The sequence below is a fragment of the Canis lupus genome, chromosome 2 (assembly GCF_011100685.1).
Source record: "Canis lupus familiaris isolate Mischka breed German Shepherd chromosome 2, alternate assembly UU_Cfam_GSD_1.0, whole genome shotgun sequence".
In the NCBI taxonomy this organism is placed as follows: domain Eukaryota; kingdom Metazoa; phylum Chordata; class Mammalia; order Carnivora; family Canidae; genus Canis; species Canis lupus.
In genome coordinates this window covers 59,594,076-59,882,433 of record NC_049223.1, presented here as the reverse complement: position 1 = coordinate 59,882,433, position 288,358 = coordinate 59,594,076, and the positions used below count along the sequence as shown (strand labels likewise).

Sequence of the window (288,358 nt, the reverse complement as noted above, 5' to 3'; positions counted from 1 at the left end):
CCACTCGGGCTGCCCCTGACAGATTTTTTTAAACCTGTACAGGCGGCCTTGGATTACCGGCATCATTATTAGGAATAAAATGAGAAAATGGGTCAAAAGAACTTTTCAAAGAAGGAGGTGAATTTTTCCAACTTTATTGAGGTATAATTGACAAAACTGTAATATTTAAAGTCTACAATGTGATGATTTGATACACACACAATGTATGAAAGGATTCTCCCTACTGAGTTAATTAACACATCATCAAGGGGGTGTTATTAACTTAAAATTTCATAGGCATTTTTTGGAACAACTTGACAAAAGGATATCAAAATTCATATGGAAAGACAGTCTTATAGCCAGGAAAATTCTGAAAATAAAAATAGTGAAGAGAAGCATGACTAGGTATTAAAATATATTTAAAAATTGCAATAATTAAAATAGGGTGGGCCTGGTGCAAAGCCAGGTGGGCAGGTCAATGAAAGAGAATTAAAAGAGATCAAGCCCGGGGTGCTGGGCTGGCTCATTTGGTGGAGCATGCAAATCTTGATCTCAGGGTCATGAGTTCAAGCCCCATGGTAGGTGTGGAGCCCACTTAAAAAAAAAAGTCATCGCCAAAAGAAGCCAACCTAAATACATATGGGGACCTTACACATAATAAAAGTGCCATGTCAAACTGATGGAGAACTATGGCTTATTCAATAAGCAGTGCTGAGAAAACTGGCTATTTGGGAGAAAAATGAAATTAAACATTAATGAGCTTTTTTACAACTATTACAGATGTCTCGGATACTCAGCTATAAAATATGAAACCATAAAAGAAAAGAACTGAAAGGGAGCCTAAATAATTTTGTCTTACCAAAAGGACAATATAAGGCTATTCTCTATGTAGCATGCCACCAAGAAATTATTCAATAAAAGATAGATAAATTTGGGGACCCCTGGGTGGCTCAGTGGTTTGGCGCCTGCCTTTGGCCCAGGGCGCGATCCTGGAGTCCCGGGATCGAGTTCTGCATCGGGCTCCCGGCATGGAGCCTGCTTCTCCCTCTGCCTGTGTCTCTGCCTCTCTCTCTCTCTCTCCACTCTCTGTGTCTATCATAAATAAATAAATAAATAAATAAATAAATAAATAAATAAATAAATAAATATAAATCCTTAAAGAAAGATAGATAAATTTGACTATATAAAAATATTTTGTGTGGCAAAACAAGAAGACAAACTGAAAATATGAAGAAAAGAGTCAAATACAGTAAGTAAAAGCAGCTTACTGACCAACTCATAGAGAATTGGAGTGGGGAGAGAAAAAAATGTGACATCGGCATAGAAAGGTCTGAAAGACATAGAAAACCACAGCTGGGGAGTGGATGGAGAGAGAGATGATTCTACTTGTCACTTCCCATCAATCTTGGTTTTGAATTTCTTAAGCTGTAAGCACGAATTACTCTATTTGTTTAAACAGTGGTTATAGACTTCCCCAGGGAGAGCTGGCCACAAACCTCTGCCTCTACTCTCTCTTTTGACAACCTTCTCACCTCTCTCTTTCTTGTCTCAGCACCTGTTGACTTCCACCTTCTTTTCAGCAAAGAGGGAACGTCCACTGGCTCATTTACTTCTGCTGCAGAACGACCTGCCATCCAGCGAGGCATCCGACGATGCCAGCTCCAGCTGAGTCAGAAGGCCATTTCTCAGATGGCAAGGTCTCCATGCTGCGCCCTTCCTCACTGATGTTTATCTCCTTCATGCAACTGTGTGTACCTGAGTGCTCCTCGAGGACTGAGCTGTGACTCTTCCACTGGGTTCTCTGATTGCAGTCAACCCAGTGACCCCGCTAAGGGTTCAGGGATCACCTAGAGTGAGTGACTCCGAAGGGCAGTGCCAGGCAGTGGTGCCTTGGTTGCATGACTGGTAGGCTTTCTAGGATAGAGTAAAGGGAAGCCCTGACTTCTAGCGTTGGCTGATTTCTGCGGTGTAAATACTGTCATGACTGATTTCACGTCCCCAGTATGCCTTCACCGAGCAAGAAATCGGAAAGAGACTCACAGTTGGAATAGGTGTATGGCATTTCCACCACATGCACACAATACATGAAAACAATCTCAAGACCATTGACATAGTACAAATAACTGAGAAGCGATGAGTTTTAAGTATATTTAGCTTTGTTTTTAGTAGAACTTACTCAACTGAAAGGTTATATTTAATTTTTAAATTTTAAAATTAAATTTTAAAGTTTAATTTTTTAAGATTTTATTTCTTAATGAGAGAGAGAGAGAAAGAAGCAGGCTCCCCACAGAGCAGGGAGCCCAATGCAGGACTCGATCCCAGGACCCTGAGATCATGACCTGAGCCAAAGGCAGATGCTTAACTAACTGAGCCACCAAGGCACACATATAGTTCAATTTTTAATAATGATTATGTTTTACAACCAACTCAAAATTCCTGAAACTTTAGCAATTAGCTCTTGTGAGCCGTGTGAGGTGGCTCGGGCTGGTATGACTGCTCAGGTCTGCTGGAATTGGAGCAAGTTTAGTGATTGTGAACAAAGATTATTTCACTTTTGAGTTATTTTCTTTTGGATTTTCCACTTACTGAAAGTCAGATTAGACCACAACCATTATGTCCTAAGGCACAAAGAGCCATAAGTTCCAAGATTCCTTTCCCTTCTCAGCTCTGTTGTCAACTCTTCCAGGAAGCTTTCCTGACCTACATGCTCATGGTACCACCCAGTCTTCTTCATGGCACTCACGCCTGTCCCAATATTATGCCTATATTATTAGTATATTATTGGAGTTCCTATATACTGGTTCAATATATATTATAACATATATAATATATTATATATATATAATTCAATATATATATTGAATTGAATATATATTATATATATCCATTATTTATGAGACTCATTTATTACCTTCCCCTCACCCTCGACTAGACTGTAAACACTTAAGGTCAGAATATTTTGTTTGTTTCAGCTTTGTTTTCAGTGGGATTAGGGAAGACTCAGGAAATTTTGTCTCCAGCTCCTACCCTCGTTTCCTGGCACAGAGAGAGACCCAAAGCACATTTGCTGAATGCCTTCTCAGAAAAATATGTCAGTGCTGACCTACTAGGAAGGGTTTCAGAACTGGGCATGATGTAGGTTAGAAGTGCTGCAAGTACTTGTCCTTTTTATTTATTTATTTATTTTGGTTCTTTGTGTTAGTTTGTTGATTTGATTTGTTGAATTCACAGTTGCCAGAGATTGCAGGGGCTTAGAAGGGGGCTGTGTCTGCTTACCACCCATTTCAGAACCTGGAAAACAGAGGACTGAGCCCCATACTTGTCACTTCCCATCCATCTTGGGTTTTTTGAGGATACTTTTTTTGAGGATGTCATTTAGCAGGGGTGCCCATTCTCCTGCGTCTCAGTCTGGCGCTTTTCCATCACAGCATATTGTCTCAAACAAGTTATTTACCCTAGTCCTGGTCATAAGATGAGAATTACAAAAATAAAGGCAACAGGAATAGCATCTCCTCCCATAGGACATTCGGGCTAAGGAATACTCTGAAACTCTCATATATTTGAGTAGAACTTGAATAATTCCCAATGGCAACTGCTCTAGTGTTTGATTTGGGTTTTTTTCTACATGTTTTCCCCAAAATGCCCAATCACAATGCATTTCTGACCTCCCATTTCCTTGGGTACAAAAGAGAGCAATTATGCTTTTTTCCCCCAATATGTGAAGACTGGGCTGGCCCTGGCTAACACCTTTTAAAGGCATGGCTGAGTTCAGGTGTTGGAGAGAGAAAAGAGGAAGGACATAGAGGTCTGTGTTTGCTGGGTAGGCTCTACATTTGGTGTCTTAAAACAAGGCAGTATGTTAAAATGAGACGTGATGCTCTGGTTATAGCATCAGGAGACTCACTTGGTGTGAATTAAAATCTGGATTCCCAGGCCGCACCCAAGAACTACTGAATCCTGATGGACAGGAGAGACTCCTGGGAATCTAGTTTTCTTCAAGACCACATGTGTACATCTGGGAGAGGGAGCCTGGCAGAGTGACCAAGGTATGGATTTGGGAGTTGCCAGCACTGGATCTCACTAGGTGGCTAACCCTGGGAGAGTTGCTTACCTTCTCTGGGTCTCAGCTTCCCTATCTCTACAGTGGAAATAATGATAGCTACATGAGAGGGTTTCAAGACTCTGTGTCTGCTCTAGGTGTTGAGAAAGAATCTTTTTTTTTTTTTTAAGATTTTATTTATTTATTCATGAGAGACACAGAGGACCTGGGATCACTCCCTGGGCCAAAGGCAGACACTCAACCACTGAGCCACCCAGGCGCCCCTGAGACTTCTGTTTTTTAAACTTACTTCTTCTAGTGAGTGTTGGCTCTGAAATCCACACTCATATTTCTGGACTCCCACCCATGCTCTTGCACCGAACCCCTCTGCCTGACCACACTTGCACTTGCTCTTGAGCTGCACCCAGCACGACGGCATCCATTACGGCAACTGGGAAAAACCAGCACCTCATTCCATCTCACTGGCCGGGTGGCAGGACCCTTTCCCGTTTTCCTGTATCTTTATGCCCCCTAATAGCCTCTGTGTCTTAGTAGCAACACATTTAGCTATCCTGGCTATGGAGCTCACCAGAGAGCTCTTTTTAAGATTCTTTTCTCAGGGCGGCCGGGGTGGCTCAGCGGTTTAGGCTGCCTTTGGCCCAGGGCCTGATCCTGGAGACCCCAGATCAAGTCCCACATTGGGCTCCCTGCATGGAACCTGTTTCTCCCTCTGCCTGTGTCTCTGCCTCTCTCTCTCTCTCTCTCTCTCTCTCTCTGTGTGTCTCTTATGAATAAATAAATAAAATCTAAAAACAAAAAAAAACGAGAAGTCTCAGGAGCATCTGGGTGGTTAGGTCAGTTAAGTGTCTGCCTTCAGCTCAAGGTGAGATATCTGGGTTCTGGGACCCACTCAGTGGGGAGTCTGCTTCTCCTTCTGTCCCTCCTCCCCCCAGTGTTCTCTCTTTCTCATGTGCTCTCTCTCTCTCTCTCTTGCTTTCTCAAATAAATAAATAAAAACTTTTTAAAGAAAATCTCTGAGCCTCAGTCCCATTGTATATATACTGGGGGATGATAAAGTGTGCTTTACTGGGCTTCTAGGAGGCTGCCATGATCACACAAGATAATATATGGTGTGTGATTTTTCTTTTGAAATAAGAGGTGGGTTTTATAATAAATGCTCATTAAAGAAATGAATAGGGACGCCTGGGTGGCTCAGTGGTTAGGCGTCTGCCTGCAGCTCAGGGTGTGATCCTGGGGTCCCAGGATCAAGACCTGCATCAGGCTCCCTTCAAGGAGCATACTTCTCCCTCTGCCTGTGTCTCTGCCTCTCTCTCTGTGTGCTTCTCATGAGTAAATAAATAAAATCTTTAAAATAAAATAAACAAATAATAAGCTCCCCAAAGCAGTTTTTAAAAAACCCTTACTATCATCTATCTGATCCAAGACAATCAATGATGTGGGGTTTTTCTAGCTTTTTGACACTCATGACTTGGGGTCAGGTTTTTTTGGGGGGAAATGCATTTTCAGGTTGTGATCACACATCATTGAAATGGCTACACGAAACCATCATTTCCTTCAGCAGCCCCCTGTGGTTGGACCTTAACGCTGTTACGATCCTTTCGCCATTATAAAAATCACTGTTGTGAACATCTTTGTGCTTTAATATCTTAAAATATTTTTTTACTATATTTTTTCTTCTTAAGTCATTTCCAGAGAATGTGGATTACTGAGTCAATGACACACGACTCCACTTTGTAAAATGCTTTTTAAAAGCATAATACGTAATACAAATGTAAGGACTGGTTTCAGCTCATGTTTAACAGGTTCTGCCTAAAGCAGAGCACGGACTGTACTAAAGTGCCCAGAAAATAACTCCCAGAGCAGCCCAGAATCCTTGTGTCAATCCTAAGGACCCTAATAAGTTAATAGGGATAACAGAGGTGAAATCAGCAGAAACCCAGCCCTCAAGGAGCTCCCTCCCTACAGAAAGAACATTATCTCCATAAATTACATCACCAGCTCAAACCTCTGCTAAACCATTTACCGAGCTGTGCTATGTGGGGCAAGATACTTTCTTTCTCTGGGCCTCTACTCCCACCTTAAAATGAGAGCCTCCATCCAGATGATCTTTTAGAACTTCCTAGCTCTGGAAATTCTGATTCTGCCCCACTTGTGGTCCGTGTCTGCTGGCAGGGATTCCAAATAACTCGATGCTGCACAGACTGACCGCTCACAGCTGGAGCCTGGGGGGGATGCTACTCACAGTACAGTGGGCAGAACAGGCAGGATGATCTGGCTGCTGCTGCAGACTTGGGACAAGCTGCCATGCCTGGGGCGGGGACGAAGGGAAGGTTTGTCTGGCAAGGATGTGCTTGATCTTCAGACTCTGTGGCCAAGGCCTTTCTCTGATAAAGCAGGTCTCAATCCTTGGTATTTCTTTTTTTTTTTTTTTTTAAAGATTTTATTTATTTATTCATGATAGTTACACAGAGAGAGACAGAGAGGCAGAGACACAGGCAGAGGGAGAAGCAGGCTCCATGCACCGGGAGCCGGACGTGGGACTCGATCCCAGAGCCTCCAGGATCGCGCCCCGGGCCAAAGGCAGGCGCCAAACCGCTGCGCCACCCAGGGATCCCGGTATTTCTTTTTTTTAATAAACATGCTGCTTTCTTTTCCAGCTTTGGACAGAGTGAACCCTACCAAAGTGAAATCAACTGGATGTCATCAAGGAAAGAAAAAAGAAACCCCATCAAGTCCTAAAATGAAAATGTTGCCATCTTTCGAGTGTAGCATATTTGAAACGACACGATGTAAATGATTTCACTAATGCTTTTGCTTTTAAAACACTTTAAAGCAGTACAAATCAGTCTCCAAAATCACTAGCTTAAATGTAAGCCTGTGTTCATTGGTAACATCTAGTTTCAGTTACAATGAACAGATAGACCCAAAATATCTCTATAGTAACTTCTCTAAACATTTTTATTGTGCTGCTCTTTTAACTCAAATAAGTTATCTTGTTCTCTGTGGAGTTCAATAACTCCCTTGTTTACTTGAAAAAAGCATCAAGAAAAATCTCACTGACTCTGACCCCATTGATTTTGCAGAGCGGGAGGTAGGCGAGGCAGACAGGAGTGGGGGGATCTGGGTCTGGTCCACCCTCTGCCACTCATTCATTCTCTGACCCGGAAAAGGCATTTTCCTCTCCTTGGACTTGTCTCTCCTTGGAGTTTCTTCATGATAGAAACCAGCAGAGCTGCATTAAATACTTAGGAATTCTAACATCCACCATTCTGTAGCTCATATTCTTGCCACTGAACAGAGGTTGGACTGAGATACTCCTTATATTTAAAAGGATAAACAAGTACCCATCAAGTTAAAACTACAAACAGGAGAAGGATATATTCCTGTGCTTAAAAAGAGGGAGGAGATTCTGCATCATTGGCCTGATTCATCACCCCTCCCAGGGTCCAAGTCCTTCATCATGTATTTATTGTGTAAATCCCTGCCCTTTGGCTTTGGATTCAGCCCCACGACTTGCTTTGGCCAATGGGCTGTTCATAGCCACAGTGTGACTAGTGGCTTACACGGGCCAGTGAGCCTGTGCTTGCAAAGAGAGGCTTGCTCTTCTGCTGCTCTGCCATCATTCTGAAGTCATACCCCGGAAAGCCTGCTGGTCCCAGGGGAAGGATGAGAGGCAGGTGGAGCAGAGCCCCTGGGCAGAGGATCTCCAGCAGACTCTGATGTATCAGCAACTATAAATGATTGTTGTTTGCCAGCCACTGAGTCCTGGCCTGGCTTGTTACACAGTATCATTGGGGCAATAACTAACCAATACAAAAGACCAGGTGCTTTTCTAGAAGGGAGCCCATATTTGCCTACAAACCAAATACCAAATATAAATAAGCATTATTTGATATACATCGTAGACGCCAAGACTTTCACCTGTTTGACTTTGGGCCTGCTAACTTCTCAGTTTCCACATCTGTAATGTGGGATGCCCGTGTAGTTAGGTTTAGTGGGAGGGTTCAACACGAGGGCCCATTAAAAACATTTAGCGTGGTGCCCTGAAGGAGCACTCAATAAACAGTAGCTGTTAATCAGCTTTTCTAAATTCCTATGGAACTTAGGTGCATAATACAAAGTTCAGTATGTATCTAGAGAAATAATATAGATGTAGAGATCAGTTCTGACGGAGAGGTATTTTTTCAGCTGGCACACAGAAGCCTCGGAAGGATAAGACTGGTGACTAGTTCCAAGCCCGGAGAAATGGAGCCACCGTGGGCCTTTTGAGTCAAATAGGTTAGTCCTTCTTCACTGCTCTTTACAGCCTTCTGATTATCAAAGAGTATTCTCCACTGGCACCAGCATAACACCTTTCTGACACAGGAGAATCTCCCTTTTAATGAAGAAAGAGAAGGCCTGAGGCTCAGGGAATCCTAGGCCAGCAACAATTATTTTAATGGTTGCTTTGTATAGGTGGTAAGTAATGTCCTTGTTTTTTTGTGGGCCTTTTTTCCCCACTTATAGAAGTGATATAAACTTGCTTTTTAAAACAAATATTATCTAGGGGCACCTGGGTGGCTCAGTCAGTTAAGCGTCTGCCTTAAGCTTAGGTCATGATCTCAGGGTCCTGGGATTGAGCCCTGAATTGGGCTCCCTGCTCAGTGAGGAGCCTGCTTCTCTCTCTCCCTTTGCCCCTCCTCCCTGCTCATGCTTGCTCCAGTGCTCGGCTCTCTCTCAAATAAATAAATAAAATCTTTTTAAAAATTATAAAAGTAAATAAATAAAAAGTAAGTCTGTTTGAACAGAAAAGTAGGCAAATGGCAGCATAAGAGGTACTCGGATGTACCAAAAAATCATACTTATATGATGTTTGGCAATCACCGAGTTAATAAATAATTACTTAACTGATTAAAGCAGAAGTTCTGTTGACAGGTGGAAACCCAAAATTATATCTGCTCTGTTAAGGCATTTCACTAATTCCAACTTGATTCCTTTACTGATTGGCTCTATTTCCCCATCCCTGAACTTCGCCCAAATAGCTAAGTTTTTGATGTGCTGGTCTATAAGCATAAGAAACACTTCTAAAAATGAGCATAACATTTCTCATTTCAACACCCAGGGCACTGACAACCAGCGTCTTTCAATAGTCTGAAGGAAAAAAAAAACACAGATTTTGTGTTTTCCAATTTGATTGAACCTGGCAGGAACCATCTGCACACATGGAGACATGTGGGGTGACACCCATGACTCCACTAGGCTGGCAAATTAGGCCAAGTGTATCTTTGTGTCGACAATTATCAATTTCAAATCCTGGAAAGATGTCTATGGAACAGAATCAGAGGGAAACGGGACTCTGTCTCATGTCTCAGTGCAAACAGCCATTGTTCAAGACCAATTAGCATTACTGGTGGTCCCTTCTTCCTGAAGCTTCCACTTCTGGGCTGGGAGCATCTGCTGCGCATTTTTCATTTCTTTCCCATTTTGAACAATTTGGTTCGTAAGCTCCATTTCCTTGTGGCTTCCTGGAGTTCTGATGACAAACCACTGCACTTTGTTCCTGTCCTTTAGGGTCTGAAAGGCACTGGAGAACACACGAAATTTGTTTCTAATTTTGCGTCTACCGAAGCATTCCTGGGGTAACAATACAAGCCTGTAAAAATAGGAGGCACCATCCCTCTAATTCCACAAAATAAACAAACCCAAAAGGAAATATAACACAGCACTCGAAAATGCAACCTAAATATTTTTACACCCACTCCCCCCGTCTTTCTTTAGCTGGCGGAAACTTGTTTCTGAATTATGATTTGAGATTGCATATTTATCCGTTGATGTTTACAACAAATAATCATGACATAAGCAAATGAACAGAAACACTGGGGCTTTCTTCTTCTTCCTGGTTTCATGTTTTATAAAATGAATGTCCCTAAAGACAATTTAAGAGAACGTGGAATCCAATTTCCTCACTGGTGTTAAGAGTTTTATTTTTAACTCGACTACTCAAAATAATAGACGAGACGTTCCCCATGCGCCCTTATCCGCAGTCGGAGTACACGTAGACACAAAACAGAATCATCTTTCCATTTTCGTTTTCAGATAATTCAGAGTAACTTAGAGTTCTGAATTCCTGAATCTTAGCCAAGGTGATGTCATTAAATCTATAATGAAAACAGTGTCACTGAGAGAATTAATTCATTATGGTGGAATTAAGTTAAATCCTTTATGATATGCCATTAAGCACTCATACGAACATGCTTGCATCAACCTAAATGAAGCACAGTCAAATACAAAAAAAGAAAAACAAGTTCCAATCTCAAACCTCATAGAATATTGGGTAACTTTCAAAGTTAAATTTATTTAACTACTAAAAATATTTATAAATCTCATGGCATTTAAGCATCGTAAGATGTTTGAAATGTTGCAGTGGCCAAATACTTTGTGGTTTATAGAACATCTTTGCCTGAGGGAGTATAACTTACCGCATAAATCATTATTATGAATTTTAGAAATGTTTTTGCCTTGTTGCTCATTTTCTTCAACAGCCAAACAGCACAAGAGCTACCCAACATTTCAATAATCTTCAAAATATTCTTACATTCGGTCCAGATACGATGAAACAGGGATGCCAGACTTTGAAGTAACTCAGTCAAGATTTTAAAAACATCTCTCGTCCCCGAATTTACCATGTAATCGACAAATACTTCTTTTGTTAGGTCCTGCAGAAAGAAATAAACAAATGCAATCTATTCCCTGTCCTCTAGTATTTTACAGTTCAGTCCAGAGCCATAACATCATCTTGTGAAAATCTATCCCCTAAAACCTGGGCAGGGGAGGAGGAACTCCATAACTATTAGCCAGGCACTTACTAGGGGCTATTTCTGCCTCTGACACCAAATTTCTGCTGAGTCCAAGGAAACTTCCACAGCTTCCTCTCTATATCCTGGCTCGCCATATACTTATCTAGAATAATGACTGCTCATGAAGGGGGTTGGGTTTCTTAGAGAGAAAAAAATCCAGATGGTATTCAATATGAAAACTTGGTTGTTAATAGGTTTTTTTTAAAGAAAGGTTAAAAAATTAGGTCATTTCATACTAGTGAAAGGACATGCATTTTTAGAAGATAACTGAAAGAAATCACAATTCGTGTTCAAAGCATCTTGCTTCTGACACATGGCTGTTAAGTGACAAATGGAAATTTCCTGAGCTCAGTAAAATGACTTGACAATAGGCTGCATATAGTTTCTACCGAAGCTGGCTGTCAAAAAAGTTGTAGCAATCATGCTCTATCGTTAATGATGACCAGCCAAGCTCTTTGTCTGCAAAGACCATGGACCAAATATTGTCATAGCCCGTCACTGGCTGTGCAAACCCTTTTTTTTTTTTTTCATTACCACCTGGCAAAAAAGGAATTTTATTTTTACAGATTGGCTCTCATTACAACAAATATCACCCGAAACCCTTGAAATAACAGAAAGAATCTCAAGGCCTAGCCAATGACCTGCTTGCTTTATACAATATTGATAGGACAACCCCTAGGCAACAAAGGAATTCTGATGGTGCCTTGGTTCTCTTTGTAATGGGATTTGGCCAGGATCAGGAAAAGCATGTATTATTTTTTATTTATTTATACTGTGTATACCCTGCCTGCTTCTCAAAAGGTTTAGGATGGCTTGCAAAAACCAAAACCAAAACAAAACACAAAAACTATGTGCATTAAGCTGGTGTAAATATAAAAATAGAATTTTTTAAAAGCAAAAAAGGAAGGAAGGAAGGAAGGAAGGAAGGAAGGAAGGAAGGAAGGAAGGGAGGGAGGGAGGGAAGGAAGGAGGGAAAAGAAAAGAAAGAAAGAAAGAAGAAGAAAGAAAGAAAGAAAGAAAGAAAGAAAGAAAGAAAGAAAGAAAAAAAAAAAAAAAAAAAGAAAGGGCATCATTAGCTCAGGCAAATACAGCTCCCATAATTGAGCATTAAATGGACTTAGATATATAGCATTTCCTGCTCAAGAAGCAAGCAGGACAGAAACTCTGCTGGTACACCAGTAAGACTTACCAGCTGTTTTGTTTTCGGCTGACATCCATTCTAACTGGCCCATACTCATGCTGTATTAGTTGTTAAATATTTTTACCATCACCCCAAGAGCCACGCAGAGAATAGGCACTCATTAAATGGTAGCAGTTTTCAATATTTTGTCCTTCATCCCCAGCAGCCATATCACCCGCAGCATCCAGTTAATATATACTGTGTTTGAACTACGCAGAAAATATATTCCTGTTTTGCCTTTAAGCACCTGCATGCTAAGTGTCCTCTGCCAGCAAAAGAAGGCAAGTAGTTGATCTTTCTTTGGGTTCTATTTTCCTCCAGAAGAGAAATGAGTACAAGAGGCCACAGCTCAATTGATGTTCGCCAAAAATCTGATTCTTGTTCTCAGCAGAGACTTTGCAGCCACATTACAAATAAATGGAATACCACACCGGGGTACCCTAATTCTGGTCTATTGCTGAAGAGTATGCAAAAGCCCTATGGAGTTTCTCTCAACTTTGAAAGAGGGGGGGGGGGACACATTTCTCTCTTTTCTCTATTTTTTTTTTTTCATATTTAAGCCTCCCACCTTTGGAAGGGTTCATGTAGCTAATTGTGCATTTTCCCTGGCATGAGGAAAGGACAAGATGTCTGCTTTCACTTCAAATTGCTTGGCCCTCAATCAACGTCACCATAAATGTGACATATGAATATTAAATCCAAATATTTTATTGGTGCAGATAAATATGATTTGTAAAAAGAGTCAAATTAACAATCCATTACATACTAATGGGTTCTAATCAATAAGTTTAATTTGACTAAAAGGAGAGGGGAGGAGGGGGACAGGGACCCAATTATACCCAAATGGTGCAATTTAAAATTATAAAGGTGACTGCTTTCTAGAACTTTTGAGCCATATTCTGACTTGGGTGCTTACGGACCCAAGGCCCTGAGCTATTCAAAGTGAATTTCCGGCTGCAGTTGACACACTCATGTTTCCAGTTATTTTTCTTTCAAAACAAAACAAAACAAACCTTGTTTCCAATACAAAAAAGCACAAAGAATAATAAAAACAAACCACCTTCCACAACCCAGAAAGAACCAATATTTTTTTAAATGTCATATTGGCTTTGCATCACTGTAATAAAAATAAAACAACACTCGCAAAACTGAGGTCTCTTCTCTCCTTCCTCTCCACCTTCTCCAGAGACTGGACTGAACGTTGTATGTTTCCTTCTTGTCCTCTTTTCGGTACGTTTTCTACATCTATAAAGGGCCCAGACGCCAGGCACAGCCTCCCTGGGTGTGTTTGTAAAATCTACAACTTCCTTTGTCCACTTGACAACCTAATCCGTCCCTTTTAATATCCCACCTTATGATTTTACTTGTATGACTTGGCTAGTTATTCACTGCTCATTTATTCCCCTACCGATGGACAACTAGAATTCGCTGGCTTACTGTGGGTGTTCTGATACCCCTTAGGAAAAAGATGCCTGGGGTCCTTTGATTATGGAAGTCGATTTCAGGTACTTGGACAGGCCCCAGCCTCCCTTATGGGAAGATCTACATCCTCTCCTCCAGGACTCAAACCACGGGAGAACCAAGGTAGGAGAAAAAAAAAAAAAAAAATCCCTTCCTCCGTGGCTCTTGCATCTCCTCCGAGGACCCCATCGCTGGCAGTTGGGCTCAAGCTGGCTGAGCCCTTGGAGGATGGAAGGGTCCCCTCCGTGCGCTCAGGGGAGCGGAGCTCTCTCCTCCCACTCTGGCCCTGGACGAGCCTGGAGGAAGAAGGAAGCAGAGGAGGCTTGGCGGCAGGGGCCTGCGCCTCTTCAGATGGGGTGTCTGCAGCACACCCACAATCCTTGGTGTCAGTCTGCTCCCTAGCGTCGCCGGCGGGTCCAGCATCTGACAGCGGCGAATCCGGGGCTGCTAAGCGCGCGGGCTCCAGCCTCCCTCCCGCAGAAGAGGAACAAAGCCCAGCGGACTATCTTGCTATCTTCTGGGTGGCAAGGAAATCTCAATTATACACCCAAGGGATGTGGTTTATGAAAAACTAGAAAGAATGTTTAAATTGTATACGTAAATTGTTTTGTTTTACAAGCTGGGGTAAATCAGCACATTTGCAGGCCACATTGATCTGATCCACTCCATAAGACTCTTTTTGAATCTATGCCATTGATGTGGGGTGGATGCCTACGCGAAACATAACCGACCCCGAAATTCAATTAGGGCATTAGGGGGGAAAAATGGAAATTTCGCTTTGGGGTTAGTCAAGATTGCTGAGAACTTCTCGGAATAGTTCCTCGGCTGTAACTGAAGACTGAAATGGAAGGATAAAATTTCCAACGGATGCCGCGTAGTCAGAACCTCGGCTGGGGCTCGCCCTTTTAAGAAAATGATGGCAAACCAAATGCCCTTCTTTTACCTGATTTCTAGCTCGATCTTAAAAAATATCGCCTTCGTGTTGTCCCCAACATAGCATATTCCACATTGATCCGGCTGGATAGAGGCTTAATTAACATCCTCTATCCTGGTGGTAATAAACGACAGAAGATTGGAAATACCTCCATCGGCAGGGAATACCTAATTCCACCATCCACTGGGGGAAAAAAAAAAAAAGGACCCCAAGGAAAAAAAAATATTTGAAAACGGCATTTTATTTCTACAAAACTCTGAGCAGTAGAGCACACCCCAGGGATGTGGTTGATGGGAAAAGTCAGAGTGTTTAAATTGTATATGTAAACCGTTTTTGTTTTGCTCGCCGGGGTAAATCACAGATAGAGGTCACAGCGGTGAGGAAAGTTAGAGGCGGGTGGAACCTAAGCAGGAATAATCTCCTGGCTTTGACCGTGGGTTGCTGAACCCTAATCGCTGATAACAGCCGTCAAGCGGCCGGCCGAGGAGCTCCACTTCATATTGATGTGGCATTTACTTCTCCAGAAAGTCCCCTACTCGGGCCAGCACTTATGGCAAGATAATTAATAGTCTCTTGAGTTATAGATTCTGAGCTAAAGGTAACAGTACATAATAGAAGTCAAGGTCACCCATAATACAGTAGCTTCTATAACAAAGGGGATTATTACTGCAATTACCGTCCTGTTGGAAAGATTTTATAAGTTTTCATCATTTTAATTCTTAAATCTCCCTCTTGCTGGTGAAGTTGAAACTCTCCGGTTTATGGTGGAGGAATAAAAGCCTCTCCTGGACCACCGCAAAAGCTTCTCTTCTGAGGGTGCAAGTGGCTTCTAGCGGGGTCAGGAGACCAGAGCATGGGAACTCTGTTTAGCAGCCCGGCCTTGCGAGACCCCTTACAGACCCAACTTTTCTTCCTTGCATTGTCCCTTCCGAGGCCATGTCAAATAAAATACACTCATGTCCCACGTGAGATGTAAGTTTGGGGTTGTTTGTTTGGGGTTGGGTCCTCCCCTCCGCCGACTGCCATACAGAATGGGAAAGAATATTCTGGTTTTGTTTATAACATTTTTATTTATTTTCAGGAGACAGTGGTCCCTTTTCTCCTTTTGGAGTAAGTGACATTATTTTCACCCTAGGTCCCAACCACTATTTGAAGGGCCTTGAAAAGTCTGAGCTTCTGGCCCTCTGCCTCTTGTGTCCACCGAAAGCAACAGCTCTGTTTGCCAAAACCTGAACGGGAGCTGAAGTTCTCAAAAGCACGTTTCCCACACAAGCTATTTATGTCTACATTTGCTGCTGGCTGGAAAAACTTGAGTTCCTATCGTTTAAACCAAAAACAAAAACAAAACACAACCTGTTTTAAAAGCTTCTAAAAAAAAAAAAAAGATGGGGGGGCGCGACTCAGGTCTAAAAATTGTCATTAATTTAGTAAGACATCCTGGCCCCGGAGCAGATCAGAAGCTTACATGTGCCGTGTGGGTGAGCCTGGGGACAGGGTCCTCTGAGGGCTTTCTGAAATGGTTTCTAACTAACACAGCACTCATTTCTATGATCTGGACGGTCTTGCCCGTCTTTCTGCTCTGGACAAAAGAGCGAGCAGACACAATCATCTTTTGAGAATGATGGCATCATCATTGTCTGCATAGCAGGACTGTAATTAAGCACCAGAAATAGGACAGCTGAGAATGGACAAAGGGGAAGGGAGGGACTGTGAAACGATGTTGTAGGGCAAAGATAGTAGCCGAAGTCCAGAAGACACATGGATGAGGTCATCCTGGGAAAGAGCGTGTGTCCAGATGGAAAAAGAAAAAAAAAAAGGCGAAGCAGGCCAGAGAAGGGGAGGCCCAGTGAGTTGCTTAGTGTTCTGGGGCTAACTCCATGCCCCCTCCTCCAGGCAGACCTTGGGGATGTCTCCTGGAAGAATCATTTGTGTCTCCAAAGTTTACCAAGGGCCTGCTATGTGCCAAGTATTGTTTTAGGTGCCGGGGGATCCTCAGTGGAGACCAACCAGGTCCCTTGCTATTTGTGGGTACTTGAACATCGTCTCCAGAATAAGCCAGCTATGAGAAGGTCTGGAAAAAAGAGCATTCTGGGCGGAAGGACAGCTGAGGTGAAGGTCAGAGGGTAAGAATAAGACTGGTAGGTCCCTGCAGTCTAAAAATGCTCTAGCTAGGGCACTGGAGCTGAAAATGCTGGAGGGGAGTAGGCGGGCATCAGATATGTGGGCGAGGCTTATTGTCCTAGGGCCTGTGGGCCTCCAGGGAGGGGTCTGAATTTTACCCTAAATTCCAGGGTTGCTATTGGAGGGTTTTAGACCAGGGGCCTACATGGTCGGTCCTTCATTCGCATGGGGTTATGTGTTCTCACAGGGACTCTGCTTTCTAGGCTTCTCCCCCGCACCCCATACTTACATACCATGTACACCCAGGGCAGCCCCTCATCAGCGTGCACGCAGCAGAATAGCGGGGTTAGAACTCAGCAGAATGCATGCATAGACCGTGGATGCCAACCCACCCCAGGCACTCCCCACAGACCTCGCTTGTCCTCTGCGGGTCGGGGCATGAAGGCAGATTCAACAAGAGCTGAATTTGAAACTCAACCTACCTGGAAGGTCCAAAAAGGACACCAACAAAACCTTCATTGTCTTTGATTTTTCTCATCTCATGGCTAATGAAACTACCTAGAAACACACCTTTTTCCTGCAATTAGAAGGTCAATAATGACTCATTTATTTTTTTTTTTAAGTTTATTCATGAGAGACACAGAGAGAGAGAGGCAGAGACACAGGCAGAGGGAGAAGCAGGCTCCCTGCAGGGACCCCAACGCGGGACTCCATCCCAGGACCCCGGGATCATGCCCTGAGCCAAAGGCAGACGCTCAACCACTGAGCCACCCAAGTGCCCCAATAATCATTTGTTTAATACACACCCAGTGAATATAGCCCTTGGGGAGGATTGAGGACAAACGTGTACATGAAAGGGGTACACAGGAGTAAGTCGTATGAATAAGGGGATGAAAGAATGGATTTCAGAAATTGTATCTCGGAAGGCCCAAGGGTCTGGGGCCTGAAGAAAGAGAACTGACTTTTTTCAGCTCCTACCAATACCCCCTGAGTTTTGGGTGTTTTTTGTTGTTTGTTTGTTTTATTTTTTTAAGATTTTATTTATTTATTCATGAGAGACACACAGAGAGAGAGAGAGAGGCAGAGACACAGGCAGAGGGAGAAGCAGGCTCCATGCAGGGAGCCTGACATGGGACTCGATCCCGGGGCTCCAGGGTCATGCCCTGGACTGAAGGCGGCGCTAAACCCCTGGGCCACCTGGGCTGCCGTTTGTTTGTTCTAGAGGTCCTCTTTAATAAGTAGTATCATTGAGCATCAGAACAGTGAGTTGAACCCCAGCTGGAAACTCTGAGGCTCAGAGAGGGGAAGTGACTTGCCCAAGGTCACACAGCCAAAGTAGGCCTGGAATTCTACTCAGTACTTCCTTCATTTGCTCTGCTTTTTTTCTTTAAGGATAAAGAAGGGCAGGGGAAGAAGGCTCAGAATACATACTAGGTGAGGGGTGCAGGGGTGGCTCAGTCGGGGAAGTGGCTGCCTTCAGCTCGGTCATGATCTCAGGGTCCTAGGATCGAGCCCTGCGTTGGTCCTCGGCTCCCTACTCAGAGCGGAGCCTGCTTCTCCCTCTCCCTCTGCCCCTCCTTCTGCTCGTGTGCCCTCTTTCTTTCTCTCAAATAAATAAAATCTTTTTAAAAATGCACACTAGGTGTACATTCGCTAACAAACAAGACCCAGATGGACAGATAGAAAGCTCTCCCACCATCCTCAGGGCCCTGCTCAGTAGGCTTACCTACAACAGGGCCTTTTAGGCAGGAAATGCTAGGCTTCTGGGTATCCAGAGCACAGACTAGAAGACAGGTAGGGCTTTGAGTGGGCACATCCCCTTAGTCTCTCCATCTGTAAAGTGGGTACAGTTGTAAGACCTTTCTCATAAGGTAGTGGGTATGGTAAATTAATCTGTGAAAAGATCCCAATGTCCGGCACGGGATAAGTCCTCAATAACTAGTAGCCATTGTCAACATTATTGTTTTTTATGATAGAAAATATAGAAAAATACACGCAAAAAACCCCACCCACCATCCCAAACCTAGAGGTAACCATAATTAAGATTCTGGGCATCATCCTTCCAATCTTTCTCCCAGATACACACACACACACACACACACACACACGTGTGCACACATGCACACACACATACATACAATTTGTTTATTAATTTCAGGTATATTATAAACAGTTCCTATGTCACCAGATTCTTCCAAAACATGATTTTCATGGCTCCTTTAGCCAGTCTCTTATTACGGAAATTTAAGTTCATAAATTTTTTGCTATTGCAAATAAGGCTTCAGTAATTATTCATATTCATCAAGCTCTATAAATAGGTATGATAACTGCTTTAGGATAATTCCTAAATGTTGACTTGCCAGGTAACAGGGCATGCATATTTTGGAAGCTTTTTGTAGAAATACCGAAACACCCTCCAAAAAAGCTGGACCACTCCATACCCTCCTGAGCAAAATACAGCAGTACGTGCCCACATTTCCACCAACCCTGGGGCACTATCACTTTCAATACCTTCAACTTTTAGATGGGCCCAAAATATCACATCTTGTTTTAAATCCCTTGATTGCTCTGAAGGTTGATTCTCCATCCATTGTTATTCATTTATGAACTGCCTGGTTAAAGTCTTTGACTTTTTTCTACTGGGGCATTTGTCTCAGGCAAACAAATTCGAAAGAGGGTGATATATACCTGGGATGTTTTGTCATGGTACTAACTGAAACATCTCCCCTGTCTCAAGCTTGTGGTCTTCTTGGATTTTAATAAAAACATTAGAATAACACGAGTTGGGCGTGATGTTCATGTGGCTCTGGCACTCGGTCACTGGTGACTGGGCATTCTCCTTGCGCTTTATCCCTGTCCTCAGAACTGTTGTTCGTGTGGGCAAAGCCAATCTATCCAGTGGGATTTCACTTTTATGACCATAGGAGCTCTTTGTACTTCATCTCAGAGCCCCACCTGGTGCCCCGGCACCTCCCACCTTCTGGCAACAACATTCTTTGAGAAAATGTTGGTACCACCTCTTGGATGCAGTTCCCATCCTCATGGCACCCATTTAGCACCGAAAGTCTCTAGTGGATCCCAGAGAAGGAATATCGTCTTTGAACAAAGTGAGGAGAAGGGTGGGAAAAGGAGAGTAGTTAGTGGTTTTTTTTTTTTTTTTTTTTTTAAGCAACCTAATTTAAGTGTAAAAATCAGCTTCCCTTCTGAACAATGTGGCAACAACCCGAAAGCTGTGAATGCTGGTGCTAAAGCTGAGGGATTTGTGAGGAAAAGCTTTTATCGAAAGCCCCGGGGGAGAATCTGGCTGTTTCTGTGCTTACAAAGGACATTCCCGACCTGCACAGATAACCCTCCATGGCTCTTCCCTAACTCTTCGAGAATCTTTTCTTTGTCCCCATCAGTGACCCCTGAACAGGAGCTGCATGCCTTCAACTGGAGTAATGGACATTCATACCCCCAGCTTCCCTTCTCCCTCCTCCTGGTAACTGGACTCCTCTTCTCTTCTGGAAAATCCAGGTCTCTGTTTATGGGTTTTGGGGGGAAGCTGACTCCAACACCTGCTCCGGAGGTGGGGGTTTGACTCACACCCAGCCAGTCAGAACTCTACAATACTGTGGCCTCCATTATTGGCACGGGGATGGGCACAGGATCCAATTCGGGCCTGGGACAGTCAGACCCAGAACTTTGGGCCAAACCATTAGGAGAGCCCTCTCCTCAGCCAGCTTCAGAGCTGGGAGAGCCTAAGTCTGAAGCTGCAGTTGCCCATCTTGCCCCTCTGGCCGCCCACAGAGAGCCCAGGGGCTGGATGGAGATAATAAGCCCCAGCCCTGAGGACATCTGTGAGCCCATAGATCAAGCCATGCCTGAGACCCACTGTTGGACTTTACTGTAGCGTGAGCTAAACAACTCCCTATTTTGGCTTAAGCCCTTTTGAGCCAGGCTGCTGTCACTTACTATGGAAGGAGTCCTGATTAATGCAATCTATGCCTTGAACATCTGAATTGTAGACACCCATTAGCGGTTCTGGGGTTCTCAGCTAAGGCAAGTTGGGGGGAGTGAGTAGGGGGTGGAGCAGTGAGCCCACAGAAAAGGCACCTAGAAAAACACATGTGAGGAGTAGTGAAGAAACACAGAAGGGGACCCCAGGGAGATGTGACAGCCTGTTGTCATGGAGACCCCGCAGCATAGACCATTGGATGAAGGATTTTAGAGCTGGATTTTAACTCAGTGGGAGGAAAAGTTACTGGAGACTCTCCACTCTGGGCTGCGAGGAGGTAATGAGTTCCCCTCCCATGTGGACATGTAAGAGGAAAGTGTCTAACAGGATGTCATCTGGGAGATTCAAGCATCAGGCGCAGGTTGAACTAGATACCCTTGACATTCCTGCTAACCCTGAGCCATGATGAATCCATTTTCACTATGAAGAGGTTAGTGTTTGAATCAGGTCTTTTTCATTCGTGACCCAGCTTTTCCAGCAGAGAAATTATGTTTATGAGAGTAGAGTTGCTATGGAGACAATTAAAATGACAGATTCGATGCTTAAAGCAAAGAAGCAGAGATACTACTGTCCTTAAGAGTATGGCCCCCATCCTACCCCCTACCCCAAAGCCCCACGTACTTCTCTTGTTACCCAGCACATGCATGTAAACCGGGAGGCTCTGAGAATGGGAACTCAGCTCCCAAAGGCCCAGAGTGGCAGGCTAGGTAGGCAGGGGGCAGAGTGACCATCTAGATGCTACCTCCAAGGTTTGCTTTATGTGGGGGTCAGGAGGTCCGGCTAGGGTCTGGCTGAGGACTTCTCTTGATCACTTCCCACTCAGCATGGAGTCCCTGACTGGGACCAGTCTCTCTCCTCCTCTCAACCCAGAATCACTGTTCGTTCTAAAACGGGGTGAAGTCCGCTGGTCTCCCAAGCTCTCAACTGAAATGACACTGCTGTGTCTTTTTGGCTTTTGTAATTTTTTAAAAAGAGTATCACCAATTAATATTTTTATCTCATTTATTTTTTAAAGATTTTGTTTATTTATTTGAAAGAGAGAGCACGAGTGGGGGTGAGGAGCAGAGGGAGAGGGAGAAACAGGTTCTTCAATGAGCAGGGAGCCTGACGTGGGGCTCAATCCCGGGACCCCAAGATCACAACCTGAGCTGAAGGCAGATGCTTACCCGACTGAGCCACCCAGGCACCCCAGTGATCTTTTTGGAACGTTAAAAATCACCATTTACATGCATTTGTATTTAGGGCATTGTTTTGAGAATCATTTAATATTAAAAGAATTTTCCTCCAATTGATGATGTTTGTTTTTCCATTTTGATGCTTTTAAAGTGTGTATGTGTGTATACGTGCATGCACATGAGTGTGTGCTTTGTTGGTGGTAGTGAAGTCCAGTTAAAATTCATGGAAAACAATTTCCAAACTACAGATTAGTTGTTTATAGGCTCTTTCTTTCTTTCTTTCTTTCTTTCTTTCTTTCTTTCTTTCTTTCTTTCTTTCTTTCTTTCTTCTTTCTTTCTTTCTGGAATCTATATGTATTTTGCCATGTCAGCCATTCTTGAACCACAGGTGTTTTTACAGCATTTTTGTAGGTGTAATGGAGCCATTGGGATGCAGCTGTCTTTTCACTAAACTTCCTCTAAAGCAAACATTAGAAACTTCGTCCTTATCTCAACGGCTTCCATGTCTCCTTTTCCTGTTAGTGACTTCTCCCTTCTCCCTCCTTTGGGTAAATACTTCTCATGCCTGGGACTCTGATGATCCATAATCCACCAAAATAAAATGTACAGATGTTTTTTTAAATGGGCCAAAATGGACACTTTTCACATCTCACTCCTCGGGGTATTTTATGGTTGGTTTTTATTTAGGGGGAAAGGATGTATGTATCATCCCTTTTGGCAACAACACCAGAGCCCCTCCCCTGACTTTAAAAGCCATGTCCTTGTAACCCTGACACCAACACAATCGTGCACTGGTTTAAAACTAATGAATTATTATGCCACCACATGTTCTTAGGAAAAAACTAAACATATAAGTACAAGTATAACAAATGTGTAAGGGTGAGGTTTCTTTTGATCCGACCCCTTCTCATCCTGGTTCCCTTGTAAGAGGTAACCGTGTTATCAAGCTGGTCTGTGTCCTTCCAGATCTTTCCTTTTGTCTCTCTCTCTCTCTCTCTCTCTCTCTCTCTCTCTCACACACACACACACACACACACGTAACATATGCATCCATGTATTTCTTTAAAAATCATGAGAGAAAACAAACAATGGATTCGGTGAAAGGGCAGCCAGGAGTACTCACGAGTGTCAGAGCAAGAAAGAGCCTTAATGACCCCGTGGTCCGACTGCTCATTGAGCAAACGTGGTGCTGGGCTCCCGGGTGCCTCTCTTCCCATGAAACCGCACTGTGATGTGAGCCACATTTTGATATGTGGGGCTTTAGATGCGCAGGCAGATGTGTAAATACTCGTCTCCCAGGCCTGAGTATGATTTTTAATAATCGAATATGGAGCTCGAGCCAACATTTTATTCAGGCACTAAATTTAAAAGTGGAGCCAAGAGACCTTTAAAAATTTATGATCCCACAAATGCAGGGAGTTTCCCCCCACGATCGCTGTCTTAGAACTAAAAGCATAAAACCGGCCCTGTGTGGCTTGGCTCTCTTTCCCAAGCTCCAGCTCAGGGGTACTCCTGAGTCTCAAGCTGGCTACCCAGGCCAGGGTCTCTCCAGCTGGTGGGGGCTGGCACCCTGTGCCCTCTCCCATCCCCATCCCTGCCCCAGGCCCAGGAAGGTCCCAGTTATCACCCCTTCCTCTCCCTGCAACCCTCCGAGCGAGCAAGCAAGCAAGCGAGCGCTTGAGTGCCCTGTGATAAAGATAGTGTTTCGACTTGAAAGAGTAATTGCTGACACACATTACTGTTTCCCCGGAGGAAATCAGTCCAGACAAATTCTCTACAAACCTAGGACAGCAAACTCGGCAGTTTATGATGGCAGCCTGCTTGGTTGGCTTTTGGTCTCCCTTGTGAAGTCGTTCTGTTTCCTTTTCAAGACTTGTGTCCAAATGCCTGCCAAGCCAACAACACCCTGAATCCTTCCCATCCTGCCAGGCCCATCACCAGGATCTGGACCTCTGAGGCTTGGGGACAGCTGTGCATTTGCCTCACACCACTTGGGAGGAACCTAGGGGGGACACAGAAAAGCCATCCTGTGTGAGGCACCGGTGGGTGCCTAGAAGCTGGTAGATGGCCTTCCACCCTAGAGAGAAGAAGCCCATTGGATAGATAGTACTTTCATAAGAATCTGTGTTGCCAGGCTTGCTTCATTCATTCACACATTCGTTCAAAATGTATTTATAAGCACCTATTATGTATCCACACAAACACAGAGATATCATGTAGTGATAAGGTCAAGAAAGAAAAATAAAACAAGGCAGAAAGGATAGCAAAGATAAGAGGTGGATTTGTTTTTTTATCAGTGGTGGTCAGGGCTGGCCGCCTCATTGATTGGGTGCCATTTGAACAGAGACCAGAGATAGATAAGGCTATAAGTCATGCAGCTGCTTGATGGAAGAACAGCTTGGGCAGTGAGAACAGCAAGTGCAAAGGTCTTGAGATAAGAACAACAAAAAGGCAAGGTTGGCTGGAGCAGAATGCGTGAGGCAGTAAGTGGGAGATTATATTAGAGACAGAGAAGGAGCTCATGTACAGCTTCGTATGCCGTTGTAAGAATTTGACTTTTCCTCCAAGTAAGAGGAGATGCCATTGAAGGGCTTCCAGCAGAGGAATGACAGTATCAAATTCACATTTTAACAGAATCATTCCGACTCTCAGTGTTATAAAGACCATGACAAGATTGGAAGGAAGGAGACCAGATAGAAGGTCATTACTGTCATCCACCCAAGAGATACTGGTGGCTTGGATCAGGTTGGTAGCATGGAGAGGGTGAGTAGGAGAAGTCCTGATATATATTGTAGAGTCAACAGGAATTTGGCTTAAATGATTGGGAAAATGGAGGTATTTTCTGAGATGGGGCAATTACAGGATGACCACCAAGGAGTGGTAGATTCAGGAATTTGGTTTTGGACCTGCTGAGTTTGAGATGTCTTTTAGACACCCAAGTGGATATGTGAACCTGAAGTTCAAGAGAGAGGTCTCATCTAAAAGTATGCTCTAATATGGGATTTAAAGCCATAAGGCTGGATAAGTAGCCAGAGGAGAAAACCAACAAAGACATGAGTGTGAACAGAGAAGAAAAGAGGGGGAAAGTCAGGAAAGGGAAAGGAGGAAAGAGCAGGGATGGGAGAAGGAGGGAAAGAATCTGAGAACTGAGCTTACAGGTGCCACAACATTTAACAGTTGGGTGGGGAGATAGTGGAAGATCCAATTAAGAAAGTTTCCTTTGACGGAGAGCGTGATCCAGGGAGGTGTGGTATCCTAGAGGCCAAGAAAATGCTTCCTGAAGTAGAGGATGATCAACTATGCCACACTCTGTAGAGGAGCCGAGTAAGATGAGGTCTGAGACTTGGCCATGGGCTTTATCCTTTAATATGACCTTGAAAGGAGCTTTCTCGGTGGAGACAAATCTGATTGGACCGGGCTCAAAAAAAAAAAAAAAATGGAAAAAGTACAAGTGAAGATAATGAAAAGAGATGATTGTTTTGAGGAGTTCAGTGTGAAACTCCATAATACTAAATCTTGGTGTGGCAGAAAGGCCACTCAATGCCACCATAGATTTCCATGAAAGTGCATGACCCAAGGCACTGCATTTCTTTGGACCTACACTGGAGATTTTATCAACTGCATTTTTTTTTTTTAAATAGAAAGACATTTCTGGAAGGTACAGCATCTCTACTGCCCTCTTTTTAGTAGAAAAAAAAATCCTATCACGCAAATGAAACTTGCCATCTAGCTGTCCAGTGAATGGCTTCTTCCAGGCTCTTTCCTCTTTCTTGGGGTTTGGAGGATTCTGTAACTCCTGTTTAAAGCTTTAGAGACTTTTGAACAATCCGACTCTTTTCCAAATCAATAACAAAAGAAAAATACTTGGTCTTTGACAATTCATCTCCATAAAGAATCATGGTCCACGGACACCTTGGTGGCTCAGTCGGTTAAGTGTCTGCCTTCAGCTCAGATCATAATCCCGGGGTCCAGGATCTGCTTCTCCCTCTCTCTCTGCCCCTCCCCCAACTCATTCTCCCTCCCTCCTTCCCTCTCTCTCTCTCAAAAATAAATAAATGAAAAATCTTAAAAAAAAAAAAAAAAGAATCATGGTCCAGGTGTAGTGCTCATAACCATCATCTGTTTAATCGCTTAAAGGCTACAAAATAATGTGTTTTCACATGTATCATTGTACTTGACCTTCACAGCTGTATACGATGGCAAGAACAATTAACTCCGTGTTACAGAGCAAGAAATGGAGGGTTACAGAGATCAGAGATTTGTCCAAGGTTATTCAGAAAGTAAATGGTCACCCTTCATGCAGCATGACTTCTAGCTCCAAACTCCAAGGGTCTTCCAAAGCTTCCCAATGCATACCTGCTATGGGATGGAGGGGACACAGCCCTGAGTGTGAGACAGACAGCTAGAGAAATTCTCACTGGACTTTTTCCCTGCACTGAATGGGTTTTTCCACCGAAGTCCATCTCCAATGATAGTGAAGTGGCTTCCTCAGCTCAAATCTGTGTCAGAGAATGACACTGGGGGAACATGAAAACCCATCTCGAAATGCCTCTGCAGGCTCTCAGAAATCAGGAGAACGCACCACATTCTTAGCACTCCACCTGACCCTTATCTTTTACAAATGTTTCATGATGGTTGCCAAGACTTCCCACCAACCATTTGGACCATGAGTCAAATGACTAATTGGCAAACAATGTTTCCAGAGCCTTGATAGACCACTGCACTATTCTGATGGAAGGCTGCCCAGGTATGCAAAGTCCTAATGGTAATGGGTCCATGTAGTCTTTGACCTCACATCCAAAGTTCTCAGTTTTGAATATTATTAATGTGCAGACATTGAATCTGGATTTGTTTTGATCCACGAGCAACAGCCATTGTGGTATTGAAACACGAGTAGACAGACATCCACAGATTAAGAGAAAGTTCAGAAACAAACTCAAATTTACATATTCATTTGTTTGATAGAGGAGGCACTTCCAAGAAGTTAGGAAATTAATAATGATTTAATGAAATTGTGCCAAGGAAATTGATTAACTATTTAGAAAATACAAGGTTAGAGCCTCACCTCACTTCCTGCGCTCAACTAAATTCCAGTCCAATTAAAGACATAAACGTAAAACTAAAACAAAGCAAGAAATAGACCAGATGATAAGATTTTTATCTGACCTTGGGCTGCAGAGGATCTTTGTAAATATCCACACAAGGAAGGGAACTGTGTATAAAAATGTTAATGGTTTGACAACTTAAAATATTTTTCTGTTTTTATTAAAATAGAGCCCTGGTCCCTTTGGCCATCTCCCACCCTTCCTGCTAAAGTCCCTTTCCACTCCTCTCCTCTGTCCCTGAGGACTTCCGGGATCCAAAGAGCATGTGGGAAAAACTATTCACTCGTCTTGAAAAAGGGAATCCAAAGACCCAGAGAGGGGAAGCAGCTTACCTCTGAACAAACAACTTGAGGGTAGTAAAGAGCTAGACTGCCTGGGTTTGGATTTCGGCTCTACCACTTACTAGCTGCGTGATTCTGGGCAAAATCACCTTCTCTCTCTGAGCTTCAATGTCCTTATCTGTAAGAGAAGTGAAAATGATATTGTCATAGTGGTTTGTTATGAGGATTAAATGAATCAACCAGCAATGCGCTAGGAATAGGACCAACTCACCGCAAGTGCTCAATAAATGTTAAGTTTATTGTTAGGGCAGGGCTAGCCTTACCTTACACTGGAGGACAGGACTTAGATGATACAGGTCCCCACAGTGGTAGGCACCACTCAGGGCTTCGAACGCTCAACAAATTCGTATTTTAGATAGAGGCTGAGTAATCGTGCACAGTGCCATTCCTTTTAGATCTATCCTTTATGTTAGCCTCACAACAGTGGGATGCAAACAGGGTGAATGGGATTGTACCCATTTCAAAGATGATAAAAGTGAGATATGAAAGGCCTTGCTCACAGCCGGAGTTGGGACGAGACTCAAACACCTCTGGCTTCTCTGCCACAGTTTCACACTGAAAACTTCACCCTGCTCCCTCCCCCTAACCAAACAATAGCCATGGTGTCCTTGTTGATGTCATCAAAAGCCTCCATTATAGAGCCTGTTATGTACCCAACCCAACACTAATACCGCATGTGTATCATCCCATCTAATCTTTAGAACAGCACTATGGAATAGTCATTATTATGCACATTTTACACAGAAAGCAATAAAAGCCTAGAAGGATGAGGGGAGTAGCCCAAGGTCACACAAGGCATACAGAATGAAATCCTTCTTCAAATGAAGGCCTATATGATGGCAAGACCCTAGTTCTTTACCACTCTTCTAAACCAGAAGAGAAACTGGGAAGGCCCAGTTCTTGCCTTAGAGACATCAATAATCCACCTCAGGGAGATAACATGGCTGCAAATAGGCATCCCCTGGATTCAGACCCAAGCTGTCTGATTGGAGTTCCCGTGTTGCCCTGCCAATGAGTCTGAAAACAATAATACTAAAATGCTACATGATATTAAAACACTAAAATAATAATACAGAAAGAAATCATTGTGTACCTACTAAAACAAAAGCCCCAGGCCACACTACATGAGAGCCACAGAGATGGAGCCATTGCTTATTAATACACCAGTGGATTCAGCCAACATATGTTGAGCACCTGCCATGTGCCAAGCACTATTCTGAACACTCTGGTGACGTAAGCTGCATCTTACTAAAGGGTTTGCAAAAAAGGTTGGGGAGAAGAGACACAGGCAACTAGACAAATAGTAATTAAAGATGAAAGTGCTTGCTTAGGGAAAGAGTTGGTTGGCTTCCTGGTTCTAAGACGATGGATCCGTGGTCTCTGCCCTCAAAACGCTCACAACCTTTTTGAGTAGACAAGACACACAAATCACCAAGAGAAGAGTTCAGAGATAAAAGTAAGTAGCGTTGATGATTGTGGGAAGGCCGTAAATGAATTGCCAGTGGAGGAATTTGAACAAAACACAACCTTTTTGGAATGGTTAGCAGAACTTGCCTAGCTGGGAAGGTCTTGAGCAGGCTTCCATGCCCAAGCTGGTAAAGCTGTGGCTGAGATCCATAGTTAGATACTGTTTTCTTGAGTTTAAAATGAAAAAATTAAATAAATAAAATGAAAGATGTTGTCGCCCTTCCCTCCCTGTCCTTCCTCCCCTAGTCTCTCTCTTCTAGATACCCTGTTCCATAGATCCCCGTGTCTGATGGAAATTGAGGCAGGGAGAAATTGTGAGGACACGTCCCTTTTGCCCCGCTTGCCCCTTCCCCAGATCACTCCTGACCCCAGTGTAAGGAGACAATATTGAAAATAGTTCAAAATAATCCCGCTAAAAACATGAATCAAAAAGTCGCGGCTCCTGGACATGTTTTTAAAATTGCTTAGTTGCATGCAAGTCCCTTTAGTGCTCGGAGGACTTTAATAAAATTGATTTTCTGAGTATAGCCTTTTAGCAGCTACTGTATAAGCTTGAAATATGAACCCTTCATTGTTGAAAGTGTTTCATTTTTGCCCTGTTGCTAATGATGAAGGGAAAGTATGGGTTTGGAATTCCGCGTGGCTGACATTCTCATAATTAAATAGTATTAATAATAAAGCTTTGCAGATTTTAAACAAACTGGCACAGAAGTGGCACAGTTTGCCATATTTCATTTAGAGACCACAGCAATTAGCCCTTAATGAATAGTACACAGCGGCATAGAAGGGAGTTATTTCTACACGTCGTTTATTTGCCAAATCACAAAAGGCAACATTTTCATTCTGCTGATTGAAAATGATTCCCGGGATTTCTTCTGAAGGCCTCTTAAGTAATTGCTTTGTGAAACCTGGAAATAAATAAATAAAACTACAGAGAGGAACATTAATTGCTTTTAATATCTGCAGTCTAATTTCAGCAAAGCTTAGCACACCAATAGCTCCTGGATATCAAGCCATACAACAATGGACTAAAAATAGAAGGCTCATCATGGATGATATATTTAGAGCTGATGTTTTTCGTTTATAATTTTAGGAGTGATCTGTTCCCAGGCCCTGTTACTCCTCCCTGCGAACTGACACTGGGGGGTGTTTTTAGAAGAGGACTTGTGGGTGGGGCGACTAGGGAGTTGTTGCCAAAGGAAAATGATAACGCTTGTCCCGGAGGAGAGACACGAGAAAGAGCCATCCAACTGTCAAGGTTGTGAGCGACAGAGAGATGATTATCCTCCTATGGTCTTCCTCAAAGCTTTGGAACAGAAGAATAAATTAGTTCTTAAAAGGTAGGTGGGTCCTAGAACAAGTTTTACACACTTGAAAATATTACTTCTTCCTTACCTTTGGGGCTCAATTTTCTTGGCTGCAAGTTACGCAGAGGAAGGGAAGGGCAAGATAAATTGATTCAGCTAGACGACGTCTAAGATCACCCGGGCGCTGGGGCAAGCAGACAGTCCGGCTTCCACATGGCATCTGCTGAATCGGAGTTTCCAAGGACACCCCTTGGGGAAGTGTGGTGGACGACCCTGAGTACCTGGTAAGTTTGGTCAGCAGGTGCTCAGGCCTCAGGCTGAGGGTTGGCCATGGCCCAGTGCGTCGTGGGGGAGGGCAGGGGCTGCCTTGCTGGGACGCTGGAGGAAATCACGGGTCCCAGCCTGCAAAGCCCTTCCAGCCAGTCTACAATGTCCCCCCCACCTCACCCCAGGGCACGGCTTACCCTTCAGTGTGACCTCAGAATGAGCAAGCGGTTGTGTGGAAAGAAATCTCCAGGCCCAAGATGGAGTCGCTTCTGCCCAGGGGCCGCAGCAGCGACCCGAGGCTTACACAGCCTGCACGTCCCCGTGAGTGTTCCACTTGACCGGAAACACGGCAGATCCAGTCAGCCAGCCCCCCCGACGCCAAACCAGCTCTGCGCTCTGTGCTTAACTTTGTTTGTCCCTCGTTCATTTTCTGTCCTTCTCTTCGTTCTTTACTCTTGATCCTACCCGAGCTTCCTGCTTTCCGCTCTGCTTGGCAGTTCACCCAAACCCTCGGGAGCCGAGACTGCCCAGTTCATGTTAAATAAAGTCTGTTTGTATCACCCAAATTGTGTTCTTTAATCATCTCTAACAGTTGTAAGGAGCAGGATTAAGGGGAAGGAAGTTCTAACAAGGACTGGATGGGAGGTCAGCTGAGAACGGGGGAGGCAGGAGCCCCCATGAGGGGAGAGATGCTCCGTAGGGTGTGGTGGGCGATGGTGTGAAGACAGATGAGCAGACAATTAGACTATCGTGATCGCACTCCCTTGTGTGGCAACATGCTTGGGGATCTTCCCCTCTCAGGGCCACAGATTCCCTGGCTACAGAATGAAATGGGTGAACCAGACACCAAGGACCCCTTCAGATCCTGACACTACATCTCATAATGCTTGGCAGCTTGGCTGAGGGCTGGTCCTGACCTCTGCTTGGATAGTCCAGCCTCATTTTGCCTTGCGCTGAGGGCCTCTGGGTAAAGTGCTTTGGTTTGGTCTTCTAGTGAATTCCAGATGAGTGTAACAGAAACAAGCCAAATCTAGGTGGCCAGTGCTCAATCCACTTCCAGGTGTTTTAAGAATTAGACACAGTCTTAAATAGGGTAGTTTGGGGTGTTTTTTTTTTCTTTAATATCCTAGTCTTTCTTTTTTTTTTTTTTAAGATTTTTATTTATTTGACAGAGAGTGAGAGCACAAGCAAAGGGAGAAGCAGAGAGATAGGGAGAAGCAAGCTCCCTGCTGAGCAGAGAGCCCAGATGCGGGCTCAATCCCAGGACCCCGGGAACAGGATCCAAGCGGAAGGCAGAGGGCAGATACTTAACCGAGTGAGCCACCCAGGCACCCCTCCTGGTCTTTCTTAAATGAAGAAAAATTAAGAACAACCCAAAATAAATACCTGTCATCAGACAGATAGCAATCTGCTCTTAAACATTTTCATCTTTTATTACCATTTCACCTTCCCTCCCAAGCCCTCCTGCAAGCTCACTGGTAGGACGTGGTCCCTATAACCATGAGCACCAGCACGGAGCACCTTATTGGCATACAGCAGGTGCTCAATTTGTGTCCGGTGAACTAACTGACGTCTTCATAATTTATTTAATGTTTCATTGTGCTATTTCCCATGTATTTTGTCCTCCAGTCTTTATCATTGTTCTTTGAGGTAGGTGGGTAGGTGTGAAGTGGTATCTCACTGTGGTTTTAATTTGCATTTCCCCCGCACGACAAGAGGTGTGGAGCATCTTTCCATGTGCTTATTTGGGCCTCTCTATATCTTCTTCAGAGAAATATCTCTTCAAGTCCTTTGTGCATTTTTTAATTGGTTGTTTGGGTTTCTGTTGTTGAGTTGTGGGAGTTCTTTATACTTTCTGGATATTAATCCCTTATTAGACATACGATTGCAGTCGCATTCTGAGGGGTGCCTGTTCACTCTGGTGATTGTGTCTTTTGATGCAAAGAAGCTTTTAAGTTTGATGGTCCAATTTATTTTTTTCCTTTTGCTGCCTGTGCTTTTGGTGTAATATCCAAGAAATTTTTGCACCTGTGATTTCGATGTAGCCAAATTTGGGAACTATCAATCTGGCCCATAGGCTAAACTTTTTTTTTTTTTTTAAATAGTGCAACTAACCCTTTCACCTTTTGCTCTTTTTGTTTTTCCAGATAAAAACTCAAGTCAGAAAACCTATCTGTAAAAGAAAAAACTTCTTGGATGGCTAGTTCTCCCCCAAATGAGTGACTGACCCCTGGCCCACCAATGTCCCTCGGCGATAACTCCTGAACAACCTCCACAGGCTTAACAAACATTGCTCTAGTGATCTATCCCCACACCTCTTTAAAAGGGGACCTGAGTCTTAAAAAAGGAAAATGGGTTTCTAGAAATAGTCTTAGCCCTCTGTTGGGAGGCAGCTGAGAGCATCTGTGGGGACAGCCAGAAGCCATGAGAACCCCTTGATTCCCCACTGATCAAGACGACCAGTTGGTGTCAAGATCAGTGAAGAAGATAATTCTGTGCCTATGGAGAGCTTTGGAATAAAAGCACAATGCTAAGGTAAAATGAGATAAGTTTTCTATCAAAGAAAATACCACTCAAGTTTAGGTAGGTAATTAATTAATTCACAAGTAGATCCAGAGTGGGAGCGATTACTGAACAATGGTTAATGATAAAGAATAAACCCTAAGGTAAGCGATGATCAAGAAGATGAAACAGTTTTAGTTTGGAATCCTATTACAATTCTATTTCAATATAAATAAGCTGACACCAGAAGCAAACGATTAACCCCAAAGCCGCTGGCTGTTCATTAGCTAAGGAATAATTTTACATTTCATTATTATTCATGCTGGCTAAATTTCCATTAAAACCAATTTAGTAAACTGGCCTGCTGATGGGTTTGAAATTAAAAGGAGAGAGAGAAGGCAGGGAAGGGACAAAACACGAAGCCGTCATCTGAGCATCTAGGGATGGGAAAGTCATGGGGGGCAGATTGCCACTTTAATTAAAGATAATGTCTCAATTCACTTTCAAAATGAGTCTCCGGAAAGTGCCTGGGAAATTTTCCCTGGCCAGAGCGTCTGGCTCATTCACGGAGGGGCGATTTCTGTTGCCGGGATGTCTGATTGAAAGGAGGAACGGCCGGTTCCCAGCGCAGCCAGCTCGCCGTCCTGGCCGTCTGCTGAGCAGTCCCGGCGGGGAGAAAGGGCTTTGGGGCGAGCTCCTCAAATAGCTCTGCTAGAGCCCGGGAAGGGGGGTCCAGGCTGCATTCTTTGGGCCATTACGCAGGCTTAAGGGCTTTTATTAAACATAGAAATGTGACCAAACTACCAAAGACTGGCTTAGCTCACACTTCGGGTGCACTCGCTTTGGCAGAGCCCTGAACTAGGTACTTTCACGAAGTAGCTCATTTAATGCTTTTAACCTCTCTACTGGGGTAGATTCTAACACTTGTCCCCATTTTGCAAATGGGAACGGCTGAGACCCGGGGGGTGAGTAATGCTATTGCTCAGCCAAGATGGCACAGAGGCTGGAGTTCAAACCTGGGCCATTCGCCCCTAGACCTGCGTACTTCACCGCTACGCTGCGCTGTCTCTGGACAAAATAATGAAACAACTCTGTGTCTTTTAAGTACATCCATCAACAGGCCACAAGGTACGTGGTGAGTCGTCAGTGGGAGCCAATGGGCAAAGGTGAGTGGAGGACGAGCTGTGGGGGATTTTGATTGCCAGGCCAAGGGGTTTGAACTTGACTCTTTGCGGGGGGTGCTGCCCAGAATGCAGTGGCCAGTCCACTGGGGGTCCGAGAACAGAGTTTAAAACAATATTTAGCAATTACATTTTTTTTAAGATTTTATGTATTTATTCATGAGAGACAAAGAGAGAGAGAGAAAGGCAGAGACACAGGCAGAGGGAGAAGCAGGGAGTCCGACATGGGAGTCTATCCCTGGTCTCCAGGATCAGGCCCTGGGCTGAAGGCGGCGCTAAACCGCTGGGCCACCCGGGCTGCCCTACATTTTTTTTTAAGATGATAAGAAATAAGGGACTCCTGGGGGTCTCATTCTGTTGAGTACCCAGCTCTTGATCTCAGCTCCGGTCTTGATCTCACAGTTGTGAGTTGGGCCTGGCACTGGGCATGGAGCCTACTGAAAAAAAAAAAAAAAAAGGAAATAAATTTAGGTTGCCTATAAAATTGGGTGAAAAAGACCAGCCTGATTTAAGAAAAAAAAAAACGCAAATTTATTTAACACTTCACATGTACTCTTCCTATGTATCAATCAGGCTTTTCATTTCCAAGTGCTTTACGTTTTAACTCTTAATTTTTGTGATGTACATGGCAGGCATTATTGTTCATTTCACTACAAATGAGGAAACCGAGGCAAACAGAAGGTTGTTTATCCTAGATCTCATAGCCAGCAGATGGCAGAGGAGGGATTTGAACCCAGGTGTTTGTCTGCAGACTCTGTGCTTTTTGCAATTATTCTTGGTGATTAAGAGTATAGGAGGATAGGGTGTAAAAATCATGAAGGCAACTATCTGATGTTGAGCATCTGCTCCAGGTGATGTACTCGGAAATGTACTCTTCCTGAGGACTGCCAGGAGAGGTTGCTCAGAAGCTGGCTCACGCCTACGGGAGAGGCACTGGAAGCAAACCTGTGGTTCTTAGCCAACAGGGCAGTATTCCCGGCACATTTCAAGGATCAGGTGTCCACATCAGAAACCAACCCAGCTCTAGGAGCCCAAAATCACTTTGTGGGGGGAAATGGAGCTTTTTCTTTCACGTGCCTGGATCAGGACAGCACCTGCTCTGGAAGCCAGAGGCCTCAGGGACTACAGAGCCCAGCTGCTTTGGAATGCAACAGAAGAAAGAGCAAGAATCTGGCTTTGGGTGACTCCAATGCAGGAAGTATTATGTACCCACAAGAGAAATAGCCATGCATTCTCTCCTGGCCTACAGGAGTTCTCAAAGGCTAGTTCCTTAGGAAGTCTTGAGCAGGACTCATGTTGGCTTTCTGCTTCCCATCGGTGGACAAGGTGGACATGGAAACTCTATGGTTGGTGAGTTCCCTACTTGGATCACCCCCCACCAAGGATCCCCATTACCACCTGGACCTGCCTGCCCTCCTCTAAGCCCGAACGAGTTAGAGACCGTGTCCTATGCACCTTCTCAGTCCTGCGTGGTCACTTAGGCATCAGATGCCTGATCCAGAAGAGCAGGGTAGTCACCCAGCCTGGCTCTGCCACCACCTGCTCTTCCTCCATCTAACTCCATCTTCCTCATCTAACCCTGGGCAAGCCCTGTAACCACAGTGCCCATTCTCTTCATTGGAAAAGGGTACTGATGGCAGATCTACTGCTTCATGTGGCTGTGTTGTGAGGGTTGCCTAGATAATGTATCTGAAATGTTTAACGCGGTGCTGGGCACATATTAAATGCTAGATAAATAATGGCCATGACTCCCAATAATAGTAATGCAAGTGTCAAGTTTGATGGCCAAGATCTGGGGTTTGGAAACATGCAAGGCTCATTTACAAGCTTTGTGTAAATGCCTATGCTGGGTTCTCCACCAAGGATCCACCTTAACCTCCCAGACCTGACGCCTTCTTCCTTTTAATAGATCTGCTTTCCCCCCAGGCCTGGGCAAGCCCTCATTTCTCTACCTAATGGGAGAAGCGATTCTTTGCCAGAAAAGGGGGAGACATCCTTAGAAAGGCCTCTAAAAGGCTGCCATTTATGGTGCAGAGAGAAGACCATAGCTACTCTTTCAATGACACATGGACAAAAGCTCTTGTTGTGGACACAAATAAGAAAAGTTGAACCCTTTGCCCGGTGTAATTCACTTCATTTATTGACCAGGGTTCTCTCCCCCAATCCCCGGTTCCTTTGCATTTGTCAGCGGTTCAGAGACCCCTGGCATTCAGCATGATTTGTAATGTAAATTATATAATTGTACTTTCACATATTTTAACATCAAATGAAATGATTGACTACAGAATAGGAGCTGTCTACAGGTGGGGGTCAATTACCATCTGAATAATCACAGTGCCACACAAGAATAGCATAGCCGCTGAGCGTGACATATTTTTATCTCTATGCATTTCAATGAAGTCAGGCTGGTACATAAAAGGTTATCACCTAGGAAACATATTTTCCTAAGCACAAGTTAAACATGCAAGTGAGATCAGCAAAGATATTCAATTTAGCCAGTCAACCCTAACCTATTAATATTTTAACAAAATCCAGTGAGGATAATTTTTTTCTTTGATCCCATTTCATGTGAGCAGCCGGGAAAGGGAAGAAAAATTAAAAACAAAATAGTCAAGCATACAGAATGAGGTTATGCATTAAGTGGGCTATTTAATGTTTCTGGCATTTCATAGCCCAGGGGAAAGTGTGGATGGATTTAACAATCAAGAGCTGTGTTCCCTTGGCCACAAAGTTCGAGAAACATAAAATAATCTATACTTCCAAGCTGACAAATCGTACCTGACACCCAGCTTCATCTCACCGGGACTCAGGAGATCAGCGTTAATCATATGTTACAGGGAGTAAAAAGAAAAGTAAATCACACCAGGCTGAAAAGTGAGATGGAAGGTCTTCGGGCAAGGATTTTAATCAATAATATGTGCGATGATCACCAGAAGCTATTGTTTTAATCTTCCAATATGAAAAGAAACGAATGCAAAACACAAAGCTACCAAGAACCAGCCCCACTTCCATGATGCCATGTAAGAACCAAAACCAGTCTGGCGGCTCAGCTTCCCATTTTGACTCATGACACACACAATTTCTTTCTAATGGGATAAAGTCAAGCCCATCCTTTAAGTTGCCTATTTCTGGAGCCTCAGCTGCTGCCCAGGCCCTGGCTTCTAGGCTTGCTCGGTTTTTCTCATGCACTCTATGTCCACCGGTTTCGTGTGTCTGGCGTCCATTCGTACTTCTTCTGAGGGCATCTCCATTATCCTTGAGCACCTCCCCTCCCTGGCTTTCAGCCCCTGTGGTTTGGGTTCTGTTGGCTTCACCTCTGGCTCTGGGGAAGGGCATGTCTCCATCCTGGCATCACAGAGATGAATTAGTTCAGGCATGGGTGTGTGATTCATTAGAAATCCATGAATTGCAACCTTGAGAGTCCTTGGTCATACTGTCATGAAAAAAGTTTGCTAAGGATAGAACTGTGTGCCCCCCAGCCCCCAAATTCATATTTTGAAGTCCTAACTGCCAGTACTCCTCAGAATGTGCCCTTATTTGGGCCTAGGGTTGCTGCAGATGGGATTAGTTAAGATGAGGTCATATTGGAGTAAGGTGGACTCTAATCCATTATGGTGGACCCCTAATCCAATATGGCTGGCATCCTCATACAAAGAGGAAATTTGGACACAAACAGATATGGATAGAGAGAACCCTAAATGAAGACATTAGAATGATGGTTCTGTGAGTCAACAAACACCAGAGATTGCCAGCAAATCATCAGAACCTCAGTGAGAACCTGGAACCAATTCTTCCTCATGGCCCTCAGGAGGAACTGAAGGGGTTCAGAAAGAGCATCTCCAAGATGTGCCACTTTGGCATGGGGATTACTGAGAGCTGAAGTCAATCAAGGCCCAAGAGACTAAGTGAGAGCTTTTACCCCGCCCCCTTAACTGCCTAAAAGATTTTACTAAGGGACCTGTTCCAGAAGGAGACTATCACCACAGATAACTACCAAAAATACAGTCTAAGTATGGGAAGCTGTGGGGAAGCCTGGCAAAGCCTGGGTCCCGTGGTCTCTACGTGGCATGGCAGACATTTGCTTACCAAACATTTACTCTTTCCATCTTCCTGTGAATTGTCTCCCTCCTCTTTGAAGTCCCAGACCCCAGTCCCCTTCTCCTTAGCCCAGAATGGCAATCTTAGCCTCAATTAGGCCTGAGGCTCTCATATTCTTCTGGGGCTCCCATAAATAGGTAATTAAATTAGTTTTTTCCCTGTTAATCTGTCTTATGTCAATTTAATTAATAGACCAGCCAAAAGAACCTAGAAGGGCTGGGGAAAAATTTTTCTACAGAACTAATCCAGGCAACATTTTGATCTCAGACTTCTGGATTCCAGAACCATAAGGCCATCAATTTCTGTTGTTTTAGCCACTCAGAGTATGGTACCTTGTATGGCAGCCCTAACAAACTCATCCGGAGGCCTGTTCTCTTTTATTCCCATGTATTGGGAACTTTGAAAATTTAGGTTTGGTATGTCCTGTGCTGAAAGTGATCTCCTAAAATTCATACATTAGAATCCTAACGCTCACAGATGGTGCTATTAGGAGGTGGGGCCTTCAGGAGGGACTTAAGCCATGTGGGTGGAGGCCTCGTGAACACGGTTAGTTTCGCATAAAAGGCAGTCCTGAGAGTTCCCCAGCCCCTTCAACCATGTGAAGACACAATGAGAAGTCTACAACCTGGAAAACAGTGATCGCCCTACCATGCTGGCACTCTGATGTCAGACTTCCCACCTCCAGAATTGTGAAAAAATGAATTTCTGTTGTTTATAAAACTACTTGGTCTGTGGCATATTGTTACAGCAGGTCCAAGGGACTAGGACAGTGTGACTAGCATTTATCTTGCCTGGAAATGGAGCCAATAATTGGAAAAGCCGAGCCAGACTTACAGAGATACGTACCTCAGGTGAATGTTGCCTGAGCCCCTGGATCCATCCATACCTGAAGTTCAACTCCTGATTCTGTGGTTATGTGAACCATTAAATTCCCACTTTTATTTAAGCTGCTTAGAATTGCATTTTCATCACTTACAACCAAAGAGCCCTAAATGATTTATTCTTGAAAGCAGTCACTGTGATCTTAGGATGAATTAATAGGTGTGAAGTCTTTAGAACAAAGGACATAATCATGTTAATTAGACCACAGGAAGGTTGTATTCAGTTTGAGGCATCGTACTTTTAAGAGGGACGTGGATAAATGTGAGCAGAGCGATTGAGTGGTGAGAGAAATGGACAGTGAATCTCAGGAGGCATAAGGGATGCTTGTCCTAGACAAGAAAAGAGATTTATAGAAAACATGATAGATGGCCTCGAATATCCACAGGCCTGGCAATTAAAGGAAAGATTGAGATTTATTCATGTGTCCCCTAGGATAGAACTAGGAAACCACAGGAAGACAAATAAAATAGTGATTTTTCCAATGCTTCCAGCTATCGGAAAAGGAAATGAGATGCCCCTGAAAGCAGTGAGTGCCCTATCACAGGAAACATTCCAGCAGCAGAGGGGAATTCCAGCCCCTGCGGGTACCTATTGAATGGGAAGATTGGCTGGATGACCTTGAAGCCCTTCCAGCTCTGATTTTTAGTTCTATGATCCTACCACTAAAACCCAAGTGAACTTGGACATGTCCTTCCCCATTTTGGGATCTCCGTTTCCCTATCTATAAAATAAGGAAGTTGGACCCAGTGGTCTGCAAACATCCTCCTGACTGGAGCATGCCATGATATCAGGATTCCAAGTCAGTTCTTTCCACCTCAACTTCCATCCAGTCCCTGGGGAAGTCTTTGGGCTCACTCCTAACATGCAATGTCACACCACTAACCTTTGATTAAAGGAACAGCTGACACTGTCAGTGTGGAGCTATTGGTGGCAGGAGAACACAAAGCAGGGATCATTTCACATTCTTTTCCTCTTTGCTGTAATTAAATTACCCACTCCACAGCTGAGAATTGAAGGATAGTAGGAAACTTGTAATCAGTCTGGCTATAGATTTTTTTCCTACATGGCCCATATTAGTCACACAGAACACTTGAAATCAATGGGCCAGTGAAGCCACAAACTGGTTTGAAAGATCCTGGGACTTAGGAGCAGGAAGTGGGACGTTCAACTTATCTCATGGCTCTAGGTTGCACCTTCACATCTGCTGTTACCCTTTGCAGCCCCTGGTCAGACTGCCAGACACCCAACTGCCAACTCAGCACAGCCTTCGGGTCTGATGTTGCAAAAGAGCCTGGAGATGTAAGAGAAAATATTCTAGTGTTGCCCAGCACGGATGTGGGCTGAGCCAACAGGGAAAAGAAATGTCTGTTTATAATCAAGAAAGAAATCAAGAGCTGATTATGGGAGAGCTTCTGTCCATTGTGCTGGAGAAGAAGCTCCGAGACGTGCTTGGTGAGTCAAATCCCAGCCATTTTGAAGAGACCCCATAGTGTGCTCCATGATTTTAACATCTGCTTATTGTCTTGGCTTAATTAAGCTCTTCCTTGATGCTGAATTATTTTTCGACTCAACGATCTTTTCTTGAACATAATGTTTAAAACAAACCCCCTGCCACATGAGCAGGAATGCAGTCTGTTAAGAACATCTATGAGTTGCCATTATTTTGAGAGCTTTGCCTACTTCTGTCAGTGAGCCCATTTCTCAGGCTGGGACGGGTTCTTGGAGACTGAGAAAGTCACAGTGATTTTTTTTCTCCACAAAGTTTCATTTGTCATGAAAATGAACCTTTTGATCTCAAATTCTGAGGGTCTTTCACCTTAAAAGACTTCGGGCAGAGGACCCACACATCAGAAAGACATGAACAGCCTGGAAAACAAGCCCTCCCCCACCCAGGATTTACAATCTCAATAGGATTCCCTCATGCCTGCATGAAGGGTCTTGAGCCCATGCATGCCTGATGTCACTGGCATCTCCCCACACCCTTGTTCGAGAAGGAGGGCTGGAATTATTCTCAGCTCCCCATGGGAATGGAGGGTGGGCAGGAGGGAGCCTGAGATTCGGAGAAGGCAAGTGTTTTGCCCAAGGTCACAGATCTGGTAACGCAAGGTCAGGGTTGGAAACCAGATGTCCTGATTCCATGTCCACCAGACTGGAAGCTTCTCAATATCATTCAAAGCAACCTGTATTTTAAGAGCATGCATTCCTGGGGAGCCTGGGTGGTTCAGTGGGTTAAATGTCTGCCTTCAGCTCAGATCATGATCCCAGGGTCTTGGGATCCAGCCCTGCATCTGGGGGGGGGGGGGGGGGGGCTCCGCACAGTGGGGAGCCTGCTTCTCTTCCTTCTGCCTGCTGCTGCTCTGCTCTGCCTACCTGTGTGCTCTCTCAAATAAATAAATAAAATCTTAAAAAAAAAAAAAAAAAAAAAAAAGAGGGCAGCCCGGGTGGCTCGGCAGTTTAGCGCCGCCTTTGGCCCAGGGCCTGATCCTGGAGACCTGGGATCAAGTCCCACGTTGGGCTCCCTGCATGGAGCCTGCTTCTCCTTTGCCTGTGTCTCTGGCTCTCTCTTTATTTAAAGATTAAATAAAATCTTTAAAAAAAAAAGAGAGAGAGAGAGCATGCATTCTTGACTCTTTAGAAATCTGTTTGCTAATTCCTTACAACAGTGGTTCTTGAAGTTGTGGTCCCCAGACCAGCAGCATTGGCATCACCTCCAGAACTTGCCAGAAATGTGTTTCTTGGGCCCTCTCCTAGACTTCTGATCCCAAATCTCAAGGGGGCAGGGGAGCCAGAAACCTGTGTCCTCAGGCCGTCCAGGTGCTCCTGAAGCACTGTCAACATTCAGAATCTCTACCTTAGAAGGCGGTGGAGATGTGTGTGTTTACTTGAAGGGCTTCTTTGAAATCCAGGCAACTGAAAATGTAAACTCATCCCCTCTGAATTCCATTTGGTGAAGGCCAGAGCCCAAAGCCCTGAAAAGCTTGTTACGATTCAAAGCTGCCTTAGTTGGCTCTGAGAACACAGGAATAAAGACGCACTCACACTCACATGTAGGGTTGGTCGCGAATTCTCTGCCAGTCACTCATCAGTGGTGCAGGATTGAGCCCCACTCAGCCGCACGGCTGATTGTATCCTGGGCCAGGGCGACCAGTTCCTCTAATCCTGTAGTCTTCGGGAAACAAAGAGCCAAAGTCTCCGGGATGTCTGGGGTAAGCGGAGGAGACCAGAGGGGTTCCGGTTTCATCTGTGTTATGCCAGACGGACTATGAATGCGTCTGTATGTTCCTGCTACTCCCCACACTTGCTCCCTTTTTGGACTCAAGCGTTCTGCTGAGGGACACATTAATATGCAAGGAAAGCAAACATCCCCAGAAAGATGGAAAGTACAGAGAGTCAGTGATTACTCAAGTTGGAAGAGCAGGGACTGGTTACTCCCCCCACACTCAGATGGACTCCAAGGCCCGCTGTAAAGCAGGCTTGCTTGGAGCGCTGGAGCGGAGTCGGCGCAGGCTCTCCCGTCACACCAGATCCTCTTCCAAGGACGCTGTCACAGATGATGATGCCAGGAAGAGAGACAGACAATAGGAAGACAACTGCAGTGTCTTCCAAAGGGAGGGCAGTTTCGGGCAAAGCTGAAAGTTACGCACAGTGATATGAACCAAGGATCTTTGCAGATTGGTGGTTCTCAGGCTGAACTTGGCCTGCAGAAGAGTTTCGTTCCATCCACACTGGGTCCAGTTCCACAGTTTCATCTTAAAGGTGAATTTGTGGCCTCTAAACAAAAATCAGGAAATTTTATACAAAAATACTGGGTTGTTCCAGAAAATTCTGGTTGCACTGGGTCCACTTCCCCATGTGATGGGGACCTCCCAGTCTCAGTTTCAGCCAGCTGCCTTTTTTTTTTATGTGACTTACTCGACCTCAGCAAACATTTGAGTTTGCAAGCCCTAATTTAAGCAAACCCTGCCTGAGTTTCTACCATTTAGTGTCTGAACACCAAACTGGTTTTAGTTCCCTGCTATAGTAGAACTGTGGTCTCCTGGGCATTTGCTTTCCAGTGAGTGACTGGGGACGAGACATGGACAATAAAATTGGGATCTTTAGAAACCAAGTCATGTAGAAATTTAAAATCAATGATCCAGTAAGTGTTCATATTCTCTGCCAATAAAATCGAATGAAAAATGTCACAATCTATAAAATGATGATTACTAAGAAAAGCTAACAGAATTACTTATGTATTTATTACCTGCCTCCCTATGTGACTAGAAGCCCCATGAGGGCAGGGATTTTGTTTTGGCCCCCTGCTAGATGCTCAGTGCTTAAGACAAAGCCTGGTACACCGGGGGCACTGAGCAAATATTTGTCGGGCAAATGAACAGTAGGATTTATTAACTCTTGGCTGATGCTAGGCTTTGTTCTATGCACTTTATGAGTATTAAGACTTCAGAGGTGCCCTTAAACAAATAAGGAAACTGAGACAAAGAGCAGGTAACCAACAGCTGGTAACCAGCTGGTTAGGGGTGCAACAGGATGAAGGGGCATGTGGCCCACATGCCCAACCACTGGTCTATCCTGCCTCCTCCTTAAGCTCACACTGTGGCTCCGTTTCTTGGGCTAAAACTAATAAATGAATGTTCCTGGAGCCAGACCAGGCCTTCAAATCTCCTTCTGGAGCAAAGTAACTACTCACTAAAAGAGTGTTGGATTTGAGTTATTAAAATTACTATTTCTCTGGGAATAAGAACAGAGGTCTGTTAACAAGACCCTATAATCTAATGAAAAAACAAGAAGTTAGGATGTTAAAGACCCTCTCGGGGCTCTGTTTCTATTTCTGTTTCTTCCGAAAGTCAATCACTCCACCTTTATAGGTTCCTGTTTTCCCATCTATAAAAATCGAGAGCATACTTTTCTCCTACATCCTTTCCCTGGGAACATTTGAAGGCCCGGATGTGATGGAGGAAAATTCAAAACATGTAAATATTAACAATAACACAACTTCTCCGACAAGATTTAAACACTGTTTGCAATTCATTGTTTAAACACTGTTTGCAATTCATTGTTTCATTGTCCGTCCCACCCCAGCCTTTCCACCAAAAGCTTTGTTAGCAGGACAAGGATCGTTAGTTAGCTCCATCAGAATGAAGAAAGTGAGACCAGGAAGCATTGCCTCACTCACCGAACATCACAAAGTTTGCCAATAGTAGAGCTAGAATCCAGCCATTTCTTCTGGGCCGAGTGTGGTTGCTGAACAAATACTATGGGAAACATGGGCTGTGGCTCCAGATATGCTCTGTGAAGCATGGGGTGGGAGAGGGGGCACGGTAAGCCACAGGACCAGACAGGGGAGATGAGAAGCTCTCTGTTCCCAGAGCCGTGGCAGACCATGAGCAAATTAAGAGAGGAGGGATGAGGACAGAGGATCCCAGGTAAAGGGCATTTGCAAGGTGGTTCAAGGAACATTCCAGAAGTGGTTTAAATGGGAAAGCTGTGCTGAAGTGGAGCTGCTGGCAGATATGAGAAGGGACAGGTGGGTTGAGACCTTGAATGCCAAGGCTGAGGACTTACACCTTTTTTTTTTTCTTTCCCCTAAACAGTTAGAAGCCCAGGAGGTTTTCTCAGTAGGATGAATTTGGGTATTGGCGGTAGCCAGTCCTGGGTTCAAATCCTGCAGTTGTTTCTGTTTCCAAACAAGCATCTCCATTTCCTCTTCAGTTTGGCGGATTTGAGGTCGGAAAGAGAGAATGTCTGCAAGCTCCCAGAGCCTGGCACTCAACAGACAACAGCTCCTTGCTCTGATCCTCCTGAGGCTGGCTGGACAGGAGGCGAGGAGAGACAGGCAGGGGAGATGAGAGGCTCTCAGATGCCGGGCTGCGAATTCATTAGTGATGTGAAGTGTAGCGTCACTTCCCCCTCGAGCTCCTGCTGCAGAGCAGACGCGCTCGATCCGGCTGCGCGGGGGGCTTGCAGGCTCAGGTGTGGGTTTGCGTTCCAGTGTTTTATACAAAGAGCTCTCTCTTCAGACTTGCACCAGTCCCATAATTGGGGAGACACGGCTGATCGTTTCCCCCTTCACATCATCTTTCAAGTGTGTCTTTGAGGCTTCTCTTCCCGGATTGTTCAGGGGAGCCTTGTGTGAATAGATAATCACCTCCCTGCTCCGCGCTGACCCGCATTACCTTTCCGTGTGCTTTGCAACCTCTGTGAACCTGGCAAAGCGTCCTCCGTAATCAGTCTTCTTATGTGGAAGGGCTGGCTTTCTTGTTATTATTATTTTTTGAGAGCCATACTCTAGGAAACAGATTCATTCCAGGGGAAACAGGCCGCTACTAGCCATTAGAGGGAAGGAGATAAATAATTGCTTTTTAATACATTATTTATTGCCCGTTCAATTCTCACATCTTTCTTGCAGAGCTCAGAACCTCAGCCACACTGAAGGAGGCTCTTCTTTACCCACCGCTGTGTAAATGTAGACAATAAAAGGGTATTGATACTGGTGGCAAAAGCGGGGATTCGTTGAGAAGTTTTTGTCCTGCTGTACAAGTTTTCCATATCACTCTGATTAGAACATTGTTTTGTTTTGTTTTGTTTTGTTTCAGTATCAAGTCATTTCACAGGTGGTAGAAAATAACTTCTTTCTGGGCTCCAGCCCAGTTCTTAATTAAACAGGCTTTCCGGTCTAGCGTGTCTGGAGGATGTGTGCTAGAACGTGGCATGCCTGTCTCACCATCCACTGAGGATCTGTGAACTTGCTGCAGCGGTTTGGGTTCTGGTTGTGTGTGACATCGGATTCGCTAGACTTCCTCTGGAGACAGGGGTGTTGGGGGCTTGCAAACTCCCCAAGGACCCATGAGCGCAGGGTAGGAAGGAAATTCACCCGGAGGCCTGGCACTGGCCACCCAGGTTTGTGTCCTTGAAGCAGTGTCATACTCCTGCTCCATCATTTTTCAAAGCCCCTTATGCTCAGCTCTTTATTTGATTTTCACAAACACCAGCAGGGCAGGATGATGGTTGTCCCCATTTCACAGATGAGGAAAGCCAAGGCCGAATGTGTCAGGCCGAACATCCCGTGCTTCCTAGAGCCCGAGGCTTTTCCCATTTACCAGGGTTGCTGGCACGGAGAGATCATGCTGTCTTACTGGCCGGGCCACCTTCTGAAGAATCACCTGCACCAACCTGAAGCAGACCCATTGCAAATATATGTGCAGCGGCTGCAAGTATCCCTGGCACAGGATGGGTGAAGTCGAAAGGACACTTGAAAGTCATCTAATACAGCAGTCACAAACTGGATGCAAGCAGGAACAAAGTTTTTAGACTAGCGGTGCTTTGTCTGGTTTTATGAGTGTAAATCGGTTGTGAACACTTATGCATCAGAAGAGTTCACATTAAAATGTGAATTTCTGTTTCTCTTGAGAAGTCAGGTCTGGCCACACTGACGCCTGGCCCCTGACCTCCCTGTCCCATGGCCGCTGTCGAGTTGGCTGAGTGACAGCTGTCCCTTTGGGTAGATTTGAGCACTCCAGTTCACCAACGTCCCTGCCGCTCCCTGATGTTTTACACTCAGCCTGTTGCGGTCAGTGAGGTTGCCTATCTGGTTCTGCAGGCATCTAAAACATTCTAAAATTTAATTTAATCTATTGATTTAATCATGCCTGTGGGGAAAACTCCACATCGTATGAAGGGAATATACCATGAAAAGGCAACCTCCCTTTCACTCGGTCATGCAGGTTCCCAGGACAACCACTGTTACCAGGTCCCTCGTGTCTCTTTTTGTAGAGATGCTGTGTGCATTTGCAAGTATATTATATCATCACTTTTTTAAAAAATGCAAATGCACACAATATTCACCATTTGATGTAATTATATTTTAGGGATCATGCTTATCTACATAGAGATCTTTTTTTAAAAAATTGTATTTATTTATTTGAGAGACAGAGAGAGAGAGAGCATGAGCAAGGAGGAAGAGCAGAGGGGCAGAGGGTGAGGGAGAAGCAGGTTCCCCGCTGAACAGGGAGCCTGACCTGGGGCTCGATCCCAGGACCCTGGGATCATGACCTGAGCCAAAGGTAGACGCTTAACTGACAGAGCCACCCAGGTGCTCTGAGATCTATCTCACTCTTTCCAAAGGCTGCATTATACTCCTTTGTGTGGATGCACCACAATTCATATAACCAGTTGCCTACTGGTGGACATTTAGGTTGCTTCCTATCTGTGCTATCACAAACGGCGCTAATGTAAATATCTTCGTGCACGATTACTCGTGTAAATGTGAGTGCATCTGGAAGAAAGAGTCTTAGGGCGAGAACTGCTGCATCAGAGAATGTGCTTTTAAATTTGTGATATTGTCAGATGACCCTAGGAGAAGGCATGCCAGTTGACGCCCCCCCTGACAGTAAATGAGAATGCCTCCTAGCTCTAGGGCCTCTCGTTCCATCCAATCCATTTGACAGGTGAGCAAACTGAGGCCCTGAGGAAGCGACAGGGTTGCTAAATAGCACAGCCCAGACTCGAAATGACCCAGGGCCCGTGATGCCGTTCGCTGCCTCCCTCCACTAGGCCCCAGCTGTTCTGCTGTCTCTGTCTGGCCACCCTGTGTAGGAAACTAAAGCAAGGGGCCCTGGGATTAGCTCTGGGGTTTGGCAACTAGACCCAGGCCAGCTCTGGGGGAGCAGATGTTCTGCTAACAAACACTTCCATCGTGACTGGCACATGCTGTCACCTTGGTGGGCTTTCACAGCAGTCAAGGCCAAAGAGTAAATGGACCATGGAAGCTGAATTACCAGCCCAACCCTCAGTGGTTTTTAAATTATAGATTTTTAAACAAAGCTAAATATAGAGCAATTAAGAAATAGCTCCATGTTCTACCCCCAAAAATGAAACAGCTGAACTGGAGCTAACGCAGCACATGCATATGTATGTGAAACTGGAGATGAACAGAGGTTGCTGCTTAGAGGAAAATCCAAGCCCCTTCCCTAGTTTCTCAGGCGGAGCCGCACGTTCCTGCCCCAGGGCCTTTGTACACACTGTTCCTACCGCCTGCTATGACCTCTCTCCTCTCCATTCTTCTCTTAGCTGACTCCTTCCATTTCTTTCCAATACAGACCTCAGGTTTTCTCACTCTCCCAATTCCTAGCCCAGCCTCATTTTGGCCTTTCTCATGGCTTTTAGGACAACTGGCTGGTTTTTTTTATTTATTTGGTTTTGGTTTTTTTGTTTTTTGTTTTTTCTGTTGTTGGTGGTGGATTTTTTTGTGGGGTTTTTTGTTTTGTTTTGTTTTGTTTTGTTTTGTTTTGTTTTTGGTCTGATTTCCCCACTAGAGCCCAAGGTCTCCGTTTCTTCCTCTGTACCATCATAACAATAGCATCACTCTGCCTGTTGCTGTGAGGACAATTGAGAGCCTGAAGGCCAACCACCCATGGGGATATCTTCTCCTTCGAACTCAGTAGGACTTCTAGTCTGCGGTAGGAAATTTAAATGTGCGTTTCATAGTACAGCAATTCCCCAGGCACACACCTGTACCGCGGAGAGCATATAAGACAATGTCAGGTGGGGTGGGGAGAAACTTCAATTATCTTTTTATGGTATCCACCTTCCACTGCCACCCTGCGCTAAAGTGCATAATTCCTGTCTTCTCACTGGCTTTCCTGCCTGCCCACTTGGCTTCTTCTTCTTCTTCTTTCTTTCTTTCTTTTTTTTTTTTTTTTTTAAGATTTTATTGATTTATTCATGAGAGACAGAGAGAGGCAGAGGCACAGGGAGAGGGAGAAGCAGGTTCCCTGTGGGAAACCCAATGCAAGACTCAATCCCAGGACCCCAGGATCACAACCGGAGCCAAAAGCAAACACTCAACCACTGAGCCACCCAGGTGCCCCCCTACCTTGCTTCTTATAGTCTAAACTCTGGAGCCAGAGAGAGGTTGTTGAAGAAGTCTGATCACACCGTCCCTCTGCTCAGGACTTTCCATGGCTCCCATCTTCCTCAGAGGAAACTCCCAAACCTCTACAGTGATGTGAGGGACGGCACTGCACAACCCCCGTGCCCCCCCCCACCCGTCCCTCACCTCCTAGATGTCACTTACTATTTTTCCCTCCCTCCTCCCCCGCTCACATCTCTAGGCACATCGATGTCCTCAAATATATCACACAATCTTGTCTCAGCACCAGTGCGTCTTTTGTTGGCCAGCCTGGAAGCTTCTTCTCCCAGGTGTTTTGCATGGTTTGTATTCTTAGCTCCTACAAGTCTACAGTCAACTGTCAGCTTCTCAGGCAGCCTTCCCCAACCACCTCAGTTAAAATTGCTGCCAAGCCACTCCCTCTTCCTGTTCCTTTCTCTGCTTCCTTCTCCAACACACTTGCCTCCCTGCCCCCCCCCCCAACATGTTCCATCTGTCTTCCTTATCTCTTTCCTGCATTGTGGGTCTCCCCTATCAGAATGTAAGCTCCAAGGAGGCAGGACATTTTCTGTTTTGTTCACAGTTGTCTTGCTCATGCCTTGAACAATGCATCCGTAGGAGCTCAACAATTGTCACCAAATGAAAGAATGATTCTGGATTATTAGAGTTAGCAACAGAAACTGATTCTGAGTAGCAGAAGCAGAAGCTGGTAGTTACCTGGGAGGTTGGAGAAGCCTCTCCTAGAGCCAGAAATAGCGGGCTTGGGACCAGCAGGAATCACAATCTCAGGAGAGTTGGGTTGCAAAATTAAAGCCGAGCTGATGGAAGAGCTAACACTGTTGCTACTTGTGACGAATGACATCCCTGCGTTGCAGCCACCTGCCCATGTTTCTGAGTCCAGGGAGCCACGCCTGGCAGCTTGTGTGTGCCACCATCATGGCCTGGGTGTGGGAAGGAGGACATGGCCCGTGCAGTCTCCACACAATGGCACATTTCCCTAAGAGGGAGATTGTGATGCTTTAAGAAGGGAAAACTTGGATGCTGCGTGGAAAAAAAATATATCAGTAATAAATATTTCTCTTCTTTACATTATTATCTATTTAGGGCAAACACAGTTGTCAAGAGTGCAAGGCTCCGCTCAAAAAGTTGAGGGAGAGGGAGAAGAAAATCCAAAACTGGGTACATCTATTTTGTTATTCACAACAAAAGGTGTACAAATGATCTTTAGACTCATGAAAAGATGCTCAATTGAACTTACCATAATAAAAATGCTAATTAGAACCAGACCTGAGATACTGTCTCTCGTCCATCACATTGGCGAAAATCCAAAAACTTATCAACAGGCTTTGTTGGAGATGCTGCAGGGAAACAGGGACACTCGTGGATTGCTGGAGGGATTGCCGGAAGGCAGGGCTCTGACGAGGGGATTTGGCGGTATCTAACGAAAACGTGTATGCCTCCACCCTCTGCCACAGCCAACCCCCATACAGGAATTTACCCAGAAAATACACTTGTACAAATATAAATCACATATGGAAGAGGTTATTCGCTGTGACATTTTTTTTGGTTACAGTAAAATATTGAAAACAACCTAAAAGCCTGTGCACAGAAGACTGGCTGAATAAATTATTGTGGATCCGTACAGCAGAGTACTATGCAACCACAGAGACGAATATGGAGTGGCTTCCAGCAAAGATGAAGTCCCAAAACAAGGTCCAAATGGATGTAGACACAACCTCGAGGACAGTGTGCTAAGTGAAACAAGCTAGTCACAAAAGGAGAAATGCTGTGTGATTCCACTACCTAAAGTAGTCAAATTCATAGTAATGGCAAGCACGGTGGCTGCCAGGGGCTGGGGGGGGGGGGGGGGGTTGAGTTGTTGTTTCTTGGGTATACGTTTTAGTTTGGTGGATGGAAGGTTCTAGAGCTCTGCCACAGGGCAGAGTGAACATTCTTGATAGGACTGAACTGCACACTTAAAATGGTTAAATGGTAAGTGTATGTAAATGTATTTTTTACCACAATTTTTAAGAATGTTTAAGTATGTACAATATGCTTTTGGGTAAGAAATAGGAGGAAACAGGAACGTATATAGAGTTTGCTTCTTCTTCTAAAAAGAAACCCAGGAAAGATAAACCGGAAATGAATGAACATGTTTTCCCACGGAGGTGTGCTGAGAAAAGTGGATTGAGGGGGCTGGGACGGAGGCTTGTGCTTCTGTAGCCTCTTCACAAAAAGCCTCCGACACTTGAAACTTGTGAATGGTTTAAAAGAGAAAATGAATGTAAAAGGGTCTAGAAAGCAAATCCTAACTTCCAACTCAAACAGAAGTAAATGGATGCACTGAGCTGTACATCACGGTGATGCTATAACCACACATGCACAGAAAGAGTAATTCTGGTAACTTTTTAAAAAAGAATTTGTTTTATTATTTATTCATAAGAGACACACACACACACACAGAGAGAGAGAGAGAGAGGCAGATACACAGGCAGAGAGAGAAGCAGGCTCCATGCAGAGAGCCCGATGCAGGACTCGATCCCAGTACCCCAGGATTACGTCTTGGGCCAAAGGCAGGTGCTAAACCGCTGAGCCACCCAGGGATCCCTTCTGGTAACTTTTGAGCACAATACTCTGACTGTCCACACCTATAGTGGGATATAGTCTAGGGACTGAAAAAGTATGAAAAAATCTTCACCTGCATTTTGAGGGCTGTTGGTAGGGGTACAACGCAGCAATTCTGAAACTATTGTGTGTGTCTTGCAGGCTGGGGTGAGTGAGTAATGTATCAATATCCTTGGGATCCAGTGTCCTCACCGTGAGAGAGGGAGGGGCGTCGGGGAGCGGAAAGCAAAGACCTGTGAGTTTTGAATTGAACGGAAGGCATCATATAAACTCAGGAATGGTCACTTTTTCTTCTTTTTTTTTAAAAGATTTTATTTATTTATTCATGAGAGACACAGAGAGAGAGAGAGGCAGAGACACAGACAGAGGGAGAAGCAGGCTCCATGCAGGAAGCCCAATGTGGGACTTGATTCCAAGACCCTGAGATCACACCCTGAGCTGAAGGCAGATGCCCAGCCACTGAGCCACCCAGCTGCAGCAGGAATTGGCACTGAGGAGAAATGACATGACATCAAAACTGTTTGGAACTATTCTCCCTAGAAATGGCTCCCAGAAGAAGCATCCCATGGGCGCCAACTACTTGGACTTCCAGAACGGTCCTTGATCCTTTCAGTGTGGCTTTTCCTTGATTCTTGAGACTACTCCATGCTCTTCTGTGATGGTCCATTGTATGGGTCAACTTGGCTGGCCTATAGTCTCCAGTTCTTAATCAAATCTAGATGTAACGGTGAAGGTTTTCTGTAGATGTGATTAAGGTCCCTAATCAGTCAACTTTAAGGAAGAGAGTTTATTCTAGATCACCCGAGTGAGCCTGATCCAATCAGGTGAAAGGCCTTAAAAGCAGAATGGAGGCTCTCTCGAAGAAAAGAAATTTTGCCCGTGGACACAGCTACAGTCCATGCCTCAGAGTGCCAGCCTGCCTTCGTGACAGCCTAACCTACAGATGTAGGACTTGCCGAGCCAGTCCCACTGTCATGGAAGCCAATTCCTTGTGATAAAACTCTTAATATATATCTTCTACTGGTTCTGTTTCTTAGATTGAACCCTGACTGATACATCCTCTAATAAACTTCTTTGATCTCTCCCTTGGTTTAGTTAGTTTCTGTTGCTTATCACTACAGAATAGAAAGAACCCCATTAAACCACAGTGTTGGCAATGTCCCCATCAAGCTTCCTATAGAAACTTCTCAGCATGGAGATCGGTTATACCCACTATCCTTGTTCCCCATGGGTCCCATGTGTACCAAGGCCTTCTCCTTCCAGATTCGGGGGGGCCCCACTAGGATTTGATGAATAAATGACTAGTCCTGTTAGCAACAGGCCATAAGGTCAGGCAGTTCTGGGTTCCTTCCTCTTTGCCTTACTAGTCAGACTCAGGATTTGTTGGAGGCCCTGAAATATTCATGAACAACTGCTCCAGTGATTTTAACAGCTGCATAAATAGAGAGGGGCCCACAGGGGAAGGAGGGAGGCAGGGGACCTGGGCTTTTCATGTCATCTTCTCACCTGTTCTCAATCCCATTAGACAAAGAAAGAATTTGGAAAGTCCTGAGGAACTCTGATATGCAGACAGGGCCAGGTTTCAGGCAGGAAGCCACAAGAGCCCAAGGGCCAGGGCATCAGCATCCCCTGGAGGGCCTGTTAAAATACAGGTCGCCAATAATACATCGCAGGTAATCTGATTCAGTAGGTGTGGGGTGGGGCCCTGGATTTGGCATTTCTAACAAGAGAACCTGATGCTGCAGGTCTGGGGAACTCACTGCTCTACGATATTAAAGCAGTGGCTGGAAAAGAGAAAAGTATAGACAGTCAATGCTTTATCTGTCTACAGAAAGCCAGCTTGAGTCTTACACGTATCTGAGTCTCTTCTCTGTGCTGCAGGCTTTGCATTGAACTGCTGGAGCTACTGGCTATTCCGGGATGTGGTCAGAGGCCCTCCAGGTATGAGTCTGAGCAAGACCTGCCTCACCATCCCCAGATTCCCGTTGTGCACATGAGACCTGATCTCTACCTGTGCACCTTAGCAGATGATTTAACTTCTCTCTCTTCAGTTTGCTTACCTATGAAATGGGGAGAACAGTCACTAGCCCGTGGACTGCTGTCAGGACTCCATGAGATGATGGGCACAAAGTGCTGGCTCTTAGCAAGCAGATGTATCTGTCAGGAGCCTGGCAGGACACGGATTTCAAGTAGGAGAGTTCAAATGAGAACCTTCTTTTTTTTTTTTTTTTTTTTCCGAATGAGAACCTTCTAATGAGCAATGCAGGAGCTACTCACAGAGGTATGGGCAGGGTTGTAGAAACTAAAGAGGGATATGGAGGCACCTGAGGACTAACAATTGAGAAAAACCAATTCTAGCCCCTAGCACTGAGGAAGCAAGGAGAGGAACTGGTCAACCAGAGGCCAGAAAGGGCTGGAATTTGGAGGAAGACCAGCCCGGTAGAAGCTGAGCCATGGAAGGCAGAAGCGATGCTACAGCAATGTCGGGAGGCAGAGGGAAGAAATACTCCAACTTCTCTCTCCTCTGGCCCTCTGATGTCCTGCTAGGCTTCCCGTTGGCAGAAGCCAGAGGTCGATGAACCATTGAGACAGGGTGCACAAAAATCCACTTCCTGGAGCACAGGGCAGGGAGAGAAAAGCAGAGAAGGACTGGGGTGAGGCCATGGCAGACATGGACTCAAACACACAGTGCTCTTGGTATCTTGGTAGACTCTTGCTAGACAGGATGAACATTCATCCTAGCTTTTACAGAGACCATTCCAACTTATGCCCATTGTACATTTTCATTCCCAAAGATGTCCCACTCGCGATAAATTATACAATCACCCTACTTATTAGCTATTATCAAAGTAAAAAAAATCTGATCTGCAATGGGAAGAGTTCCAAAGAAATCATCTGATCCTTTAGATACAATGTGTCCAGACTAATGCTCTGCTCATTGACACAAGTGGGGGTGACTTGGGTGTTTTCCATAGGTCAACACAGACATATACAATGCACGGATAGAAAGGCGCACGTTTATGACTTCCAGAAAACACCCTTCTGTATTTGTATTATACATCAATAGTTAAGGTTATTGTTTTTAAGAACCTAAGCCACACTACTTTTGGAAACTCAGCTTAGCTGAGCCGAGAGCTCAGAGAATGCCTATTTCACTAGTGGACTCTAATGCTCTGTGAAAACCTCTGGGTTAGGGGCAGCAGGTGCACCAGTCTCGTGTCCCAGAAATTCCCCAAGGAGGCTGCGAGAAGCCAAGACAGAGTGAAGTCTCTGGGTCCAAAGAACCGACCACTTGTCTCCTACCCACTTGCTTTATCTGTTTAGCAAACTCACTCCACATCTCGCCTCCTCTTTGAGCCTGACATCTAGCAGGATCTTTGAAATTTATTTTCTCCTTTTAGCCTGCTGTATTTTTAATGTCTGAGTGAAAGAACAAAGGAAGGCGAACACAAGACAAGATCGTTTCATTCCTTCAACGGACTGTTGTGTAGCCCAGTTCAAGCTCAGCCAACATAAATGTTTTAAAATTCCGCCTTTGCACGGAACAAGTGCTGGTGTAGTCATCAGCTCCCAAGCCAGGCCCTGTTTCTGCCTTTCATTTGGTGACTTAAAAGGCCCCTGCATCAATCATTAACAACCTATTAACACAAGCGGCCCAGAGAAGTTCTCCTGGTCTGGTCAACCACAATGGAAGAAAACCCCTGTCGCCCAGCTGGCTGGCCATCCGCGTGAGCGGCCCATGCAGGCTGTTTTCAGCTTTGAAAAGGGCCTGCTGATTCCTCTTTCATCTCTCCCCGAGTAACAGATACCTGGTAGGCCTGCTTTCCTTCTCCCCCACTGCAAAATTATCCACCTGCCTCCCCGACTTCTGGTGTTCAGAGCTGCTTGCACAAACACCCCCAGTATTGATCGTGTGCAACCGGCCTGCAGGGCTGCAAGATGTCCACTCGGCATGTGGCCCAGAGCTCAGGTCTGGGTTTTCCGCTCATGTCAGACCAAGGAGGATCTCAGAGTATCTTGAGAAGACATTTTCTGCCTGGTGGTTCTGACTCTTGAATTTAACTGGTTTTGATGTGAAGCAAAAATAATCAACACAAGGAGCTTTTTGTTAGTCAGTTCGAACCTGGTTTTTTGTTGTTGTTGTTGTTGTTTTGTTTTGTTTTGTTTTAAAAAAAAAAGCATGTGATTTGGACGAAGACATCTCTGGAACTTTTCAGACAGAGAGAATGGGATTCTAGTCTTGATTTCGACACTGATTCACCAGATGACATTGATAAAGTCCCTGGTCTGCACCAGACTGGTTTCTTGGCCTCCCAATGAGAGGGTCAGCCTCCTCTGACTTTAGAAACTCTGACCACAGAGTTTTCATGCCGGCTCTGGCACTGAATCTAGCTGAGTGTCTCACTCCCCCAGTGCTTGTTCCCTCATCTCGCAAATGGGGATGATGAGCTGGGCTATCCTCCCTCCAAGAGCTATAGTGCTGGCCAAGGATGGGGAAGCAATGTAAGGGACTTCGGAGGACTAGGAAATGAAAGCACCAAGGACTTGAGCAAAATGTATGTTGATGTTCAATGCATGAATGTTCATGCAGGTGCCTCTGGGTTCCCTCCCAGGACCCTGGACATGGGAGTGACAGCACTCACATTGGGTCTGTCTCCCGAGGCACCTGTGAGTTTCTTAAGAGAACAGATCATGTCGTATCCACCCTGTACCTAACCCAGGAGCTGGTGCCCTGTGACTACTCCCAATATCTACAGATGGGCCAACTAACTGGAAGAATGTACGAATGGATAGGGCAGTGGGCAGCAGATAAATTAGCACTTTGAGCCATGAGAAAGGAGAATTAGGGAAACAAAAATACTATCCACACCTCTGATTCTTCTGCCTCTTTTATCTCAACTGTCAAGTATTCATCCTTTTTTTTTTAAGAGCCCACAAGATAGAAGGCAGGCGCCATTCTGGTTTCAGTAGCCAACCAAGTGAACAAGACTTGGCTACCAGGCAGGAGAGGCTGGATCGCGCTGCAGAAACAGGCAAGCTTACAATGTCAGAAACCTACAGTAATAGTGAGTTGACCTCTCATTCATGCTGCATGTCCGTCACCGGTCAGGAGGGGGCGCTGCGTCTCCAAGTCCCGGAGACACAGGCAGGGCAGGTGCTTCCACATTCCTGTTGCAGTGGGAGCAGAACCTGGTGAATCATGCTCCTCGCTCTTTCGGCTTCCTCCTGGAGGCGACATACGTCCCTTCTACTCACGTATCATTGCCCATGATTGACTTTACAGAGAGCCAGGAAATGCAATCCTACTATATGCTCTGGAAGGAGGAAAGAATTGGAATGTTTGTGGTTGGCACTAGTGACCACCCCAACACAGCTCCTGCCCTCTGGGAGGTTACAAGCTAGTGAGAGATTCAGGTGTGTAAACCCACCAAACACTAGGCTCTGATCAGCACTGGTTCGGCGGAGGGCCACCCAGGGAACTGTGGAAGGATAGAGAAGAGAGGACTGGTCCATGTCTCTGCAGCATCAGGAGGAAACACAGTCTTCATCCTGTTCTGCTTAACAGAGATCTCTAAAACCAAACTGCATAGGGACTATCATAGTCCATGAGAGCAAAAGGAAATATTATTTGGTAATGCTGACAAAATTCTTCTATACTTCCTTTGTCTTTCAATTTCATCTGCTAACATATTTTCTCTTTTTTCCCAAGTAGGTGGAGCTAAGTTTTCTCTTTTAAGTTCAAAGCAATTAGAAATTTTGAAGGCCTAGCTGGGCCACCCACCGTTCATTTAACAGAGATGTCATGAATACTTACTATCGGCTAGGCACCGTGCCAGGACAATGTGGTGAGCTAAACAAACTGCTCCAAGTTCTGTTCCTTGAAGATGAAGTGACAGATGTCAATCAAATAAACGTGCAAATAGCTGTATGATTATACATTGTGTATGTAGGCAAAGAATAGACCTCTGTGAGTTATGTCAAGAAAATGGAAGATAATGTCTACTTGCCAATTACAAGCCCTTGGAAAGCTGATTTTTTTTCCTTATCATTTATTCATTCAATTAAGAAACATTTACCATGAACCTTCTATGCAAGGGCCCTGGACAGGTTGGAGTGGGAAAGAAAGGTTCTGATGGGGGGTGGGGGTGGGGACCAAAAACAAGTAATACACAGGTCCTACCTCTATGAGTTCACTGTCTTGTTGGGGAGGCAGAGAGGTAAATAAAAAAATGGTTATGTAGCATATTTTGGTGTTGCCACAAAGGCATTTCAGCCAAATAGTCTGAGTACTTAAAACAGAAGGAATTTAATACAGGGAACTGGTTACCAATGATAGAGAAAACAAGAAGCCAAATATGGGATTGTGAGGTTCCACCAGTAGTTGGGGAGGAAGGGGAGAAATATCCTGGCTTCCGCCTCCATCCTGCCCTCCATGCTGTGCAGTGCCTCCCGTTGGTGAATCCAGCTGGACACCAATTGATCAGGACCTGAGGAGATGTAGCCTGCAGGTCTCTGGCTCTCTGGCTCTCTCTTCCTCTCCTGCAGTTCAGAGCAGGGGAAGGATGGGGAATAGAGTAGCACAACAGGTCTGAACAAAATCCCAGAAAGCCTTGAAGGATGAGAATATAGCTTAAGAGGGAGTAGAAGAACATTCCAGACAGAGAAACAACATGGGTAAATGTGTAGGTGTAGGAAAGCACTCTTTGCTCAGCTACATGGCAAAGGCATCCGTTTGGCCAAGCAGAGGCTACTCTCAGCACATGCCCCCTCTGGTTACAGGTGCACACACGCTCATGTATGCACATGTACACACCACACCACTGGAGTTCAGTCTTCCCAAAATATGCCCCCCAATCACCGTCTTCCCTTTGTCTATGTCTGAAGTCTCTTTGGTCCTCAATGTGCTCATCCCAGCTCTCCCCCTGTGCTGTCTGTGCTGCTTATGGCACCAGCATGCTGTAGCCAGAGCCCCTAGGACCCTGTAGTCCTGCCCAGAGGCCTGGAGCAGGGTCCCTAGGTGACCTGCCATGCCATGAATTAACACTTCAGTTGCTGGATCCAAGGGAGCTTCGTGGAGTCCAAGGGAGATGACAAGAAAGCCAGGGCAACAGAGGCATACGGGGGTGCCATGGGTTGGATAGTGTCCCTCCCAAATTCATGTCCCCCACAATGTCAGAAAGGTGGCCTTATTTGGAAACAGGGGCTCCAAAGGTGTCATTGGTTAAGGACCTCAAGATTAAGGATGCCCCCTAAATCCCATGACCGGTGTCCTCATAAGAAGAGGAGAGGACACAGAGAGATACACACAGAGCAGAAGGCCATGTAGAGACAGAGATGGAGGTTGGTGTGATGTGGCCATGAGCCAGGGAACAACCAGGACCACCAGAAGATGGAAGAGGAAAAGAAGGACTCTCCTAAAGCCATCAGGGCAAACATGATCTTACTGACACTTTGAGTTTGGACCTCTAGCCTCCAGAACAGTGACAAAATAAACTTCCATGGTGCTGAGCCACCCACCCTGCTATTGGTCACCCTAACTCTCAGAAACTTCTTATGGAACAGAATTACAGCAAATAACAAACCATGCAGTGGCCTATCAGCCCACCTGGTCCAACCTCTTATGCTAGGTACCAATTAGCTGGGAAGCTGAAGCCCACAGTTAACAATGGGCTGCAGATGAAGTTGGACCTGAAAGTCCTATATTCCTTCCCTGACATTCTCTAGCTAAGAGAGTGGAACTGGGAGGGCATCGGGGGATGCCCCTTCCTTGTCCCCTGCTCGGTCCTCTTCTCCATGCCCACTCTTCTGGTCCATTTGTGCCTCCCCAGCCACCCCAGGCCACCCTGCCTTGTTGGGCTGCTGGAACCTTTGCCAAAACCCATATTTAGTTGTTGAAAGAACCTTGCCTGAGTGCCTCTGAAGTTAATGATGGAATCTTTGAAAATGACATTAGAAGCAAAACATAAGCAGCAGAAGACATGAAACCACCTCGAGTCCATCTGTTCAAGCACGATCCACCTCAGAGCTCCCATTTCTCATGTAAAACAGAAGATATGATTTATAATTTATATCTCACCGGTACAACCCTGATTGAAGCAAGCCACTTTGATGAAATGTTGGTTTCATGCTAGTGGAACACCATTCCAAATCAGAGAATATTTAGAACTCTAACTCCTCTCCCGCCACTTTGAAGTAGAAAGATTTGTATTTTATGTGCTTTTCTTTAAAAAAAAAAAAAAAGAAGAAGAAGAAGAAAAAGAAAGAAAGAAAAAAGAAAACTATGTACACTCAACATGCATGTGGTAGAAATATGAAAACATTTACGTGCGAATCAGCACAGAAATGTAATTATTGCTTTAAGCATTGAGAATATTTATAGACTCGTATCTCGTGTTGAAGACCTGGTTCCAATAATTCTCAGAAAATTGCAAAATTCATACTTTGTTTTCTTGGGACTAACTTAATTTATTTGAAATCTACAACACATGAAGAACAAAATCAAAGAACGTCAACTTTCCATCACCTCAACTAATGATCTAATAAAGTTGTTCTGAGTAGATGTATGTGTATATGTGTATGTGACTTTGATTGGTCGAGAAAGTGAGAGACAGAGTCAGAAAGACAGGCAGAAATGGAAAGAAAAACGGACTGAAAGTTGCAAGACGATTCCTCCTATTCTTACAGGAACACCTAGAAAATACCTGTTACCCTACAGCTAAAATATCAATCAAGTTAAATCTCTTAATTATGTCCCCATGTGACAAAACTAGCCAGGGAATCAGTATCATTAAAAATCCTTCCTTCACAGGGGTTCATTGACCCCTTCTGCGCCAGGCATCATTCTAGAGGCTAAAGGGACTGAAGATATTGTGACAAGCAAGGCAGATGACTCCTCCCCTCATGGAACATACACTGAAGTCAAGGACCAGAAAATGAACAAATAAATATAGGGCATGCCTTTATGAAAGCTATACTAAACAATTTAAAAAGCAGAGAACAATTTTAAGTAGAGAGAAAAGAGGTTATGCCATTTTTGATGGGGAAGAGCTTTCTGGAGAGGTGAGAGTTAAGCAATTACCTGAATTAAGTGAGGGACACAATCCTGCGAAGACCCAGGGTTAGAGTGCTCTGGGAGGAGCAACAGGGAGTGCGAAGGGCCTGCATTTGAAATAAGCTTGCATTGCTTGAGGAAGAGCCGAAAGGCTGCTGTGGTTAGACGACATGGATGGGGTGAAGAGGAGGGGATGAGGATGGGGTCAGGGAGATGGGCAGAGCCACACCCCTGGGCAGAGTATAACGGAGATGCCATGTAGACTTCATTCTGCCTCAAAACCAGAAAGGGTGAGTGTAGCTACCTTGGGTCAATTTAACAGCCGCACACTAATTGTCAGTAATAGGCAAAGCTCTGAAGCTCCTAGACCCCATGGGGGAAGGAAAGACAAATTCACAATGATTGTAGAACAAGGAAATGTGATAAATACAACAAGGAAGCTACACTCAAAGGGCTTTGCCTTTGACCTGAACCCTAAGATAAGGTGGATATTTGGGGGAGACCTGGGTGACTTAGTGGTTGAATGTCTGCCTTTGGCTCAGGTCGTGATTGGGATGGAGTCCCACGTCGGTCTCCCCACAGGGAGCCTGGTTCTCCCTCTGCCTGTGTCTCTGCCCCTCTCTCTGTGTGTCTCATGAACAAATAAATAAAATATTGTTTTAAAGGTGGATATTTTGGCAAATAGAAATGGGAGAACTTGAAATTCATTCATTCAATCGTTGAATCCATTAATATTTAAGGAGTGCCAAGCACTATGCAATTAGGCTGGGACAATATACAGCTGAACAGAAACAAAATAAGGCCCGTGCCCTGTGGAGCTTAGAGTCCCTGAGCCATCCACGCAAACACAGTTGTGACTGCAGGGAGTAATACACAGGGGAGGCTCATGGTGGACTCTCCAAAGGTTACCTGAGAGACTTCTCTGGAGAAGGCATGCCTGGCTGGGAGCTACCTGGGGGGAGGGATTTGGGGGCAAGAGCATTCTAAGTGAAGACAATGTCAAATGTCAATGCAAAGAGCCTGCGGTTCAAGGACTCCAAAGGACAGTGATGGGGAGCAATGGCCCGAGATGAGGTTAGGGGGTACATCAGGGCCCAACTGTGATGCAGAGCAACGGAAAGGCTATGAAGTGTTTTAACTTGAGGTGAGGGTAATGACATCAGATTTGCATGCTGAAAACCTTGCTCTGGAGTATGGAGAGCAGATTAGGGGAAAGAAGCCCAGGCGAAATTAGGGAAATCAGGTGGGGCTTCTGGAGAAGTCTAGGGAAGGAGAGAAGCTGCTGGGGGAGGTGACAGCAGACATGGAGGGAAAGAAACGTGATCAGGTTCAACAGAGAGATTTAGGAGGTTGTGATAACTCCCCAGCTTGTGTTAGATGGAGCAATGTGACCCGTTGGCCAATGTCTTATGAGCAGAAGTGACATGTGAGCATTTCAGGTGGAAGCGTTAAGAGCCAGTCAGCGTGTGATTGTCCACACTCTCTCTTTCCCTTCGAATGACATTTGTCATCATCATGGTGGCCACTTATGTACCCTGGGTCCCTTGTGCAGAGGAGATATGGAGCAGAGCCCCAGATGACCCACTGGATATGTAGCATGAGTCGGACATCAACTTCTTCCAGCTTAAGCCTCTGAGGTCAGGGGATTGCTTGTTATTGCAGCATAACCCAGCTTGTGCCGCCCCCACCCCCCAAAAAAAGAAATAAGAAGGCACGACGGGGACACGGTTGTGAGGAATGAGAATGAAAATGACAATTATCCTGAGCTTTCACGCACTTATTTTCAGGCTGTTTTCAAGCACCACTCAGCACTCCAACAGAGTCCCCTGCTCTGTATCCCCTCCAAATTCAATCTGATGCGATCCGGTGTGACACAGAGGAAAGCGAATCTGTCTTCGGCACACGTGGCCTTTAATGGTAACAAAGCACTTTGAAGATGAAAAGTTCTCTGTGAGTGCCAAGCATTATTATTCTGCATCAGATGTCAGTATGCACTTTAAAAAAAAAAAAAGATTCAATTAAACTGCCTTGCCATTGTTTTATGATACAATGATCAGACATTTTCAAAAGGGTCAAGTCATGACAGGAATATTTAACTCCTAGGAGGAGTAGAGGGTAATTGCAACGGGCTGGGGGATGAGCCAGGAACTGAAAAACCGTTCGGTTAGCATGGGATCTGTGGGCGAGAGTGGCCACACAGAATAAGGGTTAAGTGTGCTCGGTTAAGGAGTCCGAGGGTACAGAACCTGTGGTGGGGCGGGGGGTGTTGGCTAATGCATCCGAGGCCCCAGCCTCTGTGTGTGGACAGGTGAGATGGAGACAACCCATCCTGCACATGGAGAGCAGGGAGGGATGCAAGCACACGCATCCGTGGTCACTGCTGATTCCTGTCCATCAGAGTCTCAGATAAAAGAGTCTGGGAGCCAGGGAGCTGAGTCTCAGCCTCATGATCCCCACTTCCTGTTTGCTACTGGACTATGGTAATCTTTCAACGTTGGGCTTCTTTGTTACAAAAGAGATGGAAGAGGATGCAGAGGAGGTCAACCTGGAGGAGAAAGCCCGCTCCAGATGGTAGGGCGGCTGCGATGGCGCCAAAAGGCAGACGATATTAATAATATCAAGTTGCCTAATCCCCGGATGCTACCCTACAGAGTGTGGAGGGGAGTTGGTGTCACGATTTCAGTCCAACTACCACTCAGATGTACAGAGACAATGCCACTGTTTTCTTTAAGGCTCTTGGTCTTATCAGCTCCCCCCAACCTCTTGCCACTGGTTGCATGTGTTAGGCAGGAGGTTCAGGGATGGACAGTGTCAGCTTGCTCATTAAAGATAGAGTTTGAAGCATCTCCTCTCAGTTCAAATCCTCTCATCTGGTCCTCATGTTTATGACTGGAGGGAAGGGACCTCTTACCCTACTGTGCCCTCTGAGTCCTCACTCGCACCTGCTGGAGTCAGTTCTGCCCGTAGGACCAGAGCCTCCTGGCGATCTATCCCACCTGGACACTCAGGGTGCTGCTTATGTGGAGAATGTGACCCCAGCATTTCCTGCTGAGGGCAGCAGTCAGAACTCCAGCAGCACTTGGCCTGCCCCCCTATCTGTCCCTACCTCGCATTTTCCTCTCACAGCTCCCCTGCCAGGAAAGGGCTTTCCACTTCCTCTTCTCAGCCGCAGGGACTTCTCCTACCTTCTAGCACACTCCTTCCCAAGGTGGCATTCACCCTTCACTGGAGCAAGTGTGGTGGAATGGTTGTGGACAATGTGATTTATAGAGGACTTGGATGAAAACCACAGGCATTTAATATTTTTAAAATATTTTCTCCATCACAAGAGGTGCATTCCTTTAGCCTAAGGTTTATTTCGGCTCATAAAATGCAGATATGCCCAGAAGATGGAAAGCAAAAATCCTTCTTTCTAAAACACTATTGGACAATATGAGCTTGCTGTTGGCTCACCCAAACCTGAGACTGCATAAGCCTTGGCATCCATCCATTCATCCATCTATTCATTCAGCACCTGGCCAGCACAGCCCTAGGCACCAGGGGTCACAGACCACCCAGAGGGATATAAAAGGACAAGGACAGTAAGTAATGACAGCTCTGAGCAGGGCCACCTGGGGAAAGTACAGGATGCTCCGGGAATGAAGAGCTTAGGAGATCTGAGAAGATGACCTGAGCAAGTGACAGGTGGCACATCAAGATGAGAAAGACTCACGGAGATGAGATGGGGCGGACAGGAGAGGCATTCCCAATAGAGCAGGCGCTGACTGTGCAGAGGCCCTGAGGTAGGGAGGAGCTTAGAGTGTCCCCTCCAGTGTGGCCTCCAGAAATAGGCTATATTGGGAATGGAGAGGAAGGCAGAGAAGAGAGGTTGAGGAAAAGGAGCCAGAGTGGAAGGAAACTGAGGCAGTCCAAAGTCACCTTGGGAAATTGCCAGGTAAGATCAGGGGCCACTTTCCTAGTTGATTGTCAAAACTCCACAGACTTTTTTTTTTTTTTTTAAGATTTTATTTGTTTATTTGAAAGAGAGAGAGAGAGCATGAGCAGGGGTAGAGGAGAAGCAGGCTCCCTGCTCAGCAGGGAGCCCAATGTGGGGCTCGATCCCAGAACCCTGGGATCATGATCTGAGCTGAAGGCAGACACTCAGCAAACTGAGCCACCCAGCCGCCCCCTGCACAGATTTTTTAGTCCTATTCAGTTCACTTCCAAACAACTTCAATGTCACTCCACTTTGGCCAGTTTGGTGTGTTTCCAGGTTCTATCCTAACTCCCTGGAGGAAGCCTGGCTTGAAGGGACCTTGATGTCACCCTGACCTAGCACCTGTTGTAACCAGGTCGGGAGCCAGGTGCTCGAGAGGGAACTAACTATGGTCCTTACCTTCAAGGAGCCCATACGGGTGGATCACAGAAGTGAGAAGAGTCAAGGCTTCCTCCCTCCAGCCAGCACCCTGCCCACCCTTCATCTGGAGACACGAACCCAAGCCTCAAAGCCATTTTGGTGCCTTCTGTCTACACCTCAAGACTAATCTTCCCCTGAGTCCTCCCAATACTACCTGCAAAACGTTTCCAGGGTCCTTCCCTCTGTCCCCTCTGCCTCCAGTCTTATCAAACTATAAGTATTCAGCTTGATAACTGTCATGACCTCTTAATAGGTGACCCCAAATCCAGTCCGATTTCCCTTCCATGGCGACAGCCAAAGTGACCTTGTCCAGCTGCATATTTGATCATGTCATTCTCTGCTTTGCTCACTTGAGAGTCTTCCTTGCTCTCAGGAGAAATGAGGGTCCCTACCGGGTCCATAAGGCTTGGGAAGACCCAGCAGATGTCCCTGCTCCAACTTCATGCACCGGCCACGGTCCCCATTGCTCGCCACCTCCCAGCCACACCAGCCTTCTCCGAGCTCTGGGAAGGGACCCTACTGCCACCCACCAGATGCCCACTCTCCCCTCCACTGTTCCTGCCTCAGAGCAGTCTTCCCTGGTTTCCAGACTCAATTTTCCTTATAACCTGGGCAATGGTCTTATTTTTGTATCTTTATTGAATTAATAGCTGTCTCCCCCTCCCACGCTTGATTTTGCACCCTTAGACAACTAGATGATGGTGTGTAACTATGATAGAGAGAGTGCTACATGGGTGTGAGTTAAATGAAAAAGAGTATCTGCAAAGGGAAGGAGCAGAGAAGCTGGCTGCACCCCCAGCATCCCTGTACGTGAAAGAGCTCACAACAGCCTGTGAGACCTGACATGCATGGTCTGCATCCTTCCCCGGCCTCCCTCCTTCACTGACATCCATTTGCCATCTCCTTCTGGAACACTTAACTCTGGCTTCACTGTCCTTCCTAGGATTCTGGCTTCCTCAGTGTTCCTGCAACAGACCAAGTATGTTCCAGCCACAGGACCTTTGCACATGCTACTCCTTGTGCCTGGGATTCTCTTTCTCCAACATCCATGTGGTCGATTCCCTGTCTTCATTCCAACCTCTGCTCCTGTAACACCTTCCCACTGAGGCCTTCTCTGACCTCAGCACAAACAAATAATCATCCCTATGAAGCACTTCCTAACACTCTCCTCTGCTTTATTTTTTTCTGATAGCCCTTATCACTTTCTGAAGTGTATTAGATGTGTATCATCCATCTCCCCCCACTAGAGTGTGAACTCCTTGTGGGCAGGGATTTGGTCTGCTTTGTACTCTGCTGTATTCCCAATTCTTATACAGTGCCTGGCATGCTGTAGGCTCTCAGTAAATGTTTGTGAGTAAGTGAATGAAGCAATGAATGAATCAATCAATCAGCCAGTCTTTGGTCCAGAGATACCCTGCACCCTATTTTCAAAGACTCCTTTTCCCTTGATCCTGTGGCAAGAAAAATGAAACTCTATCCCCAGCTGAACTCTTGAATCCAGCTCCAAATTCCCAGCTGCTGCCTAATAACATTAAATATAATCACTAGGTGCTAACTGTATCCCAGATGTTTTCTGCTAAATGTCGTATCTGTGTGCATAATTCCCATAAGTGCCACTGTGAACAGGGTAGTTACAAGCCCCACTTGGTAGCTAAAGAAAATGATAATCAGAGGGATTAAATGATTTGCCCAATGTCACATAGCTAGGATTTGGATACAAACTATGGATTTCAAGAGTAGAGTGGCTGGCAAACAATGGTCCATAGGCCAACTCCAGCCCACTACGTATTCTTGTACAGCCTGGGAACTGAGAATGGTTTTACATTTTTAAATAGCTGGGGGAAAGATATGTGACAGGACCATACCTGGCTCACAAAATATAAAATATTTACTAGAATAAATATGTCAAATTATGAGTCCCAGGGCACCTGGGTTGCTCAGTGTTTGAGCATCTGCCTTCAGCTCAGGTCGTGATCCCGGGGTTCTGGGATCGAGTCCCGCATCAGGCTCCCCATAGGGATCCTGCTTCTCCCTCCGCCCATGTCTCTGCCTCTCTCTGTGTGTCTCTCATGAATAAATAAATAAAATCTTTTTTAAAAATTACGAGTCCCCTAGGTACCCCCATGCATACACGGGAGGTGTAGAGAAGGGGTGTATATGTGAGTAGCATTTATTGGGCTCCTCTCAGGCTTCAGGCACCTGCCAAGCCCTTTTGTGATAATTCCCTTATCGCATCCCCTCACAGCTCCGCTGTAGAGAGGAGGGAACAGAGTTCTGGAGATGAAGTGATACGGACAAGGCCAGATGTTAAGAGACAGAACTGGATGTGGAATCACAAACTAATGTCTGGAGAGGTTTCTAAGGCTCATCAGCTTACCAGCGCCTTGTTTTATGGATTCAAAACAGAAAGCGGCCAAGTCCTGGGGAGGCCCGGGGGGGGTCCAAGGAGGCTGGGAGCATCCAGGTTAGTGCCGCAGTCCTATTGCAATCCTTTGACCAGAGATTTACCCTGGTTATGTTGGCCATTCCCTCCCCCTTGTTTCCAAATCCTGGGGCGTCTTCACCAGCCCGCATCCAGCCGGGTTCCTCTCCCGTCCTGACCTTCCTCCTCACCCACCTCTGCATGTCTGCCAGGACGACTCCAACTACAAATTAAGTGAAGGGGAAAACTGAATTGATATGATCTGAGCGAGGGAAGCATAAAGGCCCCAGTTTCCTCTCCACATTATACAGGAAGATCTGGGCCACGTGGGGAGTGGGCGCGGGGCCTTTTGATGTTTCCCTTCCTGCAAGTAACAAGCAGAGGGACATGGGAAGCCTCCACCTCCTCCATGCAAACTCACAACAGCAGGTTTCCAATCATGCTTGAAACAAATCCAGAGATGAAAAAAAAAAGGAAGCCAAGGAGGAGGAGAGAGACGATTGTTGCTTAGAAAGCTTTCAGGACGATGAGACCCTTTAAAACTGACTACAGGACATGTTAGAGAGCTTACAAACACCCCCAACAAGCGCTGGGCTGAGCTCCTGGGGGCACATCAGCAGGAGCATGGGCCTGAGCTGGGGCGGTTCCAGGTGGGGGACACTAGGCCCTCCTCTACGCACCTGAGCTGGGATTTCTGAGAGCCTGCTCAGGTTGCTGCCACCCTCCGGCTTCCATACTCCCTTTCACCAGTCAGGGCACCTGGTCTATAAATATAAATATCTGGAAACTCTCATGCTAGACTCTGGTATTGGGATCCCTGGGTGGCGCAGTGGTTTGGCGCCTGCCTTTGGCCCAGGGTGTGATCCTGGAGACCCTGGATCGAATCCCACATCGGGCTCCCGGTGCATGGAGCCTGCTTCTCCCTCTGCCTGTGTCTCTGCCTCTGTGTGTGTGTGTCTCTCATGAATAAATAAATAAAATTAAAAAAAAAAGACTCTGGTATTTATGGTTCAGTGCGTGACATGGCCACAAATCATGGCTGCATTTAGGTGCTAAGGGAAAGGACCAGTCGATTGATCTCTCTCTCATTCTCCCCAAATTTTTATTGCAGTGAGGTGGAAGGGTAATGTGTGGCTCCCAAATCACCTCAAGCTTATTCTTTAGCATTAGAAGTACTGGAGCCTTCTAAGGTGCCAACTGGAGATCAAGCTCTTGTACCATTACAACACCTTGCTGCCTTCATTAACCGCATTGGCCAAAAACATTATATAGGAATTATAGAAGAAACATATATGGGCAAGAAATAGCAATAGATTTTTCCTTCTAGGAGGTGAGGGGATTGAGTAAGATGCATTAGTCTCTTCTCTTAGTTGAATCATTTGTGGCTTGATTTTTTTAAATCTCAAAATCCCAACAACTCTATTGTCCTTATTTTATAGGTGGCAGAACTAAGTCTCAGCAAAGGTAATCGAGTTGCCCAGAAAGCATAGATATTTTTTTTAAGATTTTATTTACTTACTCATGAGAGATGCAGAGAGAGGCAGAGACATAGGCAGAGGGAGAAGCAGGCTCCCTGTGGGAAGCCCAATGCAGGACTTGATCCCAGGACCCTGGGATTATGCCTTGAGCCAAAGGCAGATGCTCAACCACTGAGCCACCCAGGTGCCCCCAGAGATAATAGGTTATTAGTGATGGGGCCAGACCTCCAGCCTAGAGCTCTCTGACTTTAAAACCTGAGGTCCTTCAGAAATATCCATTCATATTCATCTTAAAATGGCCATGTGCCTTTTTAATGGGCGTGCCTGGGTGGCTCAGTGGGTTAAGCATCTAACTCTTGATTTTGGTTCAGGTAAAGATCTCAGGGTCATGAGATTGAGCCCTGTGTAGGGCTCTGTGCTCAGCAAAGGCATCTGCTTGGGATTATCTCCCCCTCCTACCCTGCCTCTCTTCTCCTCTCCTCTCTCTCTCTCTCAAATAAATAATGTTTTTTTTAAATACCCATGTGACCCCTCCCTGACAGCCTGTGCATTTGTGAAAGCATTGTCCAGTTGATGTTCCTTGAAAATGATATTAAAGTAACTTGGACCTGGTACCTGACTGGGATTGAATTTGTCAACATTGTCTACTCTGCCAGCAAAGTTGCAAGGTGAAGGTCTTCCGGAGTTGACATACATATAAGTACCAGTATGGTCTGTACTCACATTTATTTCCCCATCCTTGACCTCAACCCTCAACTCCCTAGACTTGTATTTCCACCTCACTACTCAACAGTTTGGCTTAAATGGTCAATAGATCACAAACTCAACACAGCCAGATCTATGATTTTGACATTTCCTCTCCAAGCCTTCTCCCAGACCAACCCCCAGGTCTTTCTTATCCCAACAATGACACTACCACTCATCTGGTCAATCCGGCCAAATGCTTTGAAGGTATCTTTTTGACAAGTCCAGAAATTTAAGACCAGATCTTGCCCGAAGGGACCAACGGATCTGAACTCATGGGTGTAGAGTGAGCAACTGGAAAGAATGAGTGAGTGGAATGGGCCTCCTGAGACTAATCATACAGAGCAGAGATTGCATAGGAGAACAGAATGTTGGTCTCTAAGAGAGAATGCCTCAGTAGGAGCACTGAACTTCTGGATTAGAAGAAAGCTTCCAAGGAACCATTTGGGCCTCTCCATCAAAGCAAGGACTTTGTGGGAGCTCTAGAGTCTAAACTTGCATGGCACTTTCTATGTTCGTGGCTCTGCCTCTGTGTTCTAACCACTGTACATCATTAACTCATTTAGTCGTCACAGTAACACAGGGAGGGGAAAGGGTTTTTTCTCTCCCATCTAAAACTTCCAGGAGTGGGGGCACCTGGGTGGCTCAGTGCTTGAGCATCTGCCTTTGGCTCAGGTTGTGATCCCAGGGTACTGAGATTGAGTCCTGCTCAGGCTCCCTGTGGAGAGCCTGTTTCTCCCTCTGCCTATGTCTCTGTCTCTCTCTCTGTGTCTGTCATGAATAAATGGATGAAATCTTTTTAAAAATAAATAAATAAAACTTCTAGGGCTGGTGGTCAGGATTTGATTTGTCACTCCTCCTTGTTGGGGACCCCTATGAAGTCATCATCAGAGGTGGCTGCTGGAGCTCCAGCCTTTAGGAACAGTTCCAGCCTGCAGGAAGGAGGAAGCTATAAAAAAAGGAAGATGTAAGACAGTGACAGCACTCTTCAAAAGTTGCACTCACCACCTCCACATATGCCCAGTAACCAGAAGGTAGTCATGTAATCACACCTAGCTGCAAGGGAAGCTGAACAATGGACCTTCCAGGCAGCCAAGCAGCCATTTAAATCCAGGGTATCTCTTATGGAGAGAGAATAGAAAATGCATATTAGAGGACAGTAAGGGGGTTCCACCACACCCACTGAGGAAGCCGACCTAGAACACCCCCCAGAGAGCCTTGAGACTAGTTCACTGGTGTATCCGCGATCTGTCACTGCATAACAACTTATTCTCAACCTTAGCAGCTTAAACAATGCATGTGTTGTCTCACGTGGTTTCTGAGGGTCAGGATCCACAGGCAGCTAGGCTGAGTGGCTCTGGGTCTCTCAAAAGGCTCTCACACACAGCCGGGGCTGCTGTCATCTGAAGTCTCAGCTGAGGATGGGGTGCCCACTTCAAGATTCATTCACATGGTTATTGGCGTCTCACTGCCTATCAGTTGGAGGCTTCAGTTCTTTGCAGGGTGGGTCTCTCCAAAGGCCTCTAGCAACCTAGCAGCTTGCTTTCCCCAGAGCAAAAGACAGCACCCAAGATGGAAACCAGTCTTTTATGGCCCATTCTTAGACGACATACACCACTACTTCTGCCTTTTTTTTTTTTTTGTCATACAGCCCTACCTTGGTTCAAAGCAGGAGAGAACTAAGCAAGAGTGTGAATATCAGAAGTTGGGATCTTTGTGGACCATCTTGATGCCTACCAACCATGGGTAGGTAAACAAGAGGCAGGGATTAAACACAGATCACCAGCATAGAGAGTCTCTTGAAGCCTGACAGACTACACAGGTTCAGGAAGACTCACTGGCCCCAGACAGCAGCAGGTCAAAGGGTAAGGAGCTCAACAGAAAGTTCCTTGGGATTGCCCCCTGGTTACCCATCGATCATCCCTATGAAATAAACCTTTTTATTTTACCAGTTCAGGGAGAAAGGCAGATTTACTAGGACATAAGAAGCAGCACTGGTACCCACAAGATCTTCCCCTTAAGTCTCCACCAATGCAAAGGCAAGACCACTGCATGGAAAAACATCCTAGCTAAGTATAGACACAGGGCACAACCAGGGAAGTGAACACACAGAGGGCTCCGCTGGCTCCTGAAAGACTACTGCTCACGATTTGAAGTTGCGAATATGGATGAGCCAGTCATTCCAGAGACTGACAGTCTCCAGCAGCCCGTTACCTGAAACCACCGGGGACCCAATATCATGCAGAAGGTATAAGTCATTATAGAGGCAATTAAATGCTCACCTCCACGGCCAAATGCCAATATGTAGGGCTTTGTACATGGATATCTTAACTCCTTTAGTGGGAGGAAAAAAAATCTTTAGCCTTATTTTCTCTCAAGCCCCAGGGTGACTCAGAAAGCCAGAGTCTGTGACTTGTACACAGAGGCTAATTTGTATACCCATTGCCTAAAACTGGGGGGCTGGATGGGGTGGGCAGGACAATGACACGCAAAGCATATTGCTGGAGACAGTCAGCCATTGAACTCGACCTTAATATTCTAGTCCACAAGCCAGCATTGCACTAGAGCCTGGTTTAAAAAAAAAAAAAAAAAAAAAAAGGCAGGAAAAACCCACACACATTCTTTCAATTTCTAAAGGGAAATTTGACTCGAGCTGCAGAACAAAGGATGAAGAAATAGAAGTAAAAGAAAATCAAAGAAAAAGTGATTTGGATTCAAGGGGATCAGATGTTTCATTTATTGCAGGTTGGAGACCTTCAATCAGTCAAATGAAAGGAACATTTGTATTAAAATACCTACGAGGCAGAGAGAAAAGCCTTGATCGGGCACAGGAGAGTAAAGTTACAGCAATCTTGCTGAGAGATATGAACCCACCTTCGAGGCTATCTGTTCCCAATATTGGAGGTTTTCTATGTTACGAACTTGAGATGAAAGGTAGTCATTTTAACGTCTGGGTCTGGAAGCCAGACGCTGAAATTAGCAGCATTCTTGAAGTGCGTGCCGGAGGGACGGGGAACCCAGGAGGGGGTGAAAATGTAGTTGTTTGATTAAAATGAAAAGATGTTAATATAACACCAAGGGCCCAAGTCACCTATGCAGGCAGGCAGTGGACAGGAACCATGAAAACACCTTCTACTGGATGGGAAGGGGCAGGGAAGGAGCACTAGATGGGGAGTCAGGGGACCTGAAATACAGTCTCTAAGATGGTAGCTCCATGACGATGGGATTTTGCCCGTCTGGTTCACAGCGCCGGGCATATAGGAGGTGTCCCATGGATAGACATCAAACAAATGTATGGATGAAGAAGTGAATGTGACCTTGGGTAAACCCTTCTCCTTTGGGGCATGAGTCTTGCAAACATGAGAGGCTTTGACCCGTTGTGGGTTTTCCCAGTGGGATGGGTACGATGATGGTTGGGTACCATCTGGATGGGACTGGGTGATAAACATGACTATGACAATAAATCATATTGATGCACAGAGAGAGAAAGGGATCAGTCTGAACTATCCTTTGGGCTGTCTGAGTCCCTATAAGAGCAAGTCTCAGTCCAAAGGTACTTTAACACCACCCTTCTGTTTCTAAACCTCTTTTCATAATTATAAGAGGGGAGGCCTCAGGCTCCCATTCCTCCTCAGGCATGGCATTCAGCTAAAGGTAACAACATGATTTCTTTCCCTTGTATTTATTTTTACAGTTACCTATTTATGGCAAGTGATAATAGTTTTTCCTTTACAGGACTCATTTTTTTAAAGGTTTCCTTGTCAGACAAAAGTATACTTGGATAATAGAAATGATAAACAGTTCAAGAGGGATGTAGATAAGGCAAACATCTTGATAGAGAGACTCAAATGCCTTGGGCTTGGGGAAAACCATCCCAGCTGACCTCCAAGGTCCCTTCTGGCACCATTGACCATGTGACATCTAGGACTACACACCTCTGGTTTGTGCAGAGCAGAAGCAGCTGTGTCCAGCAGAGGAAGCTCTAGCCTGAACTTTAGGAGGATAGGTCCCTTCATTCAATCATTCATTTCTCAAGGGCATTCTATATGTTCACTGCTGTTCTAGGTACTGGAGACTCAGAAAGGGGGGAAAAATAAACCAAAAAATCCTTGCTTTTGTGGAATGTCTATTCCAGAAGTTTGAGAGGGGACAGAAACTAGGTCAAGCCAATGAGGCACACCAGGGTGCAAAATTTAAGAAGGTAGTCACTGTCAGGGTCATGCGTACCTAGTCTTAGCTTGAGCACTGTGCCCCATCCTGACCACAACTTGACATAATTCGTCATTATGGGGGCCACAGACTTTGCCTACAGAGGGTCTAGTGTTTGGTCTTGGGTGGACCCCAGAATCAGAATTTTACCATGGTTTTCCAGACCATTCCATGCCCATCATGATTGAGAACCACTGAGTTAGAGTTGATTTTCACAGCCTGGCATTTTTCAAGGGCATCTATCTTCTAAGGGCATCAATCAATGCTGATCAAACGATTTAACTGATAAGTGAATAAGTCAGTGAGTTGCCACTCACCATGATGACAAGGATTTCTCCTTTCTCATATGTGTTTATCAGATAGCATGGGCTGTTCTGAGCTTGTCACACTTGTTGCCTTATAGTCTCGCAAACACCTACAGAATAGGTATGGTTACCATCGTGACCTCATTTTGCAGATGATGAAACAGAGGCAGAGAGAGTTTGAGGAACTTGCCCCAGGTCACTGGAAAAGCCATGCTCCCAACCACTGCACCCTATTGCCTCTGTGGGATGGCCTTGGTGCCTGGATCCTTGGGCACAAGGGTCACAGTGAAAGTGAGTGAAGGAGGAGGTCATTTGTACCTTAAAGCTAGCACATAGTCTTTACTTCCACTAAAGTAATATATCCTGTCTCTTTCTCCAAACCATCAGGTCTGCTCTAGCTTCATTTTGCTTCCACATGTAATTAAAGCCATGACTATATAATAATGTCAAAAGAAGAATGCAGGTCCTCCCACCCTAATGCTGGGGTCATCTTGGGGAATGGTGGAGAGTGTGGTAAACAGAGAAGAGACCGTCCAATGTCTCCAGATCTGATTTATCAAAAGAATCAAGAAATTCAAACTTAGCATGAAGTCTCTCAATTTCTATATGGGTTCTAACTTATAAACACCTGTGTAGGGCAAATATATGCTTTGTAAAATGTGGAAGGCAAAGCTGGAGAAGAAAAGTCCCTCAGGATCTGGCCTAAGACCATTGTGTGACCTAGGACAAACACTTAGGTTTCTCTGTGCCTTGAATCTAAAGCCATAAGAAGAACATAAGAAAGCATCATTTAATCTTTCTTCAACTTTTAGTGACTGTTTTCTATATATTAAACACTGTGCCAGATGGTGAATTTTTTTAAGACTTTATTTATCTATTCATGAGAGACACAGAGAGAGAGGCAGAGACATAGGCAGAGAGAGAAGCAGGCTCCCTAAGGGGAGCCCAATGTGGGACTTGATCCCAGGACCTCAGGATCACGACCTGAGCCAAAGGCAGACCCTCAACCACTGAGCCTCCCAGGTGCCCCCCAGATGGTGAACTCAAAGATGAAATCAATGCACTTATCATCGAGATAGAGGCAAGAACTGTGAGCTCTAGGTCCACGAGATAAGCGCCATAAGATAAGAACCCAGGGGCACAAGGGGAAAGCCCGCAGCTCCGCCTGGAAGAGGTCACATTTTAACCAGGTTGAATGTGATTCTCATGGGAGCAAGCAGAAAGCAAATGACTTTCCCTTGATTCCCAAGATCTTCTATGAGTTCAAAAAAAGCACGCATGCATATCCATAAATAGGCTGTAGACTGGGCAAATTGATATCACAAACCCCAAAAACGCAGCTCTCTTTTGCATATTAATCACTTATCCACAAAACTAGACTCATTGGTCTCTCCCTCACCAGCCCCCAACCTCGAGCTTTGTCTTCCTGGAGTCACTGATGCCCTGGAGCCCAGATTAGGTCTGCCTAATATTTCCCCATCCCAAGAAGCATCCCTCACAGGTCCCCCGTCCTCAATTCCCGCCCCGCCCCGCCCCCTACCCAGGAGACCTGGAGTCAACACCAGCGCCCTTCCCACCCCCTACCTAGGAGACCTGGAGTCACACCAGCGCCCTTCCCATCCCCCCCTCCCAGGAGACCTGAAGTCACACCAGCGCCCTTCCTACACCCCACCCTGGATACCCGGAGTCACACCAGCACCCTCCCGTTCAGCCTTTGTCTGCTGCATGGACCCTTGCTGTTGCTTTCTCTCTGTTCCTCCTGCCTCTCTTCCAGTCAGTACATTGCTATTTCCAAAACCTAGATCTCACAGCATCGTTTGTGGCTTTAAACCTGCAGTGGCTCCCATGGACCTCTGGCCACAGTAGAGCAGGGTGTCCTAGGCCCTTGGCTCTGGCCCTGCCTACCCTTCATTTCTCACCGTCCCTAAAACAGACGCTCCCAGGCACCTTCTGCTCCTGCTGCCTGCCTTCCCAGCCCCGAACATGCCTGGCACTGTCCTGCCTCAGGACAGGCCCCTCTAGCTTCCTGTGTGATCTACCTGCTGCATTCAGCTGTGAATCCAAGGCGAGGCTCAAGCAGTCTCTGGGGAAGGTTTCTCTGGCTGTCGCGCCCCCCTCCCTCCTGGGACACAACAAACTGGGGAGACAAGGCTAGAGAATTAAAACTGTGAGACAGGTGAGGTTTTGAAAGTTAAACAGAGAAAAGCCTTTCCGAAAAGTCACTTTTGCAAAAGCCTCAACCCAGAAAGTCATTTTGCAAAAGCCTCAACCCGGAGAACTCTGCCACCAAGCACAGAACCCACCCTGCAGAGAGAAAGAGAAAGCAATTTCGCATGTTGGAAAAAGGCCCAGGGCAGAAGAAATGAAAAGCCACCAGTTGGCAGTAGGTGCTACAGAGGCTGAGCAGGAAACCCAGATCGAATGGGAGGTTGGGCTGTTTCTGGGCCACATATGGGCCCCAGCCCTCAGCAGGCTGACACTCGCTTCCGAAGGGCTCCGACAGCCACACACAGGGCCTCCTTCTTGGCCAACTAGTGCGGAGGGGGGTGCGCACGCAAGGCTGGCTCCGGGCTGCGGCTGGCAGGCTAATCATTTCAAGGCAGAGCAGGCCCATGGCTGTGTCTCTGTCACCCACAGCAGGAGGTGACAAAGGTCCCCCTTTGTGCATTGAACATCCAGACCTTCTCCCTATAAACCAGAGCCTCAAACTCAAACACCAATATGTCACCTGGCAGGGATAGGATGAGCACGCTGTGGCCACCGCAGCTGGCACTCTCCCGCTCAGCTCCAGCTGATGGTAGCCAGATCCGGATTTTCCTAGAGGCGTCAGATATTGGCATTTTCATGTGAAATCTTTTGTTATTAAAATGTTTGCTCAGTTTTTTTTTTTTTAATCCTACAGTACAAAACAAAGAAGGCCACCAGTGTCTGAGCTCTGATGTGCAGGCTCAGACTAAGCGCATTTAATTCAGACCAAATAAATATGACCCTTAAGTCCGCATTACTCCTTGGCTGAGAATTAAGATTCTGTCATTTAATTGGATTTTTCTTAAGATTGGAGTATTTGGCTCTGCGGGAGATGGGGCTTCAGCAGGCAATAATCTTCACAAGTATTTCTCTGGGCATTCCTTGTGCATCTGTAGTTTCACCTGAGAGCAGCGTTCAGAGCATTGTCTTTTAATTTTAAGAACGAGAAGCGCTCTGAAACCTCAGAGAGGTTGGACTCTACGCCACAGTTTTATAGTTTGGGGAAACTGAGGTCCAGAGAGAGACAGGCTTCCGAGGCCCCCAGAGCCGGTTAGAACCCCCACTCCCGGCCCCCCTCGCTCTACCCTGGCTCTGCACCCCCGCACCGCTGCGTATGAGGTTCCTTGGTCCCAAAAGGAAAGCCCACCAGGTTGCCAGATGTGCTGGGCTCCGGGGAGCCCAGGGAGTGGTGGGCCCGCGATGAGCAGCAGGCCTCGCTGGGGTGTAACCTGGCCTTCTCGTCAGGCCCGGCGTTCCCGCCCACAGCAGACAAGAGGCCAGTGTGGAGGGGACAGACGCCTTTGGCCTGTCCGCCCCCTCTTAGGCACAGTGACGCCCGAGTGCCGCTCAGCCCATGTTGAGGGAGACGCATCTCTACCTTTGCTGGGTCCTGTCCTCTCCCCTTCCTTCCTTTTCTTTGGGGGGGGTCCCCCCATTCCTGAGGGGAACTGTTGGAAAAAACACCTGAAACCCGCATCTCTGCTTTCCGGTGGGTGCCTGCATCTCCCTCGGGAACCCAGAAGAAGGGGCAATGCCACACTCGGCTTCTAATGGGGGGATGGCAGGCTATTCAGCTGGGAGGGATTCCTGGTTCGTGCCAGAGGACACCTCCCGAGGGACCCCTTGCTCCAGTTTCTGACAAAGTTGCCTTGAAGCTCAAAGGGACTCTGGCTGACCGGGCCTTGCTTGTCCTGCATGTCCTGTTGATTCTCATGTCAGCGCAGACCCTGGCTACAAACTCCCTATCTTCACTCTAAATAATACACACGTACGGGTGGGCAGGGGGGTGTATGAGACAGGAGAGAGAGGAGCGGAGCAGGAGGGAAGCCCCTACTATGTGCTCAAATCGACAGTCACCTATCCCTCAAAGTCGCTTTTAGTATACCCATTTTCCAGATGGAGACTTGAGGCCGCTCTCCTTTTCTCCATCCCCTGCCTCCGTGTCCTTCCCCTCCTGTCCACTCCTCCTTTCCCGCATCAATGTCATCTTCATGTGCCACGTCTGAGCAGTCCCGGGGCTGCTGGGTGCACACTGCTATCACAGGAATGTGAGGCTGCAAGCCTGGAGCTGGTGTCACCAAGGGGACTTTGTGGCTGGATGGACACCTAGCCTTGGCAGCTCCTGGGGATTCACAGAACACCACAAAATCCCAGGGGCAGGTGTAACCCCGACACAGAACTCCACTCTGGAGTTCAGCAGCCTGGGGGAGAGAGCCCCGGTTGGCTGTGCCACCTCAGGCTAGTGGAGCAGCCTCTCTGTATCCATCAAGTGGAGTAGTGCTAACTAGTAACCAGTACACCAGCTTAGGGTTGGTGCAAGGATGAACCTGAGTAATGGAGTGTTTGGAAGCTTACAGAGACCACACATAGTAGCTGAAATGATTTTAGGTGATAGGTCATTAAATAGCATTGATTCACATGGTGCATACATTATGCCTTTTTTTTTTAAGTAGGCTCCACACCCAGCTAGGAGCCCAGAGCAGGACCTGAACTCACGACCCTGAGATCATGACCTGAGCTGAAATTAAGAGTCGGATACTTAACCAATTGAGTCACCCAGGTCAGCCCCCATTATGTTTTTTTAAACTCCCTTTGGACCCTCTTAATTACATCACACAAGTGTCTGTTGGATGGCACTGTGTCTTTAATACCTAACAGATACTGAGTATTTTTGTTGTTTCCTTCCTGTTTTAATAAAAAAGGGAGTATACTTTGGCCTTGAATCTATTCCAGGTGGCAATACAAAGGTAGAATTTAAGAACTATTTTCTTTTGATTAAAGCGATTTGTATGGTTCCTAACTACACGTCTATTTATAGGAGTGATATGGAATTTGCTTTGTAAATAAATAGATCTAGGTCTTCAAAGCAGGTCCATTTAGGAATCCCTGGGTGGCGCAGCGGTTTGGCGCCTGCCTTTGGCCCAGGGCGCGATCCTGGAGACCCGGGATCGAATCCCACGTCGGGCTCCCGGTGCATGGAGCCTGCTTCTCCCTCTGGCTGTGTCTCTGCCCCTCTCTCTCTCTGTGAGACTATCATAAATAAATAAAAATTTATTTTAAAAAGCAGGTCCATTTAAAGAGGGGGGATATCACTAAGTAGGTAAGTTTCAGTGACACTCAGATATGGCCAAATTTATAAAGAGAGCCACAAGTGATGGAAGTTCTGAAATCATTGACATAATCCACATCAGGGGTTTAGCAGAGTGATTATGATTGCTGTTTTTGGTGTCCATTCAGGAGGTGCCATGGATCCTGAGAAGGAGGACATGTCCCAAACCCAGACCCCCTCTCTCGTCCCCTCCATCACCAGAATTCAGGCTGAAGAAACTGAAAGTCACTCACACTGGCACCAGAAAACTATGGCCTCAGCAATCCTGCAAAACAGGTGGGACCAGCTGGATGGCCTTTCCAATTCTAGGATCGGACAATCCTTGCTTGTGTTTAGTCCGTCATCTTTCTCTGATGGGTCCATCTTTCTCTGATGTGACCTTTATGTAATGTAGCCCTGGGCTTCTCCTGAGGAACATCACTACAGAAAAATATTTGATGCAGAAAATCTCTGCGGTCAGGAGGTACACCCTTTTTTTTTTTTTAATTTTATTTATTTATTTATTTATTTATTTATTTATTTATTTATTTATTCATAAGAGACACAGAGAGAGAGGCAGAGACATAGGCAGAGGGAGAAGGAGGCTCCCCATGGAGAGCCCAATGTGGGACTCGATCCCAAGACCCGGGATCATGACCTGAGCCAAAGGCAGACGCTCAACCACTGAGCCACCCAGGTGCTCCCAGGTACACCTTTCTGATCCTTGTTTCCTCACCTGCAAAATGCTGTTCTTAATAATATCAACCTCATAGGGATGATAGATTCACTAAGATTATGGAAAGTCTCACCAAATGTGGGAGCATGATTCCTGAGATGCACATCAATGATGTGTGGACAAAGCATTGAGTAATAGTCACTCGAGTTTCTCTGTTGCACCAAGGAGCAATCTCAGTCTGGTACTAACATAGCCTGAACACTTCTCTGACACTTGCCAAATAACCCTTTCCTGAGGCAGAGAGCAAAGCTTTGGGCTCTTGCCACGGAGCGAGGTCCAGCTGGGATCCTAGTAGCGTGCTTAGAGGGATATGAAGAATATGTCCTCAGGTGAGCCCTGGGAACAGAACAGATTCCATGGGGACAGCACCATTTGAGCCATGCCCTGAAGAGAGAAGAATGTTCCTTGGAGTGAAACAGGCATGGGACAGTGTGCAGGCATGAGGAAGGGCAATTCCCTTAGAATTGGGGGTGGGGGGGAGACAGGTCTTAGCTTAGTTTGTGATATGGATGCTTCCAGTGAGGCCTATGAACCCCTTTACAGGGTATATCTTTTATTTTAAATGTGATATGAAAATATCTGTATTGTTCCCATGGATTTTTAAAAATTGTGATAAAATGCACATAATAAAACATTTACCATTGCAGCCATTTTTAAGCATAGGGTTAGTAATAAAAGAAAAAAAAAAAAAGCATAGGGTTAGTGGCATTAAGTACGCACTGTTGTAAACCATGACTATCATCCATCTCCAGAACTTTTTTCGTCTTCCCAAGCTGAAACTCTGTTCCCATTGAACACTAACTTCCTCGTCCCTCCTCCCCCAGCCCAGCCCCATTCTGCTTTCTTCCTCCGTGAATCTGATCTCTCTCGGTACCTCATCTGAGTGAAATCACACAGCATTTGTCCTTCTGTGCATGGCTCATCCCACTTAGCTTCATGTCCTCACGTTTCATCACAGAATAACATTTTCACAAGGATACAATAAAAAATAGGATTGCAAAGAAAACAAATTCTATTGAATGACAGTTATCCAAATAATTTAAAAAGATACAGTAATCCACGTGCTCCTGTTAACCTTTAAGTAACCGGATATAGAGGTGGGTCTAGTAGTTATAATTTCAGTATTATAATGAGTCTGTTTCAAGATATCCTATAACAACTATTACGTGGCATTTAATATCTGTGATTTCTATTTTTTTAAAAAGATTTTATTGATTTATTCGTGAGACACACACACACAGAGGCAGAGACACAGGCTCAGGGAGATGCAGGCTCCATGCAGGGACCACGATGTGGGACTTGATCCCAGTACCCTGGGATCACACCCTGAGCCAAAGGCAGACACTCAACCGTGGAGCCACCCAGGTGTCCCCTGTGATTTCTATTCATGACAAAGACACACAAGTAGCATTGACACAGTTGTAGTGTGTTGCCCATATTCAGAACTGAAGGAAATGCTAACTTTCAGTTAGAAACTCACACCCCAAAAAATGTGTGTGTGGGTGTGTGCAAATTTTTCCTATGCAAGCTCATGCACTCCCTGAATTTTCTCCATGGATCTTTCAGGGGTCTTCTCCTCTGTGAAACCCAAGTTAATGAGCCCCACCCCAAGAAGGAGCATTTTTATCCTCCACCAGCCATGTGCCAGCAGGGGAAGGGGCAGTAGGAGAGGGAGGCGAGCAGACTCCCTGCTGAGGGGGGAGCCCCACCCAGGCCTCCATCGCAGCACCCTGAGATCATGACCTGAGCCGAAGGCAGACACTTCACCGACGAGCCACCCAGGCGCCCCTCTCGGCCAGCTTATTCCAGTCTTGGCTCAGGGGTGAGGCAGAGCCAGATTCTCCTCACTTCCACCTGAACCCAGACTCGGACCCACTGGATGGACAGTGGTTTCTGGACGCCGAGCAGCCATCCTTAACCACCACCACCCCACCCCCCGGCCCCGGGATGTGGGGTTTGTGCCGCAGCCTGCAGAAGGAAGTGACTCAGATCCAAGACAGCCCGTGGAGCCCGTCGGCATCCCTGCGCTGAAAGCCCTTCCTCTCAAAGGCTCATTTCCATTCGGGGCGCAGCGACGCACCCTGCACTCCGATGAAGATGGGTGGCTGAGACACCGGAGACCCTCCCCGAGTGTAGACGACCGTGTTCCCACCAACAGAGGAGACGCACTGCCTGCTTCATAGGGTTATTTCATTTTTCTCATCTGCAAACAGGCTTTGGATCGCCAACCTTTAATTAAGATGCAGTTTTCTTGTCAAAAGCAATGTGTTCTAATAAATACCATCTGAGCTGGGGCGGGGGTGCCACAGAAATTATAACTGTAGCTGAAAAACCATGAAGGCCTTCTGGAAGGGAATAGTTTCCATGTGCTTCGGAGAGGAGGACACGCCTGGTGGACCATGTTCCCCGCTTCAAAGCCAAGCCACCGGGCCTGGGGTGCTGCCTTCCCAAGTGGAAAGGAGGACAAAGAGAGGCAGGGCGTTGGCTTAAATGGCCCCTGCCCTGGCATTTCGACTTGAGAATCAGAAAGGTTCAGGGAATGAGGTGACTGCAGGCGAGACCCATCGGCTTTGGAGGAAGGAGTTTCTAGAAAAGAAAATATTTCTGCAGACAGACATGTCTTAGCATCCCCGTGGCCATGCCCTCACCCCTTAGAACTGCCCGATAAAATCCAAGATGTCCAGTTACATTCGAATTTCTGATGAATAATGAATAGTTCTTCAGTGTAACTGTGTCCCATGCAATACACTAAAAATATACAATAAATAAATAAATAAAATCTTAAAAAAAAAAAAAAAAAAGGTCAGTCCCAGTGGCTCAGCAGTTTAGAGCCGCCTTTAGCCCAGGGCCTGATCCTGGAGACCCGCCATCAAGTCCCATGTCAGGCTCCCTGCAGGGAGCCTGCTTCTCCCTCTGCCTGTGTCTCTACCTCTCTCTCTCTCTGTGTCTCTCACCGAATAAATAAATAAAATCTTAAAAAATAATAATAATAAAAAATAAAAAGATACAAAAAACATTATCGTTGTTGATCTGGAATTCAAATGTGATGCTGTGTCCTGTATTTGTTTGCTAAATCTGGCAGCTCTATCACCCCTCAAACAAGATTCTGGAAGCTCTCCCTACAAAGAAATGCTGGGCCAGCCTGGGACACTTTGAGGTCAGCTTAGAGGGATCCTCACAGTCAGCACGGTGGTTAAGAACGTGAACTTTGGAGTCTTAAAGTCTTAGCGTGGCTTCCAATTCAGGGCAGTGACTGAGGGTTGACCTTGGAGAGGTTCCTTGGCCTCCCACTTCCCCATGTTTGTCCTCTGCAGAACGGGGAAGACTGAAAATCAGTCTGATGGGACATTGGATAAAAAAAATCCTGGTTATTTAAAAATTAGAGCACTTCCCAGGCCAGTTGTTCAACAGCCTCACACACACACACACACACACACACACACACACACACACTGTCATTCTGCCACCGCCCTGGCTCCTCCCCTACGTCCCCCAGACTCCACCACTTCTCATCTTGCTGCCTCGAATACCTGGCACAGACAAGGGCATCCAGTGTGCTGCCAGGGGTCCTTTCTGGTTGGCAGGTGTCATGGTTCCTGGATCGTTACCTGGATTGACTATCACTCCGGTTAGGAATACCCATCTTGAAAGGTTGTTTAAGGGTTAAATGAAATGATGTGGAAGACTGACTGATTCAGGACCTGGACTATAGATCTCACACACACACAGAGAATGAATGAATCCATATCCTACTTATTAGAAAGAGCTTTCGTTTTTTTTGTTTTCTTTGTAAATAGCAAAGTTCTTCTCTCTCTCTCTCTCTCTATATATATATATATATATATATAGATGTAGATATAAATATATCTAGATAGATATAGATATAGATAGATATACACATATATATACACACACATATATATACATACATATATATACACATATACACAACATATACACATATATAGGCACACACATATGTGATGTGTGTCTTAGAATCACAAATCACATCAACTTTAAGAAATCATAAAGATGGAACACCTGGGTGGCTCAGTGGTTGAATGTCTGCCCTCGGCCCAGAGCAGAATCCTGGAGTCTTGGGATTGAGTCCCTTATCAGGCTCCCCACGGGGAGCCTGCTTCTCTCTCTGCCTGTGTCTCTGCCTCTCTCTCTCTCTCTGTGTCTCTCATGAATAAATAAATAAAATCTTAAAAAAAAATAAATCATAAAGATCATTCCAGTTCTAGTTCAGTTCCTTCCCTTTTACCCAAAGGAAAGCTGAGATCTGGCTTAATTTACTTACTTATCTCAACACAGCCAACTCTGCATTGGAGGAGAATGCTTTTGAGGAATCGTCGGAAAGATTTTCTTGCTCAAAAATATCCCTTTTATCAAGAACTGCCACAGAGCCTGAAATTCCACCATTAGCATTTTAACCATCTTTTAAAATCAAACAGGTTTACAAGGTATTTCTCAAAGCTCACTCTCTTTAAGCTGGCAGTGACCCAGGGTCATCCTGAGAGACTTGAGTGCTGGGTGGACGGGGAGAAAGGGGGTGGTAGGAAGGAGACTCTAAAAGAAGCTGAAAGACTCATGTGGCCGACTTTAAAACTTTGTGACAGGGGAGCTAGGCATTAAATTGTTCAACTGTGACAGTTGTACGTTTGTGCTGTTGCATAATACAGGAGGACAAAAAGCATAAATACTAACTGATCATTTCATTCAAAAGAACTCCAACGAGAAAGCCAGACCCCTTGATGCTGTCTTATGCTAAACAAAGCTAAAAGCCTCTCTTAGATTGTTGGCCAAGGGTTTTTTGACTGGGTGGATGGAAATGTTTTTTACAGATCTACAAAGCGTGGATGGTAAAACAAAGCCTCAAAATGTCCAGGAGCAAAAATGTATCTGGGACTGTATCTGTTCATATACACAAATTGGTTCTGCCACTTGGGTGAGTTGCTCACCGTTGGAGTTCAACATCTCTGGTGTTTGGATGTGTCCTTATCTGCTGTCAATTAAATTCAGCCCACCTGTGTGTTATTTTGGGGACTGTTGGTGAGGGCTAACCAGTTGCTGGTATCAACCAGACGGTTTTCTCCAAAAGAAAAAAAACGCAACCTCCTCCGATAATTTGATTGGCTCAGTTTGGAAAGATCGGCATCAAAGGAAACGGAAGAAACTTCTAGAAAATAAGAGGGAGAAAATTCTGGCGATTCCTTCTAACACCAATACTTGTGACTTATTAATTACCAATGGATGATCACTAAACACAGTGAGATTTTTCCCATCAGAGTCTAATTAGTTTCATTGTCTTCTCTCTGAGTTCTATTGTATTCCATTCTACCCATCGGCTGCCTGTTTTAATTAATTTTGCACTGCATTCAAAGGTTTTGCTTTTGTGCCTCTCCGTTTGATTTAAATTCCTTTTTGCAGATAAATAAATAAATAAATATCAAAGCTAATGAGGCTCTGAAGATTCGAGATGTAAATATCATATGCAGATTCTTTTTTGGGTCCCAGCTCAGCGGAAGACCAAAAATAACACTTGGAAGTTTGATTAAGAAATCTCAGGCTCCCCTTTCCAGGCCTCCCTCCAGACAATCTTTCTGCTGGCAATTTCGGTTATTTGACAAAAAATCATGCCCCACACACTCAAAACCCCAGAAGCAAGTTCCTTTCAAGAAGAGCTCAAACGGGCAAAAGACTGTGCTGAGCTCCTAAAGATCCATCTCCAACTGACTGATCGTGTCTATCCTGAGAGGTTTCTATCTATGTGTGTGTGTCTATGCACGAACTGGCACTCTCATACAAACGCACGTCTTTCACACACACATGCACTCACAAACACACACATCACAGACATATGCACACGTAAGTCCATACAAACGCACACTCTACATTCACACTCTTTCACACATCCACACATTAAATGCACACGTTCACACACACACTTTCATGCACATTCACACACATGCACAAAATCACACACGACTCACACAAACTCGCGCACACATTCTCTTTTTTTTTTTTTTAAGATTTTATTTATTTATTTATTCATGAGAGACACAGAGAAAGACAGAGACACAGGCAGAGGGAGAAGCAGGCTCCATGCAGGGAACCCGATGCAAGACTCGATCCCAGGACCCCGGGATCAGGCCCTGAGCTGAAGGCCGGCGCTCAACCACTGAGCCACCCAGGTGCCCCGTGCACACATTCTCATACACATCCATGACAAACACATCTTCACACATGCACACAAACTCACACTCATATCCATACATACACACGTGCATCATCCACTCACACACACACTCATTCACCCATAAGCCACTCACACACACACTCATTCACCCATAAGCGTGCACACACACATTCTCTCACACGCGTGACACATGTGTATCATGCTTTGGCCAGTCCAGGTTTCCTGTTTCAATCCTATGCCTTCAACATCCTCCCAAAAGACATCTCTGCCAGACACCCCAGGACCCCCCCACTCCTGTCAGGTGCACGTAGGGCTGCAGAGTTATTAAACTGTATCCAAAGAGCTCTTATATTGTGCAATCTGCTTTTACCCGGTATCCTTTACGGAGAAAGTCTGATTCATTTCCCAGAAATGCTCATCTGCTATTAATCTTTCAGGATATAGTTAGTGTTGTGATATTTTCAGATATTGTTTTCGGGTGGCAGGGGGAGGGGAGGGCGGATTTCACATGGCTGTCCCCTGGCAGTTTCTGAGCTTACTGGGTGCTTATAAGCGGCTCAGAATTGTGTGACAGCATTTCCATGCAAGGGACTTACAATCATGTTTCATTAATTCGACGTGAATGAAGCCTCATTTCTGGCCTTGAGGAGCTTAAGATTTATGTGAAATTAATAACAGAACAGATGTCTTCACAATTTGGTTCCTCTGGAAAAAAAAAAAAAAAGGAACCTGATTACTTTGAAAACTTCAATGCTTTAAAATGCAGACCCAGGGAGTTTTTACTCTGGGGTAAAGAGTTATGCCTTGATATCGTCCACATCGCAGAGCTAAGTGGAATTTAAATGTCAGATTTATATTAAATAGTCATATTCCCCATTATGACATATAATAAACAACAGCTTATTACTTTCATTAATAAGATGTGTTGGACATTTAAACTAAAGCTTCCAAGATAAAGCCGGTACCTCATAAGCAGGAGACACTGGGGAGGTGTGGGAAATATGCAAGCAGCCTGGTTTTTAGCTTGGTTTCTGATAATTTAATCATTGATTCCTCCTAGGAAAACAAAATGCATCTGTGCTCACACAAAACTCACCACTTTATAAAGGAGTTGAGTCATCTCCCGCAGACATGTGTGCCGAGGGCCAAATGCTCTCCATTTCACAGGACATTTTAAGTCTTGCCTCTTTATTTTATTTTTTCCTCTTGCCTGAAATCCTTTCCCTTTATCTAGGCTTCTGTAGTGCTGGGTGCCTCTCCGGCTGAATTTTAACACTCCTCCGGGCTCAAGTGTGTCCACACACCAGCGGGAGGGGGGCTGGGTTTTTACTTCCCGAAGTCCAAGGAGGATAAGTGTGATAGAAATTTCTCCCCTGTGGGCCTGTTGTTCTGGAAGTGAGAGAGAGAGAGCTGAGACCCCCAGGCACCAGGCAGTTCCCCTCCCTCTGGCAAAGCAAGTTAATGAGGTTTGCAGGGGGTGGGAGGTGTCAAATGGCAAAGCCCAGAGTTAACTATTAGGTTCCAGAATCCTTTCCCCATAACAGCTGTGATAACCCTTCTCTCTATTCCAAACCAGCAGTGGAGGGTGGACTTAGAACCTTCCCCACATTCCCCAAGAGAAAACAAGAACATTGAGCCAAATAATCTGAAAGCCTCTCCCTTTAGCATGTTCCATCTACTCTAATATTGGCTTTCCTGATACTTGTCCTCTTACTTCTCCTCTTGCCCTCCCTCCCTCCACACCTAGACCAGGTTGGGGATCCTATAGTCCAGTCACCTCTGCTGACTGACCCACAGGTGATGGTCCAGAGAAGCTTGAAGGAGATGTGACCGGCCCCAGCACTTCCTAAGGGTGTGTGGCATTGAGCAAGACACAGAGCTTGTTGGACCCTCTGTCTCCTCATCTGAAAGGGGACAGAATCACTCCCACCCAGGACTGTTGTGATGATGATGCTATGAGCTGGTGCATGGAGAGAGCTTGGCACTAAGGCAGCTCTCCACAAATTGAGCTCCTGTTAGTATTGTACAGCTCCTGGAAAGATGACAAGCCATGGTCCTGCAGAGGTAGCCAGGAATGACTTTAGGAGCCTCTGCAGACTGCCACTCCCCACCCCATGCAAAGAGGATTATCCAAATTGTCCCTACTCTCTGCTGATACTGGGTTGTGAGCAGTGGATGGGCCCCATCTAGGAAGCAGGATAACTCAGAGTCGGGCATCTGTCACCACAGGTGTGCATGCCAATGGCACTGGCAATGCCAGACCTTCCACTTCTTCAAGGAAGCCAGAAATGGTGGAACGCTTTTATGTCAAGGCTTCCATGTTTCAAATAGAGGGCACCACTAGGCCACAAACCCTTATCTGAAACTGTTGGGTCCAGACATATTTCAGTACTCAGAAATGTTCAGGTTTGAAGAGATTATACAACATAACTGCCATCTATTACCTGACATCCCTGGGCAGGCTCTGGAGAAATGTGACACAGTCAAACTCATTAATATCCCTGCATCGCAGGACTGGTCACCACTTCCTTCTCCCCATAGGGCACCAGGGTCTGTAGGCCCTCACCACATTGGCAGGTGGGGAATGTCTTCTGGCAGAAGAGGGCATCTATGGTGGAAGTCTTGCGACTCAGTTTCCTACAGCCAGCCCCACTTACTTTAGAGAGTCTTGCAAGAGCCATGAAGCTTTGGAATTCCTGTGCTGAAAGGCTCCTAATGATCATGGTGTAAAGTCAAACTAAGTCACTGGACTCTAAGTGATGGAAACCCAAGTCAAATAGGGTTGAGCAAATAATGGTGGCAATAATCCCATTACTAGCTCATGCAACAGGAGGGTATAGAGGTGGATCCAGGTGCTCTGACAAGGTCCCTAGGACTCTATTTCTCTTATCTCTCTGCTTCACTTTTGATTGTGTTGGCTCCAAACTCAAACAGATGCTTCCTTCATGGTGACAAAATGGCTGCCAGCAGCTCCAGCCACACATGTTTCTAAGGTTGGGCCCTATGAAAAAACATCATGAACTTCTGCCCAGAAATCTAAACAGCAGCTATTGGACATTTCTATGGCTCTGATGGAGTCACTTGCCCATCATGAAACCAATCACAATGCCCAAGGTTACACACCCACCTGAATGCAGGGATGGATTCATCTTGGCACAAGCTGCTTGGACTTGAGAGTAGAGGTTTCTGAATGAAGGCAGGGGCTGAAGATCTATAAGCCCCTTATGAAATAAACCCCGATTCCCACCCACCCCAACATGTCTGCTCCCAGCTGTTCTTTTGTCGCCCATCCTAGACCACCACGCTGACACCCTTCCTGCCTCCCACCCTTATAATCTCCATGGTGACCAAGAGGTTTCTCTTCCTTTTGTTGATAAGAACTCATTCAATTTGATCAACATTTCACGCTTAAGAGACAGTGCTCACTTTCCCCATTTTGCTGACTAGGAAACAGGGACTTGAAGAGTTTGTATAGCCTCAATGGCAAACAGTATGGAGGCACCTCAAAAAGCTAAAAGTAGAACTACCCCATGCTCCAGCAATTCTTCTGAGTATTTATCTGAAAGAAATAAAATCACAATCTCAAAAAGATACTTATATCCCCACGTTTATTGCAGCATTATTTACAATAGCCAAGGCATGGAAACCACCTGTGATCACTGACAGATAAATGGATAAAGCAAATGGAGAGCGCACACACACACACACACACACACACACACACACTGGGATATTATTTAGCCATAAAAAAGAAGGAAATCTTTCCATTTGCAACAACATAGTTGGACTTTGAAGACCTTATGTTATAACCCAAACAGAGAGACAAATACTCTATGATCTCACTTACATGAGAACCTAAAAAAAAAAAAAAAAAAAAATTCCCCAAACATAAAGAAATAGTGTTTGCCAGTAATGGGGGATGGGAGTAAGCAAAAATGGGTAAAGGGGGTCAAAAGATTCAACTTCCAGGTATAAGGTAAATAAGGCCTAGGGATATCATGCACAGCATGGTGACTATGGCTAACAATACTGCACTGTGTATTTGAAAGTTGCTAAGAGAAGAGATCTTAAAAGTTCTCAAAAAAGTAAGTTCTCATCTCATCTCATCTCATCTCTCATAAGAAAAAAATATTGTGGGACGCCTGAGTGGCTCAGTGGTTGAGTGATCATACCCTTTAGCTCAGGGTGTGATCCCAGATCCAGGGATGGAGTCCTGCATCTAGCTCCCTGCGAGGAGCCTGCTTCTCCCTCTGCCTATGTCTCTGCCTGTCTCTGTGTCTCTCATGAATAAATAAAGAAAATCTTTTTTTAAAAAAAAATGTGTAACTGTATGGTGATGGGTGATGGTTATTAACTAAAATCTTGGGTGGAAAAAAAAAAAGAAAAAAAAATCTTGGGTGGTCATCCTTTCCCAATATAAACATATATCAAACAATTATGTTGTAACACCTTAAAGTAATACAATGATGTATGTCAATTATATCTCAAAAAAGAGAGAGAGTAACTTGTCCCAAGTTGTAGCGCTAGAGTTCACCATTTCTGCTTGTCCATCTCTGGACTAAGTGGCCTGACATTGGCGTCTACTCAATTTTTCTCATTTTGAAACTGGGAAGGCTGGATGTTCAGGTCCTATCCTTATTAAAAGTGGGAAGAAAGTGGTGTTATTCTCTTCAGCCTGAGGTTATGAGGTGTTGGAAGTGCAAAGAGGAAAAGAAAAAGGAGAATAGTCCGTGTGGGTTAATGTGTAACTGAATCCAAAAATGTTTTTTCTTGAACTAGAGCTTCTATTGTCAACCATTATTAGAAAAATAAGTTCAGGCATCAAGCGAGCAGTACCATGGATATAGATGTACCTGGAAGTACATGTAGATGTAGACATCCATCTTCTATTTTAGTAGGTGATACATACATAAGGTTTTAAAAAACCCACCAAACTTCTAAGTCATAAAAAGTATGTCTCAGCCAGCTACCCAGTTTCTCTCCTCAGAGACATTGGCCTAATGTTCTCATAAGTCCATCTGGAAAAAGTAAAGCACAAAACAAGAGAGTGCTTATTTCTCCAGAACCTCCCAAAACAAATATTATCAAACTTTATTATATTTGCCACTCTGATCAATGAAAAAGAGTATTTTTCAGGTGCCTGGGTGGCTCAGTTCTTTAAGCATCTTCCTTTGGCTTAGGTCATTATCCCAGGGTTCTGGGATTGAGCCTCACATTGGGGTCCCTGCTTAGTGGAGAATCTTCTTCTCCCTCTCCCTCTGCTTATCCTTTCTCTCTCTCTCTCTTCCTCTCTCTCTCTCTCTCAAATAAATAAATAAAAACTTTCTTTAAAAAAGAAAAATAGTATTTTTCTTGAATTGCATGTTCATAATCTTCAAATATTTTCTGTTCACTCATATGATTTTTCTTATTGACTTATAGGGACTCCTCATATATTCAGTAAATTCAACTCTGTATGATATGAGATGCAAATATTTTTTACATATCTAGATCACCCTTACTCTTTGGTTTTTTTGTTATGTAGGCTTAAAAATATTTCTTTGTAGGCCAACTGATCAATTTTATTATAGCTTCTGGTATTTTGGCCATATTTTGAAAACTCTTACCCATTCTGATATTTTTTTGAAGTTCCTCCACATTTCCTTCCAGTTCATTTGTGTATTATTGAATGTATGCAAACATGGATTCATCTGAAATCTTTTGGGATATATGTTGTGAGGTAGGGGACCAATTTAATATTTTCTCTAGATGACCACTCATTAATCCAAAGACATTTATTAAATAAAGCCATCTTTCCCCCTACTGCTTTGAAATGCCCAAACCTTGGACTGTTGCAACATTCTACATTTATCTCATTGTTCAGAGGCTATATAATTATTCCAATGTCATTCACAATGCTTGTGGGAACCATCTTGCACACGATGGAAGCAATACAGATAAAACAATTTTGATAAGGAAGAAGCACTGCGAGGATGCACCCACCAGAGAGCTACACCAAACCGATGCTATCAACAAAAGCATGATGGGAAAACTTCCCATCATGAACCTTTGGTTGTGTTCAGCTTTTAGATGGGAGTATTACATTTGAATACTAAAACAAGACATCAAAGTGCATAGTTCTGTAAACAAAAACTTGTAACCCAAGGACAGAAGAGGTTCTCATAGAAGCTTAAAGTCCCAGGACATGTGGATTCACACCATCTAGAACATCTGTTAAGACTGTGACCCTATAGACATAACCAGACAATTGCCTTCTCAATTGGAGTTCCCCTCACCAGCAGAATGTGAACTCCTGGGACTTTCCTTGAGCTCCAGATGATCCTGGGACCTCCTTCCCACAGGGAAAGGCCTGAGTGCCCTTTGATCTTCTTAGAGCAAAATCTACTGGGTAAAATTATAATTTGATATGGCTGCACGTAGCCAATAGAAACTCATAAACCGTCTTAACATCATAATGCATTGTGAAAAAGAATCGCTAAGTACCATGAAACATATGAGAACCCCAGGCTTCCATTCATCTCTAGCTTTATGCTAGGGCAGCATATTAAAGTGATTTCAACTTCAGAGCTGAGCTCCCCAAAGAGTGCTCCAGTCTTAATTAAAATGTCAATGAAATACAAAAGTGCATGGGGGACATTCTCAGAAATCATTTCCTTTTAACTTCCGGCTGGCTGGCTGCTCCTTCCCTCAAGCTCACCAGCTTGGCCACTTAGTGCAGGTACTCAAGCCACCCTTCTACTCTACCATGGGGGAGCCCTCGTCCAGACCCCAACCATCCCCATGGGAGACTGGAGGAAGGTGGGCTGCAGATTCTTGCTTGAGGCTTCTCTGTATCTTGAGCTGCCCGAGTTGAAGGGTTGGACGATCATTACCTGGGTGCATAACCCAGAACCGCAGAACAAGGGGTGGGCTGGAAAGGTAGGGGGAAATAAGAGAAAACTTCAGCTTCAGGTCATTTGGGTGCAGCATCAGTGAACCCAGGAAAATTTTAACTCAGGAATTGAAAATGCAGATACTTATGGGGCTAGACAAAGGACATAATTGAGGAAGTGGGGGAGGTGCAGAGTACGAGGGGGTGGTGGGGATTGCCAAGAGCTAGAAATCATTTTCCCTTCAAAAGGAACAATTGCTACTCAGTTTAGAGATTGTTTACGTGTGGGAGTGCAAACCTGGTATCACTATGCCTTCCAATTTATTTTTAAGATTTTATTTACTTATTCATGAGAGACACAGAGATACAGGTAGAGACACAGGCAGAGGGAGAAGCAGGCTTCCTGAGGGGAGCCCGATGCGGGACTTGATCCCAGGACTCCGGGATCATGACCTGAGCCAAAGGCAGATGGTCAACCACTGAGCCACCAAAGTGCCCCCCTTCTGATTTTTTTTAAAGAAAATCCAGAAATCTGCATTTTTCAAATGTGAAGTCTCATGACTTTGTATTGGCTACTTATTAAATATTTAAAACTTCTGCATGGATCAACGTATGACCAAAATAAAACATGTGTGGATAAATTTCAGTCCTGGGAGGGGACTATGAGGTCCCAGGCACGTCCCTTCCTTAATCTCTATATCCATCCATGCATCCAGCCATTGAATATTCACTAATGCTTCCAGGTGCCAAGCTAATAGGAGAAAACAAATGATTCTAAGTGCAAGTCCAGTCTTATCTCCAGTCCCATTCTGGTCCTATCTCTTGGCTTGAGAGAGCAAGGTAGCCAGATCCAGTATTTAAATTATATTGTGTGTGTGTTAAGTACAGTCCAGGAATTAAAAGGCAACCTTTTTCAATGGATCTATCTTGGCTTCAAAGTTGCATATGACCTTGGATTAATACCTTCTCTTCTTTCTCATAGCACAAGCTGAAGAATCTTTTATGAGACTCTAAATTGTCACAGTGACCATTTCTGGTCTGGTTAGTGACCTCACTCGAGGCCCCAGGCCCACGGTAACTTTTGTGTTAATATAACCTCTGGTGACGCTCACCTGTCTGAATCTGTCAGGACTTCCTGCCTCTGTCCTGCCTGGACCATAACCACAGGAAATGCCTCTGTACTTGTTGAATTGCTGCATTTTATGCTTTTAGTCAAAGGAGAACATGGGGAAGTGGCATCCATCGTCTCCTCAGAGATAAGTGACTCCCTGGACTACAGTCAGAAGAGCTTTTTGCTAAGAGGGACACTCCTGCTGTGTCCTGGCGTGCCCATCTGTCCCTGTGTATGGCAGGGGTGGGGGTGCAGGGGTGTGGGGCCCCCAACAGCACAAGCAAGGCAGACCCTGCTCTATAGGTGGTGGGCTTCCTCGTTGTTGGGGCCAAGCCCTTGGGAAGATGCCAGTCCTATTTGTTCCCCACCTGATGCTGCTGACAACCTTGCAAGGACAGGGACCTTGACTTGTCACTTCTACATTCCCAGTATCCAGCACAGAGGCTGCACATAGTAAGTGAACATTTGCAGAGTGACTGGCCTAATGGGGGAAAAACCATTTTGCTGATGGGCAATTAAGAATCAGAGAAGAGAAGGGATTCATCTGAAGCCTGTTGCTCTCTTCTCCCTCTTACCATCTACACACACACACACACTCACATACACGGAGAGACACACAGATGCATGCATACACACACTCTCAGATACAGATACATACGGACCCACATTCACATGCAGACGCACCATCACATGGAGAACGGGCACATGTGCACACATGCACACATACATGGACACGCACACGCACACGCCTCCCCCCACTTCAGCTTCCAGTTCCTAGATGCCACTCGTACAGCAATGCACCCAGGCCTCCCACTCCAACTTGCTGTCCCAGGTGCAGGAGATGCTGTTTCTCTCACACCTCTGTCCAAGGAACCCAGTTCATGCTAAATACTTGACTGTCATTCAAGCCGCCCCTTGGGAAAAACCATCACTGTTTAGCAGGATCTCTCTCTGGAAAGACATTTGCACCAACAATTCCTATCATTCCGGAAGTCTGATGTTTGAGAAAGCATTTACTTCTCTTGAGGCGTAAGAACAGGGAGCATCCGTTTGTGGGTGCCACCAGCCTTGGCCTTGGGTTGTCTAATAAAGCACTGGCTTAACTATGTCTGGGGTTGTAAAACTGCAACATAGTTTCTAGGTGATTCTACTGTATGAAGAGCTCAGGATGCTCCTACTACACCACAAACACCTGCTTATCTTTTTCTGTGTGTCATAGATTGTAGGTCTACACTCCTGCCCGTATTCACGGATTTGGGGCCTCTGAGGCTGTGGTTTCTGATCATCCAGCCTGAGGTCTTTATTCCACTGTTTTTTCCAAACTCGTGGCTCTGCCTCTTCTTTAGCAGATAACTCAGCCATAATTTAACATTTGTGCTCTTTCAATTCAGTCAAACAATCTCCTTTCGTGGGGCTAGCCACTCTTTTTGAGAGGCAGGGATGGGGAGGGAGGCTTGGGCTTGCTCTGCTTTTGTGTGAGCCTGTTGCTAAGAAATAGCATACTTTTTGTTCATCTTACCTGCTTTCCAGCTTTTGATCGATAGCAGAGCGCGTATACCTTATATAAGAACTAGCTGCATTTATTCAGCAGGTTATACATTAATTTTACCATCAGGACATCGTACAAATAGATAATCTTTAAAAAAAGCATTTTGGATTTCTTAAAAGTGAATTTAATTATAAGTAGTAATGTGTGCCGGAGAATTATAATTATGAAAAGTCATGTTCTGTAAGACTGAAATGACAGATTATATTTCAAAAACTTATTGCAGAGGAATTAAAAGACCCAATTTATTAGTTGTAAATTTATGATTATTGCGGCTTTGCTGAAACACGCGCACACACACACACACACACACACACACACATCATAGCATATTCTAGTTGGATTTAGTATGCCTAATCCTTTCGACAAGAATCATATTTTGCACCAGAAGCTGCCACTCCGTTAATTTGTTTGTGAGACAAAAACAGACAACTAATCTTTGTCTTCTGATCCCTGAATGGCAATAATTTAAATTACTTTGTAGGCATGTTTTGCATCCCTCCCTCCATCCTCGCAAAGTGATTAAAAAGTTGACATGGACCCGAGAACAGAAATGCTGTTGTCAAGGAGGAACTGAAGAGGGTTTTATGGGTATCGCTGGGGAGGGCGTGGGGGGAGGCAGCAGAGCTGCAAAGGACCTGGGATTGAGCCTCGCTGGTTCACACAACAAATATTTGCTGAGCATCTACTATGTTCCAGGCATCGTACTAAGTATATTCGAGGTGTTCTCTCCATTAAGCCGAGCTGAGGGGCTTAGACCTTCTCCTGAAGTCAATGGGGAGCCACCGATGGTTCATGAACATGAGTCAGTGGTCTTGGAGAAAGACGTAGGCAACTCTTTTGCCTACAGACAGGTAACACAGGCCCAGAGAGGTTGTAGAAGCCAGAGGAAGCACGCCCTGTCTAAAGGGGTAGCCACTACTTGGCTCCAGCCCACGGTGGACAGAGATTCCGGACCCCCCAGCTTGTTATAAGAAGCTAGAAATTTGTAGATTGATTGCAGAAATCGTCCTACCCTTTGCTGTCTTCATGCCCTTTACACGTGACTTGGTAGCCCCTCCCGTGACGTGCTGGAGTCCTCACCCCCACCACCGAATCTGCTCACCGACATCTCCTGGACTGTGACAGAGCCTGGCCTTCAGGGACCTCGCACGCTTCCACCGTCTACCCCTGGGAGTCTGTCTCTGCCCTGAGGACGAGTCCCAGCCTGGCCCACCTAGACCAGCGCAGCCCCCCCGGCTGGCCTGCAGCTTTGCAGAAACCAGAAGGAGCCCAGAGCCCACCCGCCAGCCGGCCAGCCTGCAGACTAAGGGAAAATAAGGAATGTCTCTTGTTCCACGCCACTGAGTTCTGGAGTCACTGGTTAGGTGGTGATAGCTAACTGATACAATAATTAATTCCTATTTTAAAAAACAACTTCAGGGGCATCTGGGTGGCTCAGTCCCGGAGTCACAGGATCGAGCCCCGCATTGGGCACCCTGCTCAGCAGGGAGTCTGTTTCTCCGTCTGCTCCTCCCCCTGCTCGTGCTCACTCTCTTTCTCTCTCTCTAATAAACAAAACCTTTTAAAAAATAAAAATAGGGGCACCTGGGTGGCTCAGTGGCTGAACATCTGGCTTCAGCTCAGGGTGTGATCCCGGGCTCCTAGGATCGAGTCCCGCATCAGGCTCCCTGTGGGGAATCTTCTTCTCCCTCTGCCTGTGCCTCTGCCTCTCTGTGTGTCTCTCATGAATAGATAAAATCTTTAAAATAAATAAATAAATAAACACACGCATACATACATAATAAAATAAAAATAAAAAGCAACTCTATGCTGTCATCCCTCCTCTCGTCAACCACCGCCCCTACCCCCCATACCTGCAAATAGAGGGACCCGAGGCTCAGTAAACGTTTCTGGCTCACCAGGCATCAAGGAGGGTTCAGTTCTAAGCTGCTGGGTCAGGGAGAGGAGAGGACACCTAAGCACGTCACATCTGCCACCTGCTCCGACCTTGACCTTCCTGCAGGAGGGCAGGAGGGCAGCAGGTGGGGCCGACTGCAGGGGCCTCTGTGGCCTCAGTGCTCAGTCCCCCTACTCACCCACGACCAGGGGCCCACCTGTGTGTTCAGCAGGCCCCAACCCAGATGTCTCTCCCCAGCCCCAACCCCCAGCTCCGTGTCTGGGTCTGTGATCCCCAAGAGCTCTGAGCCCCAAGGCTCGAAACTGCAACCTCTCCCCTGGGCATACAGCGTGGCTGGAAGCCTCTGCGGATGGAGCAGAGCACTTGGGCAGGTGGCACCCGGTCCTCCAGCCCCCGGTACGTCCACGAACTCCTACCCCGGGCCTGCATCCCTGCCTCAGAGGGCAGCGAGCCTCGGGGCTCCGGGCGGGCTCTCAAGCTGGACCCTGCAGCTCCATCTTCCCCTGTCACCAGGCCTTGCTGCCGTGTGAATTAGAAACGGCTCCCTGCAGGCAGGTGCAGCGTCAGGGCTTGTCTTAGCTGGATGTGCCCTGCATCAACACCCCAGCCGGGGCCCTTGGTTCAAGGCTAAGCGTGACATACGTCAGAACTTGAATCAGCCTAGGTGTTATCGACCTGTCTGCCAGTTTGAAATGTCCTTCCCCTTCCTCGGCCTTCAAGGCTCCATTCTAGTGATGCCTCCTCTGCAAAGTCCTCCTGGATCCACTCCCTTGACTGAGATTATTCTTTCTGAAACCTTTGAAGCCCTAGGAGCCCCCTTATTTAGCTTCTACCCTGTCCTGAGTGTCCCTTGGCAGCTGTCTGTCACTCCCCACCATACCACGTGAGCAAGGAGGGGTGCTCACCTGCCACCCATGTGGGTGCCCACAGGCTATGTGACAGGGGTCAGGAGGAGAGGTGGTGCCTCTGAAGAAATGGCAGGTGCAAGGGTCCTCTGGGAATTCAAATCAAGCTGGTTCCTAAAGGCGTAGAAGGAGGCGGCCTCCCTCACTCCCACATTGCCCCGCTGGGGGTGATACCTGGCGAATATTCCCCAAGGGGATGAGGCGTGGCTTGTAAGGTGCACTGTGGCCACCCCCCATCCCTTCCCAAGGCCTGCTCATCTGCGATTCCGCCCTAAGTCCCTCTTGGATCCTGCCACAGAGCCACTTGTTCCAGCGAGCCTCCACCAGTAAGGGAGGCAAGGACCAGGCGAGTTTGACGAGCGGGAACAGACATGGAGAATGTTCCAGATTTGGAGACTGACTCGAGGATCACCGTGGCTCCAGGAGCCCGGATGGGGTCTGTGTGTCTCTGGGCTGTGGTGGGGAGGACAGTGGATAGAAGTCAAGCTGAGGGGCAGGAGGGAGCTGGAGCACCGGGCAGCACAGAGGACACAAGTGGCATCTGCAGCCAGCCCTGGGGAGGTGGAGGTGGGGGTGCTGCTTATAGGAAAGGGATTTTCTGGATTCCTAGAAAAACAATAGCCAGGGCTTGTTGCTGGGGCAGAAGGATTGGGGTCACCAGCTGGCTCTTTGGTACTGCGATTGGTTCCTGATGCTTCAGAATTTGAGGGCAGGAGGCACTTGGGGACACCGGCTGACCCTTGGGCCCCCTAACCCTCTCCCCAGCCCCCCTGGTGTCTCACAATGTATAAGATGTTCTGATTGCCTGTTTCTCCTTCCTTCTCACTTTGCTCTTCTTTTGCTGGGGTGTGTGGTGGGGATAAAGCCTTAGAGGCACTTCCAGGAGCCAGGCAGACACCCCACAGCAGGACCCTGGGCACCTGCTGAAGGCAACGGCTTGCTAGCTGTAGAGTGGGGACAGGCCTGGGCTTGGGTGAGGAAGGACGGCATTCTGGTTGGGGGCTGGTGGGATAAGGCCATCCCGGCAGGTAAGAAGCCACCGACACCCGGTCCTAGGGTCTCAGAAGGGCCAAGCCAGCTGCATCTCATTGTCCTCAGAGCACAACCCAACTCCTTAGCTCAGCCAAACAGCGTGACCTGGCCCCACTGACCACCACCACCACCCCAACTTCACCTTCCAGTATTACCACACTGAACCCTTAGGATTATTTGGGTGCAAGCAACAGAAATACACCCTGACTCACTTAAGGGCAATGGGGGTTATTAGGGTGACAACAGAGGGGAGGAGGGATACCAGTCCATGGGCCCTGCAGCAGCACACTTGGGTGGCCAGCACTCTTTGTGTTTATGTCACTCAAGATGTCATGGGCATCCCGTTGGCTGAGCCCAGATCACAAGCCCACCCATAGGGTAGCCAGAGGAAAGCCCTGGCCCAAGAAGGCTTCAAGGACCCACCTGGCTGCTGAAGACAGAAGGCAAGTACCCCAGTTTACCTTCCCAGTAACACTGTCCTCAATGGAAAGGACAGAACTCCTCCAGAGGAAGAGGAGACACGTGCTTGGTGACCAAACCCACAAACGTCCACTGTGCCCTTCACTCACTCTATGGCAACCATGACACTCTTCTTTTTGTCCCTTTTGTTCCTCAAATACAATAAGCTTGCACCTGCCACAGGGCCTTTGCACCTGCCATTCTCTCTACTGGAAACACTCTTCCCTTAGTTCTGCACATGTCTGCTTCCTTGTCTTTCTTCAGAAATCAATTCCTCTCAAAGCCTCCCACTCCCACCACCTTTTCTCAAGTTTTCTCTATCCGATCATCTTGATACCATCCTTCACAGGTCTTCCCACCATCCAGGATGACTTCTTCTATGAATGTGTCTGCTCTGTGTTCTCTGTCTCCTTCCACTAAGGTGGAAGCACCATGAAAGCAGTGACTGCAATTAGTCATTGCTGTAGATCCAGGGCCTGGCACAGGGCTTAATAAGCCTTTAGCAGCTAAATAAGCATATAGGAACAAAGAATCCCAGACAAGGAGCATGTGGTCTGGCCAAGGATGCCTGGAAACGAGACTGTGATGGCACGTAGGGTGCAAAAGCCAAACTTTGCCTGCTCTGGGGCACTGAGTGTCAGCTGGCTAGGGGCATGGGCTCCATAGCAGGTTGCCTGAGTCAGTGCTCACTAACTGTGCCTCAGTCTCCTCATCTTGGAAAAGAGAACTCCAGATCTAAAGTGAGTGACTATTTAATGACTGAACAGGTGGGAGCGGCTACAAATACATTTGCAGAAGTCCCTTTAAAGTCATGCTTCTCCAGACGCCTGGGTGCCTCAGTGGTTGGGCCCATCTGCCTTTGGCCCAGGGTGTGATCCTGGAGTCCCAGAATCAAATCCCACATTGGACACCACACAGTGAGCCTGCTTCTCCCTCTGCCTGTGTCTCTGCCTCTCTGTGTGTGTCTTTCATAAATAAATAAAATCTTTTTTAAAAAAGTAAAGTCATGCTTCTCCAACTTCATGTTTCCCACAGTTATAACCTGGAAATGTCGTCTAAAAGGTAGGTTCTAAGGAAGCATTTCCCTCCCCCCACCCCGCCCCCATCACCAATTCTTTTTTTTTTTTTTTTTTTTTTAAGCAGAAGACTCATGTTTATTGGAGAAACTGGGCGGGGGGAGGGGGGTTCTGCATGGAGCAGGGGTGTCAGTAGAGACTCAGGTGGCCAGGAAGCCCCCATCCACCGGCATAGCGGAGCCCGTGGTCATGCTGCTCCGGTCACTCAGCTGGAAGAGGATGGTGTCCACCACGTTCCCCACCTTTGCAAACTTGCCAAGTGGGATTCGATCCAGCATGGTCTTGGCCTTCTGAGGGTCGCTCCAATTGGCCTGGCCCATGGGGGTCATCACCACTGTGGGGTTCACCGTGTTCACGCGGATCTTGTGTGGCCCAAGCTCCAGAGCCATCACCTAGGTCAGCATGTCCCTGGCACCCTTGGTGGAGCAGCAGACGCTGTGGTTGGCTATTGCTCGCCGCGAGGCCTGGCAGGAGATGTTCACGATGGACCCTGGGGCTCCCCTGGCTATTAAGCCGCGGGCCACCATCTGGGACACTTGGATGACGACGGCCCGCAGGTTCAGGTCGAAGGATGCTTCCTTGGTGACCTCCAGGAAGGGCCGCAGCAGCGCCACGCAGCGTTGCTCACCAGCAGGTCCACGGGGCCCACTGCCCAGTGCCCGCTCGGTGGCCTCCCGGTCAGCCAGGTCCACACACACGGGCTCCACCCCGGGACGCTCGCGACCAGGCTGCCCAGGTCGGCCCGGCTCGGGCTCACCGCCACCACCTGCACCCCCGCGGCGTGCGGCGCCTGGACCGCGCTGCGCCCGATGCCTTTGCCCGCCCCGGTGACGAGCGCCCGGCGGCCCGCGAGCCCCAGCTCCACGGCCGTGGTTCCGCCTCTGCGCGCGGCGGCGGCCCGACCGCCCCCATCACCAATTCCGATTCCGTGGCTCTCACGTGGAATCCTGGAAGGTTCCAAGAACAGCTTCCCCGGAGTTTCAGGACCCAACGGATGAGCTGTGATTGCGCATGATGGACACTAGATGGAGCCACGCGCCCAGAGAACTGGTCCGAGCCGCGCCGCGCCGGGCCCCGAGGCTGCTTCGCCACGCGTGGCCAGCAGGTGGCGCAAGCCGTCCTCGGAAGGAGCCGCCGGTCCGCGGGGGCGGGAGGGGAGCCGGTGGTGCGCACGCTCGCTCCCTCCCAGCTTAGCTCCGGCCGCGGGGGCCCGGCCCCTGTGCGACAGCGTCCCGCCTGCCGTGGTCTTAGCCCTTGCTCCCCGGGTAAAGGCGCTGCACTCAGCAGGTGCTCAATAAAGACTTGATCACTTGGGAAGACACACACAGGCCTGCTGGGTGACCTCTGTGATGAAGACCGTCATCGCCTATTAAGTGCCTACTGCATGCATGCCAGGCGCTGTGTTAAGCATCTACCACACTCTAACGGATCCTCGGCCACCCGCCACAGCCCTGAGGTGGTCATTGTGATTACTGGACACACACGGCGGAGGGGGCCCCATGGGGTTCATCGGGGCTCAGGGAGCCGTGGGCAGCACCGCGGCGCCGCGGCAGAGCAAGGGCTCCGAAACCAAGGAGGGCTTCCTGGAGGTGAGCTCTGCGCAGGCTGCAAAGTGCGGTAGTCGTGGCCTGGCAGAGGGAGGGCGTCGGAGAACAGCCCTGAGCAACGGGGGAACCAGGGTGCTGAGGGTGCTGGAGACGCAGGAGATGCTGGGCTGCAGGGGTGCCGCAGGGGGTGCAGAGCCTGCTGGCCGAGGACGCAGCCGCGGGGGGGGGGGGGGGGGTCAATGGACTCAGGTTCCGGTGCCGCCTGCAGGCTGCGCGTCCTCCGTGGAGCTCACCTTGCCTGTCGGTCCTCGTGCTCACAGGTGCGTCGCGAGGCCTGAGCACAGCGACCTACGACCTACGGTTCCCGGTTCAAAGTGAGCCCCGCGGGGTCGCTGACTTTCTTTCCCTTGTAACGTGGCCGCAGCAAATCCTTCGCTGTGCCTCAGTTTCCCCACCTCTCCCCGGGGTTGGCGGTGGGGTGCAAGGGCTCCGGTGTCGGGGTGTGAGCTGGGGCCGCGCCCGGCGGAGGCAGCCGGCGGGGCGGGGGCGGGGGGCGCGGTGGCGACGCCCCAGAGCCGGGCGGGCCCCAGGGGGCGGGCGGCGCGCGGGGGATGCTCGGGCCCTGGGCTGTTCGCGGTCCCCGCAGCCCCCGCGACGCCGGACACGTCCCGCCCCGCCCCGGGAGCGCACTGGGAGCGCACTGCGTCCGCGGGCCGCCTGCTGCGGGAGGGGGAGGGGGACGGGGGGGGGAGGGGGGGAGTGGGGACCCCATCCCGGACGGGGAGGCGGGGGGGGGCGGGGGGGGGGCACTGAGCAAACCCGCCCGCGGAGGACGCCCCCCCACTGGGCCGCTTGGGGGGGGCGGGGAGCAGCCCGGTGGGGGGCCACGATTTTAGGTACAAATAACAGAGCTTCTACGCAAATCGGATTACGTGGAAAAGGACTCCTCAAAGAGACACCCGAGGCGGTATGGGTTTCAGGTAAAGCTAGATCTGGGCTCTCCAACAGGGCCCCCTCCGCCCTGAGGCAGCCCTTGCCCCCTCGGATAGAGCCGGCCAGGCGGTCCCTGGCCTGGAGAGGCTCCCTGCCCCCAGGGCCGGGCCTGGGCCACGGGGCGTGGGGGGGGGGGGTTGGGGCGCCCCAAGCCGAGCTCGCTGTGCCGTGAGCAGAAGGCTGGAAATGATGCAGAGCAGCAGAAAGAGCATGTGTCCTGCCCCAACCGTCCCAGCCAGAGACCACACATCTGGACAAAAACAGAGGCTGTGGCTAAAAGCACAGGGGGAGAGAGGGGGAGGTGGGCAGGGCGCCCCGGGGAGGCAGTGACTCAGGGCCTCAGAGACCTCAACGTGGGCCTCAACGTGGGGGGAGAGAAGGAAGGGCCAGCGGGCAGCGAGGGGCGGCAGGGAAGGAACCCAACGGCCCACTTGTCCGCCCCTGCCCGGTCGGGATCTTTAAGTCCATCTGAAGGCCCTTGTGTTCACCCAAACATGGCTTAGCCTCTCCTCCGTCTCTGCCTCTTGCGGAGGCAACTGCCTCGGCCTCCCTCACCGGCGCCTTAAGGCCTGGCTCCATGCTTCTCAGTGCTGCAAAGTCCTACCTGAAGTCTGCCCTAAATGTCTCCTGCTGTTGGTCACCATTTAACAACTGTGCCCACAGATTCCCCGAGTCTCAGGTGGTCTGTCCTCCCCTCCCCTCACTCCAGTGGCAGGAGAACCTAGGGCAGAGTCCGGGCCTTTGTAAGACAAGGGAAGCCCCAGAGCTTTGAATCATCCAAAACGACTTTGAGATAACCCAATTCGGAGCCCTCAGCTGTTCATTCTGGCCTTTCCTTCTACTCCGGGGGCCACCCCACCACCGCCTCCCCTGCTTACTAAGCCTTTCTTCCCACCTCCCCGCATCTAAGAGTAATTCATAAATTAATTCAACCATTTATTTGACAAATATTTATTGAGTACCTAATTTGTGAAAAACCCTATTCTAGGTCTCGGAACAGCAGCTGACCTTCTAGTGCAGGAATCAAGAAACAAATAAGAAATTAAAGTCACAAAAATGGGGGCACCTGAGTGGCTCAGTGGTTGAGCGTCTGCCTTCAGCTCAGGGTGTGACCTGGGGTCCTGGGATCGAGTTCCGAATCAGACTCCCCACAGGGGCCTGCTTCTCCCTCTGTATCTCTCACGAATAAATAAAAATAAGATCTTAAAAAAATTTTAAAATTAAGTCACAACGGCAGGCGGGGGAATCCTTCTGGTCAGTCCAGGAAGGCTTCACAGAGGAGGCTGCATTTGAGTTGAGACCTAACAGAACAGAAGCTTGCAGGCCACCCCGCCATGCTCCGCCCCACCCCACCCCACCCCCCCCCCTCCCCCCCGTCCTGGAATTCGCTGCCCAGCTCTGCGCCCCTGGCATTGGGCTGGGGGAGCCCAGCAAGGTATTGGAGGGAGGAGAACACCATCAGGGAACTAGTTCCTGGATCCCTGCTCCCACCACCACCAGAGGGGCTCTCGGGCTGGCTGTGTACTTCAAGGCACCTGCTCTGTGCCAGTCTCTCTCCTTTTGGCTCCTGCAAGCCGTCTCCTGTCACCCCTCTGGGCCTGCAGTGGTCTCAGTGCTGGAGCATCTGGTCTGGTTCCTGCACCACAGGCTGGCTTCCCCAGCACCCCACCCACATGCTTTGGTTTTAATTCCTCTGTCAATAAGCTTTCCTAGAATTATCCTCCCCAGGGGTGCCATCTGCTCCCTCCTGGGTTCCTGACTACAGGGACAGGCCACAGCAGGTCACGTGGGGTTCTGCAGGCCGTGGCAAGGAAGTGGGTTAGTTGGCAAAGGGTTTTAAGCAGAGAAGAGCGCAAAGCCTTCTGAGCCTCCGAACCTGGAATCCATAGGCCTGGGTCTGGGGTGGGGGTCCTGACAGAAAACCCAAAGGGACCCGGACTTCCTGGCCCCAGGAAAGGTCCTGCCTCTGCCCCTCTAGGGCTGTGTATGCTGACACACCCATGTGCCCCCCAGAGTGCTTCTCTGATGTTCCCGGGACCAGGACTCAGTACAAAATGAGAACAGCCCATGATCTCAAGCAGAGGGGCTCACGGGTCCTGGGTTCTCGGCTAAGTCTTCCACCGCGTCAGTAGCAATTCTCCGGTGGTGAGGGACGGACACTCAACCCAGACAGGCTCAAGCAAAGCAAAACAAAACACAAAGTTTGATGGAGAAGACGTACTGGCTCAAACAAAAAAAAGAAAGCTCAGGATACTCCAGCTGCAGGCACAGCTGGATCTAGGAGTTCAGTTGCTGACAGCAGGAGCTCAGGGTCACCATTTCTGTTTTCTTTGATATAGCTTCATCTCAAGAAGCCTCTGTCCTTAAGGGCACCTCCACCCTTACGTCACGCCAACCTCCTTAATAGTACATAGTGTATCTCAAACATCTCCAGTGAAAGTCTCAGATTTCATTTTCATTAGCTCCGAGGGACTCAGAAACCCATCTCTGAACCATCACCCAGCCAGTGGTACTGGGCCCAGGAGCCAGAAGGTAGGTCTCGTCCACTGAACCTCACAGACCTAGAGCCAAGGAGTAGAAGTTCCCCAAAGAAAAAATGAAGGGCCAGCTTCCAAAACTAAGAGAGGTTAGGGTGTTTGGAAGGCACATTCCACAGATGGCCACCCCCTCCCCCAGGCCCATCCTAGCCTTGGAATCTCACATTGTTGTTTTCCTTCTTCCTCAATACCACCTTTATCTTGGTGCTTGGTATCCCAGCACCTGGAATTGGGCTCAGGAAAGTTTTCCTAAATGAATAAAGGGCTTACAGAAATTCATGCCGCATCCTGGTGACTCCTAAGCGTGGCCTGTATCAATTTTCTAGGGCTCCTGTAAGAAGGCAGCACAAACTGGGAGGCTTAAGACATCCAAAATTTATTCTCGAACAGTCCTGGAGGCTAGAAATCCAAAATCAAGGTGTTGGCAAGGGCTATGCTCCTTCTGCAGGCTCCAGAAAGAATCCTTCCTCGCCTCTTCCAGTTTCTGGTGGCTCCTGACAATTCTTGGCATTCCTTATCATGCGACCAAGACATTCTAAACTTTTAACCTGATTACATCTGCAAAGACTACAGCTGACCCATGAACAGCTCTGGGATCAGGCAGGGACAACGACCGCACGTGTAGTCAAAACCCTGAGTACAACTTGTGACTCCCCCCCCCCCCCACAGAACTCACCGCTACCGTCATCATAGATGCTACAGATATAGATACGTTACTGATGTCACAGACAACAAATGAAAGCTATTCTGATGTTCTATGTGTTATGTGCTATGTTCTTACAATAAGTAAGCTTGACGGAAGGGAATGTCATTAAGAAGATCATAAAGGAGGGACACCTGGGTGGCTCAGCAGTTGAGTGTCTGCCTTGGGCTCAGGGCGTGATCCTGGGGTCTGGGGATAGAGTCCCTCATCAGGGCTCCCTGCAGGGAGCCTACTTCTTCCTCTGCCTATGTCTCTGCCTCTCTGTGTCTCTGATAAATAAATAAAACCCTTTTTAAAAAAAAAAATCATAAAGAAGAGAAGATACATTTACAGCCCTACACTGTATTATTGGGAAAAAATCTGCATATCAATGGTGGATCCACACAGTTTAAGGGTCATGTTCATGAGCCAACTATATATCTGAGGGAGCACACATTTACTACAGGTACTAGAGGGTAGGATTTGAACATATCCTTTTGGGGGGGCACAGTTCTCCCCTTTACACGACCGGCATTAAGACCGGCTAAAAGATGCTGCAGTCTCAAACATAATACCTGATCTTGGTGGTTATTATGCAAGAGTTTGTCTGGTTGCTTTCATTTAATGGTTCCCCCACATCCACATGGGGTTACTGGGATTACCACGGCAGGCTCTTAATGGCAGGCGGTGAAAGGGATACACAGGGATCTCATGTGGTCACCCACAAGTCCATTGCCACTAGACTGCCTGTGCTCTCCAGGCACCTTGGGCCCCTAGTCACTGCCGGGCACTGCTACTCCTCCCTCACTTCTGCAGCTGATGCCATTTCTAAATGCGCACCAAGCACCTACACTGGACACCGACGCCCTGGAATGCCAAAGCCATGCATGTTGTAGAGAGTCACAGTCAGGGCGCCTGGGTGGCTCGGTTGGTTAAGCATCTGCCTTCGGTTCAGGTCCTGATCCTGGGGTCCTGGGATCGAGCCTTGCATCAGCTCCCTGCTCAGTCAGGAGCCCGCTTCTCCCTCTGCCCCTCCTCCTGACTTGTGTGCACCTTCTCTCTCTCTCTCTCAAATAAATAAAATCTTAAAAAAAAGAAAAAAGTTGCTCAGCTAAAGCTGCCCTCTGCAGAGGAGCCCCAAAGCTATGTTGTTTAGGCTGCAGTGTCTTACAAAGCCTTCTGGGAAACGGTTAAACCCTGAATGGGGCCAGCAATATCTATGAGCACAACTGAGCCAAGCCCCATGCGAGGCAACAGGGAACAGCGGAGACTGTGGCAAACCAAAGCCCACGCCTCATCTAAACGGGGCAGCTGTGATTTATCGCCAGCTACCGGTTGCCATGTGAAAATTGGCACCCAGGATTGCCAGATCTTTGGGCATTTTTGAAAGAAAACCAGAAAGTCAGATTTCTACATGAAGTCTCCCAAGTTTCAAAATGCTGTCCAGGCTGGATTCAGCCCACAGGCCACGAGTTTGCAAGCCCGGCTTTTGTGAGACAACTTTTTCCATCTTCCCAGCTGTCCACTCTGCAGCTTGACTCTCTGGCTGCCCACGGGACATGGACATGTGTCCAAGGGGGCAGAGCCAGGAACAATCCCCCTCCCCCACTGACCTCAGCCTCACCCTCCCTCAGATAGCCAGGGCTTCTGCTCAGGTCAGGCCCATGGGCCTGGCTCCCTCCTGTGGGGCTAAGTCCCTCCCTCAGGCCTCCTTTCAGATTGAGTGCTGGCAGGCACGTAGCACACTGCCAGGCAAGCCTGTACATGTCTGAAGCCCACTGAGACCCAAGCTTCCGAGGCTTTTCCGGTTCTCAAGAGAAAAGTCCAGACTTGTCACCATGAACCCTGAAGGCCCTCACTGGAAGATTGCTCCTGGCCCTCGGAGCCCACGGCTTTGGTCCTCAAATTGGTCCCTGCTGATCCCAGTCCCATCTCTTGACCCTGCCCTTCAACACCGCCACCCTTTTTAGATAGAGGGAAACTCCCTTCTCCAGGGCGGCTTGCGGTCTTCCCTCTCTGGACCTCTGCACGCAGGGTGCCCCAGACTGTGCCTGAAACGTCCTTCCCACCGCAACCCCCACCCAACACTCCTGTGTCTCTGTAGGTGGTAGCTCAGAAGTCCCTTCTCCCAGGAGGCCTCCCCTGACCATCTATACTAGTTTAGGGGCTGAGGACAGATGTTCTCACAGCCCTCCAGAGTTCCTCCTTAGCACTTAATTGTCTTTCCCGAGGGAGGGAGGGGACATCCCCCTTGGGCAGGGACCATAACCCCTGTGCTTCCAAGTATGCGTCTCGCACCCAGCATCACGCCGGACGCCAAGCAAACGCTCCAATATCTGCAGTGGGAAGAAAGGAAGGAAAGGAAGCGGGAAGGACGAGGGGAGAGGGCGCGACCCTCCACCTTCTCTGTTGCCACATCTCTTGCTCTTTCCTTTCCTGCCCCTGTCTTCGCCGCTCTGTCCTTATCTTCAGAGTTCTGTCGGCGCCGCTGACCGTCCGTTTCGGAGCTGGCGACCCCGTCTCCGCGCGGCCCCTCGCCCTCGCCCCCGCCGCGGCGCTCCCAGCCCCGCTGCTCCCCGACTTCGGGCGCCCACGGTCCAGGCGGGTCGCGCCCGCTGTCTCCCGCGGGGGGCGGGGGTCCCGAGGCCGGGCGCGGGGCTCCGGGGCGGGGGAGGAGGGGAGGAGGGGAGGAGGGGATGGGGGGGAGGAGGGGAGGGCCGGGGGAGGGCCGGGCCGGGGCGGCGCGGGGCGGGCCGAGCGCGCCCCCTCCCTGCGCCGCCCGCGCCCTCCCAGCCCCGCAGGCCACATCTGGCGGCCGCCCCATCCCGTGTTTCCGCTGCATCCAGACTTCCCCAGGCGGCGGCTGGAGGCTGCGCATCTGGGGCTGGAGCCGTACAAAGCGGCAACGGGCGGCGGCGGCGGCGGCGCGGGCCGGGGCGCGGGCAGGGGCGCGGGCAGGGGCGCGGGCCGGGGCGCGGGGCGGAGGATGCGCCGCTGAGCCGGGCGAGCCGGGCCCACCGAGTCGCGCGGCCCCTCGGAGCGCAGCGCAGCCCCAGGCAGGAGGCGCCGCGGCCGCACGCACCGAGCCAGCGACCCCCCGGGCGACGCGCGGGGCCCCGGAGCGCGATGACCCCGGAGCGCGGGGCCCGGGGCGCGCTGGCCGGCCCGCTGCGGGCGCTCTGCGTCCTGGGCTGCCTGTTGGGCCGCGCCGCCGCCGCGCCGTCGCCCATCATCAAGTTCCCCGGAGATGTCGCCCCCAAGACGGACAAAGAGCTGGCTGTGGTGAGTTGCGGCCCGGCCCCGGGAGGGAGGCGAGTTGGGAGAAACTCCGGAGGCCGAGGCTCGGGGTGGGGTGGGGGTGGGGGTGGGGGTGGGGTGGGGTGGGGGGGTCTCCGGAACAGCCCCCCCCGCGGTGGGCGCGCGGCGTGGGGAGGAGCTTCTGGAAACCGCTCGGTGGGGGGTGGTCTTTGGCCGGCGGAAGGCGGGATCCCTTTTGCAGCCCCTTGGTAATCGGAGAAGGCCTTGGGTAAACAACTTGGCAACTTTGAGGACCCGCAGGGTGGGCGAGGAGCCAGCGGTGGCAGGGCCGGGATGCTTTGGCCAACAGCTGGAAGGGACCTCCTTTGTAAATAAAGGGGCATTGTCTTGTAACCGGGGGATTTGGCAAGGGGGCCCGCTTTGTAAACAACTTTTGGACACATCTGGGGGGTTGGCTACGGGCCCTTGGCCCTTGGCAGGCGTCTTGCTCGGCCTTTGGCCAGCGGTCTGAAAGGGGTCTCTTGAAAAGGGAGGATCTCTTGATCCCGCGTGAGACTTTGAGAAGAGGGTCCTTTGGCGCCCAATTTGGGTTCACTTTGGCACACATACGGATAGGAACTCAGGGCAAAGCAGAGCTTGGCCACCGCCAGGGAACCTTCCGCACACATCTGGAGAGAGGCCTTGGAGGGGATCTTTTGGCAAGTATTCGTGGGCCGGAGGGAAGCAAAGAGCGCATCCTTTCCACCTGGCTTAATGGACAGTTGGCCCGGAGGGTCAAGCGTTGCACCTCGGAAAGTTTCCTCGAACTTCTCCAGAGGCTTGGAGAACCCGGGAGAGGCTGGCGGGCCAGGCGCCGGGAGGGGCAGGCGCACGAGGGGCCCCGGCGCGTGGGGCGGGGGCGGGGGCGGACTGAGCCCCGTGCTGGTGGGACCGCAGCCAGCCAGTCCTCCCTCCTGGCGGGGCTCCGGGCTGTGGCTCAGAGCTTGTTTTGCCAGCGCGCTCGCCTGGCCCAGGAGCTCCCTGGACCGGCCGCAGCGTTACTCAAGGGGGCTGGGGGCATCAGAGGGGCGCTTCCTCTCACCCTGTAGGCGCCTGGAGCCTCCAGGGGTACCTCCCAGCCCACGAGACATCTGCTTCTTTACTGCTTCAGACGCCCCAGAAATCTATTCTCCTTCATCCTGGCCCTCAACCTGCCCAGGACAGGACTTTTGCACCCCCTGGTCACCCTAGGAACCCCTTCTCAGAATGTGATGCCACCACTCCCTCTCCCTGCATATAAGCTTCTGTCCCTGCTGGATAAATAGGTTGGGAGATCATACTTGTCTTTTTTCTTTTTAAGATTTTATTTATTTATTCATGAGAGACACACAGAGAGAGGCAGAGACACAGGCAGAGGGAGAAGCAGGCTCCCTCTGGGGACCCCGATGCGGGGTTTGATCCCGGGACCCCAGGATCATGCCCTGAGCTGAAGGCAGATGCTCAACCACTGAGCCACCCAGGCGCCCCGAGAGACCTTACATTTTTAGGGGGCTACTCATTTCAAGGATCTGGAGCTGGCATGCCTGATGATGTGGCTGTTGCCTGGGGCTGGGCTTTGCAACACTGACAGAGCTCCCCGGGTCCCCACACCTCCAACAGCATGCAGAAGTCCATGTTGCCCCAAGGCCATGCAGTAGGAGGCTTGAGGGGCAGCCTCTGGGCTTAGGCTGCCTGGCCTCTCATCAGGGCGTCATGAGCGGCCAGCGTCCTTGGGCAAGTGACTTCATTTCACAGTCTCAGCTGCTTCTGCAAACAGCATGAGAGTGGGGTCTCAGAGTTAAGGGTGAGGCCATCATAGAAACCTTGAAGGGCCCCTGGCCCATGGTAAAGCCTCAATGGGAGATAACCGTGGTCATTATTCTCATTGTTACTATTATTTTACTCTTTCTTTCCCTTTCCTAGCTACCCCCACCCAAACAGGGTTAGGGCCTCTGTAATAAAGTCTCCGGGCTCTTTTCACCATTCCAACATAACACACCTCACACATCCAATTTTGCACAGACTGTGGTCCATCCACCTCCCCACGCTGGGATTTGCACCCTGGAGACTAGAAACACCTGTCATGTTCACCAGTCTCTCCCGAGTACTGAGGCACAGGTCCTGGCACATGGCAGGGAGGCAAAAACCTGAGCTGGTTGGTCCCTGAAACTCCCTAGGGGCCTGTTTAGTTTAGGCCTCAGCGAGCACGGAGCCAGATGAGGACAGGATGATCTTCTTTTTGGAAATTACAGCTCTAGGATTTGAACACAGGTCTGTCTGCTACAGGAATCCATGTACATGAGCCTTGAATATCCTTCTAAGGAAAGTGAGAAAACCAAATCCCTCTGTCTTCAGCAGTTAGGTGAATTAAAAGAGATGGTGGAGGTAAAGAGGAGAGGCAGAGAGTTATACTTCCGAGCCTGGGCTCCAGAGCCAGATTGCTTGGGTTCAAATCCACCCTCTACCATTTGCGAGCTGGGGGATCATAGGCAAATTTCCCAACCTCTCTGTGCTTTACTTATTTATTTAAAGATGTTATTTATTTATTCATGAGAGACACACAGAGAGGCAGAGACGTAGGCAGAGGGAGAAGCAGGCTCCCTAAGGGGAGCCCGATAAGGGACTCGATCCCAGGACCCCGGGATCATGACCCGAGCCAAACGAAGGCAGACACTCAACTGCTGAGCCACCCAGGTGCCCCCTCCCCTGTGATTTAATTTCTTTCTCTGTATGAGGGAGATAGCAAGAGTAACTGCATTACAGAGTTGCTCTAGGGGCATCTAGTAAGCTCCCAACACGTGCCCCCAGCCATGTGTCGTTACAGCTTTCAGGTCACTCAGTGAGTGACAGAGCTGGTTTGGGAACCTGGGATTCTATCCCAGTGCCGTTAGGTTCCTGACTATTTTGGTCAACATTATGTTATCCTAACATGGCTGCTTGCCTCGGGCTGTTTGTTTCTTCCAGCAATACCTGAACACCTACTACGGCTGCCCCAAAGAGAGATGCAACCTATTTGTGCTAAAGGACACACTGAAGAAAATGCAGAAGTTCTTTGGGCTGCCCCAGACTGGGGAGCTTGACCAGAGCACCATCGAAACCATGCGGAAGCCACGCTGTGGCAACCCTGATGTGGCCAACTACAACTTTTTCCCCCGAAAGCCCAAGTGGGACAAGAACCAGATCACATACAGGTGCGGAGGCAGGGCTGCAGGCAGTGGGGTCCCAGAGCTGGGGGACACTGAGTGTCCTTGGGCCTTGCCTTCTCCTTTGTGGGGACCCAGGGTGTATCCAGTGACAGCCTGGCATCTTCAGAAGTTGAGTCCAAAGTTCTTAGGAACTGGAGTGAGACCAGAACTTGAATCTCACACTAGCCTGGGGGCAGCAGGCTGCTTGGCTTGCAGTGCTCTGAGCCTTGGCTTTCCCGTCTATAAAATGGGGCTAAAACACAACCTCCTCTTAGGTTTGTTGGAAACTAAGCTTGGTCACCGATATAAAGGGATATCCTAGCACCCAGCATACAGTGAGAGTGTAAGGAACGCCAGTCACTGTCCTTATTAGAGGGGCTCATAGGGTGGGTGAAGGGATTTGATGATTGGTTGTTGAGTTTTATATGGTATTATAGAGTTGTTATTATCGGTTGTTAATTGGGCTGAGAGCTCCCTCTGAATGACTCATGTTGGATTCCAAGGGTGAGATCTCTGTCTCATAGCCTTCAATGCGCTATTCATGCCCCCCCCCTGCCACCCACCAGCCGGAGGTGAGAAAGGAGACTCTTGAGCCAGGTGTGGAGATGTGGGCTGGTCTAGGACTTCACAGAAGCCCAAGGCATTCTGGGTGGACTGTTCTCTTAGCTCTGCTCCACATGCACACATGTATACCTGCTTGTGCATACACACTCATGCACACTCATACATGCCTGCAGAAACCTATGCACCCCTTACACGCTTAGGCACAAACTTACATACCTGCATACATGCACGCACATTTGCACACATTCATGCATGGTCACACACGCACACTTGTACATGTACTTGCATGCTTGTGTGCATATGCACACTCCCGTTCCCTTGTACACCCAGACACACTCACATGCATCTCCACCCCCTGCAGGATCATTGGCTACACACCTGATCTGGACCCTGAGACAGTGGATGATGCCTTTGCTCGTGCCTTCCAAGTCTGGAGTGATGTAACTCCGCTGCGGTTTTCTCGTATCCACGATGGAGAGGCTGACATCATGATCAACTTTGGCCGCTGGGGTAGGCAGAAGAGGGGTCAGCAGAAGGCAGTCTGGCCATTGGAGGGGCACGGGGTCCTGAGCAGAGCTTAGACAGGAAAGTAGAAGATGTGTAGACACTGGAGAGCCACATTGATGTGGGGGCAGATGATGTGACAGTGAGTTTATCCTGGACGCAGTGTAATCCTGAAAGCAGGTGGTCCACCTGCATCCCCCAACGTGGTAGTCACTAGGTACATTGGGCCATTTTAATTTAAATTAGTTAAAATTAAATTAAACTTAAAATTCAGTCACACTAGCGACACTTCAGCTCCTCAGTGGCCACATGAGATTCATGGCTATTGAATTGAATGGCACAAAGAATCTCCTCATCGTCACAGAAAGTTCTGTTGGCTGAAGCTGGTGGACACTGAGGAATTCTAGATGTGAGAGAGGGTCAGAAACAGCAGAGTAGTGTAGACTTGAGAGGAAATGGGCTAGAACCTGGCATCAAGGATGCCATGTGGGTTGGTACTATGAACACTGGCAGTAGTATAGACACGAAGGTAGATAATGTGGAGATTGTGAGTGGTATTGCGATGTGGGTGAATGGCAGAGGCAACAGTGTTAACATGTGGGAGGGTGGTATGCACCTGGGTGGCAAAGTAGACTTGTGGGTTAACATTGCGGATAGTGAAAAAAACAAAACAAAACAAAACAAAAAAAACATTGCGGATAGTGGTAATGGTATGAGTTGAGGGTCAGATATAGGGTTAAATTGACAGTGTGGATGTGGGGTAGGTGATCTGGACAATGGTATAGACGTGGGGACAATGAGAGAGTGGTGAGGATGAGGGTGTGGCACATTAGTATGTGGATAGGTATGATGTCACTGGCGGTAGTATAGACAATGAAAGTCAGCGGTAGAGATCCTGGGGACTGTATAGACTTGGGGGGGTGGGTAGTGTAGACCATAGGATAGTTATAATCAAGTCAGGAACTCTACTGAGGCTCTGTGTTCCCAGGGCTGGATGACCGTACCACGACAGGGAAAGGGATGGATGTTAGGGTTGAGGGACCATGGACAGGGATGTGGCTGGGTTAGGGCCCCGCTGGGGCAGCTAGAAGCTGAGACCCTGTGTATTGCAGAGCATGGAGATGGATACCCCTTTGATGGCAAGGACGGGCTCCTGGCTCATGCCTTTGCCCCAGGCCCTGGTGTTGGGGGAGACTCTCACTTTGATGACGATGAGCTATGGACCCTGGGAGAAGGACAAGGTAAGAGAGCGAACATCTGCATGCCGGGTCTCCTCTCGGGTCCTCTGCATGCCTTGCTGTCCCTAGCAACAAGGACCGTGGCTTCCCTGGCAACCCCAGACACCTCCATCTGCTCCGATGGGATCAGAGAGCTGGCCATGGGAGGGAGGTCACATTCCCGACTGAGTCAGAATCCTGGTCTCTAAAGAAGGGTCTGGAGACGCTGACAGTCCACCCCGTGTTACCGTACGCAGTGGTCCGTGTGAAGTATGGGAATGCCGACGGAGAGTACTGCAAGTTCCCCTTCCTGTTCAATGGCAGAGAGTACACCAGCTGCACAGACACTGGCCGCAGTGACGGCTTCCTCTGGTGCTCCACCACCTACAACTTTGAAAAGGATGGCAAATACGGCTTCTGCCCCCACGAAGGTGAGCTTCCACCTGGCCCCAGGCTTTCCTCCTCAGCCTCTACCTTGCCAGGCTCCCCGCTCTCCCCCTGCCCTCCCTACTCCTCCACAGGCCTGACACTGCCAGCCAGCCAGCATGCCTCCATTCCATTCATTCAGGCCCACCACCCTCGTGTGAGCCATGGTTGTGTCCTTCTCATCTGCATGATTATTTACACGATACTTTCATTAAATCGGTTTGTTTTGTCATTAGCAATAGCATTTGTGAAATCACAGGCTTTTTAAAAAAAATATATTTTATTTATTCATGAAAGACACAGAGAGAGAGGCCGAGACTTAGGCAGAGGGAGAAGCAGGTTCCCAGGCTGAGCAGGGAGCCCGATGAGGGACTGGATCCCAGGACCCAGGGATCACGCCCTGAACCAAAGGCAGATGCTCAGCCATTGGGCCACCTGGGTGCCCCAAATCAGTGGCTTGTCATACTAATTACTTTTTTTCTAATGTGCATAAGAATGAATTTAGAACTACTAAAATGCCCAGTGATTCTCTCTAGAACCAGTCTCTAGCCCCAGGCCAGGATGGGGGCTTCAAGGACTTAAGAAGAGGCTGTGGAGGATGGCTTGGAAGCCTAGCAAGCTTGGGAAGCAAGACTCAGACACAGAGGCTGATACCCAACCTGGTTTGGGGACACCGGCCCTGGGAATTTCAGCCATTGTTCCTGGTTCTGACCGACTTTTCCAGTGTGTGTGTGTGTGTGTGTGTATGTGTGTGTCTGCATGCATGTGGACACGGACTCCCATGCTCCTGCACACACACCTGGGTGTGTACACATGTCTGGGTGTGGGGCCTCTTCCTTATCTGCCTCTCTGGGTTTTTGTATCTGCTTGTGTCTGCATCTCTGTGTCTTGGCAAAGGCATTAGGCCTGACTCAGTATTTTTGTATGTGTTTTTGCCAATGCTTGAGACATAACATTTTCAGATGTTTTGAAACCATACAGAGGGAAAAGTTTTTTAAAGGGGTCAAGGTATTGACATACTCAATCCTTTTTTAATATATCCTTCACCATGAGACACACTTCATAACCGGAAATCATAAGAAGACAGCATGTACGTTTTTATACTTGTCACATCATCATACTGGATGATTCTAGAAGTCAAAAGCCCAGAAAACTGGAGGGAAATGGGAGAAAATCCAAAAATTCATTTTGTAAATATTTGTTTCTTTTCCATCCCCATAAAGACTCTTTGATCTATATATCCCTGTGTTTTTTCGGCTGTAATTTTACATGTTTGTTCTGACCCCATAGCTACTGGTCATTGAGTACCAGCCATCTTAACAGAAGGAAAGGAACAAAGATCTAGTTAATCTGTTCCTGTTTATGCTTTTAATACCAAGCTCACACAATACTTTGTATTAAGTAAGAGCTCAAACCACTGACCATTAATAAGTCAGAAATTTTTAAACAAAAATATTTTATGTATCTTGCATTTCCCAATAGGGATTCAATCATAGTTAACCCTGCCATGTGTCAGTCCCTGTGATTAGAACAAAATGCCTTGATTGTAGAAGTGGAAACAGCTGTAATTCGTAAGTTTGGTTTTTCCCTGCATTGGACATTAGCCATATACTTGATCTTTAGCCAGATGCAAGTACGTACAACACGCGCGTGTTTGGGTCTTGGAATAGAGGTTCTGGTTACTCAGCCCCTCCTGACTGCTGAGTCAGTGTCCTTTTCCCTTTATCCTTGTTGGGGGTAGGATCTGAAAGGAGATGGAGCTTTCTGGGTGGTAAAAATGCAGCTGTTGGCCTCCACAGAGGTTAACACTGTGCCTTTCCTTCTCTGAGGCCACCAAGACATGTGGCTTCAGTTTTGGCTCTCTCGGAGTCTTGTTGTTTCTGGCATTGTGGGGGAAGGTCTCTTGGTTGGGAAGAGGAGAGTAGTGAGGATATGGGGCCCTGATCCTGCCATCTCTGGCCCACATTTTGGTCATGGTGGAGTTAATGGGGGTTGATGAGGTCACCTCTGGCGCCGTTGCGCACAGATGGTCCTTGTTACGCACTTGTGGTTTTGCTAGTTGGCAATTTCAGAGACACACCATTTTGTAGCTTTAGGGTGGATGAAGGCATTGGGGGAGCAGGAGAAGAACCTAAGAGAGACCAAAACCCAGACTCCGAATCCCACTCTCCCCAAATTCTCCAGTCATAGCCTCACATCTTGGGGAAGTTAGAATGGGAGAACAAAGTGTATGTTATCCTTTCCCCCTCTCCTCCTCTCTGCCCTGCAGGGACCACAGCAGGGCCATCCAGGAAAGCGCCTGAGGTTGAAAGGGAGGTGAAGCTTCCTCTGTGTGTGTGTGTGTGTGTGTGTGTGTGTGTGAGAGAGAGAGAGAGACAAAGACTGTAAGCAAGAGAGAGATGACCACGAGCAGTTCCAGAGTGAGCCTTCGCAGAACTGCTTTCCTAGGTCTCAAATGGAAAGCCTCTTGTGGTCCTGCCAACCACGATCTACGTGGCGTGGGCATGGACCAAGCAGCGGGGACAGAGACCCTTGGGTGTGCGCGGGGCTCTGGAAGCCCCACGTGCCTCAGGTTTTACCATCTCCTTGTTGGGAGGAGGGAGTTTGGGTGGGTTGAGGGAGGTGTCCTTAAGGTCCCAGGGGAGGGGCCGAGGTGGCCAGGGGGGACAGGAGTACTCTCCAGGAGCCCAGAGAAGCAGCAGTTGACCAACGGCTAGAGATGGGTTTTGAATATTTTAACGATGCTGTGACCTCACTGGCGTGACCCGGCGGATGGCGACCAGCCAGGGCTGGGCCCACGCGGCGGCCAGCTGACCCCCAGGCAGGCAGGCGGTGGCCGCTCACATTCACCCCCTCCCCTCTCTCCCGCCCCCAGCCCTGTTCACCATGGGTGGCAACGCTGACGGACAGCCCTGCAAGTTCCCGTTCCGCTTCCAGGGCACCTCCTACGACAGCTGTACCACGGAGGGCCGCACGGACGGCTACCGCTGGTGTGGGACCACGGAAGACTATGACCGCGACAAGAAGTATGGCTTCTGCCCCGAGACCGGTGGGTGTTGCCCTCCCCTCCCCCCCACCGCCCCTCGCCTCGGCCTGCAGCCTGCCCTGCACCCAGAACCTCCCAGAGCGCCCTCCCCACCTCCCACCCCCTTTCCCAGGACAAGGGTGGCAGTCAGAGTGCTTAGCAGCTGGGACAGTTGGGCACCCAAGTCAGAACGGTCGGCGGGCCCCCATAGCCAGTTGAGCCGTCTGGGAAATGCCTGATGTCCCACCAGCTCGGGACTGGTCTGAATGGCCCACCTTCCGTCGATTTCCTTTGCAGTCATTTCTCTTTCTCTGTCTCCTCTTGAAGTCTCTCTTCCCTGCCTTTCTTTGCTCCTGTCTGCATCTCTGGCCTTCATTGTCTGTTTTTCAGTAAGGACTCCCTGCCTCCTTTCCTCCTCCCTCCCTTCCTTGCTTCCTGCTTGCTTCCCTGGCCCATCTTTACTGAGCACCTGCTTTCTGCAGGAGACACGGGTAGGTCTTTGCAGGACCCTGCATGAGGGAGCTCCTGGTCTATGGGAGTATGTGGGTGCTTCTAGCTCTGCCCAGCCCCCTTTGCCTCTGGTCCCTCTGGCCTCGTCCATGGGAGGCTAATCAAAGCTCTGGAATCTGGCTGCGTGGGTGTGAATCTTATCCCTGACACTTCTAGCAGTAGCTGCTCAGGCAAGTTTTTTCATTTCTCTGAGTTCCAGTTTCCCATCCATGAAATGGTGGGATGGGGGTAAGGGGTAGGTTATGCTCCCTACTGCACAGGGTTGTAGAAATATGTATAAAGTGCTTGCTCCAGTGCCCAGGCCTGAGCAAGTGAGTACTCAGTAATCATGGTTTGTTAACTGTCTGCATCGTGTCATTCCCTAGTGGTAGCCTCGGGTTCCTCACTGCCCCCTGACCCATGTCCCTCACTCCACAGCCATGTCCACTATTGGTGGGAACTCGGAAGGCGCCCCCTGTGTCTTCCCCTTCACCTTCTTGGGCAACAAGCATGAGAGCTGCACCAGCGCGGGCCGTAGCGACGGGAAGGTGTGGTGCGCCACCACGGCCAACTATGATGATGACCGCAAATGGGGCTTCTGCCCTGACCAAGGTACAAGGTTCTGACCATTGGGCAGAAACACCAGACCCCATCCCGCCCCTGCACCGGAAACCTTCCTGCCCTCCTCGCCACTGCCCCACTGGCCACCCACCTCAGGCACAGACACCAGCCCCACACATCCACCTGTGCTGGTAGAGACAGTATGTTGACTGAGGTCCTGCCCATCCCTGGAGACGCTGCGCTTTCCCTCCACCTTGACTACCCCTCTAGATGGGGTGGTTCCTGCCCAAAACATTCAGTGCTGGGCACAGGGTATCCTATACTAGAGAACAATTCCCCTACGAGGCATTCCTGCCTCTCCAATGGAGAGCTGCCTTCAAGGAGCTGGGTGCGCAGGAGACGTGAAGAAAACAGAAGTAGCCTCATCGTCCAAAGCCACCCTCCAGGCAGCACGAGAGAGCCCCCAGAGCCCTCCTTGTCCCTTTGCCAAGTTAATGGTGGGGAGGGTCTCTGACAGTGCTGAGTGCTGAGGACAGCTGCCTGACATAGCTCTTTGCCCTCCAGGGTACACAGGCTGGGGCAAGAGAGTGACCAGGAGATAGGCCATGACCTTACTATGTGGTCAACGCAGGTTGTAGAGGGGTGCCTGGGGGCACCATGCCCACTCTAGTCTGCAGGGCCGGGTGTCATTGGGCCCAAAGCTCCCTGATGGCCCCTGATGGACAGGGGAGAGGGTTGGTGCAGGGCTGGCCAGAATTCGATCAGCCTCTTTCTAGGTTACTTTTCTTCTTGTTTACTCACAATGAGATGGAGTTTGGATTGCATCAACTGCCAGAGGCCAGCCAAAAGAGTTTTCCTTAACCCCTACCGAATGCCATGCTAGGACATACCCTGGTATTACGTGCTCTGCTCCAGCTTCTGCCTAAAGGTGGGATTCTCCATCTGCTGGGAGGGCTTAAGGCTCCAGAGCTCGTGTGGCACACTCATAGCATGTATTAGTTTCCTGGGGGTGCCCATAACCAAGTGCCACAAACTGGGTGTCTTAAAACAACAGAAAATTATTCTCATGCACTTTGGAGGCCATAAGTCTAAAGTCGAGGCATTCGCAGGGCCACATTCCCTCTGAAGACTGCATTGCTCCAATCTCTGCCTCTGTTCTTACGTGACCTTCTAAGTATCTTCTCTTCTTAGAACGACACAGGTCACAGTGGATTAAGGGCCCACCCTACCCTGGTATGACCTCATTTTAACTTAATTTATCTGCAAAGGTGCTATTTCCAAATAAGGTCGCATTCATAGGTGCTTGGGGTTAGGAATGAACTTATCTTTTGGGGAGACTCAATTCATCCTACAACAGAGTATGAAATGGGGTTTGCTCTCTGTGACTGAGCCTGGGCAGCCACTCCAAGTGAGACTGGATTTTATGGCTTCCTCTGGGGAAGAAACAGGGGACCCACTCTCTTACCTCTTGGAGACCCTACTCTTTGTAAAAAAACATAAAGGCAAAAAACCAGATTTTTAACAAATGAGACTTTAAGTAGAGGATTTACAGCTGTTCCTGGTCTCCTGTAGAGCTTGCATGAAGCCCAGCCTGGAAGGGACAAAGGAACTTTGGCTGACCCTCCTTGAAAGCAATGGGCATAGTCTATCAGACCTAGAATTCTCAGGAGAAGAGAGAATTAATATGTGCCACTTGCAGGGCTCTCTGCCCCCTACCATGGGGATGTCCTCAAAGTCAGCATCACTGGGGCCAGAGCCTCGCTCCTCTCTCATCTCTCTCCCTGTCTCTCTACCGCTCTCCCCCGCTGCGGCCCTTAGGGTACAGCTTATTCCTGGTCGCAGCCCATGAGTTTGGCCATGCAATGGGACTGGAGCATTCTGAGGACCCTGGAGCCCTGATGGCACCCATTTACACCTACACCAAGAACTTCCGTCTGTCCCAAGACGACATCAAGGGCATTCAAGAGCTCTATGGTAACCCGCAGCGTGGGAGTCTCGGGATGGGAGTCTGGGGAGGTTATGCAGCCTGGGGTGGAGGCTTGGGGCTTGGGAACCAGCAAGGTCCCATCTTTCCAGAGCTGCAGGAGATGGAGGCAGGAGCGTTGATCTGTTCTGAGCATATCAGAGCAGCTCCTCAAGGGTTAGTCCCCTTCCTTTGGATGGTCCTGTTCCTTTCCAAATAATATCAATATTCATGTCCCTCTTGGCTTCCCGGAGCCACTCCGTGAGCTCAGCAGGGAAAAACTGGCTCCACATTTTCAAGGTGGGTACACTGAGGCCTGACTAAGGTTCCCTTCTGGCACAGGGTCGCCAGGTTTGAGCCACGAAGTTAGGTTTAGAATTCAGGAGAATGAGCTAAAACCCAGGACAGAATTGCTCAGCATGTGGAAAGACCCTGATGATATGGAGGGATAAAAATGTCTAGTTTTCCTACCTGTTCTTTTATTTTAATGTGTAATGGGCACAATGGAACCAGAGCTTGAAACTAGTGATTTATTTACTAATACTTACAATGAGGCTAGAGTGGGTCCATTTAAAAAAAAAAAAAAAAGTGGCTATAAGATGGTCCTGGACCAAGTCAAAGTAGTGGAAGTGGTGCTGGGTGACAGCTGGGGGCACACGGATTTGGGAAGGAACACCGGCTCGAGGTAGAGGTGCGGAGTTTGAGGGCCTCTGCCACTCACTCACAAGTGATGGAGCAGGTCTTTACCTCCCTGGACTCAGTTTGCACTGTGGCCGGTTGTCATGAGGAGCAAAGGGATGAGTCCTTGAGAAAGTGCCCACTGCTGGCTCTGACTCTCCTGTGGGCTTAAGGACCCGAGCTTTGGAGTTGAATGATTGGGTTTTAACCAATTAATGATTAATCATTAATCATTTAACCTTGGTGGGCCTCAGTTTCCTCATCTGTAAAATGGAAGTATTATGATGAGGACTGGTTCGGGTGATGTTGGTGAAGAGCATTTGTAAAGGACCAGGTGCTGGGGGTTCTGGTTTCTCTTTCCTGTCCCCCACCCATCACATCCAGGCTTCATTTCTGTGTCTCACCTGGGCTCAATCCAAGGCCAGAATACTATTTCTTCTGACCCTTAGCAGGTTGAGTGGGCAGCCCCGGGGGGCTCAGCCTGGTGGGGAGAGTCTGAGGTCATGTCCTCCTCCAGGGGCCTCCCCTGATGCTGGCACGGGCACTGGCCCCACCCCAACTCTGGGACCTGTCACTCCTGAGATCTGCAAACAAGACATTGTCTTTGATGGCATCTCTCAGATCCGTGGGGAGATCTTCTTCTTCAAGGACCGGTGAGTGCAGGAGCTTGCTTCTTGTCCTGCCTTCTGCCCATTCCCTCTGTTATTCCCGTGGTCTGGGAGCCCACTGGAGGCTTCACAGAATGGCCTGTATAGACAGTTTGTCCCGTGTATTGGGCAGCCTCCAGATGTCAGTGGCTTACCACACCAGACATTTCTTTTGCTCTATCCTAGTCTGTGGGTCTGCTAGGTGTCTTGGCTTCAGTCTGTGGTTTGGGTTCGGGAACGTTCTGCGTGTCACTCATTCTCCTGGGGTTAGCAGCTACTCGTGGCAGATGACAAGCACAAGAGGCCAAATCAAATCACACAAGAACATTTAAAGCCGGGGATCCCTGGGTGGCTCAGCGGTTTGGCGCCTGCCTTTGGCCCAGGGCGCGATCCTGGAGTCCCGGGATCGAGTCCCGCGTCGGGCTCCCGGCATGGAGCCTGCTTCTTCCTCCTCCTCCTCCTCTCTCTCTCTCTCTCTCTCTCTCTATTTCTATCATAAATAAATAAAAATAAATATTTAGAACATTTAAAGCCTTCACTCACAACACGGCTGAGAATGTTCCATTGACTGAAGCAAATCACATGGCCAAGCCCAACACCTGCTATAGAGGGTAGTATATGTGAGGTCACATGGCAAATGCACGTGGATGTGTCATTCTAAAAAGGGGTGGAGGGAAGAATTGGGAACAACAATCCAGGTTCCCACAGGCTTTCCCCTGGAATGGCCTTGACCCCGGATAGCCAAATCGTGCTTTGTATGGGGAGCAAGTAACCACAGGGGAGGGGTGGTATCCTTCATGCTATAGATAAAGGCCCCCCATTCAATCAACCAAGAGCTGAAACTCACCCTAGCCCTCCCGGAGAATGGCAGACAGTATCTAGGACCGCATTGAAGGGTCTGTCCATCATCTGACTGTACATATATGCATGTATACATACACTATCCATCATTCATCTATTTGTCCGTCATCTATCCATCTATTATTCTTTATCTATTATCCATTAGCCTGTCGTCATTCCTCCATCCTTTCATCCATCCAACCATTCAGAAAGTGTGGTAAATCGTGCTTAATAGTTGCACGATTATAGGCAAGTTAATTATGTGTGTCCTTGGTACCTCCATTTTCTCATCTATAAAATGGGAATAGTATTCTAACCTGCATCATGGGGCTGTTGTAGAGATTAGGTGTTGTAAGATTAGATGCTTAGACTCATGCCTGACACAAGGCAAGTGTATTGGATCATACTAGCTAGTATTATCAGCAAACAATTACTTGGCATCTATTGTGCCAACTACTTTGCTTTAGGAGCTGTGGGAGTTGGCTTGCTGAGAGCAGATGGGCTGCCTAATGCCTAGAGAGGTCCACGGGCCTCCTACACCAGAGCCCCCAAGGGTGTAAATATTAGGAGTGTGGGTTTCTGCGCCCACCCTCAGGCCCTCTGAAATCTCTGGGAGTGGGCCCCAGGCATCTGCATTTTCACAAATTCCCCTATGATTCTTATACTCATTGAAGTGTGAGCAGCAGCAGTCTGATTTGGGAAACAGGCAGGGAGACCTGACAGCAATCCACAGCGGGATGAAAGGAATGGACTTGCAGAAGTATTTTGAAAATGCTTGCCTGGACACCTGCAAGTCAGGGAAGGCTCTGAAAAGGAAGCAGCCCTTCAGCGGGCCTTTAAAGAAGAACCAAATGATGTGGGAGTGACGAGCTGACAGGTTGGAAGGGTATTTGAGCAGGGGGCTCCACAGGAGCAGATCAGAGCAGAGCCGTAGAGATGTGAGACTTCCTGGCTTGCAGAGGGGAGGGATGGAAAGAGCCTGATGAGGCTGGAAGATGTTCCATGAACTTTTGTGAAGCACGTCCTCCTCTGGTCCAGGCACTGGGCTCAGTGCCGCAGGGAGGATGCCCTGCTTTTTGCAGAGTCTTCTGGCCAACAGGGAGATGGCCAAAATGCCGAGAGAGCTAGGAGACCCAGAATGCAGTGAGAAGTCAGGTACCATCAGGCCTTGAATGCCCAAACCTGGAAGTGTAACAAAAGATGCCAGTGCTTTCCAGCAGCCCCTGTTATAGGGATGGGGAAAAGGTGAGTCAGGGGGCCCCACTCCCCAGGACTGTCCTTAGCCTGGAGTACCTCCCAGTAAGGAAACCCTGACCACACATTTAGATCTGAGAAATGCAGACCTAGAAAAGGGTACAGAGCCCAGGCCTAGGTTTAAAGCCATCCCTGGCCTGACACAGCATAATTTCAGAAGGAAAGTGATGAGTGTTTGATGGGTTTGTTGAATTAACCAGCAAATATTTAAGCCCTGATCAGATGCAAAATGGGGGATGGAGAAAGGTAATATTGCAAGATAATTAAACCCAGAACTTTGGAGTCAGGTCTGGATTCAAATCCTGATAATATTGTGATCTCTCTGAGCTTCATTTGCCCAATAAAGTTGATGGTACCTTCCTGCAGCAGGATGTTTGGGCTGCAGATAACGGGGAACCCCAGCTCAAACCAGCTTAAACAACAGACAGAAATTGCTGTCACGTGGTATGAACTCCAGGGGTAGGGTTGCCTCTAAGGGCAGAAAGAAGCTCAGTGACTTAATGATATCTTTGTCCACTGCCATCCTCTCAAGGCTGGGTCCCTCATGGTCAGACAATGACTACCAGGGGCCGTGGGGGCTGCAGGCTTCCTTGGCCATATCCAGCAGGAGAGAGTGAGAGATTCCCCAGCTGTGAATTACAAGTCTGTCTGTTCAATCTCATTGGGCCCACATGAATCATACAGTAACTGCTGAATCCATGCCAATTTCTAGGAAACTCTAAGCTCTGATAGGTTTAGACCAGTGGTTCTCAAATGTTGGCATGCATTAGGATCATCTGGAAGGCTTGTTAAAGCAGATTGCTGGGCCCCAAGCCCAGAGAGTCTGGTGCATAGGTCTCGAGTGGGCCCCAACAAAGTTCCCAGATGATGCTCATGCTACTGGCCTGGGAATCGTACCTCGAGACCAGTGGCTTAAACTCATCAGAATGGGGATGGGTCTGCCGGTGGGCAAGCTCGGATCATAAATATGGAAGTTGTGTGAAGAAGGATGATAGGGAAATAAATGTATCATGGATGCTCATAGACCACCAGGAGTGCATATTATCTTGTCACATTGTGAAGATTTCATTTTACAAGACACACAAAGGGCGTGGTGCTTAGTAGGCTGTCCGTAAATAAGAGCTCTCGCCCCTGCCAAAGTACACGAGTCCATTCCATTTCAATTCAGGAGATGATTGGAGTACCATCAGCCCCTGCCTCAATGGACATCTGAGCTAATAAGAGAGATAAACCATCTTAAAAAATCATCAAACTGCTATTGCAGACACTCATGTTGAGGAGGAAGAATGTGGTATGATGGAGGTAGTTAGGGAAGGCTTCCTGGAGGAAGGAGCAAGACAGGGGCAAACAACGTGGCTCCTCAGCCCTGGCATCTTGCAGAGCAGGTGGGCAGAGCTCTGCTCATTCTCCAGTCCTGCCCCCACGTGCCCTTGACCTGGCCTTCCTGTCTGAAGGCATCATCAATGGGAAGTGTTTGGGTGGGCTTGAGGAGGCACATGTGGTAACAGCTGCAGAGTGACCCAGAGTGTGGTTTCCTGTGTCCCCTGCCCCCACCGCAGGTTCATTTGGCGGACAGTGACACCACGGAACAAGCCCATGGGGCCCCTGCTGGTAGCCACATTCTGGCCTGAGCTCCCGGAAAAGATTGATGCTGTGTACGAGGCCCCACAGGAGGAGAAGGCTGTATTCTTTGCAGGTGCGTGGGAAGGTCTCTGCCTCGCCCTCAGATCCCTGGGGCTCTGCACCATGGTTCCTGTGTACCTGTGGGTACTCCCTGTCCTTTCAGGATCTGTTCTTTCAACCATCAGTTCCAAAAGCGTGGGATTCCTCTGGGGGATTGGCTCAGACACCCAGCATCAAATAGCACTAGCCCACAGAGTGAACATTCCATTACCTTTTAATTTCCAATCCTGATCCTCTTCTAGAAGGAAAATCACAGTTTAGTGCCTGTGTGCTGGTGTCCCTAACACTTTTCTAATGCTGGAGCCTTTGGCAGACAAAGATTTTAGCTAGAACTTTTTCTAAGATGATCTCACTTATAACATTTAAAATAAATTGATTTCCAAAAAAATTTATCTCCGTGGATTTCAAGATGAATTCAAGATGAATTCCTCGAAAACAGAATAGGAGGTCCATAAGAGGACGGAAAGTCTCTGTAAATGGTAAAAATTAGCAGGGGTAGGGTCATGTGGCTAACACTTGGGAAACCTGCTCATTCAGCATCTGAACCTACCACGTGCCGGGGATCCAGCCGCTGCCCTCGTGGAGCTCACAAGTTGGCGGGGGAGACAGAAAAGCAGGCTGTGAGGAAATGCAGTAGGGCTATGGCAGGGCAGGGAGGACCAACTGGACCCTGCCCTGGTCTGAGGTGTGGGCACAGGGACGGCTTCCTGGGGCATCAGACAGGTACGTGTTCCACCAGCCAGTTCCCCACCCCCTCCATCCCAGAGTGGTCCTGGGCAGTGGCACCAATTAGGAGAAGGTGTTCATGGCAAGTGTGGCACTTAGCGTGTGAATAGCAAGGGCTGCTTCTAGAGGCAGGTTGTAAAACCATATATGTGAGTCCCGATCCTGGGCACTGAAGCAGAAGTGAGCAGGACCTCGTGTCCCCATCGAGAGCGGCCACGGTGGCATCCCTGGCAGACAGACGATAGGCAGAAGAGGCCAGGCTGAGGGGCTTCAGCACCAGCCACCAACGCCCGCTTTGCTCCCTCCCCAGGGAATGAGTACTGGGTGTACTCAGCCAGCACCCTGGAGCGAGGGTACCCCAAGCCGCTGACCAGCCTGGGGCTGCCCCCTGACGTTCAGCGCGTGGATGCTGCCTTTAATTGGAGCAAGAACAAGAAGACCTACATCTTTGCCGGAGACAAGTTCTGGAGGTAAGGGCTTGGTGGTGTGGGCGGTAGAAAGGGGGACAGCACAGCCAGCTGTGTGGACGTGGAGAAGACGTGCTGCGGTTTCCTGTTTCCTGGGGCAGAGTCGGTGGTTTGGGGCCGTGGGTTCCCCCTCCGGCCTCTGAGAGGTCACCGAAGGATCAACCATCCTTGGGCACGTTTCTGGTGCAAGGTGGTCAGAACCTCCTTTCCTTTTCTGAAGTCTTTGGATGCGGCCCCTGTCTGCCTGCCTGGAACCTCTCATTTGGGGGTGACTCGCTGAAGAAGGCGGTAATAAAAATAAAGCTAATTACTGCTACTACTCACACTCTCCACCAGACACTATTCCACGGACTTTACGAGATAAATGTCGTTACTCCTATTCACATTTTACAGATGAGGGGAAGCATCTAGCTTAAAGTCACACAGCCAGGTCGTGGCAGGTTGGGACTTGAACCTTGGAATTCTGGCTCCCAGAGACTATGCTATTTATTCCTCACTATTCCCTACTATACCTTAGATAGCGGGGTGTGAAGAAATAGGGGTGATGAAGGCGGGGGGTGGCGCTGAGGACCTGGCAGGAACTTCCAAATCAGGTCCCATGGGAAGCAGCAGGCACTCTCTGGCATGTCTGCCACCAGCCCAGTGTCTCTGGGTGCAGACTGGCAGGGGGCTAGTTTGGAAGCAGGTAGCTCCCTGCTCCAGGTCATCAAAAGGGAAGGGTTCAGTTCCAAGAGGCCATGATCAGGGCTATGGGTCAGGGAGCCCAGTGTCCAAGAATGGTCAGTGAAAGGCCATCCAGACTTCTGGAGTTTGATTATAATTCTTCACTTTTCCCAGACAAGGAAACTGTGGCCCAAAGAAAAGAAATAACTTGGTCTACATTATTTAAGTGCAAGTGTGCTGACCACAGAGCCGGGATGATAACTGCTTCTCTAGTCCCATAACCCCACACCCCTCCACGGGACCCTGAGGGTCATTTGGGCAGTGGGGAGGCATGGCGGGTGCAGGGGGTGGTTCCTGCATTCCTCCTGTGGCTGCAACTGCATCTGGGGCCCTTTGTCTGCCTTCCCTAGAACATTCCAGCTTCCCTCCCAGGCTACTCTCTTCTCCCCTTGCCCTGCTCCCCACCACCCTGCCCCCAGAGGCTCTGCATGCGGAAGCTATTTGCCTGTGTCTAGGAGGAATTCCACACGTATTTCTAAGATACTTAGCAGCTCAAACTGATGGATATCTCAAACCTCAAGAAAGAACACAGTCAGCCAGGAAACCTCGGGGCCGGCTTTCTGCCCAGAGGCTCCGGAACACTCCTCAGCACTAGCACATACTACAAATGGCCTCTCAGCCTGGTAGGTGCCCTGAATTTCTAAATCTTAGAACCTAGACGGCGAGAGACGCAGACACATAGAAACGTGAATCTTAGAATCTTCAAGCACTGGTGTCGACGATTCAGGGTATTGGAAGGACTTCTATAATCTCCCTCCAATGTTCCCCACCCCCGTGGATAAAAACACATATGACAGATGCGACCACATGTGAATGCGAGTGAGCACATGCACATGTGTGCACATACACGAGGACGCTCAGCTGTGGTGGAGCCTGGCTGGGTTTTGGGCAGGGTTACCTGCTTCTCAGTCCTTCTCTGCAATAAGCCCACCTTCCAAAGCTGGGGTCCAGGATGCGTTGCTGTAGGCCAGTGAAACTTACTTAAAAGCAGCAGAGCCAAAGGCCTTATCGGAATCTCAGGGCTGGGTTTCCTGAAGAGACCGATACATCTCTTACTGGAGCTGAGTGTGCAGGGGACTTGGAGGCCTCCTTGCAGGAGAAGGACAGACACCCCCAATGACAGAGGACAAAGCTGCTGCCTCCAGCCTGACATCCCCTAGTTTAATCCAGGGAGTAATCAGCCCCTGCTTCTGGAAGCTTCCCACTAAGCCCACGAATGTATATTCGATATCTTCTATCTTCTAAATGTATATTTGATATCTTCTATATAAAGCCAGGGGCTGGAAGACAGTGGTCAAGAAATAGTCACACTTTTCCTTGCAAAGTTTATGGTAGAATGAGGGAAATAGACATATGTGCATTTCGCCTTTATTTTTCACGTAGGGTAGATACTATCTTTAGCCCCATTTTCTGGGTGTAGAAACTGAGGCTGAAGTTGGCTCAAGGATACACCCGAAGAAAAGCTAGGGCGGAAGCGTCTGCGTTCTTAACACCTGCTCTACACTGCCAGTTTCCACAGCTGCGGGGAAGTACAGGGTGTCGCAGAGAAAGAAACATTTAAGACAGCCAGCAGGGAACACTGTAGGAGCCTGGGGACAGAGAGCCGAATGAAGAGCTTCGAGCCCCTGCAGAGCCAGCACCTTCTGATGTCATGATGTCGGGCCCTTCCCAGAGGAAAAGAACTTGGAACCAAATTGGTTCTCTCCCCTGAGCCTCGGTTTCCACATCTGTAAAATGAGGTGGCTTCCTGCCCTGCCCACCCTCTGTGGCTAGGCTGGATGCAAACACAGGGCACATAGCTCTGGGTCGGGGGTGGGGCTTCAGTGAAGGCCATGTGGATGATGTGGATGGAGGGCTGGGATTTTGAGCTGCAAACTTGGCTTTGGTACACCAGGTCACGAGGAAGCATGTTAGGTTTTGCAAGCAGTCTTATGATGCAGCTGGGATCAAGGAAGGCTTTTCTGGCAGTTTCTCAGAGTGACGGAGAAAGGGGGAAGCGAACCCCCCTGGAGAAGGGAACTTACAGGAGAAATTATTGTGGTGTTGGGGTGGCCGTGGGGAAGAGGATCCGCTCTGAGGCACAGCAGAAGAAAGCCTGGCTGTCACTAGAATGGCATTCAACCATGGATCTGTCTAGAAAGTTAGCTCCACAAGGGCAAGACTTTATCTTGATTTTAGTATATGCTGTTGAAGCGAGCACTATCTTGATTAATGCAATATCCACTGACAATCAGAGAGGAGGAGCTCATTAAATATTTAGGGAATAATAGGTTGAGTGTAAATAGAGAAGCAAAGGAATCAAAGTGAGCCTAGCATTTAAGAAATTCTCCCCAAATTGAAAAAGATGGAGACATTGCTAGCCAGGAAGAAGAATATGCCAGCTAATACCCCAGGTAACTACCTGGATAAAAGGCACAGCCCAGGATAACTACTCACCCTGTTAGCAGCAGTAGGGACTCCAGTGGCGGGAGGCCTGCCCCCTGACTAAGTGAGCTTCCACCCACATACCTGCACTGTTAACCTGGCCATCCCAGATGAGATCATCTCCCAGGATGTAGATTGTTACCTCCACGTGATGGATAAAGAAGCAGCAGTTTGTCCAAAGCCTCTCAGTGAAAGGTTGCTAAGGCTGGAATTTGTCCCTAGGTTCCTAGTCCAGTGCTCTTCATACCACAGCAGGGATCAGAAGTTTGTAAAGGGACTAACATTTCCCAAATATCTACTAAGTATCAGATATGGAGATAGGCACTTTGCATATATGTTCTTTCAATTCTTATATATGTCAATTAAAAACATTAACTACAACCCCATTTTATAGTTGGTAAAGTGGAGGTTTGGAAAGCAATTTACAGCCCTGGAGCCAGACAGGCCTGGGTTGGATTACTCCTTGGAAGCTGGGTGCCCTTTCTAAGCCTCTGGCCTGTAAAATTGGTATTAAGGTAATAACTGTGTCCTTGCGATTGTCACAAGGATTGACTGAGAAAGTATATGGAAAGTGGTTAATACACCGGTTACACTTTAGCAATAATCACAAGATTGCTCTTATGGGACTGTTTAAGTCACGTAATTAATAATGAGTAGTGGAGTTGGGATCCAGACCCCAGTCTGACTCCCTGGCCTTCCACTCCAGCCGGCTGCCTCCAGGCAGGGCTAGGGCTGGTTTCCCTGGGCTGGACCCTCCCATCAAGGTGGGAGGAGGGCTGGCCTCCAGGAGGTCCCACTGGTCCCTCAGATCCGCTTGCTTGCAGATACAATGAAGTCAAGAAGAAGATGGATCCTGGCTTCCCCAAGCTCATCGCAGATGCCTGGAACGCCATCCCGGATAACCTGGACGCCGTGGTGGACCTGCAAGGCAGTGGTGAGCTGCCCAGAGCCCTGTCCGCTTTCTAGGACAGGCCTCCCCACCCCCAGCCAGGGCCCAGCTCCCCACAAGCACACACTCCCTCATTGTGTAGGGAGGCAAGTGGTGCTGGGGCGGGGGCGGGGAACAAATCAGCCCCTTCAGCCCAGTACTGGGAAGGCATCCAGACCCCTGACCTCTGCGCACTCAGCCGGCTCCAGGCAGTAAGACCCAGAAAGGCCTCTCACAGCTGCAGGGCCTGGAGCCAGGGAAGGGGAGGGCAGGAGGCCTGCTGGAACAAGAAATATGGCTCTGTGCCCTGCATTCATTCTGGGGTTTGGTCCAGGCCCTTTCAGGTTCCACAGGAGGCCTTGTGACTGCCTCCCATTAGCAGAAGGATGGCTCCATTTGAGACAGGACAAACTTTGTCATGCCCTGTTGCTGATGTGGCAAAGATGTCCCACTCAACTCCATCCCTCGCTGAGTAAAATACAACCAAGTGTCAGCAAGGGATAGGATTTGGGGTTGGAAAAACATATTCTTGAGGAGGCTTCTGTGAGGTCTGCAGGGTCCTGGGAATGAGTCCAGTTTGGCTTTTCAGAGGAGGTTGCAATTAAATTCCACAAAGATTTCTATTGAGCCCCTATCATATGCGAAGCACACGGCCCAAACCTCCTGTGGCGAAAGGTCTCACATGTCCAAGAAAGAGCAAAGTATAATCCAGGGGCCTGGTTAAGGGTTCTCTTCAAGAATAAACATCTATGGAGTCCCTCTCACGTGCCGGGCTTTTAAAGGAGGCAAACAAGATCATCGATGTCAGGAGTCACACATTTTAAAGCCCATAGGGGCTGGGCCAGTAGCACCAATGAGTGAAGCAGACAAGGCAGACAGGAGGGAGGGGTGGGGTCTGTGGTGAACCAGAAGGCACATAGCTTCTTCACAATCATCTGCTTCTTGAGGCTGCTGCAAGAACGGGACCCAGTGCTGCTAGATATCCTAGCTGCTTTATTTTATTTTATTTTTCTAAGATTTTATTTATTTATTCATGAGAGCCAGAGAGAGAGGCAGAGATATAGACAGAGAGGAAAGCAGGCTCCCTGTGGGGAGCCTGATGTGGGACTCAATCCTGGGACCCCAGGATCACACCCTGAGCAGAAGGCAGACACTCAACCGCTGAGCCACCCAGGCGTCCCTATCCTAGCTGTTTTAAGAGGAAGCAAGAAATGTATATTTTCGTATGAAGTTTCCAGATGTTTATGTGTTGGCAACTTAGAATTCAGAACAAAACAAAACAAAATATGTGTGCAAGCCAAATAAAACCCCTCTGCAGGCCTGATGGAGTGAGAAGCCTCCTAGTTTGCTCCCTCTGGTCTCTGGGACTTGCTTAGTTTGTACCCATGCTCAGTGGAATGCTGTTATTTATACTCATAATAGCATATGTTATCTGATGTAGTCCTCGCCACAAGCTCTAAGAGGTCGGTATCTTAATTCCCATTCAAGATGAAAAACAGGGACTCAGGGAGTGGACTTCCCCAGCCATTCCCTTCCCTCTGGCCTCAGAGGGATCTTCTCTGGTTGAAAAGCCTGTGCCCTATGGCCGGTGGCTCTCAAAGCTCCCAGGAACCTTCCATGTCTCAGGGTGGGGTGGTGACAGCCTCCCCTCTTTCTCATCCCAGGTCATAGCTACTTCTTCAAGGGTGCGTATTACCTGAAGCTGGAGAACCAAAGTCTGAAAAGCGTGAAATTTGGAAGCATCAAATCCGACTGGCTGGGCTGCTGAGCAGGCTCTGGCTCCCCCAGGCCCTGCCCCGCCACATTGCCTTCTGCACACCGGGCCCTGAGCGCCAGGGAAGGACCCGGATGGGCCTGGCAGCCTTCAGCTCTGTAGTTAAATGGGCGTGCTCACCCCTACCTGGTAATTTAAGATTCTGGAGAGTGGCTCTGCCCTGTGCCCAAGGAACGGTGCTGATTGTACCCCTCCCAACTGCCCTCACCCCCCCCCAGAGCCACCCCCAAAGAGATGCCTTGATATTCTCAATGCAGCCCTGCCTTGGGCTGCCTTGGTGCTGTCACACACTTCAGGCTCTTACCTTGCCACGATTTTCTGTGGCTCACAGCACCCTCGGAGCCAACAGACGGAAACTGTCTCAAGAGGGCACTGGTGGCCTGACAGCCCGGCGTGGCATGGGGCAGTGGGACAGGGGCGCGGATGTGGCCGCCCCACACACCTGGCTTCTCACTGCTGGCTGCCTTAGGACCTCTCCTACATTAGCAGTTTGCTTTGTATGCACTTTGTTCTTTTCTTTCGATGTTTATTTTTCCACTTTGTGATTGAATTTCTTGACCGAAGGACTCAGGTTGTCTGAAGTCACTCCACGATGCATCTCAGCCCACATAGGGATGGTTCTCTTGTTCCCTCTATTTAGTACAGCCCTCCCCCATCCATTCCTCCACTGGCTGGAGGAAAAAGCCAGCCTTGGCTCCTTGCTCAGCCCCGCCCCCTCCCCTTCAACAGTTCCCCATGGGAAATGTCAACAGAGTATGAATAAAGACACCAATTGAGTGGCGGGTGTTTGTGGGCTTTTTTTTTTGCAGAGCCTGGGGAGGGGCGATGGCCCCTGGGCCCCAGGCAGAGGAAAAAAAAAAACAAAAAGTTTAAATCTCTATTCCCTCCAGGGCTCAGGTGACTTGCTGCAAAGGTCAGAGCTGCCAAAATAAATAGCAAGAGACCCTCCAAGTGGGTGAGCTGGAGTCCCTCTGTCCCGTGGAAAGAGCCTTGCAATAGCAGTGGTTCTTTGATGTTGCTGGAAGGGTCTCATTCAAGGCTCCCTTCCTTCCTGACTCTCAGTTTTCTCATTGACAATAACACCCGTTCTAACACTAATACCACCAACAGTGAACAACAGTAACACCCCCTCCATTAACAGAGTGCTGATGGGGGCCGGGCACTTGACATGCATCACTGGTGTAACCTTTCCAACAACCTAAGCTTAGAGGAGGAAACTACAATTCGCTCAGTGCTTACAGATGAAGACACTGAGGCCCAGAGAAAAGAAATGTGCCCAGGGTACCGCAGCTGTTGGGTGACAGCCCAAGTCAAGGCCAAAGATGACTTAGAGGAGGAGCTTCGGCCCTCAGCCTGAGTCTCCATCCGCAGCATTACCCTCCACTGTGTTTAGAAGGCATGTGTTAATGATTAAGCTTCTGTTAATGATTAAGCTCTTTATCCCCATCTTCCCACCATATTGCCCTCTCCTCAGCCCCTTTGATACAGAAATCCTGAAGCTGCTGGAAAACAAATTTAAGGCCTGGGATTATTTCAGAGGCCCCATCTGGCTCTGTTAGACTTTCTGCTTCAGGCCTCTCATGGCTGGGCTCTCGGGATGAGTAGACAGGACTCTCTGGAGGTGACCCTAGTGGACCAGGAGGCATCTTTCCTCCTCCTGTGGCCTGCCCAATGGCTCAGATCCTCGAGGGTCCTAAAGAGATCGCTTTGGGGCAAGTTTCTGGCTAAAGAGCCACAAGGGACTGTCAGCCCCTACTTGAAGACCCCCACGCTTATATCATGATGATGATAATACACTATTATTAACATTACACCGAGAATATTCAACTGCTCCACAACATGAGACCTCTAAGGTGCCATTTCTTGACTGCTTTTCTATGAACCCTACACATTCTTTTAATTGTTACTACAACCCTATGAGGTAGAAATTAATCTTTTCCCATTCTTAGATGAGAGTACAAGCTCAGAGAGGTTAAGTGAGGAGCAGAAAGCCACACATCTATCTGGTGGGGTTGGAAAATTTTCAGATTCTGCAGGAGCTAAGTGTGAAGCATCAGCTGTCCAAGGGCCCAGATTCAGAATCTCGCCGTGCCCTCCAGCCTGATGTGAGCAGCTGACCGGTAATTGTAAGATATTTCCCATCTCCAGCCTCTGCTTCTCAGCACTCAGGGCTTGACCAACTGACCTCAGGACCTCCCTTCCTGTTTTCCCCACCAACACCACCCCCATTGGTCCAGATAGGTCCCAGACCTTCCTCAGAGAGAAATGGAACTGTTTATCTGAGTTCTGTTTATCCCCATTTTACAGAAGAGGCCAACTGAGGCTCATGGAGACACCGATTTAGCCAACGTCTGTCACAAAGCCCGTAAAAGAGAATGGTACTCCAGGTGGGCATGACCCTCAGGCAGAGAACGCGCCCCACCCTGTCCTTGGGGTGCCCTGCTCCAAGAGAGAAAGACACCTCCAGGGGGCGGAGCTGTAGGACCCGGGAGGAAGAGCCTGATACCTAAGGGGGCGTGGCTAGCGCTCGGGGGTGGAGCCAGAGCGGAGGCTGGGGGAGGGGTTCGGAGCCAGAGGAGGGGGCCGGCCGGGGCGGGGCGGGGCCTGCCGGGGCGGGGAGGGGCGGGGCGGGGCCGGCCGGGGCGAGGCGGCTCGCGCCTGCGCGGACGCCCGGCAGCAGCGCCGGGCGCTGGGACGCGGGTGCCGCTCCCCCTGGGTCTCCGCGGGCGCCGGCTGCGCGCTCCGCCTGGGTGGCCGGGGCCGGTCCGACGCCGGCCATGAGCCAATGCGCGGAGGCGGCGGCGGTGGCCGCCACGGTGCCCGGCGCGGGCATGGGGAAATCCGGGCTGCGGCCGCCCATGGTGCCCCGCCAGGCGTCCTTCTTCCCGCCGCCCGTGCCCAACCCCTTCGTGCAGCAGACGCGGATGGGCGCGGCGAGGCGCCTCCAGGTGAGCGCGTGGGCCGAGGGCAGGAGACGGAACCGCGGGCGGGGCGTGGGGCTGACGGGGGGCAGATCACCGGGAGGGATGGGGACGGAGGGAGGAGGCAGATCCCGGGGAGGGGCGTGGAGCTGACGGAGGGCGGAGCCAGGTGAGACAGGTGAGGGAGGTGGGTCTGAGGGAGGAGGCAGATCTAGGGGAGGGAGGTGGGTCTGAGGGAGGAGGCAGATCTAGGGGAGGGAGGTGGGTCTGAGAGGAGGCAGATCTAGGGGAGGGATGTGGGTCTGAGAGGAGGCAGATCTAGGGGAGGGAGGTGGGTCTGAGGGAGGAGGCAGATCTAGGGGAGGGATGTGGGTCTGAGAGAGGAGGAAGATCTAGGGGAGGGATGTGGGTCTGAGAGGAGGCAGATCTAGGAGAGGGAGGTGGGTCTGAGAGAGGAGGCAGATCTAGGGGAGGGAGGTGGGTCTGAGAGAGGAGGCAGATCTAGGGGAGGGAGGTGGGTCTGAGAGAGGAGGCAGATCTAGGGGAGGGATGTGGGTCTGAGAGAGGAGGCAGATCTAGGAGAGGGAGGTGGGTCTGAGGGAGGAGGCAGATCTAGGGGAGGGAGGTGGGTCTGAGGGAGGAGGCAGATCTAGGAGAGGGAGGTGGGTCTGAGGGAGGAGGCAGATCTAGGGGAGGGAGGTGGGTCTGAGAGAGGAGGCAGATCTAGGGGAGGGAGGTGGGTCTGAGAGAGGAGGCAGATCTAGGGGAGGGAGGTGGGTCTGAGGGAGGAGGCAGATCTAGGGGAGGGAGGTGGGTCTGAGAGAGGAGGCAGATCTAGGGGAGGGATGTGGGTCTGAGAGAGGAGGCAGATCTAGGGGAGGGATGTGGGTCTGAGAGAGGAGGCAGATCTAGGAGAGGGAGGTGGGTCTGAGGGAGGAGGCAGATCTAGGGGAGGGAGGTGGGTCTGAGAGAGGAGGCAGATCTAGGGGAGGGAGGTGGGCCTGAGGGAGGAGGCAGATCTAGGGGAGGGAGGTGGGTCTGAGGGAGGAGGCAGATTCTGGGGAGGGAGGTGGGTCTGAGAGAGGAGGAAGCTCTAAGGGAGGGATGTGGGTCTGAGAGGAGGCAGATCTAGGGGAGGGAGGTGGGTCTGAGGGAGGAGGCAGATCTAGGAGAGGGAGGTGGGTCTGAGGGAGGAGGCAGATTCTGGGGAGGGAGGTGGGTCTGAGAGAGGAGGCAGATCTAGGGGAGGGAGGTGGGTCTGAGAGAGGAGGCAGATCTAGGGGAGGGAGGTGGGTCTGAGGGAGGAGGCAGATCTAGGGGAGGGAGGTGGGTCTGAGAGAGGAGGCAGATCTAGGGGAGGGATGTGGGTCTGAGAGAGGAGGAAGATCTAGGGGAGGAAGGTGGGTCTGAGGGAGGAGGCAGATCTAGAAGAGGAAGGTGGGTCTGAGAGGAGGCAGATCTAGGGGAGGGAGGTGGGTCTGAGAGAGGAGGCAGATCTAGGGGAGGGATGTGGGTCTGAGAGGAGGCAGATCTAGGGGAGGGAGGTGGGTCTGAGAGGAGGCAGATCTAGGGGAAGGAGGTGGGTCTGAGAGGAGGCAGATCTAGTGGAAGGAGGTGGGTCTGAGGGAGGTGGCAGATCTAGGAGAGGGAGGTGGGTCTGAGGGAGGAGGCAGATCTAGGGGAGGAAGGTGGGTCTGAGAGAGGAGGCAGATTCTGGGGAGGGAGGTGGGCCTGAGGGAGGAGGCAGATCTAGGGGAGGGAGGTGGGTCTGAGAGAGGAGGCAGATCTAGGGGAGGGAGGTGGGTCTGAGGGAGGAGGCAGATCTAGGGGAGGGAGGTGGGTCTGAGGGAGGAGGCAGATCTAGGAGAGGGAGGTGGGTCTGAGGGAGGAGGCAGATCTAGGGGAGGGAGGTGGGTCTGAGGGAGGAGGCAGATCTAGGGGAGGGAGGTGGGTCTGAGGGAGGAGGCAGATCTAGGGGAGGGAGGTGGGTCTGAGAGAGGAGGCAGATCTAGGGGAGGGAGGTGGGTCTGAGGGAGGAGGCAGATCTAGGGGAGGGAGGTGGGTCTGAGGGAGGAGGCAGATCTAGGAGAGGGAGGTGGGTCTGAGAGAGGAGGCAGATCTAGGGGAGGGATGTGGGTCTGAGAGGAGGCAGATCTAGGGGAGGGAGGTGGGTCTGAGGGAGGAGGCAGATCTAGGAGAGGGAGGTGGGTCTGAGGGAGGAGGCAGATCTAGGGGAGGAAGGTGGGTCTGAGAGAGGAGGCAGATTCTGGGGAGGGAGGTGGGCCTGAGGGAGGAGGCAGATCTAGGGGAGGGAGGTGGGTCTGAGGGAGGAGGCAGATCTAGGGGAGGGAGGTGGGTCTGAGAGAGGAGGCAGATCTAGGGGAGGGATGTGGGTCTGAGAGAGGAGGCAGATCTAGGGGAGGGATGTGGGTCTGAGAGAGGAGGAAGATCTAGGGGAGGGAGGTGGGTCTGAGGGAGGAGGCAGATCTAGGAGAGGAAGGTGGGTCTGAGAGGAGGCAGATCTAGGGGAGGGATGTGGGTCTGAGAGAGGAGGCAGATCTAGGGGAGGGATGTGGGTCTGAGAGAGGAGGCAGATCTAGGGGAAGGAGGTGGGTCTGAGAGGAGGCAGATCTAGGGGAAGGAGGTGGGTCTGAGAGGAGGCAGATCTAGTGGAAGGAGGTGGGTCTGAGGGAGGTGGCAGATCTAGGAGAGGGAGGTGGGTCTGAGGGAGGAGGCAGATCTAGGGGAGGAAGGTGGGTCTGAGAGAGGAGGCAGATTCTGGGGAGGGAGGTGGGTCTGAGGGAGGAGGCAGATCTAGGGGAGGGATGTGGGTCTGAGAGAGGAGGAAGATCTAGGGGAGGCAGGTGGGTCTGAGAGAGGAGGAAGATTCTGGGGATAGATGTGTGTCTGAGAGAGGAGGCAGATCCAACAAAGGGGCCTGCATCTGCTATGGGCTTTTGTCCAAGGGGAGTACTCCTGTGATGGGGAGGTATCCAAGGTGGAGGGCGGGAGCCTGAAAAGCAAGGCCTAGTAGAAGAAACAGATGCAGATCTGGGAGGCGAGGGCTTTTGAAGGGACGGTGACCCTGGAAGGGGAAGAGATGTGGGTATGAGAATTGAGGGCCCGGAGGATGGTGTGAGGGTGTAAGAGAAGAGAAAATGCAAAGAGCATGTGGGCCTTAGAGGCAGGTCCTAAACAGGAGAGGGGGAGCACACCAGTGGAAGAGGAAACATGCCATGTTGAGAAGGGAGAGGAATCTGTGACAGAGCTTCAGTTTGAGTTTGAGTTTGTTAGGTTGGAGGGGTGGGCAATCTATAGGAGAATGGAATTGGGGAAGTCTTTTTTTTTTTTTTTTTTTTTTTTTTTTGTCTCAGGGAAGGAGAGGAGTCAGTCTAGGATGAAATGTGAGGGCAAAGGCATAGAACCCAGGTCTGGAATTAGAACAAGCAAGACTAGGGGGATGAGCTGGGGAGAAGGGGCATGGAGGGGAGGAATTCAGAACCTAGGAAAGGGACAATGGTCAGTGTAAGGTGTTCAGAAGTCTTCACCCTGCATCAGTCCCTAATCAGTCTTCACTCAAACACTGCTAGATGCAACACTTCTCTAAACTTTTCTTCGACTGTTAAAAACTGCTGAATACATAAAGGAAGTTTCCTTTTCTTTCCTTTTTCTTGTAAAACGCTGCTTTTACCATTAGCAGTTACAACTTCGTGCTCTGTGGACTTCCTCTTTGGTGAAATTAGCGATCAAAGAACAAGATAGAGGGTGCAAGCTGGATTTGTCCTGTGTGTTCTGCATGACAAAAAAAAGTTTTGATGTCTTCCTGTCCATCTCATGCATTTCTTTACCTTGGATTTGGAATAGTGTTATTTTTTGCATAGCCCACTTATGTGCACTGAGACCATTGTCCTGAACAATGGAGGCAGGTTAGAGTAACGGTAAATGTGCATCTGCTGAAGAAGGGTGTGAGAGAGGAAGAGGAAGATAATGTAGAAATACCTCTTTGCAAAGAAACTAAATGTTTAAAAACTTGACCTTCATGTCTTTAAATAGATAGATATCTCTTTTGTATCTTAAAACTTCTGAAGCACTTCTAAATGCATTGACTATCACTCAAGGTTAATTTTAGTTTGATTTGGTCAAATTAGTCATCCTTAAATGAAAGTATGTCTATTTGGCTTCATATTTGGAGAGATGGTCAAAGTGGCATATATATGTGTGTGTGTGTGTGTGTGTGTGTGTGTGTGTGTGTAGAGAAAGGGGGGGAATTGTTGGTTTTATGCATACACACCTAGCATGGCCTATTACTGTTTGGAGAGCACTTTCAAATAACGCTACAAGAGCTGTAGTATAATGCAAAGATCACCAGTCTTAGTCAGAAACCCTGCTCAGGCCATTTATTAGTAGTATGACTTTGGCCAAATCACTTAACCTGTCTGAAGTTCACTTTCCTCCTTTATTAAATTGGAATAGTCTTACATCAAAGAAGGGTTAAAATTACATGAGATAATGCATGAAAGAATCTGGATTGTTTGCTGATCTTAATATTGATTAAGATATTTGTTGTCTACAAATTTTATACTGTCCTTAAAATTTACCGTTTATATTGAATGGAATTGAATAGGTCTAGGTTGTTTGTTCTTTAATTAAAAATATAGACTAGAGGGATCCCTGGGTGGCGCAGCGGTTTAGCGCCTGCCTTTGGCCCAGGGCGCGATCCTGGAGACCCGGGATCAAATCCCACATCGGGCTCCCAGTGCATGGAGCCTGCTTCTCCCTCTGCCTATGTCTCTGCCTCTCTCTCTCTCTCTCTCTCTGTGACTATCATAAATAAAAAAACAAAAAATTAAAAAAAAAATATAGACTAGAGATACCAAAGAGGTTTCAATGGCTTGAACAGTCTGGGCAAAGGGAAGATTTAACTAAACATGATTGAAAAAACAATGTTGTTTGTATTTTAAACTTGTATTTAACTAAACATGATTGAAAAACAATGTTGTTTGTATTTTAAACTTGTATTATCAAGCTTAAAAGATGTATATCCTTTCATTTAAGTATGACTTACTCTGATCAATACAGACTAAACTTAGCCTTGAATAATGATCAATATCATCTTGCTTAAGGACTGTTGTCAATTTTGTATCTCATTGTCGAACTTAGCTTTGCCCTTCCCCTTCTTTTTTTTTTTTTTTTTTTTTTTGACAATTTAAAGGTCTACTACTTAGTGGTGTAGAAACAAGTAGTCTAGCTTTCATTTCCTCAATAGAATATGGAATTGAAATAAGTGTTTGGTAGTAATTGTGGGTCACTTACCAGACCAAAAGAAATTATTGAATGTCTATTATATACCAAGCACAATGCTAATTTCTGGAGATACAGCAGTGAACAAGAGAAATAAGAACCCTGCCTATCTAAAGCTTAAGTTTCACTGAAAAAAGTTAAACAGACAAGAAGAAAAATATGCAGTTTTCTGTTTTAATAGTACTATGAAAAAAATCCAGAGAAGATAACCCTGATACAGTGTTGAAAGAAGGCCTTCCTACAGAGATGATGTATTACCAAATGGAAATACAAGGGAGAATCGTCTTAATTTGTCTAAGAGTTACTCCAAATTTGTTTATTTACTGTTACGTACTATTATTTGTTGCAAACCTGGAAATGGTACAGGAAAGAAAAGTTGTCCAATATTTGACAACTGAATTAAAATCCATATTAGCTACTCATTGTGAATGTGAGTAAATCTTCTATGAATATAGTATAACCTTATTCTAACTCTATTTTCAGAGTCTGTGCTATGGTCCTTTTTTGCAGTAAAGATTATTTCTAGGTAATTTGCAAGGCTGTTTGCAAGCCTTATTTAATCTGCCTTGAAGGTCACCCATTGCAAACAGTCTTTTCTCCAGGGATATTTGTCAGAAACAATCAGAGGTGATTGTTTAACATGACAACTGTCTGAGGCAGTGAATGATGATTGAAGCAAACAATAGACTTAACCAAACATCTTGCAAGAAGAAGCTAGGGGATGAGATGTCCATAGGGGACTTTGAAAAGCTTTGTCATATTTATGGGAATCTAAAAGGGTATCCACATGTATAGGTCTCTGTGTATACCCAGGGCTATGCACATGACCTGAAAAAAACCCAACAACAACAAAAAAATGAGAATATTCTAAGCTCTCACCTCTAGCTAACCATCAGGCTTTGTACAAACAGGAGGTAAAAGTTAAAGGATAACTGTGAACTTCCACTTGGCTGTGTATTGAAGGTATGCTCCAGAATGCACACAGAGACTCTTCACATAATGCTGGGGAACTTACTGCTTCCAGGCATTTAAGGAAATCTTATCATTAGCTGACTACCAAACTAATTGGTCAGAGACTTAAGTAACCACACCTGACACATGACAAAGACCACAGCCTTTAAAGAATTACTTCATAATAGTCACTGAACAAAATAACAACAACAAACAGCAACAACAGTAAATCCTGTGATGGAAGAGAATCTGATTTTCAGAGTTGTTATATTATTTAAAATGTTTGGTTTTCAATTAAAAAATTGTAAGCTATACAACAAACAATAAAGTGTGTCCCATAAATAAGAAAAATAGCAGTTGATACAAACTATATTCAAGGAAGCCCAGATGTTGGACCTACTATCCAAAAACTTTAAATCAGATATTTGAAATATGTTCAAATAACTAAAGGAAGCCATGTCAAAAGAACTAAAGGAAAATATGAGATACTGAATCACCAAATAGAAATTATCAGGAGAGTGAAATTATAAAAAAGAATCAAGTAGAACTACGATAGCTGAGATGAAAAATTCACTAGAGGGGTCAACAGCAGACTTTAGCAAACAGAAGAATCAGTAAATTTAAAGATAGATCAATTTAGGATTAATTAGTATGAGGAACAGAAAGAAAAAAGGATGCAGAAAAGTGAACAGAACCTCAGAGACCCGTAGAACATGATCACGTCTATCAACATAAGCATAATAGGAGTCACAGAAGGAGGCAAAGAATATTTGAAGGAAAAGTGGCTGAAAACTTGCCAAATTTGGTGAAAAACATTAATTTACACATTCAAGAAGCTTAATGACTTCCAAATGTAATAAACCCAAAGATGTTCGTCCCTAAACATATAATCAAACTGTTAAAAGATAAAGAAAAAGAGAGAATCTTGAAAGCAGAAAGAAATAACTAACTCATCATACGCAAAGGGATCCTGAATAAGATAAATGTCTGATTGTTCATCAGGAACCATGGAGGCTAGAAGGCAGTAGGATGATATATACTCAAAGTGTTGAAAATAGAAGACTGTCAACCAGGAATTATAGAGTCAGAAAAACTATCCTTCAAAATAAAGAGAAATTAACAAAAATTGAGAGAATTTGTCACTAGCACACATGCCTTGAAAGAGATACTACAGGGAGGCCTTTGGTTGAAAGGACACTAGAGAGTAACTCCAGTCCACATGAAGAAATAAAAATACTGTTAAGGATAACTACCTGTAGGGCAGCCCTGGTGGCGCAGCGGTTTAGCGCCTGCCTTTGGCCCAGGGCGCGATCCTGGAGACCCTGGATCGAGTCCCGCGTCAGGCTCTCTGCATGGAGCCTGCTTCTCCCCCTGCCTGTGTCTCTGCCTCTCTCTCTCTCTGTGTCTCTATGAATAAATAAAATCTAAAAAAGAAAACCCAAAAAAAAAAACATTTAAAAAAAAAAAAAGGATAACTACCTGTATAAATATAAAAGACTATAAATATCATTTTTATTTGTGATTTTTTTTTTTTTTGTCTTCTAAGTGATTTAAAACAAAACTCCCTGGGGGTGCCTGAGTGGCTTAGTCAGTTAAGCATCTAACTCTTGATTTCAACTCAGGTCATGATCTCAGGGTCCTAGGATTGAGCCCTGCATTGGGCTCAGCACTCAGTGGGGAGTCTTCTTCTCTCCCTCTCCCCAGCTTGTGTGCACATAAGCTCGCTCTCTATGATAAATAAATCTATTTTAAAAAAATACTACATAAAGCAATGATTAGAAATCTGTGTTGATAGACATACAATGTATAAAGATGTAATTTATATGACAATAATAGCAAACAGGAGGAGGGAGGAAATAGAGCTCTAAGAGCACAATTACTATTATAATTAAGTTGGTATTAATCCACACTAGGTTATTGTAAATGAATTTGGGAACACTTAGGGCAAACACTAAGAAAATAAAGTTTTTAAAAAGTGACAAGAGAATTAAAATGGTTCACTAGAAAATATCTATTTAACATAAAAGAAGGTAATCATGGAAAGGTAGAGAAACAAAAAAGACATAGATATATAGAAAGCAAGTAGTAAAAGAGCAAATGTAAATCTTATCAATAATCACATAAATATAAATGGATTAAACACATTAAAAGCCAGAGATTAGAAGAATGGATAAAAATATATAATCCAACTCTATGCTATCTAAGACACACTTTGTATTCAAAGACCCAAATAGGTTGAAAGTGAAAGGATAGGGATGCCTGAGTGGCTCAGTTGTTAAGTGTCTGCCTTTAGCTCAGGGCATGATTCTGGAGTCCTGGGATGGATTCCCACATCAGGTTCCCTGCATGGAGCCTGCTCCTCCCTCTGCCTATATCTCTGCACCTCTCTCTGTGTATCTCATGAACAAATAAATAAAATCTTAAAAAAAAATAAGTGAAAGGATAGAAAAAGATATACCATGCAAACAGTAATCAAGAGAGAACTGGAGGGGCTATATTAATATTAAATAAAATAGACTTTAAAACGGGTAACCCTGGATGGCTCAGCGGTTGGGCATCTGCCTTTGGCCCAGGGCGTGGTCCTGGAGTCCTGGGATCGAGTCCCACATCAGGCTCCTGCATGGAGCCTACTTCTCCCTCTTCTCCCTCTGCCTATGTCTCTGCCTCTCTCTCTGTGTGTCTCTAATGAATAAATAAATAAAATCTTTTTAAAAAATAGACTTTAAGACAGAAATTGTTACTAGAGATAAAGGAAGACACTTTATAATGATAAAAGGGTTGCTTCATCAAGAAAATATAACAATTAGAACCATATGTGCACCTAACAACAGAGCCCCAAATACAGAAAGCAAAACAGATTGAAGTGGACAATTCAACAATAGTAGTTAGAGACTTCAGTTCCCCACTTTTTCTACCAATAGTGGTAGAACAAAGAGACAAAATATAAACAAGGGAAAGTCTTGAATAACACTCAACTAGACCTAAGAAGTATATAAAAAGAGAACTCGGGATCTCTGGGTGGCGCAGCGGTTTGGCGCCTGCCTTTGGCCCAGGGCGCGGTCCTGGAGACCCGGGATCGAATCCCACGTCGGGCTCCCGGTGCATGGAGCCTGCTTCTCCCTCTGCCTGTGTCTCTGCCTCTCTCTCTCTCTCTCTCTCTCTCTCTCTGTGACTATCATAAAAAAAAAAAAAAAAAAAAAACTCCCTCCAGCAACAGCAGAAAACACATTTTTCTCAAGTGCCATGGAACATTCTCTAAGACAGACAATTATAGTAGGCCATAAAACAGGTTTCAAAAAATTTTAAAGGATTACAATAATATAATGTCTGTTATCCAACCACAATGGATTGCAATAAAAAAAATAACAAGAAATTTGGGGAATTCACAAAGATTTGGAAATTAAATTACTCCTAAATAATCAATGAGCCAAAGAAGAAATCATAAGAAAAATTAGTAAATACTTTGAGATGAATGAAAATGAAGACCGTATACAAAAACATATGTGGCTAGCATTACCTTGATACCAAAATGTGAAAAAAATGTTATAGGGAAAGGAAAGTATAGACCGGTTTTCCTCATGATCACAGATATAAGAACCCTTAACAAAATATTAGCACATCAAATACAGCAACATGTGGAAAGGATAATCGTGTCTGAGTTTGGTGGTTTATCCCCAGGAATATAATGTTGGTTTAACATACAAACATTTATATTTCAATGTAATTTATCATATTAGCCAAACATAGGATAAGAAGCATATGATCATTTCAGTAGATGCAGGAGTTTTGTTACTCATTTGACAAAATTCAACATCCACTGATGTTTAAAAAAAATTCTCGGTAAAATAGAAAAAAGAGGGAACTCTCAATCTAATAATGGGCATCTATGAAACACCTATAGCTAGCATCATAATAGTGAATATCGAAGCTGTTCCCCCTAAGGTTGGGAACAAGACAGATAATCTTGCTCAACACTTCTGTTCAACATTGAACTGAGGATCCTAGCCAGTGCGATAAAATAAGAGAAAGAAACAAAAGACATAAAGATTAGAAAGGGAGTTTTCTCAGTCAGAGAAAATTAAATACCATATGATATTTCTTATATGTGGAATTTAAGAAACAAACCAATAACAAAATGAGCAAAGGGGTAAAGAGAGACAAACCAAGAAAGAGACTCATAACCATAGAGAACAAACTCATAGTTACTAAAGGGGAAGTGAGTGGGAGGATGGGCAAGAGAGATGATCTGGGGATTAAGAAATACACTTGTTTTGATAAGCACTGGGTGATGCATGGAATTGTTGAATCATTATATTGCATATCTGAAACTAATATGACACTGTATGTTTACTACACTGGATTTTAAAATAAAATTTAAAAAGTTAAAAATAAGGAAAAGTGTAACTGTATTTATTTACAGATGTCATGTTTATATGCAGAACATCCTAAAGAATCTACAAAATGGCCAACAACTAAAACTAATATGTGAACTTGGCTAGGTTGGAGGAAATAAGATTAAAACATAGTATTAGTTACATGTCTAAATACTAGTAGCAAACAATTGCCAAATAAAATTAAATAATCTGATTTATAATAGCAATAAAATAGCATTAGACAATTAGGAATTTATTTAACCAAAACATGTAAAACACTGAAAACCACAAACACTGTTGTGAGAAATTAATGGAGCTTTGCATAAGTGGAGAGATATATCATGTTTATAAATTGGAAAAATCAATATTGTTATGGTGATAATTCCTCCTAAATTGATCTATAGATTCATTGATAGCCTAGTAAAATTCCCAATGGGCTTTTTTGTTTGCATAGAAACTGACAAATTAATTCTGAAATGTATGTGGAAATGAAAAGGATCCAAATTAGCCCAAAAAAGATTTGAAGAAGAAAAAGCTGTAGGACACACAGTACCTGATTTCAAGACTTACTTAAAAAAAAAAAAAAAAAAAAAAAAGGCTACAGAAGTTGAGAGAATGGGGTATCAGCAGAAGAAGAATAGATGAACCAATCAATAAAACATAATGGAGAGCCCACACATATGTGTTTGATTGATTTTTTACAAAGTTGCTAAGAAAATTCATTATGGAATATCAGGTCTTTTCCTGGAATATCAGGAGCAACTAGATAGAGCTATAGATAAAAACAAACCTTGATCCCTAATGCATGCCACCACAGAAAGTAATTTAAGATGGATTATAGACTGAAACAAAAGCTAACACCATACAGCTTCTAGAAGAAGAGAATATAAAATATCATCATGACCTTGAGGTAAGTAAAGATTTCTTAGAAAGGACCCAGAAAACTAAAAATTAAAATTGATAAATTAGGGGAAACTGGGTGGCTCAGTTGGTTACGCATCTACCTTCGGCTCAGGTCATGATTCCAAGGTCCTGGGATTGAGCCCTGCATTGGGCTCCATGCTCGGTAGAGAGCCTGCTTCTCCCTCTGCCTGTTGTTCCCCCTGCTTATGCGCGCCCGCTCTCTTTCTCTCTCTCTCTCTGACAAATAAATCTTAAAAAAAAAAAGGGGGACTTTCATATTTTGTTGGTGATGTAAGATGATACAACCACTGTGGAAAACATTTTAGCAGTTTCTTATAAAGTTAACCATACCCTGGCCCAACAGTTTCACTCCTGCTGAAGTAAAAATATATGTCCACACAGAGACTTTGAACATTAATGTCCATGAGAGCTATATTCATAATAGCTAAAAACTTAAAATAGACCAAATGCCCATGAACAGATGAATGGATAAATGAATCATGATATATTCATACAGTGGAATAGTACTCTGTAATTGAAAAAGTTTTATTCCTGATATATAACAATGACATGATAAAATCTCAAAAACGTGAAGGGAAGTAAGCCAGGCATAAAAGAATACATACTGTGTGATTTCTTTGTGACAATCTAGAACAGGCAAAACTGTGGTGAAAGGGAACCTGTCACTAGTTGCCGAGGGCCAGGAAAGTTATACTGACTGCCGAGTGGCACAAAGGAACTTTAACGGGTGATAGAACTATTCTCTTTTTTTTTTTTTTAATTTATTTTTTATTGGTGTTCAATTTACTAGCATACAGAATAACCCCCAGTGCCCGTCACCCATTCACTCCCACCCCCCGCCCTCCTCCCCTTCCACCACCCCTAGTTCGTTTCCCAGAGTTAGCAGTCTTTACGTTCTGTCTCCCTTTCTGATATTTCCCTCACATTTCTTCCCCCTTCCCTTATATTCCCTTTCACTATGATAGAACTATTCTCTATCTTGATTGTGGTGGTGTTTGCATAGGGATATATATTTGAAAAACTCATAATCTGTACACTTAAAGTAGGTGCATTTTATTTTATGTAAATTATGCCTTGATAAGGTTGATTTTTTAAAAAATACTAAGACCAAATGTTGGCAAGGATGTCTAAGTGACCTAAATTCTCATATATTGCCAGGGAGGGACACTTTAAAATGATACAACCACTGTGAAGACTGGTTTGGCAGTTTCTTATCAAGTTAAACTGTAACCCAGCAATTCCATTCCCAAGTATGAGAAATGAAAACACATATCCACAAAAAGGTTTGCATAAGAATATTCATAGGGGCTTCAGTCATAAGAGCCTACAACTGGAAACAACCCAAAGATTCATCAAAGAGGGAATAGATAAATTGTCACATAGGCATACAGTGGAATCATATTCTGCAATCAAAAAGAATGAATTACTCATTTACAAAGTCACATAGCTGAATTCCAAAAACATTATGTTAAGCAGAAGAAGCTAGACACGTAAGAATGCATAATGTATGATTCATTTATATGACTTCAAGAACAGACAAAATAATCTGTGGTGATAGAAATCCGGCATTGGTTGCCTAAGAGGGTAGGGATTCACTGGAAGAGGTGCAACATGACTGGATGTTCTGTGTCTTGGTTGGGGTGGTAGGTTCAAGATGGACATTTATCAAAACTGAACTGTCTACTTAAGATCTGTACATTTCTTTATATGTTATTTTGACTTCAAACATGCACATGTGCATAAAGTAATTTGACAGGATCAAATTATATGTTAAATCATTTGACAGAAAGGTAGAATCATTTTGGTGTTCCTCATAAATTATTTGATGATGTTCAGATTCACAGTAAGGGCCAGGAGAGGCAGAAGGACAGTGCTGTTTGAGTAGTGTGATTGGCTAATAGAAGAAATATAATTTGGTGTGCATAAGGACAGTGTATTTCACTTAAAAGTGAGAATGGTATAGGATTAAGAGCAAGGGCTTTGTCACCAAGATAGGTTCAAGCCCTGGTCCTATCACTTAGTAACAGTGATCTTCGGCAGCATCACGTAACTCCCTGTGTGCCATTCCTTTCCTTTCCAGCTTAAGGTTGTAGGAATCAAATAGTTTGCTATATGCCAAGTGCTTCTAGTGGCTGCTATATAGTAAGCATTTATATATTATTGGCTATTCTTATTAGTTTTCATTCTTATTCTTACTGATTTTTTATTTCATTTTTTTCCTTCTCCATCTCCTTGTTGTTAGTTATAAAGGACCAGCAGGTGTATAAAATAACGGCATTTATTCTTTCATGCTCCTAACTCCTTCATTAACACTCTTCCTTCTACTGGCATCTCTCAAAAAGTGATTTCCCCTCTTCCCTTGGCTAGCTTCTCTTTGTCTTTCAAGATCATTCAGCCTTTGGCTCCTCTAGGAAGCTTTCCCTGACTGCTAAGTCCAGACGCTTTGTTTTCCCAGCATCTTCTAGTCACTTTCCTTGATCAGTAGATGACTTGTCTTATAGTACCTGGATTTCTTCACTGTTGTTTTTGCTACATTGTAGGTGTTGTGTCGCCAGATACAGTACTTTATTTTTCTTTGTGCTTAGATTCATATCTGGTGCAGGGTAATGTTCAATTCGTCTTTTAATGAACACATGAGTAACACAAAACTCTCCTCTTACATGTTTCTGTTTGATAGCTAGAACATTAAAATACTCTCCATTCATATATTTTTTTTAATCAACTTTGACTTTCAGATTTTCTTTCTTGGAATTATCCTGCTTCCAATCCGTGCCTTATTAGTCGCATTAATTATATTATTGGCATGGCCATTTGCTGCACTTTCAACAGCTTGCTGTCCCGAAAAGCTGACCCATCCAGTAACTGGTTGGAAGAGGTAAGAAATAATAATGTCTAAATGTTAGGTAAATAAGGATAAGAGTTTAACATTAGTCATTGATTGATAGTTTTTTTCTACCGCTGCCTACTTGGTATTTACCATTTATTTCTATTTCTCAGATGAAATGGTTCCTAATTCATCATATGTAGAAATCTGCCCAAGCGCCTTATGATGATAATCTTCTGTTGAAGTTGTAATTTCCTAATATTAAAACATTGTTTTCTGAGTTATTGCCGAAAAGTGATAGGTCCATGGTTCTAGAAGACCCAATTAGTATACCTGAAAGCATTATAGCTGAAAAATACCTGACTTTCTTCTGCTCTCCCTCATTCTTGACATTTGCTTTTGTCCCTCAATAGTAACTACATACTTTCTGCAGTGGTATAATTAAGCAGATCCGTTATAGTGTATTTACTAATGCTTTAGTGATTATTATTAATAACAATTCTTAATATAGCCTAGCTTTTTAAAACATTAGCATTAAGGCAGAATGGAATTGCTTCTTGAGCATTATCTAATTAGCAGGGTATTAGAGGACAGATTCATCACAAATTAACAAAGTTATTGGTAAAAGTTCACTCCCATTTGGCAGAGCCAACTTGTTGCCATATGTAGGTCCTGAGGGTAAAGCCTTTCACTGTGGACTCCTTGGAATAGGAAGGCATAGGTGAGTTTCAGGGCACCATTGAACTCTCTAAAATTGTTCACATTTTTTCTTTGAACACAGGATCCATTCCTTTCATCCAAATCTCAAATGAAAATGTCCTCCAAAAATTTTGAAAATCACTGTTCTAGGAACTTTTAAGGAAATATGCAATTTGCTATTCAGTTCATGTTCTAGTAAATAAACGTCAATATTCAACACAAGGCTGGTTTGAAGTGGAAGTGAATCCAAGTCTGGCAGTGTCCCCAGAGAACAAATACCACTTCAATCCTTGCAAATCATACTCCTTTGTATTATAACTCAAGGTTGCATGGTACTAAAAAATACTTTATGAGAGATTTTTTTCATGACATGCCATCCCTTTCAATTACCTCTTTGGTTTCTATTGTTAATGGCTTATGGAGTCCTGTAATTATGGAGGGAACACTCTTTGAGAATCCAGAAAACAGATGTAACACAGGGGAAAAAATGTTTTATTTCTGTCAATTAAGCAAGTATCTCTACTTCCTCTCCAACAGGTATTTGTGCAACACCAAACTTAGTTTTTTATAAATCATTTAAATAGAAGTGTTTAACAGCTCTGAATTTGGGATATTTTAGAATGTGGTTGTCAGAATCTATATCACTGTAAATCAAAAATAGGTGGTGTGGAAATTCAGTAAAGGGTGAGTTTTTTATCCTTATATAAATAGACATCTGAACTCGAAAGAGCAAGGAGAGATACAGTCATTTCCCTGTGCCCCCTGGAAAAGTGCTTTGGCTTTCTGTTTCTCTCTTCTCACTATCTAATAAAAGTCAGAGAAACTTCCTCGGTGGCTAGTTGCTTCACAGCCCCTCACTGTATTATGACAAGACTGTTGAGAGAATTAGACAGGAAGCCTATTTTTTTAAAGCTCTCATTAGATATCCTATGGGAAATACACGTTTTGTTTTTCATGAAAAGCTGTATGCTTATTCACATACTTAGTTGTCCACTGAGTTTGAGTTTCTGTGTTTGAGTTTCTAGAAATGTGTTTCTGTTTTTCTACTCAGTTGAGCTTCTCAAGGACAGAGGCTGTGTGTGTCTTGTGTGTCCAGCACAGGTCCTGGCACAGTTTGATGAATTGATTAATCTTAAATGACACAAATTCTTTTTTTAAAAGTAAGCAGCTCGATTTCTGAAATTGTTTAAGTGCATTTATGTTCCAGGGACGTGAGATGGAGAATTCACCATTTAAGATTTTTGATGAGGGGGATCCCTGGGTGGCGCAGCGGTTTGGCGCCTGCCTTTGGCCCAGGGCGCGGTCCTGGATATCGGGGATCGAATCCCACGTCAGGCTCCCAGTGCATGGAGCCTGCTTCTCCCTCTGCCTGTGTCTCTGCCTCTCTCTCTCTCTCTCACTGTGTGCCTATCATAAATAAATAAAAGTTTAAAAAAAAAAAAAAAGATTTTTGATGAGGAACACCTGGGTGGTTCAGTGGTTAAGCATCTGCCTTCAGCTCCAGGCATGATCCCAGGGTCCTGGGATCGAATTCTGCATCAGGTTCCCTGGGAGGAGCCTGCTTCTCTCTCTGTCTGTCTCTGCCTCTCTCAAGAATAAATAAATAAAATATTTTTTAAAATTAAAAAAAAAGATTTTTGATGATGTCTAAGAGCTATAATGGTATAGGTAATAAGGCTTTAGAAAATGATTCCTAAAGTAACTGAGGGTAGATTCAGCATGAGAGTTCTAAAAGTGTTTGGGGTAGATAGCATCTTTGTTACCCAAATGTACATTCCCAAGGTGACTCCTCTGAAGAACAGTACTGATTTGGATTTCTCAGTAGGGGATGTGTGTTGAAAATTCATTTTTATCCCTTTATAGTCACAGAATAATAGAGCCACTTATTAGCCATACATCCTTGGAAAATTTGGTTCTCTGCACCTCAGTTTTCTCATCTGCAAAATGAAGGTGCTAATAAATAATATACATTTTACAAAATTGGACTGAGGATTAAAGAAATTAACATATGTAAAGAATTTAAAATATTGCCTGGTGGAAATAACCCCACATATAACTGATAACAATTCTTATTTTAGTTCATGTTTTAAAATGAAGTGTTCTGACATGTTTGGGATTTTGTTTGGTGTTTAGAGTAAAGCCCTGCTGTTAGCTGAGATTAGCAAGGCTGATTGTGTCTTTTCTCTCTCTCTTTCTTTTTTTTTTTAATTTCCAAAGGAACATTACTCAACCAATTTTGAAGTTTCTAGGTCATGCCATGTTCTTTTCAATGGGATTCATAGTTACTGTGAAGGGAAAGGTGGCAAGTCCTGCGGAGGCCCCAATTTTTGTTGCTGCCCCTCATTCAACATTCTTTGATGGAATTGCCTGTGTCGTAGCTGGATTGCCTTCTATGGTATCTCGAAAGGAGAATGTACAGGTCCCTCTGATTGGCAGTAAGTACTTGTAAGACAACACAGATATTTTCATGCTTATGGTTCACCTTTTAAAAAAAAGATCATCTATTTCTTTTAAGGGCACCTGGGTGGCTCAGTCAGTTAAGTGTCTGCCTTGGCTCAGATCATGATCCCAGGATCCTGGGATTGAGCCCCAAATGGGGAATCCCTGCTCAGTGGGGAGTCTGTTTGTCCCTCTGCCCCTCCCCACTGCTTGTGCATGCCCTCTCTCTCTCTCTCTCTCAATAAATAAATAAATAAATAAATAAATAAATAAATAAATATTAAAAAACCATCCATAGTTTATTGATAGGCTTTTTAAAAAGCTTTAAAATAATGAAACACTTCAAAGCTATTTCCTTACTTTTAATGAGGAACTATACCAAAAGAATGAATTTACATAAAGGTTAGAGACTTTTCTATCTGTACCCTTACAATTCTTTCAAATTCTTATCTTTATCACTATAACATCACTTCTTTTCATTCTTCTGTGTAGCTAGAAAGACCAGCTTTCAAGTACCAAACATGCTTGATTTTTCCAAGAGAGCATTTTTAATGGAAGAATTTGTGAAAACACTGGTTACGTGCTATTTCACTAATTTCTCTTTAGGATATTATGCTGATAGACACACGAAGTCTTTCGTCTTAACTCTGTTTTCTTATTATTGCCCCAGAATCTCCATGAGAGACCAACATGAAACTCTGAAAATTATGATGTGGAACGAATAAGTGCCTCCTGTCTTAAAAAATAATGAAGCAAGTGAGATATGTATCCCACCAGATGCTTTGGTTTCTCCCTAGGGTGTGGGTCTCTAAGTAACCACTCTCAGTCGTCCCAAGTCCCAAGGTTATTGCAAGCATCTAGTGGTGGCAGAGTGGGTGTGGAAGTTGCCTGATGTTGCCTTGGCACTCTGGAGAAATAGCAGTAGTTCCTGCCACTTTATCACTCAGCTAAGAAAAACACACACACACACACACCCTCTCTCTCTTTCTTTTTTTTTTTTCTTCAGTGTAACCGCCTTGCTTTGTATAACATGGCATTTTCTGAAAAGCTGTTTAGCAATAGACTTTTGGTATATTGAGGTTTCTTTTGCATGTGTGAGGAACCTACCTACTGTCATGCTGAAAATTTTAGTAGAATTAATAATGGCTCCCTATTCGTCTGTACTCTGAATTCATATAATCAGTTTTCAGCATATTTCTAAAATAAAACAAGATCATCTTGCAGTATATTTTCCAAAGCTTTAAGTCAGTTGAGGAAGAAGAACTTTAGGGAGAAAATTGCATTTGCTTCCTCTTATACTCTTGCTGCTAACTTCTGTTATATCAATGAAATCTTTGTATGAAGAATCTCCTTTTGAAACCAGAAGCTAAGTTCTAATAAACTGAATTAGAGGGTTTTTTTTTTAGGTTCTCTTTGATTTGCTATATTTTAACTTTACATACAATTTGTTTTATGATTTATCCAGTATCATTGCTGTGGTAGCTGTACACACACAAAAAATGACTTGGCTCTGACCTTTTGTTTGTTTTAAAGGACTATTACGAGCTCTGCAGCCAGTGCTGGTGTCCCGTATAGATCCGGATTCTCGAAAAAACACAATAAATGAAATAGTAAGGCGAGCAACATCAAGAGGGCAGTGGCCACAGGTAAAACACAAGAGCTGATCCGAGTCACGGCACCAAAAAAAAAAACAAAAAACAAAACAAAACAAAACACAAGAGTGTTCATTTAGATATATTGTGAGTTTACTTATTGTATACATGCAGATTATTTGGATCCACAGATGGCACCATCTGGGGATACCTATGCTAGTTGTCCTCAGTATGAGTATTAAGTCCTCTTCCCTGTGAGATACTCCATGGGATTAAATGTGTCATTCTTTCTTATTTTCCCAACTCTTTGAAATAATTTTTACTTTGTGTCAGAAAAAGTAATTCTCTACCACTGAATTCATGTATTATCTTAAAGACAAAATATCAAAGTTCAATTATACTCAACAATATGGTAGGTTTATTAGAAAAAAAGCGATTATGATCTTAATCTTATTCAAAGTATATTTAGACAGGGCTTTTCTGTTCAGGGGATTATATCAGAATCACCTAGAGAACTTTTTCAGACTTTACCATCTCACTACCCCCATCCCCTAGAGTGTTTTTCGGAGGTGAAGAAGGGGCAACATTGATTGGATAAAGGGAGCCTCATGGGTAATTCTGATAAGTATCGCTCTACCTTGACCCAGGTGTAAGCAGGTGACCTCCAGCAGGACTAATGTCTTGCAGTGAGCTGGCCACCCATGGTGATGTGTAGATGTTAAAATACCAAGAGGAGTATGACTCACCAGGAGGTTTTAGAAACCAGGGCATGTGAGGAAATGATTGAAAAGGTGACCAGGAAGAAATGGCACTTGGAATAAGGATTCAATTTTTCTCTTTGGATCAAAGGACTGTATCTAGGACTGGTAGGCAAAAGTTAGCAAACAGGTAAGATTTCAGCCCATATCACTCATCTCAAGGAACTTTCTAGCCAGATGGAGATTGGTTTGATCTGAAATCCTTGTCTAGAATTTTCAGACACTGGCTAAGCAACCACTTGGGGGGGATATTGTAGAAAGAATTCAAGCATTGGCAGTGCTGGATGGCCTTTAATGCTCCTTCCAGATCTGAGATTTCATGATTTACTCTGTATCCACTCATTGTTAATAGAGTAGCTATAGAGTTTCCATTGATTGAACCTTATTAGATATCGTATCCAGTTGTGATAGGAAACCCATTCTGTTTTTTAGTTGAGGGATGAAATTGCATACACTTACCATTTTTATTTTACAAATAACCCTTCGTGGTGGCACTTTCACCTAATAACGTTTCCCCTTTCTAATTATAAAATACGACTACCAACTAAGTGCACATACTAACCGCTGTGGGTGCAGGGATTTTCTGTTTTTATTTTACGTACTTAGCGATTTACTCATTGCTGATTCTAAAAGTTTCAGAAAATCCAGCCTGTTCAGTTAATGGGGAAACTAACTGTACTGCATGTCTCTCACATGAAGAACGTAAAAGACTATGTTAAAAGCTAAAATACTTTCTCAAATAAAGGTACTAAATCATATTCCATATGTCTGCTAGCTCAAGTAAGCATAAAGCATGTTGTAAGTATTTCCTCCTTTGCCCCTCCACCATATATCCCTAAGCTGTATGTTGTAGAAGTGAATATCCTTTAATGGGAAAACAGAAACAAGGAAGGAGGAATGTTTTGGTTAAGGATGTATAGCAGTAGAGGAAAGAATTTAATATGCTCTTTGACTATGACTTTGGGTCTGCATTTTCTTTTAAGTTTATTCACATCATCAGCATTGTCATTAAGAAACATTTACTTAAGTGCATTTTCTATTCAGAACTTTAATCCATTTTCTCATTATCTCAACGGTCAGGTGACAGTTCTTTTTGAGGAAAACTGGATAATCTGATTCTAGGTTTCTGTAGAATCGAGTTATTAGCCTTTTATTTCACTTTTGTTTTATAAGAATTGGCAGCTATTTGTGAAGTCATAAGAAAGTGAGTAAAGAGATAATCTATTGATTAGACTGAAATATTAAATGTACGTATTCCTTTTCTCCCAAGATACTAGTTTTCCCAGAAGGTACTTGTACTAATCGTTCCTGTTTGATTACTTTTAAACCAGGTGAGATCAATTAAATTATGTACTATAACAAAGTATGGACGATTTCTCAAATGATTTAATACTAATACACAAAGCAACTTGTTAGTTTGTCCTGGGCGTCTTTTCCAATAAAAAGTTTTTAACATTGTAAATCCGCAGAACTCACTCCTTTACATTCTCTTATAGTATCATAACCCCTTCTTCCTTGGTTTGTTGTGTGTGTGTGTGAGCGAGTGTGTATGAACCATATTTGATACACACACACACATAGAAACCACTGGCAGATTTTTCTTTTCCTCCAAAGATACCCTCACAAACACCCCAAGTCCTGTGTTATCTAGTAGAAAACTATTTCAGTGATCATGATGCTTTCAGATGCCTTCTATGCTTCACTCCTTTTTTTTTAATATTATAAAGTGACAAATTTCATAGTAATGTGTAATTTCATATGGAATTTCCTAGTAACTGATAATGGTTTAACGTGTTTTTGTATCGGCTCCTAGAATGCTCAGAGCCAAAGTTAGAACTCACATCTAGCAAGTGGGGTAGTTCTTACTACAAGTTTTCACTTTTGTATAGATTTTGTTCCCCTCAGTTTCTCTTGGTCTTGACTTTGTCATTACCTTTTCTAACAAATCCTTTTGAATGATCAGTATTTGGAAAATGAAAACACTTGGAGATATTTTCAGTGACTTGGGCGTAACATTTAATATTTTGGTTTTATCATTCTGAATTTTAGAACTCTCGTTTTGGTAAGTGCTAGGGATTTACCAACATTTAGCAAATAGTTTGTGTATACTCTTAAACCAGTAAGGATAGGTATGCCATTTATTATTAACTTTCTTCATTGTAAACCTTAAAGTCGTATAAGGAAGATGTTCTAATATTTCAATGTGGTTGTAGGAGCCTTCATTCCAGGAGTTCCAGTACAGCCTGTTCTCCTCAGATACCCAAACAAGCTGGTAAGCGTAGTATTTCACTGTGGGAAAAATCTCAGACATTCCGAATGGCACAGATTCTCTAGCACCCCTTTTCATCTTTGAATAAAGCTCTGAATAGACAAATGGTAGAAGAACATGGGTAGAACCCATTCCCCTTGACACATTTAGTGTTTAGAAGTTTGCAAGATAGGCACATATTTGTGGAGTATTACATTTTTGTCTCTGTTATTCCTAAGCCCCAGGAAGGCATTTCCCTTAGTTTCTACTCTGTTGTCATGGTAATGGTACAGTTAAGCTTCAGATTCAGAGTCTTATTAGATTGGATTGCAGAAAACTTGCATAAAGTTGTGATTTTCACTAAGCCTACAAGGAGACTTTTCCTGATTCAGTGGTTTTTACTGGAAGGATAACTGGTATCGCAAGATAAACTTGGGATTGACCTGGTGTTTTGTTACTGGCTGAGTACTTACTAGCTGTGTGAGTCTTGTCTTACTTAACTTAGGAGATATATGAAAAGAATCTGTCATCCTATAGAAAGTGCACATTTGGCTTAGGAAACAGTCTTTCTGCTCTAGCCAGGTACACCACTGACTCCTAGGTACTCATTGTGCCACCAGTTTCCTAAAAAAAGTGGTTTTTTTTTTTGGAATCTGTTTTGGTTTTGAGGGGAACTTTCAGTACTAGAGACTTTACATAAAAAGGCAGGCTGCCATGATTAATTATCTATGTTATTTGAGATCAAGAGTTCTTGCTCAATTCAGCTTTCTTTTAGTGGCTGACTTTAGACATCTTGATTTCTTGACTTTAGACATCTGTAGTTAAAAAAAATTAAAATCTATCTAAATATACTTATTATACTTCTGCCTATTTGGCATTACTCAAATTCTTTCACTATGTACTACTTTAATCTTTTCTCCCAAATACTCATGCCCCCTTTTGAGAATGGATATATTCTGGGTTTTGTAAGCAAATTAATTATCCAGATATGTTCATATTAGGAGAAAAATAGCTATGCATGCATATAGTTTTATTAAAAATTAAGAACAGCTTAATTCCATAAAAAGATAGGGGTAACATATGGAAAACAGATTTTTGCTGTGTAGATATATAATCCAAGAATTCATAGAGCAGCTCACTGCTATTTAATAGGTTCGTTTTACTTTTCAACATACTGTTTTTAATTCAGAAGGAAAGTATATGACTACCAATATTGAAATAAGGTTTTGGTTTTATTTGGCATTTTTTCTCTGAACTAAGAGTCTAAATACTTTTGTTACTATAGGATACTGTGACGTGGACGTGGCAAGGATATACATTGTAAGTCACTTCTCTCTGCTGTTTTATTTAAATTTTACTAGGGTGAAGAAAAAGATCATTTATTCCTTTTTTTTAAAAAAAGCCTTTTTTTGCAGAAGTAAAGGTTTCTTTTTTAAAAAGAATTTATTTATTTATTAATTTGAGAGAGAATGTGTGTATGTGCAAGCAAGGGCGGGGGGGTGGGCGGCAAGAAGAGGGACAAGCATACTCTGCCCACTGAACACAGAGCCCCACACAAGGCTCCATCTCATGACCCTGAGATCATGACCTGAGCCGAAATCAAGAGTCAGATGTTTAACTGACTGAGTCACCCAGGCATCCTTAAAAGTAAAGATTTCTAGTCAGATTCTAAAATCTTGTCACTGAGAAGTCTCTGGAGAGCATCGCTATCTTGCCTGATAGCCCCCGGCCCCTCCCATGTGCAGAATTCTAGATGCCTTCCATGTTCTTATGGGTCTCAAGTGTGTGTCTACCAATTCTCAAGAACCAGTCCAGTGACCTGGTTTTCAGCCTTCATAGCTTTAATCTCATAGTTTTATTTCTATTGCAGATTTTAGCGTATTAGCTGGTGTCTCCATTATTGCTTTGCTCTATCGGTTTAAGCAGTCCAGAGCCATTGCGTCATATGGCCTGAAATAGCAGTGATGTGTCTGATCTGAGCTGAGAAAGTGGCTAAGCTTTCAGTTCCGTTCTTGGATTGTAAAAGCATAGGGATCAGCAGTTTCTATAAACATTTAAGAGGAATACAGCTCACCAGTAAGCAAGCTGAAGTGAAACAGGCTTCAGAAAGAACAGAACATGTAGAATCTTACTTTCCCTCAAGATCTTTTGTCCAGTTCCCCCTGGATAGGTCTGAGTCAGTTTATACTGTGGAGAGAACCATGTAAAATGACTGGATTTGAGGACTTTGCCTGGGGGCTTACCCAGCAGTGTCTTTTGATACTGAGCGAAGAGAGTTCACATAACGTTGTTGATGCATAGACAGCCGCTTGGACGTGTTTAAAAGGGAATGATCATTTGCCTTCAAGTACCTTGTGACTTCCTTACATACCCCTTAGATCATCCAAACAACATATGAAAGTCAGATTGTTTTTTATACTGCATACCGATTTTCTCTATTTTGTGTGTGTGAATTGCATCAAAATAATAAATTTAAATCAAAGTGGGTAACTGATGGGCCAGTGACATATGTTATTGTTTATTAACATGTGAGACACATATATTCCTATTACTCTTTGGTCCTTTGTACCCGAAGTTAAGTCAAAGACACTGGAAATAAAGACCATAAATTGAAAAGGGTATCTGGGCGTTATGTGATCTTGGCTGGGATACATTTCATGTCACTACTGATCCTGGTTTTCAGCTTTTCATAGAAGGGCAAGTGAGGAGAAACAAATACTATGAGAAATTTTAGAAAAGGAAGTGCCTAGAAACTGGGTACAGAACGTCGTTAGATGTCCCAAGATGTGTCATCCTTGGGCCCTTTATAATTTAAGTTCCTTGCAGAGACAGTGACATCAGGCTCTCTCTGCAGTCAGTATGACTTGTTTAAACTTGTGTGGCAGTCCAGGTGGGCATGAAGGTCAAGTAGGAGAAGGCCTTCCCAGGAGGATGATCAGGGTAGAAAATGGAGTGGTTTGGTAATCTAGGCTTCTAACCCAGGAAGCGTGTGATAAAGGGAAAAAGAAAATAGGAGACAATTCAGAAAAGAGAGAGAAATTTTTTTTCCCAGAGTTAAAGATATCTTAGGGCTGAAAAACACGAAGACCTCAAAAGGCACAACTTTGTTTTGTCCAGATGCCACGTTGCACTTGCCTGTGGTAACTCGCATTTCCGCTTTTATCTTCTCATGGGCTTCGTGGTATATTGAGCACCATGTCTGTTACTTTTAAGTCTGTTTTCTCAACTGCCCTTGCTCCAAGGTTGAGTCTAGACAGATTCTAAGGAAGAGAGTCTATATGCTAAGGCAGATAGCCTAAGGGAGAGGGATAATAAACTTAGGAAATGCATTTAGAGAAGGGGCAGCTATAGAAAAGCTGTTTTGTTTGGGTCCAAGAAGTGGTGTTTGGTTTGTGTGTAGTGAAGACAACATAATTTTAATGAGATCTTACACCTGGTTTGTTTGTTCTTTCTTTCTTTCTTTCTTTCTTTCTTTCTTTCTTTCTTTCTTTCTTTCTTTCTTCATTCATTCAGAATTTTCAGAACAGATTTATCTATTTGAATCACTAAGTTCCAAAGCTCAATTTAAATAATTCAAAAACAATTTATTTTATGGTAAATAATGTGTATTGATTTTGTTTGCTTGGAGTTGATAGTAAAAGATTTTTTCCTCTCAGATGGAAAATTTAAGAACTGATACTTATTAAATTGGTATATCCACTTCCTAAATTCCTTCTTTTAACTAAATTCCTTCTTTAAATTTCTAAGTTTCTTGTGTAAACTAAGTTAATTTTTTATAGATAAATCCTATTTTAGTTTCTTAATAGCAACTGGTTGGTTGTTTCCTTAAACATGTAGATTAATCCACTCTGTCAGCATTCTGGGTCATCTGTCTAAATGAGGTGAAATAAAAAATCCTATAGAAGTCTTATCCAGAGAGTCTAAATATGTATTAGAAAGCTGTACATAGAAACAACTATTTCAAAAATTATCTTTGAGAGGGTTGGTTATAATCACTTTAAAGAAAGCCTTTGTTCTTTGCCTAGTTTACAATGAAAGAAAATTTCTCTATAACTAAAACATGTATTATTAATTGGGACAATTATGATAAAATTTCTGCTTTTAGGGAAAGGCCCACTGATTTTTTTTTTTAATATCAGAAATGAGTTTAAAAATGTGATGTTCTGCTCCAGAGTTTTCCTACAAACACATTTATGTACCTTAAAATGTGGCCTTGTTTCTCTAGGGTCTTAGGCTTACAAGTCTGAGTTGTCCAGGGGACTTCACATTTGGGGGGTAGTGTGCTGAGCTGCAGCTCTGACTCACAAATAATTATTTGGTGTTGCATTTGGTGATTTAACTTTTGAATATCACAAATGCTTGTTCAAGCCCAAGGAATGTAGTAGCTGCTGTGTGACATTTATAAATGCAGAATATATATGAAGTGTGACATGGCAGCGCTTGTGCATAAAGAAAGGATTGTTGAGTAATAATATTAGATAATACTTGTATTACTATATAAAGATGTGCTGCTCTATTTTTTCTCTTCAGCATTCAGCTTTGTATGCTTACTTTCTGCCAGCCCTTCACAAAAGTGGAAGTTGAGGTAAGTCATTCAAAACACAGCCTTAGAACTGGAGATTTGACCTTTCCTTTTTATTTGAACTTCTCATCTAGAGAACCCAGCTGTACAAAGGTTGGAAGTTAAGTCCACGATATATATATAATTTATTTATTAAAGATTTTATTTATTTATTCATGAGAGACACAGAGAGGCAGAGGCATAGAGGGAGAAGCAGGCTCCTTGCAGAGAGCCCAATATGGGACTTGATCTCCAGACTTGGGATCAAGACCTGAGCCAAAGACAGACTCTCAACCACTGAGCCACCCAGGCGTCCCAAGTCCACCATCTTTAAAATAAGCCCTGGTCTTTGACACATTGTCCACCTGGCTCTCAGATTCCCACTGCTCCCCCCCTTACAGTAATTCCAGGAAGTAGCCCTAACTTGTGAGAACTTCCATATGTAACCACCAGATTTATGTAACTGCTTTCTATCTCATTCCTTTTAATGCTGACCTCTGCCCAATTGGATGTTATGCTTCACATCCTAACAAAAGGAGCGATGGAGCCCCAGAGCTCCTTAAAGAGTATGTTCTGTCAAAGTGGAGAGGCACAGAGGTCAGAAGCCCTCCCTTTTGGAATCATTCTGCACACAGAAGGCCTGAGAAAATCGTATCTGGAGGCCACTCATAGGGCAGTCTTTCGGCTTGAATTGCAGTAGCAGGCTGGGAGTAGGGCAGTGATTAGGTCTTTCTGAAAATTCTGATGAGATTTTTAAGACTCTGAAAGTTGGTTCCAGAACCGTTCTTAGACCTTAGAGTGATGTGGAATGGACCCCCATATGCAGAATTGAGTTGGATTTAGTGATACTCTCAGGAGGCCTCTAAAGAGAGAGGGTCAGAATAGTAAGTCAGGCTCTCAACTTCATTTTGCAATTGCATCCATAGATTGTGTAAAGAGAACTTTAAGTCTGCATATGTAGTTCAGAGTCCTGAATGAGGGCCCATACTCCAAGTGACAGGACAGGGAATTTAAGTAATGAGAATACTGTTTTTCACTTTGTTACATAGCTTAGTCATTTAGCCACGCAGAGCTTGTCAGCAATTCCAAATGACATAGGAAGGCAAATTATATTTCAAAATGAATTTCACTTTGGTTGAGATTTTTCTTGAGATTTGCAGGTTGTCTGCCTACCAAGAAAAGATCTTTTTATTAATTATATACCACACTTCCCCCACGTTTAAAACCAGCTCAGTATCACTCAGTGTGACGAAAAAACACTAGTTCTTGAAATATACATAGATGTTCCTAGAGAAAAACACTAATCTGTGCCCTAATAATCACTTTAAGAAATCCTAGGGTAAACAAAATTAATCAGATTTCTTTTCTGAAGACCTGTGAGTGCCTTTGAGATGGTTTGGCCACAATACTCTTTTTTTCTCTGGATTCCTTCTGGAGCCAGTGTTCCATAGAATATGTTTTGGGAAACCCTGTCAGGAAGAAATATTATATTATTTCTAAGTACTCTGAGCATGTTCTTCCGTTCTTGATAGCTATTCAAGTAGACTAGCCCTGTGTTCTTTTTCTAAAACAAAAATGAAAGGAAGAAACTCCTACTTAAAACAGCCACTCTGTCTTCTGTGCAAACTTGAAAGCTATTATGTATATAGTATATATGTTGCCTTCCCCAGCTAAAACAAGATCTAGCAACAGATGTGGAAATTCAGGAGAACTCTACTTTTTTTGTGTAGCACATGTGTCCATGGTCAAACTGTTACAACAGAGGTAGGCAAAGTCCTCTTTTCTTTGCCCTGAACATTATTACCACATTTCCTTTCTGTGTCATGGCAGGCATGACTACCTACCTACCTACCTACCTTCCTTTCTTTCTTTCTTTCTTTCTTTCTTTCTTTCTTTCTTTCTTTCTTTCTTTCTTTCTTTCTTTCTTTTCTTTTCTTTTCTTTTCTTTTCTTTCTTTCTTTCCTTCTTTCCTTCTTTCCTTCTCTTTTTCCTTTTGATTACAACTCTAGCCAGTTCCCAGACCTGTCTTGGTAATATTTCCTAGCAAAGACTATATCCTTTGATAACTTCACAAACAAAATGGCTAACAACCTGTTTAAAGGAGCTGAATCAGTAAGATTCAGTGTATTAGAATTGTGGCTTATGGCAAGCGGATGGGCATTTGTGGCGTTCAAGCCTTGTGTTCTTATTTTGCTTATATTTATTTTACATTTATGGTGCTACCTTTCACCCAGGGCACTCCTCACTACTTTATGACTTTTGAATATTTTAATTCCCCCTAGTTGGGTGCAACTGAAAAATGTATCCCACAGCCTATCAGGTGCTAGGTGTATCCACACCCTGGCTCAAGATTCTCAAGAACTGGGCACTGCATAAAGGCTCTTGCTTTTTACTATGGCCGAGGAGGCCTGGCTTGAGCTGCCACACATGTACTTAGTTGCACCAACATCAGGTGTCTTGGTTGTTCAGAAGCACCCCCACTCCTCACCCTCGTGTTCTTTAAAACTGATGGAAATCTTGGGCATTTGGGTGGCTCAGTCAGATAAGCATCTGACTCTTGATCTCAGCTCAGGTCTTTTACTTGGAGTCATGAGTTCTAGCCCCTCATGGAGCTCCACACTGTGCATGAAGCCTACCTAAAAACAAAAAACTGATAGAAATCCTAGTTATTATTTTTTTTACATATGTTTTTAGAACTTCTTAAATATTAACTAGATAAGCCTAATTGAAGATATATTATTCAAGTATATGGTCTTAGTTTTGTGCTTTTTAAAATGAACTTTGAATGGATCATTTGGTGTCTTTTAGACACTCTGCCTTGGTGAGTCGTAGGACATCGCAGGATGTTGAAGGCCATAGTATTCTTTCATCTTTTACAAGTCATCCTTCGCTGAGGATGATTTTCCAACTCCGTAGTTACCAGAATCTTTGGATAGCTAAAATCTAGGTGTATAATATTGAGGGGTGTTTTCTTGTCTCTTCTCCCCAATCCCTCTCTGCTTCCTCAACAGAGACTTATTTTTGAAAAGACCATTATTTTCTTGACTCTTGAATCTTAAAAATATAATCCGTCCCAAAGCACGTGCCCTCTGTAATTGGTCTTCTGGCATTCTTGAACAATGATGTTATGTGTGTCCAAAGAGGTTCTACTGCAAGTTATTCTCTGGATCATAGTGGCATAATGGGTGTGTTTAAAGTGTCTTTTAGTGGTTACTTTTATTGGCCAGCTACTTCACAAGCATGTCATTATAAGCAAGTGGCTTAGGGGCATATGGAAAGAGATAGCTAGTAGGAAACATCCCAGAATGTGACATAAATCATCAGCCTACTAGTTGTATCTCATGAGAGAGAATCCACACAAAACTAGACTATAAGGCATTATGTGGGCAGCAGCTGGTTTATGAATGGAAGTAGGGCCTTCACAGTGACCATTAGTCTGTTTCCTCTTTCATAGGCTAGATCTCAGTTTCTATTCAGAACCACCCATTATAATACAGGCGCATACAAATGATTTATCTGAGGGCATACAGACATACTTTGTTTTAGTAAAATTCCTTTGCAAAGCTTAAAAGGAACTTCTAGTGGCTAGCATTAGACCTATAATACTTTGTGGTGGGTCTAATTCCTATAAGTAGTAGAAAGGGATTGTTTTTCATTAAAAAACAATTCTGATTTAGGAAAGGATTTTCATAATGAGTGTTATGATCAACACCTGTAGATAGATCCAACTTTTTAAATCTCCAAAAAGTTTATTAGTTAGGGAAGGTCCAAATATATTTATATAGTTTACTTAAATATCCAAATATACTCAAATGATTTGTAGTTTTGAATCTAAAATGAACAGACCTTTTAAAAAACCTCTGTCACATGAATACACATGCACACACACACACAAAACCCATATATGTGCTTATTCTAACAAAACTAATTTCTTCTGGAACTCAGTAGAATTCTGAAATTTCTAAGTAGTCATAGTAGTAGTAGTAGAGAAATGGAGTGTTATATCTACTTTTATTTATAAATATATTTTTGAAAGAGAGAGAGAGAGTACATGATCCAGGTGGAAGAAGGAGAGAGAGAATCTTAAGAGGCTCCATGCCCAGTACAGAGCCTGACCTAGGGCTCAATTTCATGACCCTGAGATCATGACCTGAGCTGAAATTAAAGATCAGATGCTTAACCAACTGAGCCACCCAGGTGCCCTGAAAAATGGAGTGTTATATAAAAAAAAAAAGAGTATTAGCTGGGATTTTGTTCCAATTCTGCTACCATCAACCAGTATGTGCTTGAGTAAATGACTTAAGCCTCCCCTGGCGTGTGTTCTCACTGGTAAAATGGGATACTAACACCTCTTTTATAGGGTGGCTAGCATTTAATAAGGTGATTTCAGTGCTAGCACATGGTAGGTATTTAATAAGCAGTCACTTGCATTTCCCTTACCATCTAAATTGTTCTGTGAATTTGGGAAGAAAGCAGCAAATGTTAATTAATAAATACCTTCCTTTTTTCACATTTGCTCTTTCTGAAGAATCATGGGAAGAACCAGAACTGTGTATTTGTTGAGACTGACTCATCAAAATCCTTTTCTGTTACTTGGAAAAAGAAAAGGCTGATCATAGTACTGTCACTCATCAGTCTTTCTCCTTTTTATAATCATTTATTTAGTAGAAAGGAATGTGCCCGATATGGTCAGGAAACAATGAATAAAAGCAGTTTCACTGGTCCCAAGTATTCATGTGAAGGATTGGCTCTGGATAACAGATCGCCTGCAAAATAGACTGAAGAATTCTGACTTTTTCTTCTATGTTGCCTGTGGCCCAAAAGATGGTGGGGCACTCTGGGACCAGAAGGGTAAATGAGGCATTCCTATGGGAAGCATGTCAGTTAGCTGCCCTCTTATATGGGGCAGGATGGTGCCGAGCCAGCAAGTGAAGGAACAGAGCACACGAAAGGGAGGAGGGCAAATGTGCTGGGAGCCAGTCTCAGGGGCAACAGAAAAGCATTGGAGAGATTCACGTGGACTTTTGTGGGGGAGGAGAGCCTTCCCTCTACCCACTTAAGTTCCATAGCTGGATCTGTGAAATAACCTCACAACGGTCAAATTAATAGAGCCAAAGGTATACAGATTTATTAACTTTTTAATATGTGCACAAGAGCATCTTAGTGAACAAAAAGTGAATACCCAAAAAAATGAGGAAGGGGAGGGACAGTGTTGGCTACTCAGGGCAGAGTCAGTCATTTTTTTTAAAAAGATTTTATTTATTTATTCATGAGAGACACAGAAGCAGAGACATAGGCAGAGGGAGAAGCAGGCTCCTTGCGGGGAGCCTGATACGGAACTTGATCCCAGGACCCCAGGATCACGCCCTGAGCTGAAGGCAGACGCTCAACCACTAAGCAACCTAGGTGCCCCAAGTCAATGATTTTTAGAAATGACAAATGGACCCTGGGAAGAATAGACTGGGGGCTGTGATAGCGTGCAATAAAATTTGTGTGGGTGTGATACCGACCTGCATGTGCATCTCCTTTGATAAGGGTCCATCTTCCCTGTTTGAGGAGACTCCACAGGAGGGAATTTATGACAACTGAGTTCCTTTTGGAAGAGCTGCCTTTAGGTGGATAAGGAAAATTGAGAGAAAGCCTCTCTGTGCATTTGCTATACTTCAAATGCCTCTAACTCCAAATAATCAACATACTGAAGTGGTACACTATGCGGTAGCCTGTCCTTGACTCCTTCACTGTCTCCTTTCTAAAGTTGAATGTGAAGTACCATTGAGGTGAAAGTAGAATTGAAACCTGAGAAGCATGAACCATGTCTGAAACATTAAAATACAATGGCAGCAGGTCCGGAAGGTATACCTGAGCAGCAGCGAGGTCCCGCCAGTTCAGTAACTTGATCCTCACCCGTCACATAGACATTAAGGAAACAGACTCCATATGAAGATCACACGTTGGGGCACAGCTGCATGATTGAAAGGCTAAAGGAAGATGCTCAACAAAGTAAACAGGACTATTTTGTGTCTGGAGATGGTGTGATGACCTTGGGAAAATAACATAATTTTTAAACAGCTGTGAAGACCCCATGGAGCTTACCATGAATTTGTAGTAGACTCAACCCATGAGCTTGTATACCTTTCTCTAGCATCCCTCCATGGTCTCTCGCAGGCATGGGAAGGCAGGGGAAGGAGAGGTGATCACGGGTCTGCAGTTGGCACCGTGGGTGTGGCAAAAGGAAGACAGTCTAGGTGACAGTCTACATGGAAGTAGCTGACTCCTCAAGTCCCATAGAGACAGGCAGTCAGCTGTTGCTGGGAGGGAGTGGATGAAAGGAGACCAGCATGCCCTAAGAGAAACCAGCAGGTTCTCACAGTCTGCAAGGGACCAGGTCAGAGAAGTAACAAGAACTCATCACAGGAGATTAGCATCATATGTGTGTCACTGTGGCCAAGGCACAGATGAGAACACCTGTGGCCAGGTGAAGAGGCTGTGAGTTCAACATGTCAGATGAGCCATGCGTGTGGCTACTCTGGATAATGAGAGAAGATGGATGTGGAAAGGAAAATTTGGTGTTCTGAAGTCACTGGGGTATCAGCTATGTGTCAGGGGACAGTAATAAGCAGACAATGGCAGTCACATTTCCCTGTCTTGGGCCAATCTTCCTTCCCAAGGAGAGGCTGTGTTTTTGCTGTGTCTTGAATGAATGCACACAAAATAGAAATGTGGTAAAGAAGGCAAGGTCTGCTGCAAGGAGACACAACTTTTTATAAGAATTTCCATTGCATTCCTTCTCAGGAGGCATGGTGGGGGGGCTTCAAAGGCCCGTGAGGGTCAAATACAGGCTTTTAATTATTTTGTACTCTCAGTGGAATTTTCTTCATTGAGAATAAAAGGCTGTGCCAACATGAGAGTTATTAAAAATCATTTTGTGGAAAATATTGCCCGCACCAAAAGGAATTAAGCCCACAGTTCATTGCATTATGTTTGTCTAACAGTATAGTAGAAATTTCTTTTCAAGGTTTTCTGGATGTGCTTTTATGACCCACAAATTACGTGTGTTACAAATGATCATGTGGCTTTCTTAAATAATGAAGAATTATATGGCAATTTAAAATATGCCATTTTATTTTGTTAAAGATTTTGTGAACACTGATTTTGACATGCCATTTTCTACCTTGGGTTTCATACCAAGCAAATACAAGAGATTAAAATCTAGAATAGGATGGAGGGAATTTTAAGAAATAATTGCAAAGAAGGGCTGTTGCTCTGGATAGATAAGTGATGTGGGGACCTCTGGTGGCTTAGTTTATTTTTCCATCTTATTTTTTTTTTTTTTTATTGGTGTTCAATTTACTAACATACAGAATAACACCCAGTGCCCGTCACCCATTCACTCCCACCCCCCGCCCTCCTCCCCTTCTACCACCCCTAGTTCGTTTCCCAGAGTTAGCAGTCTTTACATTCTGTCTCCCTTTCTGATATTTCCCACACATTTCTTCTCCCTTCCCTTATTTTCCCTTTCACTATTATTTATATTCCCCAAATGAATGAGAACATATAATGTTTGTCCTTCTCCGACTGACTTACTTCACTCAGCATAATACCCTCCAGTTCCATCCACGTTGAAGCAAATGGTGGGTATTTGTAATTTCTAATAGCTGAGTAATATTCCATTGTATACATAAACCACATCTTCTTTATCCATTCATCTTTCGTTGGACACCGAGGCTCCTTCCACAGTTTGGCTATAGTGGCCATTGCTGCTAGAAACATCGGGGTGCAGGAGAGCCCCGTCCCGGAGACGCAGGAGCTGCACCGACCTTCCCGGGCGGAAAGGGGCTCGCGGGGAGTTGGAGCAGGAACCAGGAGGGTGAGGATGCCCTCGGGCTCCCGAGGACAGTAACAGCAACTGCGCACCCAGGAGAGTGCGCCGAGCTCCCTAAGGGCTGCAGCGCGCACGGCGGGACCCGGCGGGACCCGGAGTATTTTTCCATCTTAAAGAATAACGATACTAAGTAAAAGCTAGACGCAGAATCCCCATTGGAGAGGGCCTTGGAGATCATCGAGTCCAACTTTTTCATTTGACAAGAGAGGGGACTAAGTCCCACTGAGGCCAAATGACTCTTCCAGGATCTCGCGGCAAAGCCAAGGCCACAACCAGGTTGAGGGCTCTTTCTGCAACCTGCCACTGCTCCCCTGAGAGAGAATGTTAATGACAATGCGTATCACACAGCACGCTCTCCTCTGATTCCTCTCCGTGTTATCCTAAAATGCCGCTTGCACCCTTGCTGTCCTCTGCATCCTCACACCCTCTCTTCAGGGTCTTACCTTCTCTCACAGGGTGATTGTGGTAACCTCCAGGGCTGCTCCTTGCTCTCAGCCTTTTCCTCTTTGGTTAAGCTATTCCCTACCACCGAGGTTTCCACTCAAAAGCTTGGACTTGGTTACAATGCTCCCTTGCTCAGACTTCATCTCTATATCCCCTTGCCCAAAGGCTTCTTAACATGGTTAACGAGATTTGAAAACAGGTCCACATGGGGGCTCCCGAGGGCAGGGGCTCCTTTGTCATGTGCCTGGCATTCAGTAGGTGTATAAGCAACACTCATTGAATGTAAGTGAATTCAATGAATGAATTCATTGAGTACGTGAATATTTGAGTATGTCATTAATCTTTGTGAACCCCAGTCCTAATGACTAAAATTGGGAGAATTGGTGAAATGAAATAATGCATATAAAGCACCTAGCATGGTGCCTGGTTCATAGTTAAAATTCAATGAATAGTAGCTATTGGCAAGATCATGTTTATCCTTAAAAAGCCAAGACCAAGTATTAGCTCTTCTATAAAGCCTCTTTGGCTGCTTTTCCCTGCCCCCTGGCCAAATTAATCATTTCTTCTCCCTCACTCTCATACTCTAGGAAGGATGATTTAGTGGGGAAAACAAGGGTTTTAGAATCTGACAGAACTTGGGCTGAGTCCTGGTCATGTGACCTGTATGACTCTAAGCTAACCTAATGAAGCTTGTAAGCCCTGTCATTGAGGGCAATGATACTTAGCACATGCTGTGTTGGTCTATCCTATTAAAATAGGGATCTTTTTTGGAGCAGAAATAGAGCCCTGCTAATCTGGATGTGGTATGTAGTAGGTGCTCAAAACTATGTAATGACTTAAATATAGCACCAAAAATCTCATTAGTGTTCAAAAACTATAAATAAAACCAGGACAGCACAAATGAAGCACCACCGACAGCAAAGGGGGGAGGGGGGAGAACAGTAAAATTTAAAATAATAAAGGAAAACACAGTCTTCTTCAGCAAAAGCCAAACAGCCAACACTAAGAGTTAAAAGAAAGCCAGAAAAATGACAAAACGTGACATTTGAACAAATGATAAAAATGCAGCTGATACAGGAGCGGGAAGAGAAGATAAACTATAAAAGACCAGTTACTACTGATGCTAACATTTTCACACAAAGCATCGTAAGCCATAGGAAATGCAGCATGGAGAATAAGATCTCTGTACCTATAGCTCTACAGCTTCCAGAATTCTGAGCCCTGGCTCAGTTCATCCTCATCACAACCAGGGGATTGGGTGATGGTAGGCCTCTTGTCAGAGTCCGGGTGACAGGGAATAAAACTTGAGGCTTATACTAGTGAACACACAGGAAGACTCAGGGCTTGGTTGCAGATCGCTGTGTTCCTTCCACTATAGCATGTAACCTAGTGCTGGAAAGGTGGTGGGGGATTTAATATAAAGAGATAGTTTAGGGCAGCCCCGGTGGCGCAGCGATTTAGCGCCGCCTGCAGCCCAGGGTGTGATCCTGGAGACCCAGGATCGAGTCCCACGTGGGGCTTCCTGCATGGAGCCTGCTTCTTCCTCTGCCTGTGTCTCTGCCTCTCTCTCTGTGTCTCTCATGAATAAATAAATAAAATCTTAAAAAAAAAGATAGATAGTTTATAAATTAATGTATGTAGCATTTCGTGTCTTAGGCCTAGCTGTTGTAATGGAAAGGTATATTTGTCTTTCAGTTCATGCCTGTTCAAGTACCAAATGATGAAGAAAAAAACGACCCCATCCTTTTTGCTGGTAGAGTCCGAAATTTAATGGCAGAGTAAGTATCTCTATGTGATCACACTCAGTAAATAGTTTTTAAATGGATTGGTCAATGACATTTCTCATAGTTTTGGAATTTAGGCGTTTTTGTTTTTGTTTTTTTCATTCTGAGGTCCTCGTTCCCTAACTCCTTTTGGTAAGTAAAATGATGTGCCTGGAAATGTGGTCAGTAAAACAATCTATAAATATTTTCCCCAGATGCAGCCCTAAACTAATGGAAATATGTTTTTGCCAGATGGGGAGCAGAGAGGATTCAATAAGCAGAAGAGACCAGCCAGCCAGCGGATTCCACAGGGTGGATTCTCCTAAGCTGGCCTGTCGCTGTCAGACAAAGCCTTGTGATGCTCTAAGTTATTCGTGGCTCACCTTCTGTGCCCCAGCCTCCATAGAGCTGCCAAGGCTGGTTGTTTCAAAGGCATTGATGATTATAGTCACAAAAAGGAGAAGTTTGCAAGAGAATGCAAGATGTACATCTCGTTAAGGGATGGCTGTAAATTTAGAATTTGTAAATCACAAACATAAGGCAGATATTTTCCTGTGCTTAAGAAAGTTTTAACTGGCCATTACTCTGATTGGATAAATGAAAGAATGTGTGTTATGCTGTCCTACCACCGAGGCAGCTCTAGAGCCTTCCTAGTATGTACTCCACACCAGGCACCACCCTCCTGTGTCGTTCTGGTAATGGGCTTGGTGCTGATAGGCCAGCAACATGTATTCCTAGCAAAAATTCAGATGAGAAATCTGAATCCAGCTTCATAGCTGAATTTAGTATTAGAAGCAAGATTATATATACATACATTTATATTTCACAGCAGAATAACTTTATTTTCACAACAGAACAAAAGTTCAAAAAATCTTTTACTATGTGTATGTACACGTACTTGATTTTCCCAGTTTCTAGACTGGCTACAGAATTTGCTCTGAGGTAGTTTTCTTCCCTTTCTCCTTCTGTTTTCATACCAGAAGCTAGAAACTCATATAAATTTTAGGAACTGAGGGAATTTATACCAGATAGTTGACTTCCCAAAATGTGCCTAAAAGCAGAGCAGGGGTTTGATGAGGCAGACTTTATCTGAATTTGGAGGCATGGAGGTATTAGGGCCTTGGATAAAGAGTAAGAAAGACTCTATTGGCCGCCTAACCATGGACAAGTCCCTCTGAGGCTCCTTCTCCTAGTGTGTAAAGTCGTAGTTACCATCCTTGCCTTGCCTTTCTCATGGTTTTGGTGATCATGAGTCTCACAGAGGAAAGAATATGACAGGAGCATTTGAAAGTGGTAAAGACTCAAGCTGGTGGTGTTACTGTGACTTATAATGAATATATACCAAGTACCATGCCAGGCCGATTTACTCGGGTTATCTGACATAATCTACACAGCAATTCTTGGAGCCAAGCAAGGAAACTGAGACTCAGAGGAAGTCATTTGCCCAAGATCATGGCAGGTAGTGATGGTCTGGGCTGGCACTCAAATCCACCTGAGTCCTAGCTCTTGATGGGCATGTTCTACTATTCTCTATCATAAATAATAAATTCCTGAAATATTTAAAAATTTTATTTTCCAAATGAAAATATTCTTACATTAAAATATTTGTTACTCAAAAATAGCCTCGCTGTAGATAGGAAAAAAATGTTTTATTCTCATCACATCCACTGAAAATATAATATTCTCAGCCGGAATTCAACAAAATCCGATACAGTTGAAGATAGAACTATGATTCTCACTGAATACCTGTGAATAAAAGTTTTGTGAAGAAGAATCTTTAAGAAATTATTTTATGTACTACACAGGCTTTTTTTCTTAGTACTCAGTGGTTTTTCAAGTTGTTACTGATAATGTATTTTTGTCAAGTCTAGTTCATTACTAGACCTCTGAGCAGGAGGGAGCCAGTAGACATCATGCACTCCTTTGAGGATGGAGGATGTTTAGATTTGGAAGAAATAATGAGCTTATTCTCTGTTCTCTTTAGTATTTTCAGAAGATTGTTAGCAAGAAGTGATAGCCAGTTTTGAGAGATGAAAAACATAGATAGCTAGCCATTTGGATTATTCCCTTACATGATGAATAGATGCCATTTATCTGTTCAAATGGCACTTCCACAGGCCTCTTTAGTTTGTCTTTACAATAAAGAATGCTGTGTAGTAAATAATTATTCCTATGTACAGACAGCAGTGAGCCTTAGTTAAGAGCTGAAAGGTCCGTGGTTGGGAAGAAACTCCAGTGGAATGAAATACAAATATACTGCTTTCCTGGAGATTGGAGTCAGCTAGTATCACTGTCACAGTTAAAACACAAAACAAAATGACCACCTGACCAAAGCACGCAGACATAAGGGGATTAACTCAACCACAGGAAGTCTGTGCAGAGGAGAAATATGTCTCTTTGGCAATAATAAGCCAAAGCTACTGGTTTAAAAAGTAGTAAATACTTTCCCATTTACTGTTGTTTGTTGACCAGTTGAGACCTGATGAAAAATTCATTACCTTTAAAAAAATTGGAATTTGTTTGCTTTCAAATGCCTTTAGAACTTTGGGAATTCCAGTAACAGATCATACCTATGAAGACTGCAGATTGATGATTTCAGCAGGACAGCTAACATTGCCTATGGAAGCTGGGTTGGTGGAATTTACCAAAATTAGCCGGAAATTGAAGTAAGTGTATTTTTAAATTGCTCCACTTTTAGTAAGACGTCCCAAAGAGATCTAAAATACTGTATGTTTATTTTCTCTGGTTTCATTAATGCTCAGCTCTAGAATCTACATGGTGTCTATTAAGGAAGCCAGAGTTGTGAATTTATCTCACATTTAGTTTATCTAGTTGTGTTTTTTCAAGATTGTCAAGTCAGAAGCAAGTGTATTGGTCACAGGAGGAGCCTGAGAGACAGTAAATGTGGAGCAGCACAGAGCTTTCAGAGCAGTTAGTGTTCCTGCTGTCCTCTTGCAAGAAGGATCGCATGATTTGATGGTACCGGCATGTGGTAGTCAGACCTTCTCATGTGAAATATGAATTGACTTGTAGAGAAGCACTTCTGACCATCCACTGAATTTTAAATGCTTACCCTAGGTCTCCTTTTTCTTCTGGGTGCATAGATTTTTTTTAAGGCAAAAACACTCCTTTGTGCTTTTATGAACAATCGCTTTGAACCATCTGCTATGAAAGGTATAACCTTCGATTCCCTTCTTATTACCATTCATTCTCTTTTCAGCCCCATTGGGGATTTGCAGAATGTATTGATTTAGTAGGCTTTGGCATCCTCCATAGGAGAAAGCTGCACAACTAGTTATTGTACTAAAGGTCAATATTTAAAGATAATATTTTGATAACTGATAAAGCAAATATGATTCATATCTTCTAATTAAATGTGTTTTGATATTATGTTCATAATATTCATATAAATTTGAAAAGTTTGGATAGTTACTGAAATTGGATACAGAAGAAAGCAGTATGTGTTAGGTCACCTGTTTAATTGTATAAAACAAAGACAGGATATGATGTGAGCTATGGTACATTTCGGGTGTTTTGGTGTTTCAGTGTTTTATAATATTTATAATATTGGAAGAAGTGTGTATTGCCTACTGAATCTCCCTGTCACAACATTTTGTGCAATGTTAGTTCATTATCAGCCTGAAAGCTCCTTTGAAAGCAAGAATTGCATATTTTTTTCACAACCCAATTAGTACTATTGACTTACTAAGTAAAATTTAGATTAAAATATGATTTCTTATTTTCTTTTCATGAATCATTTCTTATTCTATCACATTGCTCTTCTTCTCAACTACTTTTCTCTCCCTCAGGAATTTGGGAAAATTAGTCTTACTAATAGACTTTAAAAAACTCAGAAGCCTATATACATGTTCCATAAGTACTCTAAAATACTCATTTTATTCTCATTTTCAAATGTAACACTTAAAATATTGTTTCCTCAGACAAATGAATAAAACACCATTCATAAAACGTCCGTGTAGATTTTAAAGGTTTAACAACACATATTTATGATTCTTTGTTGGTTCAGGTTAGATTGGGATGGTATTCGTAAGCATTTGGATGAATATGCAACAATTGCAAGTTCTTCAAAAGGAGGAAGAATCGGAATTGAAGAATTTGCAGAGTATTTGAAGCTGCCTGTTTCAGATGTCTTGAGACAACTCTTTGCACTCTTTGACAGGGTATGTTAAAACGTCTTTAACACACCAACATCTTTACTCTGCTGGTCTCTACAGAGCATAAATCAGTATGGCATTAGAAAAACTTGGCAGGTAACTATTAGAAGAAGCAAGACAGAGCCCATGGTTTAATTTCATGATTTTGTTTTTTCCCCTTAAGTAGTAGTAGTAGTAGTAGTAATGTAATTGTGTATGTGTGCATGCGTGCACCTGTGTGTATTACAACAGTTATGAAGGTATCTACTTATTTTAAACACTAGGTCAGAAATAAATATTGTAGCCATAAAACCATGTTTGTAATATAGAATTGGAAAGGTTGCCATAACTATCAAGAATCTAAATCTTTATGTCAAAATTCAATCAGTGATGACAAGGGTGGTACTATTCTATCCTGAAGAGTTCACAACTTCCCCCAAAATGTATGAGAACCAAGTAGGTTGTATTTTCAAGTAACATTTTAAGACAAAGATTCCAGTTAAAGCTTGGCTGTTGGCCATTCTATTGGATTTTCTGCTTATGAACATGTAAGTACAGGCAGTTAGATAACTGAATTGTCAGGAAGTTCCCGTAGGAAAAATATACCAAGATTTCAGATTCTCAATTTTAATGTGTTTTTTAACATATAACGTTGACAGTAAAGTTTACTCTTTTGGTTACAGTTTTACGAGTAATAATGCATTGAGGGTTAGAACTACCACTCCATTCAGGACACATAACAGTTGCAAAATAGCATCCCCTTTAACCATCCCTTGCCTTGCAAGTCCTTGCAAGCCATCCCTTGCGAGTCAAATACTTGTCCTACCCTTAACCCCCAGCAATCACTCCATCTCTATGCCCTTGCCATATAAATAGAATCAACTATTTGATTTTGAGTTTGGCTTCTTTCACTTGGCAAAATGCATCTGAGATTCAGCCATGTCGTTGCATGTATCAATAATAGTTTCCCCTTTTCTTACTGAGTGGTATTCCATTGTATGGACGCACCATTCTTGGTGTATATCCATTCCCCAATTAAGGAGCATTTTGACTTGTTTACAATTTGGGGCAATTATGAATACAAACTATGAATATTCCTGTGTTGGTTTTTGTGTAAATCTAGGCTTTTATTTCACTCAAGTACATACTTAGGATTGTGCTCTTGTTATTTTCTTATCTGAGAATGACTTTATTTCGCATTCATTCCTAGGATATATCGTTGTGAATAGAAGAGAGTTGAGGGTTCTTCCTTTCAACAATTTAATAATGAAGTCATCCATGATTATCCTGCTTTACTGATTGTTCTTTCATTTTGGCTCTCCTCACCAATTCTCCTGCTCTGGTATTTTGTCCAGAGATAGTTGCTTTTCATATTTCGATTAGAGTTTCTAATTTGTACTCATAAGGAGAGATGGGCTCGATTGGGCTTATTCTATCCTGGCTGGCTCCAGAAGTCCCGGTTCTCTGTTGACCACTGGGAAAAGATGTTTTTCAAAGAAATTATAGCTTGATGACAGAAACCAAGACAGGGCTTCTTTTTCTCTTTACCCAGAGCACTCTGATGTTCCTAATGACTCATTCTGTGATCTTTAAGATGAACCATCCTTTAACCTGATGCAGTAAAACAACCTTCTTCTCTCTGTAGTACCCAGTCCCCTTTCCTTGGCTTGCTTGCAGTGTACAGATCATCTTCCTTTGTCTGTGAAATGATCACGTGTTGTGTCACTGCAGTCATACTACTAGAAAATGTAATGAAGACTTAGGAGAAAGGAGAAGTAAATTATTGGCTGTAACTGTGCAAGTTGGGAAAACAGAAGAGCTTCTTACTTGTACTATTACCAATCTCTCTGTGAGATTTATGTACCATCTCCCTCTTTGGCTCTAGGAACCAGGCAAGTAGTTTTAAATGAAACTTCTATGAATAGGAACGTGGTGACAGGAAGGAATATGGCAGGAATATACAATTAAGGAAAGGAGATGGGAAAATGGGGAGTGACATGGAATGGGAACCAAGGAGGAAGCTTAGAGCACATCTTAGACTTTGTGCTCATCAGGATTTTCAATCAAGATTAGCACTAATATCTATGAGGTTGCCCTCCCTTGCAGGTATCAAACTGTCATCGCTAGCAGTTCCAGGATTATTAGGACACCCATTCTGTTGGTGACTGATAATCCCCAGTGTTTCTCTGGCACTCTTTTAAGTATGGGAAGATTTAGAAGTGGGGAAGGGAGGGTACAAGGATTAAAATAACCCCCAGTTAGTGGGGTTGACTCACTCTGAACTAGAGGATGCAGTGAGCCTTGGCAGCCAAGTTGGCCAATCACATATCCGCATGGACCACTTCCATTGGTTCACACGTCACTTACAACCATGAGTGTTTGTCACTTCTTTGTATAGCGTGACTTGGCTTTCACTATAGATCGTAAGAGGGTCTTTCCAGTACTTTTCTTTCTGCTCTCCAACATACTGGAAGGTAGAGAAAAGAGCCTGGAGAACTGGGGACTAACGCACATGACCTTCCTTTCTCTCCTTCCTTCCTTTTTCCCTCTTTCCTCTTTCTTTGTCTGTCTTTCTTTCCTCTTCTGTCTTTAATGTATCTGCATGTCTGCGCCTGTGAAGATTTGCTTTGTTTTGAGAAGGCGAATTATGCAATTGTTACCACGCCCCATGCACATACCCACTTAACTTCCAGGCTAGGCTTGTTTTCTCAACCTCTTTAAGTGATTTAGCTGGGGAATGTTCCATGGGAAAGACAAGAAGTTCAGTAATGCCATAGTTTGTTTCCCTCAGAGTAGCTTATCTTGCTAAACTCAATGCTTCATGAGGGGTGGGGGGGTAGGAGGAGGAAGGGTGGGAACGAGAAAGGGCGGGGGGTGTTCCTGTGGTTCTTCCAGCAGCTGTACATTTTTGCAGTGCAGACAGCTGCCCTCAGCCTCTCTGTCTCCCCTCAAGTCTAATGAAGTGGTGTTGGGATTTGGGGGGATGGGAGAAAGACCTCCCTCACATCCCCTTACTCTTTCTTCCCATGTACATTCTTGGCTAGTCTGTAAAGACTTCATAATGGTCTTATCTCAGTTTGTCCCTAAAAATCTCACTGTCTCTTGAGCTCCTGTGGACATTCCGACCTGTCCTTTCAGACTCTCTGGTATCTGATGATGAGTAAGGTCCATCCAAAGCACGGCATAGTTCACTAGTTTGAGATCATGTCATTTGGAGGGGTCCTATCTCTCTGAAAAAGAACAAAGAACTTTTTCATCTTTGTGTTGAGTTTAGCTTCTTTATTTTTAAACATATTCTGAACTGTCTGCATCAGATTGGTCACATGTCCAGATGAGTCAGAGTTGAAGGCTGAGATGATAGGGTAAAAACAGTGGTGTCTCAACATCGTTGATATTCATTAATTCAGTTTTAAATACTAGACTTTTTGTCAGCACTCCTGAAGCGATTGAAATATACCTAATGGAATTAAGAAACAATGCTGGCTAAACCCAAAGTCATAGCACAGTCATTTCTACAGTTATAACAACATCTCAGAATGTCCGTAACAGCATGCCTGTTCATTGCATTCTTCCTCAGAGCTGTGTTACCGAGCAGAGCCATATGCTGCCCCACCAGCACTATCTGATGTATCAATAAGACAAAGTCCTCAGATACTGCCGGACACAGCTTGCCTTTGTTGCTGGCTTGACAAAGCACCATGTTATCTGCCTCTTGAACTTCTTACTAGCTCCAAGTCCTATCTCTTCTAACTCCCGATCCTCCTCTTGAATCTCCTGATATACTCAGCCTAATATTTCATCAGCCCCCATCCCCATAACAGTATGTACATGCACCAGTGGCAAAGCCTTACTTCAGGGTCAGCAGACTTTTTCTGATAGAGCCAGATAGTAAGTTGTTTGTTTTTGTTTTTGTTTTTGTTTTACTTTGCAGCATGTATGGTCCCAAACTTCCAGGGCAACTTGTACAACTAAAGAGAAAAATTCATCTTATCCCACTCAGAAAGATTTCTCTGTTACTCGCCGTCACTTAAGCCACAAAAGTGCCCTGATCTGACTGTCAGCATGAGCAAAAAATCTGCATGCTGCAGCACCCTACCTTCTCCAACAGGAAGGGGCAGGCAAAGATACTTGTTATTGTTGGACCTCATTTAACAGTGGAACTAATACCAAGAACCAGGCAGACAGGAAAAGAACTCGGGATAAAGAGATGCATTCATTCCACATAATGTGAAGCAGTAATAGAAGATCTATAGAAGTTTACAATAGCCCAAATGCTGGATTGTCAAAGTGCTAAAGTACACACACACTTTTCTTGTCTAATATTTAAACAAAGAACATAGTAAATGTCAGAACTAAGTGCTAGTTAGAAGGCCGAAAGGGGAAGAATCATGACAAGTTTCAAAATTATTTTACAGGATGGAAAGAATAACCACCTATCTAAATCTTTTTTTAAGGTTTTATTTATTTATTCATGAGAGAGAGAGAGAGGCAGAGACATAGGCAGAGGGAGAAGCAGGCTCCATGCAGGGAGCCCGATGTGAAACTCAATCCCAGGACCCTGGGATCATGCCCTGAGCCGAAGGCAGATGCTCAACCGCTGAGACACCCAGGTGTCCCCACCTATCTAAATTATATCGGGTGATGGCCTGTTTTGCAGTGTTGTTGATAAAAAAAGGCAATGAGTTCGTGCTAGATGATAGATAACTGAGGAGTTAGAAACCAGTTTTTCTCATCTGTAAAGACAAATGGTACAACACTAGGACAACTGAGGGAAGGTATCAGTAAGAAACAGAGCAGACAAGAATAAAGATTCAGAGTGATCGCTAGTAAATCGGATGTGGGGTATCCTACAAATTGACAGTGGCCACTCGAAGCACTAACTGCAGCCCATCTCAGTCCTTAAACCTTACCAACATACTCTGTTTTCATCAGCTTAGGAAATAGAGCAACAGTCAGCAAACAACAGCTGGTGGGCACAATCCAGCCCGCTGCCTGTTTTGTTAGTAAAGTTTCATTGAAACGAACTATGTCCATTGGTCTATGTATTGCCTGTGGCTGCTTTGTCTACAATGGCAGAGGCAACTACTAAGCAACAGTGAAGCCTTCTATCCTTTAAATTTGCAGTTCAGGTTTGATTTGTAATATAGTATTTCATAGTTCACATGAAAAGAACTATTGATTGCAATCTCATTTAATCAGGATTTGTTATGTGACATGTCCCCATAACTTATATGATGCAATTAACAGCAAAAGGCTATAACTTTCCTATGCAGTTGTACTAGTTGGCCTGAATGTTTGGTGGTCCTATATGCCTGACCATTTCCCTGTCCATGTCTCAGATTGTCTTAACTCCTCCACTTAATCCATGATGGTATTTTCTCTCACAGCGTGTTGTTACATTAGGAATCTCCACTGAAGTGTGAGAATTATAAGCTTTATTTTTGGCTCCTCTGTGCAAATATACCTAGGAGATGCTTAGAAGGAACAGAAAGGAGGCTGCATGAGTTAAAGCTTAACTTTCTTTATAAGCATAAGTGAGCAATCACGGGCCTCTCCCATGAGCATAAGGAAGTAAAGAACAGAGTTTTGTAAAGAGCAAATTGTGTCAGACCAATTTAATTTTCTCCTATGACAGAGTGACAGTCCAAGATGATAACAAAGAAGAAATAGATATTATCTATATGGGCTCTAGAAAGGCTTTTGAGTTCATCCAATATGACATCCTCATCAATAAATGAGAAAGGTCTGGTCCAGATCATGCTGCAGTTAGGTGAAAGCCTCCCTTGACAAGAAAGGGTTTGCTGCAAGCAGGAGCTGTATGTCCTTCTGGATTCAGCGCCCCCACCTTGGCATTCTGTTTGGAGGAGCACCATACTTGATAGGGAGCCACCAGGAATACTTGTCAAAACCAGATGATATGTCAAAGCAGGGATAAGGGTGAGTATGTCCTTAAAAGTGGTAGAACCAGACCCAAGAAAAAGGAAGATTAAATTAAATCAACATATAGCATAAAAACACTTGGGCCTGAGAAGGAAAGGAAATGCAAGATAAGAATGATGTCACTGCCACTATTTCAGGGCACATGAGGATCTAGACTCCCAGAATTCCAGAGCTAAAAGGACCTTACCCATCCAACTGCCCACCTTCCTCATTTTACAGAGGCAGCTAGCTGGAGAGAGGGAGTGACATGCTCAAAGCTACACAGCTGGTTAGTTGCAGTCCTGAGACTAGAACTGCTCGTCAGTATCCTTTTTACTTCAAACTGTCTCTGTTGACTTTGTATATATATACATATATATGGGCTTCTTGAGGCATCTTTTACATATCCTATCACTCACCCATTTCAAGCCTACAATTCAGTGATTTTTTTTTTTTTTAATAAATTTGCCAAGTTCGTGCAACTATCACCACAGAGCAGCTTAAGAACATTTCTGACACCCCACTGTGTCTCCTGGTAGCATTAAGTGTTAGCTCCTGTCACCAGCTGTCTCCTAGCCCTAGGCAACCACAACAGAGTTGTCAGTCCTTTGGTGTGACTCTAGGCCTGGTCTAGAAGAAAGACATCCTATCTCTGTGGATTTGGTTTTTCTGGACGTTTCAGGGAATGGAATCATACAGTAGATGGTCTCGTGTGTCTGGCTTCTGTCAACGTAGCATAATGTTTTTGCAGTTCATCCATGCTGTAGCAGGACTTTGTCGTCTTTGAATGACAAAAAGTACTCCATTATATGAACATATTGCATTTTTTTTTTCAACAATTGGCGGACACTCAGGTTGTTTCTACTTTGGGGCCATTATGAATAATGTTGCTAATAGCAATCATGTTTCTCTACTTTTTAAATTCAGTGACTTTTCCCCCTCGAATAGAGGCTAAATTTTCCATCAGATGTGTCATCTTCCTCTACTCTTTTTCCCTGCTGATCTGGACAGTCAATTCCCCCAGATGGCAACCAAAGTTGCTATTAATGTTCTGATAAATAGCCTCTGGGGATCCAATAGTCCAGAGAAGAAAAGGCTTGCTAATCTAATAACAGTCTTTTATTCGAGGATGGCTTATGAGAAACTGTTAGCCAAATGCCCTCCATCTTCACAGAAAATAAATGAGAGGAATTGGATTTAAACCTCAGGGAAAACCACTTCAGCTGGGCATGAGGAGGCGTGTTTTATATGGTAGTGGTTGCTATCAAGTTAATTTGCAATATTATAAAAACAAAGCCCATGTAATTTCCTCTGAGAGAAGCTCTTATGAATGGGTTTACATCTGTCTGAGGCCAGATGGCCCTGCGATCCCCTCAAAAGAAGACAATCCTTTTGTGGCTCTTTCTTCCGTGTGGTGAAGAAAGACATTTGGCCTTCGGTGTTCACAGAGGCCATTTCATTGTGCCCATGAGACCAGTTATTGGAGTCATTGTGTCATAAAGCCAGTGGTTGGAGAGTTTTACCCAAACCACTGGGTGTGGCAGAAGGAGACATTTCTCCCATGCCCTGAACAGAACAGTGTCCCCTGCTACTGCTCTCTCCCTAACAGTAGCTAGAACAATCGTTATTCACTTCTAGAAATTATACAACTCCCAGCGTAATTTCACATCTCATCTCCTTTTGACTTCCTGTTCGAGCCTGGGTAGTTCCCACTGTGAGACAGATTGTCACATGGCGGTTCAAAGCCCCTTCCAGTCCGAGTCTATTCTGCAGATTGGCCTCTCTGCTGTCATGCCCAGCAGTGGACCATCATCACAGTGGATGGTTGCTTAAAGACCACACATCCTTTAGCTTCTCTGTATTTTTACTGTGTTGTCCCTTCACATCCTCCATCTTTTAGAGAACTCTGGCCTGCACATCATCTTCTGTAGGTAAATCTTCTTGTTGGCAGAATTCATCGCACTCCCCTTTTGGGCACTCACAGGGCTTAATAATGCAGTACACTACCTTTCCTCAGTAGCTTGCCTTCCCTGAGTTTTTCTTTCTTTATCACAAATACTTTGTCTTTCAGAGGAATTCTATGAAACTTAAATACCAAAGAATGCTGCACACAAATGTCATATTTGGTATTAAGTAAAAATGTGAATATAGATGTCAGGTTATAATTACAATTAGTTTTTGGTGGGTGTCCTCCCTCAATCCTTAAGTGCAGCAATCTTGATGTATTCACCTTTGTCTCCTAAATACTGAATCCAAGTCCTGATACCTAACTAGTGAGATTGAATCATTATGAAGTAGGCAGAGAGATAGTATTACCATCATTTGGCAGATTTGAAGTTGATTTCCAAAATGCTAAGTGATATAATGACTTAGTGGTTATGTCTTGGCCGCCTTTTCCTGAGTTCACCAGCAGAACTTCCAGAAACCTCTGAAAGACTGGTATCTTGTCTCTCTATCTAGTATCACAGGTTGGGTTGGTTTCTCAAAGTATTGTTTGAGACTACTTGTCATAGACTGACTTCTGCAGATACTTATTTAAAAATATAAAATCAAACCTCACAAATGTAATTTTGAGCCAAAAAAAACCCCACAAAATCAGAAATGGAGAACAGTACTTCCAATTTTACAGAAGTAAAATTATATAAGAGAGTACTATGAGCAACTGTATGTATCATGAATCATTAGGGAAATGCAAATAAAAACCACGATGAGATTATTACCACCTCATGCCCATTAGGATGATCTCTGTCAGGAAGGAAGAAAAGAAGAAAGGAAGGAGAAGGGGAGGAAAGGGGGAGGAGGGAAAGAAGGAGTGTTGACCAGGCTGTGGAAAAATTGGAACCCTTGTGCACTGTTGGTACAAATATAAAATGGTATATCTACTGTGGAAAACAGTATGGTAGTTCTTCAAAAAATTAAAAACCAAATTAATATTTAATCGGATAGTTCTGCATCTGGGTATACATCCAAAAGAATTGAAAGTAGGGATGTGAAGAAATATGTGTATGCCCATGTTCATAGCATTATTCACAGAAGCCGAGAGACAGAAGCAACCTAAGCATCCACCAGCAGATAAGTGGATAAGCAAAATGTGTCTTATACGTGCAGTGGAATATTATTCAGCTTTAAAAAAGGAAATAAATCCTGACACCTGCTACAACACGACTGAGCCTTGAACACATCATGCTAGGTGAAATAAGCTGGTCACAAAAGGACAAGTCCTCTGTGATTCCACTTATGTGATGTCCCTGGAGCAGTCAGATTCACAGAGATGGAAAGTGGAGTGGTGGTTGCCAGGGCCTCGCAAGAGGAGGGAATGAGGAGTTACTGTTTAATGGGGACAGAGCTTCCATTTGGGAAGATGAAAAAGTTTCTGGGCATAGATGGTGGTGATGATCGCACGATAATGTGAGTGAATCTAATGCCACTGAACCGAACTCTTAAAAATAGTTCTGATGGTAAATTCTATATCATGTGTATTTTACCACAGTTTTTAGAAATTCAATTCAAATTTTAAAAACAAGACACAAAGAAATATATACTGTATGATTTCGTTTATTTACAGCACAGCCATCAGTTGATAGTGTTCGATGTCAAGATAATGGTTACCCTTGGGAGGGAAGAGTAACTAGAAAGCAGGAAGAGCTTCTAGGATATGCTAATATTCTCTCTCTTGATCTGGCTGTTATGACATGGGTGTGTATAGTTTGTGAACCTCTCTGCACTCTACAGTTGTGATTTGTGCAGTTTTCTCTGTGCCTGTTACACTCCAAAAAATGATTCCAAAAATGTCGATCATCAGCCTGACAGCAGACTACAGAATCAGAATCCCTGAGGATGGGACCTGGGGACCCTGCATCTTAAAACCCTCCCTTCCAAGTTTTTCGTAAGAGCATTGGATTTGGGGATTTTTGCTAAAAGAGAGGGACTAGGGAAATAGTCTCCCAATGCCCAAGAATTCCATTCTGCTCTAACAATAAATATTCCTTAGAAAAGAAATTCTTGATATCTTTGAGTCATTTAGCTTCTCCTGTTAGGAAAATGCATATCATCTTTCAGGTATGGAGAAATCAGTGATATATAGAAATGAGTATTTTAATAAATTACATTTTAAAATATTATTTCTTATAATTCATCATATACACAGTAGCTTATGAATATTTTATTGAGGCCCTCTAAAAGCTGGCAGGTGCTAGGACCTCATGGAAGTCCTACTCCTTTAGTAGGAGGGAAGACATTGCACCATGGGGCGTGGCACCATGCAAGCAGGTACAGAAAAGCCAGTTCTTCTACCTCTAAGCTAATGAGACTCCATCTCAGCTCTCTCCACACCATCTCCAAAACATCAGCAGCTTCTACACTTGCTCCTTAAACCAAAAGCATGTTTCTTGCAAAGGCTTTATTGGAAGGGGCAGATCGAGGCCTTGGAGAAGCCCTTGGAGGCCTTCTTGGAGGAGGTGGTCAGAGAAGAGGAGGAGGAGGAGGAGGAAGAAATATTGGAGGGATAGTTGGAGGAATTGTGAATTTCATCAGTGAGGCTGCAGCAGCTCAGTACACCCCGGAACCACCTCCCACTCAGCAGCATTTCACCAATGTGGAGGCCAACGAAAGTGAGGAAGTTCGTCGGTTTCGGCAACAGTTTGCACAGCTGGCAGGACCGGACATGGAGGTGGGTGCCACTGACCTGATGAATATTCTCAACAAAGTCCTTTCTAAACACAAGGATCTGAAGACTGATGGCTTTAGTCTTGACACCTGCCGGAGCATTGTGTCTGTAATGGACAGTGACACGACCGGCAAGCTGGGCTTCGAAGAATTTAAGTACCTCTGGAACAACATCAAGAAATGGCAGTGCGTTTATAAGCAGTATGACAGGGACCGCTCTGGGTCCCTAGGAAGTTCTCAGCTGCGCGCGGCTCTGCAGGCAGCCGGGTTCCAGCTGAACGAGCAACTTTACCAAATGATCATCCGCCGATTCGCCGATGAGGATGGAAGCATGGATTTCAACAATTTCATCAGCTGCCTGGTCCGCCTGGATGCCATGTTCCGTGTCTTCAAATCCCTGGATAGAGATGCAGATGGCCTAGTTCAAGTGTCCATCCAAGAATGGCTGCAGCTGACCATGTACTCCTGAAGTGGGTGCCGAGAAGCCAGCGCCCACCCCGAGGACGGGACTCCTGAAAGCCCAGCCATGCTGTCCTGGAGCTGTCGTTTCCTGTGAGCTCCTACACCAGCTTGCATGCATCGAACTGGGGCTGTCCTTTACCGCTTAATTAAAACAGATATTTTTTATGAAAAACAGATATTTTTTATGAAAAATATTCCGGGTGGTTTGTATGTCAGGTTTTTGAGATACTGAATGTATATGATGGGGCGGGGGAACGTGGGGCAGAGCCCCAGTCGAGTAGATTTTAATAGAGCATTGCTTATTTGGTGAGTGAATTCCAAGGAGCAGGAAATTTGTTGTTACTGAGAATGAAATTTTGAAAAAATCTTGGAATAAATCAAGAAAGCCCTCAAGAGATCTATTTTTTTTCCCCCTTTAAAAAGGTGAGGAGGAGAGAAGTTCAAAATCTGTTTTTCCTCACATCTGGTCTTTCCATTATGTAAATAAATAAATAAATAAATAAATAAATAAATAAATAAATAAATAAATAAATAGTGTTTTCCTGGAAACCTATTTAACCGTATAGAAACAGGTTCAGAAATGAGAAAAGCAATTTCACATAAGGTAAGTAGATAAACATTTTTAATGGTAGAGCAACTGTCTAAAATTCCAGAATTCTTTAGTCCTGTTTCTCTAGTAAGATAAGCATGCAGCAAACTTGTTTTGCTTTGATTTGTTTGTAAAAAGGGTTAGGGCATTGGAGAATAAAGGGTGGATCCGTAATCTAAAATGTCGCCTTAATCATTCTTACATGTTCTTCATACAAAATCAGGCATGCCCGGCGCGTGTTGGCTGACTGGTTCTTGTCATGTCTTGCCCTGCCCCAGAGCTTGGAATGGTTTTTTTGTTGTTGTTGTTCCTCTTGAAAAACTGCAGACAGAAGAAATGTAAGCAAAGGAGGAAAAAGAAAAAAAAAAAAAGGAAGGGTTGCATGAATTGTAACCAATTATGTAGTCTATAAAGGAATATAGAGATATATAAAGATACATAAATATTGTTGACTGTTACAGTGCTTCTCACAGCTGACTGCAATTCAGAATCACAGGGAGAGCTCTTTAGGAATACTGACACCTAAGTCCCACCCCAAACTGGTAAACAGAGAATCTTGAGAGGTGGGGCCCAGGGATGAGTATTTTATCCCCAGGTGATCCAATAAGCAGGTAAGGTCACCATGCCAGAGCAGTGGTCTCTGTCTTGTGTATGGCCCTTGGTTTGGCCCTCTCATTTTGATCAGAAGGTTATGGTGGGCATAATCCAGAATCCTCCAGCAAGTAGATTCAGCCTGAGGGGATGCGTCTGCAAGTGCTCAGCTCCCCCACCTGCTATTGAAGTAGCCCCTCCTGCTTCTCTGGCTCTTAATGCATTCCTTCTCTCTCCCAGGCTACTTTAGAGGGTCCTCCTGAGTTTGAAGATAAATTCTTCCTTCCTCTTTGGACTCATTTAGAGGAGCGTTTAACTATGGAACTGATGTAACTCTCCTGTTAACAGCCCACAGCTGCATGTGAGAAATCCCCAGTGAAATCAGGAGAGGTTGGCATTTAGCCTCCTCGCTCACCATCATCACCATCATCACCATCATATAATATTTATGCAACACCACGCACATATAATTCTGCACTGAGCCAAGCACAGAGACCACATCCGCCTTCCTCTAGGGACTTGTAAATTTAAGTTTGCTCTGGTGTGCTACTTAGACCAGGTATGGTCCTATCAGAATGAGATCACTGCCAGCAACCACACATTAATATCAGGATCCTTATTTTAGAATCAACCCATTCATACGTCAGACATGAGTGTAGGAATATAGCCAAGAAAGGGGAAAGCTGCCAAGATGCCTTTTAAGGTCTCAGAATATTAAGTTTATTATTTAACCTTTCCATATGACAGTTGTAGAAAGGGCAGCAGAGCCTTACCTTTTTTTTCTCAGTTAATTCTAAATATTTTATGAAAGTTAAGACGGTTACCTCATGCTGGAGGTGATATTAAGTATTTTTCTTGCTCCTAGGGTCAAGGGATTATCTGCTCTTAGGATTCACTTCCTGCCTATACAGGGCAAACATCCTGAAATTACGTACATTTCTCTTCTGTTCTCTTCTGGATTTGTATAAAACTTGTATAGGTAACCCCAGTCACTAGCGCAGACACTAGAAAATCCAGTCTAAACTCTGGACTTTTTTTAAGTATTCAAAACTTTGGCATTGTGTGGAACCATTAGCCTAATGAATGATTGAATTTCTTAGTTTTTATCTAACAGTTGATGTTTTAAGGGGACATTTTCAATGTGTGAGGGAATATTTACATGGTAATTTTTTTTAATTTTGCCATTTCTACGTGGAAGCTTGCTTATAGGCTAAGACTTTATATGATTCCTATTCCATCCCATGATTTTTTAGTTCTAACATTAAGCAATACAATCGATGTAGTAAGTTGAAAATAATACTCAATGATCTTATAAAGCATTTGAAATTGTACCATCTACATTTTTAAATTTCAAAACATCCCATATGACTTTGAAAAACATCTTTATGTTAATACAAGCCCCTGGATTCCATAAACTGTGACTGCAGGAAAAAAAGAATGTAGTTCTGTTTGTCTGCACGCATGCTGTACACCTAAGAAAAGCAGACCTCCAAAAATATGCAGAATGGGTACATCATCTTAAAGATCACTTTTTAAATATCTTTTGAGTAGTAGTGCATTTATTTTTAAAAACTTTTTTTAAGTTAGCAATTTTGTCAGTAATATTGCATGACTAACCCATCATGGGGCCTTAAAAAAATATTCACAGATGCACCTGCAGGGCCCTGATATTTAACATGTCTATCAATCTTGAGGTGCTTTCAGAATTACTTCTTTAAAGTGCCTGTGTTTAATGTTAAGTGGATTAAAGCAATTTAATTCTGAGAAAATTGGTAATACAATTGTGTATGTGGGTAGAAACATGCTCTTAATAAGAATATTTGAGTAAACAGAATGCCTCTTCCCAGTCTCCTCTGGAAAACTGAGAATTTCCTGTATTTTAATAATAGTACTCCTTTGGATTTATGAAGCATCTTCAAAGACTCAAAGCCTTTTCCCCTTTGGCTGCTGCGTAATAGGTTCTGGTTTTATATAAACATTTCTAAATTGTTTTGATGGCATTGATTATCCCTTATTTGCCGGGTACAAATTATAACACATCAAAGACAATATAGTCCTCATCCTTGGGAGTTTACCATCTCAAAAGATATTCAGAACAGTATCCTTAAAACTTTAAGATTTAAAGTTTTAAAGTATCCTTACAATTTTAAAGGTTATAAAATGCATTTAACTCAGTAGGAATAAAAATGTTCAATAAATTGGACTGGGAAAAGCCTTAGGGAATGGATACCTGAGAATCAGACACAAGAACACCATCATTCATTTCCTTCTGGATTTTTATTTTATTTATTTTTTAGACAATTTTTCTTTTTTTTTTTTTTTTAAGATTTTGTTTAATTTATTCATGAGAGACACAGAGAGAGGCAGAGACATAGGCAGAGGAAGAAGCAGGCTCCCTGTGGGGAGCCTGATGCAGGACTAGATCCCAGGACCCCAGGATCATGACCTGAGCCAGATGCTCAACCACTGAGCCACCCAGGTGCCCCTCCTTCTGGAATTTTAAATGGACCACATTTGAACATGTGATCTGGAACTTCCCACTGGTCTGAGAAGCCAGTGTTGTGTGACTGTGGGGACGGCAAGGTGCTAGGGCCCCAGGAGGTCCCAGTGACCCCCAGCCTTCACTTCCACACTTTTCTGATCCTGCCAACCACCACTAGATCCCACCATCTAGAGTGTCAGGCAGGTTCAGTCACCCTGTCTTTTGCAGTAACCCAATACAAATCTATAGTTCCTCCTTGGGACTGTCCTGGCCTCCAGATTAGGACAGATGTTGGAGGGATTAGAGTCTCCTTCCAGAAAGCTGGGCTCCTCCTTTGAAATGTGGCCTTGAAATATTTTCAAGTCTAGATTTTTAAGTTTATAATTCTTCCTGAGAAGATCAATAGATTTTTAAAGAAAAAAACCCCACAGATTTGAAGTACAGTTTTTATCATGGAACTGGTTTGAAATTAAAAAATTAAAGGAGTGCATTTTGTTGTATACTTTTGTATTATCTGGTTTTTAATGTATTTTATTAAGCTACTTGCTTTAATTGGAATGACTTAGAGTCCGATCACTTAAATTTTCATTGTAATTAATGGTAATAGCAAGTTTTATGACCTCAAATAAAGTTTATGTCTCATTTTTTTATTTAAAATCAATTAACATATAGTGTGTGATTAGTTTCAGAAATAGAGTTTAGTGACTCATCGGTTGTATATAATACACAGTGCTCCTTACATCACATACCCTCCTTAATGCCCGTCTGCCAGTACCCCGTCCCACCACTCCCCTCCCCTCGAGCAACCCTCAGTGTGTTTCCCAGAGTTAAGAGTCTCTTATGGTTTGTCTCCCCTCTGATTTCGTCTTATTTTATTTTTCCCCTCCCTTTTCCTTTGTCCATGTGTTTTGTTCCTTAAATTCCGCATATGAGTAAAAATCATGTATTTGACTTTCTTGATTGACTTATTTCACTTAGCATAATACCCTCTAGTTGCATCCACATTGTTGCTAATAGCAAGATTTTTTTGATGCTGAGTAATATCCCATTGTATATATATCTTTATCCATTCATCTGTCAATGGACATCTAGGCTTTCCATAGTTTGGCTATTCTGAACATTGCTGCTATAAACATTATGATGCAGGTGCTCCTTCAGATCACTACATTTTTATCCTTTGGATAAATGCCTACAAGTGCAATCGCTGGGTCATAGGGTTCTCTCTCTCTCTCTCTCTTTCTCTCTTTAGTCAAAATGAGTTAGTCGAATGGGTAACTTCAAAGATTCCTTCCAGTTCAAAGTTTTATTATTCTGAATTTGGAAACTTAACAATATATGTTTTATTGATCCAATAATAAAATATCTGAGAATAATTTCCATACTGCTTTTTTATCCCCTTCACATTACTAAGATGAAAACTTACCTATAATTTCTTGTGTGATTGATTACCAAGGGTCTGCTTCTTTTTGTCAGCCAAAACCATTCAGAGATAAGACTGCTAGTGAATATTAGAGGTTCAGAATATTACTTTGTTTTGTGAGTAGTGGTAATATGAAAGGTCCTTTACATTTCCCTTTCTCCATCTACAGAATGAGTAATAATGCTTGACTTCTGCTATACATAGGGTTCAGTGGTATAAATAAAAATTAGAGCCTCACAATGAAGAGACAACATAAATTCAAAAGAATATTCCCAATTGTACAATCTATGATTGTAGGTTCATTGTCTACTGCTCATTCTTCTATCTGTTCTTCAGACCTTCCATTCAAGACTTCTGTGTTGCTTCATAGAGAATGTCAATTGAGGAACAAATGCACCTAAGTGAGCAATAGGTATATCGTTCAATAAGCTGCTCGGCCTCTAAGGCTAATGAACAACAGCCTTCTGTGATGTGTAAGGAAATGAATGGTGGTGGCACAAGAAGGAAATCATGTTACTTAAAATTCCACTGTCTTTGAAATTTCTAGGGTGATGAAAATCTTGTAGCTATTATTTGTGGCAGTGGTTACCCTGGTGCATACATTTGTCAAAACACATTAACTATACACTTAAAATGGATCTTTTCATTGGATGTAAATGATACTTTTTAAAAAAAAAAAAAAAAAGATCAGTTTCTTTAAAAAAAATTTGGTTCAAGAAAAGGAAAAGGGGCACCTGGGTGCCTCAGTGGGTTAAGTGTCCAACTCTTGATTTCGGCTCAGGTCATGATCTCAGGTCATAGGATCCAGCCCTGGGTTGGGCTCTGCACTCAGTGCGGTGTGTGCTTGAGGCTCTCTCCCTCTTCCTCTGCCCCCCCCCCATTTCTGTGTTGACTCTCTCTCTCTAATAAATAAAGCTTTTTTTTTAAAGGGGGGCATGGTAGAAATACAGCTCCTTTATAAGTAACCAAACAAAAATGGAAGTCACATGACCTGAGTTTTGCCTTAGGCATAAACCCTTGTTCCTTAAAGGGAAATCTTAAAATATCTTTGTTTCTACCTTCTCTGGTGGGAAACTGAAGTTAAGAAGTGAAGTTATTCCTCTTTTTAGTTCCCTGTGGTAAGATACAACAGTAAGGTAAAAGGGACGCTTGATCTTTGGAGTCTTGGTTGCTTTGAGAAGCAGATCAAAGCTGCAATTTTCTTCCCTAGAAAAATGTACACACCAAAACTGCACACAAAAATGTACACACCCCCTATCAGGGGCCTCCCCTTTCCCCAAGCTCATCGACAAAACCCCAGTGAAGAACACTTGCCTTAGTTTTAAAGTGAACCCAGTGTCATAGGTAAAGATCAAGGAGAAAAAGGTAGTATTTATTTTTAGTGCCTACCTAAGTGTGCTGAGCATTGGAAATACACCGCCACACAAAGAGAACAGTCCTTGCTCTAAAGGAACTCCTAATGGTTGAAATGTAGATACTTAGTCACAGTTAAAAATTCCACTCTTATTGATGCCAAACATTGTTTGTTCATCTGTCAAGTACCACACTAGCTTTGTTGGTCCTAGTTCACACTTTATGTGGGAATTCATCACTTGCAGATTTTACTGCCAAATTGCTTCTAACACCTGAGATCATCATCATTGGGCTTGTTGACAGTTCCCTTTCCTTTTCCCCACTTCGTCCTTAGTGTTCCTGTCTAGGAGAGTAATTCATATGTAGGGAGGTATATAGATACTCATATCACACTAGTTAGAAGCTTAGAAGTTCAGGATCTCCTGGGGCCTCTCATCACCAGGTCGCTACTAAAATGGCTCAGGCTCATTCCCTTGCTCCTGGTTTATTACAGAGGGAGCCCGCAACAAAGAAAGAATCTATCTGCAATCACTGCCTCAGTTTGCCCTTTCCCTTCCCTTCCCTTGTCTACATGTATAGGGTTGTTTAGTGACCCTGATCCCCCTTTGGTGACCTGCTGGTGTTGGCCATCATGGCGGGGCCACCACCAAGATTCTAGATCCTGCCTCCCAGAAGGGCTTCCTCCGGGGCTGAGCTCAAGAACCCATGCTGAGTGCCACAGAGCCACCAAATGGCCTCTGTTGATTAAATGTTTATATTCATTACTAAACAAATATATTTTACTTCCTCCTGAATGGGAATAGGTAGGCAGGCCCTTTGTTTGCTCTTCCCTCTCAGTGCCAACTTTCTTCTAAATAGGCTCAGTGCATGATGATGGTCAGTCATGTGACGTACCTGGATTTCACCTTTGGGGCTGTAATTAATAGTAATTAATGGGCCTGCTAATTGATTTCTCCCCTCCTTCCGTAGAACCACGATGGCAGTATTGACTTCCGAGAGTATGTGATCGGCCTGGCTGTCTTGTGCAACCCTGCCAATACAGAGGACATCATCCAGGTGGCATTTAAGGTACTGTCAGCCCTACCGAGAGCCTCCTAGTCAGTCTCATGAACAAGTGTCAACTCTAAGTGTATTATCTGAAAATCAGTGAAATCTGTTACATGGATTTATAGATCTGCTGTAACGTGTCCATGAGGGTAATGCGATTAAAGCAATTGCTACTGAGAATAAAGAAAACACAAGCACCCATTTGAGCACAGGGGACGTCTTGGGGAGCCGCCCTGCTAACGGCATCAAGATTGAAGAGCGGGTGATTTAACAAATTAGTCTTAAAAGTGATTTCTATCCAGCCTCTCCATTTGAAGCCCCAAAGTACAGTTTATAAATAAACACCACCTGTCACCAGCCATCCTAATTCACCATCTGGAAAGTTCCCATCTACCCTTATTTTCTCTGTGTGCCAGAGATATTTTAAGTGCTCTTTTCCGGATGGAATTTGTTTTGTTGTGGTGATGGCTGGTGAGCATCATGATACGTGTTCCAAGTTCCCACCAGGTCTGTTTTCCCTGTAGTATTGCATATATTTTCACAGTGACATAGGGGCAAAGGGCAGTGGGGGAGGGAGGGTTGGCCGGTGAATAACACCCATAGCCCCGTCCCCAGCAGGACTCAGTGCAGGTCTGAACTGTTAGGACTTAGACTCCATTTATCACACACATGCCCAAGAGGAGGAGAAAGAAACCATTCTTAAAGTGTGTTTTTCATTTTTCAGAGATAAAAGGTGCCTCATCTAATTAGTAATAAGTAGGATGTTCACTTCCAGTTCTAAGTTGTGTCATCTACTCTCAAGTGAACCAAAAACTTGATTTCCATGCTTGTCTTTGTATCAAGCTCTCTATATGTACTGACTCACCCTTCAGCCACTTGGCGGTCTCCCTGCTTCCATCCACCATGACGACGGAGGACCGTCTCCATTCCTGTTTCCTACTCTTCTCTTTTCCTGGTTTCTGAAAATATCCCACTGTGATTCTGACAGATTTCCTCTCTCCTGTGTCATCTAGACAGACTGTTTCTCCAAGAGTCCTTTCTCACGTTTTAGAGGCCACCAGGGCAAGCCTTAGGAATGCTCATGCATTTTGTCATTTACAGAGAAGTCCCCAGGCTTACCTTTTTTTTCTTTTTTTTTTAAATTTCAGATTGGCTTAAACTGAGTTAACTGTGAGGCCTGTAAAGAACCTAAGTGGTTGATGCTTAGCAGATGGTCCTACAGCAAGGGCCAGAACTTTTTCCAAGTTTAAAACGTTTGGCTTTTACAGACTTACTTATTCATCATAAAACCTAAAATTATACACATAGCTAACTTATTCCAATCCAGATATTTCTGTTTCTGTTTTGGGATTGTATACCTAATTATAAGTTTAGCTGAGCAAATGGTCACTTTAGGTTTACCGATGAAAGACCTGATAGAAAATTTGGCCCTCTGTCACAGTAATTATTGTTTTTAAACGTCGTGAGATTTTTCTCTAGCCTAGACCTTGGTCTGGTATAGAAGAGGGAAGCAAGGAGAACCTAAAACTATAATTAGCTCTTTTTCCAGTAAGACAGGGGTCATGCTTTACATTGCTTATTTTTCCACATTCTTTTTCAGGAGTGTTTGATGTTTTTGGAAATACTTTGGCACACTTTTATTTTTCATTTAGTCGTATCCTTTTATATGCACAGAATCCTGTTGCTTCCTTTTATCTGGGAAGCACTTCACAGTGAACTCCCCATCCTTGAGCTCATTTCATCGTCATAGAGACCGGCAGAGGTAGAGTTCTTCAGCTGTGAGCAATGGGCATATGCTATGGCCGAGTAATCTACCATAAGGCCAGGGAGATGGCTCCAGAATAGACTTGGTGACAGGGACTCCAGAGGACCCTACGGCAGGGACTGCTCTGTATTAGTGGGAGCACCCCCAGCTCTGCCCACAGTCACATTCCAGGGAGTGTTCAGATGGTCGTGAGCCATGTGCTTGCTGGAAGGACTGGATGTATGGGCTCAGGGTCTCACCATATTCCACGTAGTGGACAGATATTGTTCCTCCAAAAGCAACTGGGGTGTTAAGCTTCCTACCAGAGTCCAGAGTGTGGGATTTACCTGAGGTCTGGGTACTCTGTAGCACAGAGATTTTCAGGAGAGATGAGTAATTGAGGAAAAGTGAGTGTTTTAGTGAGGGGTACAGCCTGGGGTAGTTGTGACAAAGGCCAGATAGAGAGGAAGTAGAAACACCCAGCCTGGGCCTGGTGAAGGGAATTTCCACAGAAGTGAGAGCCACCGAGCACAGAATATGACCAATGAATTGCTGAGGATTGTGTGGGAATAGAAGGCCTCTCAAGAAAGCTTCACACTTGTGAGGAGTGGGGTATGACGGGATCTCCTCACAGTTACTGCCAGAAGTCCAAGGCCCCTAGAAAGCCCTGGGCTGCAGTTTGTGCAAATGAACAAATGCTAACCCACTTTTTCCTCAGGGGCTGTCTTCTCCTTCACTTGGGGGCTAAGTGATCAAAAATAGGAAAGTCCCTGCTTCCTCAGCTGAGGCAACACATTAACCACCTTTAGGGCTAGTGTTCTCCTCCCACCCTGGTCAGACTATGCTTGTGGTTCTGCTCATGATTATCATACCTTATCTACTGCCTCTGGTTTTCTGGTTTTGGTCATGTGTTTGGTCAGAAGTGACGCCTTAAAGGCAGGAGCTCTAGATGTCACCTGCCTGGATTTGGATGCCGGCTCTACCACCAACCAGTTGTGTGGCCCTGGGAAAAGAACCTAACTATCTCATGCTTCAGCTTTGTCATCCAGAAGACAGACCTACTGACAGCACCTACCCTGCCTAAGACCACGGTGAGGGCACAGTAATCAGTTAACACAAGGAAAGTGATTCAAACACTCTGGATCAGTGCCTGCAAGGAATCAGCGCCAGCATCCATTTAAAAACCTTAATGCCAGGCCCAGGAGAAGATTTTGAAGATGAGATATTCATTATCTAACAATTATCACTGTTTTGCCACTTGACTTTCAACCCGTCCCACCTACCTCCTTTTCCTTTCGGCCTATAAACATGTTCAGAGTCTCCCTTCCTAGCGACGACTTCCTTTTGTGCTTAGCCAATGCCCTGTTTACCTCCTTCCTGTTATTCCACATTTCTCAAAGAGCCCGTGCTGGTTGCCTCTGCCATGCACCTCTCTTCATTCCCAGTGTCCCATGACCACCTGGCCTCCAATTCCCTCAAACTGTGTTTCCCGAAGGCATCCAGATCTCCTGGTTACCAAGCCCAGCAATGCTCTTTGCTTCTTGTCTGCCCTCTCTGTGGTGTTTGACTCCCTGGGCCCTTACCACTCTCAGGGTGTCTCCCTCTTTCCAGAAAGAGGTGCACTCCTCATTTCCCATTCTCTCTGATGCCTTCTTCTGAGTCTTTCTCTGCCAGCTCCTCTTCTCTGCACACACTTCAATTCATGCCATTCCCAGGGCGTCTCATCACTTTGTACATTCTCTACAGAGAAGCTCCAGCGCCCCCAGACTTGGCAGTTCTTACCCAAAGTCATGGCTTGAGCCTCAACCACCCTCCTGAGCTGAGGTGCTGCAGGCTCGTACCTTCCCCTGGCACCTCTGACTCAAGTCTCACCTCTCCAGGTCCAGCTTTTGGTCTATTGCTCTGGGGAACGGACCCCACTCTCCCCAGGTGCCCAAGCACCGTAGCCTACTCTCACTCCTCCTTGCCATCCCCACAGGCCCCGATTGCTGGCCAGGCCCTGCCTTTGCTTCCCCCCAAATTCTGCTCCCGTGCTCCCTGCTCCTCCATCTCATACTCTTCATTGTTTTTCCCACTTCTAGTCTTTCCAACATTGAGTCTAATCCATCCTCCACACTCTCAGTTCACATATAATCACACCACATCCCCTACAGCCATAATCCCACAGGGTCAGGTGAGACGTCATATAGCCATCATGGCGTGATTCCTGCTTGTCTGTCAGTCTCCTGGTCTGAGCCCCTGGCAATCACTGCCAGTCCTCGTGTGTTCTTTGTGTTCGAAGACCCAACTCAACCTGTCAACTCAGTATAGCTTTCCCTGACCTCTCTCATAGGATTCATCTTGCTCTCTACAGGACTCCCACGTCCTTTGGACTTACTCTTATTGCAGCCCCCATTTTCATTTTCTCTCTTCCCACGACCAAGCCACATGTCTCAAGGGTGGCAGAGACCAATCTTCCTATAGATTCAGCTCCCTAGCCCCTGGCACAATAGAGGTGTGAATTTTGTTTTTTAAGATTTTATTTATTCATGAGAGACACAGAGAGAGGCAGAGACATAGACAGAGGGAGAAGCAGGTTCCCTGCAGGGAGCCCGATGTGGGACTCGATCCTGGGACTCTGGGATCACGCCCTGGGCCGAAGGCGGACGTTCAGCTGCTGAGCCACCCAGGGATCCCTAGATGTGTGAATTATTTAAGAGTTTATTTTCTGAGATTTCTCTGTACCACTATTGCTCTGCCCACATGCATCCTTATATTTATCTACTCTTTCTTTCAGCTGTTTGATGTTGATGAGGATGGCTACATAACAGAGGAAGAGTTTTCCACCATTTTACAGGCGGCCCTTGGGGTGCCTGACCTGGATGTTTCTGGTCTTTTCAAGGAGATTGCCCAAGGGGATTCTGTGTCCTACGGTGAGTAGGCAGTTTGGTTTCGGCTTTAGTTTGCCAGGAGGGCATCCAACCACAGACAGACCCTCAGGCAGGAATGTGATTTCCCTCTACTAATTGCATTAACAATAGAAATAACAGGAGTGATGATGATGATGACAGGAATAATAGTAGTAGTGAAATAAGAAGAGCTACTTACTGAGCACTTGTATGCTAAGCACTCTTCTAAACACTTTTTAATACATCTTTACAGCAAACCTATTTAATCAGTACTCTTAATGATTAATTTATTGAGATGCATGGAATTTAACTTACCTAAGGTCACATCATCTAGAGAATGTCAGAGCCAGGATTCAAAAACCAAGAGTCTGGTTCTAGAGCCTGGATCTCTGCCCTCCCCACCTTATTTCTCATCTGCTGCCCCTCCTGGAAGAGTCTTTTCCTTTCTGCTATCACTGTGGCCAAGCAAAACTGAGCAAGTTAACTAAAGTGGTTGTAACTCTGAAGGATAGAGGGGTACAGGTAAAGTACCAACAGTAACTACAGCAGCTAAACCATCCATTATCACACTTGCCATTAGCAGCTTAGGCAAGCTTTCACATAGGCTCGTTTTCTCCTGCCCTGTGGATAGCACCCAGTGAGGTCACATAGGTTCATTTTCTCCTGCCCTGTGGATGGCACCCGGTGAGGTCGGGACCATCATGGTGGAAGAAGACTACAGCAGGTCCATCCATCAGGGACCAAGCTGTCTCCATATGCCTTGAGTCCACACATCAAAACAAGACCCCCCCTGTCTGAAGGATGGTATACCAGTTTCCACATATTTCCCAGTACAGTTGTTGAGAAAAACCCACTTGGGTTGAGAGGCCTAGGTGACTGCTTCCCTGCCTTAGCTTTGATGTGGTCATTAAGGTCAGGTTGGCTTATCTTCCCCAGCCTTCCCCACACACACCCACACAGGCTACATGGGGTTTCCTCTGGAATGCCTCTTTCCTTATGGTGTTCAGAGAGTTTCAGCTATTAATTTCCATGGGATAGGGGAATGAGATCACATACTTCTCTCACTGTCTGTTTTTAATTACTATCATTCTGCTGCCCTTTATTCCATTTTAGGTAATTAAGGGCCTACAGCACTTACTTTATTGAGTTCATGGAAGGGAGGGAGGGAGGAAGGGAAGGAAGGAGGGAGGGAGGAAGGAAGGAAAGAAAGAAGGGAAGGAAGAGAGGAAGGAGTAAGGGAGGGAAAAAGGGAAGTACATACTAAGATAAAATATATGAGTCATAAACCCTTTGTGTACTAATTCTCTGACCATTTTCCTTTCACAAGTAAGACTCTTTATTGCTCTGAGCTGCCAAATTTGGAACAACTATTTAGAGTAACCATTTCATTGGAAGTTATACCAGAAACGATTCGTTAGGTAGTCATAACTTTACCCATTGATTTTAACAGATTTTTTAGGGAAATCTGCTTTGCTTTTTTTGGAGTTCAGTCTTTTTCTTTTTAGAATACACAGAATATCTCCCTCTCCCCCAATATTATGTCAGTTTCTTTTTTTGCAGGAATATTTGGAGGTATTTAAGTATGATTTTTATAAAAGGATAACCGTTGGAATGTATCAGAATATGACCATCTAAGTTGTTTTCCTTTTCAGTTTTCTGTTAGCCAAATTAATTCCACAAAGTAGCCAGTTCACAGAACTTCTTCTAGAAATGAGTTACTTTTTTTTTTGAAATGAATCACTTCTTAATGCCACTAACCTCTCCAAAGAAGGCAGAGACCTTGATCTTTTGAACAAAGCACAAGTCTTGAAAGACAGACCTTGGTTTCGTAAATCAGCTCTCATGTTTACTTTCCATAGAAGTCACTTATGTGCCTCCATCCTGGAACTGGCTCATGCAGATGAACCTTTATTTTGGATGTTAAGAAAAAATATCCAAAGACCATGTTAATAGCTTGCCTGATTTGGAAACATATAATGGTCTATTAGTGTAAAATAATGTTGCAGTTGCAAAAATGATTCGGGCTCAGTCCAGTGGCTTCCTCATCACTGAGACCTATTTCTGTCTTCAAGACTTGTTAGTTGGTCTAACGTGCTGTGAAGTAGACTCTGGGTTATCAGATGATTTAAAAAAATAATAGAAATAGAACATGGGGTTAAAAATCCTTTTGCTATAGAGCCAAATAGGTAGCTAATTCAAAGTCGAGGCTCCTTATGCTGTGTCAGCTCAATAAAGTTTTTCTCTGTCCAAACAGAAGAGGATAAAGGGATTTCAGAATGGAAGGTAGCCACACATTTCAGAAACTCTAGGTTGTTGGAGGCTTGATGTTCAAACTCCGCTGGTTAACTTAGTTAGCCTTCTATACCTCTACCTCCATTCCTAATTCTAAAATACCCAAGATAGAAAGAGGCCCGCTACTCCGAGGTCTTGTAATACGATTATTATATATTGTACACTCTACTTGCCTTTGTTGATCATTAGTCGGGGCTCAGCTTTTCAAGGCTGTGTCTTTGTATACCAGAATTAAGGGTTAAAATGGTTTTAAAAACCAGTAATAGAATGTCACAGGTAATAGCATTTTTAAACACTTTGTATTACAAAAAAAATTATAGCAATATAGAAAACTGAGTGAAACATAAACGTGAAGTGTAATGAGGTTTCATAGAGTGAGCACTTTGCATTACTACTGCTCGGGTCAAGAAATAGAACTCTTTAAGAACTCTGGAAACATCTGTGTGCTCATTCCCAGCAACAGCCACTCCCTCTCTCCTAAAGTGGGGCATGGCTGACCTGATTTTAAAAGGAATCTCTACTTGATTTCCTTTTTAGTATGTCACTACAAAATCTTTAAATATTATGTGTTAGGTTTGCTTGAGTTTTTGAGCTTCATATAATGGACTCCCACAGTATGTGTTGTTTTGTATCTGGCTGTTTTCATTCAACATTATGGCTTTAAGATTTGTCCACAGTGTTACAACACAGCAGTTCCTTCATCTTCATGGCCGTGGAGCCATTATGTCTCATGAAAATGCTACAAGTCTCTATTTCTGCTGTTGACCAAGCTTGAGTGGTTTCCATTTTTCACCTGTCATAACCAATGTTGCTGTGAACATTCTCAGGCATGTCCTCCAGAAGACAGCATGCACTCATTTCTCTAGGATATATACTCTGGGATAGAATTAATGGGTCATGGAGTATGTGAATCCTCAGCTTTACTAGATAATGGAAAAACTCTCCTGCAAAGTGCCTGGACAGTTTATAAGAGTCAAGTAATAGGATTTGGCAATAATTATATTATTAAAGTCATAGATGAATCTGTATTATGCTGAAAGAAGATTCGCCTCAATTTATTGAATTTTGTTTGTGTTTTTCCCCCTCTTTTAGAGGAATTTAAAAGTTTTGCCCTAAAGCACCCAGAATATGCTAAAATATTTACAACCTACTTAGACCTCCAGACGTGCCATGTGTTCTCATTACCAAAAGAAGTCCAGCCAGCTCCCTCGGTTGCCAGTAATAAAGTCAGCCCCGAAAATCATGATGAGAGTACCTCAGACAAAAAAGATGACTGAAGTCTAATATTCACAGTCAGAAAAGTCATTTCCTTGAAACTGTAAAGGGATTCATTGATAGCATTCTTCAAGTGATTTCTGAGTAATTATGATGTTCAAAATGGAAAGCTTTTTAAAAATAAAAATGATAGATTGCCTTATCAAAATGCTTTTATTCACCTATGTATATTATTAAGTAATATTCCCTTTCTATTATGTTATATTGTGTGCTGTATGATTGGTTTCCCGGTGATAAATATGTCTTTATGGATTTATCTGTTTAATTTGCAAATAATGGTGAATGAAATGGTCTCACTTGTTTACTGATGAGCATTAATCAACACTGTAAAGAGTTGTAAAAAGTGCACTTTTCAATCTAATTCCCTTTAAAGAAATGAAGTAATAGTGTTACTTTCCCATTCTGAAAATAAGAACATTGCAGGATTCTTTGCCTCTGACTTCACAGATGCATTATTTCATTTCCAGTTCAGTTTCTTGGATCACTAAATGTGAATTGGAAGGGGGAGTTCCCATTAATTCAATGAGACTTCTTAGAACTCAAATTCTTTTTATTGCAGATTTCCTTACCCACCTACTAAGGAAACTATCATTTTGCATGATCTACAGTTTAGAACTTTGTGTTAAAGACCAAGGCTATAACTAAAGGCTAAGTAGGAATTGCCTTATTGCAGGTAAACTTGACTTCATAATGAGAAAACGAATCACTTGCCACAGAGTCTAGTTTGAGTTGGATAGTTCGGAAGGCAGGGCTTGCCCACCAAATGGGTCACATTTGATCCATTTATATAGTATTAGAATTAATACATTTTACCATTCAAATGGGAGTTTTATTTTGTTAAGTGTCGTCTCAAATTTTAGAGCTTGCCTGAGATATCTACAGGGAAAACACAAAAGGTCCCAAAGTATTGAAAGCTAGAGAACTCAAAAACCTTATTAAGGTGAGGCAGCAATTTAACATTCTTTCCATTAGGTCAGGCAATAATTCCCTCAAGTGCTATTTTTACTGGATGTCACACAGCATACTTATTTGTTGTTAATGTCACTGTGTTTGAAATTTTGAACAAAGAACCAATTTATATAATACAGTGTACAAAAATAATCGGTTCATTTCTGAATTTTGTCTTTGAAATCAATCTCTTTGTTTTGGTTGTATTTCTGAATTACCCCCAAATTCATTTTTTAAAGCCATTTGTGAAGGTGGGAAGTGTCACGAGAGGTGAGTCAGCATTTCAAACTAGTTGTACACGTTAAGCTGTGAGTGTTCTAATTTAATGAGTGGATTTGGATAATTGCTTACTAAAATGTTTTATCCTTAAATGTATAGGATCGTTTGCTTTTTGTGTGTCTTAAAGCTGTTTAGACAGAGTATTGAATGAACTGAAAACAACTGCCTAAGTAATTAGAAAAGTTACCTCTATAATAGTGTCTGCATATGTATGTACTACTCAGGTACCATGATTGCTTTTTATCATAGAAAAGCCACATATTACTCCCATTAATTATGAAAAAGTAGCATTGTAAATTGAAAGTTTTCTATGAGGCTCTTGAAAATGATTCCCTTGTTTTCCCATTTTCAAATAATATTTTATGCTCCTTAAGTCCACTTCTGCCAATGTAATATTCCTATTTTATTATGTTATTGAATAAACAAACTTGCTATATGAAATTCTTGGCAATTAAAAAATTCTGGTTTTACCATTTTGTCTCCAAGGTAATATTACCTTTTTAATATTGTGGTTTGAATGTGTTTGCATATTTATGACTGCGATTAATCATTCTTGTTTGTATTTAAGCTTTCTGAAATGTCAGGCATGATGTTGCTCTAATGAAAAACTCAAATTTTAGCCAAAGTTGCAATAGTTAGTATTCTCATGGAAGTTGACTTTTGTCTGGTGGGGTGTGTATGATAACACAGTCATGATCATCAGTATCCCTACAGCCTAGGCCTCTTCTTTAGGCCATGGTAACAAAGATTTCCTTCAGAGAGGCTGTTCTCCTCTGAGAACTTGAAGTTAGGAATTAAATTTCATTAAGTTAGTTAAATGCACTGTGATTTCCTATAATCATTTGAAAAAAAAATAGGTTACTCTTTGAAATGAGAAATACTAGGTCCTAAGTCCTATAAATCATAAAAATTTCAATCAGAACAGCCCTGTTGCAGGATAATGAGGTGCTGCATGCTTATGTACCAAACTGCTAGCATTATGTGAATTTCATATTCCTCTGCCACTGCTTCTAGAATTTTAGAAGGCTGGCTCTGATTGCTAGTGGTGGTACCTATCACAGATACGTAAAATAGACTGTGTCATGTAGGCTGCTGTCGGCATGGGGCACAGCAGTACAGATACCAGATTCCCAGACTCCGGAGCTGTCCCCATCACGCTATTGCAAACGCAAGGTGGGTAATTGGCACTCTGGACAGGGTGGATAGGAAGGCTCCCTTCCCCAAAAATCCTTATGTAGGGGTGCCAGCATGGCTAAGTTGGGTCAACTTCCCACTCTTGATTTTTGGGGTTCAGGTCATGATCTGAAGGCCCAAGTTGGGTTCTGTGCTTGAAACAGTCTGCTTGAGGTTCTCCCTCTCCCTCTGCCCCTCTCCCTGCTCAGGTGCTCTCAATAAAATAAAATATTAAAAAAATTGTAAGACATTAAAAATAAAACATTAAAAAAATTGTAAGACTTCCTTGAGTATTTGTTTGTATATAGCAATCACTAAATAGGATAAAAAGTCACCAGTAAGAAACCATTCCCTAGGAAAGCAGACATACTTAGGATCTTTTTCTCCCCCTTTTCTGTTCTCTTGGATACACTTCAGGGTTTTTTGGTGTTGTTAATCTGTTATGCCAGAGTGTTAAATCCGTACTACTTGTGGTCTGATAGAGGTGAAGGCCTGCACAAAGTGCTTGATATATATTCAATATACACCTCACAAACTTGAGGAAATAAGGTAATAGAGTTTGTGTTCCTTTTAGTCTGTTCAATGTAGCACTTGTTTCTAGATAATCGATAAACTTCTCAAGCGTGTGTGAGGAGCAGCGTGCTCTGACAAGCTGGCTCTTCTACACTGGGACACCAGTTTGCTATTTTTTCTAACATGTGAACCGTATCATTTTCTTTTCATGCTTATAAAGGAATCTACGTACATTAGAAAATATTTTTTTAAAAAAAAGGACAAAAAAACATGGTTGCTTCCATCACCCCAATTCCACAATTACTAATTTTCTGACATGTTTTATTTCACCCTTTTTTCTAGATACTCTTATGGTCTCAAGATAACAATGTATACGTTACTTTACATTCTGCTCTTTTTACTTGGAATGTAACCTCTTACAAGGCTATTAAAATATCCTGTAAATGTAAATTTTTCAGTGTCCCTAGTATTCCTTCAGGTAGCTACAGGCACTATATTTAATATTCTTCTCATACTGCACATGTGAGTTTGGCTTTCATTTTGGGATATATTACAAATAACTCAATACCCCATAATGGTTCATCATTAGGAATAGTTTGCCAAGGGATTTATTTATGCTTTTTGAATTCCAAAAAAAATTGATACTGTTATCCCAAATTATGTAGAGTATGGTCATTTTAACATCATGTAGAAGGTCACAAGTTCATGTCTTTTAAAGGTAAATACAAGGGCACCTAGGTACCTCAGTTGGTTAAACATCTGCCTTCAACTTAGGTCATGATTCCAGGGTCCTGGGATCAAGTCCTGCATTGAGCTCCTGCTCAGCAGGGAGTCTGCTTCTCACTCTCCCTATGCCGCTCTTCTTGCTTGTGCTCTGTCTCAAATAAATAAAAGGAAGGAAGGAAGGAAGGAAGGAAGGAAGGAAGGAAGGAAGGAAGGAAGGAAGGAGAAAGAAAGAAAGAAGAAAGAAAGAAAGAAAGAAAGAAAGAAAGAAAGAAAGAAAGACTAAGAAATAAAGAACGGACAGAAAAAAATAGAATCAAGACAGAATAAAAGATAAAGAAAAAAAGACAAAAGAAAAGAATACCCCAATAACATCCATACCCCAACGAACAGCCCATCCAAGAAGGAAGAAAGAAAGAAAAAGAAAGAGAAAGAGAAAAAGAAAAAGAGAAAAAGAAAGGTAAGTACATTCTGGAGCATTTGGGTGTCTTAGTTAAGAAGCCAACTCTTGATTTTGGTTCAAGTCATGATCTCAAGGTTGTGGAATCGAACCCCAAGCTGGGTTCTGCACGGGGTATGGAGTCTCTAAAGATTCTCTCTTTCTCTCCCTCTGCCCCTCCTCCCCCAAAAAGGTAAGTATATTTCATCTTTTAAAAAATATTTATTTTCCCCTTTGTAAAAATAAGAGACAAATGATTATAATAAGTAATAACAAAGCAACAACGGCCACAATCTGGAATGCTTACATGTATTAGGTATTATGATAAATAATTTACAAATATCAATTCATTTAAAGACTTAGGTATCGGGGATCCCTGGGTGGCGCAGCGGTTTGGCGCCTGCCTTTGGCCCAGGGCGCGATCCTGGAAGACCCGGGATCAAATCCCACGTCGGGCTCCCGGTGCATGGAGCCTGCTTCTCCCTCTGCCTGTGTCTCTGCCTCTCTCTCTCTCTCTGAGACTATCATAAATAAATAAAAATTAAAAAAAAAAGACTTAGGTATCAATTCATTTAAAGACTTAGAAACATAAGTACTGGTGTCCCTGGTTTTACTGAACAAAATTTAGAATTATCCTTAAGTCTATTCATTAAATGGCAGAGCTTGGAATGAATACTAATTTTGTCTGCCTACAAAGGCCACCCTTCTAATTATTTACATATAGCATCACCATTGCCTGATCTTTTTTTTTTTTAAGATTTTATTCATTTATTCATGAGAGACACACACACAGAGAGAGGCAGAGACACAGGCAGAGGGAGAAGCAGGCTTCATGCAGGGAGCCCGATGTGGGACTGATCCCGGGTCTCCCGGGCTGAAGGTGGCGCTAAACCGCTGTGCCACCCGGGCTGCCTGCATTGCCTGATCTTTATAGAGTTTATATATTAATGTCTGCTAAATATTTTCCTACATGTGGGTTCTAGATATCAAATTTTGACTGAGTTTTTTTTTTCAAGATTGTATTTATTTGTTCATGAGAGAGAGGGGCATAGACATAGGCAGAGGTACAAGCAGGTTCCTTGAGGGGAGCCCCATGTGGGACTTGATCCTAAGACCCCAAGACCCCGGGACCCAAGGATGATGCCCTGAGCCAAAGGCAAACAAACACTCAACCACTGATCCACCTAGGTGTTCCTTGACTGAGTTCTTAAATGGAAGAGAGTTCAAAATGGTTCGAAGCAGTGGTTGAAGTGGGAAAAGATGTGAAGGAGGCCCAGGATAGGTCAGCTGAAAATCCAGATGCCTTCCCTTATGAATAATCCAAGTTACTGTAAACCAATGGCAGGGTCAACTTCAGGATCCTAGCGTATAATCTTTTTCCTTTGTGGATAGTGAAGGAGCATGAGATCTCTACTTTTTTTTTTTTTTTTTTTAAGATTTATTTATTTATTTATTCAGAGAAAGAGAGCAAGAGGGAGAGACACAGGCAGTGGGAGAAGCAGGCTCCATGCAGGGAGCCTGACGTGGGACTCGATCCTGGGTCTACAGTATCACGCCCTGGGCTGAAGGCAGTGCTAAACCGCTGGGCCACCAGGGCTGCCCAAGATTTCTACTTTTTATAGGTCCCTTTGTTGTGGGTTCCCTTTTAGTCACATTTCTGCTCTCAGAATAATGTTACATGATCAAGAAGGTTGAGTTTGACAGAACTAAAGACTAAGGATTGGAATATCTAGGACCTTCATTCTCACTGTTGTGGAGTATCCCCTTTGCTGTTCTCACTCATACCATTGCCCTCCTATAAATTCCCTTGCCAGACAGAGTACAGTGGATGCCCCAAAACATAAACCAGTTATCATTTATCCAGTTAAATTCTTTCAAAAGCCACCCATTGCAATTTGGATGCAATCCCAAATATTCAACATGCTCCACAAGGCCTTATGGGGTCCGGCTCCCCTCTGGAGGTCCAGATCTCAACCGTCCTCTGTCCCCGCCATCCACTAAACTCTCACCACCCACTCTTCCTTTTCCTCATATTGACTAAACCCCCTTCCAGCCTCAGGGGTTTCTGTACTGGATGTCTTCTCACCTGGCTCTCCTTCATTCAGATTAAAAAATAATAACAATAAAAATAAAAAGCTTCATTGAGATGATTCACACATCATACAATTCAACCATTTTTTTTTCTTTTTTTTTAATTTTTATTTATTTATGATAGTCACACAGAGAGAGAGAGAGGGGGGCAGAGACACAGGCAGAAGGAGAAACAGGCTCCATGCACCAGGAGCCTGACATGGGATTCAATCCAGGGTCTCCCGGATCGCGCCCTGGGCCAAAGGCAGGCGCCAAACCACTGCGCCACCCAGGGATCCCAATTCAACCATTTAATGTGTGCAATTCAGTGCTTTTTTTTTTTTTAAAGTATGTTCAGAGTTGGGCTACCATCAAACCTGATTTTTAAGATGTTTGGTTTTGTTTTTTTTTTTTAAGACTTTATGTATTCATGAAAAACAGAGAGAGAGAGAGAGGCAGAGACACAAGCAGAAGGAGAAGCAGGTTCCCCACAGGGAGCCCGATGCAGGACTCGGTCCCAGGACCTCAGGATCATGACCTGAGCCAAAGGCAGACGCTCAACCGCTGAGCCATCCAGGTGCCCCAAGGTGTTTGTGTTTATTCCGATTTTAAATCAAACGTCGTGTCCTCAGATAGGAATCCCCCACTGCCTGAGCAAATCAGCTCTCCCTGTCTCAGAGGTTTGTAGTCCTGTTACCCTCGTTGTTAGACTTAAACTTCTGAGAAATTGTTTATATGTGTACTGCCTGTTACTCCCAGCGCTTAGAAGGTATGCCCGACAGGAGCAAACACTACGTGGTGAATGAACAGTGATAATGTTTTCCTTATCGTGCCTCGCATCAGATGGAGCAGAGGTCCTCTTTGCAACAAGGTCGAAAACCTGGCATTACGAAATCCCTGCAGCTCCCGTACAACTGGACTCACAGCGGCTGCTTAGTCGAGTTACATAACCGGCAAGTGCCAGGGCTGGAACTCAGACCCACAGCTGTCTGGCCTTACGTGAGGGGACTTCTGATCAGGCCAAGGCAACTGGAACCCATAGTATAACTAAGGGATCATATGACAGGTTTCCGTTTCCAAAAACATGGATACGAGATCATCTGAGAACCCTCTGGCCACAAAACCCATAGAATGCTGAGCAAAATGTCACAAACACATCCGAGACGTAGCTGAGCCTGCAAAATACCGAAGGAAACCCTGGCAGGGCCAAAAATGAAGAGTCGGGAAACCAGAACTATTCGAAAACTTAAAGGTTCCGGGTGACACGGGGACGTCTGTCAGTCTCCATCACAAAGAGCCTTGGTATTTTGCGGCTTGCGAGGCAGAAGACAAGGGTCTCATGTGAGGTGGGGATTTGAGACTCAGATCTCCGGGGACATAGGAAGGGCTATCCTCTCGGGGACAGACTAGGCCAGAAAAATTCAGCTTCTGGCAAAGGAGGACTGAGGAAATGTTTCTGTCTTGGCCCGGGTTCTAGGCTGGGGGTGAAAAAAAACCTTCCCACTGATCGTTTTTATTTTTTTGCTTGTCTGTTCTTTTCCATGTGTTTTTGTTTTTGTTCATGAGAGACAGAGAGAGAGAGAGAGAGAGAGGCAGAGACACAGGCAGAGGGAGAAGCAGGCTCCCTGAGGGGAGCCCGGTGCAGGACTCAAACCCAGGACCCGGGATCACAATCCGAGCTGAAGGCAGACGCTCAACCACTGAGCCACCCAGGCGTCCCTTATCCCATGTTATAAGACTCATTTTATGGCCCAGACTACGATGCATCTTGGCAAATGTCTCCTGGGTACTTGTAAGGAATGAGGATCCTACAATTGCTGGGTAATGTTCTATAAATATAAGTAAAATCCAGTTAGTTGATAATTCAAGAAGTCCTCTTAGACTTTGCTGAGTTTTTTCACCTATTTGTTCTAGCAGTTATTGAAAGAGGGATGGTGAAATCTCTGGCAGTATGGTTTTATCAGCTGTCAGTTTGTCTGAAGTTCTGCCATTAGTCTCATAATCATTTTTGATTGTTATGTCACTTTGATTAACTGACCCTTTTGTCATTACGAGTATTTCTCTTCCATTCCAGTAACACCGCTTGTCGTGTTATTAAGTAACTGCTCAACCATGCCAGCTTTCTTAGGACTAGTGTTTGCATGCTTTATCTTTTTCCTTCCTTCTTTTTTTTTTTTTTTTAAGACTTTATTTATTTATTCATGAGAGACAGAGAGAGGCAGAGGGAGAAGCAGGCTCCCTGCGGGGAGCCTGCTGTGGGACTCAATCCGGGTCTCCAGGATCACACCCTGGGCCGAAGGCAGTGCTAAACCGCAGAGCCACAGGGGCTGCCCCCTTCCTTCCTTCTTTTAACCCATCTGTGTTTTTATACTTACTATGCATCTCTTAAAGGAGTGGATCATTCTGTGGTCACTCGGCTCTTACTTTTTATCTTGCCTGGCAATTTCTGTCTTCTAATTGGAGCATTTGGTCTACTTTCATTTAATGTAATCATTGATATGATTGGATTTGAGTCTATATCTTGCTTTTTATTTTCTATTTGTTCCATCTGTTCTTTGATCTTTTCTCTTTTCGGACTTCTGAACTAATTTTTTTTAGTATTTTGTCACTTCATATTTTCTTTTGGCTTATCAGCTAATACTTATTTTACTTACTTGTAGTGGTTGCTCCAAAGCTTACAACATATACCTTTCTCTTTATTGTCTACTTTTAAATATTAGCATTTTTTTTTCACTTATAATGTAGGAAGCTTACAATATGCTTCCATTCTCTCCCATCCTATCATTTGTACTATGGTCACATATCTTCGATGTGTTTCCAACCCCACAAGACACGTATCATTTTTGTTCTAAACAGTCAAGTAAAAACTTGAGAAAGAGATCTATTTATCTGCATATTTAATATTTCCAGCACTATTTCAATTTTTTAAAGATTTTATTTATTTATTCATGAGAGACAGAGAGAGAGAGAGAGAGAGGCAGAGACACAGGCAGAGGGAGAAGCAGGCTCCATGCAGGGAGCTCAATGTGGGACTCGATCCTGGGTCTCCAGGATCCAGCCCTAGGCTGAAGGCGGCGCTAAACAGCTGAGCCACCCGGGGCTACCCTATTTCAATTTTTTTTTAATGATTTCACCCTTCCATCATTTTCCCTCAACCTGAAGAATGTCCTGGAACAAAGTCTTTAGGTACCAAACTCCTGACAATAAATTCCTTCTGCTTTCTTTGTCTAAATATGTCCTTATTTTGCATTGAAGACTTGTTTTTGCCAGATACAGAAGTCTGTGTTGACTTCCTTTTTTCTTTCAACATTGTAAAGATTCTGTTGTCCTCTTCCTTTCATTGTGTCTGATGAGAAATTAGAAATAATCCTCTTAGTGGTTCTCTTGTATATAGTGTATTTTTATCATCAGACTATTTTTTTTTTTTTTACATTTTTTCTTTAGTACTAGTGTTGAGAAATTTTATTATGGTTTTCCCCAATTTTAACTACTGTCAAATATCACAGCCAGGGTAATGACATTGATACAGTCAAGACACAGGACATTTCTACCACCACAAGGAGTCCTCATTTTGCTCTTTACAGCCACTCCCCTTCCCTCCCATTCCCACCCCTCCTTAGCCTCTGACAACCACTCATCTACTCTCCATGTCTGTAGTTTTGTCACTTCAAGAACATTATACCGATGGAATCAAACAGTATATAATTTTGGGGGAACTGGTTCTTTTTGCTCAGTGTATTTCTCTGGAGATTCATTCAGGTTGCTGATTCTATCAAGAATTTTTTCCTATCTATTCCATGACATGGACATACCATAGTTTATTTCAGCCTTCACCCACTGATAGATATCTGGGCTGTTTCCTATTTATTATGATTATGAGTAAAACTATTATAAATATTTATGTACAGGCTTTGTGTGAACATAAGCTTTCATTCTCTGGGATAAATGCCTAGAAGTGAGATTGCTGACTAACAGAGCATTGTATAGAATGTTCTTTTTTTTTTTTTTTAAGGAACCACCAAACTATTCACAGTGGCTGTACCATTTTACATTCATGCCAGCAATGAGTCATCTCATTCCTCCACATCCTTGTAGTATTTGGTGTGGCCACTATTTTTTATTCTAGCCATATATCCATCTGTCAGAGTGGCTAGGATAAAAAAATAAATAATATATTTTTTATTCTATAAAAATAATATATTTTTTATTCTATATATCCTATATATTCTAAATAAAAAATTATTCCTCATGGCTAATAATGTTGAACATCTTTTCAGGTGCTTATTTATCATCTGTATATCCTCTATGGTAAATGTCTTTTCATATCTTATGCCCCTATTTTAAATGGATTATTTTATTTTGATTTTACTCTTGGATTTTGGGAATTTTTTATATATTCTAGATACTTCTTTGGCAGATATGTGATTTGCAAGTATTTTCTCCCAAGCTTGTCTTTTTATCTTCTTCTAAGGTCTTTTATGGCAAAAAGAGTTTGATTTTGATGATACCCAGCTGATCAGTCTTTGCTTTATAAAAAATTATGCTTGTTGGTGTCAAATCTAAAAATTCTTTGCCTATCCATAGAACCCAAAGACTTTCTCATATATTTTTCTCTGGAAGTTTTATGGTTTTGCATTTTACATTTTATAATTATCTGTGATGATTTTGAGTTAATTCTTATATAGGTGTGAAGATTAGGTTAAAGTTTATGTGATGATCTGCAAGTAAATCAACTACCTAGTAGAACAAAACTCAGCATTCTATTAAGGATGCTAGCCAAATTGAGACACTCAATAAAGAGAAATACTGAATAGTTCTATAATCATTATAGAAATTTAATAAGAAAAAATCACCCCCCAAGTAACCACAGGTGGTGTTATAGACAAGTTTTAAATCTTCAAGAAACAGGGGCAGCCCGGTTGGCTCAGCAGTTTTGTGCCTGCATTCAGCCCGGGGTGGTCCTGGAGACCCGGGATCGGGTCCCATGTCAGGCTCCCTGCGTGGAGCCTGCTTCTCCCTCTGCCTGTGTCTCTGCCTCTCTCTCTCTCTCTCTCTCTCTCTCTCTCAATAACAAATAAATAAAATATTAAAAAAATAAATCTTCAAGAAACAGAGAATCCCAATATTATACATACTTTAACACAGAAAAATAACCTTGATATGAGGCCAGTATGAGAACGATCAGTAATTATTCTGCCTTATGTATGAATATAGATTCAATTATTATGTCCAATCCAACAAAGTATCAAATAATTCATGATCAATTTGGATGTATTCTAGGAATACAAAGATAGTTTAATATTAGAAAATATTTTTATAAAATTAATAGAACTGTATTAGTTTCCTATCACATCTATAACAATTCACCATAAGCTCAGTGACTTATATGATATAAATTTGTTATCATACTCTTGACGTCACTGGGCCCCACTGGGCTAAAATCAAGGTGTCAGCAAGGCTATATTCCCTCCTTCTGGAGACAGAAGAGGAGAACCTTTTTTTTTTGCCATTTGCAGCTTCTAGACGTCACCGATATTCTTTGGGTTGTGCCTTCCATTTCCATCTTTGAAGCTAGAAAAGATAGGTTTTTCTCACATCACATAATTCTGACCTCTTCTTCCACTTTAAAAGGCACACCAGGTGTTGATTTTAAGGTCAGTTGATTAGCAACTCTAATTCTATCTACAACTTTAATTCCCTTTTGCCATGTAAAGCAACAGACATATTCACAGGTTCCAGGAATTAGTACATGGACATTTTTGAGGGTGGCTATTATGCTCCCCACCACAAATGTGTAAGGAAATAAAAATTGTATTATCACAATAAACTCAGAAAAGATGTTTTCCAGAAATCTGAGCTTTATTCTTCATGACCATCTAGGAACAGAAAGAAACTTCTTTACTTTTTTTAAGATTTTATTTATTTAGGGATGCCTGGGTGGCTCAGTGGTTGAACGTCTGTCTTTGGCTCAGGCCATGATCCCAGGGTCCTAGGATCAAGTCCCACATTGGGATCCCTGCAGGGAGCCTGCTTCCTGCTTCATGCTCTGAGCCAAAGGCTGACGCTCAACCGCTGAGCCACCCTGGCATCCTGAAAGAAAATTCTTTAACCTGATTATCTACCAGAAACCTCTAGCAAAAAACACAGTGAATTATAAAAGCATTTCTTCAAAATCAGAAAGAAGACAAGAATGTCTGCTGTACTGCTTCTGGTTATTGTTGGAGTGGAGGTCTTGGCAGGTATAGGCAAATTGGGAAAAGATCAAGGAAAATATAAGGTATAAATAATTTAAGGGACTCTACAGGTAAATTATTAGAATGAATAAGAGAGACTGATATCCATAAATTGCATTTCTACGCACTAGTAATCAATCACTAGGAAAGGAAATATTGAAAGATATCTGAAAATAAATCTAAAACATATTTGTAAAATCTTTATGGATGAAATTATGAACTATGAGTAAAAATATGTTGAATAAGGACCATATGGAAAGCACAGGAAGATCTAATTAAATGTATAGGCTGACTTGATATGATAACTATGTAAAATTTCCACCAGTAGTTCTATAAATTTGAGCAATTACAGTCAAGATCCTTCTGTGGTGTGTGTGTGTGTGTGTGTGTGTGTGTGTGTGTGTGTGTAACAGACAAGCTGATTCTATAAAGCTTATTGTAAAATGTATATGGAAGTACTAGGGGTGCCTGGGTGGCTCAGTCGTTTAAATGTCTGCCGTGGGCTCAGGTTATGATCGCAGAGTCCTGGGATTGAGCCCCACATCCAGCTCCCTACTCCGCAGGAAGTCTGCTTCTCCCTCTGCCTGCTACTCCTCCTGCTTATGCTCTCTTTCTCTGTGTCAAATAAATAAATAAAATCTTTAAAAAAAAAAAAAGAATAAGAAGTACAGAGGGTTACAAATAGTAAGAACTTCTGATTAAAAAGTTTGAATGCATTTGATATGGGGGCTTGCCGCATCTGATGTAAACCTGTATTATAAAGCCTTAGTAATTAATACAAAATGAAATCGTGCAAATATAAAGCGGACCGTGGAATAAATAGCAAGCCTGGAGAAAGATCTCTGCTCTTCTTACCTTCTTCATTCATTTAAATTCAGGTTATAAGTATGTATTGAGCAGGTAATTAGTGCCAGGTCCTGATACAGATACCCGAGGATACAATGGTGAACAGAACAAACAGTCCTTATCCTCATGGGATACATAGTCTTGTGGAGACAAATCATTAAGAAGTAGTAACTACCATGACGAGGTTACAGAACAGGAAAGTACAGGTACATTGGGAAGATGTAAAAGGACACCTGTAATGGATCGTGATGGAGGAAGTCCTCCCTGTGTTAGGAAAGAGAAGTAGAAGTCAAAGAGGGGAGGGGGGCGTGTTTCTTCCATAAAGAACAAAATGTACAGGGGAAACCAAGGCTTATTCATGGAATTCACAGAAATCTAGTTGGGTTGGAGTAGAAAGATACCAGGGACACTGACCTCTTAAAATTAATTGCTTTGCTTTCAAAGAGACCTCTTCCCCAGTTACATGTCCTATACTTTACCAAAAAAAGAGAAAAAAAGTGCGCCTCTCACCTATTCTGAATCTTAAAATCCTACCTTACTCCAGGTGTGTAAGTAAGAATACCTTGGACCTGGAACCTGGACAAAGGAACGATTTGAAATACTGATAGGGTTATTAAGAAGGTGAATGGGAAACTAATTGATTAAAAAATACTTGATGATGTTATTTAATTTATTTATGTCTTTAATGGTAATGGTTTTAATTATTTACTTTCAAAGAAATTGAAGGAGGATCAAGCAACTTGTTAGTTGGTGGATCATTACAAATAATCTTTTTTTAATAAAGATTTTATTTATTTATTTGAGGGAAAGAGCAGAGTGAGAACCCTTGAGGAGCGTTGATGGGCCTGCTGAAAAACTCCGAAGGCTAAAAGAGCTTTCTGATACAACTCAGGTATTGTCTCAGAAAAATCAAGGGACACCTGGGTGGCTCAGCGGTTGAGCATCTGCCTTTGGCTCAGGTCATGATCCTGGAGTCCTGGGATGGAGTCCCACATCGGGTTCCCTGCAGGGACCCTGCTTCTCCCTCTGTGTATGTCTCTGCCTCTCTCTGTGTCTCTCATGAATAAATAAATAAACTCTTAAAAAAAAAAAGCCAATCTGCAGTAAAATGCAATTCTTGTTCACTGATCCCTGCGCCCTCCCTAGTGCCCTGGCCTCATCTTGCCATGCTGCATTGTCTGCCCGTCCAAATTCTACCACATAGGGAGGCCTATCATTCCTTCTTCCACCTTGCCATGATATTTCATGATATACTCTCAACCTGAGGGTTTTGTAGTGGAAAAAAAAAACATAGAAATCCCAAGAGAGGAGCGATGTCACCTTCCCCAGTGACAACTTGACTCTGTTTAAATTGTACGGAAACAGAAACCCAACCTGCTGGGGAGGCGCCTATAAACCTGCCCAAATGACCTCTTTCCCCATCATCTTTGGCAAATGGAGAACAGTTATGGGAACATTTAGACATAATCCATAAATGGCTCCAAAGGAACCACATCATTGGTCCTATGGTATGTTCTATGGATCTCTGGTCCTCTGAGAAAGGAGAATTTTCTGAGAATGATTGTGTTCTTAGCTTGAGCTCACTCAGAACAGCCACAAATGCACCTTGGCTGTGTCTTCACTCATCCACTGATTCAGTAGGTCATTTGAATAATGGGGCCAAAAAGTGAGGTATGATTTTTTTTTTTTAATAATTCTCAAAGTACTGCCAAGAAAGAAGTTACTTCTTTGGCTCCAAGCTGTGTCTCAAAAGAAGTAATCCCCCCTTTTGCAAAGGAGGGAGCGGGGACCCTGTGAGGTGAAGTCACTGCTGGGTTCTGCTCTAGGGTCAGAGCCAGCCTAGGCTTCCAAGTCCCCTACACCCCAGGTCAGCTCTGAGTCCCCCACAGCGCCCCAAGCTGCTTCAATCTCTCCCTCCAAGCCTCAGCCTCTGCATCTCTAAAAGGAAATCGTAATCCTGGCTTTGTCTACCACAGAGGCCCCTTGGAGAGAGCCAATGAGAGGAGATGGCTCGAGACAGGCCACGCCAAGGGTGGGAGTGGTAATCTGACCTGGGATGGAGACCCCCTTTGCTCTGGTGGCCCCCAAGGCTGCCCTTGAGCCACATGAAAGGCCCGCATTTCCTCAGCCATTGTCTGCATTTATGGATGAATTCCTGTGGCGGTCACCCAGCCCGGGCCTCTTGTTGACAGCAATGACAGCAATGACGCATGGCTCCCCGGGGTGGGGTCAGCATAAGAGGAGAGATTGAGCGTTCTGGGCTGGGAGGAAAAGATTTGTTTGTTTCCAGAGAGCTTGATGGCCAGGCTTGGGGCCAGGGCTTCTACGCACATCTGAGGGAGGGGGAGACCCGCTCATTGCAAGAGGCTGCGGAGAACGACAGCATGGGACAGAGTCCGGGGGCGCCAGCAAGAGCGCTCAGGCCTCCCCAGTCCCACCCCCCATGCTGGCCTCGGCTCACCGTTTCCTAAGTGGGCCTGTGATGCAGAGAAAAGAGAGCGGGCTCAGGATACTTAGATTCGAGTCCCTGTGATCATTCAGTGACATTGTCCTTCTCAGTAAAATGGGGATATTTCTTTATCTGCATACCGTCCCTGAGCTTGAGCGAGTCAGTTCAGACCAAACCCGGTGTGTGTGTGTGTGTGTGTGTGTGTGTGTGCGTGTGTGTGCGTGTGCGTGTGCATGTGACAGAGAGCCAGTGACAGGGACTGAGAGAATGAGAAAGAAAACCTTTCAAAGTATAACATCCTACATAGGGTCTTACCTTGAAAGCCGACATCGTTGTCTGAGCTTTGGAAGACCAGGGGACTGAGATGGCTATAATGGGATATCTTCCTCCCAAGGACCTCAGAGTTCAGCAGAGATCTTGCCCAGGTTGTCCTTCTCATACCCTGGGACCCCCTTTTTACGGAGGTATTGAGAGAGGCAGAGCAGGGGGACTGGGAAAGACTAGTAGCTCAGCCTTCTCACCGCCTCCAGACAGCAGCCAAGGAGACACACAATGAAGGGACACTTGGATGGAGCCCAGGTGTGGCCACGCAACAGCTCTCGGTGCAGGTGGACCGGGTGGTGGGTGGGGCACTGGAGCTCGCCCCACGTACCAGGCGCTGGGTACTCAACACCCTATCAACAATTTCTGAGGAATATAAATTGTCTTCCTCAGAACAAGCATGTTTTTCAGTCTTATCAAATGGGATGTGACATGAACCAGAACTCCACACTGTAGCGGAAAAAAAAAAAAAAAAATCAAGCTTATTTTCTAAAGCTTGAATCAAACCAATTATTTTTTCCCCCTTAAGTTCAAAGGAAAGCTCGGTGATGGCTTCTTGCTAATCCCCAACATCCACTAATAAATCCATTCCAAGAGGAATCAACTTTGTTATTTTTTTCTGTAACTAATAATAGGAGGGAAGAAAAATCCAAAGGTCAATATATCATTTGAACTGAGTGGATTTAGTCAAAGGCTGGGGTCATGTCATGTAAGAAAAAAATAATACTCCCAATTAGGATTGCACCAGAGGTTCTGAAAAAAGGAAAAGCCACCAGAAAGCCTCCAGCCTACTCTGGAACATCTCACACCATTCACTCCTCTGCAGGGAAGAAAAAAGTAAATGGCAGCTCTCAGGGTCCTCAGCTTTGGGCCCAGATAGGCCGGTGCATTCGAGCAGCAGCACACAGGCCAAGCGGAACGAGGGAACACCAGACAGCACCCATATTCACCCCTTCAGGGACCTCTGAGTGGACCAGAGGGGGCTGGGGAGTCCTGTTCGTCTTGGGTCATTTGTGGCAACACCTCAACTGCTTTTGTCACTGACGTCATCCTTCGGCCATCAGCTGGGAGACAGCAGAGGCTAGAAGTGAGGAAGATTCTGGTATTTGTTGCCAGGTGGGGACACCTTTGATGCTCAGCATCACGGCCACTCCTCTGATTTCAGCCTCAGCAGCAATGGAGCACATTCTTGGGGGCCCAGACTCACCTTTTGCAGGCAGCACATTACCTCAAGAGGGCACAGGGCACCTTTCTGCTTTCTGCCCATGATCTTCTGGGATGCCTGGCAGGGAGCCCTCCTGACCTGATCTGTGGGCAGGGGGAGTTGATGCTGTTGGCCCCCAACCAAGGCGGGTGGTGGATGGTGGGAGCTGTTTGGTACATGTCCTGCCTTCCATCCCTCAGGGGACAATGTTGGGGGCCCCTCTGTGCAAAGAGCTTCTGGAAGGAACTAGCAGAATTGAACCCCTGCTGCTCACAGCAAAACCCTGATAACACCCCCCCTCCCTTATATTGGCCTTTCTTGTTTCCCTGGGTCGCTCATCCTCTTCCCTCACTCCTGCTTCCTCGGGTCACCTCCCAGATATAACCTACTATGTCCAAATCTGCGTCACAGGCTAGGAAAGCAAACTACGATAGCAGTTAAGACTTCATCTTCTGGAACTATGAAAAACCCATGTTTCTTGTGAGGTGAGAGCCCTAGCCTTTCTGGGAAACCCCAAGATGGGCATACATATCCAGCCCATCCATCCTACAGTCACCTGTCACCCCTCCCTTTGGCCCCCACCCAGCCTCTTCCCTCCCCAGGGCTACTGCCCTGCCTCTACGCTCTTTGCCCAAGAGTGGACACCCCCATCCCCTGGTTCCTCAAAGCACAGTTCACATCAAGGCGCTGTGCTCTACAAAACATGTTGAGATCTTGAGGCTTTGAGGAGGGAATTCAATAGCAGAAAACAAATACTTGAAACTGGTGTCCAGAGCCTCACCATTCAGGAGGCTCTTCCGCACTTACTGACCACCTTTCTCAGCACAGGCGCTGTGGTGGGCTGGCTTCGCTCCCTCAGAGGGGAGCCCTGCAGCACCCCCCATTTCTCCCCAGGATCCCAGAGGGAGGAGGAGCACTCCTCCTCCCAGTGGAGACCCAGGGTTGTGGATGGGAGCAGTGGGCTCCTTCAGGGGTGCATCCCCTCTTTACCCCTCACAGCCTGGGTCTGACGATCCCATGAGTCCCAATTCCCCCAAACATGGCTCTTCCCCCTTAGATAAGACCAGGGAATGCCGTGCCATGCTGAGTTCAGTTCTTTCTAGAGCCTCTCCTCCAGCACAAGGGAGAGACCAGAAGTTGATGTGTGTGTTGGGCAAGGGGCTGCTGGACAGGAAACCCTCTGATCTTGTAATCTGTTGTGAGAAAATACCTAAAACCCAAAGATACAGCACCTTCACTTCTTCCACATTTAGGGGAGAAACAGTCAGTCTACCAGGGCAAGATCTTGTCGAGAGACACCAATTCTGCGAACACCTCTCAAAGGTGAGCCTCTGTGTCTACGTTTCTTCACTGGTTCATCCTAAGAACAGTTGGTGGGGGCTCAGTTTCCATCTGTAAGATGAAGAACCAAAGTGCTCCCTCCTAGAGCAAAGGGTGGGTCTGGCCCAAGGACTAATGCTACCCTCCTCACCTCAGTTCACAGAAACTGTTGCTTGCCCCCAAAATGGTAGAGGCCACACTTCCATACACACCTTCCTCCTCTGGCAGCACAAAGAAACCACCGGGAGATTTGAGTATGTCATCTGTCCCCAGTCTATGTCTCACTTACAAAAGTGGAGAAGCTGCCTGTTGCCAACTGCTCCCAAGGTTTGACCTGGATGCCCCAGGGTTCACTCTGGGACCCTCAGAGGCCCCAGATCCTGGGATGGATCTCAGAGACCCCAGATCCTGGGCTGGATCTTGCGACCCATGCTAGGCCACCCCAGACAGGGTTTTTAGGAATCAGGGTATGCTGAGTTAGGTCGGCCCAGTCTTCCTTCATGACCTCGGAATACCAGGCCCGCACTTGAGATGGGCCATATTCCTCCTAGAGGGGCGTCACGCTGGGGGCTTGTTCTGGTTCTGTAGCCTGACCTACTTTTTCTCATTTGCTTCTCCAGTTTCTACTTGCATGATATTAAAGGACACCATGGATGTGAATACACACTAAAACTCTCAATTCTTTTAAGGGGTAACAATAACTGTGATTCGAATAGATAGTATTTTCTTATCTTTCACTAGTGTGGGTCTGAGATCACAAGGAGCTGAAAAGTTCTGTTGAGTGCTCAGTCTGTGCTTTATCTTGCTTCCATGTGGGAGAAGTGCAAGAGTGAACCCACCTCTTGGTCAAAGGGGGCTCAGAGAATAAACGGTCTGCATGGCCCCTGCACTCAGAGAAAATCTGGAATTGCATTCAAAGCTAGGGAGGTGGGTGTGCATGGACAGCCCCGGGTGCTCTTGCAAAGGACAGTGGCAAGTCTTTCTCAGAAAGCACCACCACCATGGTGCCATGCTGGGGCCAGAGAGGTGGAAATGCCAGGGAAGGGGCTGCAGACTCTCCAATAGCACAGAGGTGGGCAGAAATGTAGGGTCAACGAGAAATAGGGAGTCTGGAGTCAACTGGAAAGCTCATGTCTTCCTTAAAACTCAGAGTGGCCAGACAGAGCTCCCTGTAACAAGTGACTCCTTCTATCACTGACCCTGACATCTGGCCCATCAATGGCACAGCTGCTTTAGTGATCCTTGGGCACCTTCATAAGCTGTCACAAATGGTTATAGCCTGTCCCCAGTTGGAGATGACAGGCGAGTCTCTCGGGGCTGGTGGAGCGGTGTGAATGTTTGTGTTTCACTGGGATGTGATCAATACAAACTGGATCAATGAGACCTGAGAAAGTCAATGACTGGGTTGGGGGGCAGGCGGGGGGAGACATGTGTCCCCATGGCCTCTTAGGCCATTTGGCTTGATGTCCCTGGCAGCTGCTGAATTCCAAAGACAACTCCAGAAGTTGTGATTTGGAATCAAGTTTCTTAATACTTAAAGGCAGCAGGGCTGGATGCTTGGCCCAGAGAAGAGAGAACCCAAGGTTGGAGTGGGGGTTGTTGGGATAGGGGAGAAAGACTTGCATCCCTTGACTTGCAATGCTCCAATATCTGCAGCATTGTTGTATAGAAGGAGCGAGCCACCTTTCTTCGTGTGGCTCCAAGGGCTAGACCCAGGGCCAGCAGCTTGACCAAAGGATTCCCTAACAACTCCCACCTTCTCTGAAGGTGGAACTGGTTGCCTTTGCAAGAAGGAAGCACTCTGTCCTAGGAGGCATACAAGCATATGTTAAATGGCCACTGCTAAGGGATGATATAGTGGAGAAGAAATGCTACTTTTGGATGAACTCTGGCACCGCCTCCGTCCTAGAAATCTTGTGATTTATCTTGTGATGTTCAACTGACCTGCTTTATTTGGAGATCTTGGTGTTGTTTTAGAAAATTTGCAGCAACTTCAGAATACTCTTTCTACTCTCAAAATGGGACTTGGGGCCATCAGCTCATGAAATACAATGAGTGGAAGGAGACCTGCAGAACCACAGCCCTTCAAAGAAGAAGGTAGCAGGGAGTCGTTGACAACATTTGTGGCCCCTGAAGGGCCAAAGTGCAAGCTGGGCTTCTGAGAAGCAGGAAAGAGAAAGGGCAGATAGGGCACAGAGTCTGGAACTAATGTCAAATGGCTGAGTCACCAAGCTAATTTCAATGTCAGAAGGTTAACAACAACAACAACAACAACAACAAAATTAAAAATAAAAAGAAAAGCAGACAATGGATAAAGAATGAAAGCTTTGCAAAGACCCCAACAGGAGAAGTGGGGAAAATGTAACGACACATTGATATGTGGCTCCTCTGTGGCAGCAAGCCCATCCTGCCCCTGGCCTGCCCTGCCCATTTGAGTCTTGCCTGGTCACTGGCAGCCCCCCCACCCCAGGACACAATTAGATGGGCAGGCGGCTGACCATTTGCTCAAAATTGTCTACTTTGCTCCTGGTTATGATATCCCTAAGTTTACCACTCGTCTGTCCTTTCAGTAAGGACACAGATGTCAGACAGGAGTGAACACTGACAATCATTTTACCCATTATACAGATGGAAAAGCTGAGACCTGAAGAGTAGACCCTGTGCCAAGTGCACAGGAGGATTGAATCCATTCATCTTCCTTCCTGAATTCACAGAGAAAGAAGTTCTGCTAAAGGTCGAGCTTGGGGGCACCTGGGGGCTCAGTGGTTGAGCGTCTGCCTTCCGCTTAGGATGTGATCTCAGGGTCCTGGGATCAAGTCCCGCATTGGGCTCCTCGCAGGGAGCCTGCTTCTCCCTCTGCCTGTGTCTCTGCCTCTCTCTCTCTGTGTCTCTCATGAATAAATAAACAAAATCTTTAAAAAATAAAAAAAAGAAATAAAGGTCAAGCTTGTGTTTCTGCTTTAAGGGACAATCTCTCTGGGACTCCCTACAAGAGTCTCTCCAATGCAGTAACAGGCTTTTGAGGAACAGAGGTCCCTCCTTTTCCACAAACTGACACTTTTTTGTTGACAGAGTTTGAGGTTTAGAGATACGCTAGGAGCAGCCAAAATCTGCGCTCTGCCCTGTTCACAGAACCATCCAAAGAGCGAACCACCCTTGGGTGCCCGAGGGGCCTGCCGTCTTCGAAGCTGATCCAGTTTGTCCCTCTTTGAAGGGCAGAGAAGGGACCCCAACATGGTTTGCCAGCAGGGCAAGGTGGACAGTTTTCCGGGCCAGGGCAGTCATGTCTCTAAAGAACTAGCGAGAGCACATCCACTTACTCTCCAAGTGACTCTTTGCGTTTTCTCAGAATCAGAAAATGTCCCCAGACCGTGCTTTCCCGCCGGTCCTCCTCCTCCTGCTTGGGAGGGCCTCAGCCGTTCTTCCTCACAGACCCTCATCCCTCCTGGTGACTCCAGAACCTCCGGACACTCTGCACACACCAGCCAGACTCTTTAAATACATCCTCCCTCGTGTCCTCCTCCACGCAGCCTTCCCGATGGCTTCCTCAGGACGCACCATCCTCCCCACAGTGGCAACAGGTGCCTTAAAATCAGGCCATTTCCTGCCTACTGGCCCCTTCTCCCACCGTCTCCTTCCCTCCTGCCCTTCCTGCTGTTCGGCCTGTTCCACCTGCACGAGCTTTCTCTGCCTCAGTTTCTTCCCTCTGCTCTCTGGAGGGCTGAGGCCATCTCATCCTCCAGTCTCTCAAGTTGCGAGGCCCCAGAGAGGCTTCCGTGAGTGCTGCCCAGCCCAGAGCACCCCCTCCCAGGCTTTCTGAGTTACCCCACACCCTGGTGTGGCTCTTCAAGCACTTCTCAATATCTCTTGCTGTCTTATTCAGGTGCTTGTTTATTTGTTTCAGACTTTACCCTCTCTTTGAGTTTAAGCAGGGGCCTCACTGTCTTGTTTACCACTATGGTCCTGTGTAGAGCACCGTCCTTGACACACAGCAGTTCCTCAGGAAGGGAGGAGGGAGGAAGGGGGGAAGGGAGGTGGGGAGAAGAAAAATAGAAAGGATGGCAGGAAGGAGGAACTCCCCTGTATCTACATACTCTAATCTGGAGGGTGACACAGAGGAAACCATCTACAATACAAAAAAGCAACCTACGGGATGGGAGAAGGTATTTACAAATGACATCTCTGGTAAGGGGTAGTATCTAACATATATAAGGAATGGATACAACTCAACACCAAAAACGTAAATAATCCAATATAAAAAGGGCAGAAGACATGAACAGATATTTTCCCAAAGAAGACATCCAGATGGCCAACAGACACATAAAAAGATGCTCAACATCACTTATCATCAGGGAAATGCAAATCAAAACCACAATGAGATATCACTTCACACCTGTCAGAATGGCTAAATCCGACAACACAAGTAATACCAAGTATTGGCAAGGATGCGGAGAAAGGGGAACCCTGGTGCACTGCTGGTAGGAATGCAAACTGGTGCAGCTGTTATGGAAGAAAGTATGAAGGTTCCTCTGTAAATTAAAAAATAGGGGATCCCTGGGTGGCGCAGTGGTTTGGCGCCTGCATTTGGCCCAGGGCGCGATCCTGGGGACCCGGGGTCGAATCCCATGTCGGGCTCCCAGTGCACGGAGCCTGCTTCTCCCTCTGCCTATGTCTCTGCCTCTCTCTCTCACTGTGTGCCTATCATAAATAAAAAATAAAAATAAATAAATAAGTAAATAAAATAAAAAATAGAATTACCGTATGATCCAGCAATCCCACTACTGAGTACTTACACAATGATTATGAAACACTAATTTGGAAGATACAGGCACCCGTACGTATGTTTATAGCAGCATTATGTACAATAGCCAAGATATGAAAGCAGCCCAAGTGTCCAGCAACTGACGAATGGATAAAGAAAGGTGCTACATATATACAATGGAATATAACTTAGCCATCAAAAAGAATGAAATCTTGCCATTTGCAACATGAATGGAGCTAGAGAGTGTTCTGCTAAGTGAAATTAGTCAGTCCAGAGAAAGACAAACACCCGATGATTTCACTCATAAGTGGAATTCAAGAAACAAACAAAGAAAAAGGACACCAGAAAAAAAACCAAAGAAACCCAGACTCTTAACTACAGAGAACAAACTGATGGTTACCAGGGGGGAGTTGGGGGGGGGGGCAGGTGAAACAGGTGATGGGGGTTGAGTCCATTTATCATGATGAACACTCAGCAACGTATGGAAGTGTTAAATCACTATATTCTATACCTGCAACTAATACAACACTGTATATTAACTAATTGGAATTTTTTTAAAAAAAAAGAGTTTACTGTGGGCTCGAAGGCATTCCATGCAGCAATATTTAGGGGGAAGTGGAGAGTCCCCACGCCTCATGCTCCAAGTAGCCCACTAGGTTGCCCAGGGGTAGGACAGGCAGGAGCCGGGGGAGGCCAGCGTAGCTGACCAGAGACAGATGGAAGAGGCAAGAAGTCCCTGCCCTCACGGGTTAGCAGGGAGACTCCTGATGACAGCATCTGCTATTTTATGAACACAGGACTAACGTCGCCCCCCGCTAACGACCTAGAATCGAGGGAAGTGTGGTGGGGTGCAAACGCTTAGGCCAGAGAGGGGAGCCGCTTCTCTTCTTCAGCCGCTGAGCTCCCTGGAGATAAGCCTCGGGTCTCCGGCAGGTGGACAAATGCAGCGGCCGCTGGAGAGCTGGCCTCGGGGGCGCCGCGCACGCAGCCGTGCCGTGCTCAGTGACAGCATGGGAGGGGAGCGGGAGCTTGTGCGGGCTGCTGGGCGGACCTGACCTCTGCTGGTCCGGGGGCAGGACTCTTGTGGGTGGACACAAGCTTCCCAAAAGCAGCCGGCCAGCCACCCACAGAGAAATGTCCTCTAATCAAGGGTGATGACACTGGCCAGCCTGCCTCGAGGGATGGGGGCGGCACAAGCACCCACCCCGGGGGGCTGGGAGGTAGGGGATGGTGAGGACGGTGCTCGGGGGTCCCTGCCAAACCTCAGATTCTAGGACGCTCAGACTGGGTCCATTTGCTGCTAATGCCCCAGCGGACTCTCAAAATCATCAGGAGGGTGTTCAGCTTGTCAGGAAAAAGTCAATTCCCTGGGGCTTTTACTTATAACTTTGTTTGCAGATAGCGAGCCTTTTCCGTCCAGCTCCTCATCCCGATCCTTTCTGCCGGTAACAATCACATTATTTAATTTAGACGAGTGAAGTTACCTTAGATCAATTATACTTATTTTTCCTGTGTAATTTCTAAAGCTTAATCTCTCCATTCAGGCCCAGCCTGGGGGACAGGTTGTCTAGCAGAGTCCTAAACAATTTCAGCCCTTAATTCAATTGTACTTTTACCGCAGCCCCAGCAGCGAGCATAATTCTTTTATCCCTAAAATGTCTCATTAGCAATAATCTAATAGCACATATTAAAATATAGGTCACCGAGGTGGGCTGCCAAGTGGAAGACTTGTCATAACTTTGAAGGCTGGACAGCTGACTTGTCCCCACAACACCATACCACCCCCATCCCAGGCTTCATGTTCAAACAATTCAATGAAAACAGTTTACTTTCTGCAGTTCAAAGTTAAGCACTAACCTTGGCTCGGAAATAGAGTCGCTATCTGTTGCTGCGGGGCTGGGTGGAGGGAGATGTTTCTTGCCAACCTGACATAGTGGAAAAGATCCCTGGCCTCCAGCATTTGGGGTGCAGGCCTTTGTCCCAGCTGAACTTGCAGAATGACCCCGGCTCTCACCCCTCTGGCCTCAGTTTTCACACCTGTAAAAGGGGAAGATAGTGGAGTCAGATTCGATGCTTTCTAAATTCTGACACCCAAGGTCCAGCTTGTCCTAGGATGCCCTTGGTGTTTTCTCCTTGAAATCAACTCACTTTTCTTAATTAAATACATTTATTTTTAAAAGGAAGCTCAAGTATCAACATGGAAACATCTCAAGAACATTTGCCAAGCAGAATGATGCCATTTGTATAAACTTGAAACATGCACAAAATGATACTTTCTATTGTTTAGATGGGCAAAAGGAGCCTATGCTATTAGAGGTCAAGGGAGTGGTTACCTTTGGGGGGAGGATGGAGGATATAAACTATGGAGAGGGGGACAAGGGGGACTTCTGGGGTGCTGGTCTGAGTGTCGACTTTATGGATGTAAGAAGTGCACTTGTGATTAGTGCACTTTCCTGTGTGTATTAAGCTTCACAGGCACATACACAAAGACTTGACCCTTGACCATCACTAATGGCCTACTGTTGATGGAAGCATTACCAATAACACACAACAGTTGGTTAACACATATTTGGTATGCTATGTGAATTATGTACTGTATGCTTTCAAAAAAGTAAGCTAGAGAAAAGAAAGTGTTATTAAGAAAATCCTAAGGGGCGCCTAGGTGGCTCAGTCGGTTAAGCATCTGCCTGCAGCTCAGGTCATGATCCCAGGGTCCTGGGATCCAGCCCTGCGTTGGGCTTCCTGCTCTGTGGGGAGCCTGCTTCTCCTTCTCCCCGCTGCTCATGCTCTCTCTCTCAAATAAACAAATAAAATCTTTTTAGAAAGAAAGAAAGAAAGAAAGAAAGAAAGAAAGAAAGAAAGAAAGAAAGAAAGAAAGAAAGAGAACCCAAACCCTAAGGAAGAAAAATATATTCACAAAACTGTATTGTAAAAAATCAGCATGTAAGTGGACCTGAAATAAAAACCTGCATTGCTTGAGTGTCAGCTGTCAATATGTAATAATTTTAGGGATACACATTTATAATTTTAGGGATATATATTTATATATTTCCTTATGTATAGGAGATACATATATATTTTTGTATATATATGTATATATATTTCTCCCATATATATTTTTGTATCTGTCTGTCTGTCTGTCTACCTAGTGAAAGCATAGATTCACACTTGAGAACAATCAATGCTACGTAAGGACAGCGGTTGGCCAGGCAGAAGGGAGGAGAGAGTTACACCTAGGAAGGAGTACACACAGACTTCAATCACATCGCTAATGTTTTTGTTTCTGAAGCTAGCTAGCTGTTTGTTCTACAATGTCTGTCTTCCTACAAAAGCCTGAGATATTTCGTTTTTTCAAAAATCTTAAAGTTAAAAGTCATAAATAATGAGAGAAACTTTCTATCACCATCATATGTGGAAAACCAAAATCATTGTCATAACTAGATGGTAAATGTAAAAATAAACTGAGAAGAAAGGCCATCCTTCGATTGCACTGGACACTGTTTGGGCTGGAAGATGGTCCCCAAGCCCAGCTTCCCTCTGGTGAGATGGGGATCAGCCGTGAGACCAGGTTGGAACTTGCTTTTCAGCAGTCAAGGTTAAAGGGACTGGGAAATGTGGCCAGCCTCTCCCCCAATCTGATTCTAGGTCCCCCTAGAGCAGGACTGGTGTGGCCCTTGACCATGGACCCTCTCAGTGACTGGCTGGGCCACTCTGCTTCAGGAGAGTGTGGTGAGGCCCCTCTAAGCTCTGGCTGCCCCAGCCTCAGGGTGATCTGGAGCGTCAGAGGAGGTCCTGTTAGGAGTGGGGTAGAGGACAGGGAGAAAAAAAAGGAGTATTACTGACAAAATGAATAGCAATGATTGGTGAAATTTGGAAAACTTTGGGGAGAAGCATCGTGCCCTTGCACGGCCCCTTCCCCAGCCCCAGGACTGCCAGGAAAACTGTCAGGCAGACTGTCCCCACGCTGGGATTTGTTGCCACAACCCAGGTAGCACTCAGTCAGGCCTCTGGGGGCAGCCTTGGCCTCCCAACGCACCCCCTGAAAGCCTCCTGTGCTCCCGGGCCCCGGGCTCTGAAGCCCTGCAGCAGGTGTCCTGGGCTCGGAGGCCCTGCTCTTGGGCCACACGCAATAGAAGTACGGTCTCCCCTTCTCTCTGACGGCCTGTCCTCTGAGGCCAGCAGGTCGGCCCCGCATGAGTCACTCCCCACGCACGCACAGCGGGTGCTGGGGCAGGGCTGGGGCAGCACCAGGGCGATCAGAGCTCCAGCCCACACCTCTCCGTGGGCAGCACGCGACTGTCCCTTGGAACAAGCAGGAGTGACCCGATGCTGACCTCTCTTGGGCTCCATCAGCACCCAGATCCGGCCTGTCTGAACGTTCCTGGCCTGGCTCCACATCTCAGCTTCCCCATCCCATGTCTCCTGCCCTCAGGTGTGCCCAGTCTGATAAACGCCCCACAGAGAGGCTGTGGGCTGTTTGGCTGTGGGAAGAGGAGCCCTGGACCATGTGTCAGGAGCCAGGGTCCAGGTTCTTGTTCTGTCACTAACCTGTGTGACTTGGGAGGCAGGGGCAGGGTGCAGGAGGCATCGAGGGGAGGGTTCTTGGAGCTGCAGGAGGAGGGGAAGTTAGCAGGATGCAGCACTAAGTGGAGGAGGCTTGGACAGATGGGAAGGACAGTGATGGGGGGCGGAGAAGGAAAACAGGAGAGAGGGTGGTGTTGGGGCAGGTCCCAGAGGCAGTGGGTGCGGTGGGTGTCGGGGAGCGGGGTGGGAGGAAAGACTGGAGAAGACAGTGGCTACCAGCAGACCAGGCTGGGGTTCAGGCTGCATCAGCCACAGCCTCCAGGTCCCCAGCCACAGAGGGAACAGGGCCCTGCTGAGATGGGGAGCTAGCGTGGCAGTGGGGGGACAGTCAGGAGGTGGGGAGGATGAGGAAGGTGGGGACCGGAGATGGAGATGCTGAGCCACCAGAAAGAACAGTGAGTAAGAGTGTGTGCCCTGGAGCCAGCCCAGACCTGGGTTCAAACTCCCCTTTTCTGTCCCATCCTATCCATGCAACCATGAACAACCATGAACCATGAACCATGACATTTAACAATTGCCGGCATCAAGTCTTTAAACTGTAGAATGGGGCGGGGGCAGGCGTGGTAGGAGAACCTGGGTGGCTCAGTGGTTGAGCATCTGCCTTTGGCTGCCTTTGGCTCAGGTCCTGATCCTGGGTCCTGGGATCAGGTCCTACATCGGGGCCCCCACAACAAGCCTAATTCTCCCTCTGCCTGTGTCTCTGCCTCTCTCTGTGTGCCTCTCATGAATAAATAAATAAAATCTTAAAATAATAATAATAATGGTGAGTGTTATATGAAATAATACTTGGTACTTACAACCAATAAATGCTCAATGAAGGAAGGACTGCCAAAAATGTTGCAAGGACCCATGGGTATTTAGTACGTGCCAGACACTGCAGAGGCACTTCATCATCATGAGGCTTTCACGCCTTGCAACTACTCTGTGAGATAAATACTACGATAAGCCCCACTGTATATAGAAGAGAAAACGGGCACACGTCAGCCCAAGGTGACACAGCCAGTAGGCGACAGGGCCAGGATCTGAAGCCCCCACTCAGTTAGTGTGGAAGTTAGTGTCACTGTGCTGGCTTATCATATCAGGGAAGCCAGGGCTCAGCAGTCTCCTAAAAACTAGAAGGTGGGGCACCTGGGTGGCTCAGTCGGTCAGGCTCAGGTCATGATCTCAGCGTCCTGGGATCAAGCCCCACATCGGGCTGAACAGGGAGTCTGCTTGTTCTTCTGTCCCTCTCCCACTTTTGCTCTCTCTCTCTTTCTCAAATAAGTAAATAAAAATGTTGGGAAAAAAAAGAAACTAGAAGGAGACCGTGATGGTGTTTGCCATGAAGAGGGGGGAGAGAAAAATCACTACCCTGAGCCCCACTCCCTAGTTTCCCTGCCCTTGCCCCAAGACCACCTGCCCTTGCCATAAGACCACCTGTCCCTGCCCTAAGACCACCTTCTCTTGCCCCAAGACCACCCACTCTTGTCCTAAGACCATCTGCCCTTGCCCTAAGACCACCTACCCTGGGGTTAAGACCACCTGCCCTGGCATTAAGACCACCTTCTCTTGCCCTAAGACCACCCGCCCTGGTGTTAAGACCACCTTCTCTTGCCCCAAGACCACTTGCTCTTGCCTTAAGACTTACCTGCCCCTGCCATAAGACCACCGGCCCTTGCCCTAAGACCACTCAGCTTTCACCTTGGGGGTAGAGGGTATAGAAGGAGGAGGAAGCTATGCCTCGGGCAGGGGGTGCTCTTTGTGAGGTCTACAGAGTGTGGACTACTGCTTGCCCTGCCATCACTGACCACCTTCACATTCCCACCTCTGTCCCCTCGCCCATCCCACCCACCTGCTCTGGGGACTTTATGGCCTATCCTGGTACTTCCAGGTCTGTCGCCCTGAAGATGAGCATGAAGCAGCTTTTCTCCCATCCATGCCCTAGAGGGCACCCGTTCACGCCTCCCGGGAACGGACAGCTCAGCTAGGAAGTGGCTGTGTGCTTTTTGCTAAGTGCAGCCAGAGCAAAAGGAAGAAGTACCAGTTTGAGAGAAAGAAGGCACTTCGGTCAGCAAAGCAGGTGTAAATTGCTCTGGCCACGCTCAGCCTGGCACTGCGGTCATGAAACGCGACTCTGACACTGGAATTCTTTTATTTTTTTTTAAGATTTTATTTATTTATTCATGAGAGACAGAGAGGCAGAGACACAGGCAGAGGGAGAAGCAGGCTCCCTGCAGGGAGTCTGATGAGGAACTCAATCCCAGGACCCCGGGATCACACCCTGAGCTGAAGGCAGACGCTCAACCACTGAGCCACTCAGGTTCCCTGAATTCTATTTTTTTTTTAACAGGAATTAAACATGTTATAAACATGCAGATTCCAGGACCCCACTGCAGATCCACTGAATCCAAATTTCTGGGATAGGAGCAGTTTGCTAGACTAGTGTGATCTGCAGTCTGGAAAAGTGGCAAAGAAGACAAAACCCCTAGGAAGCAGCAGTGACCTCTGGGGACATGGCTGCAGCTGGCATCACAGAGTCCTGATAAATGAGTATCTTCCACTAGTGTAATCAAAGTCCTCATCATCAGTTAGTTTATCAAACAGGCATGTTACCCCATTTTGCAGGTGAGAAAACCAAGGCTTAGGAACCAAAGTCACTCTGCATGCAAGTGGTGAAGCCAGGCTTTGAACCCACCCAACTTTTTTTTCTTTTTTAAAGATTTATTTATTTATTTATGATAGACAGAGAGAGAGAGAGGCAAAGACACAGGAGGAGGGAAAAGCAGGCTCCACGCTGGGAGCCCGACGTGGGACTCGATCCCCGGGACTCCAGGATCGCGCCCTGGGCCAAAGGCAGGTGCCAAACCACTGAGCCACCCAGGGATCCCCCCCACCCAACTTTTTAAAAAAATTTCCCATTCTGGAACACATGGGTGGCTCAGCAGTTGAGCATCTGCTTTGGCTCAGGATGTGATCCCGGAGTCCTGGGATCAAGTCCCATGTCAGGCTCCCTGCATGGAGCCTGCTTCTCCCTCTGCCTGTGTCTCTGCCTCTCTCTTTCTGTGTCTCTCATGAATGAATGAATGAATGAATGAATGGATGGATGAACAAATATAAATAAAAATAAAAAATTTCCCATTCCCCACTCATAATTATTATACCAACCTATATCTGCTATGCCATCCCAGTCCCAAAATGCAGAGTCCAATAACCCTATCTTAAAAATCTGGAGAACAGGGGATCCCTGGGCGGCTCAGCGGTTTAGCGCCTGCCTTTGGCCCAGGGCGCGATCCTGGAGTCCCGGGATCGAGTCCCACATCGGGCTATCAGAGGGTCAGAGGATGAGAGGGAAGGAGGTGGGAGGTTGCTGTAAGAATGGATCCATATGCATTACTGGAAAAGAGGGCATGGAGACCGGCAAGCAGTAATGTTAAGAGATTGTGGGATGGGTTTCATGTGGGAATCTGCAAATCCCCCCAAAATCTGTTTATAATGCTGTGTATAGGGTCGCCTGGGTGGCTCAGCAGTTGAGCGTCTGATTTGGCTCAGGATGTGATCCCGGGATCTGGGATGGAGTCCTGCATCAGGCTTCTCACAGGGAGCCTGCTTCTCCCTCTGCTTGTCTCTACCTCTCTCATGAATATATAAATAAAATAGTTTAAAAAATAAAAAATAAAATGCTGTGTACATTAAAGATGGGAAATACAGGGAGATATGTGCTGTGTTCCTGGACAGAAAGGGACAGAAAGACTGAATACAGTAGAAATGTCAGATGTCCCCAAACTGATCTATACATTTGGTGTAATCACAGTTGAAATTCCAATGGGATTTTTCAAGGAACCCAGTAAGCTGATTCTGAAATTTGTAAGGAAGAGCAACGCCAAGATGCTCCTTTTTTTTTTTTTTTAAAGATTTTATTTATTTCTTTATTTGAGAGAGAGAGAGAGAGAGAGCACAGGTAGGGGAGAAGGAGAAGCAGACTCTCTCACTGAGCAGGGAGCCTGATGCAGGGCTCAATCCCAGGACCCTGGCACCATGACCTGAGCCGAAGGCAGGCACTTCACCCACTAAGCCACCCAAGCATCCCGTCAAGACATTCCTGAAGAAAAAGAGCTGGAGAAACTTGCCCTATCAGATAGAAAAACACATTATAAAGGAACGCTGTTTGTTTTCCCAGCTTTATTGAGGTATAATAGACAAATAAAATTGTATACATTTAAAGTATACAATGTGTTTATTTGATATACATATACATCATGATGTGGTTACCATAATTAGATTAATTAACATTTCCATCACCTCACATAGTCACCTTTTTGTGTATGTATAGGGAGAGCAAGTTAGATCTACTCTCTTAGCAAATTTCAAATACATAATATGCTGTTGCTACTATAGTCACCATGCTGCACTTGAGATCCCCAGAACTTATTCATCCTATAACTGAAAGTCAGTACCTAGAAAGTAATGTTAGTTAAGCCATTGAAAGGCAGTATGAAGGGAAAAATTGTCAAATTTTAAATTGTAATTAAGGAAAATATCAGGTAGGGAAGGATTTCTTCAACGAAACACAAATACATAAACCAAAAGAAAAGTTAAAGTAAGGGGATATTAAATCACATTAAAATTAATAACCTTTATTCATCAACATCACCATATAGAGAAAAAAGACATAATACAACCAAGAAAAGATGTTTGCAATGTACCTAACAAATATTCATGCTCAGAATATTAAGAACTTCTGTGCATCAAGAAGAAAAGACAGACAAATCAATAGAAAATTATACAAACAAAAAATTGCACAAGCGACGTGCTACCATTTTAATAGGAGAAAAAGAAACACAACTGGCCAATACGCATGTAAAAAGATGTTCCACATCATTAGACATGCACGTTAAAGTCACATTTAAAAGAGTAGTAAAAATTTAAATAACACCAAGGGTTGGGGAAGATGTGAAGAAAATGGAAGTGAAGAAATAACTCTGCTAGGGAGTTTTCATTGGTACAACCATCTTAGAAAGTAGTTTGACATTCCTTGAAAAAGCTGAACAAACTAGCAATTTGCAAAGGATAGAAACTCTAGAAACTCTTCTATACGTGCATAGGAGTTGTCTGTACAAAAGTTTATAGGCAGAGTTGTTCAAATGTAAAATAACTGGAAATAATCCAAATGTCATTACACATACATTATTACACATACAATAGAAGGAACATAGGCAGCCATGAAAATGAGCAAACTCAGAGCGCCTGGGTGGTTTGAGCATCTGCCTTTGGCTCAGGTCATGATTCCCGGGGCCCCGGGACGGAGTCCTGCATCTGCCTATGTCTCTGCTTCTTTCTGTGTCTCTCATGAATAAATAAATTAATTAAATCTTAAAAAAAAAAGAAAGAAAATGAGTGAACTCCACCATCATGGGTGTGTCTCAAAAATATTACAGTCAAAGAAGTTATAAAAATATCTGTAGTGTGATTCCTTTTATATAAAGTTCAAAGAAGGACAAAATTTAATCATGTATTGTTAGGGAAATATTTGCAGGTGGTAAAGGAAGACAAAGAAATGACTAGCTGCTGAACACAGTGCGGTGGTGAGCAGTGGTGGGGAGCAGTGAAGGGGTACGCTGGGGGAGGGGTACACAGGGCTGGGAGGGTCCTGGGACTGGAAATGCTCGGTTTCTTTTTTTTAAGTATGTATGTATGTATGTATTTATGGAGAGGCAGAGACATAGGCAGAGAGAGAAGCAGGCTCCCTGCAGAGAGCCTGATGCGGGACTGGATCCCGGGATCCTGGGATCACACCTTGAGCCAAAGGCTGACCCTGAACCACTGAGCCACCCAGGCGTCCCGAAATGCTCTATTTCTTATCTCATGGATAGGGGTTCTTATATGTTCATGTCATTAATATTATTTACACTGTAAAACTGTTCATACTTGCTTTATATACTTCTCCTGAAGTGTGATACAGTTCAACTAAATTAGAAGTGCTGTCGTGTATGTGCATATTTCTGGGAGATTCCACGTTTCATCAGATTATCTAAGGAGAGACTAGTCTTCTAACAGAGGGCAGCTGGGCATGAAGGTTTCTGGGGCTCCCTCCTGCTCTGATATTCCCCGGAAGGGCAGAGTGCATGTGCCAACCTGACAATGGCTCATCCTGGTCAGCCAATCGCAAGTCCCCTCTGGCCTGGAGATAAACGCAGACTAAGTGTGACCATAACTCACCTGTCACCGTAACTCATGTGACCACTGTAAGGCCAAAGGATGTGTTAGGGGGCTCCTGCAGAGGAGAAAGGGCCATTCTTTCCTCCCCAGAGGCTGAATCCCTTTGCCTTGGACCTCTCCTTCCCTGTCTCCCTCCCCAGCTCCTCTCCTGACCTGCCCTCTGTCTTCTCCCTGCAGTCCCCATGTTGTCATTGGACTTGCCCATGATCCCAACACCTGAAACCAGCAGAGCAAGAGTCAGGACCTGGGTGCTGACTCCCCAGCCCAGTGAGCAGTCTTTCTGCTACACCACCTGATGATCCTGTTCTCTTTTGGCCCAGCCCCTCTGTCCTTGTCTGATTCCCATGCGTCCCCACCCCCGGGGGCCATGGGGTTTGGCTTGGGTTTGCACTGGCAAGTCCACAAAAGGATGCGTTTACTCATTTGTCCATATCACCCATGGAAGTACTTTGGTTTTATTCTGAATGAGACAGGAACATGAGAGAGATAGAGAGGGACAGGATCTGAAGTGGTTTCCAGAAGGTCTGGCAGCTGCGTAGAGCTTAACCTTCAGAGGCAACGGGAGTATAGGGGAGGCCACTCAGAGGCTGTGGAGTAATCCGGGCTCCGATGGGGGCAGACCATTCCCCGTGGAGGCTGAGCAGAGGTAAGGCAGCTTGGACCCACAGAGCTTGTAGTCTCATTGGATGTGGAAGTATGAAAAAGAGGAGTCAAGGCCAACTCCAAGGTTTTTTGGGTTGAGAAGCTAGAAGAAAGAAGATGCCATCACCTGGAATGAGGGAGAAGCTTGTTTGTGGGGATCAGGAAGGGGAGCATAAGAATTCTCTCATGGACACAGTAGTTCCAGATGCCTTTTATCACCCGTGTAGAGACATGCAACCTGTAGTTAGAACCAGGCAGAGGATGTAAACACATACGTCAATGACAGATGGATGTGCTTTAATGTCAGTGCCTGGATGTGGCCCATTGGTGTAGGAGCTCAGCAGAGAAGAATCTAAGGCCTGAGCCCCTCTGGGTAATTTGGAAGCTCAAGGACCAAGGTGGCTCCTGTGGGACAGGTTCTGGAGGAGACAGATTTCAGCCTATGGGAGTCTTTTATTGATATTATTTGTAAATGCAGTCAGTATAAGTTGTATCAGGGACCGAAGGCCCGAAGGCAGTTCAGCTGCAAGGATGTAGGTCTAACGCTGTGGTTCAAAAAAGAAGAAAAAAAAAAGAGAGAGAGAGAGAGGAAAGAAGGAAGGAAGGGAAGGAGGGAGGGAGGGAAGAAGGGAGAAAAGGAAGGAGGGAAGGAAGGCAATCTATAGGCAAACCTCTCCTCTTCTCTGGCCTTAGTCCCTCCATCACTGCAGTGAAGGTACGTATCCTCAAGACACCCCCAGGACCCAGCCCCTTGGATTCCAAATGTCCTCCAGCCTATCCTTTGTGTGTCAGGGTCTTGGCGTCTGCCGGGAGATGTCCCCAGAGCTGGACTGACAGCACTAGCCATCACCTTGTGCCCATGGCCTGTGTCACCAAGTGCCATGGTAAGTGGAAGTGACGCCTCCCCAGAGATCAGGTTAGCTTTGATAATGCTCCAGCCGTCTGCCCACCCGCTTGCCCTCAGGCCACCTGGAAGGGCAGTATGCAGGGTACAGAGAGAAGCCACATGGCCCCATGGCTCTTGGAGTGATGGGCAGGGAGTCTGGGCCAGAAATGGAGAGAAATGCCTTCCCCTTCAGCCCAGCCTCAGCCTGGCGTTCCCACTGCTGTTCCCCAGAAGTCTCAGAAACACCAGGCGAACTCTCAGGGCCTGCTGATTGGCCCTCTGAGGGCATGCATGAATGGGGGGATGCCTCCCTCTGTCCCTGTAGCAGACACTCCTGTGCCCCTCCCACCCTGTTCCTGCCAATGCACCCCACCACCAGCTCCCTACTGCCAGTACCTAGGACTCTGCTAGAAGAAGCCTTTTCCTGGCGACTAGAGCATGCTCAGCCCACACACCAGGCAGGCTGGAAATGCTGGCAAGTTAACACCCTGGGCACAGACTAAATGGATAAATATTCCAACTTCCTTGCCCAGGAGTGGGACAACAGAGGCATGCTCTGCGCGGTCTCCCAGAGGTCCCCGGCAGGACTGAACACCAGCTGCCCACAGCTGCAACTGCTCCTTCATGTCGGCTCTGTGGGTTCCCTTTCTTGTCTGCCCTCCCGGCTCTCTACAAGCGCTTCCAGGAACTGTCTCCTAAATAAAGTGCTCAAATTCAAATCTTTGTTTCAGATTCTGCTTCTGGAGGAATCCAACGTAAACAACCGGAACCAAAGATACCAAGCCCAACCAGTGGTGGAGATCTCTTCTAGTTCTGTTTTGTACACACTTCTACAGCATGAGCTATGTGGCAGGATATATTGGGCACCGTCCTTGTCCCTAGTAGGGAAATCACACAGATAACTGTACTAGACAAATATATAAAGCAGGATAAAGAAAGTGGTGGGGAGGTGGTTATCAGGGAGGGCCTTACAGTGGAGATGACATCTGAGGTTTTGAAGGATGAATAGGAGTTCTCCAGGTAGACAAGAGGAAGATGGGAATAGCATAGTTAACAATCCAGAGGTGTAAAAAGGCACAAGGTATAAGAGATTTGATCAAACAGAGAATCTTGTCTGTACTGCTAAAGGTATTTAGATATTATCTTGAAAAGATAGGAGGATTTTAAGAAATTGTGGGTTATCTTTTTCTGATTGCATAAGCATCAAATGCTCATTGTAGACAAGTTGGAAGATAAATAGAAGTATAAAGAAGAAAATAAAATTACCTTAAATCCAGGGTTAATTAAATCACACTGGTGTGTTGTCTCTCGGGGGAGGAGAGGAGGAGGCAGAAGAGTGAGGTGATCAGACTCAAGTTTTAGAAAGAGCTCTGGTGGCTGGTGAACATCATGCGGCTGGAAAGATACTGGACGTGAGGTGGCCGGCTGGGAGGATCCTCCACGGGGATGCTGGGTGGGGGGAGGGGGGAGGCTGGGCTTCCCAGGGTGCTCAGAGGTGGGAGTCTCTGGACCAGCTGGGTGGGGCATGGGGTAAAACAGAGGAGGGAAACATGATCACTAGAGAGACTCCGAGGGTCTCTACCCGTCAATGGGTGGGGGTGACAGGGGCTGGGAGCCAGGAGACCTGGGTTCTCATTGCAACTTTGTCATTTCCACTCTGTGGGACTTCAGGCAGGTCCCTTGAATCCTCAGAGCCACACTTCCCTGACCTGAAAATGGAAAGACTATTTCATTCCTACTTTCCTCACGGGCTTGTCAAGATAGTCCATGGGTCAAAGGGGACTGCCAACCTTGATGGATGAGAACCTGTGGCTCCAGGCTCTCCTGAAACTTTGGCTCAATCCTTTCCCTGACCTTCTCTGCCTCTACTCACCAGCCCCTAGGAGGCCAGGGCAGACTCACCATCCACTAATTTTCCCTCCCTCTCTACATCCTTCACAGAGGATATGTCTACTCTTCCCTCTGGCAAAAAGGCTCTTGACACCCCCATGCACCACCATGAATGCATTCAGTTTCCATACTAATTGGTGCCCTAGTATGTTCCAGGTGTTAGGAATACAGTGGTGTACAGGACAGTCAAGATCCCTGCCCTCCTGGCGCTCATATGCTACCCAAGGGGAAACATATCATAAACAGATAAATTTGTATACTGATGTAGTGAAGGGGGTAAAATAGGATGGTGTGATACAGAGAGTGGGGTGTATTTTAGACTTGAGTGGTCCAGAAGGGACCACTGAACTAAGATCTAAACAATTCAGGCAGAGGAAGTGCAAGTGTAAAGGTCCTGGGGTGGATTTGGGCTTGGACTGTTTAAAGAACAGGAAGGTCAGCACTCCTGGGTTTGTCAAAATTCCTGCCCACCTCCCTTAAGTGTTGTCACCTCCGTGATGCCTTCTTGGATTATCCCCTCACCCCCAGTCACACACACACACACACACACACACACACACACACACACACACATCCTTTACTTGCTGATTCAGCTCCAGCCAGTGTCCATACCCCTGCAGTTACAACCAATCCTCACCACACTGGGTTGTGAAGGACTCTCCGCACACTAGACTGGCAGCTCTTTGAGGCAGGCACTATCTCCAGGGCTCCGCTAGCCAGCACTGTTCGGGCACGTAGCGGGTGATCATTTGACAAATGAAGAAACTGGCCAGTAGAGAAGTGAATACCAGGTAAAAGAGCTCACTCCTTTACTTGTTTAAATGCTGCCTTCTCCAGCTCCCTGAAGAGCTGCCTCGTCCCTCCCGCTACCCCACTCCTCATGCCCTTACCATGCTCCACTTTCCCCTTTGCACACATCACCGTCCCACATACCACAGGCCGTGTTTATTTATCATGCTACCTGTCCCACCCACCTCCTCACACGCACAGAATGTAAACCCCACCCATCAGAGTTTGGGGTTAAGTTGTGCAGGAATGTACCCCAAGAGTCTAGACCAGTGCCTGGCACATAGCAGGCATATGTAGGCACAGATGCGCACGAGGTAAGCGAAGGCGTGGATCACGGATGGGTTTCTCGGCCTCGGCCTCGCGGAACAGGAGGCACCCCTGCAGATGCGCGCTAGCCTGCCTCTAACAGAGGAGGTCAGGACTGGGGGGCGACCCCTCCGCCCCGCGCCCGCCGCCCGCCCGCGCGCGGTCTGCGCACCCGTAGGCTCTGGACAGAACATTCCCACTTTGTGGCTGGAGAAACTCCAGCGGGGCAGTCTAAGTGGCCCGAGGCGGATGGCAGAGCGGGTGCTGGCTCGGGTCATCTGCTCTCCCTGCTCTCTCCCGGGTCCCTCGCCGACGCCGCTCTGACCCCGGTTCCGCGGTGGGAAGTCGGAGCCGGGTGCCCCCCGGGAGCTGCGCCTGGCGCGCCGCTGCGGGCTGGAAAGGGAGCGGGCGCCGGGTCCCCGCGTCGCCCCGAGCCCGCGCGCGCCCCCGCCCCTGCCCAGCCGCGGCCGCGCTGTCAGTCCCCATTAGCGCTAACAGGCTCCAGACGGAGCGGGCCCGGCGCGGGCTTAATGCAATCGGCGCGTTACCTGGGGCGCAGGCTACATTACCAGCCCGGCCCCCGCCCGGCGCGGCCAGAAGCAGCCAGCCCGCGCCCCGCCGGCCGCCCCGCGCCTCCCGCGTCCTCGGGCCGCGCCCGAGCCCCACGCGGCGGAGCCCAGCCCCGGCCCGCGCCCCGCGCCCCGCGCCCCGCCGCCCGCCGCCCGCCGCGGCCAGGCGGGCACCGGGATCGCGGCGAGGCCCGACACGTGAGTGCGCCCTGCGCGCCGCGGCCCAGGTGCGCCGGGGAGGCCCCGGCCGAGGGCGCCGAGCCAGAGCCGCCGCGAGTTTGAAGTGCAGAGGGGTGAGTGTCCGGGAGGCTCCCGGGGCCGCTGCACGCGGCGCAGATCGGAGCTGGGGGCGGGGGACAGGGAGCGGCGACCGGCACCGTCTTGGTCACCGCCCTGGGCAGCGTCTCAGCCTCCGCGCGTCCCGGCCCCGCCATCTGGGGGCGAGAGGGAGCGGGCGCAGGAGCGACGCGCGGCGGGTCCCGGGCCAGACCCACGGGGCGCGGCGCGGCCGTCTCCGCCTCTCGGTTCAGTCTCCGCTCCGCGCGCCGCTACGACTGTTCCCAAATTCTTCCGACAGACGCGCTCGGGTTTGGCGATCCCCGCGCCCGCCCGTGCGCCCGGCCGCTGTGTCTCCGCGCTCCGGGGGTGTCGGGAGGCGCAGGCAGGGCGGGATGGCCCAGTGACCGCGGCTCTTCCCTCCACCCGAGCAGGACCTCGGCGTGCTCCCAGGACCGCTGCCGTTCCCCTCGCCGACCGCACCCATGCTTCTGGCGCGGATGAAGCCGCAGGTGCAGCCCGAGAACAGCGGGGCGGCCCCGGGGCCGGAGCCGCCCGGGCAAGGGCGCAAAGCCGTGGAGCTGTTGGTGGTGAAAGAGCGCAACGGCGTCCAGTGTCTCCTGGCGTCCGGAGCCGGCGACGAGCAGCCCCGGGAGACCTGGGGCAAGAAGATCGACTTCCTGCTGTCGGTGATCGGCTTCGCGGTGGACCTGGCCAACGTGTGGCGCTTCCCCTACCTCTGCTACAAGAACGGCGGCGGTGAGCCCCCCCGATGCGCCGGGGTTGGACTGGGGAGGCCACCTGCCCGCAGCGGCGGCCCGGCCGGGACAGGGGCTGGGATGGAGGAGCCGGGAGGGACGCGCCGCGGGAGAAGGGAAGCACGTGAGCGAGTCTGGAGCGCAGCAAGGGTCTGGACAGGGCTCAGGGCAGAAAGGGATTGGAATTCCCGATGGAAAGGGGGAAATGGAGGCTGGTCCCCGGGCAGTGATAGGCGCACGGGTAGAAGGACAGAATCTGAGACCCTGAAATGGGCGAGAAACCCTCATCTTTTGATGGTTTGCAGGAAGAGGTGGAGATCTGGAGAGCTCTGGAAGGGGCGCCAGAAGTGCTCAGGATGTGACAGCCAGACACAAAAGTGACCCTAACTCCAGCACCCTGAGCCTTGGGGCAGGGACCTCTGGGCCAAAAGGGGAGAGAGGATGTGGGTTCCCTGACGGACTTGGGAGGCCCTGCACTCTTGGGGACAAAGACTCTGGAACAGACACACACCAAGAGTGGCTAGTGCCAGAGGGAACTCCACTCTCGGCTTGGTGGAGGCACCAGAGTGCCCAGCCTAGGTAGGATGTCGTCATTAGGTACCAGAAGCTGGCCCGATCCTTGAAGCAGGAGGCCTGGGGGTTTGGGATGAAGGCTTTGCCTCCTGGGGTCGTGGCCACGTGGGAGAGGGGCCTGGAGGAAACTCCAGGGGAAGTAGCCAGGCTCTCTCCCCTTTCCTGAGCAGGGTGACAGATGACCTACCTGCCTGGGGTGTGAGTCTAGAGACCAACCACAGCACAGTGAAAGGGTCAGAGCCCTGGAAAAAGTGGCTTGAGGGCGGAATACAAGGTGCTAAGCCCCTAGCTCCTTCTTGAGGTCCCATAGACTCTGGGACCCAGCTGTTTGCTTCAGAATTTTCCCTGGACACTTGCTTTGGTTGAGAAATGGGAAGCATGATCCCAAGGTGACACTCTTCCGTGTGTGGTTGGCCCCGGGGAGGGAGGAAAGGCAGATTCCATGTATTTTTAGCAGATGGGGAAATGATGAATGAAAGACACACTGAGGCCCTAAGTTGCGCCACCCAGCATGTCCCCAGTTACTATCCGAGACAGTGTGTCCCTAGATAGCAGGAGGCCGTATCATTAATCAGCAGTAGTTATCAGGTTCCTCCCAGGGTGAGGCACAGTGCTAGGCTCTGCAGAGGCCACCTAGATATATTCATCACCAGGTCTGCCTGCAAGGAGCTTTAGTCACCCAAAGTGTCCCACCACCACACGCCATTTTCACGGTTTTAAGTATTCGTTGAAACTAAAAGCATCCCAGGTAGCCAATTGGACACATCGGCTAGCTGGATGTTTTGCAGCTAACCCTGGGTGCTCCCTCGGCCATTGCCACCAACTGTGAGCGCCTGCTGCATGCGTGCAAGGTGATACTCCAGGTGCTGGGGACACAGACACAGCCGATTTGTCACAGGCTCCAGTTTGTAGGCAGACTTGGCGGGAAGCTTCTCTCCTCGGAACCTGGCACATCACCCCACCCAAGTTGTTCGGTCACTTATCTCTTTGTGTATTGGTCACCCAAATAGACCGGGGCACATAGATGTGGCTTGCTCCTCCCTCTATTTCGAACACCCCAAATAAGGTCTAGGTCCTAGGAATGTGGTAGCAGGTACCCAACAGACTTCCACTGAATGTGTAAATGAATGAAATGATCCAAGCCCTCAAAGCCTTATGCCCACCCAGAGACATCGGGCACCCCAGCAGTAACTGACCAAGAGAGGGTGCTGCTGCTGGGCGGGGGGTAGTCTAGGGGTTCGAGGCCTTGGCTGTGCAGTCCCTGGTTCCAGCTCCTGCCAGTGGGACTTGGGGCGGCCTCATATGCCCCAGTGTCCTCATCCATCAAGTGGAAAGAATGGTTTTCATCTCTGAGGGTGAGGATGGGATGTCACACGAGGCTCGTGGAGAGCTGGGCATGGAGCAGGGCTCCTAGTAAAGGTAGCGGCTACTCTTTCTGAGCAACATTTTGATGATGTGGGAAATAGATGTGAGAGGTGACCGGTGCTCTAAAGGCCTGAGGAGGGGCTGTGTGAGCAAGATGGGGAGGGGGACTGTGCTTGGAGCTCAGCCCCTTGGGGTGGGAGGGGCATGGACAAGCCTCGAGAAGGTGGGAGGCATTCTTGTCGTTGGAGAATGCACACGGGATCATCTCAGAGACGAGGGGTGTGGGCTGGCCGGAGGGCAAGCCAAGTGGAGATAAGGGTGGAGAGGCAAGTCGGGGCCCAGCCCAGGAGACCTTGAATGCCAGGCTAAGGGGTGGGGAAGTTGTACCAGTGAATTTCCATTTCTGGCTCCGCTGTCCATGGTTGACACAACCTCCCCCTCCATCTCCTACTCGAAGAAGGTGGCTCCTTCTGTAAACTACTCCTCGGCCCCCTGGGGGAGCTCAGCTGGCCGCTTCAGAGCTTTATCTCTGCTAAGCCCTCTGGGCTGCTCCTTCGGAGATCAATTCTTAACCTTGATTCTAAAGTCAGTCCCTGACATGGGCCAGCAGGTTGCACAGGTGGGTATCCTATAATCATGGAAGCAGCCAGAAGACCCCAGTTTGAATCCCAGCTCCATTTCTCTGGGCATGGCCCAGCCTCTCTGTAAGCCCAAGCTTCCTGCTACAGCTAAAGATGAGCTTAGACGACCCCCAAGAGCTGTCCTTCTCTGATGGCCTAGCTCGGCACCGCACCCAGGCCGGGCCTTACCCGCCCTGTTACTTACTAGCCTGTGTACTCCTCTGGTTCCAGTTTGAACATAGTAACCTCCCAGCCTGGCTGTGCACACTGGCTCAGACTGGAGGATGTTTGGAGATGTTAGAGGTGCCAATAGTCTAGGCCCCCGGCTAATACTTTCTGAATAAATTCCTGGGAACCATCAGCCTGTCTGAACATCTTCCCATAGGCCAGCTGCTGGGACGACGCACAAGTGCAGGAGGCTGCCGACAGGGAAGGCCAGTCTTGGAAATTCCAGGGCTTTGTTCAGAACCTTCTCCAACAGAGAGACACTGCCAGGCCGTGGGGCTATTTTCAGAGTGCTAGAATCTCCCTTGCACCTGTGATCTTGGGCCTGGCCTGTGCTGGTCCCCAGGGAGGCGTGGGCAGCTCTGCTGGGTCCCCATGTCTGCCTCCCTGACAGGGAAGGGGTCTTGGCAACGGCTACTTCTGAGATGAGTCCTGTGCTGTCAGGCACGTGGTCCCTGGGTTCAGACAGACCCAGGTTGAATCTAAACCTGACACTTCCTGGAAATGTAGCCTTGGACTCATCCTCTCTGGGCCTCAGTTTTCTTGTGCAGAGAAGGAGAAAGAGTATACCTTCTGGCAGGGTGATGACATAGATGACATAAACGAAGGCCTCAAAATAGTGTCTGGTGTGTAGAAAGGGCTCAGTAAACGGACCTGTTCCTATTGTTGTTATCGTTTGATGATTTTTAACTACAGGCTAGAACCAGGAGGTCCTGAGTCTGGAGGGAACAGAACTGATTCTAGGAGGAAATTGAGGAAGGAGGGTAAGAATGGACAGCAGGCACACCGGGGAGGCCCAGAGAATCAAGAATCAAGAGCTGAGCTTTGCTCCGTGTTCTGACGGTCTAAGCTCGTCCCACTGTGCTTTGCTCACCTGGAAAATGGGAACTAACATTCCCTGCACAGGGTCCTATGAGATGGGGCTCTGGTCCCGAATAGGGCTCTTCTCCTTTCCCTAGTAAGCTGAGGGGTTTGGTACCCACAGCCCACAGGGGTGGGAGCCCTCTTGGCCAAAATATCTGGGCCTCTGGAGGCTGGATGTGAAATGGTGGCTGGTACAGAGGTCAGAGGCTTGTGAACTCAGTGCCCTCACACCCAGCTGGGCCATGGGAGGCCGTCTACAACCCTGAGTGTGCCAAGCCTGGCTCCTATTGTTCAGCTCAGTTGCAGGGGAGCCAGCCAGCTGGCGTGGCCCTCCACTGATGAGTTTGCAGGAATGAGGTGCTCGTCAGGGGCTAGAGCTGAGACTTTAATCTGGGGTCATCAGCGTGATGTGGCTCATTGCTCTAAGCTGGCCAGGAAGATCTAAAGAAGCTGGTTTCCAGCAAGATGGGTTGCCATGGGGATAAATGTTCCACCCTTTCCTGTGGTCCCAGACCCAACTGCCTAAGTCAGGATTAGGTCACAGTGCAAGTGAAGGAAGGCCCTGGGGCTTTCCTTAGCTGCATCCTCCATGTGAGTCACTGCTGGGAGCCACTGATTTCATGAGAAAGCATTTGCAACATGCCCACCATATGCCAGGAACACAGAGATGAGCAAAAGGCAATCCCCCTCCCTCAGGGAGCTCATGGTCCATGGTAGATATCCTAAAAATCAATGTCATCTTCAATTCTGTTATTGGAAGTGTTGTATCCCGAATGAGGGAGACAAGGTTCTTTTGGTTTTTGGTGGGTAGTACTTCCCTCCACAGTGTAGTTCTGAGCATCCGGAACACCCTCTTAGTTCATTTTAATGAGGCCGGGACCGAGATGGGAAACCAGAACCTTCGAGGAGCTATAGGGAGAGCCCCAGCTTCATTCATAAAAATCAGGTCAGATGCTATGAGGTTGACAGCAGAGGGAGAGTGGTTAGATGAGGAGGAGTAGCCTCAACGCTAGTTTCCCTGAATTTCACCCCCATTGCCCTCCTTAAAGGAGCCAGGGGGGTTGATCAGGAAGGGGGCATGTTCTCCGGTCTCAGAGACAAAGTCAGCTCCCAGGTCAGCTGGAAGTTCCTAACCTGAATGTGTAGATCACTTGGTGTGAAACTTCCTCCTGGAGCAGCAGGAGCTTCTGCAAAGGCGTGTGTCCATGCTCCTGGCTAATCTCAGGGAGAGGCAGGAGTCAAGGGCTGCAAGACTCCACCTGGGCTGAGGTTAGGGGGATCCTGAGGCCAGGGAACAGGAGCCCATGGGGGTCCTTGAGGCCCCCAAGGAGAAGACAAGTCTTGGGGAGGGGAAAACACAAGTTGTCACTACATGGTTCCAATACCCTACCCTAGAGAGAGTCTGGGTTGACAAACTTGAATGATCTGGGCTTGGTTTATTACAAGAACTGGAGTGTTTGCCTGAAGAAATGGCCGCGTGAAGCCAGCTGTTTAGCTGGCAAAGGCTCAGAAGGGGATGCTATGCCTGACCCCCGGGGTGCAAAGCATTGCTTTGGACAAGACTGATCAGTTTTGTTCTACAGGGCTCTAAGGCCAGAAGGAAGGCAGAAAGTGGAGGCTGCGGGCAAGGGATTGAGGGAAGGGGAGAAGGGGGAAAAGCAGTGTTGGCTAGATGGAGAGGTTGGCTGCCAAGTTCAGCAGGGCCTCAGCTGACCATGGGGACCTCTGAAACTGGGATGGCCCCACACACTTGTCCCAGGTTGAGGTGAGGAGGCTGAGACTATGTCCCGTAGTCAACAGATCAGTGGATACCAGCTGCCTGGGGAAGGGGCTGTGGCCTTGGGTGAGGTGGCTCTCTTCACCTGAGGCACTTGCCAAGGGCCTGTGACAGCTGAGGACAGAGCAGTGCCAGCTGCGGGGAAGCAGGTCCGTCATTCCTGAGGGGCTCTGGACAGCACTGTGGGACCCCTTTCTAGTCATGGGCTGCCCAGAAGCCCCTCAGTTATCACAGCACACCAGGATGCAGAGGCTGTCACCCGTACTTCCCCACACTGACCAACTCTCCAGGCCCCAGCCAGGTGTCCTACAATTCAGTCCTGACACCTGTGACCTGGATTTGGCAGGCCCCACAGGTTAAGGGCTCAGTTTCCGAAGATTGCCCCCCACCTCAGATGCTCGTCACAGGTCTCCAGCTGTCACCTGTGTTTCTGACCAACTGGCTATAAACCAGGGGTTTCCATGATCCCCTCGTCAGGTTCAGAAATTGGCTATAGCAGCTCCAAGAACTCAGGGAAGTGCTTACTTACATTTTCCAGTCTGTCATGAAGGGTACGATGAAGGATACTGATGGGCAGCCAGATGAGGAGGTCATGGGGCGAGGTCTGGAGGAGTCCCATGTGGGGGGTCTCTGCCCTTGTGGGCTCTGCCATCCTCCTGGAACATGGGTGTGTTCACCAACCTAGAAGTGTTCCAAATTCTGTAGTTCAGAGATCTTTCTGGAAGCTTCGTCACGTGGGTGTACTCGATATTAGCTTCATCTCTAGCCCCTCTTTCTTTCCCAGAGGTGGGAGGCTGGGCCTGAAACTTCCAAGCTTCTAATCAAGGCCTGACCTTTCTGGTGACCAGCCCCCACCCAGGAGCTCGCTAAGAATTGCCTCATTAGAACAAAAGACACTCCTAGCACCTAGAAAATCCCAGGAGCTCTGTGTAGGACACTCCTATCACTCTCACTTGGAAAATTATAAGGATTTTTAAGGGCTCTGGGGCAGGAACCCAGAGCAGAGACCAGATATCTATATATCATATTAATGTCACTGGGTGGGTCTGCTCTGGGTCGTGCTTTATTTTTATTTTTTTTATTTTTTAGTTCTTTTTTTTTTTAAGATTGATTTGATTGATTGATTGATTGATTTATTCAGAGAGAGTGAAAGAGAGGCAGAGACACAGGCAGAGAGAGAAGCAGGCTCCATGCAGGGAGCCTGACATGGGACTCGATCCCGGGTCTCCAGGATCACACCCTGGGCTGCAGGTGGCGCTAAACCGCTGTGCCACCGGGTCTGCCCTGGGTTGTGCTTTAGGGGGCCCGTTTCTGCCCTCCTGCCCTTCTCACCAAGGCCAGGGCCAAGAGGGCCTGGCCACCCAGAACACTGCCTCCCCACACCACCCCAGGCACCGGGGCCCTGGAATTCCCTGTGCGAACACCACAGCCCCCTTCTGGGTCTTCGGGCCGCTCACCTAATTTCTTCTGCCATATGGATTGTGCTGCAAGTATGCAGGCCCTGGATCCAGGGGAGGCCAGGGGCTCGTTGTCTGCAGGGGTGTGGAGACATGCGGGTGCGAGACTCCACACGTGTGTGCAAAAGGCCTTGCATGCCGCTGGACAGCCCTGTGGTGGGGAGGAAGTACACAGGGCAAGTGGGGCTCCCCCTATGCTACCACATTGTGGTGCAAAGCTATAGGAGAGGAGGGTTCCAGAATTGAAGCTTGTAACAGAACCGTCATGAAGGTTTAGTTGTCGAGGTAAGAAGATAAGGCACATGTGATTTAAAAGGTATGGCTGATTTATTGAAAAAGGTGGCCACGTATGGCGTACTCTTGCCCCGTACTCTTGTCCCGGCCCCAGCCTTGCACCTGCTGGGAGCAGTGCTGTCTCCAAAGGAAGCTCACCCTCTCTGGCACCCTTACATCTGCTCTGCCTTTGGAGTGTTCGGAGAAGGGGCACAAATCTGGCTACCCTTGGCACTGGCCAAGATTTTCATGGAAATCTGGTGCAAGCTGTAGGCAGTGACCATCCATAGCTGAGCTACAGGCACCAAGGAAACAGCTCTGTGGGTTTTCCCTTGTTGGTATATCAGGGTGTGGCCACAAGGCACAGTTTGAGGAATCTGAGCATTAGCAGACTGGGAAGTGGGTTCCACTAAGCCTCAGGGGACTCTCTTTGCCTTCTTGCAGCCTGTTCCTGATCATACTCTCTCCACCTCACCCCAAATCCCCAGCAGGCCCAGGGCCCCACCGCCACTAGCCAAGTCCCCTCTAGGCATTCACTCCCCTTTCCTGAGCTCCACATCTGCCCTGGTGCATCCCACTCAGAACTTAGTGAGCACTGGGCTTCCTTTCCTGAGGACTTGGCTTTTGCACAGAAGACTCCAGAACCCCTCGGTGACCAGTAGGGTCACTCCGTATAGTAACGGGATTGTCAGAGTGCACCAGGCTAGAGGAGATGGGACAGATGCTTTCCTTACAAAATTCATCCAAAGGCCATTTATCAGAGCCCCTTTCACAGCTGGTAGTTCTTTTCCTCGTGTGTTTGTGTGTGTCAGGGTGCAGAAGGACCATGAGTGTGCACAAGTGTGCATCTGTGTACATGCATATGTGCTGAAGGCTCAGCAGGTATGCCCTGGAGGCATTTCTCCAGGTCTGCACACCAGCACCTGCACAACCAGAGCATTCTAGAATCAAGACGGGATCCCAGGCTGTGGCCTCTGAGGTTCTCAGCTCTCAGACCCGTGCAAGGCTGTCATGCATGAAGATACAGCTGGGCCATGGGAATGTGGTGGCTATAGGCCTTGCAGGGCATTAGCTTCCAGAAAGTTTGCAATCAGGCCTCAGTTTCTAGGACCTGCTGCCGGCCTGTTTCTAAGAGAGGCCTCCTCAGCTGACCTCAGTTGGCTGCCCCCGACATCCCTTACCGGCCCTTCAGCTCTACCCCAGCTTCCTCCAGATCATTCTGCAAGGGCACTTGGGCCAACTGTCTGCCTCAATCCCTCTTTGGCTCCATCTCCTGGGGGCCATAGCAAGTGCCACAGAGAGGGACTCAAAGAGATCCAGGTGTGACCCCCAGCTGCATACTTCCCAGTCTGGACAAGCTACTTGACCAAATCGGTGGTAATCATCTCTCAGGGACGGTTTTAGATGCATAGTTAGCATGTGGCTTGGCACATAACAGGTGCTTACTGATATCACCATCACCGGTGACCTCCATCAGCATCACCAGCCTCAGCGCCGTCCCCCCCGGGATGCTGTCCTACCGTGGACAGACGTGGGTTCAGGTGCCAGATCAGCCCTCTCTGTGTGTGAGAGGGACAGGGCTGGAGTTTGAAAGCAGATGAGGAGGGGAAGAGCGAGGTGGGTGCATGGGCATTGCCAAGTAGTCCAGTGTGGAGCAGCGGATGGAGTATCGGACCACTGTAGGACCAACAGACTAGATGGCTAAGCTGGCTCCAGATCCCCAGTTTCCGAATATCCTCCCCTCTAAGACCCCGTTCAACTCATGTCCTTCATTTAGCCAGAATGTTCTGGAATCTGCAAAATATGTTGGGAATGGCTCTGGAGCTCTGGAGGCAGGCAGACCTAGGCCCGAACCCCAGTCCATTACTGGCTAGCAAGTGCTACCTCAGATGTTTCTGGATAAGGTAGCTGAGATCATAGATGTCCAGTGCCCAGTGCCTACTTGATACATAGTAGGGACTCACTTTCTGGGACTTTCCTGTGCCCACCATCTGTTGCTACAGAAGGGGAAGGGTTTCTGAGCACTGGGGCCAACCCTTCATGCTTTGTCCTTAAGAGCCCTCGGCTTCCTGAGGAGAAGCCCTGGGAGGGAAGACTGGAACTGACAGTCTGAGTAGCCGGGTGCCATGTGACTCTGCCGTAATTCTCTATAAAATCGAGATGGTCATCATCTCTGCATCTTAGAGCTGGTGTGAAGATGGAATGCGACCTTGCCTGGAAAGTGCCTGGAACAAAGCACAGGATGCTGCACTCCTCATGCTACCATTATGAAATATTTCCCAGTTTTCTGCACTTTGCTGGTGTGGGCGGGCCAGAGAGTGTTTGGTTTCCAAGGTTACGGCATCTCAGCCAAAGGCCAGAGGCGGGACGAGTGTGGATCTGGCCTGGCCACCTCCAGCTGCGTCAGGAAAAGGAGCTGGCATTTTGCTTGGGTCACGCTTGTAGCCGGGGCTGACATGGCACGTATCCCGGTGAGTCACCTTGCGGCTTCAGAGCCCGGTAAGCTCACCCGGGCTGCCGGGCAGAAGGAGACTCATCTCTGAGACTCACCCATGTCTCATCCCACCAGGAACTCTCTCGGGGATGAGTCGCTGCCCGTTGCCAGGGGCCTCCTCTAGGGCCCCCTGACTTCCCTGGTCAGAGACTTGTTCCCGGGTTTACCTACCTTCGGCTGCCTGTAGCAGGGCAGGGAGCCTGACATGTTGGAAGACCTGAATGCGAATCTTGATTCTGTCACTTAACAGCAGCACAAGAGTTCAACTCTATTCTCTGCCCTCATTTTCCTCCAGGTGGCGTGGGGCGGGGGGGGGGGGGCACATAGTGACCCAGTCTGGTTATGTCTCTTAGTGAAACTAAGAATCCAGTGAGATCGTGTTTAGGAAAGCCCCGCGTGACATTAAAATGAGACAAATACAAGCAAAGTTAGAAATTCAATCATACATAACTTTGGGCTCTGTCTCTCCTGCTCTCATCTCAATTTTCTGACCTATACTTGGGGTGACTGGCATTCCCCAGAGTGACAGTTCATGAAAGAAAAGGTTCTGCAGTTACATGAATTTGGTGACGACTGTACCTGTAAGCGTCCTCGTGGTGCTTCACAGTGTGTGCTCAGGTATCGAAGGCCAGAAGAATCCTGCAAGGAATAAGCCCATTCAGCTTTGATGAGCCAGATTTTACTGAACCTCATTTTATAGAACCTCATTAGCATGGGTGGTGGTTATTCTTGGTGCCACAGCAAAGATTACTACTGTGACAATTATTTGTAATCATTGTGCTGCATAATTCTATTTATTTACCACAGAGCACCCCATGGGAAGTGGCTGGGGAACAGGTGAAGAGAACCCAGAGACACTCTACGGGGGGTGTGGGGCTGGGCACAAGGCTGGGCAGGGCCCCAGGGAGTCACACTCTACCTCTGTGCCTTCCAGGTGCCTTTCTGATTCCATACACCCTGTTCCTTATCATTGCTGGGATGCCCCTGTTCTACATGGAGCTGGCTCTGGGCCAATACAACCGAGAAGGGGCAGCCACGGTGTGGAAGATCTGTCCATTCTTCAAAGGTAAAGAATGGGTCCTGGGTGGGGGTGGGGTGGGAGGGTTGGGTGTCAAAGGTTGTCCAAAAGATTTCCTTGGAGAAACTGTTCCAAAGGTGGGATCTCAGGTAGACCAGCTCTCTTGTGGGATTCACAGCTATTGGCACAGTGAAGAGCATCCACCGTTCAGAGTGACATGGAGAGCATTTGGTGTGTCAGGAGCGGCTTAGCCTAGAAAGTCTAGAAATCTGGGTACCAGTCCAGCCTCTACCACTGAATGACTGGAGGGTGTCTGTTTTCCGTATAGGAAATACTTACAGAAATGTCAGAAGTACCCAGCACACATACAACTACTCTCCCCTCACACTCCCATGGCAGACGTGGTAAACTGATCATGGGCCTTTCTGGGCTCAGCTAGAAACCTGTCCCACAATCCTTAATATAACAGCCATGACTGATTGACCACATCTGGGATAGGTGATGAGGCCTGCTTGCATTTGACTAGGAGCACAACTGTAGAAACTAGCCATAGCAGCTGCCATTTCTTGGCCCCTGTACATCTGTAAGGGCATGGAGGCTGATTTAGTGCCCCCCAAGCATTGGTTAGCAAACCGGGCCCAGATGGTACAGAGGGCCGTGATTCCTCTGCACCTCTTCTCAGCTGGCACATGTCTCCCGACTCTACCTTCTATGTACTCAGTCCCGTAGTAGACATGGGCTGGCACAAGAGGCTTATTAGAAGTGCATTGGTTAGGAGTTTTTAGTTTAATTTCCAGAAAGCCCACTCAAAGTGGCTTCAATGTAAAAGAGAATCGATTGGCTTATGATACAGTAAAGTCCAAGAGTTTCTGGTCAGCTTCTGGTGCAGCTTGATCCAGGTCCTTGAATAGTATCTGGACTCTCCACCTCTCTCCATCTGAAGTCAGCGTTAGCATCATCTCCAGCATATTCTACTCAGGCGCTAGCAGAACTGGCCATTAGCAAAGACAAGATGAACTCCTACCAACTTTAACAGTGACAAAATAAATCAATGATACCTTCTGTCCTCATTAAAGTTTCCAGAGAAGAGTCATTGGTTTTTACTTGAGTCATATGCCCATCTATCAACTGATCCTTGTGGCTGTGGGGAAGCAGAACTCTGACTGGCCAGGCCTGAGGCATGTGCTTACAGCTAAATCAAGGAGATAAGGGATTAACCTCACAAGCTAAGAATGCTTAAGGCTACTCCCTTAAAGCAATGCTACACAGGGGAAAAAAAAAAAAAAAGTCTACTACGGGTAAAAGCCTAGAACGAGCTAGCCCAAGAGGAGCTTCCAGTATATTTAGGAAGATGAGATTGGCACATGCACGAAACAGATGGTTGAAAGTAGGGCCCAGAGAGCACACAGGGCTGAAGTACTAATCAGGGAGTTTGTTTGGGGTTCCCTGGAGGCAGGTTCTGAGACAAGGGTTTGTGTAGGGAATTATTTTGGGAGGTGATTCTAGGAAGCACTGTTAGAGGACAGAGAAGGGGAGTCAGCCAGTAAAAGGTATGTCACCGAGCCAGTTCCACCAGGGCCCAGGGGCTCATCCCACTGGGAGAGAGTATTAATGTGCCTCACTGTTATTCTGCCCAAGGGGTCAGGGACCTGGGATACTTACACCCTAGTGTCTCCATATACTCTAGTGCTTACACTCTGGTTGCTCCCTGGGAGCATTAAGGTCCTGGCACTTCTGGCCTGCCTGATAGGTGGGCCAAGGGGCTCCAGTGGCAAGAGAGAGCACTCAGGCAAAGGGATGGTGGGTTCTCAGGACACAGAGGTGGGCTCTGACAATCTGACACAGGGTGCCTAGGGGTCTGGTCGTGCAGTGCCAGTTGGAACTGGCTCCCCGGGAGACATGGCTCTGGGACTAGGCCTGGGGAAGCCCCTGCCTGACCCCTCTCTGCCCCCACACAGGAGTTGGCTATGCTGTGATACTCATTGCCATCTATGTTGGCTTCTACTACAACGTCATCATCGCCTGGTCGCTCTACTACCTCTTCTCCTCCTTCACCCTCAAACTGCCCTGGACTGACTGTGGCCATTCCTGGAACAGCCCCAACTGCACGGATCCCAAACTCCTCAATAGCTCCGTGCTGGGCAACCACACCAAGTACTCCAAGTACAAGTTCACGCCAGCAGCAGAGTTCTATGAGTAAGTCATCAGCTCCTCGTCCTATTCACACGGGCACACCAAAACCTGTACTGGGTAGGACGTGGGCCAAAGACTAATGAAAACCACAAGAGAGGAGGGGACACCCCAGCCAGCATTTGTAGGGTGCACTGAGCAGCCACTGCAGGCCTGACCCTGGGCTAGGAGCTGAAGATACGGCCATGGACAGGGCAGTGGAGGACCTCGTGTCTGGCACAGAAGTACCACGGTGGAGAGAAATATAGGTAGGGGAGGTAAGCAGGTAGGGGAGGAAGATCACTTTAGAGAGCCAGTGGACCCTTCAGGAAATGAAACACATTTTAGGAAGCGCAAGTGCTCCTAAGGAACTGAGACCAGATAGGTATGTGGTAGAAAGGGATGATGGGGGAGAAAGGAACATTGGCTTGGGTGGTCAGGGAGGGCTTCTCTGAGGAGGTGCATGAGAACTGATGAAGCCAGCCAGGGGAGCATGTAGGGAGCTATAGCTTGAACCCAAGTGGGAACTGATCCTGATGCTGTCGCCTGACCCACCCCATGCTGCCTTCTTTCTCTGGGGCTTCCGACGGGGCAAGCAGCTGGAGCTTGTGAATGAAATTCAGGAAGCGGGAGGCAGGCCAGCTCTGTGCAGCTCGGGGGAAGTATTTGGACCACGTGTGCATGAGAGTCACTGACTGGTGGTAGAAGACAGGACATCTTTTTTGAAAAGACACTTTTTCATGATTTCAATATTGAAATCATTTCAGACACAGAAAATTCATAAAAATAACACCTAGAGCTCTTCTTGTATACCCTCCATCCACCTGGCACCTTATGTAACCATAGCACAATGATTGAAATCAGAGAATTGATGTTCATATACCGTTAAAGACCTTTTGTTGAATTCATCAATTTCCCACTCATGTTCTTTTCTGGCCCAGGATCCAGTCCAGAGTGTCGCTTGCCCTTCATCTCCAACCTGTGAGAATCCTTTGCGCTTTCCTTGGGTTTCATGACCTTGACACTTCTGAAGAGCACTGGTCAATTATTCTGTAGAATAGCCCTCAGTGTGGATGGGTTGGCTGTTTTCACCTAGATAAAATGAAGTTAGGCATTTTTGACAAGAATACTGTCCTCGGGCACCAGATCGGGGGTATGTGACGTCAGTCTCTTATTACCAAGGGTGTGAACTGTGATCACTTGGCAAAGACGGTAGCTGCCAGCTTCCTTCCGTGTGGAGAGAGCATTATTCCTTTTGTCCAAGTGTCTTCCAGGGAACCACCTGATGTTATGTAAATATCTTGTTTCTCATCATACTTTTACCCACAATTCCTGAGCATCCATCAATGACACATGCGAGGAAAGATTATTGTTATAGCATATATCTAATTGTGATTTCCTATTTCCATCATTCCTTCCAGATTAATTGATTGGAATTCTCCTGTAAGGAAGAGTTGTCCCTTTCTCCCAATTTATTTATTCATCTGATCACTCATTAACTTATTTTTTTGAGATATAATTGGCATATAACATTGTTAGTTTCAGGTGTACAGAGACTTGATACAATGATATATTGCAAAATGGTGACTACAAGAAGTTTAGTTAACATCCATCACCACACATAATGACACATTTTTTCCCCTTGTGATAACTTTTAAGATCTAGTCTCTTGGCAACCTTCAAATCTACGGTATAGTATTGGTAACTGGAGTCACTGTGCTGTACCTGGCATCCCCGGGACTTATTTATTTTATAGTTGGATCTATAGTTTGTATCTTTTGACCCCTTTACCCTGTTTGCCAACCCCCAACCCCTGACTCTGGCAACCAGCAATTTATTTTCTGTCTATGAATTTGGTTTTTTTTTTTTTAAATTAACATTCCCATTAAATGGGATTATATAGTATTTATCTTTCTCTGTCTGACTTATTTCACTTAGCATAATACCCTCAGGATCTGTGCATGTTGTCACACATGGCAGGATTTTCTTCTTTTTTTTTTTTTTTAATTTTTATTTATTTATGATAGTCACACAGAGAGAGAGAGGGAGGCAGAGACACAGGCAGAGGGAGAAGCAGGCTCCATGCACCGGGAGCCTGATGTGGGATTCGATCCCGGGTCTCCAGGATCGCGCCCTGGGCCAAAGGCAGGCGCCAAACCGCTGCGCCACCCAGGGATCCCGATTTTCTTCTTTTTTATGGCTGAATAGTGTGTGTATTTATGCCATGGTACGTGTGTGTGTATGTGTGTGCATGTCACACTTTCTCCCCCCAGAAACACACACACACCATCATTTTTTATACATTCATGCATCCACAGATGTCTTGTTTCCGTGTCTTGGCTCTTATAAATAAGGCTGCAGTGAACATAGGGGTGCAGATATCTTTTCAAGTTAATGTTTTCACTTCCTTCAGATAAACACCCAGCAGTGGAATTGCTGGATCATAGGGTAGTTCTATTTTTAACTTTTTAAAAAAGATTTTATTTATTTATTTGACAGAGAGAGAGCGCGTGAGCGAGCATGAGTGGGGGGAGAGAGAGGGAGAAGCAGACCCATCACTGAGCAGGGAGCCCGACATGAGCTCTATCCTAGGACCCCAGGATCATGACTTGAGCATCCCCACCCACAGTGCAGGAGGGGTCCCTTTTTCCATCCTCACCAGCTCTTGTCTTATTTTTTGATGGTGGTCATCCTAACAGGTATGAGGTTATGATACCTCATACTGGTTGCGATCTACATTTCCTCATTCATTCATTTATGGCTGAACAGGCTTGTGCATGGTTATTTAATTCTGTGGTTTTAATCCAGAACCATCTACATTGATCTTGTGGTTCCCCTGGATCCTGTCATCCTCTAGTCCATCCTTTTATGTCTTCAGGTGGGTGATGGTCAGCTTGTCTTCAGCCACCTAACGAAGAATGTTTGCTCGTTGGGCTCTTGAGAATGTAGCACATACTGTCTCTATACCTCGGGTGGGAGGTGAGCCCCCCCCACCTTTAGCAATCTCGGCACAAGTGTTAGCAGATAGGCAGGAAGTCCTGTTACAAGCTGTGGGATGGGACAGGGAAATCCCATGGGGACCTCACTTTCACAGTGTCCATGGTCTGCAGGAGGGTCTGGCAAAACTGTTCTTTGAAAGACCAGATGACAAATATTTTAGGGCTTTGAGGGCCTTATGTCTCTTTCATATTCTGCTTTATTTCATTTTATCCTTTCAAAAGATAGAAGCCATTCTTAGCTCACAGGCCACAGCCTGGACTTGGCATGAGGGCCATAGTTTGCTGCCTCCTGTTCTAGAGCAAGGCTGCGCTGCAGTGATAGAAAACTTCTCCATCTGTGCGGTTTAGTGAAGGAGCCACATGTGGCCAGTGGAGCTGTTGAAACATGGCCAGTGTGAGTGAAGAGTTAAATTTTTAAATTTTATTTCTTTTTAATCAGTTTACCTTTAAAGAGCTGCATGTGGCCTGTGGTTACCACATTGGACAGTTGAGGTCCAGAGGATGAGAAAAGACAGATTCATAAAAGACGAAATGCTAGGACCATCAATCCTATGGATTCTCTGCTCCAAGGACCTGGAGTGAGTCCTGATTATCTGGAGATTGGGGTCACTTAAGGACAGTTTCCACCCTTGCCATCTCAGGGCAGTGGGGTCAAGGAGATATGGTTTGGCTAAAAGTGGCCTCTGGAAAATTTGCTGCTTCCTGAGGCTTGGGGGACTAAGGGGCTTAGGGCCCAGGATCACCCTCAATGAGCCCTCGCAGCAAATTTGCTAAGGGTCCCGGCCGTTCCTGTCTACCTCCCTCTATATGTGCTCCTTGAGACCTCCAGCAGCCATGTGCAAAACCATATAGGTTTCAGGATTTGAGGGGAGAGGGGCCATAGTTGTCATAAAATTCGAAGCACATCTGCAGCCCCCTGAGGGTGATGCACTGCTGTTCCTTGCAGTGGACATCTCTTTGCCCAGCAGCGTCATTCCTGTCCCCCTCACTATCCCATGAACAGCTTATCACTTAACCATGCGTGTCCAGCTTTCTGCTGACTTCCTGGTATGTATTACTTCAATTGAAGTCTCACCACCAGCCCCACAAGGGTTCCGTCACTCTTCGCCCAGTACCCACACAAAGGGGCTGTGAATTTTAGCTTCATTTGCAGATGAGACCATGGATTTCTGGCCCACGGCACCATGGCCAGTGCTGTGCAGAGCCCAGATTCGGGCCCAGGCAGCCCAAGGTTGCAGGACTCTCTTGCACCTGCTTCCTCTTTGCCCCTCTAAGCACCCTCTCTCCCCACCCCAGCCCCTGCCTCACCAGGCAGTGAAATCCAGAGCCTGCCGTCCTGACCTCTGGCTTGTATTGCCTTTCCGCCTTTCTAAATGGCTATTATTTACAAACATTGTCATCATCACAATTCACATTTGTCCAGCTTTGATTATATCCCAGGCATTGTGCACAGTGCCTTTGCATTCTGACCACTGTGGTCTAGAATTATTCTTATTCTATGAATGAGGAAACAGGCACAAGCAGGAAATGACTTGTCCAGGGTCACACAGTTTAGAAGTGGCATCTGAAGTGGGTTTGAACCCAGGTGGTCTGGGTGGAAGGGCCAAGCTCCCAGCTCAGTGGAGCGATTCAGAACCACCCAGAGAGCTTTAAAACACACGGATGCCTGGACCCTACCATCCAGAGGCCCTGATTACACAGGTCTGTGTGCAGCCAGGGCACGGGGACTCCACAGCTCCCGTGGAGACCCTGGTCTCTTAGCCACTGTGCTTTCCTGTCTCGGAGCAAGATTCTCCCTGGTTCAGGCTGACATCCCAACGGTGTCCTGTAGTGGGAAATCCAGGCCCTCCTTCCCCCTTCTGACGAGCGCGGCCTCAGAAAATCCCCATGCCTTGGGAAGCTCGCAGGGCAGGAGTGAGCTTTTAGGCCTCCCTGGTTTATGAGTGTGGTTGGGACCAGGAGACAGCAAAGGAGCAAGGGCAGAGGCTGCTTCTGATACATGTTGTAGGCTCCACACTCGCCCCTTCACCATCTCGTGCTAAAGGAGAAGACATGACTCTTCTTTTTGCTCTTGGCAACCCTTGTCCTTGTAAATTAAAATGGAAAATGATAGTGCCTGTTGTCTCTGGTCTAGTCATTATTTGGTTCCTCCGCTGGCGCCTAACTGGCCAGCAGGTCTGCCCCAGCGGGGACGCCCAGCAGGAGAGAGTGGCCAGTTGGGTGTGGAGACCCAGCCCCACAGTCCCCCAGGCCCAGCCGTGAGCAGAATGTGGTGGAGGAAGATGACTTTCTCCTTGCGGGCCAGGGCTTGGGGCATGCGGTGGGGAGCAGCCCCCCTCCCCCGGGGGGGGGGATTACTCCTATCTCACAGATAAGAAGGTGGCAGGTCAGGTTTTAGGGAAGTGGCGGAGCAGGGATCCCAGCCCCGGTGGTCTGGGCCAAGGCTCCCACCTCCACACCCCAGGCTTTCCTGTCTTCCTCCCCCACCCACTCGGGATGGGACGAGTGTGCGGGAGTCTCTGCAGGTGGATAGAAGCCCTTCTTATGCCCCTCTTTCTCACCTTAAGCTGGCTTTTGTGTGCTTCTGTGTCACTAAGTCAGGAGCTGCCACTGGATTTTTTTTTAATGGCACTTTTTTTTTTTAATGGCACCCTTTTATCTAAACGTTTCTGCTTTAAAAGAGTCACCCCAGCTCAGTCTGGGGAGCCAGCAAGTAGGACTCTCAGTGCCAACCCGGAGGAGTCTAGGTCCTTTTTTCTCCTTCCCCAGAGCCTGCTGGCCAATTTTGTTGCCATCTTGTACTCATTTAGGCTGATAGATTGGAAACCTCATCCAAGGGAACAAAACCAGTCTCCCCAGGCCCCAGGCCTGAAGCCAAGGAGCCGGCAGCTGAAAAGAAAGCATGATGCTCTGTAACTTTATCTGTAAAAGGGCCCCATTGGTGAACATGTTCGGGAGACGGAAAACCTCTCCCCCCTGCCTGTCCCTGATGGGGCAGAGAGGTCCCCCTCCAGCCCAGCACTAACCCTCTGGGTTCAAATGTGAAGCAACAAATAGCCCGCTTGGCCCACAGACTTCAGAAAGCCTGGACCGTATACTTACAATGATTCATTTTCGCTAAACGGCTGGAAAAGTATAACAAATCCAAGTTACTGGTACTAGCCCTGAAGCTTGGCCTGCTGGGGAGAGGCTGGGTTCACATTTCTTTTCCCAGGAATCAGCTCAGGAGTCTGACCTTTTCACTGGCAAGAAGTATCTAGACCAGCCCTGAAAGCCTGAATGTGGACATCACATGAACCGTGGGGGCCTTTCAACTGTCCGGCTGGACACTGGTGTCATTTTAGCATGTTTCAGGCCAAGTACAGTTGGTCCAGTGCCTTTCTTCATCATTTTAATAGTCAAGTTGGCCAAATGGTTAGCAACACCACTCAACACTCAGCCCATGATACAATGAAGAAGCCAGAATTAAGAGGCAGATGGGTTCAGCACCTGATTCTGGTTCTCTATCTTTTTGAATTTGCCTACCCTCTCTTCTTCTTTGTTTTCTCTTCCCTTCAGCTGTTTCTCCCCTTCCCCCTCCATCTCCCCCACTTCCCCCAACCATCTTCCGGCCTCCCTCCATCTCTTTGTCTCTCTCAAGGCATAAGAGAGGAGCCTAAGTGAGGGCATCATTTTGAGTTGAGACTAAACCAGGCAGACAAATTGGGCCAGGAAGTGCATTCTAGATGGAAAGGAACAGAAAGTTCCAAGGCCTAGCGCAATAGGTGCTTCATATGACGGAGAAACGACAGTGGTTGGCCATGGCCAGGAGCCCAAGGCAGGATGTGGTGAGACGGGGGATGCCTCGGGCAGGGGACAGCTAGGAAGGGCCTCAGGTTCTGGAAGGCTTATGTTTTTGTCCTTTAGATTGGGATTTCGTAACCTCCACCCCTTTAGTGCCGCAGGTTGGGAAATTCTCTGCTGGGGGCAGGGCAGTCCTGTGCACTGGGGATGTTTAGTAACATCTCTGGCCTCTGCCCACGAGATACAAGCAGTATCTCCCTCACTCCAGATGTCACAGCCCAGACATTGCCAAACATCCCTGGGGAGGCAGGGGGCAAAACTTCCCCCATCAAGAAACACTGAGGTGATGAGGAGCCTTTGAGGACCCAGGGGTGGGAGAGCGACATATTAGAAGGGCACGACAGACAGATGGATGGCTCTACAGCAGCGCAGCCTGGAGTGCAGCGGGGGAGTGGGGAGAGGGGGAGACTTCTCTACCAGCCCTGGGGGGGAGGGGGGCGGGGGGGGGAGGAGAGTGTGGGTCTGGCCTGGGACAGGCTGAAAGGGCGGGGGCCTCGGTAGGTAGAGATCAGGAAGCAGGGTTAGGAGGGGCCAGGCACGGAAACTGATTGCATGGGGAAGCTGATGCAGGGTGAGTAGTTAAAGCCACATCTGGCCTGGGGGCCGCAGGGCTGGGAGCCGTCCGGGGAGGGGTACGTGGGCCTTTGTGGGCCGCACAGCTCTGCCCATTCACTCACACTTGCTCACCTGCTGACACACGTGTCCGTCCACACCCCCTCCTGTCCGTCTCCCTCCCCCCTCCTCCTGCCACACCTGTGCACTTCCTCTTAGCTCACCTGCTCTCGGGCACCCAGCAGAGATGGCACCCACCACCCCTCAGGGGAGCCTGCCAGCTGACTCCCTGGGGCTAACTCCCTCGGACATTTTGGGGGCACTCCTTAGTTCCTTTGCTGCTCCTTGAAGGCTAGGACGAGATTGTGATAGTTACGATGACCATTTGTGGAGCATTTCTTGAGTTCTAGGCATGGTCTTGCGTTCTGTGATTTCATCCTCATGAAAGCATCATATTGAGAAGGGAGAGGGCCCAAGATGGAGAATATTTGCACCAGCTTCTGTGCACCCCCCCCCAAACCCTGCAGGAGATCCTTGTGGCCGGAGCCAGCACCTGCTTGTCCACAGCCTGGCCCCCAACACTGCCTGGCTCACCGCAGATGCACAGAACGAGTTTGCACAATCAGTGAAAGGATGCAGGCCGCCCGTCGCTGGTGGCAGGGCCAGGGCGGGAGCCCAGGTCTGTCCGACCCCAGTTAGGGCCCGTGGTCTTCTATTTGCCTTCATGTTCTTGCAAATAATAGACATGACAATCTGAAAGGGTGAATACCTGAATGCGTGAGTTCGTGCGCAAGGTCAGTGGTGGCCTCCACAAGTGCAATCACCTGCCCAAGGATAAGATAACCAGGTTTCCAGACTCAGGGTACAGTTTTCCCCACAAGTGCAGCATCTCCCACTGTCATATGCCATCTGCCTCTGATTCTGTGGGCTCCTCTGACACCCAGGCATACAAAATTTTCCAAGCCCACATTTTATGAGCCTCTCTGAGCCTTTTTTCTTTCCCCTTAGGCACAGAAAGCCAATATTATTTTGCCGGGAAAGCAAAGACAATTTCTGGAAGACTCAAGCTTGCTCTAAAGAAAACCTGTAATTTAGGCAGAACCTCTTGTTCGAAGGGTCTCAGCCTTGGCTGCCCAGTAGAATCGCCTGGGGAATTGAAAAGACGCTGGCGCTCTGCATGGGTTCTGAGTTCATTGGTTGAGAGTAGGGCCCAGACATCCGTAATTGTTAAAAAGATCTCCGCGTAATTCAAATGTGCAGGTTCAGAAGCTGATAGGGCTCCAAGTTACATTCTCCATACCTCGTATTTCTCTTTTGGGGGGAGTGGGTAAGTGAGGAAGAGGAGGGAAGGGAGGAGGGTTGGTAGGGGGAGAGACTGATACAGATAGGCAGGGAGACGACTGACTACCCCCCAGTTTATCCACTGTAGGTGTGCAAACTTTTGCCATTAGTGATGTCCATCTTTTGAGTTAAAGCCCTCCTCTAGGAAAGGACAATATATATTAAACTACTTTAGCCTTTAACAGTAGTGTACATTTATCAATCAGCTGCTCTCTGAACAGACCTCTGGCTGAGAGCAAAGTGCTATAGGATGAGACACAGGGAAGTTAAGTTTCTTCGTTGGGGGGAGTGGATGGTCGCCCTGGACAGTGTGAGGAACGTGAACGGAAGGCTGAGGACCTCTCCAGGTTGGGGAAGAAGCTGCTGAGAGAAGTGAGGGCATGAGAAGCTGAACCTCTGTGTTCCCTGGTTCCTCATGAGCGGGCCCTGGGGTCTCATTTTTTAGAAAATGGATTATTGAATTTAGCAAGAAAGGGTGTGAACAGGTGTTTCTGATCCAACACTCTGCTCTGAGCTAACAGGCCTGGATGTCAGGCCTGGGCTTATAACTGCGACCCAGAAATGGCTCATTCACCTCCTCACCCTGAGAGAGCCTCACATGCAGTCAGCCCTCACGTGGTAGGAGCAGGGATGGGTTGGGAAATGAGACAAGAGCCACAGGAACTGGAAGGATTGAAAGATCCATGCCAAGAGTAATCATGGAGGCCTCCCATAGGAGGTGACATTGGAGCAGGGCCTTGAATGGTGTTGGTAGTTTTCTGGCATCTGAGTGTAGGGTGCAGTGGAGGATGGGCAGGGACCAGTTCTGGGTGCCCTTGAAGTTCTCTCAGTTCCCAACACTATCCTTTTAATGCTGTGTCTGGTGCTAGAGTATAAGCCCGCCATGCAAGGCACTGTGTACAAGAGTCCCCAGTGTATAGCTGAGGCCCTGGATGAGCCTGCTCCCAGTGGGCCCTCCCTGACAGATGAATGACCTGGGTGCGGGGGGGGGGGGGCACCTTACCAAGCTGTCCTCTCTTCTGCGGAAACAGTTCGGCTTTCTTTGTCTTGCAAGGATGCTGAATTGTGAGAGGGTCCTCCCGCCCCTGGGATCTGGTCTACTATCTTAGCAGTTGGTCTTAATCGACCTTTGGTTAAATTCTAAGGTCTTTGATTAGATTAGTAGCAGCTGGTCATTTTGTGTGCAATTCTATTTACTCCTTCTTCACTGTAGATTGTAGGAGAGACCCCAGTAGTCTTAAACCTCATTTTATTCTTTTTGTCTTCCTTACTTTAAAATACCCCACTTTTTTTTTTAAGATTTTATTTATTTATTCATGAGAGACACAGAGAGAGAGGCAGAGACACAGGCAGAGGAAGAAACAGGCTCCCTGCAGGGAGCCTGATGTGGGACTCCATCTCAGGACCCCAGGATCATGACCTGAGCCAAAGGCAGATGCTCAGCAGCTGAGCCGCCCAGGTGCCCCTAAAATACCCCACTTTTTATTGAAGGATACCATATTAGAAAGAAGTGCATATCCCTAAGGGAAATGTCAGGAATGTCACAAACTGAATGCAGCCATGTTACCAGCACCCAGATCAAGAAACATAACCAGTATCCCAGAAGTCCCTATGGTATCCCCTCCTATTCAGCAACCCCGTCCCCACCTAGGATGTACCTGCACTTCCTGACTTCCAACTCCTTAGATTAGTTTTGCCTTTTGTAGTTTAAATGAGTGTAATTAGACAGAATTAGACTTTGGCTTTGGTTTTGACTTCTTTCTCAAAGTATTTTGTGTGAGATGTCTATTCATAGAGAACTAGTTGCTTTATGATATTCCATTTTATGAATATATCATAATTTATCCATTCTACTGTTAATGGATATTGGAGTAACTTTCAGTTTGAGGCTATTGTTATTAATGCTACTTTGAACATTCTAGAACATGTGTCTTGATGAACATATGTACACATTTCTATTGAGTAAATACCCAGGAATGGAATTGCTAGGACACAGGGTATGCATACCTTTAGCTTTAGTGGATATTACCAAATAGAAGAAACATTTATTCTCATCTTAGTCCCTAGACAGGGATCTATAAACTCAGCAACATGAAAGTTTGGGATTAGATAATTCCTTTTTGTTGTTAAAGATTTTATTTATTTGGAGCATGTGGGTGGCTCAGTCAGTTAAGCATCTGCCTTCGGCCCAGGTCATGATGCCAGGTTCCTGGGATGGAGCCCTGCATTGGGCTCCCTGCTCAGCAGGGAGTCTGCTTCTCCCTCTCCCTCGATGCTCCTCCCTGCTCTCACTCTCACTCTCACTCTCAACTTGAGATTGAGAGAGAGAGAGCATGGGAGAGAGCACAAGCAGGGGGAGGACCAGGAGCTGGGGGAGGGGAAGAAGCAGACTCATCACTGAGCAGAGAGTCAGAAGGGGGGGCTGACCCTGGGACCATGACCTGAACCAAAGGCAGACACAAAGGCAGAGACAGAGAGGCAGGCTCCTCATACAGAGCCTGATGTGGCCTCTGATCCCAGGACCCCAGGATCATGACCTGAGCTGGAGGCAGATGCTCAACCACTGAGCCACCCAGGTTCCCCAGGACTGGATAATTCTTTATTGCTAGAGGCAGTCCTGTGCACTGCAGGATGTTAAGGCCATCCTGTACATTGTAGGATGTCCCCAGTCACGATCTTCTAGCACGGCCTCCTCCCTAACTCATGACCATCAAAGGTGTCTCCACACCTTGCTAAATGTCCCAGTGTCCCCCTGGGGGCGGGGACGTCAAAACTGCCCCATCACTCCTATTGAGAACCGCTGCGCTGCCGTGAGTGCTCTCAGGGCCAGGACTTTTCCTGTTATTTTACCACCATCTCCCCAGGACCAGGCATGCAGGTAGCACTCAAGAGATTTTTGTTACATTGAAAATTTTTGTTAAAAAACAGATGTGAGCGGGAAGACTTGCCAGACAGATGATTTGCAGGCCCAGGCCAGGCCAGTCCCCGGCACAGGCTATGACTATGCGGAACAGGCCCAAACAATGCAGGGCACTGGCCGGGGCAGCCCAAAGCTGGTTTCCAGCAGTTTGCGCCTTCGGGGACTGGCCTGTGGGCCAAGGCCTTGGTCATCCTGTCTGACGACATTGTCTCCCTGGTCCCCTCTCCTCTCCTCCGGGCAGGCGTGGCGTCCTGCACCTTCACGAGAGCAGCGGGATCCATGACATCGGCCTGCCCCAGTGGCAGCTCCTGCTCTGTCTGATGGTCGTCGTGGTCATCCTGTTTTTTAGCCTCTGGAAAGGAGTGAAGACATCAGGAAAGGTAATCTTTGTTTCTATTTAAGTTGGGAAGTTGGCCTAAAAAAAAGATTTTTTTTTTTCTAGCTGTAACTAGGTAGTTGGCAAAAAGCAAATGTGGAAGTGGAAGTAGAGAGCTGGGGTTTGCACACTCCCCAGCTCTGCCACTGGCTAAGTGGGAGACCTTCCCTAAGCCCAAGTCTCCCAGCAGTAGGGTGGAGGTGTGCATCAGGGCTCCATGCTTTTCCACCAAAGCTCCCAGGGATTGGGACACCCCAAGTGTCTCAGGCAAAAACCTAAAGCAACCTATTCTTGTGTATTGGATAAATCATGAATTCTGGCCTAGAACTTGATGCAAATTTGCATCCTTCTCTGGAATATAACCATCTCCTTCACTATGAAACCAGTGTACTTCATCCAGCAGAGTGGTGAGTGCCTGCAAAGAAAGGTCTAGGTTTCCTGGGAAGAGGGCTATGGGGAGGGGGCCGGGGACATAAGAGGGCCACCAGAGTCTGCATTCTAACCTGTGTGACGCTTCCCCACCCCTGTATGGAGCCCCTCATCTCATGGCCCATGTTGATTCTGAGCCTGGGGAACATCATGAGAACAACCGCATTTGGACCCTATGGGGTCCATGTGGAGCTTGACTGGTCCTAAAGAAGCTATCATTGAGAAATGCTCCTTGTATTGTGATCAGCTACTGCTGCATAACAAAACACCCCAATGACTACCCCAAAGATGTAGTCATTTAAAATAACCATTTTGTTCTCGTGATGGTGTGGGTTGACTGGGACCAGATAGGTGGGTCCTCTGCTCCTTGTGCTGTTGCCAGGCTCCATATCTGGGGGCATGGCTGAGCTGGAATGTCCAAGATGGCACACACTCATGGATGGTGGTGAGTACTGGCTGGGAGCCCAGCTGGAGCTGTCAAGCGGAGCGTCTTGGGTAGTTTCCACAAAACCTCTCCAAGTGGTTTGGGCTTCTCACAGCATGGCGGCTGAGTTCCAAGAGCAAGTTCCAAGCAGACAAGCCCCAGTGTGCAAGTAGCTCTTCCAGTCTCTGCTTGCATCATGCTTGCTGTTGGCCCAGTGGCCAAGATAAATCTTATGGCGAAGCCCAGAATCAGTGTGGGAGGAGACTCACACAGCTGTGGGTTCACTGGGGGTCATGAGGCCAACAGTCTACCATAATCAAGTAAGTGTGAATTTGTAAGGAGCTTCATTAGACAAGTGATTTGGCAAGTGGCATGCGTCAGGGGAATGTCTGGTATTCCTAGAGTCCGTGGGTATGCCAGTGAGAGCAAAGACAGTGACAGGGAACCAGCAGCCAGTGGGGATGAAATCAGTCAAGAAAGGCTTGAAGTGGAACTTCCTAACAGCATGGTGGAGACACAGAGTGTACCCCAAGGAGGAGCCAAATAAAATGCAGACCAGGGCTGCAAGAAATTCTGTGATAGGGCAAAACCAGGCTAGGACCCCTACCATTCTAGCACCTGGTATAGAGTAGGTCTTAGTAAGTATTTATTGAAGCATTCATGAGGAAAGGAAGGAAGGTAGGAAGAAAGGGAAAAGGGTGGGTGGATAAATAAGTTGGGGAGCCTCACTGAGTGTTCCTTCAAATTCAGTACAACTTATTAAGCATTTATGGACATTTATGGACGCACCTGCGACATGCCAGGCTTGATACTAGTATTAGTGACTAAAGAATAAAGACCAATTCCTTCTCCAATTGCGTATCTTCTTATATGTATTACAGACAGGCATAGGTCAACCCGTGTTGCTAGTTTCTTGAGTCTTCATCCAGAGACATGTGTGTCCTTCTCTAAATAAACAGTAATGGTCACAAACTGTACAACATACTATTCTAGGTCTTGATTTTTTTTTTTTTAATTTTTGACTTTAAGATCCTTTCATATCAGGGAGTCAGGTTACATTTTAACTGAAATACAAACTGTATTTTGCACCAGCCCTTGAATCAATTTAGCGGATCGCGACAATTTTCTAAGAAGGAAATGGACTGGAATGCATTGTGCATGGTAAAGGAGCAGCTGGCTTTCGGAGTTTGGATTTTAGCTATAGCCATCCGCACGTGTGTGTGTGTGTGTGTGTGTGTGTGTATTTTGTGTCGATCTACAAGTTGTTTGTTAACATGAGTTGTCATGGTGAAAAAAAGTGAGAGATCCTGCATTAGAATTAGCTCTTTAAACCAAAGACCATGGAGAAGGTGGCATTTGGCCTAGGTCTCTAAGGACAGGAACAGATAGGGATGCGGAGAGGGAGGGGGTTTTCAGCGGAAGGTTTTCAGCGTCAGTGAAGCCACTGAGGTGCCGGAGCCCCAGGCCAGCCTCGTCCAGCCCCTCAGCTCCTCTCCTGGGTCTCAGGAGCACGGCTCTCTTGGCCTCTGCAGGCAGCAGAATTGCAGACATCTGAGCTTTACTACTCTCCTGGCGTGGGCGCGAGGCCACCGCAGCTCCTGATGTTGCATTCCAAGATTAAGTGCCCTAGAGCCATTGCCAGGGCGGGTACAACCGGCCCCAGCTAGTGTAGCACTTGGTCCGATGGAGCAGGAGTGGCTGATGGGAGATTGATGGGAAGAAGGAGCAGAGCTGAGCATGCTCAGTTCCTCTGTGCAAAGGCACCTTCAAGGAGTCATGCCCCCCCTTCGGCCCCTAGGGGAACCCCACCCCCCACCAGGTGGAAACTTGTCAAACTGAAGCCACAGCCCACATTTTCCATAAATCCCCCCAAACCAAAGCCACAGCCCACATTTTACGTAAATCCTCCCCCAGCATTCTGCTGGCGGCTGAGCAGGAAAGGGCCCCTGGCTGTCCATGGGGGAGGGAGCTTTCCAGAATAGGGAGCTTCACTCAGGACATTCCTGTGCCCGGTCTTTAATTGTTTTTATAAACTGGCTCAGGAGAAAATCAAGAACACTGCTGATTTCTGGCCAGACTACATCTGGAACAGGACGGAGCTTTTCTTAGCAGGCTTCCACAGCCGCAGAGCAGCCTGAAATGAATTGCGAATGTTCACACTTCCCGGCTTGGCAAATGAGGGCTCTGTGCCCGGGAGGAGATGTGACTCCATTCCACGGTGGCAGCAGGGATGGTGGGGGGCGGGGCACAGTCTGAATCAAGGTAAGGGGTGACCCCACATCACGCACTCTGACCTTGCCCATTGACCATCTCAGGGTAAAGGGCAGAGGTTGGAGTGGGGAGTTAGCCTCCAGGGAGTCAGTTAGGGAGCATGCGTGCTGCTGCTTGCAATTCTAGAGTCCTGCCTGCCTCTCCCATCTCCCGAGTCTTTGGCTGAACTGGCTTTTAGATCATCAGCCTAGTCACCGAGCCCCTAAATGTCAGACAGAAGGCACACAGAGGCCATCTACGCCAACCAGCTCATACACATGGGGAGGCCGAGGCCTGGAGGGGGACAGGGTGTCACCAAAGTCTCTGGCATGGCTAGGACTTGACCTTGACTCCCAAATACACAGGGAAGTGAGTGATTAAGAACATGGCTTTGTGACCAGAGCACCTGGGTTGGAGTCCAGGCACCACTGTTTCCTGCTGGGTGACCTTGGAATTAATGCTGCTCCCTACGGAGGGCAGTTAGTCATCGTGCCAACCTCCAGGGTCATTGGGAAGATGAACAGGAGGTCCTTGGTCCAGGGCTGGCAGATGGAAATTGCTCAATACATGATCCTTGTCCTGCCTTTGTGTCCTTCCTCAGCACCCCTTCCAATGCTCTGTCCCCACCCCAGAGGTTTGCAGACTCTGCTGAGGAGGCTCAGCGCAGCTCTGGGGGGAGTGGCGGGCCCAGGCTCCTACCTGCTCTGCCTGAATTTTCAGAAGCCTTGGGCTCTCCTATGCCTGGAGATAAACCAAGACAACAGAACTGGCTAGAGATGGCCACCACGTTCCGCCACTGCACTGCCAGGCTGCCGGCTGTTTGGGGGACGGTAAAAGACAGAGCACCTCTCAGATTCTGGCAAGAGTGGTAGGGTTGGGGAAAAAGCCGGACCAATTAAAAAAAATGAGTTTTAGAATTTTTAAATAGAAAGGTCATTTTGTTGTTTGTGAGTTTCAACACCTAGTTCTTCTACCCAAGTCTTCCCACTAATGGTTCAATACAAGCTGGTCCTGCCTTGCCTTAGCTACTTAATTGAGCCCATTATTGGAACCATCGGTGGGTCCAGTTAGTGACTTAATTGGACCCATTGCTCAAATGCAAATGATATTTTTATAGTGAAGAACATCATTTGCATGGGAGTGATGAATATGCTAAAATATTTACAGATCAGCATTTTCTTAATGTAACATCAGTACAAGCCCTCACCCCATAAATCTTGTATATTTTCATTATTTGTGCAAATGTCCTTAAAACCCAGTTCAGAAGATGACACATTCTGAATCATTAGAGGCTAAATCAGTGCAGTTTTGTACTGATAAAGCACAGACATTTATCATCCCTGTGTTAGAGTAGACCTTCGTGGTGACCCCGCGCAGTGCTTCTCAACCTTTAATGCAAGTAAGAATCACATGGAGGGAGGGCTTGTCAAAACTCAAGAATGCTGGGTCTCTCCTTGACAGTCTGATTCCACAGCGTGGGAATTTGCAATTTTGACAAGCTCCTTAGGGGTGCTCATGTCTCTGGTCCATGGGCCTCACCTTGCTCTAGGCAATCTTGTGCCTAATGCCTGGATCTCTGGCAATATTTGCACTTTCAATGATGGGGGCCTCACCATCTCCGCATCTCTCCTGGAAGCTCATTCTCTCTTTAGAGAGCTCTGTTCACTGGAAAGTTCTTCCTTTTATAGAGCGAAGATTTTCTTCATTGTGATTATCAGCTGTTGGTTTGAGCGTGGTACCCTAGAGCCAAACAAATCCTAGCCCTGATCCGTAGAAACACAAGGTGGATGAGAAGTTGGATTGAGGTGATAGAAAGCAGTGGCCTCCCTTGGGGACTGAGGACATTTGGCTAAACAACGGGCTGCTCTTCACTCTTTTCACGTCCTGCTCAAAGATGGACTAAGTCTGGCTTTTTGTGGCCAGAGATGCACTGCAAGTTAAAATTTTGAGAGCAGAGAAGCCTAGGGTGGAGATGACAAGAGCCCAAGTGTCCCTTCCCTTTGCCCAGTTTGCATACTGGGCACACGTCAGTAGGAGCTAGTGGTTGTCCAAGGATCCAGGGAGCCTTCCTTTTTGCACAAGATTTTAGGCAGCTGAACTCACTTCCACTAGCAATTCTGAGAACTTTCCATAAGACTCAGATGATTTTCCTTTCAATACATGTGCAAGGACAGGACAAGCTCCTCTTTCTTTTTTTTTTTTTTTTAAGATTTTATTTATTTATTCATGCGAGATACACAGAGAGAGGCAGAGACATAGGCAGAAGGAGAAGCAGGCTCCTCTCAGGGACCCCGATGTGGGACTTGGTCCTAGGACTAGGATCATGCCCTGAGCTAAAGGCAGATGCTCAACCTCTGAGCCACCCAGGAGTCTCCAGGTTCCCCTTTCCCTGGTGCAGTCAGGGTCAGCTCCATCATGCCCTGATGTTCATTGTGTCCTCATATGTTCCAAATTAAATCCACGTTAGAATCTCAGACAGGACCAGTGAGTGCTGCTTGCAGTCCCCCTGGGAGATTCCTTGGAGTCAGAGCTGAGGATGTTTTTTGATGGTGGAGTATGGTCTCACCTGGCCTGCTGGGCCAACCATTGGGCCTGCAGCTGTTGACATGAGTTTTAGGGGAACACAGGTTAGGGCTCAATACAAAGATATGTGAAGGCTCCTCCTGTGCCTGTCACTAAGCACTCGTTTGTCCCAGTTTGGGAGAATAAATCCAGGATTGATGTGAGGTCAACCAGTTGCAATGGCTCCACTTTCCAAGTCATGTTTTCCTTCTTATTTGTTTTTGGCAATTTGTCCTCCTGTTCCTGCACTTCTGAAAGAAAACAGAGAGCTAAAGCCTGTATCCACAAAGACTACCCCTCAAAATAGAATGAAGGAATGATGGAGGAACAACTGGATACCATGAAGCAGAGGAGTCTGATGCCTCTTCTGATTCCCTGAGAAGACATGACCAACTATTGAGACGTTTAATTACTCCCTGACTCATTTGCTCATTCATTCACTTGCTCATTCTTTCATTTGTTCCTGGACTAACTGACCCTCAGAATTAACACTGACTCACTCATCTGTCTACCCATCCATGTGCTCAACAGTGTACTTACCTACCATCCATCTACCATTTAACTATGTATCCAACCATCCAATCATCCATCCATCCAATCATTTATCTATACAACTGTCCAATCACCCATCCAATCATTCCTCCATTTAACTGTCCACTGATCTGTCCATCCATCCATCCATTCATCCATCCATCCATCCGCCCATCCATCCATCCAGTCATTCATCTATACAACTGTCCAAGCATCTATCCATCCAGTCACTTATTTATACAGCTGTTCAATCATCCATCCATCCATCCACGCATCCAATCATTCATCTATGCAACTGTCCAGTCATCCATCCCTCTATCCAACAAATGCTTCTTAAGCACTCATGTATGCCATGTGCTAGAAATACAAGTTTGAAAAATGTAGGGATTTTGTGTCCAAAGAGCCCCTGGTCTAATGGGAAAGACAAAGAGGATAAATCCCAGTCTTCAATGTAAGCATGGAAAACAGAACTTGGTTTTTCATATTTCATTTTTTGTGTTGAGCCCACATCTTTCTATACCAGTAAAGAACTCTACCCCTAGTCATGTTTCAGGCTTCCATATTCCCCCCAGAGATATGTAAAGATTCTAAGGGCTGCATAGTGCCAGGACTTTGGGAAGAAGGACCCTCTGGCCCTTAAATCATGTGCTTTCTTTTGTTTTAGCGGAGTCTTCTTGGGTCTGGCTAACACAGCCCTGAGCAAATTCTTTTGCTGGGGGCACTGTCTTCTTTCTGCAAGGCTCTCCATGGCTGCATCTGCCTATTGCAGTGATTTTTAACCTTGACTGCACATTTACATCACCCGGGCGATGTCGTGGACTGGAGCTTTCAAAACATACTGAAGTGCAGGCCCCACTCCAGACCAATTAAATCAGAAATCCCAAGAATAAGATCTGAACTTTGACATTTTAAACTACAACTTTCTTCAGAGTATTCTAATGTGTAGTCGGGGGTGAGAAGGGACAGCGAGGAAGCCCATACAACCTTCCCCTCTCCCTACTTTTCGTCTCTATTTTTCCAGCTTGGGCAAAGGGGTGAGAGAAATGTCACTTTTTAGTCTAGGGATAATCTCTTTCTATATGGGGTTCTGGATGAGACAGTTTGTCTTTGTCCAAAATCTGACCCAAGATAAAGAACAGCCAGAGATTCTGCTTTCTGCCCAGCCACACCCCTTCTTGGACAATGAACCCCTTCTTGGCTAATGAGTTGGGAGGATGTGTTTGAATGAAGGTAGATGGAGAGAGGCGGGAAGGACAGACTGGAGGGAATGCGGCAGTGGGGAGCATAACGGTGGGTGCTTGCCTGGGGCCACTTGAAGGGGTCAGTAGAGGCAACTCCTAGAGGAGGAGGTGCTGGGTGCTGTGAGAACCTAGTCTTTGTCCTGGCTGCAGGGCCACCTCCACGTGCGGCTCTCCCGCCTGGTTCCGAGCTGCTGGAGGGCATGGCCTCGCCTGGAGATGGAGCTTGTGGCCCATGCACCGTGTGGCCCGTGCACCTTCCCAGGCGGGGGCCGGACCCACAGCAAGCCTGTCCACCGCCAGGTTGTGTGGATCACAGCCACGCTGCCCTACCTTGTGCTGTTTGTGCTCCTGGTCCACGGCATCACGCTGCCCGGCGCCTCCAACGGCATCAACGCCTACCTGCACATCGACTTCTACCGCCTAAAAGAGGCCACGGTCAGTGCCCAGGGATCACCCACGCTCGGGCCGGGGTTGGGGCGGGTTCTCGGGGCAGTGGTAGGAAATCTGGTCCCAGCTCTGATGCAAATTTGCGGCGCCGCCTGGGACGGTGGACGGGGCTACAGCTTCTCCATCTGACCGATGCCCGTTTGATTTGCACCTGACGGTCTCCCAGCTCTGATGGCCCGGGACGCTGTGGCTCCGTGGTGTCCTTGACAGACCCCTCTTTCCAAGGGGAGCAATACCCTGTCCTAGTCCTGACACCTGCCATGGCCTCCTAGTCCCCACTGAGTCACCCCAGCCTAATTCTACGCTCTAGTCCTCGCCCTGCCCTCTGCTGCCATCTCACGGTGTTGGCAGAAGCAGCCGCCTCCACAGAGGGCTCTGGGCCCTGCTGATTCCCTCCAGGCTGCCACAGCCTCCTCCACTCACTGTCCTGCCCAGAGACATGAACTAAATGAAGATGGGATGATGTGGAGTGCAGGGGGATGAGGTTGGGATCAGAGACAGTGTCAGAGGTACCCAGGCCTTGAGCATCTTCCAGCCATGGCCGAGATCATCTCTGCCTCCTCCCTGAAGCCTGTGTCAGTGACAGCACCTCAGCACTTCCCTTCACTATTCCGAAAGGCTTCTTTTTCTTTTTTCAAAGATTTTGTTTATGTGAGAGAGAGAGAGCGAGCGCACACAAGCAGGGAGGGGGCAGAGGGAGAGAGAAGCAGACTCACCACTGAGCAGGGAGCCAGATGTGGGGCTCGATTCCAGGACCCCAGGATCATGACCTGAGCCAAGGGCAGATGCTTAACTGAGTCCCCCAAGTGCCCCCCAAAGGCTTCTTCACACTCTCTGAAACCACAGTAATCCTGGCAGGCGGGAGCAACATAGGAGGGGCACGTCTCAGTACACACCTCCCATAGCTACAATGTCCCAACACACCAGTGTTACAGTCCAATGACCAAGAGGGAAACCCATTTCCTTAGTAACCGTCAGAAAGATAACGGAGCCTAAGACTCGAACCAGTCTTGTAAATCCTGAAACAAGTCAGAGTTCTGTTTGTTTGGCACCTGTTCAAATATCCTGTCTTTCTGATGAGTAGAAACGGAGCCTGCATGCCATCTCCGGGAGCAGACCTATCCTCCTCCATCGGATTGCTTCTCTGGGTCCAGCCTCTGCTTTAGAGTAGGGGAAGCCTAGGATAACATGGTGACAGAAAACTTGCAAGTCCAAGTTGCGTGGGCCTCTCTGTCCCAGTGGGCTGGGTGTAATTACCCCCACTGTGCAGACAGGTGAGATTGGCCAGGGCTAGAAACTGGCGGGAGTAGGGGTGGGAAGGGTACCCAGATCTCCGGGCTTCCAGCCATGTGCTTTCATCACCCAGTAGTTGGAATAAGTAACCCCAGCATCCCACCTTCCCCGAGGAGTCAGCGCTGGCTGTGGGCTGGTTGAAGCTGCTGGGAATCCTTGTCCCTTTCCTGAGGATGCTGTCTGTGCAAACCCTGAGATGGTCAGACCCTTTGCCCTCACTCCATCCACGTTCTAGCCTAGAACTGTGAGTTTAGTCATTTTCTTTGAAAATCTGGGCATCAAATGACCCAGTGAGTTCCTCCAGGTTGAGCTCGTTCATGGCCACCAGAGCCAGGAGCTGCTGGAGAGGCCGTGGTCTTCTCTCCACCGTAGCTTCACGCAGGCTTCTGGGGAGGAGTTGCGTGGCTGCCCATCGCTGGTTCAGACCTCACTTCCTTGGGTCTCAGACACCCCCCGGGGCTCCCCAGCCTTCCTGGAGCAGCCTTCCCCACTCTCTAGGAAGCAGGGGGTGATGGCTCTTGGCCCATTTCAGGTATGGATCGATGCAGCAACCCAGATATTTTTTTCCTTGGGGGCTGGATTTGGAGTCCTGATTGCATTTGCCAGTTACAACAAATTTGACAACAACTGCTACAGGTAAGATCCTGGCCAGGGCTCCGGAAAGCCTTAGATCCTGGGGACTGACCCCTGCAGGGATGGGAGGGAAGATTCTGGTCTGTGGACAAATGAACTCTTCTAGGGACCTTCCATGAACTCCAGAGGGGGTGTTCTGTGCACTCTGGCGTGGCCTGTGGAGGTCCTAAGGAGGGCCTCCCAGTCCAGGACACCTCTTAGACACTCAAGGTGAGAGGCTGGGAAGGTTGAGGCTACTAATGCTGGGAGGTCATGGGGACAGGGAGTTGACACAGAGGAGCACTGTGTGGCTCTCAAGAGCAGACAGCATTGTCTGTCTGTCCATCTGATGCCCAGACAGGCAAGGGCTGGTCACGCGAGAGGTGAGGGCCTGGCAGGAGCAGAAGTAAAACCGCAGGGCAGACTGGGAAGTCCACCCGGGCGGCAGAGTCAGAAGACCACATCCCGGCCCGGGTCTAGCTCAGCCTCTGACTCTGCCTCCCGAGGGCTCCGCGCTGCGAGGGCTCCGCACAGGAGCATGTGTTGGATCCGCTCCCGTCACTCTGTCGAGGGCTTGAGACGGAATCACACCACCCTCTGGCATGGGACAGAGTGAGTGGGATGAGCGCATGCCCGGGGGTCAGGCTGGAGGCCGGCCCGGGAAGTGGGGGATCAGCCTCTGCAGGAGATCGGCAAGAGCAGGGAGGGGAGGTGGAGGGGAACCTTGGAGGACAGTTGGGATTGTGATGGGTGGCCACAGAGCAGACGGCGTGCACGGTGGGGACAAGCCCGAGAGGAGCCAGCGAGGTGGGATGTCTGTGGGCCAGTGAGTTACTGGTCTGGGTTGTTCCAAGACTGCGTGCTGGGGAGTCATGCACGGGAAGGAAGCCCGGAAGGAAGGTTGGGTCGTCTCGACAAAGCTCTTGAAGGCCTGGGTGAGAAGCTGAGAAGCAGCAGGGAGCTGCGGACAGTTTTGCTGAAGGAGGAGGCTGGTCATGTGGTTCCCCAACAAGAGTTTGATACCGGCCTCTGGTCTCAGAGTGACCCCTGGGAGCTGTCAGTCTGTTCCCTGCACCTGCAGGTCCTGAGCCAGTGGGGCGCTGGGGTCCCCGTGGCGGCAGGGAAACTGATGAAATGGTGGCATTGGAAGCAGCGGTCCCATAGACAGTGCGGGGCTGGGGGAGCCGGGTGGGGGTGTCGGGGGACTTAAGCAAATGGTGCCTTCTCTCCCCCAGGGACGCCCTGCTCACCAGCACCATCAACTGTGTCACCAGCTTCATCTCCGGGTTCGCGATCTTCTCCATCCTCGGCTACATGGCCCATGAGCACAAGGTCAACATCGAGGATGTGGCCACTGAAGGTGGGTGGGCAGAGCCACCCGCCGACGGGAGAGGGGCCAAGAGAGCCGGGAAGGGGCTTTCCCGAGGCCGTGGGAGCACGAGGGCTGGACCTGGAGGCTTCCACGCTGTCTGCTTTCTCTGAGGCCGTCGGTGGCCGTTCCAGGCCGGCCTGGCTCCTGCATGTGCCACAGAACCTTCCCCCCGTCAGGCTAGCGGGCCGGACTATGGAGCCCCTGTGCTGAGCCCCTGGCATGCCTGCTTGCGTTCTCACGGTGCTGTGAGGCACGTGTGAGTCAACTCACTTTAAAGGTGAGAAAGCTGAGACTCAGGCCCCGTGAGTTGTCCCAGGTCACCCAGCCAGTGAGCCATGGTGCTAGCATTCAGGCCCTGAGCCATCCGACTCTGGACTCTGCCCTTCCCTCCTGTTGCTCCTATTCTTATGGCCACGGAGAAGCTGAGGCCTGGGAGGAACTCATATGGAGATCTGAGGACCACAGGCTTTTGAGAGTTAGAGGCTCCCCGAGGGTGTACGGGGTGCAGGGCTTGCAGCCCATAGCCTACAGCTGTCTGAGTGAAGCCCAGCTCTCAGGCCTGGCTGCTGGAGGTGAGCCTCCTTGGGACCTAAGAAACTAGGAGCTGGAGCAGCCGGTGGCACCTGTCATCCACAAACCCTTGGTCTGCCCCAGGTGACTGACCAAATATTGTGGAGTCGGCTGGGCTGATTGGGCCTCGGCTACTCTTCTGCCACCCGCATCTCAGACCCGAGGAGCCCGTCACTGACAGGTCCTCGGTGCTTCTTACAGGAGCTGGTCTGGTTTTCATCTTGTACCCAGAAGCCATTTCCACCCTGTCAGGATCCACGTTCTGGGCGGTCGTGTTCTTCATCATGCTCCTGGCTCTGGGGATTGACAGCTCAGTGAGTGACCCTGCTCAGGAGACCACGCCACACACACTGAGGGAGGGAGGCAGGGTGGGGGTGAGGTGGGCACACACTGGGCCTGACCCTCTTCACCCCACCCCACTGACTACTCGGCCTGAAGTTCCCACCTGATTCCTAGTTTCCAAGAAGCCCTAATTAAATACAAGATAGTGAGTCCTCATTCACAAAAGCAAGACTTAGATCAAGGCCGAGAACCCATAAAATCTCCAATGGCATCAAGAAATCCATACCAGAAGCTTCCATCAGATGAGCCAGCCCAGTGCCCTCCTCTCACACCTAGGGAAACTGAGTGCAGAGAGGGCGTGGGTGGAACTTTTCTCGCACCAAGCACTGTTTCCATTAGAGTTCATCACCAGCCACCAACGAAAACACTTGGCGTCTCATTGGTTTCTTAGAACCTTTTATTGTACCCACACGCAAGAGTAGATTTCCTGGCCTCTCTGTGTCTGTGCCCATCTTTGGTAAGTTTGCAAGAAGTCTTGGGGTAGCGCTGGCGAATGAGGGTCCTCTTACGCCTCTTCCTTTCGTCGGCCCATCTGCCAGGAGCAGTGTGTTGAGTAGGATTGTGAGGCCTCTTCCAGGCTCATAGGAAGGAACACTGAATGTGGGTAACATGGTGTGCGGAGGGTAGAGGAGACGCGTAGAGGTGGCATGCGTGCTTCCTGTCTGCCATCCCAGGCGTGCGGTGTCACTTAAGTAAGCACATGACTGTTACTCACCGGTGACCCTTTCAGACTGGCCTTTGAGATGCCCTTGCTTGACAGTTGGAAAGGCAGCCAGAAATCCTTGTCAGACACTGCTGCCTAAAGTTCCAGGAAGCCTTTTACTTATATGCAAATAGATTACAGGGGTGAGTGGTTTGGCATTTTAGCCTCCCCCCGCCCCACACACCCTCCTGGGCTCATCAGTCCCCCTCTCAGGTCAGGCAGGGCCTGGGGCAGGAGACAGGGACCTGCTGATCAGAGGGAGACAAGGGTTGCCTCTCCAGCCTCCTTCACATAGTTTCTGAGTTCCAAGTTGGGTTGAGAGCAAGGCAGAGTGGGGTGAAGAGGGGGAGGAGGGCGAGGCTGCCACCAGGGTGCCTGAGTCCCCCTGCCCCCCAAGGCTTCGGGAGGTCGGAAGGAGCCTGGGACCTGAGACTCAGGTGTGGGCAGCCCCTCATACCTGCTCCTCACTCTGCCTGGCTCCGTCCAGATGGGAGGCATGGAGGCCGTCATCACCGGCCTGGCGGACGATTTCCAGGTCCTGAAGAGACACCGGAAGCTCTTCACATTTGGTGTCACCTTTGGGACCTTCCTCCTGGCCCTGTTCTGCATAACCAAGGTGAGGGGGCCTGGGCTCTGGGTCACCTGGAGCTCCTGGGGCTGCAGTTCAATCCAATGCAGCCAGGAATTCCCAGTCTTGGGGCTAGGGAGGGGGTCAGGGTGAGTTCAGGGGAGACCACGACGTGATGGTGGGACCTGGCAACCTCAGCCCTGCAGCCTGACCACCCCCCTAACCCCCGGCTACACCCAGGCGTCCTCAGTCTCCCAGCTCTGAGCCTGAAGAATTCCAGGCAACTCTTCCCAACTGCTGATCTGTTTGAGGGGCAGCAGAAGCCCCTGTGAAAGCCAGCTCACTTGTTACTGGCGGAAATACCCAGCCTCAGACCTTTGCTACAATGCAAATATGTAACATCAAGACAATACCCCCACAACCCTGTCACCCGCCTTCTCGGACAGGGTTCTGAGCCAGTGGGACAGCGGACAGGTGAGTCGGGATGGATGTGACAGTCGGTGGCCATTTCTGGCCCGCACGGCCTCAGGCTCTGTGTCCCCATGCCCAGGGTGGGATGTACGTGCTGACCCTGCTGGACACCTTTGCGGCGGGGACCTCCATTCTGTTTGCTGTGCTCATGGAAGCCATCGGAGTCTCCTGGTTCTATGGTACGTGGGGGGCCCGGAGCGCGTGGAAGAGCCTCAGTCACCACCTGGAGATGCGAAGGGGCTGTCCATTTCCAGGGGTGCCACTGCTGATTCCAGAGCAGAGCAAGTGGCTTCTTGGATTCAGCTCTCCCACCCCCCAGCTCATCTTTGCATTTTAACAGGAAGCTGCAGAAACCTCCAGGGGCACCCAGTGCCAGCTTTTAGGGAGCAACGCCCAGGAAGCTGCTGCTCCCCAAGCCGTGCAATCCCTTCTAGAATAGGGTTGCCACACTTAGCAAATAGAAGACAAGACACCCAGTTAACCTTGAATTTCAGATAAACAAAGAGTAATTGTTTTAGGGTGAGCGCGTCCCAACTATGGGATGCACAACTAAAATTGTTTTCGTTGTCTCTCTGAAATTCAGCCGTAACCGGGTGTCTCGAATTTTCTCTGGCAGCCTTATTCTGGAGGTGAATGGGGAGCACGTGTCACAAATTGTCACATGCGTCCCAACTGTTCCTTTCTTTCCCCCACGGGTCACACCAAAGAGTTAATCAGTGTGAGGCTGGACTCTTCTGTCAGAGAAAGGGCAGGCCAAGAGCCGTGCACGCTGCGGTCACTGTTCTAAGCGACCCGGAGCCAGGCTGCCCGGCTCTGTTACCTGGGCATGTCCTCCCGCTCCCGGGGCACTGCTCTCCCTCTGGAAAAATAAATCGGAGTGGCACATAAAAGGTGATACGGTGTATTTTTTAAAATCTTTAATTGAAGTATAGCTGACCCAGAGGGTCGCGTTAGTTTCAGGTGTGCGACGCAGTGATTGGACACCCCGTACGTCCCTCGGCGCTCGCCACGCCGGTGGTGTTACCATCTGTCACTCAACGGCTTTCCTGCAGTGTCAGTCTTCTCTTCCCAGGCCCCACGACTGACTTATTTAGAAGCTGGAAGCGTGTGCCCCCTCATCTCCTTTATCTGTCGCTGGTGCCCCCCCACCCAGCTCCCCTCTGGCCACCACCAGTTCATTCCATGCAGTGAAGCCTCTGGTTTTTTGTTTGTCTCTTTTTTGCTTTGTTCCCTCGTTTTGTGGTTTAGATTCCACCTGTGAGTGAGGTCACGCGGCGTCCCCTGTCTGTGACTGACCCACTCCACGTAGGGGCGTCCTCCACCTAGGCCCGGCTGTGTCCTCCGCGCCTGCCGGGTGGCCGGGCCCGGGTCTCCTAAGTGCCGGGGAGCCGGGGTCTTGCCCCACACCCCACCCCCTCCAGGGGCCTGGCCCTCACGGAGGGCAGCACAGGCGGCCCCTGGGGCTCTTCGGGGCAGGGGGTGGGCCGTGTGACCGGCCTGCCCCGTGTCCCCTGTGTGCCCAGGTGTGGACAGGTTCAGCAACGACATCCAGCAGATGATGGGCTTCAAGCCGGGCCTCTACTGGAGACTGTGCTGGAAGTTTGTCAGCCCCGCCTTCCTCCTGGTGTGTACCGGTGGCCGTGGGGGCTGGGTCCGGGCTGGGGACACGGGCATCTCTGCTTCTTAGGGAGGAGGTTCCGGGACGCAGAGCCCCCAACCCCGGTCACGCCCGCGGGTGCTCCCAGCCGGGAGGCTTCCACGTGGCCGGGTCTCAGGGGGCCGGGTCCCCAGGGGGCTGTGCGCGCCACCCCTCGGCCGGCTCCACGGTCGCCTTCTCATTGCTCTTGTGTCCTTGTTGTCATCATTTGCTTCTTGCTCTCTTCCTCCTTCTCCACCTCCTTTTCTCTGTTCCCGCCTCCCTTCTTTGCTGCCTTTTCTGTGCTCCCTGCGCCCACGGCCTCGCCTCCCGGGCTCCCGCCGCTTCCCGTCGCCTCTCCCCATCCCGGTCTCTCCTCCCTCCGTCCTTCCTCTGTCCCCGCAGTTTGTGGTGGTGGTGAGTGTCATCAACTTCAAGCCGCTCAACTACGACGACTACGTCTTCCCGCTCTGGGCCAACTGGGTCGGGTGGGGCATCGCGCTCTCCTCCATGGTGCTGGTCCCCGCCTACGGCATCTACAAGTTCTTCAGCATTCGGGGCTCCCTTCGGGAGGTGAGCTCGGGGCAGGGACTGGGAGAGCGGCCATCGCCAGTCCCCCGGTGACATGAGAGAGGGTGGACACCCCGACGCGGACCCCAGAGCCCCCCCCCCCCCCGTGTTCTCACGCGTAGCAGTACGGACCTGGGGAAGAAGAAGGGAGCGCTTGGCAAGGTGCCCGCCGAAGACGGGGTTCACTGCCTGCCCCCTGCTGTCAGGTTCTGTGTCACAGGAGCATATGGCCTCCTGCGTCCCTGCCATTGTATTTACATGAGGAGGGGCCACTCACCCCTTGAGCCCCCTTCTGAGGTTTGTCGGGTCCCGCATGTCCCCATCTCCCAGTCTGAGCTGAGCTGGCGGTGGCCTGGCCATCTCGGCTTCTTGCCCGCCTCCTTCCTGAACCTGACGCCTTCCAGCCTGGACCAGAGATTTCCAAAATACATCTTCTTCTTTTACTTGTGTGCACGTACACGGAGAAGGGTTTAGGAAAGAGTGCCTTTGCTCTGAAACCATGTCTGTCCTATTTGGTTTTCTAAAAATGCCCTTTCTTTTATAAATATTCGTGCCAGTCTTCGCCTCGCGTCCTTACTTTGCAAGGTGAAGCGTCCACTCCCCCACCGCCATGCCCTCACCTCCCAGCTCCTTGCTGCCAGGCTGCTGGGCACTAGATGGAGCCCCCAGAGCTCACATTCTAACCAGGGGACGGGCAGACAAATGAGGACGTCAGGAAGCCAGCCGGCCAGGGCCAGGGACTGAGGGAAGAGGGTCCGGGCGGGCTGTGTCTGCCCCTCCCCCAGTGCCTTGTGACCTGTTCCTGCCCTTGAGCCTCTGGGCCACCAGGGGGACCTGTGTTCTGTGAGCGCATCCTGGAGGTGGGAACCAGCATCTGCCTTGAGCTTTTCCTTTTTCACACTCCGGCAGGGCTTCCCACCGGGCCAGGATGTGTCATTGATCCAAAAGCATTCCCTGAGTCCCCGCCGTGGGAGGCCTGCCCGACCCCCTGTACCCCCACTGCGCTCCCAGCTTGTCCTCTGCAGCATCAGTCCCGACCGTGGTTTCGGAATTGCCCGTGTGTTTCCGTGGCCCAGGGCCAGCCCTTCCGAGGCACCGTGGGCTCCCCCAGAGCAGAGGCCGCGTGCGGCTCCCTGGCTTCTGGGGCCCCAGGGCCTCACCTAGCGTCTGACCGCAGTAGTTGGCCCGATAAACCTTGACTGGGTAGTTGACTCAAAGGGGACGCACCTGCGCCACAGACAGGGCCAGGACGTGTCTCGTACGGACCTCACACGCTGTTCATGCGGGACTTCAGGGCCAAAGAGCAGGTGGCCTTTATCCGGGGGTGGCTGCTGGGCTGCCCCTGGGCCTGGCTGAGACCTCCTCCCCGTCCATCTTCTCACAGAGGCTGGCCTATGGCATCACCCCGGAGAACGAGCATCACCTGGTGGCGCAGAGGGACGTCAGGCAGTTCCAGGTAGGTGGCGGCCGGGGCGTTCTGCGGAGGGGGCTGCGGCACGGGCCCTCCCTGCTGCCCGCCGTGTGCTGGCCGCACACCCACCCGCTACAAACCCCGGCAGCTGTGGGCCGAGCCTCGGGGGTATGGTGCCAGGAAGGGGGGGCTGTCTTCTGCTTCCACCAGCTTCTGCCTGCCCCCCTGCTCCTTGGTCCTGGGAACCAAATGCCGGATCTTTCCTAAGCTGTATTCTCCCTCCGAGTGGCCGTCGCACCAGGCTGGGGATCTCTTATCTTGAAGGAGGAGCGGCAGGTGCATCAGTAACACGTTGACCTAAGCCCTTCTCCCTTAAAGTCCTTGGGGCTGGGAAGTGGGGGAGGGTCCTGGTGAGCCCCCTGTTTCAGACTTGCCGTGTGACATTAGGAGGCTGCTTCGCCCTTTCTGGGCCTAAGTGACAGTCAGGTAACCAGCCTGTGTGTTCCCGGGGGACCTTGGAGCGAGTGGGTGTGTCCCCCGCCTGTCCCGTGCTCCTGGCTGCCCTTCCCGGCGGGCCCCTGGTCCTCTGGGTCCCCGGCCGCCCCGGCCCTGCCGTAAAGGCCTGTCGTCTTGGTCCGCAGCTGCAGCACTGGCTGGCCATCTGACCCGGCCCGAGGAGGAGGCTGCTGTGCCCACGCCCAGGTCCAAGGCTTCGCTACCACCCCGGACACAGCCTTGGCAATCCTCTCCTGAAAGATGTTCTTTCCGTCCTTCTTCCTCTTTCCCAGTTGCAAATGGTTCAGTGACCTGGTTTTTATTCACCTTCTGTTCATCTGGCCTGGGGGCTTTGGGTTTCGATTGGAAAAGCCTCGAGGGAGAAGAGGAGGGGAGGGAACAGGATGAAGGACTTCTGCAAAACCTCTTTTGTTTTGAGAAGGTCTCGCGCAGCCTGGGATCTGGCCCAAGCTGAGCCCCAGGCTCGGGAGCGTTGCCCACCACGTTTGCTTGCACTTTGGGTCACAGGAGAA

General features: G+C 46.7%; 4 protein-coding genes, 1 long non-coding RNA gene and 1 pseudogene across 6 annotated transcripts; 5 read left to right on the top strand and 1 right to left on the bottom strand.

The window, feature by feature from the left end:
- Positions 1-28,480: 28,480 nt before the first annotated feature.
- Positions 28,481-41,170, top strand: LOC102154386. The gene is made up of 7 exons (XR_005355730.1): positions 28,481-28,645; positions 29,750-29,996; positions 30,081-30,247; positions 30,416-31,197; positions 32,378-33,898; positions 34,765-37,818; positions 40,114-41,170. It is a non-coding gene; the product is annotated as an uncharacterized LOC102154386 (long non-coding RNA).
- A 60,090-nt stretch (positions 41,171-101,260) lies between these two features.
- LOC119870018 lies at positions 101,261-102,546 on the bottom strand (annotated as a pseudogene).
- A 7,524-nt stretch (positions 102,547-110,070) lies between these two features.
- Positions 110,071-135,077, top strand: MMP2 (matrix metallopeptidase 2). The gene is made up of 13 exons (XM_038531020.1): positions 110,071-110,224; positions 113,183-113,409; positions 114,329-114,477; positions 115,584-115,712; positions 115,946-116,119; positions 118,990-119,163; positions 120,067-120,240; positions 122,008-122,163; positions 123,348-123,483; positions 127,131-127,267; positions 128,291-128,450; positions 132,419-132,528; positions 134,187-135,077. Exons 2-13 carry the CDS (start codon positions 113,258-113,260, stop codon positions 134,288-134,290), a joined length of 1,755 nt encoding a protein of 584 aa, XP_038386948.1. The 5' UTR covers positions 110,071-110,224; positions 113,183-113,257; the 3' UTR covers positions 134,291-135,077.
- Positions 135,078-137,035: 1,958 nt separating this feature from the next.
- On the top strand, positions 137,036-206,557 carry LPCAT2 (lysophosphatidylcholine acyltransferase 2). Of its 2 annotated transcripts, XM_038531017.1 has the most exons (14): positions 137,036-137,244; positions 151,502-151,641; positions 154,507-154,724; positions 156,262-156,374; positions 158,349-158,409; positions 159,292-159,350; positions 160,612-160,646; positions 163,857-163,911; positions 173,909-173,991; positions 176,517-176,642; positions 178,004-178,157; positions 196,581-196,679; positions 201,179-201,314; positions 204,675-206,557. In XM_038531017.1, exons 1-14 carry the CDS (start codon positions 137,074-137,076, stop codon positions 204,857-204,859), a joined length of 1,635 nt encoding a protein of 544 aa, XP_038386945.1. In that variant the 5' UTR covers positions 137,036-137,073; the 3' UTR covers positions 204,860-206,557. The 2 variants fall into 2 exon arrangements, with proteins under 2 accessions (XP_038386945.1, XP_038386946.1); XM_038531018.1 differs by lacking the exons at positions 158,349-158,409; positions 159,292-159,350; positions 160,612-160,646; positions 163,857-163,911.
- CAPNS2 (calpain small subunit 2) lies at positions 181,118-189,569 on the top strand. The gene has a single exon (XM_038531019.1). The coding sequence runs from the start codon at positions 188,431-188,433 to the stop codon at positions 189,181-189,183; it is 753 nt and encodes a 250-aa protein (XP_038386947.1). The 5' UTR covers positions 181,118-188,430; the 3' UTR covers positions 189,184-189,569.
- A 38,202-nt stretch (positions 206,558-244,759) lies between the features above and the next one.
- Positions 244,760-287,995, top strand: SLC6A2 (solute carrier family 6 member 2). The gene is given in 14 exon segments (NM_001136502.1): positions 244,760-245,033; positions 255,615-255,746; positions 257,657-257,894; positions 269,764-269,902; positions 277,636-277,770; positions 279,608-279,711; positions 280,923-281,047; positions 281,831-281,943; positions 283,162-283,290; positions 283,793-283,892; positions 285,237-285,337; positions 285,755-285,922; positions 287,304-287,375; positions 287,972-287,995. Coding segments are annotated over 14 exon segments (1,854 nt in total).
- Positions 287,996-288,358: the final 363 nt, after the last annotated feature.

Coding starts and splice junctions, on each gene's coding strand:
- MMP2 (XM_038531020.1), top strand. CDS start 113,258: ATGCAGAAGTTCTTTGGGCTGCCCCAGACTGGGGAGCTTGACCAGAGC. Junction 113,410..114,328: donor AAGAACCAGATCACATACAG/GTGCGGAGGCAG, acceptor CACCCCCTGCAG/GATCATTGGCTACACACCTG. Junction 127,268..128,290: donor GAAGGCTGTATTCTTTGCAG/GTGCGTGGGAAG, acceptor CTCCCTCCCCAG/GGAATGAGTACTGGGTGTAC.
- LPCAT2 (XM_038531017.1), top strand. CDS start 137,074: ATGAGCCAATGCGCGGAGGCGGCGGCGGTGGCCGCCACGGTGCCCGGC. Junction 160,647..163,856: donor ACGTGGCAAGGATATACATT/GTAAGTCACTTC, acceptor TTTTCTCTTCAG/CATTCAGCTTTGTATGCTTA. Junction 173,992..176,516: donor GTCCGAAATTTAATGGCAGA/GTAAGTATCTCT, acceptor AAATGCCTTTAG/AACTTTGGGAATTCCAGTAA.
- CAPNS2 (XM_038531019.1), top strand. CDS start 188,431: ATGTTTCTTGCAAAGGCTTTATTGGAAGGGGCAGATCGAGGCCTTGGA.